We start from the raw sequence: 240,489 nt of genomic DNA on the forward strand, positions 1-240,489 counted from the left end.
GAAGTCCACTCTATCCGCCTTTTCTCTCCTCTGCCTCTTCGAATAGCGGTCATTTATCGTCCCCCTGATAAGTCCCTTTCATCCTTTCTCAGTGACTTTGACGCCTGGCTTGCCTTCTTCCATGATCCTTCCTCCCCCTCTCTCATCCTTGGTGACTTTAATATTCCTGCTAATGATCCTTCCAACTCTTATATTTCCAAGTTACTCGCTTTAACATCCTCCTTTAATCTCCAACTATGCTCCACCTCCCCCACTCATCAAAATGGTCACTGTCTTGATCTCATCTTCTCCTCCAACTGTTCACCCTCTAGTTTCCTTGCCTCTGATCACCATCTTATAACTTTCACACTTAAATCTCCTCCCTCCCAGTCCCATCCTATCTTATCTAATTTATCTAGGAATCTTCACGATATTGACCCTTCATCTCTATCCTGCCATGTTTCAAACCTCCTCTCTACTGTGGCACCATCCACGTCTGTCAACGAGGCTGTTTCTTCTTACAACAAAACTCTATCCTCTGCCTTAGACACTCTTGCACCTTTGATGACCTGCCCTGTAAGGCGTATAAAACCACAACCTTGGCTGACTTCTAATATCCGCTACCTACGTTCCTGTACCCGCTCCGCCGAACGCCTCTGGCGGAAATCTCGTGCCCTTGCTGATTTCTTACACTTTAAGTTCATGCTGACCTCCTTCCAATCTGCTCTTTTACGTGCCAAACAGGATTATTATATCCAACTGACCAACTCTCTTGGCTCTAATCCTCGACTTCTCTTCGCCACATTGAACTCTCTCCTCAAGGTGCCCCCTCCCCCAACTCCCCCTTCATTATCTCCTCAGACCCTTGCTGAATTCTTTCACAACAAGGTTCAAAAGATAAACCTTGCTTTCTCTACCTCATCACCTCTCCCTCCACTAGTCCATTTCCCTCTCTCTCCTTCCCCTCATTCCCTTTCCTCCTTTCTTGAAGTTACTATTGAGGAAACTACACTTCTCCTTTCTTCCTCAAAATGTACCACCTGTTCCTCTGATCCCATTCCCACCCACCTTCTTAATGCCATCTCTCCTACTCTTATTCCTTTTATCTGTCACATTCTCAACCTCTCACTTTCCACTGCGACTGTCCCTGCTGCCTTTAAACATGCTGTGGTCACACCTCTCCTTAAGAAGCCTTCACTCGACCCTACTTGTCCCTCTAATTACTGACCCATCTCCCTGCTTCCTTTTCTCTCCAAATTACTTGAGTGTGCTGTTCACTGCCGCTGCCTTGATTTTCTCTCCTCACATGCTATTCTTGACCCACTACAATCTGGTTTTCGCCCTCTCCACTCAACCGAAACTGCGCTTACTAAAGTCTCCAATGACCTATTATTGGCTAAATCCAGAGGTCAATATTCTATCCTCATTCTTCTTGATCTTTCCGCTGCTTTTGACACTGTCGATCACAGCATACTTCTCAATACCCTGTCCTTACTTGGATTCCAGGGCTCTGCCCTTTCCTGGTTCTCTTCCTACCTCTCCCTCCGCACCTTTAGTGTTCACTCTGGTGGATCCTCTTCTACTTCTATCCCTCTGCCTGTCGGCGTACCTCAGGGTTCTGTTCTTGGTCCCCTCCTCTTTTCTATCTACACTTCTTCCCTTGGTTCATTAATCTCATCCCATGGCTTTTCCTACCATCTCTATGCTGATGACTCCCAAATCTACCTTTCTACCCCTGATATCTCACCTTGCATCCAAACCAAAGTTTCAGCGTGCTTGTCTGACATTGCTGTCTGGATGTCTCAACGCCACCTGAAATTAAATATGACCAAAACCGAGCTTCTCATTTTCCCCCCCAAACCCACCTCCCCGCTCCCCCCGTTTTCTATTTCTGTTGATGGCTCTCTCATTCTCCCTGTCTCCTCAGTTCAAAACCTTGGGGTCATCTTCGACTCTTCTCTCTCCTTCTCTGCTCATATCCAGCAGATTGTCAAGACCTGTCGTTTCTTTCTTTACAACATCTGTAAAATCCGCCCCTTTCTTTCCGAGCACTCTACCAAAACCCTCATCCACACCCTTGTCACCTCTCGTTTAGACTACTGCAATCTGCTTCTTGCTGGCCTCCCACTTAGTCACCTCTCCCCTCTCCAGTCGGTTCAAAACTCTGCTGCCCGTCTCTTCTTCCGCCAGGATCGCTTTACTCATACTACCCCTCTCCTCAAGACCCTTCACTGGCTCCCTATCCATTTTCGCATCCTGTTCAAACTTCTTCTACTAACCTATAAATGTACTCACTCTGCTGCTCCCCAGTATCTCTCCACACTCGTCCTTCCCTACACCCCTTCCCGTGCACTCCGCTCCATGGATAAATCCTTCTTATCTGTTCCCTTCTCCACTACTGCCAACTCCAGACTTCGCGCCTTCTGTCTCGCTGCACCCTACACCTGGAATAAACTTCCTGAGCCCCTACGTCTTGCCCCATCCTTGGCCACCTTTAAATCTAGACTGAAAGCCCACCTCTTTAACATTGCTTTTGACTCGTAACCACTTGTAACCACTCGCCTCCACCTACCCTCCTCTCTTCCTTCCCGTTCACATTAATTGATTTGATTTGCTTACTCTATTTATTTTTTGTCTATTAGATTGTAAGCTCTTTGAGCAGGGACTGTCTTTCTTCTATGTTTGTGCAGCGCTGCGTACGCCTTGTAGCGCTATAGAAATGCTAAATAGTAGTAGTAGTAGTAGTAATAGAAAGCAGTGGAATATAAGAGCATTTGTAAATTAATTATATAGTATAAGATTTGATGATAAACTGATACATTTTATAATCTGTTATCTTTAAGGGCTAAGATAAAAGTGAGATATATATGCAAGAAGGTAGCTCCTTTTTTTCTTATGCTGTTATATTCTTTTGGGATCTTGCCAGGTTCTTGTGTCCTGGACTGGCTACTATTGGAAATAGGATACTGGGGGTTGATGGACCTTCAATCTGTCCAAGTATGGTGATGGTTATGTTCTTATGGTATAACTATTACTTGTGAAGTCCAAGTTCAAGTTCTTTTTATTTTATATACCACTCAAGGGCAAACCATCCAGGCAGTGCACAATATAAATCAATACAAAAGACAGAATAAGAAAATGAGAAGTAGAAATACAATTGTTATAGCACAGAGAAAGTAAAATGCAGTCATTCTCTGCCGTGCCTGCAGCACACTGCAGCCCTGCTCCAGCAACTCAAAGGCTGTAAGAAGAGGGGAGGGAATCAATTAAGATCCATAGGCTGAATGGAAAAAATAAGTTCAGGAGAGCTTTAAACTAATGATGGGAAAGTTGCAGACATAAAGCTTGGAGGAAGTTTGTTCCAAAGGGTAGGACCAGCTACAGCAAACATAGTCTCGAAATGTATTGAGGAAATCTGTTGAAAGGATGGTACAACCAGTAGATTATCCTGTGAGGAACAAATAGGGTGGATAGTGGTATAGGGCATCAAAAAGTTGGGACAAAAAGAGGGGCATCTCTTTAGATTAGCATTAGAATTTTATACTACAGTATATACAGTACCAAACTGGTAGCTAATTTTCTATCTTTGAGAGTGGGGTAACATGGTTAATTTTTTTCACACCTGTAATAAGTTTAACAACTACATCTTGCATCAGCTGCATATATTTAAGTTCCCTAGTCTGAAATCCTGCAAATAGGCCATTGCATTAGTCAAGGTGTGTAAGCACCAATGAATGAACCAGAGTGCAAAGTGCTTTAGGAGTCAGGAAAAGGGCCATGCAAAAACACTAATGCATTGCTCCTCTCACTCTTGCAGGATGTTTACTCTTGCCACCATTATTAGAAATACTGTAGGCCTAGGGCCAGGTTTTTGCAAGCTGCCTTCTTCCAGATTTAATAATACATCTCTTGAGGCACTGAATAATTTCTGATACTATGGCTCTACTGAGAATAATAATCTATTGCTGGATGAACAGCCAAATGTGCATATTGGAAAAGCCTCTATTACTTAGCAAGCGCTCCAAATGGATTTGCAACAATAAAAACACAATCAAAAGAAACCTGTGTAGTAAGAGATAATTGCAGAAAAAAAACAAAAACTATTCAGTTTGCCCACTTATGCTTGCCCACGCTGCAGGTATCTGTCAGCTGTCCTCCGTAGACTATGATTGCTTGTAAAATCGCTCTCTTTATCAAGTACAGTCTTGCCATTGTATTATTTCTACTCTTTCAATTTAGGACAGGGATTCTCAATCCAGTTCTTGGAATACACCTAGCCAGTCAGGTTTTCAGGATACCTATAATAAATATGCATGACATAGATTTGCATAGAAAGGAAATAGTGCATGCAAATTTATCTCATGCATATTTTGTGGACATCCTGAAACCTGACTGGCTGAGTGTGTCCTGAAGACTGGGTTGATAACCCCTGTCTTGGATGAGCGTATAGAATTTCCTATACAGTACACATCCAGCCACCTTCCTTCCCATGTCTAACCGCAAAGCTCTGTAATAGTCTAATATTTCTACCAATACTAGTGTGATTACTGCCCATATATCCAGTCTCTTACACCCTCTCAATATCTTGCCAAACAAATGCAGTTCAATGAACACATTGGCTTTTGCTGGGACTTCTAGGTATTACTGTTCTTGCAGTCTGTTAAACAATTAGGGGTCCTTTTATTAAGCTGCACTAAGGAATAGGTTAGCATGCTTTATGAAGGCCTATCCTGCGCGTTAAGGGCTAGATTTCTTTTTAAAATTACATTTGTACTCCGCGTTTTCCCACTCATGGCAGGCTCAATGCGGCAGGCAATGGAGGGTTAAGTGACTTGCCCAGAGTCACAAGGAGCTGCCTGTGCTGGGAATCGAACTCAGTTCCTCAGGACCAAAGTCCACCACCCTAACCACTAGGCCACTCCTCCTAGATTCTATATATGGCAGCAAAAACATTGGTGGCAAAAAAGTGCTATTCAATAAGCCATGCTTAAAAGGACTCTTTTACTAAGGCATGCTGAAAAATGGCCTATGCTGCTGGTGTAGGCTTGTGTATTGGATGCGCACAGGTCCATTTTTCAGCGCACCTGCAAAAAGGCCTTTTTTTGGCTGAAAATGGACGTGCGGCAAAATAAAAATCAGCGCGTGTCCATTTTGGGTCTGCGGCTTTACCGCCACCCACTGACTTAGTGGTAAGGTCTCACGAGCTAACCAGGCTGTAATCGTCACATGCATACACTGCCGATTACTGCCTGGTTAGCACCACACAGTAGAAAATAGAAATTATTTTCTGCTGTGCATTTTGGACATATGTTAAAATTAGAATTAACACCCGAGGCATGTGGTAGCCAGGCGGTAGTTCTAATTTGACGCATGTTGTACACGAGTAGGCACATAGTTTCTTAGTAAAAGGGCCCCTAAGTTAGGTGCAGTTTATAGAATAGCGCTTACGCCTGTGAATCGTACCTAACTTTAGGTGTGCCCATTTGCACCAATTGAAACATGGTGCAAATGTATGTGCCTACATTAGGCGCATATCCCCTTTATTCTCTAACAAGGTGCGTTAAGTTTAGGAACGTCTCCATTATGCCCATGACCCTCCCATTTCAATGCCCCCTTTTTCAGACTATGCATAAATTTTAGATGTAGATCCCATGCCTAAATTTACACATGTATATGTCAATTAAATCTAATTAGTGCCAATAATTGCTTAAGAAGCCAATTATAGGCTCAAATTAGCTCATCATTCAATTAAATTGTGCATGCAAATTGGGTGCAAGCCCAAATTTGCATGCACAATTTTTGGCAACTTGTATAGAATTAAGGGGTAAGTGCATTTCTAGCATGACCATCAATAAGTGCTTTTTTTCAATTTGTTTCATTAATCCATGCACTAATTTTAGCATTAGCGCGCGACCATTAAAAAAAATGACCCCTGGGGCACTTACCAATTCCTATTTAGTTGGCACTAAGGGCTCCTGCATTATGGATGCGCTAATCAGTTAGTGCAGCAATAATATGCATGGAGTAGTTGATTAGCACATCCATGCCCATTCCCCACCGCTGACATGCCCCCACGCCCCCAAAAATACTGCACGGTTGGCATGTGCAGATGGCAAAACTAATATAGAATACTTTACTGCATCCCATGTTAGGCCATTTTTGCTGAGTTAATCATTTGTTAGCACCTAATGCAGCTTAGTAAAAGAGTCCCTTAGTTCTATAAGGGACCTTATAGTTCCATAGCATCCTTATGTATAGCAATGAAATAATCCACATGTGCTTATCAAGAAAAGATAGTGTAGAATTAGAGGACATATGAACATAAAAACATAAGAATAGCCATACTGGGTCAGACCAATGGTACATCTAGCCCAGCATCCTGCTCCTAGCAGTGGCCAATTCAAGTCTTAAGTACCTGACAGAATCCCAAATAGTAGCAAGATTCATGTTACTGATCCCAGGGCAAACAGTGGCTTTCCCCGTGTCTATCTCAATTAGCAGTCTGTGGACTTTTCCTCCAGGAACTTGTCCAAACCTTTTTTAAACCCAGATACTCTAACTGCTGATACCACATCCTCTGGCAATGAGTTCCTGAGCTTAACTATTTGTTGAGTAAAAAATATTTCTTCCTGTTCATCTTAAAAGTAGTACCATGTAACTTCCTTAAGTGTCCCCTAGTCTTTGTACTTCTTGGAAGAGTAATAAATTGATTTAAATTTACCCATTCTACACCACTAAGATTTTTGTAGGCCTCTATCATATCCCCCCTCAGCTATCTCATTTCCAAGCTGAAGGGTCCTTGCTTGGAAGGAAATATGCTTAAAAGCAACATTAGGAAATAACTTTTTTTGTGGAAAGGGTGGTAGATGCTTATGAGGTTCTCCTGGTGGAGGTGGTTGGGACAAAAACGGTGAAAGAATTCAAAAAAAGGAGTCGAATAAATACAGAGGATACTGATAGGATGAGAGAATGGGATGAAACAGAAAGCAACAGACATAGAGGGGTGTAACCTGCACAAAGTAGCAAATACAATCCTAACCAGAGATACAGAGCCAGTAACCTGCATGTTCTGTACAGAGCAGCAGGTATGACTCTGGCCAACTTGCTGGGCAGACTAGATGGATCCCCGCTGGTCTTTATCTGCCATCTGTTACTATAAACAGCTTCCATTTATACTTCTTAAAAAACATTTTTTTTGCATAAGATGACAGGACTGAATCACTATTATGGAGGACCATGCCAAGGTCAACCATTAAATTATTGCTTGAACAGTGGCATTTTCATTGTGTCATATTTTAGGACTGTATAAAGGTATATACCAAAGGACATATTTTCTGTGAGCGTACAGACAAGCGTATGATATTTGAAATTATGCTTTGAAGATGTTTGCAAAACAGGATAAGAATATTTTTGATATTAATGCAAACTGTTGGCAGGTCTATACAGTCAACATGTATTATTTCATTGGAAAGCTCAAGGAGGGAGTACAATGTAATCAAGATCAAAGCAATAAGGGGAAAACGATGAGGAATGGTTCCTTGGATTACAGCAAAAAACAAACAAACAAAAAAACGAATGCGGAAAAAGGCTTTGAGCACAATAGCCTCTAATGCTATGCAAAGCTGTGATCACTGTGGCAGGACCTGCAAGTCTAACATTGATCTTTGCAGTCACAGGGGAACCAATTGTGGAGCAACAGAATAGCTGCAATAAAACCATCATTAGTTGAGGAATGAATCCCAACATTACTTTCATATAAAGGCACACCATGCTAATAATGTTTTCCAAGCTTGACTGAACTTATTGAACAAGAGGGCAGCAACAACCAAATAACTCCTTAGTATCTCTCTTGGGTATTGTAAGCTGGAATATTCCATTAGTTTGCTTTACTGCTCAATAAGCTAGGCAATATTCATAATGATTTCACAAGATTATTTTGTTTTTAAACATTGAACCATAACAGTATCACAGAATCAACCACAATAAAAGAAAATATATTTAGACAAAGTATCAATAGAAATGTAGAATTACAAAAGTATTTCATTTTGACTGTAAGTGATGTCATACTATTTCATTTCTGAACACAACATACAGCAAAACTCTGTCCAAGAATAAATTGTCTGTATTCGGTATAGCCGAGTTTAATTTTCACATGCCACATTGCTCATACTCACAAGACACCCCAGTCTTATTGTCCACCATCTATGAATTATAGTCCTTTCTTAGGTACACATCCTCAGACAGATTGAAATAGAAGTTCAGCATAGTCAAAGAATTGTTCAGTTCCACTGATAAAAGATTAAAGCAACAAACACGACATTTTCCATTTTGTAACATTATCAATTGCAACACTTTTGTGCCTGCTTCATTTCTGGGAAAGGAAGCACCAGTGAGATCCTACTCAAATACTGATTTAGGGAGCTGACTGTTATAAGCAGTCAGTACTCCCTCCCCCCCCTTTAGAAAAAAGGTGTTGGTGCTCACATGCTGTCCTTAAGGTGTGTGGTGAACACTGAGGGACCTGTCCCCATAATAACCATGCCTCTTCTAACTTGCCACAGAACGTGGCACTGCAAATATTACATCAATCCCTAGAACTTGTAGGAAAAAGGGAATGAGTTGGACTGCTACAGATCATTGAGCAGAAACTACATACTAGCAGAATATCTGACCATGGTCACACATGCAAAACACAGATAGACCCTCACCATATATAGAACGAATGACCACAGGCTAGAAACAGAAAGACTCAAACAAAAACTGGAAATCCCAAGAAGCTAGATGCAGTACAACACTGGAGAACTAGAAACAGAAACTCCTTCTGATGGTACTATGTAAAATATAAAGATGCCAGAGATGCTGAGCATTCAGATTCTCAAAGCTGGCATTTTCAAATCAGTAAACCAAGACTTAAAAAAAAAATGTCTACCTCAATTGTATGGTCTACTCAGCCTTTGTAGCCCCATCTCTCACATTTTTCCTGGGCTGAGCAATTATGTGCTGGCTGCAGTATGTACCTCCACTTTCTCCTATGGGCCTTGTAAGGATTAGCTGAAAAGACTGAGCCAGTTTGAACTGGCTTAGTGATCACGGTATCTAGTGACAAATGCGCAAAAGCCTACAGTGACCTGTTTACCACACTGGCAAACGCGCAATGAAAACGTTATGCAAATGAATTGTAATTATGTGGTTCTCATTTAAATGAAGGCTATGCACAGAAAGGTCCGCACACCTTTAAATATACCTTTAACATGATATATTTAACGGGTGCTCAGGGGCTGCTGGTAACTCCATGGAGCTGTCATCTGCCATCCACATAAGCATGCCCATAAAGTGCGTGCATAAGCTCTGTCATCGACATGTTACTTATGCGTATGTGCGCTTGTGTGTATGTGCACATTTGTGTTGGAGAAGCCATGGCTGCACATGGTCCCTGCGGGAGAAAGCCCAACTTCTCCGATATGGATGTGCTCTGGCTCACGCAGCTCATCGTGGTGAATGAAAAGTGCCTCTTCCCCCGACAGGGGAAGAGGCGTAACAAAACCAGAATGGGCAAGGGCTGGGAGGTGCTGCAGCACCTCTTCAACAGGCAGGGGGGAAGGATACACTCTGTGTGTGTGTGTTTGGTTGAGATGTGCAGGGCTGTGAATACCATAGGTCAATTTCAGAGATGCTCCATTCCCTCCATTCCTAGCAGCCTGCAGGAAAGAACAGGGGAGGAGGTGAGCCTGGAACAGAGCAGAGAACAGTCACTCTACTCCCTAATCCAGCCTCTCTCCTCCTGTTGCTCCCACCCTTGAATTGAGGTTGAAGGAGGACAGACTCAGGAGTAATTTCAGGAAGTATTTTTTCACAGAAAGGGTGACAGATATGTGGAATGCCCTCCCGCTGGAGGTGGTGGAGATGAAAACGGCAATGGAATTCTAACGTGTGGGATAAACACAAAGGAATCCTGCTAGAAGGAATGGCTCTACGGAATCTTAGTGGAGATTGGGTGGCAACGCCGGTAATTGGAGAGTAAAACCAGTGCTGGGTGGACTTCTACTGTTTGTGCCTTGATCGTGGTTGAATAGATATGCATGGGCTGGAGTGTAAATTTTAAGGGGCTTCGTTAGCTTCAGAACTTTTAGTACAGGAACAGTGCTGGGCAGACTTTTATGGTCTGTGCCTTGAGAAAGGCAGGGACAAATCAAACTCAGGTATACATATAAAGTATCACCATGTAAAATGAGTTTATCTTGTTGGGCAGACTGGATGGACCGTTCAGGTCTTTATCTGCTGTCATTTACTATATGTTACTCGTTACCCTCTTCTCTAGCTCCTTAGTTTCACAAATTAAGCCCTGATTGTAGGGATGTCTTAGAAAATATTTGTACTTTGGACTGACCTTATTCATGCAAAATTGGATAATGCATGCCTGTGATTTGCTAGAATATTGGCCATTAGTTCACATACCCAAAGGCTGGCTCCAGAAAACTATTCAAGTATAGTTTTATTATAAATTCTGACACAAATGAGCTTTGATTCTAAAAGCTGATACAGTTCAGCTGTCTATGACGACTGGAAAATAGGAACTCTTGTGGAACAATTTATTTTCTCTGTTCTCCCTTTGAGGGATATTTGACATTTGTAAAACAATTTTTTGATCTTAAGCAAGAGCAGTTTGTCTCAATTTAATGCTACTTGTCAGTTTTTCTAAATGTGATTTATTTCATACTATAAATGGGACTATGATTAGTTGGTATTTTTGCCTTGAACATAGTTCATAGCTTTATAAAGTGACAAAGTATTAATGCTAATCTTTCTTTCAACTCTGACAGTCATTTTGCTGGTTATATAATCATCACCCATAATCATCATGAGCAGTGAGCAAGTTTTCAAACTGATACCTTCAGAAACATGAAGTGTTTTTTTTTTAAACATTTTAAAGGAAAAAGCAGGTCCCTATGAAGAGATCATTATCTTTCTTCAAAGAGTCATTGAAAATATTGTAAATCTTCGAAGGAGAGGAAACTAATTACCCAGTGGAACTAGTGCACTAGGAAATATTAGATAGAACCAGAAAAGAAGCATTAATCTCTAACATCAATATGGACAAATGTAGCTTCTGAGTCTCAGAAGGCCCTGCGAGCTCTACCATTACCCGTGGCCGAATACCTCAAGCTCACAGTTCACCTCTGAGCTCAGAGACAAAACTGACTTCATCTCCGAAGTTCTAAACTATGGAGAGGAAGGGAAACTAAGAGGATTTTAAGACCCAGCAACAAGACAGATGGTAAGTACAAGTTACTGGTTTTTATTTTAAACCTAATTTGGGGTATAGAAAATGTGGTGTTAACAAATTAGGTTCTTTTGTTGCATAAACATACATTCAAACATAAACTAACAATTCAAATTTCTCTAACAGGTGCAGCAGTATTGCTTAGGAACAACAATGAAACTATCAGATAAGTATTGACCAAATTATCTTATTTGCTTTCTCTTACTCTATAGCTGTAACTTTCCTTTCTAGTGTATGTCTCAAGAATTGATTTTTTTTAAACTAATTTATGTCTTTCAGGTGAGAACACCCAGAACCAGTCTCTGGAACAGGTAAGTTTGATTAAAGTCAGTGACTTCTCAATGTTCTTAGCTGTGCACGGAAGTGCAGACTTATATTTACTTTGGGCCCTCTTGGCGCTTCTTTCTTCTCCTTGGTTGAACGTTGAAGCTTAGATTATTTTCTTTCAGTTCAGGAACCTACGGCCTCACACTTTAAAGAAAATTTAAAAAAAAAGACTTTCTTCCTGTCTAATACCAGGAACAGCCCTAGCTGGTGTACAGGGATAACTGTGGCTTTCTAGCTGACAAAATAAATAATAATTTTGCAACCTTAAATAATTGTCCTATTCTTTACTGTATACCCTGACTAAAGAAAGGCAGCTGCAGTCACACTATCCACAGCAACTTGGTCTCTCCTATAGCATGCAGTCTCCCACTCTAACACACCAGCAGATCATGCAGAACACACAACCTGCAATACCTCGGGCCCAACCTTAAGCCTTGGAGACCAGTTTTCCTACTAACTTAATTGGGATTAATCCACTTAAAACAAATTTGTTTTGCAAGTATGGTACTGGAAGATTGGAGGGTGGCCAATGTAATGCCGATTTGTAAAAAAGGTTCCAGAGGAGATCTGGGAAATTATAGAGCAGTGAGCTTGATGTTGGTGCTGGGCAAAATGGTAGAGACTATCATAAAGAACAAAATTACAGAACATATTCAAAAAGCATGGATTAATGAGACAAAGCCAATATGGATTTAGTGAAGGGAAATCTTGCCTAACCAATCTATTATATTTCTTTGAAAGGGTGAACAAACATGTGGATAAAGGTGAGCTGGTCAATATTGTGTATCTGGATTTTCAAAAGGTGTTTGACAAAGTACTTCATGAAAGACTCTAGAGTAAATTGGAGAGTCGTGGGATAGGAGGTAGTGTCCTATTGTGGATTAAAAACTGGTCAAAAAATAGAAAACAGAGTAGAGTTAAATGATCAGTATTCTCAATAGAGAAGGGTAAATAATGGGCTCCCCATTGGTCTGTGCTGGGACCGCAGCTTTTTAACATATTTATAAATGATCTAGAGATGGGAGTAACTAGTGAGGTAATTCAATTTGCTGATGACACAAACATATTCAAAGTTGTTAAATCGCTAGAGAATTGTAAAAAATTACAAGAGGACCTTACAAGACTGGGAGACTGGGCATCTAAATGGCAGATGACATTTTAGCTGTGGAAGAGTGGCCTAGTGGTTAGAGCACCAGTCTTGCAATCCTGAGGTGGCTGGTTCAAATCCCACTGCTGCTCCTTGTGATCTTGGGCAAGTCACTTAATCCTCCATTGCCTCAGGTACAAGCTTAGATTGTGAGCCCTCCTGAGACAAAGAAATATCCAGAGTACCTGAATGTAACACACCTTGAGCTGCCACTGATAAAGGTGTGAGCAAAATCTAAATAAATAAATTTAATGTGAGCAAGTGGGAAATAGAAACCCAAATTTTAGTCATCGTTGATGATACGTTGAAACCCTCTGCTCAGTGTGTGGTGGCAGCTAAGAAAGCAAATAAAATGTTAGGTATTATTAGGAAAGGAATGGAAAACAAAAATGAGGACATTATAATGCCTTTGTATCGCTCCATGGTGCGACTACACCTCAAATATTGTGTTCAATTCTGGTCACCGCATCTGAAAAAAGATATAGTGGAATTAGGAAAGGTACAGAGAAGGGCAACGAAAATGATAAAGGGGATGGGACAACTTCCCCATGAGGAAAGGCTAAAGTGGCTGGGGCTCTTCAGTTTGGAGAAAAGACAGATGAGGGGAGATATGAGAGAGTTCTATAAAATAATGAGTGGAGTGGAATGGGTAAACGTGAATAGATTGTTTACTCTTTCCAAAAATACTAGGACTAACGGGCATGCGATGAAGATACAAAGTAGTAAATTTAAAATGAATCAGAGAAAATATTTCTTCACTCAATGTGTAATTAAACTCTGGAATTCGTTGCCAGATAATGTAGTAAAAGCAGTTAGCTTAGCAGGATTTAAAAATGTTTGGATGACTTCCTAAAAGAAAAGTTTATAGACCGTTATTAAAATGGACATGGTGAAAATCCACTGCTTATTTCTAGGATATAACAAAATGTTTAAACACACATGAATACAAGTGTATTGTTGCTTCTTCAGCTTGTTGAAAGTGGAGTAGTCTCATATATGACACACGATAAAAATTGTTTGATTTTTCACCCAATAACTGGGTGTATTATCAGTGTGTATTGTCTAATCATTGACTTAACCTTCCACCAACCTCCACCAACTACTCCACTTTCAACAAGCTGAAGAAGCAACAATACACTTGTATTCATGTGTGTTTAAACATTTTGTTATATCTTTGATGCTCGACAGAGCGCAGGCATAATTGTTTGTTTTGTCAATTATATTTCTAGGATAAGCAGCATAAAATGTATTGTATTGTTTTAGGATCTTGCCAGGTACTTGTGACCTAGATTGGCCACTGCTGGACACAGGATGCTGGGCTTGTGTACTTATGTACAATCATGCACTTGGTCTCTCTCTCTCAGTTTTAACTGCAAAACCTTAAAAAAGCATACAAGTAACAAAAAAAAAATCAGTTCTAGATTTTATTTCTCTGCTCAGATCCAATGCCTTTCACTTCCAGCTCACTTTATCTTCACACAGGACTCAGGCACTTGCAGAGAACCTTTGAACCACTTTCTGGCTCAGAAATCCTATCTTGCAGTCAGAGCTCCCTCACACACATCCTCACTCTTCGGTGTCTTCAGCCCCTCTCCCCACTCCCAGGCAAACTGTTGCTAAGGGAGACGGTGACTCTGAGTCACCAGCTGACCTCTGCTAGCCAATCAGGTTTCAGAACACAGGATGTTTGCAGCATGGACCCTAATTAGCATTTTTCACAGTCTCCATTTTGGAAAAGAATTTCTCCATAGAAAATAATAAAAAAAGTTACATTTTTAGACAAAATATCATAACAATTACTGTGCAATTTGGAGAAAGTATCTTATAATCATTAGTACCATTGAACTACAAATACAGTACGTTTTTCATAAATTTAAACACACATTTAAAGACATTCACATATTTTTGCCATAAATATCAAACCTCCTATAAAATCAGAGATGTTCACTCTAATAAAATTCTACACCACCCCACACATACCCTTAAGTGATGCCTGCTAAAAAAAAACAAATCCAAAGCTCAGAAGTGGCCTAAATTAAAATCTTCTCATTTAACCATAAAAATAATGTTTTGAAAAAGTTTCAAAGTACCAGGCCACCTAAAGAGGTTCTCAGGGACCCAAAACTGCCATTAGAATCCTTCAAAAATTAACCCTTTAAGTGCCTGCCCAATGGGACCAAAAAATACATTAAAAAATAAACTAAGCAATTTCTTGGGTCACCAGACCCCTGGTCCCTAGAAGGGTCATTGCTCAACCTCCACCACTGGTCCAGGTCCTGGAGGGCCGTCTGTGGCTATGGCAAACCACCGCGATTGACTGTGGTAGCTGCGTAACTGCTGCCGGGGCACCTAAAAAATCAAGGCCCCAGCTTCATTTTGGGCCTAGTGCTGGTCCAAGAGCACTAACTTGCATGACAAAAAGGCACGCATGTGCAGAGTCTCCTCCACAGGCCAACACCGGCCATTCCCTCCATCACGCCTGACTGGGAAACAGTGCTTCTCGGCAGTCAGCGCTGCAGCAAGCCTTGGACAGCACGGCTGTGCTCCAGAGGCCCTGAAAATGCCTCCGGAGACACAACACTGGCTCAACGTTGTTGGACCACAGGTGCTAAAAAAAGGGGGGAAATATATAACCCATCGGGTTACACAAATCTTTATAAAGTTTACATTTTGCAGTGTAAAGAACTTAACTCACTTTTTACTTAATCTGCCAAGACCATGAGCCCAGAAAAAAAAACAGTGAATCATGAAAAGAGATGGGAGAGATTTAAGTGGGATGACAGATATAGAGGGGTATTGCTAAACAATGCTATGGATTAGAAGTAAGCTCTTAAATTTTAACCAATGTGTAATAGATAGTCAGTGTTGGGCGCTGAAGGTGTATGACAACGTTGTATTTTTTAGCTAATTTCAGCAATTTGATGGTAATGTTTTGAAGGCTTTTTATGGAAATAAGCTTGAGGTCATTGTAAAGAATGTTGCCATTGTTTAAGCGACTCAGAATGAAAGAATAAATTCCAGTAGTCAATGCTTCCCTATCCAAGTAAGATCTAATTGAACAGATTTATTGGCGGGCTAAGAAACAATATCTTTCTTTGGAAGATATCAGAGGATCAAAGTGACAGTCTAAGATCTCTAAAGCTATTGGGCTGCCAGTGTGGAGAGGAATAATATTAGGTCTTTCTGCACTGCCATTTATCCACATAGCTTATGACTTGGAAGGATTCAGTTTTAAATTACTAAGGTTAATTCATTCAGTGATAGCTTCTAGGCAAGAGTTCAAATGAGAGAGGCCTGGCATATAGGGTTCAGTACAGAAAGCTTGCTCTCTGTTATCTGCAATACACATATTGGATTTATTGCAACTATACAAGCTCCAGGTATTTATTTATTCATTTAGCCATCTCTCATGGCTTAAGTTGCATTCATGTATCTGTTTTATGATATTAGTCTACATGCATTCATCTTTTACCGTTAAAATCTAGTCAGCACTCTACTGATCTGTTTTGATTACAACTTTTATATCTTTCTTGTTTTATACATATTTTGCTCTTTAGGTCTCTATTTTACATATTTATAAGCATGTATGTTTTAGTATTTTCCAATGTATTAACATATTTCTATAGGAGAAATGTTTATGCATATTTTTTCAACATACATCTATTCAATTGGGACAAAAAGATCACTAGGATCTTTAAGTTTATTTAATTTATTCATTTGTTATTGCTTTTACATGTGATACTTCACATTTCTATTTTTTGATAGGTGCTTTGCTTTTAAATGTCAGGATGTTTTAAGTATTTTTTATTTATATTGTTTTTTATATACATAAATTTAATTGCATACATTGTTTGTGGTTATTTATTCTGTTTTTATAAGGTTTTTGACCTCTGAGGCAGGCACACATGCCGAAACATGGACATGTCGGGTCCTTGATGTGTTGAATTTGCTGTTGAGATTAAAGGTCCAACATTGACTTTCTGGAGTTCTCATTTCTTCTTTTTACCTCACTTCTTCTGTGTTGCTGTTACACATCCATGAGGTCTAGTTTTTCTCCTCCCCTTGTTTTCTTTATCTGCAAAGAGAGAGCCATGGATTGGAGGTCAGTGTGGCAAGAGAATTAAGAAAGAGATTAAATAATACAGGGGTAACAACTGAGCCCTGAGGTGCTCTGCATTGGATAGGACAGGCTGAAAAGTTAAATTACACAAGATAAATTCTGTCCAGTAGAAAGGACATGAACCAGATAGTGGTTAAATTGAAAGAAAACTATCCTTTCAGCTATTTTTGAAATGAAAAGCAGGTTGGAAACTGGGTGTTATTGGGAGGGATTATTAGGATCATATTTATATTGCTTAGGGTTGGGGATGAATATAACCTGTTTCCAAAGTGCAGGGACAAAACCAGAAGTAAAACTAGAGGTTAACATGGTGCACATGATGTCAGATAAAACCAGAAGGATGCTAGGAATTATTAGGAAAGGGATGCAAAATAAGACCAAGAATATTATAATGCCTCTGTATTGCTCCATGATGTGACCTTACCTGGAGTACTGCATTCAATTCTGATAATCATATCTGAAAAAAGATATAGTGAAAATAGATAAGGTTCAAAGAAGAGCAACCAAAATGATAAAGGGGATGGAACTCCTCCCATATGAGGAAAGGATAAAGAGGTTAGGGCTCTTCAGCTTGGAAAAGAGATGGCTGAGGTGGGATATGATTGAGGTCTATAAAATCCTGAGAATGGTAGAAGTAAATCAATTTTTCACTCTTTCAAAAATTACAAAGACCAGGGGACACTCAATGAAATTAAGTGGAAATACTTTTAAAACAAACAGGAGGAAAATTTTTTCACTCAAAGAATAGCTAAGCTCTGGAACTTGCTTTTGGAGGATGTAGTAACAGTGGTTAGCATATTTGGGTTTAAAAAAAGATTTGGACAAGTTCCTGGAGGAAAAGTCCATAGTCTGTTATTGAGATGTACATGGGAGAAGCCATAGCTTGCCTTGGGATTGGTAGCATGGAATGTTGCTACTAATTGGGTTTCTGCCAGGGACTTGTGACCTGGATTGGCCACTGTTGGAAGCAGGATACTGGGCTAGATAGACCATTGGTCTGATCCAGTTTGGCTATTCTTATGTTCTTATGCTCTGTATCAACAGAGAATGGAGAGGATCTGCTATGGATATTAAGGGTTTCATTGTAGATAAGTTCTTTTCAATGTGGAAAGTAGTAACTGCATTGATAGAGGACCATGAGCTTCCAGGCATATTATATGAGGAAGCTGATTTGTCTATACTTCTGGGTATAGACCATCCATGTCATTGTCAGTATTATCATAACTGGGATGGGACAGGCTCTGGTCCAGGGAAAGGGTGGGGCCAGCAGCTGCAGGCAGCAGAACTGGAGAAGAGACAAGTTGAAATGGTAAATACAAAAGGTGTCAGAATTTTGAGCATACTTTTTATTGACTAACGTAGTTTCAAATATAGAGGTCTTTTTACCAAGCTGCGTTAAAAGGGGGACTGCAGTCGCATCGACGTATGGGTTTGCTGCGCGCCAAGGCTCCCTTTTTACTGCAGCAGGTAAAAGGTTTTTTTTTTAAAGGGGAAGAAAATGACCATGTGCTAAGTCAGCACATTGACGCGCAGCCATTTACTCCTGGAGCCCTTACCGCCTCCTATTTAGGAGGCGGTAAGAGCTCCCGTGCTAACCCGGTGGCAGAAAAATAAAATAATGCTCCTAGCACCGGAAACTGCGTGTGGCAGAAGTTGGAACTAACGCCGGCTTCCTATGGAAGCCTGGCAATGGGGCCAATTTGCCACATGCCACTGTCGTGGTAGCCCCCTCAGGCTTGATAAAAGGGCCCCATAGTGAAGAGAATCCACCTGCTTATATTTGAAATGCATATGATTGAAAACTTTGTATCAAGATTCAGTCGGCACAGGTATCATGTATTTAAAATGAAAATATAAATATCATGGCATTCAACAACCTTGAAGTGCTTGAGCATTATTACTAAATTCACTTTTAAAATGAACAAGATATAACTTTTTTGTATTCTTTCCCTTGCATTATGGATGTAAGTGGAATACTAATGTTGCTTCACAATGAAACCAGGGGCGTATCTGCGTGGGGCCTCAGGGGCCTGGGCCCCCGCAGATTTCGCCCTGGACCCCCCTACCGCTGCCAACCCTCCCCCTCCGTTGCTCGCCTACCTTCGCTGGCGGGGGACCCCAACCCCCGCCAGCCGAGGTCCGCGTCCTCCTGCCGCTGCCGGCTGCCTTTGGTCCTTTAATTCTTCCATTGAAGCTGGCGCCGACGAAAGTTTCTTTTGAGTCTGACGTCGCTGCACGTTGTACGTGCAGGACGTCAGACTCAGAAATTGTTTCTGAGTCTGACGTCCTGCACGTACAACGTGCAACGTGCAGCGACGTCAGATTCAAAAGAAACTTGTTCGTCGGCGCCAGCTTCAATGGAAGAATGAAAGGACCAAAGGCAGCCGGCAGCGGCAGGAGGACGCGGACCTCGGCTGGCGGGGGTTGGGGTCCCCCGCCAGCGAAGGTAGGCGAGCAACGGAGGGGGAGGGTTAGCAATGGCAGCGGCTGGGGGGAGGGGGATCGGCAATGGCGGCGGCGGCGGCGGCGGGGGGGGGGGGGGGCTATAATGTGCCCCCCTCTCTGGCCCTGGCCCCCCCTACCGCCGCAGTTCAGATACGCCCCTGAATGAAACACTTTCAGATCCTTCTTCCAAATGACTTGCTTCATGTCGTTGCCAGAGGATATTTCTGAAAATAAATCAAAAAATCACCTAACAAAATTCCACTAAATATTAATTACTCTTCATATTAACTTTCCATCAAAATAATATTTCTATAAATCTATATATGGACCATCATAAATCACTCAACACTGTGAAAACACTATGTGAATATAGATTCTAATCATTGATCTGAGACAAAATGTATTTATATAAAAAGATCTTTACTTCATTTATCATATCTCTCCTTCATTTTTCAAAGTCTTAAAAACAGTTCACAGCTTTTAATAAAAAAATCAAAAAGTCATGAGGTTTCTTTATATAATTTTTATGAACAAAATATTCTACTTAGCTTCATATGAAGTCTCCACATTCTGTGTTATGTCATTGAAATTGTCATCTAAAACTTCAGGATAATTCCACTTATTTGGACTACACAATTACTGACATTATACCATGTTTTGAGTAGTGGCATTCTATTTTAGGTAGGCAGAGGCACTCCTAGGTGCCTTCTCTCAGGCTACCTCTGTAACAGAAATTCCATCATTCATATACAGCCATCTCCCCAGAGTGTGTGAATAGTAGTGGCTGGCTGCTCATGGATTTCTGTCTCTCCATGGTGGAGGCAGCAGTAATGAGGATTGGGCCAGTTGGATGGCTAAGTAATTTTTGTTTAAGGATTGCTGTTCACCAGCTACACTCCAGGTTTTCCCTATTTTTTTTTCAGAATAAATGTTTGCAGGGTGATCTCAGAGGAGAAAGCAGAGAGATTGGGGGAGAAGTAAGGGTAATGCATTTGATATACTGCCTTTCTGTGGTAGAACTGAAGTGGTTTGAACCTAGTGGGTTCAAAATCAAAGTTATTGTGCTTAAGACAACGGAGAGTTAAATGACTTGCCCAGGCTTACAAGGGGCTGCAGTGGGAATTGAACCCAGTTCCCTTGGTTCTCAGCCCATTGTACTAACCATTAGACTACTCCTCCACTCCCAGTATCATTTTTGGTCTTATCTAACCTGTAAGCCTGTGCAGAGAGTTTACTTGGGACTTAATAAGACAGTAGATGAGATGGAGAATATCTGAGGGCTAAGGCTACTTGCAGTGCTCACTCTGTTGCTGACTAGGTGAATCATGAGGTGCATTGTGATTTTTTTGGATATATATGGAATCTTGGCTCTATGCTCATAATGATGCCAAATGGAGGTAGAGGAGGGGAGATGCTGAATACAGAGGGGAGGAAGGGAATGGGAGATGTTGCACACAGGGGTGATTGTTAGGGAAATGGAAATGAGATTCTGGATATGTTGGTTTGAGGGAGGTTAGAGAAGGGACTATGAGATGCTAGATACCTTAGAGAGCTACTATGAAAGGTTTTTGAATTATTACAGAGAGTAATATCAGATTTTTAAGTTAAACTCTGTGGTTTTATATGGGCCCAATGTTGAACTGAATGGATGACCTTGGTGTGACCTGGAAGTTCCTTGTGATTGGCTGGTTAGGGTCACATGACAGATTGTAAGGAGGTTAGAAAAAATGCCACTGCCATCTTGAGAAGAGACAGTGGCTATTTTAAAAAGTATTTGAGATATACTTTATTATTTTAAGAGGGTTGTGTTTGAGTATAGAGTTATATTGAGTGCTGTTTATGATTTTTATAGGGGACAGTCCTCGAGGAAGCCTCAGGCAAAACATGATTCATGTCAACTAAGAGCCCACTTACCGATTTGGATTATGAAGTTTTGGATCACAATAGGCTAAGTGAAAATATCTTTCTTAAAGTTAATGAATAAGAAGAGCACTAATTTGGAGTTAATAAAATATTGGATAAGCTCTTAGAAATTTATCAGTAAACATTAGACCAGTGATGGTGTGGTGCATAAAGTTTAGGCAGGGATGAGATTATGAGCTGCTGGAGTTGTACCAGTGAAGTCTGGTGTGAATTTCAACCAAGAATTATTTTGTGAAACATGATCCTCTGAGTCTGAAAGACTGTGTTTGTTTACTTGGATGAAAAATTTGAGGTTTGCCTATTATTGTGCCTCCTATATTTGACACGTCATTGCTGGAAAATGGAAGGTCAGCTGATTTGCAGCATGTAAATATCAACCATGATCAGCCAAAAGTACATAACAACTAACATATCTGGGAGACTGCCCATAAAGAGATCTGAAAACAACCAAACAGACCTTGAAAAAAATGCGAGGCTGTACTTGAAACCAATGCAATTTCTGAAACAAAGGTGTAGCACTGTCAACCCTTTTGGCATGACAGATCAGCCTGGCTGCTTTGCAAGGTCTGTAGCTGCCTGGCTACTATCATAGAGCAGCCGATGAAAACAAGGTTGCAATTCAATCAAAAGCTAAACCAGAGAATGACAGTATATTTTTAGGAAGCTGGAACCCTGCCACAGTCCTGGGGACCTTATCATTTCCATCCCCCTTCCTCAGCATCTAGTTTCTGCAGGGAGAAGGGGGTGAATGAATGGCAGGGTGGTGTGTTTATATATGTAGTGCACTATCTCCCATTCAAGGCCTCCACATACACATGCTTCCTCTCTCTCACTTCCCCCTCTCTCGTCCTTTCATATCTCCACCCTTTTCAACCCCTGCCCTCCATTCTCACTCACCCTACTCTTACCTCGTGGGTCCTCCTCTTTTACTACTATTATTACTGCTCAACATTTCTAAAGCGCTACCAGACTTACGCAGCGCTGTACAGTCAAACATGAAAAGAGACAGTCCCTGCTCAAAAGAGCTTACAATCTAAAGGACATAACAACAGAGACAATCAAATTAGGACAGCATAGTACATCTGAATTCGCAATAGTTCATAGGGACAGACTAATAGATCTAAACAGCTAAAGACAATTAAGGTATGCAAATGCATAATACAGACAGATTGGTAGTGGTATTGAATAGAGGAGTAATGGTTAGGTTAAGTGCCAAAAGCAGAGTCAAAAAGATGGGCTTTGAGCAAGGATTTGAAGATAGGTAGGGATGGGGCCTGACGTATCAGTTCAGGAAGTCTATTCGAGGCAAAAGGTGAAGCGAGGCAGAAAGGGCGGAGTCTGGAGTTAGCGGAGCAGAAAGGCACTACAAACATTTATCACATTTCTATATAAGTTCTCCACCTGCTCCATTGCTGGTTGAGGTCGTCGTCCCCCCCCAGCACTACAGCTGCACATGGGTTACAAAAAACAGTAAACCTTGCTCCTTGTCAATCCTGCCTTGGGTAGGAAAAGTTTGATATCCTGGAAAGATATGCTTCATGGGTCTGATGTGGCCTGAGGATTCCTGGTCTACACACATGAGATCGATATTCAGCCTATAGTGGTGAGTGTTTTTTTTTTTAGCACCCACCAGCATTATTCCCTGATATTCAATGCCAGGCCATGTCTGGGCACCAGTATTGAATATCCAGGTTTATGCAGCTGGCTATCTCTTACACGGTTAAGTACGATATTCAGCACTTAACTACATAAGTGACATCGCATAAAGATAGGACTGACTTTTATGCAGTCCAATTTAACCGCTAAACTTAGGTGATTAAGTGCTGAATATTGGCACTTAACCACACACCTCCGGATTCTATATAGCGCGCCTAATGAAGAGGGTACAACCAGAGCAGTTGCTTTGCACATGCATGCCACAGGAGACCCAAGCCTTCCTGAAACTTAAATAGGTACAATCTGCTGATGGCACCTCCTAAATTGTTTCTGGGCCCCTGCGTTTTTAATACTGGCCCTGGACAAGAGAATGCTATAGCTTGAGGATAGAAAGGGGAAGAGGGGCTAACTACTCAGCTCAGGTTTGGAGGGGAGGGGATGTTAGGTTCAGGGAAGAGGGTACATCTTAGTTCAATGTTCAATAGGTGATAACTGGTCTTATATCATCATTGTTAAGATGCAGCAATACAACCCTGCCCCCCCCCCCCAATAATGCAACAAAACTTTCAGCCACTTAGAGGGTGAGCAGTTTTCACATAGCCAGTTATGTAGCATTTGAAAATTGCCCTCATTATTAGCTTTTCCATCTGCTTTGTCACACTGATGGATTAACTAGTGGTTATCCAAGTTGATGACCCCCCCCCCAAGTTACTTTTATTTTTACTTGTGCTAAGGGGATCCTTGATTATTCTTCCAGTTTGTCCTGATATATGTAAACAGGCACAAACTGTAATGTCCTTTATAAAAATAGTAAGAAATAGGCCTAGGACTAATTCTTGTGGTATCCCACTGATCTTTTTCTCTTTATCAGAGTGAGCATCGACTAAAATTCTGATTCCTGTTGTTTAATCAACTTTTTGCCCAGCTTTTATTTTTTTTATTTATTGCTTATATTTATATCCCGCTTTATACTAAAGTGGATTACAGTAATCGCATAAAATCATAACACATACACAACTACATCAAGTTAAAAACAAATTCTCAAAGAAAAATTGGCCAGCAGTAGAAAGATCATCACTCAAGAAAAGCTTTTGTGAAATAATGTGTTTTCAAATTTCTCTTAAACTGCTGTTGACTGGAACAAAGTCTCAAGTATCCAGATAAATTGTTCCATAAATTTGCCCTACCGATAGAAAAAGATCGATTATGTATTTCTCCAAAATGAACATGCAGGAACTCATAATTGTTTAGATATTTCAGAATGCAGTGACCGTGTAAGCTGATATATAGAACAACCTACTCCTCACTGGCCTCCCACTTAACCATCTATCCCCCCTTCAATTCGTTCAGAACTCTGCTGCACGTCTTATATTCCGCCTGAACCGATATACTCATATCACCCCTCTCCTCAGGTCACTTCACTGGCTTCCGATCAGATACCGCATACAGTTCAAGCTTCTCCTTCTTACCTACAAATGCACTCAGTCTGCAACCCCTCATTACCTCTCTACCCTCATCTCCCCTTATGTTCCCACCCGAAACCTCCGCTCACAGGACAAATCCCTCCTTTCAGTACCCTTCTCCACCATCGCCAACTCCAGGCTCTGCCCTTTCTGCCTCGCCTCACCCTATGCTTGGAATAAACTTCCTGAGCCCTTACGCCAAACCCCCTCCCTACCCATCTTCAAATCCTTGCTCAAAGCCCACCTCTTCAATGTTACTTTCGGCACCTAACCTTTATACCTATTCAGGAAATCTAGACTGCCCCAATTTGACTGCCCCTATTTGATTGACTGTACATTTGTCCTTTAGATTGTAAGCTCTTTGAGCAGGGACTGTCCTTCTATGTTAAATTGTACAGCGCTGTGTAACCCTAGTAGCGCTTTAGAAATGTTAAGTAGTAGTAGTAACTTTATTGTAGACCTGTTGCTGGATCAAAATAAGCACTTTGAGCATAATTTGGAATGTTATTGGTAGCCAGTGTAATTTCTTCAAAATAGGAGTAACCGAAAGGTATCTGACTTCATATCGATGAAGGACTCTCAATTCCAAGCAACACAGGAGCCCTTTTGGAATTCCTTTGCTCCAGTGACTCAAAGCCGAGTGTTAAATGGCTGGTCTATCAGGACTTGGCAGTTTCTTTGTTACTTTTTTTTACACAGTTCTTATTACATTGGAAAGCACTGGTTGGTGGTGGGGGGGGGGGGGGGGGAGTTTGGGGGCAGGGGATACTAGAGGACCTAACGTATACATATGCCCACTGTTAATGATTGAGCAAACTGTTTGCACTGAAGCTTTTGCATTTTAAATTTTACATTTATGTTTGAAGTGGGTCATCATTATTGTACACTGGAAAAGTTCAATAGACATTGCATTAACAATAAAATAAATCAAACCCCTTTTCAACAATTCTCCCATACCTTGCTATGGTCCTCCATGAGGTATTCTCCCTTTTCCAGCATTTCCAGGGTCCCTTCACTGGAAGCACATGCTGGCACTTTCCTCTGCTCACGAGCCTGCCTGCAACTCCTCAGTCTTCTGGCTCATGCACAAGCCTCTTTATACTCCTGAGTTTGCAGGCAGCCAGCTACCCCCACAATCCAATCAGGGGAAGCTTTCCCAGATCCCCACTCATTCCCAGCGCCCAGCACTTAAATCTGGGCTAAATAGTCCTAAAAATAAGTCCTGGAGCTCCCTGCGTGAGCCAACACAGTTTTGGGGCATGTACATACATGCCAATTTCATCTCGCTCATGAGCATGCATGTCCAAGCCATACAGGCCTCACTACAGCAGCTCCTTATGGCTGTGATTGTTTCCAGTCCTCTGCCCTGTGGCCTGCACTTGAACATAGGAGACTACTTCTAGGATCGTGGGGGTGCACAGGCAGCCAGCAGCTTTCAACAAGAGGAGGAAATGGGGCCCTGCTAAGGTATTAATTTTACTTCTTGTCGCAATTCCTAAGGTCCATTTATTGGACAGTATCTTGCATCTGAAAACATTCGTTAGCAGACCAAAGGTATCATCTCCTGATAGCTGCTTTGATGGCTTTCTTGTGACAAATTGAATTTTTGGCAAACATTGGACTTGTCTAATGACTTGTATTGTAATCTTTACCTACTATCTTGTTTAAGCAAATCTCTATCAATTTAATCGTCTCTTGACCTTTTCTTTACATTAGTTTATCTTATCCAAATTGTTGTCCTGAGAAGGTACTGCAGAATGTGAACAAACTCAGACTCCTTCATGTTATATCAGAAACTAAATCATATATTGAAAATCTTTATTTACAGACTGTCTCAGTGGTGTTATGGAAAGTCCTTGTAGCATTTCAGAATATATTATCATGATGGTCTTAGACTTCATTTTGGACAAATATTTTAGACAAGTTGGGAATGCATAGTGTATGAAGGGATTTTGGGTGGAATAGGAATCCCCCTCTCAACATTCAGCAGAGCTGGGAAAGGAGGAAGTTTCATTTCCAAAGTTCTTTCATCCAATTCTCATCTCTTTAATACATATTGATTGTACCAGGCTTTTGCTACCTGGGCTCCAAATTGCTCTCAGCATATAACCTGATCTGCCCTCAATATTACAAATGGTAGCAGCATTCAAGAAGGCCTGAGTGGCTCAACTTCTGTTATTGAAGTGGGGCCAAATCTCATGCTTTTGGTAGGGCTTTGGTATGGTGCAAGCCATATGACTGCTTGCCTCCTATTGTCTGCAGCTATTCCCAGAGGCCATAAGGAAATGGAGTTTGTAGAATGACTCAAAGTCTTATGGTGACTGCATCTATTAGTACACGAAAAATAGTGGGAAAGGGTAGGCGGAATGGAGTGGAAACAGCCTTACATAAAAAACTGAAGATAAGTAAGAACTAGGGATGGACCAATGGTCTTTCACTGCACAAATGAGGAAGCACCAGATGATAAAACTAATAACTTATTAATATAAACAAATGTCCACACAAAAGTCACTGGCAATAGCAATCCAGTCACTAATCCACTAACGCCATGTAATTAAATGGACTCAACACAGACCCATGGTTCGGTGAGGAATGCCTGCATCAGGAGTCTAAATGGTAGTTTAAAATGAGTGTAAAACCATCACATCCATAAAACAGGCTCATGGACCATAAGTGTGTCTGGTAAAAAAAATAGGGATCAAAGCACTTCAGTGTAGCACAAAGCAGATCAAAGTGCTTCCGTGTGGCAAAAACGCTGTGCATGCTCAATCTGTAATTGTTTGCCCATCTTTGTTATATAAAGATATCCTTCTTGTTTCTACTTATGTCACTGGGACCTGATGATTGGTTGCTCTTAGGTACCCAATACATTTTTTGTTACCTGTGGTGGTGTTTGCAATCATGTTGTCTGTTCTTTTTTGTAGTCATTCTAAAATTGCATGCTGTTTACTAAGGTGTGCTAGAGTTTTTAGTGTGTGCTAAAAATTAGCACGCACAAACTGAATATACACCCATAATAATATTATGGGCATCTACACGTGCTAAAAGCGCTAACGAGCTCTAGCGCAGTTTAATAAACAGGGCCCTTTGACTTCAAATTTTTTTTCCATATTTAGTAAATTCATTGAATGAGAGTAAAGCTGTCATTGCAGTGGCCTAGTGGTTAGAGCACTGGTCTTGCAATCCAGAGGTAGCAGGTTCAAATCCCACTGCTGCTCCTTGTGATCTTGGGCAAGTCACTTAACCCTCCATTGCCTCAGGTACAAACTTAGATTGTGAGACAGAGAAATATCCAGTGTACCTGCATGTAACTCACCTTGAGCTACTACTGAAAAAGGTGTGAGCAAAATCTAAATAAATATATGGAATGTTGCTACTATTGAAGATTCTACATGGAATGATTTGAGATTCTACATGGAATGTTAATGTTGCTATTCCACTAGCAGCAACATTCCATGTAGAAGCCTGTCCTTATGGATCAGCAACGCGGCCGTGCAGGCATCTGTTTCTGTGAGTCTGACGTCCTGCACATTCAGACTCACAGAAACAGAAGCCTGCACGGCCGCGTTGCTGATCCATAAGGACAGGCTTCTACATAGAATGTTGCTAGTGAAGGAGTGGCCTAGTGGTTAGAGCACTGTTCTTGCAATCCAGAGGTAGCAGGTTCAAATCCCACTGCTGCTCCTTGTGATCTTGGACAAGTCATTTAACCCTCCATTGCCTCAGGTACAAACTTAGATTGTGAGCTCTCCTGGGACAGAGAAATATCCAGTGTACCTGAATGAAACTCACCTTGAGCTACCACTGAAAAAGGTGTGAGCAAAATCTAAATAAATAATTAAAGCTCTTGTTAGCTCAGCTGTGTAGTGTGGGGGAATGGGGCAAACAGATTACCCCCTTTTACAAACTGAGGCTCTTATTCTACTATTTAAAGAACCTTGGAGAATGTCGAATAGTAACTAGCTGTGAGACACACAGTAAATATTGGTCTTGTTGACTTAGCAACCATGGGTGTGTTGCTGAATTGGAATTTGCAACATTGATAGGGGGGGGGGGAAGCTTCATCACACCCTTGTTTCTAATACTGTACTTGTGACTGTATGCTCATATAACTCAGCCAAGTACATTTTCTTACTATTAATTTACAGGACTCATATTTCTTTTCTTTCTGTAACAGTTTTCATTGTCTTTCTAAAAGCTCCAACTTCAGTATTTCAAAATAGCATATTCTTTCCAATATCAAGAAAGATACTTAAAGTTCTAGAAAAATAGGGCAGCTCAGCAAAAATGTTTGTAAAGTTAGGATGATAAAATACTTAACATTTCTTTTCGATGCTTCCCTTCTACTCAGTTCTCATCAGTTAACTAGTATGTAAGCTCTCTAGAAATATTTCTTTCCCAAACTCCCCTGGTGCAAAGAACAGCGCTGGTAAAAAAACTTCAGCTGGTGGGGGTTGTGGACTCCCGCCAGCCAAACCAGGGGCCCCAAATCCAATTTGGGGGAGCCCAGGCCCCCAAGGGCCCTAGTAGCTATGCCACTGATATCCAGGAATAAAGTCAGCAGCAGTCAGCAAAATACTAACTGCCACTTGCTAAATATCGAACCCATTCCCCTCGATATTGTCAGTGGTGGTCATCATTTTTTTAAATGTTAATTGTTGCCGGCTAGAGTTGCTCCTAATATTTAGTGTTGGGCCATGTCTGGGCACAGGCATTAAGTATTGGGGGCTATATGTGGGTGGGCTGGCTTTTAGAACCTATGCATAGGACAGTTATGTGGCCCCGGCTGAATATCAGTTGGGCCTCGCATAACAATCTGATGCCTCTAAAGTCTTCCTGGCCCCCCAAATAATCCTCTGTCCCTCCAACCCCTTCCCCCAGTCCACTAGACTAAAAGTGCTTCTGCCCTCACCCCGAGATGAGTTCCTTACCCCCAAACCCCCTTGAGGTCAAGGTAAGCCCTCCCCAAACCTACCTTTATCCCTGTTGGTCCATGGGGGTCTTGGGGGCAGGAGCGAGTCCCCCTCACTCCTGCCTCTTGCGATGGGAATCTGCATAATGGCTGCCGCAACCTCTCACAGCAGCTTGCGTTACTCTTAATTTAGGAAAGCTATTCAGCTGTCCTAAATTAAATTGCTTAGCTATGTGGGTGCCGGCACTGAATTTTGCCAGCACCTGCATAACCCCCGGCACCTCCTCAATGCCGCCCCCTGTGCCACTCTTGACCTGCCCACTCTCCAGTTAAGTGCCGCTGATATCCTCACTTAGGTGGCATGAAGCAATTTAAGTAGGCAGGAGTGGAAGAGTAGCCTAATTGTTAGTGCAGTGGACTGAGAGTCATTGCAGCTCCTTATGACCCTGGGCAAGTCACTTAACCCTCCATTACCCTAGGTACAAGACAGACTGTGAGCCCACAAGGGACAGAAAGGGTACTTGCATACAATATAAGTAAATTGCTTTGTTTGTACCCACAGAAAGGCAGTACAGTGAAACCTCGGTTTTCGTTGACGTCGGTTATCGTAGTTTTCGGTTTTCGTCGTTTTTTATTTCAAAAAATTTGTCTCGGTTTTCGACAGTTGCCTCGGATTTCATCGGCGTGCATACTGTACTTGTGCTCTGAAGACAGGGAAACATTAATCCGGCAACATAAATCTTTCTGAGAGGGGAGGAAGAAGGGATTACCCTGAACTCTATAAAGTTGAAAAAGACCCTACTGCTCCGATGCACCAAGACTCTCTTCCTGCCCCTACAAGGATGTCCTCGAGGAAACACGGCAACTTTTTTTTTTATTCAGTAACATCACCGGGGACCCTTCTCTTTTTCTCGCCTAACCTCTACGTCTGTAGCACACAACAATACGCTTCCTGCCTTTACATCTCTCCCCCTGTGGACGAACTTGCCTTCCTTTGCACAAACTTCAGCCTCTCAGATCAATCAACTCTCAGACCCCCTCCCCCCCCAACAAAATAAATGCAAAAGATCCCAAGGGAGACATGCACCCCATCCCTGGATTTTGACACCTTCTCTGCACTGCTCAGGCTGGAAACTGAACGAGGCGATCCAGGACTCATCCAGTCTCTTACAGCGGTCGCTCATGCGTCTTGTTGCTTTCTTGGTGGGGGAGGGGGTTATCTTCAGATCCACACAGCTCCCTCTCGAACAAGACCTGGAAGGAGGCCAGGGTAAGATCCTTGGTTGGAGAAAGCAGTTAGGGTGGGAGCTGGTTGCTGGTATTGATCTCTATAGGAGACGGTGAGAGACGTCCAAAGTGAAAGGTGGGAAAAAAAAACCCTATAAAATACTTTTCAAAATTATTGCCTCGGTTTTCGTTGGTTTCAGATTTTGCCGATTGTTTTCGGACGGATTACCGACGAAAACCGAGGTATCACTGTATATCAAATCCATAACCCTAAATAAGTACTAGTTAGTTGAATTAAGGACTTTTCTATTTTTATATGTTACTCTGCTTACTTTGGCCTTTTAGGTCCTATCATATGATTAAACATGACTATCCACCTTATAATCGAAAGAGAAAAATGCCTAGATTTTGACCCAAATCGGGAGATAGACGTTTATCTCACAAAAACGAATAAATCGGTATAATCGAAAGCCGATTTTGGACGTTTTCAACTGCACTCCGTCACGGATGCGGACAAAGTTGATGGGGGTGTGGCGAAGGTGGAACTGGGGCGTGGTTATCGGCCGAGGAGAGATGTATGCATTAGGGCGATAATCAAAAAAATAAAGGCGTTTTTAGCGAACATTTAGGCCACTTTTGTTGGATCCTTTTTTCACATGAACAGGTCCCAAAAAAGTGCTCTAAATGACCAGATGACCATCGGAGGGAATCGGGGATGACCTCCCCTGACTCCCCCAGTGGTCACTAACCCCCTCCCACCACAAAAAAATGATGTTTCACAACTTTTTATTTTCACCATCAAATGTCATACCCACCTCCCTGGCAGCAGTATGCAGGTCCCTGAAGCAGTTGTTAGGGGGTGCAGTGGACTTCAGACAGGTGGACCCAGGCCATCCCCCCCTACCTGTTACAATTGTGCTGCTTAATGCTTATTAGTATTCCAACCCCCCCAAACCCACTGTACCCACATGTAGGTGCCCCCCTTCACCCCTTAGGGCTATAATAATGGTGTAGACTTGTGGGCAGTGGGTTTTGAGGGGGATTTGGGGGGCTCAACACACAAGGGAAGGGTGCTATGCACCTGGGAGCTCGTTTATCTTTTTTTTGTTATTGTAAAAGTGCCCCCTAGGTTGCCCGGTTGGTGTCCTGGCAAGTGAGGGGGACCACTGCACTATGAATCCTGGCCCCTCCCACGAACAAATGCCTTGTATTTATTCGTTTTTGAGCTGGGCGCTTTCATTTTCCATTATCGCTGAAAAACAAAAACGCCCAGCTCACAAATTGTTGAATAAAACATGGACGTCTATTTTTTGCGAAAATACAGTTCGATCCGCCCCTTCACGGACCCGTTCTCAGAGATAAACGCCCATGGAGATAGACGTTTTCATTCAATTATGCCCCTCTATGTATTATTACCATTATTTCTGGTTACCAAGTATTGTAGACAGAATCCTTTTTTATATATATCCACATGCAATTGTTGCAAACATACTTTTTCTTGAGGAGCAAGGGATAGGACATAAGATAAAGCTTTGGTCTTGCAAACTACTTTTTGACAAAGTAAACATGTCTTTGATAACATTTTTTTTTTTTTTTTGCCCGGAACTGTTTGCCTTGATGCCAAACAGCTTTTGTTGTTATCTGCAGCCAGTTGCCTGCCCTCTGGCAAGGTTTCTATTTGTAAGTTTCTGAATCTATAAATGGAAACACAAGCTAACTGGGAGTTAGCACTTGGGCTGCCTGATAGAATTCGCCAGCACAACTTGGAACCTGTTGTGATACCCAACATGTAGTCACATTCAATAATTTCTACCTGGGACCTATCAACGGGTCATGGAATTAAGGAAGCATGAAGCAGGGACCTCATCAAAGCTTTTGAAAGAGAAGTTGATGGTAAGATATAATATTGGTCATTTTATAGGTGGTTAAAAGGATAGAATGAAGCAGTTGCTGTAGGTTGAACAGGAGAGCAGTGCTGTATATTTTTAATCTTATACATTCTTTTGTCAATAACTTTGAATGTTTATTGTTTTTGCTTTTTCTTGATTTTATTTACCGCTAAATTATTTAGTACTTTTCTGAGATACCATTAGCAACAACATGTAATTCTGTATTAACAAATATTGTGATTAATCATGTTTTAAGAACACGAGAGAGATTTACTAAAGGATTTTTTTCCCAGCTTATGTCTAATACAAATATCTTTAGTAATCAGGTCCCATGTTTGTAATTCTTCCTGTGGCTTCTTTAGTAATCAGGTCCCATGTTTGTAATTCTTCCTATGGCTTCATCATGATTGTTTACCAGTCTGTGCTTTATAAATAGAATAATTCAGCTAGGAGTCTGCTGTTTCTTCAGTCACAAGTAAAGCAAAGAGCACAGTGGAAGCTGAGTTTGAACATAAGCGTGCAATAATAAATTAGCAGTTGGAAAAGTTTGTTCTTCCTTTCTTTTATGCAACACTTATATGCAAAATTTTAAAGGCCTGTGCTGTCAAATCTGTAATGTGCTTCTGGCACTTTTCCCTCCCCAACCCTTCTTCTTCCCAGCAACCCCTTTCTCTACCCTGATTCAAGCTGTAATTCAAGCTTCAATGGGAATAAAATTCCCATGAGACTCCCAAGATCAGGGAAGATGCTGGGAAAACAAACTTCTTAAGTGTCAGTGTGGCCTGCAATGATTTTTAATGCCCTTACTCTAGACCAGGGTTGTCCAACCTCCTTCCTCGAGGGCTGCAATCCATTCGGGTTTTCAGGATTTCCCCAATGAATATGCAAAGATCTATTTGCATGCACTGCCTTCCTTATATGCAAATAGATCTTATGCAGATTCATTGGGGGAAATCCTGAAAATTCAACATGGCAAGGGCCGAGGTTGGACTGTCCTGCTTTAGACTGTGGCCTGCTATGATTTTAATGCCATTACTCTAGAAAGTGGCCTGCAATGAATTTAATGCCTTTTACTCTAGACTATACCAACTACTTTCCACCTGCTATAACCATTTAAACAGTGATGGGAGAAATCTTTCAATCATACTGTTCAATCAGCTTCATTGTATTAGCAAATGTTAACGGTACCATTTGGTCACAGATGGAGTAGAACCTTGGAGTGAATTTTAAGAGAAAAAACAAATAACCTGCCAAGGCAGCTCTCTCAGCTCACCAAAGAATAGAGTTTGAACAAGAAGGGAACAGTTGGTGAGTCCCTTTAGATGTCTGCTGATTCACAGCTGATACTCCACTCTAGACACTCTAAAGTCCTTTCCAGTCACTAAAGGTGAGCTGGTTGATGTAGTTTATCTAGAGTTTCAAAAACCTTTTGATAAAGTTCGTCATGAGAGATTCCTGAGAAAATTAAAGAGTCATGGGATAGAAGGCAATATTCTGTTGCGGATTAGGAATTAGTTATTGGACAGAAAACAGAAGGTAGGGCTAAATGTCCATTATTCTCAAAGGAGGAGGGTGAAAAGTGGAGTATTGCAGGGATCTGTACTGGGTCTGGTGCTATTTAACTTATTTATAAATGATCTGGAAATTGGAATGCCAAGTGAGGTGATTAAATTACAGATGACACAAAACTATTCAAAGTTGTTAAAACACATGCAGACTGTGAAAAATTGCAGGAAGACCTTAGGAAATTGGAAGACTAGGCATCCAAATGGCAGATGAAATTTAATGTGGACAAATGCAAAGTACTGCAAATTGGGAAGATGCTAGAGTATACCTTGGTAGTCAGCACTCAAGGAAATGATCTAGGTGCCATTGCAGACAATACACTGAAATTTTCTGCCCAGTGGGTGGTGGCAGTGGCTAAAAAGCAAACAGAATGCTAGAACTTATTAGGAATGGGATGGTACATAAGGTAAAGAATATCATAATGCCTCTGCTCCATTGTGTGACCTCACCTTTAGTATTGCATTCAGTTCTGGCCACCATATTAAAAAAAAAGATATAGTGGAATTAGAAAAGGTTCAAAGAAGAACAACCAAATGATAAAGGGGTTGGTATTCCTCTCATATCAGGAAAGGCTAAAGAGATAAGGGCTCAACAACTTGGAAAAGAAATGGCTGAGGAGGGATATGATTGAAGTCTATAAAATCCTGAGTGGTTTAGAACAAATAGAAGTGAATTGATTTTTTACTCTTTCAAAAAGTACAAACACTAGGCGACACTCAAGGAAGTTACATGGATTACTTTTAAAACAATAGGAAGAAATATTTTTTTTTCACTCAATGAATAGAATATATTTATTTGGATTTTGCTCAGAAGAAGCTCAATATGAGTTACATTCAGGTAAACTGGACATGTCCCTGTCCCTAGAGGGCTCATAATTTAAGTTTGTACCTAAGGCAATGGAGGATTAAGTGGTTTATCCAAGATCACAAGGAGCAGTGGGATTTGAACTGGGCACCTCTGCATGTCAAGACCAAGGCTCTAACCACTAGGCCACTCCTCCACTCTGGATGTGTTGCTGGAGGATTTGGTAACATCGGTTAGTGTATCAGGGTTTAAAAAAGGTTTGCATAAATTCCTGGAGCAAAATTCCATTGTCTGCTATTGAGATAGACATGGGGAAGCCATTGCTTACCCTGGGATTGGTAGCATGGAATGTTGCTACTATTAGGGTTTCTACCAGGTACTTGTGACCTGGATTAGTCACTGTTGGAAACAGGATACTGGGCTAGATGAACCATTGGTCTGGCCTAATACAGCTATCCTTATATTCTTATGTACTCTGCTAGACTAGTCAGACACAAGGGACTTCCTCTCCTTTCTGAAAGCCTAGCTGACCATGTAGAAAAGTAGCTTCATTTTGGACTGCTCCTTGGGCTCCAGCAGTACATGCTCTCCAAATCCAACAAGAATCCCCCAGACTCAGATTAATAGGGGAAAGAAAGCATTAGCGGGTGGAATTACCTTATTTTCCTCCTAGGAAATCAAAGAAATGCAAATCCAAAGGGAAATTGTGGTGAACAAGGCTGGCCATCAAATCCCATGGGATGGGCTGGGATGGGTGTTCCAGCTCCAGGATGGTGATCTGCAGGTTCAGATGACACTTATACTCTCTCAGGTCCAAAGATCAAGCTGGAATCAGCAGTTTATAAAAAACAAACCTCAAACTGTTTATTCTTCAACTCCGCAAAATCAGGAACATCAAACTATATTAACTTTCCAACATTGAATGCAAGTCTGTTAAAACCACAGTCCTTCTGGTATTCTGCAGGGGAACTCATATAGTCTCCTCCCTTGGATATATTTACAGATGCTTTTCAGCAGGATTATGTACACTTTTTACAAATTCCTGTCCATGCTTATCCCAGAGAACAGTGTCTCAAAGGCTGTGCTGTTCTCAGTTTCACAGGTCCAGAACCCCTGTGGCCTGACCTCCCTACAGGGGCGTTATATCATGAACACATCAACTCAAATGGATCTCATTATCCAGGATTCACTGAACTGCCCATCAACTCTCCATTTGCTGGGAAGAACTTCCTTGCTAACTAACCAAGGGGTCAATGTTCAAAGGTTCCCAGTACAGTGGAACTCTACCACAAAACTAGCACTGAAAAACTGCCATAGCATACTCAAAGTAATGAGTATGCAAATTAATGCTGCATTGAAATTATAGCAGTAATCTGCTTCTTAGCACAAAATGTTAAATTTCCTGTTAGTGTCTAAACAGTGATTGGCTCAGGAAAAGTCACATCCAAGGCATTTAAATCTGGAATGGGGGTCCCTCAAGGATCCCTTCCTTCATCAATGCTTTTCAACATCTTTCTTGCTCCTCTTCTAACTCTGGCACAAACTATAGGACTCACAATGTATGTGTACACTGACAATATCCAAATTCTTTTTCCCCTGGACTCTTGTTCCTCTCTAGAAGTAACCGTTCTGAGCTATACGCTAACAGTGATTACGTATTGGCTCCATGATAATCATCTGGTGTTAAACCCTTCAAAATCTAAATTTGTTCTTTTCTCATGAGCAACAAACCCACAATTGCCCATGCCTATTCTTCTTTCTGGTGTTGCAGTCCTTCAGGCGGATACAGTCCGTATTCTCGGGTTTCTCTTAGACTCAGAGCTTTCTTTCCATCCTCAAATTTCTCGGTTAATATATAGTTGCTTCTAAAAACTCCGGTTAATTCTTTCCATACAATCCTTGTTATCCCCATCTGTATTTAATACCCCAGTTCACTGCTTGGTCATAATTCAACTGGATTACTGTAATTCCCTTTATCGAGGAATGAGAGTAAAAGAAATGTGCCATCTCCAGACTATACAAAATACAGACATCCGACTAATAACTAAGATTATGTCATGTCATGTCTTACCTCAAAGATGCATATTGGCTACCTATTACGTATTGCATTACCTTTAAAATTCTGTTACTAGTATTTAAAATCTTATCTGCTAATGAACCGTTGTATCTCTTTCAACTTCTAATTCCATATTGAGCATTACATTCCTCTCAGCAAAACCAATTAGCCATTCTCAGTTATCGCATCCTAATTCATGAACACATCAGGACTTTCTCTCTGAACCATCCCGCCCTTCACAAAACAGGAAATTGTATCAGAAGGGGTAGGATGGTTCAGAGAGGAAGTCCAGTTGCAGGCTGCAGGCAGCCTATGAATGCTGCTGCCTCTTCCTGGGTGAAGACTGCAGCAGAGATGATTTTAAGATACAGGTGGGAGTCTGGGTCTGACAGGGGGTGCATATGCAACACACACACCTTATATATATATACACCACCGCCTAAAGTTAGCGTCAACAGTTACGCCAAATCAATGGCAGTCATGCAAGGCAGGCATATATATGGGCAGAACAAACCTCAACTAATAAGGTGAATATTATAAATCATGAAAAAAACTATGAAGGAGGAAAAGACCTCATAAAATTGTGGTAGCTGTGCAATACAAGTCACAAACCATTTGCACAGCGTTCACTACTGCTCACAGTTAAACAAGTAATCATAGGTCAGAAAAACCTCCTTTCAGCTGAATTAGTGTCCCCCAAAACAGCATAATTTTTGTATACATGTCCAAAAATTCCTCACATAATCCCAAACTTATTCTTAATATCGCAATCAGCACTTATCTTATAATGGTTCATCATCCAACAAAGTTTTTTCGCAGTGCTGTGGCTTTCCACAATTTCAAGCACAGGAACAAAAACAGTGCTGGTTCTGAGGGGGACCCATTGCGCTACAGGCTTCTTCTGCAGACCTCAATGTGTGTATATACTTAATCCAGTGCTTTATGATGCTGAACATTCAGCCTCCTTCATAGTTTTTTCCAATATTTATGATAATCACTATAGGCCCTATTTACTAAGGTGCGTTAGTGTTTTTAACACGCCTATAGTTAGGGCTTAGTAAACAGGGCCCTATGTTTGTTGAGGTTTGTTTTACCTATTGTTTAGTGAATAAGATCCTGCTTTCTTATATATGGGCAGAGCATGGGTGGGACTCCCACTTACACATGTACCTCAGAGAATACTGTAAGTTATGTGCATCACTACCAAATGTATATGCCTGCAGTTATGCTAGGCCTATAGCTAGTATAGATGTGGGTGTGTAAATGTTAGGCACACCTATACCAGGTTACACTAGTATTCTATAGTGGAACCTGGACACCCAGGTGCCATTATAATATATTCTTCTATTGCACATCTAAATCAGGGCATATCAAGTGAAATCAAATTTGAACATATCATCACCACGGAAAGCAGACTGTGGAGTACCTCAAGGATCACCACTATCACCACTTCTTTTCAACATAATCATGACCCCGGTAGCCAAGTCCTTATCCATTCAAGGCCTTAACCTGTTCATATATGCAGACGATGTCACAATATACATCCCTTACAAACATGACCTAACAGAAATCACCAAAGAAATCAAACTCAGCCTGAACATCATGAACTCATGGGCAAATGCATTTCAACTAAAACTTAACACAGAAAAAACACACAGTCTCATCATCTTATCCCAATATAACACATACAAACCCACCAACATAACCATCCCAGACTACACCCTCCCTATCTCAGATAGCCTGAAAATTCTCAGAGTTACAATCGACCGAAACCCCACACTAGACAGCCAAGTGAAAACAACGAAAAAAATGTTCTACTCAATGTGGAAACTCAAACGAGTGAAACCTTTTTTCCCGAGGGAAATATTTCGCAACTTGGTACAATCAATGGTACTAAGCCACCTAGACTACTGCAACGGAATCTATGCGGGATGCAAAGAACAAATCATAAAGAAACTCCAAACTGCTCAAAACACTGCAGTCAGGCTTATATTTGGAAAAACGAGATTCGAAAGCGCAAAACCCCTACGAGAAAAACTACACTGGTTCCCAATCAAAGAATGTATAGCGTTCAAAATCTGCACCCTGGTTCATAAAATCATCTATGGAGAAGCGCTGGGATACATGACAGACCTCATTGACCTACCAACCAGAAACACATTAAGATCAACACGAACATACCTAAATCTCCATCACCCAAGCTGCAAAGGTCTCGAATACAAATCAACCTATGCATCCAGCTTCTCCTATATAAGCACACAACTATGGAACGCAATACCAAACGCCGTGAGAACAACATATGACCACTTGAATTTCAAAAACTACTAAAAACTACCTTGTTCAAAAAGGCATACCCGAATGATCCAACTTAAATGCCTTAACCCAGCAGAGCAAGGAAACCAAAGCTTATACTGGACATAACCTAACTCTTCCTCCTTACGATTCCCCAATGTGTCTCTCACATATGAACTTTACTTTACCACAACCTCACTCTGTATTTGTTCAAACTGGTATTGGCAATCGTCTCTACGGTACTATGCAAGCCACATTGAGCCTGCAAATAGGTGGGAAAATGTGGGGTACAAATGTAACAAATAAAATAAATAAATAAATAAATAAAGGTCCACAGTACCATTCTGATGCTTCTTCCTTCTGCTGTGCACAATGAGGCATAGAGATAGATTTAGATTCAAGGGATGTGTGGGAAAACAGAAACAGAATGGATTTTCAGAGTGAATACATTGTACCCCATAGGTTGAGGTCAGATAATTGTCTCCTATGTCACTGACTTTATGTTAATTTAATGTCATGTATGCACTTTGTATAATTTGTGACTTTTCTTAAATGGTGGGGTAGTCATGGGGGATAGAGAAATATCTTCTATACCTTTGCTTTTCAGTTTTGCTTAAGTGAACTGAGTTGATTAGTCTCAGCATGACTGTTGTGGAAATATAATACAGACCTACTAGCTGCAGGATACGACCCCCAAGTTGGTCTGGTTCTTCAATTGCCTGACTTTTGGCACATGCTTTTATGTTTGAAATATGTCCAACTATTTTTTTTACCCTTCTAAATATAGACTATGACTATACTACTATGAATTTATATGAACCTTCTATAAATGACGTGACAGTTACTATAAATGATTCAATGAACATGTGATTCTGGATATTCTAATTAGTACAGATGCAATGTATCACAAATATATGAGGGGTGAATGAAAAGTAATGCCTCCACATCCAAAATTCATCAACAGATGGCAACACTGACACACTACAAAATGTTCACTTGTTCTTTGAAATCTCTTCCTTCATCTCAGTTGGTAAGAAATGTCTGTGTGAAGAGGCTGTTTTGGTATTGTTTGTGAAATGGAAGCATGCAGTGAGCACCAATTTTAGCAATCTGCAGCAGTGGCGTACCTAAGTTGGCTGTCACTTGGGGTGGGTCCCAGTTACACCCCCTCGGTGCATTGCGCCCCTTCTCGATGGATCACACCCCCCCCCTTTGGTGCATCATCTCCATCTCTGGCCGTCTTCAAATCTAAGCTAAAAGCCCACCTTTTTGATGCTGCTTTTAACTCCTAACCCTTATTACTTGTTCAGAACCCTTATTTTATCATCCTCACCTTAATATTCCCTTATCTCTTGTTTGTCCTGTTTGTCTGTCCTAATTAGATTGTAAGCTCTGTCGAGCAGGGACTGTCTCTTCATGTTCAAGTGTACAGCGCTGTGTATGTCTAGTAGCGCTATAGAAATGATAAGTACTAGTAGTAGTACTCCCTGAAACATATCATCCTCACCATCTGGGGGTGCGTGGAGCAGTCACGTGGCTGTCAGCTCCGCCGATCCTCTGCCCTGGAACAGGAAGAAGCATCAGAGATGGCAGGGAACCGTCGGAGTGTACAGTCGCATGACTGCTCCATGCACCCCCTTGCTGTCTGCACCTGAGGTGGACCGCCCTCACTGCCCTGCTCTTGGTACACTAGAGATGTGCAGTGATAGAATTTCCTACTGTTGAAAGAGTCCCTCCAATTGCGATTCACCATTGAATGCAAATTGTTTATGGTGATGACTGTGTTGACGTGAGAACTGTGTTATCACTGGACCATAAAATCTAAAGATTGTGAACCAGGAAGAGCTGATTTGTGAGATCAAAAATGAAGTGGATGACCTGTAACAGCAACAGAGAAGTCCCACAAGAAAGGTTGATGAACTTGTAATGGACAATTGGAGGATCACTCAAAGCATTACATTGCAACCTTGAAACTTTGAAAGAATGATTGAGAAGAGTTTGAGAGCACAAGAAGGACATTTTGTTGCAGCATAAGAATGCTAGGCCTCACATAGCACGAAACACCACAAAGGCAATTGCGAAGATGAGTCTCACAGTCTTACACTTCTACTTGAGGAAGCAGAGTCAGAAAACACCATACACACAAAAATAATCCCACTATTACTACTTCTCAGTATTGTAATTCTTTGAACATAAATTTATAATGGTGGAGTAGGATGGATTCTCAGTGCTAAACGTACCCATAGTCAATTTACTCTATTTGGGGGCTACAACTAGACCAATCATAGGTTTCCAAACCTCAACTGCCAATTCAATTTTCTTCAAAACAACAAGTAGAGAAAAAAGCAACTGGGCTGAATATTAAATATATAAATTTCTCAAATAAATGTCCCCTTGTTTTTGTCATTTCAAAAAGCAAGTACTAAACTTCAGTTCTCAAAAACATCCAGAACATTAAAAACAAAAACAAAAAAAACAAAAAATCATTGCATCAAAAGTGAAGCACGTATCTCAAATTCTTCCATTCTGTGAAGGAGATTGAGCTGGTTTTGCGACCACACATTGCATTATGTTTAGTGAATTCCAATACTGAGAAGTGGTAATAGTGGGATCATTTTTGTGCATACTGTATCTCACAGTCTTCCCCATCCGACATACAGCCTAGATTTAGCACCATGTGATTTCCATCTTTTTCCAAAATTGAAGGAATACCTTTGGGGTCATCTGTTCAACTCATTTGAAGAGGTGGAAAGAACTGTAAGCAACTGGTTGAAGGGACAAGATGTACAGTTCTTTCATGACAGCTTTCAAAAACTTGACCATTGTTGGCAGAAATATGTGGTGAATGGTGTTTACTATGCAGAAAAGTAAATTTGTGTAATAAAAGTGCAAGTTCCAGGCATTATTTAAAATTTTTTATTCATTACAATATCTTCATTTACACAAATGTTATGGAGGTGGAAACAATGCTTTTTTTTTTTTAACCGGCAACTGTGATGTTCCCAGTTTTCTTCTTTGATTCACTCATTTTAGTATCTTGGCTACAGTTAAATATCATTGCCTAGCTACTTTTTGCCCTTGTCTGTATCTTCTCTTTCCATGTCCTCCAGTATTATATGTATTTAATAATGAGACAGCTTATTATGAGATCTTACTAGATTATTGCCATCATTCCTGGAAATATCATTGTAACCAAGGCCTGGATGCAGTGGGATGATAATTTTCAAAGCCACATTGCCACTGACTTTTTCCCATATTTAATGGATATAATCTGAAGGATGAACAAGTAGATTAGCTTTGTCAAAGGTACACACCTTTTGAAATGGAAAAGCACGTGCAGAAAGAGTAGACACAACTCTGTGGTGGTACTTTATCCAGAGGAAATATTTCCAAGTAAAGTATGAACATATTTTCCCTTTGAGAACTGGTGTAATATTTGTGGGGAAAGTCCCCAATATGAGCAGTGGTGAAACAATGCTCTTTTCTCTAGTTCCATTCTGACTCCATACTCATTCTTCTGCCCACCTGAGCATATTGGACTCAATATTCAAAGCAATTTAAGCAGGCAGGAGCCTGCTGCCGCCTAAGTGGGGATATTCAGTGGCACTTAACTGGAGAGTGCTGCTAAATATCCCCTCAGACCACCCAGGTGCGGCACTGGGGGCAGTACTGGGCAGGAGCCTGAAATTTTGCGGGTGTCAGCAATATTCAGTGCTGGCACCCACATAGCTAAGTGGGCTAAAATCTGTCCTAAATTAGGCCACTTATTCAGTGCCAGCACCCGCATAGTTAAGCAGCTGAATATTGGCCAGGCCCGCATAAGTTCCAGCACCCAGCCTGCCTGAAATTAGCCCTGGCAATGAATATCAGGGGACAATTTAGCCAGTGACAATCAGCGTTTAACAAAACACTGCCGCTGCTGGCTGAATATCTGGGGAATTATATTTCCACCATTCGTTTTATTATTTCCTTTCCATCTCACTTCAAACAGACCAGCCACATCGTATCTAAATCTTTCTAGTTTGCTCTTTTCAATTTGGGAAAGTGTCCTCACCTTCCATTCTTTGATGGTGATTCCTCTGTTCAATACGTGTGCCAAAAATGAAATTACCGCAAAAGCCACATGGTAGCCGGGCAGTAACTCAATTTTAGCGTGCACTGGACATGCGTAGATGCTTACGTGGTTTAGTAAAAGGACCCCTAAGAGTGTTAGTAGTTTGGAAATCCAGAAAATGCCACATTAAGATATAGAGGGAACTTGCCTTATACTTTTAATGCTATTCAGGTCATAGACATGCAGGATTGGGCTCTGCAAAAAATCCTATTACTTCCTGGGCTACCTGTTTTATTCTCAATTTAAAATGCTGGCCAACAAACAAACAAACAAACATTCCCAGTCATTGGGAAGTAAAGTTCCAGTATTTGGAAAGTAAGGCCAGCATTGGGCAGATTTGTATCGTCTCTGTTCTGAAAATGGCAAAGTCAAATCAGGATCAAATAAACATATTTTATACATTTATATCATATGCTATGAGTGTGGGTGCTGTGTATCTCAGTGGGAGAGGGGAAGACATCTTAAAGTTAAATTTAGCAAGTACAATGTTGTTAGTAGTATTGTTGGATTGTTGGTTCAGTCATGAATTGATAATGAATGTGACTGTTGGGCAGATTGGGTGAACCATGCAGATCTTTATCTGCTGTCACATGCTATGTTACTATGTAAGAAAACTTAATTTCTTTTTATTTTTTAACTTTGAAAAACAGAAGGATTACATGATGCATTGTACATGGTCTGAAGAGACAGCTAAACTTAGGTGAAATCTTTCTACTCTGGACAGGAAGAACAGGGAAAATGAAAAAGTGGGGAAGACAAGGGGAATTTTCTCTACATTGAACTCAAAACATCACAAAATGTCACTGTGCTTCTATAATTATCACTTTCATATTATGGCACAGTCAGTCCTTTGATTATGAAAACCTGTAGTTGCATTAGTCCAACTGTCTGCAGCTTATACAGCATATGTATCTGTCAAACCTCACAGAACACATAAGAGGGAAATTTAATCTAACATCACAATTAAAAGAAATTCACCTAAATTAGATACAAGAAAAATTCCAGAAGAAGCACTCAACAATCAGTTAAACTGTGAGATACCTTTATAGAAATGGAAAAAAAGGATAATTATCTGGAGAGTTTTTTGTACCAATGCCCGCAATATTGGAAAGACATTTCTAGATCTAGAGTCTCTAATGATAGAAACCAACTTGGATTTAATGGTGGTCATGGAGATGTGGATCACGGAAAACCATAACTGGGATATAGGTATACCTGGCTATAATCTATTCAGGAGGGACAGGATAGAAAAAAAGGGTAGGGGAGTGGCATTATATGTTAAGAATAATATAAAGTGACAGAATTGCAGGACATATGGGTAAGGAAGAAGCATTGTGGGTTAATCTGGAAAGAGGTAATGGAAAATGTATTTACATTGGTGTGATTATACAGGCCTCCTTCCAGTCAGAAGAAATGGACAGAGATTTAATTAAAGACATTCACAAGATAGATATAAAGGGGAAGTACTATGATAGGTGATTTTAATATGCCAGACATTGATTGGAGCATCTCTGCTGCAGGGTTAGAAACATAGAAACATGATGGCCGATAAGGGCCAAATGGCCCATCCAGTCTGCCCATCCTCAGTAACCACTAACTCTTCCTTTTCCTAAGGGATCCTACATGCCTGTCCCATTCTTTCTTAAATTCTGATACAGTCCTTGTATCCACAACCTCCATCAGGAGGCCATTCCTTTCTATGAAAGAGTATTTTCTTAGATTCCTCCTAAGTCTATTTCCTCTTAATTTTATCCTAGAAGTAAGATGATCTTGGTTTCAATACAGGATGAACTGTTCCAGCAGTTGGTAATGGAACCCATCTGGTGCTTATAAATGGGGAGAGTGTTTCTGATGTTACAGTGAGGGATCATTTGGCATTTAGTGATCACCGAATGGTGTGGTTCAAAATTAAGACATGGGAGAAGAGAGCTTATTCAAGACTGAAGGTTCTAGACTTCAAAAGAGCTAACTTTGTCAAGATGGGGGCATACCTCAAGGAGGAATTACTTGAATGGGAACAGCTGAAGGAAGTAGAATGGTAGTAGACAAAACTGAAAGGAGCTATTTTAAAGGTGACAAACCTTTATGTTAGAAAAGTACACAAATGTAAGAGGAAAAGAAGGCTGCTATGTTAAAAAGGTAAGGAAAACAAAGTTAGCCTTCATAAATTACAAGATATTGCAGAAAGAGGAAGACATGCAAAAATACCTGAAAAAGCTAAGAAAAGCTGGAAAAGCTGTCAGGAAAGCAAAGATGCAAATGGAAGAAAAGATAGCCAATATGGTATAATTAGGGGCTAAGACATTTTGTAGATATGCAAGTGATAGGAGGACATGCCAAAATGACATTGTGAGACTCAGGGTATAGAGGAGGAATATGTAGAAGCTGATAAGGATAAAGCTGAACTGCTTAACAATTATTTCTGTTCTGTTTTCACTGATAAAGGGCCGCGGATAGGACTGCATAAAACAAATGCTAATGGGAATGGATGTGTGGTAGATCAGGACTGATTCTCAGAAGACTGTGTTCATGAGGAGCTAGCTAAAATAAAAATAGACAAAACAATGGGGCCTGATGGGATACATCCGAGGAGACAGAGGGTAGTGGCAAATGGAGTTTGCTCTGAGGAAAAGGATTTTATTAGTGATGTGCCACAGGGATCTTCCTTGGACTGGCTTTTTTAAACATCTTTGTAAGTGATATTGTGGAAGGACTGTCTGGTAAGGTTTGTCTCTTTGTGGATGATACCAAACTCTGTAATAGGGTGGATACCCCGGAAGGTGTGGATAACATGAGGAGAGATTTAGCAAAGCTTGAAGAATGGTCCAGAAATTGGCAACTAAAATTTAATGCTAAAATATGCAGGGTCATGCATTTGGGCTGAAAAATCCAAAGTAATGGTATAGGCTAGGGGATGAAGTACTTCTGTGTATGAAAGAAGAACGGGACTTGGGGGTGATCATGTTTGATGATCTTAAGGTGGTTAAGCGGGTAGAAAGGTGACGGTCAAAGCCAGAAGGATGCTCAAGTGCATAGACAGAAGAATAGCTAGCAGGAAAAAAAGAGGTATATTTATTTATTTATTTATTACATTTGTACCCCGCGCTTTTCCACACAATACAGGCTCAATGCGGCTTACATAGTAATTTGCAATACAAAGTTATAGAATAGACATTTCAAAAACAGTAGTGAAACAATGTAAAGTTGGGCTTGGTAGTGTATGATAAGTTGAGCTTGATAATGTATGATTAGGATAAGAGAGGGTAGATAGGATAGGATAGCATGAATTGGGAGAAAAGGGGCAAGGAGGGATAGAAGTAAGGAGAGATGGAGAAGAGAAAGATGGGAGGTCAGTATCTAAGTCAGAACAGAATTGGTAGTGGAGGTTGGTAAGATTATGTTGGGTCATTAGGGTAGGCTTGCTTAAAGAGATGAGCTTTCAGCATTTTTCTAAAGGGTAAGTAGTCGTTTATTAATCGGATTGGTCTGGGTAGAGCGTTCCAAAGCTGGCTACCCAAAAAGGAGAAACTGGATGTGTAGTAGGTCTTGTATTTAATTCCTCTACAATTGGGAAGGTGTAGGTTATACTGTGTGCAATTGTGGAGACTGCATCTTGAAAAAGATATAAAAAGGATGGAGTCAATCCAGAGGGTGGCTACAAAATTGGTTAGCGGTCTCTGTCTTAAAATTTGTAGGGACAGACTTATAGACCTCAATATGTATACTCTGGAAGAAATGTGGGAGAGAGGGGATATGATAGAGAAGTTTATCTCTGAGGCATTAAGGTACAGGAGGTGAGAATTTTTCAAATGAATGAAAATTCCAGAATGAGAAGGCATACAATGAAGTTAAGAGATTTTAGGTTTAAGAGTAATCTATGGAAATTCTTTTTTATGGAAAGGGTAATGGATGCATAGAATAGCCTCAAATTGGTTAGTGATCTCTGTCATAAAGCATGTGGAGACAGATTTCTAGACCTCAATATGTATACTCTGAAAGAAATATGGGAGAGAGGGGATATGATAGAGAAGTTTAAATATATCCGAGGTATTATCGGAATGTAGCGTCCCACAAGGTTCACCACTGTCACCCCTTATTCAACTTAATGATGATCCCACTAGCCAAGTCCCTATCCAACCATGAACTCAATCTGTTCTTACATGGGACGACGTTACAATCTACATCTCTTTCAAAACCAGCCTATCAGAAATTGACTCCAAATCACAACCAGCATGAACATCATGGAAGCTTGAGCATCTGCCTTCAAATTAAAACTTAACAGGGAAAAAACACATTGCCTGGTACTCTCATCCCCATACAAAACTACACAATTTAAATCAATCAATGCACTGGGCTTACTGCTCACAATTGATGACAACCTGAAAATCCTAGGCATCACTATAGATCGGGATTTATCTCTTGAAAAACAAGCTAAGGTCACCACAAAGAAAATGTTCCATTTAATGTAGAAACTAAAACGCATAAAACATTACTTCCCATGAGATATATTCCCCAACCTGGCTCACGTGAACTACTGCAATGGGATTTACGCAGGGTGCAAAGAGCAAATCCTAAAAAACTACAAACTGCACAAACACAGCAGCGAGACTCATCTTCAGAAAAACAAGATTCGATAGCGCCAAACTCCTCCTCCTGAAACTACACTGGTTGCCAATTAAGGACCACATAACCTTCAAGATCTGCTCACTGGTATACAGAAAAATATTTGGTCTCTCACCAAGTTACATATCGAAACCAGATAGACCTATCAATCTGGAACATAAACAAATCAGTTAGATTCTACCTTACCCTTCACTTCCCATCATTTAAAGACACCAAATAAAAATCTACCCTCGCTGCTAGTTTTTCCTATATCTGCACCAAAACCTGGAACACACTTCCAAGAGACGTAAAACTCAAAGACAACTATCAACCTTCCGAAAACACCTAAAGGCCCACCTTTCAGAAAACACATCCCTGCGAAACCAACCTAACAATCCAGAGGACCAACCAGACCTACCCATAAACTAGACAGATGGAATGGAAAAGGCACAAGCTCACAGCGACCAACCCGGATCCAAACACTTAACACACCTTTCCAAAACTTCAACCCAATCCACCCTACATACTACGTACCCATGGACACTGGAACAACATCCTGCCTGACCAATAATGTAACCCTACTTGACTATGTTGCGACCACACAAGACTCTCTTCGTAATTCTCAAAAAACGAATCATGTAAACAACTTCTAATCTCCTAAGGTCTTAACCTGGCTCAATTATCCTGTGAGAAACCCCTACAGACTCTATCGAACTGTTAATCCCTTTCACTGTCCCTACTGAACTGTTAACCCCAATTGAAAACCTTGTAACTGACCATTGAATCTACCAATAGGTGGGAAAATGTGAGATACAAATACAATTATAAATATATAAATTAAGATACAGGAAGTGAGCTTTTTTTCAAATGAATGAAAATTCCAGAATGAGAAAGCATACAATGAAGTTAAGAGATTATAGGCTTAAGAGTAATCTAAGGAAATACTTTTTTATGGAAAGGGTAGTGGATGCATAGAATAGCCTCACAGTGGAGGTGCTGGAGATGAGGAAAGCGTGGGACAGGTACGTGGGATTGCTTAGGGAGAGAAGGAGATAGTGGACGCTGTGGACGGGCAGACTGGATGGGCCATTTGATCTTTATCTGAAGTCATGTTTCAATGTTTCTATGTGATATATCTTTTTTTCTGGGTTATTTCTCTTTCCTTTCCATTAAGGTATGCATAGTAATGCAAAGTTCTATTTATGACAAAAAAACTTTCTGAAGTGCTATACTTTCTCAGAGATATAATGCATTTTAAGACACTGATTAATGATCCCTATTTCTATAATTTGTTTGTTTTAGGATGTCCCATTTAGAAAGAAACGGGGGTATGGCTTTCTTGAGATGGAACCAGAGGTATGTAAAAATTTCCTTTGTGCTATGGGATGTATTGTATAATATGTGGAAATTATTATTATAATTTTGACCTAGATATCCCAGATATCTGTGCCTTTTGTTTACATCTGTTAGTCCCTTGAATTGAGTATATTTACTATTGCTCAAGGTTAATGTAATTCACTATTGCAGAAAGCAGCTTCTATTATGTCCTTTGGGAGGGATTCAGATTGTTTCAAGGCATTTTTGTACTTGAATAAGTATTGAAAAACCATTTGAAATAAACTATCTTCATTTACTCATGTCAGTAACCCTACTAGAACATTTTAATGATTTTTTCTTAAGATTAATAATGGATAAAGTTTTTCATGCAGAACTGCTTTTAATGGGCTGGTATTGATGTTCCTGAGATCTATGATGTACGTACTCAGTTTCACTGCCTAAGTGTCAACTGAGGTATAGTAACATCTTACTTGTGATATTTTCCTGAAGCTAGAAGATGGCGAAAAGGAAAGGAAAATTAAGAATCTATCCCTCTGACCCTTTATCTTCTCCTATAGGAACTATAGACCACTGTTTACTCTTGGTAATGCCGGGAGAGGCTCGGTCCTTGCCAGACTTGGAGATATCTATAGTCCCTAACAGAATTGAGAGGCATATTCAGGCTTTGTGGTGAACAGAAATTCCCCTTGCAGGCTAAGGTTTTTTATAAGTGGGAAGAAAGAAAGACCTTTGGGGCCCTAGACTTCTGAGATTGACTATAGGGGGGTAATTCTCTATATATTGCCTAAAATTAGGCACCGGCATGGTACGCACTAAGCGTGAATTCTATAATGGCAGTTGTGCACACAACTGTCATTATAGAATACTTAGGTAAGTCTTCATGTATGTGCCTAACTTTCATCACGAGCACTTACACTAGGTCATTGGCTGGCAAAAATTCTTGCTCCTAACTGTAGGCAGTTAGGCATATAAATGCTAGTATTCTATAACAGTTAAAGAACAATCACTCCTTTCTCTCAGAAATTTAATGGACCTCAGCGATGTCAGTCAGAGGTTCAAAGATCTTCATTACCTCCAAGATTCACCCACCCACCTCGTCACTGGTTCATTATTATATTCTTAAAATATTCATCTAATTGTAATGCTTCTTTACCTGGGTGCTTCTGGGTCTGGGGTCTGAGTGGGCTGGAGCCCCCACGAAGGGCAGACTCTGTTAGACTCTCACTCACTCACGGTATGCGGTGCCTCCACCTGAGGAAAGTAGTGCTAGCGGATGGGATTACCCTCTTCTCCCCCAGGAAACATGAAAGTTAAGCCCCAAATCTCTGTGAGAAACAAGGTTGGCAGTTAAGATAGGCTGCCTGTGGGGAGACAGATGTACACCTTTTAATCCAAATGACCACTCCATAGTCAGCAGCTTAAAACTCAGTTTATTCTTCAACTTGAAACCATAGGAACATCCAACTGCATAAACTCTCCATTATTTTGTGCAATCTTTAAATAAGTTGTTCTTCTGATATTTCTCCTTCTTAGGGTATATTTTACAAAGTACTCTGAAACAGGATTATTTACACTTTGTGCAGCTCCAGTTCATACCTATCCCCAAGATAGTGTTCCAAAGTCTGTGCTCCTCTCTATATTTCAGGTTCAGATCCTCCTGGTCTGACCTACACTCAGGGTGATGTTTGCATTGACCTAACCTGGCCTCTTGAGATGGTCACTTCCTGGCTCCCATCCCGTGCTTCTGGGCTGGGTCTCTTCATTGCCCACCCAGAGCTCTCCTTCACAGTTGCTGTTTTTCTTAGCAGCAACTCTCCTTGTCCTTAGCTAATGGATTCACTTCTTTTAAATGGGATCCCTCTTCTTCTTGGGTCACTTGGCAGGGGCTTGCAGGCAACCAAAAACCCACAGCAGCCAACAAAACCAACAAAACAAAAAAACATCTCTCCATCTCCAGGCCAAACATATCACTTTATCTCCTCCTAGTCTCCTCCCTACTACTACTTATCATTTCTATAGTGCAGTAGTGCTGCATGCTTGAACGCTGCATGCTTGAACATGAAGAGACAGTCTCTGCTCGACAGAGCTTACAATCTAATTAGGACAGACAAATGAGAAGGGATAAGGGAATTACTAAGGTAGGAATAATAAAACACGGGTACTGAACAAGTGAGTATGCATTAGGAGTTAAAACAGCATCAAAAAGGTGGGCTTTTAGCCTAGATTTGAAGACGGCCAGAGATGGAGCTTGACATACTGACATATGGTGCAGTAAAATAAAAGAAATGGAGTCTTGAGTTAGCAGTGGAGGAGAAGGGAGCAGATAAGAGAGATTTACCCAGTGAACGGAGCGATAAGAGTGGAGAGGTACTGAGGAGCCGAAGAGTGAATGCACTTGTAAGTCAATAAGAGGAGTTTGAACTGTATGTGGAAAAGGATATGGAGCCAATGAAGTGACTTGAGGAGAGGGCTAATATGAGCATAGCGACACTGGCGGAATATAAGTTGTGCAGCAGAATTTTGAACAGAATGAAGGGGAGAGATATGGCTTAGCAGGAGATCTGTGTGAAGCAAGTTGCAATAGTCTAAGTGAGAGGTGATAAAAGTGTAGATAAGGAAAGGACAAATTTTGGTAATATTATAGAGAAAGAAACAGTGGGTTTTAGCAGTCTGTTCAATATGTACAGAGAAGAAGAGAAAGGAGTCAAAGATGACCCTAAGGTTACGAACTGATGAGACAGGGAGAATGAGAGTGTTATTCACAGAGACATGAATGGGGGAAGAGGAGAGGCTGGTTTAGGGGGAAAGATAAGAACCCCAGTCTTGGTCATGTTTAGCTTCAGATGGTGGTGAAACATCCAAGCAGCAATGTCAGAAATGCAGGCTGATACTTTGGCCTGGATTCCAGCTGAAATTTCTGGTGTGGAGAGGTAGATCTGGGAGTCATCAGCATAAAGGTGATACTAAAAACCATGGGAAGAAGTGCCATGGGAAGAAGTATAGATGGAGAAAAGAGGCGGTCTCAGGACAGATCCCTGAGGTACACTAACTGATAGTGGGATAGAAGTGGAGGATCCACCAGAGTATACACTAAAAGTACGATGGAAGAGATAAGAAGAAAACCAGGAAAGAATAGAATCCTGAAGTCCAAGTGAGGACAGTGTATCAAGGAGTAGGCGGTGATCAACAGTGTCAAAAGCAGCAGATAGATCGAGAATGATCAGGATAGAATAGAGACCTTTGGATCTGGCCAGGAACAGATCATTGGAGACTTTACCAAGTGCTGTTTCAGTTGAGTGAAGAAGGCGGAAGCCAGACTGAAGTGGCTCAAGAATAGCTTGAGATGAAAGTCAAGACAATGTTGGTTAACAGCATGTTCAAGTATCTTGGATAGGAAAGGGAGGAGGGAGATGGGGCGATAGTTGGAAGGACAGGTAGGGTCCAATGAAGGTTTTTTGAGAAGTGGTGTGGACTACGGCATGTTTGAAGGCATCAGGAACAGTCACAGTGGAAAGTGAAAGATTGAGGATATGACAGATGAAAGGGATGACAGTAGTTATTTTCGAGGAGGAAACTAGAAGGAACAAGTTGTTAGTTTCGAGTGATTTCAGAAAAGAAAGAAAAGAAGGCAGGGATTAATGGAGGGTTGAGAGAATGGACTAAGAGAAGGAGAGGTTGAGGTGGCTTGGTTGAGAATTCAAGTTTAATATTGTGAACCTTATCATGAAAGTACTCAGCCAGAGTCTGAGGAGAAAGTGAAGGGGAGTTGGAGGTGAAGGAGAGTTCAGTGTGGCAAAGGACGTTGAGTGTTTGAGCCAAGAGAATTTGTCAACTGGATGCAGTAGTCCTATCTATCAAGTGAAACAGCAGACTGGAAGGAGGTCAGCAAGAATTTGACATGTATGAAGTCAGCATGGGAATGGGATTTCAGCCAATGGCGTTCAGTAGAGCAGGCACAGGAATGTAGGTAGCGGATTCTAGAGGTCAGCCAAGGCTAGGGTTTGGTACGCATTACAGAATGGGGAATGGGAGGAGCGAGAGTATCCAGAGCAGAGGAGAGAGTAGTATTATAGGAAGAGACAGCCTCATTGACAGACTTGGATAACATAGTAGAGAGTACAGAGAAGAGTAGGAGATGCATGGTGACAGAGACGAAGGCGAGATGTACTCAGATATAATGAAGATGCTTGAATGGAAAGAAGGAAATTTTGAAGGTTGAGAGCTGAGAAGAAGGGAGAAGACAAAAGAGATCATGAGATCATGAAAGCAGAAGGTGGGCAATGTGTTCCTGCAGCATACAGTGGTTTCAGATGGGGACAGAGATTGGGAAGGGACAGTACCAAGAATAGAAAGTGTACTGGAGCCATAAGAAGTAACTGGGAGAAAATACAAAGATTATAGAGAAAATTCTTCGGCGTGCAGCACCTGGAGCAAAGGCACCGAGAGGATCAGGGTGGACCTGTGAATCACCTCGGAGAAGGCTGTAAGGATATGCAGATGGGCTGCAAGTCCTCCACAGCACCTGGAAGGCAGCTGGTGGGAGCGTTGGGCACCTCCACCAAGCACCTCCCAGCCAAGAAAAGGCTTACCAGGGGTTAGGCCGAAGCCAGCATTCCTCCCCATGAGGGTCACCTGGGGATAGACCCCTTCCCCCAGTGACTCTCTAAGAAACTTACTCTGCTAGTAATCCCAACCTAATAGGGGATTAGATAATTAATTATATTAAATAAATACTTATCTTAAACACTCAATAGAGTAATAATTCTCTCAGTTGATCAGAGGACCTTGTACAACATGATTTGCCCAAAGGCTTATCAGGGAACTTCCCCTTAACATGCCAACCACATCATCCTGACTGGTAATGTTCAACTTTTCAACTTATTCCATATAACTGCCTGACATGCCCCAAACCTACCATGCCTCTCCTAGATCGACCCCCCCCTTGGAATTGTGCACTCTGGATTTTTGTACACAATTTATAGAATACCGACTAAGTGCAGTTACATATGTAACTGCCAATTAGTATCGATTACCTCCAATTATAGCCAATTATTATTATTATTATTATTTATTGCATTTGTACCCCACATTTTCCCACCTATTTGCAGGCTCAATGTGGCTTACAGAGTGTTGTTATGACAAGGTCATGACATGATCTTGGGTACAATCAAGAGTAAGCAGAAGATGGATGAGGAATTAGAAAAGATGGTGTTAGATAGGATAGTTTAGGAGATGTATTTTATTTAGCTGTTTAGGGTGGGTTGAGTGGTGACTTGTGATTTTAAGGGTTCTTTTTGTAGGCTCTATTGAAGAGATGCGTCTTTAAAGATTTGCGAAAGTTGGTTAGATTGTCCATAGTTTTTAGGGCTGGGGGTAACCCATTCCATATCTGTGTACTTCTGTAGGAGAAGGTAGTGGCGTATGCTTGCTTATATTTAAGTCCTTTACAACTGGGGAAGTTCAGATTGAGGAATTTGCGGGCTGATCTCTTGGCGTTTTTGGGTGGTAGGTCCACAAGGTTAAGCATGTACAACGGGGCGTCTGCGTGAATGATCTTGTGTACGATCGTGCAGATCTTGAATTCGATCCGTTCCTTGAGTGGTAGCCAGTGAAGTTTCTCTCTTAAGGGTTTCACACTTTCGTATTTGGTCTTTCCAAATGAGTCTAGCTGCGGTATTTTGGGCTGTTTGGAGTTTCTTAATAGTCTGTTCTTTGCAGCCAGCGTACAGAGTGTTACAGTAGTCCAGGTGACTAATTACCATAGATTGTACCAAGGTGCGGAAAATGTTTCTTGGAAAGAAAGGCTTAACTCTTTTGAGTTTCCACATCGAGTAGAATTAGTTATTCAGGCCAATTAGCAGCTGATTAATTAATGAAACCCCCTGTTTATAAACTCACTTTATTCTACAAATTGGATGTGCAAATTTGAGAGCTAGTCAGAAATCTGGTCATATAACTTTCTAAAGTTAGGGGGCAAGAGGATAATTTTATAAGGGGGTGCCCAATTTAAGATGGCATGTAGGTGTCTGTTTAGGTGCTGTTTTATAAAAACATTTAGGTGTTATGATAAAATACGTAGCCAGCTGCCTGGGGTTACCCTGTGGCCACTTAGAGAGTCTATCCCCAGCACAGCTCAGATCCACCTGCAACTGCCGCTTGTGCTCTACACTACATAAGTATACAAGTATTGCCATACTGGGACAGACCAAAGGTCCATCAAGCCCAGCATCCTGTTTCCAACAGTAGCCAATCCAAGTCACAAATACCTGGCAAGATCCCAAAAATGTACAAAACATTTTATACTGCTTATCCCAGAAATAGTGGATTTTCCCTAAGTCCAATTTAATAATGGTCTATGGACTTTTCCTTTAGGAAGCCGTCCAAACCTTTTTCAAACTCTGCTAAGCTAACCGCCTTTACCACATTCTCTGGCAATGAATTCCAGAGTTTAATTACACATTGAGTGATGAAAAAGATTCTCTGATTCATTTTAAATTTACTACTTTGTAGCTTCATCACATGCCCCCTAGGCCTAGTATTTTTGGAAAGCGTAAACAGACGCTTCACGTCTACCCATTCGACTTCACTCATTATTTTGTAGACCTCTATCATATCTCTCCTCAGTTGCCTTTTCTCCAAGCTGAAGAACTCCAGCCACTTCAGCCTTTCCTCATAGGGAAGTCATCCCATCCCCATTATCATTTTCGTTGCCCTTCTCTACACCTTTTCTAATTCCACTATATCTTTTTTGAGATGTGGCGACCTATATAGACCAGTGAGGAGGCAAGGCAAGCCAAGAGTTGTTTGCCCTTGTGAAACGAGTCGCCACTGAGGTCTGTGACTTATTTATTACAAAGAGATTCATTATTTCTGTGTAGCGTTAAATTTGGAGACATTGGGTTATCAGTTAATTGCTGGAGCTTACTACCCCCATCCACTGAAGTTCATTGAAATAACAGGCTTATTAATTATATTTATAGTATTATGTCATTGGCATTTCTAATTTTAGTTTGATGATTCAAATCTGTTTATTGAAGTTGTATGACACAAATAAGAAAGAATGACAAAATACAAAAACATCAATGTGTATATGTTTTATCATAAGGACTTATAGGTATATCAATAGCATGCCCTATGTTGAATCAAAAGCAGTAAGATAGTTCTAGCTTTTCTGAAACACAACGAGCAATTTAATTTCTCTGCTACAGCTAAGAACTTAAGAAAGAGTATAAGAATACAGGAAAAGTCATGCTGAGTCAGTCAAGGGGCCATCAAGCCCAGTATCCTGTCTCAGAAAGCTGAGATTTTAGGTAAGAAGTACCAAAGATCAAATCATAGGTCTCTTTCCCACAGATCATTTCCAGGGATGAGCAATTACTCTCTCATGTTGAACCAGCAAATTATTTTTTATGGTCTTGGTTTGTACTTGTATATAATAAAAACCAAGCTCCACCTTACATTAAAGTTTAATGAGAAAGCTATCTTTCCAATTGCTTAAGATTACTTTCAAACCCATAGAAATCAAAATGTCAAACAATTTTTCTTACACTTAGCTAAGTTGTGAGACAAGGCCAATAATTTCCAGATGACAATTTTAAAGATACTGTAGTTCCTTATGAAATTGTAAAATATGACATACGCTCTTCCATACACTTTTGTAATAATCTTTTAAACATATGCAAATAATTAGCACATACATTAGTATTTCTGGTTCCAACAGATGAAACTAACATTGTTTCCTACTAACATTTTAAACAGCAGCATATCTCTGGTGAGAGATGCCAGTTTTTTTCTATTGTGCAACTTCCAGGGCAGCTTGGTTAATGAAATTCTGTGTTTCATGGATCCTGGCACACGTCCAGTGCAGCACAAAGTAGCAGAAGAAAAAAATAAAGCAGATTTGATTTATTAACTTGATATACTGCATTACAGAAAATGTATTAAAGCGGCTTACAATAAAATATAAAAAATACATTACGAAAATATTAATAAAAAACACACAAAATATAATTTTTCCTCAACTGCCTAGAAGAATTTACATAAAACTAAATTTCCAAAGCTTTACTATCAACAAATAACACTCAGGGGTCCTTTTACCAAGCTGCGGGGAAAAAGGGCCCTGCACTGGCGGCGGGAGCCATTTTCCCAACGCTCCAGGGCCCGTTTTACCGCAGCGGGTAAAAAAGTTTCCAGCACACATGTCCATGTGGTAAGAGAACCCTTATCGCATGGCCATGTGATGGGGAGCCCTTACCGCCATCCATTGAGGTGGTGATAAGTGGTCCCATGATAAGCTGGCGGTAACCGGACAGCGCGTGGCGATGCCCATTTACCACCGGGTTACCGCAGAAGCCATTTCTGGGGGTTTTCTTCTTCCTCCAGAAATGGTGCATGTTCGGGGCGGGATTACCGCCAGCAGCCGTGTTGGGCCGGCGACAGTCCCGAAAGAGTGAGCGGTAAGCCCGCATTGGGCTTACTGCTGCTCTGTAAAACAGCCCCTCAATTTGCCAAATGGCATTCTTCACGACTGCCCAAAAGAGCTCCCATAAAGCCAATTGCAAAACAGATAACTGTATAATTTTTTTGTTCATTTATATAATATTTATACATTGTTTCATCTCCAACAAAGATAAGAAAGTGTATAAGTGTATATAAAATAGAGGCAGAGTATAAAGAAAGTGGGGAAATAGATCACAAAGCTGGCACTAGGTTACAGAGAATTCAAGAACATACTAAAAACCACTTGTTAGCAGCTGACATGCATTCAGAAGCTCAGTGTTTTGTTTTTAAAGGTAGAGGGAACAGGATGGTGGGGGTGCGGGGAAGTGTTAGGTGGCAGGAATGGTAACTGCAATGCTGATGTTCCACAGAGTAACTAGCTCTGCTGTTTTTCTCTCCTCCTCCTCCTTTTTTTCCTCCTCCATTTCCTCTGAACCTCAAGCTTAGCCTACTTTTTGCCTTACATAAAGAAAACTTAGGATCAGATGATAACAGAGGGGTCTGAGGTTCCTTTTGATAATTTGAACCTAACAAAGATGATAGAGGATGAAACCATTCCCAGGCTTCTACTTTGATTGTAGATTTTGTGCTGCAACCAGACCATATCTGGATTCTAAAGATGTTTTATCATTATAAACAAGATTTATTCTTAAACTATAAGTTTAGTGTTTATCCTGATGTCTCCAGACAAATCCAACGAAGAAGTCAATCTTTTTTGAAATTGCACCCACGTTTTTTGCAATTAGGAGGTCTATTTTGGCTTAATTATCCTTGTAAATGTGTGATCAAGAGTCAGTAAAATATGTTTTTTTGAACCAACCATTTAGTGACTTTTTTGGACTCTAAGCTGACATTTGCCACCCCCCCAACCACACACATTTTACTTCAGTACCTACTTTATCTTCTTCATAATGTATTAATTGCTTGGTTTGGGCTTTCTGCTTTTTAGTTTCTGTCAATAATGTTTATTTGAATTGTGCCTTGCTCCTCTCCAGTTGTGGGCTTTAGATATAATTCTCTTGTTACAGGGTATCTTAGTTTTCAGTTTGATATATGAAGAGGAGATATGGATTTGTATTAGTTACATTTTTTATTTCCTGTATGAAATTTTCTCTCTCTATTTCCATGAAATATTGTATCTTTTTGTTCAAGAATTTTCTTGTAAAATATGTAAATTACTTATAAAACATTTTTAAGACATAAAATAGAAAAACCATAATACCATTAACAAATCCAGAAACAAACATAAAATACAGTAAAAATATCATAAACACATCTTCTATCAATCTACAATAAACATTGCATAGTTATTAATTTACCTGTTGTATGTTTAAGTAGGAAAGGCCACTAAGAACAAGCATTGTTTGCACATCCTTCTAAACTTAAGATAATTCTGCATCATAATTTTTTTTTTTTTTTGGGGGGGGGGGGGGGGGCACACATAAAAAATACCCCTGGCATATGATGGTGGGGGGGGGGAAGATGTAGTCAACAAGAAACATTGGAAGATCTTATACTTACCATGCAAATAAGTGCAGTCTTTTGATCTGAATACACAATAGTGATGGGCAGCCAGAAATTTATTCAGTTTTGATTGTTTTGGTGACCATCTTTGTCTTGGGGGCAAAATTGTTAATGGCCAGGTTTAATAAATGATGCAGGTCCCTGAGGGGGGGGGGAGGTATGTGTGTGTCAGCGGAGACATAATGAAGGCGTGGACATCCTTCTTTCAAACATTTTGGACGTCCTCAACTGCCTCCCACAGGGATAGCTAAATTTCAAGGGCGTGGAGTAGAACAGAGGAGTGGCCTAGTGATTAGAGCACTGGTCTTCCACTCTAAAGGTGGCCGGTTCAAATCCCACTGTTACTACTTCTGATCCAAAATCCAAATAAGTAAAGAAGGTGGTGGAGACATAGCAAAGGCATAGATGTCCTTCTCATAGAAACATCCATATTTTGGCATCCTCAACTGCCGTCGCTTCCCCTCCTTAGGAAGGAAATCGTGTGCAAATGAGCTAACAGCGAGCAGCTCATTTGCATGCAATTTCATTCATGCATGCCCGTTCCTTTCCGGATCGGTAAGGGAAGGGCTTTTTCCATTCAGCTAGTGGGACCAGTGCACTATGAATGCTGACTCCTCCCATGACCAAATGGCTTGGATTTGGTTGTTTCTGAGATGGGCATCCTTGCTTTCCATTATTGCCGAAAACTGGGGACGACCATCTCTAAGGTCGACCTAAATTTCATGATTTGGGCGTCCCCGACCGTATTATCAAAACGAAAGATGGACATCCATCTTGTTTCAATAATACGGGTTGCCCCGCCCCTTTACAGGCCGTCCTTAGAGATGGGCGCCCTTGGAGATGGGCGCCCCCGTTCGATTATCCCTCTCTATGTTACTTAGGCGTGCAAGTGTCCTTAAAGAATACTAATGTAAACTTGGCTTCAGTGTGCCTAAATATTGGTACAAACATTTACAACAGGTTTGTGTAAATGTTGGCATCTAAATGCAACAGGAATTTGTGTAAATCTTATCCTGCTTATGGCCATCCCATGCATGGCCCCCTAACATTTACGCACTAAAGTGGCAATTCTATAAAATGGTACCGAGGTCTAGGTACATCAATGCCATGTGCTGAGCACCAATTTTATAACGTCATCTTAGTTCCATGATGCTGCTACAGAATATTAGCATAGGTCAGCACTGGCGTGTCTAAAGGAAGGCACCAATATTTATGATAAGTCAATGGCAGTCATAATGTTGGCGCCTAATTGTGCCCTGATGTGTGAGTAACCGATGCCATGTGTTGAGCACCAATTTTATAACATCATCTTGGTGCCATGATGCTGTTACAGAATATTAGCATAGGTCGACATTGGCGTGTCTAAAGGTAGGCACCAATATTTATGACAAGTCAATGGCAGTCATAATGTTGACACCTAATTGTGCCCTGAAGATTGAGTAACTTTATAGTATTCTATAAGTTGCACACATATTTCAGAGACATGCCCACATCCAACTGAAACTCTACTCATGTTTATGCCCCCTCACACTTACATGCTAAGCAATTTTGTATTTTACAGAATATCGCCTAGCACATATGCGTGAAAATAGCAATTAATGACATCATTTACACCCATATGTGCACCTATTTTACAAATCGATATGCGAAAATGACACTGAGTGTGACTGGTGGTTGGCTACAGGATTTCAGACACAGGCAATTTGCAGTGCAAACTCAAAGGAAACTTTATTGGTAGAAAATAAAGCAATACAATCTGTTCCCCTGTCACAGACTCTTTCCAGCCCTGGTTGACAGCCCCAATAACATTCACAGAAAATTAAGGCACTCCTTTACCTCTGCAGTCTTCTGTTCCTTCACATGCAAACCTCTAAGCTTGGGCCACTCCTTGCTTCCCTGGGACTCCTGCACAGGTACTGCACCTCAGTCAACACTTTAAGGAGAATTCCTTCACTTGAAGCCCCCCTCCAGGAGATCTCTGAATTTGGGCTCTCTCTCCTGGAGACCTCTTGCTTCGGGGCCTCACTGGTTCTACACTCTCTCAGGGCATTTATCCTTCCTTCCCTCAGAGCCCCACCCTTCTTACTCAGGATCTGCTTTGACAGTTTAGCGCCATCTGCTTTCAAGCAGCTAAACTGCATCCTCTTAGTGTCACCTGCTGTAAGATGGATAACCTGCACGTTCAGTGAGGGAGTGTTCCTAGGGACACCTGGTGGTATACCACTTCCTCACAGGCACCTAAATTTAGGTGCATCTTATAGACTATCCTTTTAAGCCTTTTCAGCACATAATTATAGAATTTTGTTTAGGCACAATGCTGTCATTTATGCAGATAAATGCACATGCATGGTTGGCAGTATTCTATAAAACTAGCACACAATAGGTATGGAAGTTTAAGCGAGTTGGTGTCTGTAGGAAAATAATTAATGCACAGGACTCTAGTCTTTTAGTGGACGTCTTTAAAAAAAACCTTGCCAGATTGAAAAGAGATCTAGCCTAAAACAGTTATTCCCAAACCTGGTCCAGGAGGCATCCCAGCCAGTCAGGTTTTCAGTATATCCACAATGAATTTGCATGTAGTAGGAGGCAGTGCAGGCAAACTCTCTCATGAATATTCATTGTGGGTTATTCTGAAAACCTCAACTGGCTGGGGTGCTTCCAGAACCAGGTTTGAGAACCACTGGCCTAAAACATAAGCAAATAGATAGGTCCTTACCCTGGTTTGGAACTATGAATATCATTGGCTCGAGGATATTTTTGGATCTTTATTTATTTAACTTGGTATACCACCCTTCTGATAAATAGCCTACCAGGGCATTAAAAGATATAATTGATATTGTAAGAGTTTGGAAGCAAAGATTTTGTAATTTACTAGTGAAAATGCATTTTAACCAAGGACTTAGTTTCTGTTTTTGAAATGTGTCCTACTCATCTTATGTAATGATGCTGTAGTACTCAACATATTGCTGTCATACTGCCAGGCTACACTCCTAAAAAAAAAAACACTTTCCAGACAAGTGTAAAATCCTATGAAGCTCCTGCCACAGGCAAAGTTAATTTTATAGCAGACTGCTTCACTTGTATGTCAGGAGATCATGTTACACTGTTTTTTTTAAAAGGGAAAGTACCAGAATATATTTTCACCTGCATGCACAGTTTTAATTTACATGATTAAATTGCATAGTTTATAAAATATGTGCATAAGTGCAAACTCCACCCACACCCTATTCTATGGAATGCTTCTCACCAGGACAAATGTATTCATTTTCAGGTAATCTGTGCACACTTTATAAATTTACATTAAAACGTTATCCAAATTGAATCTTTATTTATTTTTTTTAAATCACTGTTTTATAAATTAAAGTAGGATAAATCTGTATGCTTTTGCTTAGAAATACAAAAAGACATCTTTAAAAATTATCCCCCTTCTTTTACAAAGCCGTGCTAGCGGCTGCCAGTGCGGTAATGCCGACACAGCCCACACAGACAATTCAAAGTGAATGGGCTGTGTTGGCATTGCCGCATGGCTTTGTAAAGGGAGGGGGGATATATTTTCACAAAATGACTCAGCATTGAATATGTGTTTCTTTTAATGGCTGAAAAGTAAACCAGCTATGCTGATATTCAGCGCTATCCCGTTAACTTTTTAGAGGTTAAAGATAGGCCTGCTACTTATGTGGTCTATTTTAACCAATGAACATAGCTGAATATCTGCACCTAACCAGCTCACGTCTCATGATATAGCCAGTTAGCGGCTAGCTGCTAACCGCAGATACGTAGTGGGAGATTATCTCCCGCTGAATATCCATGGTTAGGTGCCGATATGTTATTTAACCAGTCATAATATTTGATCTCTCATTATTATTTTGCATTAAGAAATGATTTGCTTCCTGTCATGACAGGAAAAAAACCATATGAGAATAAAATAATTAGTAAAGTTTCATAGCATTAATGAAAATGTTGCTTAAGGGGGTTTTGCAGCAAAAAAAGCTTTTCTGTATTTATCAAGTCATTAACAGGGGTGTCTTGCTGAGTAAATATTTAAGGTTACTATTAAGAGTATGATAACAAATACTGTACATTTTGTAAAATTCAGCATATATTGAATACACTACTAAGCTGCTTTAAATACCAGATTTGGTATTTCATCCACATTAAAATGTATTAACATGCAATAAGGGGAGGGGGAAATTCTATAACTGGCACTTAAAAATGGGCACTGGAAAAGATTGTCTGTAAGCTCTATTCTATAAAGGGGGCATACTATTTATAGAATAACAGTGTCCTTTCTCTGGGCATCAGACTTACACCTGCTGAAATCTGGTGTAAATCCTGGTGCCCACGTTGGGTGTACTGATGCATTATTTTATAATACTGCTTGCAATTTTTTGGAATGCCTCTATCCCTCCCATGGCTACACTCCTTTTGAGTTGCATGCTATGGAATTTAGGTGTCCAGTGTTATAGAATCGTGCACAGCCAGTTGTGTGTGCAAATTTTAATTGGTGCCAATTAATGTCAATACATGGTTAGCATTCAATTATTGATGATTAACAGCTCGTTAGATAATTAAGTTGCATGCGCTTCTCTGGGGTGTACCCAAATCTGGAATTTAGGATAAAACCTGCTTGTGCATTTTCAGTTTTGCAAAATTATGTGGCAAATATAAATAGTCATGTCCCATGCAAACATATGCAAAACATGTCCTTAAGTTTACACATAGTTATGCGCATTACCAAACTTCAGTATGTTAACTATACTTATTGAGATGTAGTTACATTTCCTTGAGAACTTCGGTAGGGGAATGGCACCTGCAGATACTCTTGCCCTTCATAGGACTGATGGAAAATAAGGCAGCTAAGTGAATCTCTCTCTCCCTTGCTCCCAGTAGACAACTCCTTTCGCAAAAATCCCTGAAGTGCACCCTACTCTTTTGGAAACTCACCCTCACCTGATGTACAAAAAGAACACCTCAGGCTGCATACCTAGGGAAGCAGCTTCTGGAGGGTTGCAGAGAGCTGCTGCATGAAAGTAAAAGAACAGATCCTGACAGCCACAGAAACTCAGAGAATCATAAATGTAGTATTTAAACACCAAGGTCAGCGTGCTTTAGCATTGTAATAATTCATGGATATTCACCACTGCTATCCAAAGTGAGCTGTGCTGAATATGTATGCAGAACGGGCTGCATCTCCGCTATCCAGAGAACAGCAATATTCAGAATGTGATTCGGCTAGCTACCTGGATAGAGCGAAGACAGCCTTTTTGCTAGTTCTAGTTATCCAGATAGCAGTCTGAATTTCGATGCTCTCTGAATAGCTTGCTGCTCCACCCACACTCTACCTACACACTAAGCCGACAGTATCTCCTAGTCCTAGACAAGGACTACAAGGAAGCACCCAACATCCTTTAATTAGAGAGAATTTGACATTTTTGAGTGACAATCCCTACAGAAGTAACAGATTGGTAAGTGCATGCTCTATCCATAGCAGAAAGCATCGCAAAGTTAATGCATGTTTGGGTGTGTGTGCACATGTAATTAAACTCTGGAATTCATTGCCAGAGAATGTGATAAAAGCAGCGTAGCGGGTTTTAAAAAAGGTTTGCATATCTTCCTAAAAGTCCATAAACCACTATTAAGAAGCAATTGGGAAAATCCACTGCTTATTTCTAGGATACGCAGCATATAATATATTGTACTGTTTTGGGATCTTGCCAGGTACTTGTGACCTGGATTGGCCACTGTTGGAAACAGGATGCTGGGCTTGATGGACCTTCAGTCTGTCCCAGTATGGCAACGCTTATGTTCTAAGTGAGTAAATAGGGAAAGGGAAAGGGGATGGGATTTGATATATTGCCTTTCTATGGTTACAGTCAAAGCAGTTTACTTATTATATACAGGTACTTATTTTGTACCTGGGGCAATGGTGGGTTGAGTGACTTGTCCAAGGAGCTGCAGTAGGAATTGAACCACTGCATTAACTATTAGGCTACTCCTACACTCCAAATGAATTGAGGGGATAATTAGTGTCAAAGATGCTGAGTAAGTGGAAAGGGGTTATAATTGGCAGAGAGACTGAATAAATGAATGCATTAGGGGATTATGAATATCAGAAGAACAGAGTGAGTGCTTGAATAGCTGGGGGGGCTAATTAAGTGCGTAGATAGATGGGTGATAATATCACCCTTCTCCTCAAGTCACTTCACTGGCTTCCGATCAGGTACCACATACAGTTCAAGCTTCTCCTACTAACCTACAAATGCACTCGATCTGCAGCCCCTCCTTACCTCTCTACCCTCATCTCCCCTTACGTTCCTTCCCGTAACCTCCGCTCTCAAGACAAATCCCTCCTCTCAGTACCCTTCTCCACCACCGCCAACTCCAGGCTCCGCCCTTTCTGCCTCGCCTCACCCCATGCTTAGAATAAACTCCCTGAGCCCATACGCCAGGCCCCCTCCCTGCCCATCTTCAAATCCTTGCTCAAAGCCCACCTCTTCAATGTCGCCTTCGGCACCTAACCACTACACCTCTATTCAGGAAATCTTGACTGCCCCAACTTGACATTTGGTCCTTTAGATTGTAAGCTCCTTCGAGCAGGGACTGCCCTTCTTTGTTAAACTGTACAGCGCTGCGTAACCCTAGTAGCACTCTAGAAATGTTAAGTAGTAGTAGTGATAACTTGCAAAGTACCGTGAGTGAATGAAAGAAGTAGTGATGACAGGCAGTGCCAGAGTGAATGAATGGATTTCGACTATGAATGTTGAGGAGGGAGACAGTGAGTGAGCTGATGGGGGTTTAGGACTGGAAGGAGGTCCTATAAGAGTGGATGAGTGTATGGGAAGCACTGGTGGTTGTGGGTGCCAGATATGGTTGTTGAAGTGAGTATAAAGTGTGTGTCTGACTCAACTGTCCTTTCCTTTCCCTCTTTCCTCTCCTGATTTCCTGTTTGCTTCTTTCTCTCTTTCATTGAATTGGGCCTTTACTTTCCTTCTCTATCTCTTACCATCTCACCCAGCAGCAATTTAAATTCATGTGGCTGTGTTCAGTTGGTGAGGGAGTGGTAATATCTTCTTGCTCTTTTTCTGCTTGGTCCATCTTCTTCAGCCAGCAGGGAATGGGGAATCTCTGCTGGATCTTTAACTTCTCTCCAGCTACTTACTTTTCTGTAGACATAACTTTATTTTCACATATACAAACACAAATTTGAGGACAGACAGATGAACCAGCAGACATACAGAAAGAGCCTTGAAACTAGATTGTATCTCCTGCTGTGAGACACACGTAGATGTTTTGTGTTGAGCCATCTCCTTGGAGTAGAAAAAAAGGCATCTCTGTCTTGATGTCTCACTGTAGGACAATAGCCTGTCCTCTATCTTGCAGGAGACATTAATTTGTAGCTAATATGAAGGAATTTGGATTGATGATAATTTCCCAGTCTCCAAAGCTCTCCCTTTGCTCTTCTGTTTCTATTCTGACTATTGCTGGGAACAGCATTGTAAACAGAATCCTGGCGTTTTGCTTTACTGGAAATATTTTATCATCAGGTTCCTGAAGTCAAAAGTCAATATATAACACAATATAAAACGCACAATTTTATTGTTGCCACACCTACTTTGACATAATGCTTTGTGCTGTAGTCTTTGTTTTCAAAGTGCCATGAATTTAGAGTACCTTTAAAAATATTATATTGCAAGTCTTTTTGTATTAGGATGATGATAAAATATTTCTGTTTATAAGTAATAGTAAAGGTTTATAAATTTATTACTTTTTTTAAATAAATTTCTTTATAACCTGATAAAACAATGGTTGGAAAATAAATGAAAATTCAACTTCTGGAAAGGATAGTGAAGATGTTTGAATATAGCGGGTTTCTAATACTGAGGCAGGATAGTGAGAGATTGCATTAGCCTCATTTGGGGATGGACGAAAGACCATTTGTTGTACATTTTCTTTAGAACCTGCATCTGCTGCTGTTGGGACTATCTTCTTTAAAATATCTCTACGTCTGATGGACTATACATGTCTGAGACCTAACTCTCTGATCATTATCACGAGTGCTGCTGCTAGCCCTAGATCTCTTCAAAACAATAACCACCTTTCCGCTTCACTTGTCATTTTATGTAGTGTTAATTTACAACACAGTGAATATATTATTCCCACTACAGGATACACTAGGCCAGCACTTTCCAAAGTTTTCTCCAAAACAATTTGCATTGGTATCAGCCTCTACTTCAAGTCTGATACCATGTTTCTTTCCTACTGTGCCTCTGCTCTACATAAGTATTGCCAGACTGGGACAGACCAAAGGGCCATCAAGCCCAGCATCCTGTTTCTAACAGTGGCCAATCCAGGTCACAAATACCTGGCAAGATCCTGAAAAAGTTCAATACATTTTATCCTGTTTATCCCAGAAAGAGCAGCGGATTTTCCCCATGTCAATTTATTGATGGTCTATGGAGTTTTCCTTTAGGAAGCCATCCAGACCTTTTTTAAACCCTGCTAAGCTAACTGCCTTTATCATATTCTTTGGCAACAAACTCCAGAGTTTAATTACACGCTGAGTGTTTTCAGGGCACAGAATGTAGAAATCTGCCCTGCACTGGCTTTAATTTCCAACTCCTAGAATTGCTGTCGAAGCCTACTCCAGCCCATTCAGATCTTTCTAGCCATACTACTACTTATCATTTCTATAGCGCTACTAGATGTACACAGCACTATACATGTAAGAGACAGTCCCTGCTCGACAGAGCTTACAATTTAATCAAGACAGACAAATAGGACAAATAAGGGAATTACTTAAGGTGGGAATGATAAAACAGACATGGGTACTGAACAAGTGCATAGGGGTTAGGAGTTAAAAGCAGCCTCAAAAAGCTGGGCTTTTAGCCTAGATTTGAAGCTGGCCAGAGCTAGAGCTTGATATACCAACTCAGGAATTCTATTCCAGGCGTATGGTGCAGCAAGGTAACCATGACACAGACTGTAGAAATCTGCCAGGCTCTGGCCTTACTTCCCAACTACTGGAGTTGCCATCTAAGCACTGTTAAGTTTTGATTCCTTTATTTTTCCATATAAGAATCCTTTGTGTTTATCCCACAAATTCTTTAATTCTGTTATCAATTTTACCTCCATCATCTTCTGCGGGAGGGCATTCTAGGCATCTACCACCTTCTCTGTGAAAAAGTACTTCCTGTCATTACTCCTAAGTCAACCCCTTGTAACCTCAGCAAGTGCCATATCGAACTAAAGAAACACCTTGTTTATGCAGAAGGCATACATTTTATCAATAACGTGTACGAGTCAAAATGTTGCAAACTTCCAACTCTTCCTGACAGAACACTTTTGGCAGCTAGAAAAGGAAGGGACATGCTATAGGTATAGTGTAGGTGCACTAACAGTAGGATACAGGCGGTATCTTAGCAATAATAAGGGCAATGATGGAGGGCTGGCAGCTAAACCAAAGAGAGAAAACAATGGGCCCGACATTCATCTGGTGGCGGACAGCACTTTTGCTGTCTGCTGCTGGTGTTAAAACCGGATATTCAATGCTGGGCTGTTTCCGGCATCCAGCATTTAATACTCGGCTTATTTTTTTTAACCAATAAAAAGTTAACTGGTTAATTCAATATTCAGTGCTAACTGGTTTACTTTTTAGTGGTTAAAGATAGGCCTGCTATTTATGTGGCCTATTTTAACTGCCGAACATAGCCAGTTAAGCACTGAATATCGATGCCTAACTGGCTATGTTGCGTGATATAGCTAGTTAGAAGCTAGCTGCTAACCACATATATTTAGTGGGAGATAACTGATGATCTCCTGCTGAATATCTGCGATTAGGTGCCGATATGCTATTTAACCAGTCAGCGGCTGTGTCTAGCTGGTTAAATAGCTTTGAATATCCGGAGAAATATGGTTAGGACAATGAAGGAGTTGGGATTTTATAGAATCCTGTAATTAAACTCTAGAATTAATTGCCAGAGAATATAGTAAAAGCAGTTAACTTAGCAGGGTTTAAAAAAGGTTTGGATAATTTCCTAAAAGAAAAGTCCATAAGCCAAAATCAAGATGGACTTGGGGAAAATCCACTGCTTTACTGTTTTGGGATCTTGCCAGGGACTTGTGACCTGGTTTGGCCACTGTTGGAAACAGGATATTGGGTTTGATGGACCTTTGGTGTGTCCCAGTATGGCAATGCTTAAGTTCCTATGTTCATATGCTTTGTACATTTGCTACCCTGGGTGAGGTAATCTGGAGAGTGAATATTCTAGAGGTGAGGTTAGAGTGATTTCAACAGTGAGAGGTGTTGATGCTGATGGACTCATTGTGGCTGGAAGTGCAAAAAAGGGTTGAAGCTCCTCAATAATGATGATGCTTGCACGATAGTCCCCTTGTTCTACTCACAGGTTAAAGGCAGTTGTGCTCTTCTGTGCAATCCATTAACTTACTGGAGAAATAAACTGGTGATTCAAGAGGAATAAAGGGAGTGGTAGAGGCAGAGGGGCAGTGAGATGCATCAGGGGAAAGGGTAATCATGCTAACAAGCAGGGTTGACAGCATGAAGGGCACCCTGTAAGCTATGACTTCATCTTCTACCTTTATCTGCTAGTCCTCTCTGGGTTTCACATAACAGTATTTGACAACTTAGGCCATTAAATGGTAAGTGTCAAAGACCAGCATCATCTGCTGCAGCTGAGACCCCCGCATGTAATTCTTTGATATGGTACCTAGAAAATCTCATCAAGATAATAACCACAGATAAGTTGGGATACTGGGCACACAAGTCTGACTTTCCAGTGTCACCCTACTACTACTATTTAGCATTTCTATAGCGCTACAAGGCGTACGCAGCGCTGCACAAACATAGAAGAAAGACAGTCCATGCTCAAAGAGCTTACAATCTAATAGACAAAAAATAAAGTAAGCAAATCAAATCAATTAATGTGTACAGGAAGGAGGAGAGGAGGATAGGTGGAGGCGAGTGCTTACAAGTGGTTACGAGTCAAAAGCAATGTTAAAGAGGTGGGCTTTCAGTCTAGATTTAAAGGTGGCCAAGGATGAGGCAAGAGTAGGGGCTCAGGAAGTTTATTCCAGGCGTAGGGTGCAGTGAGACAGAAGGCGCGAAGTCTGGAGTTGGCAGTAGTGGAGAAGGGAACAGATAAGGATTTATCCATGGAGCGGAATGCACGGGAAGGGGTGTAGGGAAGGACGAGTGTGGAGAGATACTGTGGAGCCACAGAGTGAGTACATTTATAGGTTAGTAGAAGAAGTTTGAACAGGATGCGAAAACGGATAGGGAGCCAGTGAAGCGACTTGAGGAGAGGTGTAGTATGAGTAAAGCGAGATGGGCAGCAGAGTTTTGAACCGATTGGAGAGGGGAGAGGTGACTAAGTGGGAGGCCAGCAAGAAGCAGATTGCAGTAGTCTAAACGAGAGGTGACAAGGGTGTGGATGAGGGTTTTGGTAGCGTGCTCGGAAAGAAAGGGGCGGATTTTACGGATGTTGTAAAGAAAGAAACGACAGGTCTTGGCGATCTGCTGGATATGAGCAGAGAAGGAGAGAGAAGAGTCAAAGATGACCCCAAGGCTTCAAGCTGAGGAGACAGGGAGAATGAGAGAGCCATCAACAGAAAAAGAAAACGGGGGGAGTGGGGAGGTGGGTTTGGGGGGAAAAATGAGAAGCTCAGTTTTGGTCATGTTTAATTTCAGGTTGCGTTGAGACATCCGGACAGCAATGTCAGACAAGCACGCTGAAACTTTGGTTTGGATGCAAGGTGAGATATCAGGGGTAGAAAGGTAGATTTGGGAGTCATCAGCATAGAGATGGTAGGAAAAGCCATGGGATGAGATTAATGAACCAAGGGAAGAAGTGTAGATAGAAAAGAGGAGGGGACCAAGAACAGAACTCTGAGGTACGCCGACAGGCAGAGGGATAGAAGTAGAAGAGGATCCACCAGAGTGAACACTGAAGTTGCGGAGGGAGAGGTAGGAAGAGAACCAGGAAAGGACAGAGCCCTGGAATCCAAGTGAGGACAGGTTATCGAGGAGTATGCTGTGATTGACAGTGTCAAAAGCAGCGGAAAGATCAAGAAGAATGAGGATGGAATAGAGACCTCTGGATTTAGCCCGTAATAGGTCATTGGAGACTTTAGTAAGCGCAGTTTCGGTTGAGTGGAGAGGGCGAAAACCAGATTGTAGTGGGTCAAGAATAGCATGTGAGGAGAGAAAAATCAAGGCAGCGGTGGTAAACAGCACGCTCAAGTAATTTGGAGAGAAAAGGGAGGAGGGAGATGGGTCGGTAATTAGAGGGACAAGAAGGGTCGAGTGAAGGCTTCTTAAGGAGAGGTGTGACCACAGCATGTTTAAAGGCAGTAGGGACAGTTGCAGTGGAAAGTGAGAGGTTGAGAATGTGACAGATAAAAGGAATAAGAGCAGGAGAGATGGCATTAAGAAGGTGGGATCAGAGGAACAGGTGGTACATTTTGAGGAAGAAAGGAGAAGTGTAGTTTCCTCTATAGTAACTTCAGGAAAGGAGGAAAAGGAATGAGGGGAAGGAGAGAGAGGGGAATGGACTAGTGGAGGGAGAGGTGGTGAGGTAGAGAATTCAAGGTTTATCTTTTGAACCTTGTCATGAAAGAAATCAGCAAGGGTCTGAGGAGATAATGAAGGGGGAGTTGGGGGAGGGGGCACCTTGAGGAGAGAGTTCAATGTGGTGAAGAGAAGTTGAGGGTTAGAGCTAAGAGAGTTTATGTCAGCTGGATAAAATAATCCTGTTTGGTGCGTAAAAGAGCAGATTGGAAGGAGGTCAGCATGAACTTAAAGTGTAAGAAATCAGCAAGGGCCCGAGATTTCTGCCAGAGGCGTTCGGCGGAGCGGGTACAGGAACGTAGGTAGCGGATATTAGAAGTCAGCCAAGGTTGTGGTTTTGTACGCCTTATAGGGCAGGTCATCAAAGGTGCAAGAGTGTCTAAGGCAGAGGATAGAGTATTGTTGTAAGAAGAAACAGCCTCGTTGACAGACGTGGTAGGTGCCACAGTAGAGAGGAGGTTTGAAACATGGGAAGATAGAGATGAAGGGTCAATATCGTGAAGATTCCTAGATAAATTAGATAAGATAAGACGGGACTGGGAGGGAGGAGATTTAAGTGTGAAAGTTATAAGATGGTGATCAGAGAGGGGAAGATCAGAGGCAAGGAAACTAGAGGGTGAACAGTTGGAGGAGAAGATGAGATCAAGACAGTGACCATTTTGATGAGTGGGGGAGGTGGAGCATAGTTGGAGATTAAAGGAGGATGTTAAAGCGAGTAACTTGGAAATATAAGAGTTGGAAGGATCATTAGAAGGAATATTAAAGTCACCAAGGATGAGAGAGGGGGAGGAAGGATCATGGAAGAAGGCAAGCCAGGCATCAAAGTCACTGAGAAAGGATGAAAGGGACTTATCAGGGGGACGATAAATGACCCCCAACAGTTCTTTCCCTGCCCACCAACCAGTGTGCCAAAGAAATGGGCATTCTTAATTCTGTAGGATGATATGAGTTCACATTCACCTAAGCCGGTATTCTTAAAAACAACCCTCCCTCTGCTTCCTTTCCCTTAATTTGCATGTGAGTGGGAAGAGGACTGAAGTAATGAATTCCCAGTTGAAAGGAGAGAAAATGATGGTAGATTTAGACTATTTGGTGTATCTAATTCTGCCCTTCACTACCAACCAGTTAAGGACTAGTAGGAAAGTGCTGCCCCGTCACTTGGCTCCAGTGAGGTCTTTCAACCTTGTTTAAATTTAGGGTTCAGAGACCTCAAATCTGACTCCACCTCAAATGCAAAAAAATATTATTTTAAGAAAACCCTCTTCTTTTTCCTTTCTACTGCTGCCGCCTCTGTATCTGTCTGTCTTGCTTTTTGGTTCGAGCAGAGTCCTTTAATCCCAACTGCAACGATGTAAAATAACCTTCCAGGTATTTGGCAACTCTTCACTTCTGCAACCTACCTTTGCCACGGAACATCCTGCTCTTGGTTTCAGTGGGGTCTTCTAACCTCAAATACAAAAGCATAAAACCCCTTCCTCCTTTACATCCCACTGCTGCTGCCTTTATCAATGCCAGCCTGTTCCAAGCCCTGATGCTGTTTGGTCTTCTGTCGTGAACTCGTGGTTGAGCAGCCTGTTATATTATTGTTAGTGTAACTCTAGCTGCTGCTGCCTGGCCTGATCTGCTTCTCTATCACTTTCTATTGGGATGTTCTGACACTGAACAGAAAATCCTGAGAATTCTCTGCATTTTTATAAATTCATTATAGGAAGGGTACAATTGGGTAATTAAGGTGTTTCGATTTAATTATCAGATTCTTGATTAGTGAAACTAGGGGCCTGAAAGTTAATAGAAGAGAGGGCACAAAGATGGAGGTTTGACAAATGCAAATAATACTTTTGCACTGGTCCTACTTAAATGGCTAATGCAAAAATTATGGATTACTTTAAGAATATGCCCATTTAAATACTTGCTTCTAATACCCAAAAGGATGCAGACAGAATGCATTATTTACCTATGCAAGCTATTAAATGTGTTTTGACTGATATTCCTGTTAATATTCTAGAGCAAGTTGAAAAGTAGTTTGAAAGAGATGTCATGGACAAACATAAAACTCAATGGTTGCAGCTATAAAAAAACAGATAGGAAACTGATACTTGATCCTTCTAATGAAAATATTTAAGATAATATAAAAAAAAGAAAATGCAGATAGGTTTACACTGTCACATAGAGACTAGAGAAACTAAATATAGCAGGTCAAACACAGTAAAGGCGACAAAATGACTGAACAGCAGACGATGCCCAATATATTGAAGCTTTATTTACAACATTCAAGACTCAACACGAGACGTGTTTAGCCAAAAATGGCCTGCCTCAGGAGTCTAAAAACAAAATAAAAATGCAATGAAAAAATAAAAACATAAATAAATAGATACAGCGATATCTTGAAACAGTATGAATAGAAGTCAAAATGGAATACGACCATACTAGAACATAAACAGAATCAGCAGTAAGGTATGGTACATATGCATTTTAATTTTGTTTTTACACTCCTGAGGCAGGCCATTTTTGGCTGAAACACGACTTGTGTTGAGTCTCGGACATTATAAATAAAACTTCAATACGTTGGACATTGTCTGCTGTTTAGTCATTTTGTCGCCTTCGCTGTGTTTGACTTGGTTGTGAGACTGCGAGGGTCTGTGTTCTTCTGTTTTTATTGCCATTACTATATATAACTGCACATTACTTAAATTGCACTGACAAGTGCTCACTGCATGTTTCCATTTCACAAGCAATAGCAAAATAGCCTCTTCACACAGACACTTCTTGCCAATTGAGGAGAAGGAAGAGATTTCAAAGAACAAGTGAACCTTTGTAGTGTGTCAGTACTGCTATCTGTTGCTGAATTATGGAGATGGAGGCATTACTTTTCATTTTACCCTTGTAGGTATAAGAATGTGTAGAAGGACAGAAACAGTTTTTTTTTAAGTCTGTCTTTGTAGGTAATCCCTTATTTTACCCAAGAAATGGCTTTTAAAATTGGCCTATTATGTGGCATGCCTCCAGGATCTTTTTTGGTTCTGATTAGGGTTATCATATGGCTCCAGAAAAAGAAGGACAGATTGAGCCAGTCTGGGTTTTATTTCCATTGCTTTCAATGAAAGCAAGACCCGGACTGGATCAATGTGTCCTCCTTTTTCTGGAGCCATAAGGTAACCCTAGTTCTGATTCTGTTGTCTTCACATAGCACTAAGTGGACATTGTGCGGTATGTGCCCTACAATATGTCTTCCATGCCCGTTCTCTGTGCTCACCCCGCACTGTTAACACCCCCGACTCAAAATACACTTAGGCCCAAATTCTATATAGGCCTACAAAATCAGCGCTGAACAAAACAGCACTTAGCGCGATTCTATAAGGAGTATGCATCCTTTATAAAATTGTGCTTAGTGCACAACCCTGCCTAAATGCAGATGCCTACAAGCTCTTTTGTTGACTGCTTCTAGCTTCAAAATTATCTCGGAGTTCCTGAAGAAGTTTTGCACGAAACCCTGCAGTGTTGGACTCTTGATGATAGACAATATATCATTGGCAGAAGCAATGGCATTGAGCCTGGGATCGTATATTTGAAGAGACAACGGTTTAGGCATCAGAAAAGAAATATACAATAGCCATGGAGTAACTTCCGCCATTACATCTATTTCAGCTTTAAGGAGAGTTGATACAACAGAGACAGAGAACAATAAGTGCCTTCTTTCATATATTTTCAAGTTTAAAGACCTAGATTTGGTCGATTTTTTTTCTTGTGGACTTTACAGAGTAGAAGGACCATTATGGGGTCTAGTATTTAGTCTTTAAGTGAGGACTGTTGGAACTATAAGGTGTCAGCCTGATATTAGATTTAAATACACATTTTTTATTATTTTGTAAATATTCACTTGGTAGTGATTAGAGCACTTTATATAAAAAATCAAGGAGAAGCTCAACCACCCGTAGAGATTTCAAAATTGATTTATTGGGTCTCATTCTGGGTGAGTTAATACTTTGAGAATCCCCGTAAAAAATTAATAGTTTCATTATGGTTATTATGGAGTCTGTCCTGGTGATTTAAGGGCAGACTAGACGTGATATCAAGCTGCCACCTTATTATATGTAGCCATATTTTTTGATTCTGGTTTTTTGAATGCTTGTGAATAATTACCAGAACATTTTGGGATTGTTCGTTATAGAATTGGGATGCCGACATTTAGGCATGATTTTATAGTTTATTATTTTATTTATTTGTTGCATTTGTATCCCACATTTTCCCACCTATTTGCAGGCTCAATGTGCATAAAGTTGCATAAATTTTGGGAACACCCCTGTAACAACTGAAACCATGCCCCCACATTGTTACATGTGATAGAAGTTAAGTGCAGATCGGATACACATGTAACATTATAGGTGCAGATAAGATGTGTGCCTAACTCCTAATTAAGCCCAATTAGTGCTGATAATTGGTTGTCTTCCTCTGCTTCTATCCCGCCGCCGCAACCCTCCCCCGTCGCCGCCACCAGCTACCTTGTTTACGGCTAGGGGTCAAATGTAGAGGAGGCCTGGGCTTAATCTGTGGGGGTCCATGCCCTCGTGGCCCCACATAGCTACGCCCCTGCTCTAAACATTAGTCAAAAATGTATTAAAATTAGTCCAATAAAGATATCACCTTACTTCCATTTTCTGTATTTATTTACACAGCTACCACACTACTTTGCCCTAAACTAAAAATAAAATTCATTTTTCCTACCTTTGTTTTCTGGCCGTTTACTTTTTCTAATTGTGTTGGTCTCAGTCTCTTGTTTCTTCTTTCTTCAATCTCTTCTTAACTCTCGCCAGTGTCTGGCTCTCTCTCTCCTCCCCCTTTCCATCCAGCGTCTACCCCCTCTCTCCCCCCCTTTCCAACCAGCGTCTTCCCCCTCTCTATCTCCACTTTTCCATCCAGCACCTGACCCTTCTCTCTCCTCACTTTCATCCAGAGTCTCTCCTTTTTTTCTCCCTCCTCCATCCTGCATCTGGCTCCTCTCTGTTCTCACTTCCATCCACTCAGGCCCATCTCTCTGCCCAGTTCCATCCAACATCTGCATCCCCTCTCCTCCTTCCATCTGGCATCAATCCCCTCTCTCCCCCTCATCCAGTGTCTGTCCCTCCTCTCCTCATTTCCATCTGGCATGTGTCCCTTCTCCCCCCCTTATCCAGTGTCTGTCCCTCCTCTCCCTCTTTCCATCTGTCATCGGTCTCCCCTCTCCTTCTTATCCAGCATCTGGCTCTTCTCTTCTCCCTACATCCATTGTCTGCCACCTCTTTCTCCCCTTCCATTCAGCATCTGACCCCTCTCTACCACTCATCCAGCCTCTGACTCTCCTCTTCTCCCTACATTTAGCATCTGCCATGTCTCTCTTCATTTCCATCCGGTTTGTCCCCCCTCCATCCAACATCTCTTCCCCCTCCCCCTCCATTCAGCATGTCCCAGCTCTCCTCACTTCCATCTGACATCTGCTCCTCCTCCACCCTCCATTCTCCATCCAGCGTCTGTTCCCCTCTCCCTCCATCCAGTGTTTTTCTTTTCTTTAGTTCCCTTAACACCCAACCCCTCTCTCCCCCTCCCATTGGCCACCCCCACAACCACTGGCACACCAGGCTCTCCCCATTCCCACCCAATACCCCCCTGTTTCAGCAGTGGCGGCAAAAACATTGAAAAAGATCATGGGGCCACACTGTTCCCACTTGTGGCTGACTAGCTCTGCCCTGGAACAGGAAATTATGGCAGAGGAGGGTGGGACCAGCAGCCATGAGCAGGAATAGTGCGGCCCTGCGATCTTTCACTGTTTTTGCCGCCACTGCTGAAACAACAGCAGCAGCAGTGGTGGCCCTGGCAGGGGGGTATTAGGTGGGAGTGGGGAGAGTGGCGGGCCTCTGGGCCCTTAGAGCCTCTGGGTCCTCAAGCACTGCCCGTTTGCCCGAATGGTTAGACCGCCCCTGGCTACAAAGTGGATTACAATAAAAATAGCTTCTCATCAGAAGGAATTTACATTTACAATATTAACCATAATACCTCCCAGTACTGCCACAGCAAAAGAGAATATTTCAGAGGAGTCTATACAATGAGAACAGATACGTTTTCAGGGCTTTACGAAACTGTAAATATGAAGGAATCTGTCGAATATGAACAGAGACACTGTTCCAAACTTTAGCACTCTGATATACAAAAGAGCATTCCTAGACTGATTTTAACTTGACATTCTTCATTATGGGATAATTCAGAGTTAACCTAGACCTATTATTAATGATAATCTTACATGAGGAATAGGTAAAAGCTGAGTCACACTCTCCGAGCCCAGGCCATAAAAACTCTTATATACCAAACAAGCCATCTTAAAATAAATATACTGTTCTAACTTTAACCAATGCAATTCATATAAAAGTGGAGAAGCTTCCTGAAAATTTACTAACTTAAAAATCAGCTTAGCAGATGTGTTCTGTAGAAATTGCAATCTTTTCTTCAAATTCACATTAGCAGCACAATATAAAGAAAAACAATAGTCAAGGTATGGAATTAAAACTGTTTGAGTAATGACCTGAAAATTGTTGGGGCTTAGAAAAGATCTTATGGCTTTCAATTTACATAAATTGAACCCCCCCAACCTTCTGTACTAACTCATAAGATCACCCCTAAAACTTTAGATTTATCCTCAAACTGTAGAATTTCCTCTAAGAACAAGTAATACTAGTTGATGTCGTCTTTTGTAAGTCTCCAAACCACAATAGTTTTGTCTTTTGCTTATTTAATTTAAGTAAGTTAGTTTTTTGTCCAATTCCCTACTATATCAATATAGTATCTTACTTTCAGAAGAGCACCTTGCATAGTACTCCTTGATACGCTATCCTCACTTGGATTTCAGGGCTCTGTTCTTTCCTGGTTTTCTTCATGTCTCTTCCATTGCACTTTTAGTGTATACTCTGGTGGATCCTCCTCCACTTCTATCACATTATCAGTTGGTGTACTTCAGGGCTCTGTGTTGGGACCTTTTCTTTTCTCCATCTCTACTTCTTCCCTTGGTGCTCTGATCTCATTCCATAGTTTTCAGTATCACCTTTATACTAATGACTCCCACATCTACCTCTCCACATCAGAAATTTCAGCAGGAATCCATGTTCAAGTATCAGCCTGTCTGTCTGACTGACATTGCTGCCTAGATGTCTCACCGCTATCTGAAACTAAACATAACCAAGACTGAGCTTCTTATTTTTTCTCCTAAACCAACCTCTCCACTTCCCTCATTCTCTATCTCTGTGAATAGCACTCTCATCCTTCCTGTCTCATCAGCTTGTAACCTTGGGGTCATCTTTGATTCATCTCTCTCTTTCTCTGCACATATTCAACAGACTGCTAAAACCTGTAATTTCTTTCTCTATAATATCACCAAACTTTTGTTCTTTCTGAGCACATTGCAACTTGCTTCTCACAGGTCTCCCACTAAGCCGTCTCTCTACCCTTCAATATGTTAGCCCTCTCCTCAAGTCACTTCATTAGTTCCCTATCCATTTCCGCATACAGTTCAACTCCTCATTGATTTACAAGTGCATTTACTCTGCAGCTCTTTAGTACCTTTCCATTCTTATCTCTCTTTACACTCCTCCCAGGGAACTCCATTCATTTGGTATCTGTATCATTCTCCTCAACTGCTAACTCCAGACTCTGTTTCTTTTATCTTGCTGCACCATATGCCTGGAATTGACTTCCTAAGCCAGTGTGTCAAGCTCCATCTCTGGCTGTTTTTAAATCTAGGCTAAAAGCCCACCTTTTTGATGCTGCTTTTAACTCCTAACCCCTATTCAGTTGTTCAGTACCAATTTCTGTTTTATCATTCCCTCCTTAGTAATTAACTTATCCCTTTTTTGTCCTGTTTGTCTGTCCTAATTAGATTGTAAGCTCTGTTGAGCAAGGACTGTCTCTTCATGTTCAAGTGTACAGTGCTGCATTCATCTAGTAGTGCTATAGAAATAAGTAGTAGCAGTAGTAGTATGTTGTTCAGGACATAAGACAAATATATTGTATGTGTGTAAGAGCCTGAAAATAGATTAAAATCTGCCAAATATTTACCCAGAGAACTCATGAAAATGTTAAAGAGTTGTGGAGACAAAGGGGAACCTTGTGGGACCCCACAAGATGATGGCCAACACTTTGATTCTTCTCCATTTTTGATGACGCTAAATGTTCGGTTTCTCAGACAAGCAGTGAACCAGTCAAAGACCCTGCCCACGATGCCCATTTTACTTAACCTATATAATAGCAAAGAATGGTCCATGACATGAAAAACCGCTGAGATATCAAATTGTAATAAAATGATGTTCTTTCCTACCGCTAGTACTTTCCTTACCACTGCCACTAAAGTGATAAGTAGAGTCTCTGTACTTTAGGATGGACAAAAGCCTTGTTGAGACTGTTGTAAACAAGTAGATGACATAAGATAATCTGAAAATTGTAAATTAACTATACATGCTAGAAAATTTGGCAATCCAAGGAATGCCAGCTACAGGCCTGTAGTTATCAACTGTTGTCAGATCCACTCCTATATTCTTTGGTATTGGAGTTAATGTAATTCTTGCTATTTCTATTGGATAAGTTCCTTCTGACAAGATCACATTAACAAAAGTGGTAAGCCAATGGAGAATCTCAGATGATATTTCCCTAAGATAGGATGAAGGACAAACAACCAAACAATAGCCCTTTAATGCCAGTTTCTTAAGTATCTCTGTTAAATAGTCCACAACCTTGTATAAACAGCAGGGGTAATATAAATGGACATGGACTGATGAGACAAAGTCAGCACGGATTTAGTGAAGGGAAGTCTTGCCTCACCAATCTAATGCATTTTTTTGAGGGGGTAAGCAAACATGTGGACAATGGGGAGCCGGTTGATATTGTATATCTGGATTTTCAGAAGGCGTTTGACAAAGTGCCGCACGAAAGACTCCTGAAGAAATTGCAGAGTCATGGAATCGGAGGTAGGGTATTATTATGGATTAAGAACTGGTTGAAAGATAGGAAGCAGAGAGTAGGATTGCGTGGCCAGTATTCTCAGTGGAGGAGGGTAGTTAGTGGGGTCCCGCAGGGGTCTGTGCTGGGTCCGTTGCTTTTTAATGTATTTATAAATGACCTAGAGATGGGAATAACTAGTGAGGTAATTAAATTCGCCGATGACACAAAATTATTCAGGGTCGTCAAGTCGCAGGAGGAATGTGAACGATTACAGGAGGACCTTGCGAGACTGGGAGAATGGGCGTGCAAGTGGCAGATGAAGTTCAATGTTGACAAGTGCAAAGTGATGCATGTGGGTAAGAGGAACCCGAATTATAGCTACGTCTTGCAAGGTTCCGCGTTAGGAGTTACAGATCAAGAAAGGGATCTGGGTGTCGTCGTCGATGATACGCTGAAACCTTCTGCTCAGTGTGCTGCTGCGGCTAGGAAAGCGAATAGAATGTTGGGTGTTATTAGGAAGGGTATGGAGTCCAGGTGTGCGGATGTTATAATGCCGTTGTATCGCTCCATGGTGCGACCGCACCTGGAGTATTGTGTTCAGTACTGGTCTCCGTATCTCAAAAAAGATATAGTAGAATTGGAAAAGGTACAGCGAAGGGCGACGAAAATGATAGTGGGGATGGGACGACTTTCCTATGAAGAGAGGCTGAGAAGGCTAGGGCTTTTCAGCTTGGAGAAGAGACGGCTGAGGGGAGATATGATAGAAGTGTATAAAATAATGAGTGGAATGGATCGGGTGGATGTGAAGCGACTGTTCACGCTATCCAAAAATACTAGGACTAGAGGGCATGAGTTGAAGCTACAGTGTGGTAAATTTAAAACGAATCGGAGAAAATTTTTCTTCACCCAACGTGTAATTAGACTCTGGAATTCATTGCCGGAGAACGTGGTACGGGCGGTTAGCTTGACGGAGTTTAAAAAGGGGTTAGATAGATTCCTAAAGGACAAGTCCATAGACCGCTATTAAATGGACTGGAAAAATTCCTCATTTTTAGGTATAACTTGTCTGGAATGTTTTTACGTTTGGGGAGCGTGCCAGGTGCCCTTGACCTGGATTGGCCACTGTCGGTGACAGGATGCTGGGCTAGATGGACCTTTGGTCTTTCCCAGTATGGCACTACTTATGTACTTATGTACTTATGATTTAGAACACAACCCTGCGCTCTTAAATTCTCCAATTACTTTTAAAACAGTGGGTAAATCCAATTATGTAGGAGCCTCAGTAGCAACTCACACAGGAATGAACCCTGTGGCTGGCCTGCATCATCATCGGCTTCTGTTACAAACCTTCTTAATCAGTTAATATTTCAATAATACAAAAATTGGTATAAACTTCAAAACTTAGCTTTTTGGTTTCAAAATATTATATTCAGACCCGTACCAGATTCTATTGTTTGTTCTCTCCCTGGTTCTTTTCACTTCTGTCATAATTCTTCACAAATCAAAGCAAACAAATAATCCTTACATTTCAAAGTTGGCAGAACATTTAAGCATGCAGAGTTTCTGCCCATCTGTTCTTCTTCTACAATTTTACCAAAGCAAATGCTGTTCTTATATAGCCAAAAATAAACTGGTGTGTTCAGTTTCATTTAGCTCATTTATTTACTAATCTTGAAACTAAGGTTAGACACAAATGTAATAAATTATGTCAGTAGAAGATGTTTTTGCAGCTTGTAATTGACTTTCTGCACCAACTGTTTATGTTTATTTAAAAACTTACTATGCTGTCAGGACTGACTAGCAGATCACAGTGGTTTACAAAAACTAAAACTTGAGGAGAAACAGAAAAGAATTATAATAAATAAAGGATAGTAAATTGAACAAACTCAAATTGAAGAGAAACACCCATCCATATATACCAGGACCATCCAATTTTCATCACCTGAGGTCCACCTATATGTCATAAGCTTTAGTAAATTTTTAAAATTAGGCTCATTCTAAATCAAAAACAGGAGGTCATTCCATACCTTTGGTGTCAATGAAGAAAAAGGCAGTGATGGGTGGATTCATGTTGGGTTTGTTTTGGGGAGGGAAGAACCAGTCGGCGAGCATCTAATGGTCTAAGAGAATGGGTGGGGGTATAGGGCATAGTGAGAGAAGCCAGATATGAAGAGGGAGGGGAGGGCCTAAATAATAGGCCCTGTGGGTGAGACAAAGGAGTTTAAAAAGAATTTGATAGGAAACAGAGAGCCAGTGAAGACGAACAAGCAAAGGGGAAACATGGCCAAACTTATGTGCTCTATAAAGCAGTCTAGCAGCAAATATAAAACCACTCTAAATCAAGCCCTTAGTATAATTTTCTTAAAAAATGTTCAACAACATAGGCAAAAAAAAAAAAAAAATCAAGACAATAATATCATACTTTGAATCGACCAGCAATAGACAAACATCACTGTCACATTCAACCTGAAAAATGAAAATCCAAGAGAAAATAAAGCAGGGTGATAACAACACACCACAAAATGAATAACAAATGAAAAGCTGCCAAGAAGCTATTCATAAGTTTGTATGCAGCTAGCACACATATGCACTGGATAGCTTGAGAATAAAGTAGTTGACCACCTGCAAGATCCTTAGGTCCCTGTTTACTAAGCCGCATTATAGGCGCGTTAGCATTTTTAACGTGTGTTATATAGTCGCAGTTAGCGCGTGCACTAATTGTAGGCAAGTTAAAAATGCTAATGCACCTTAGTAAACAGGGCCCTTAGTCCTTATTATCCACAGCTGCCACAGTCATACCTCTGCTGAAGGCTGCCTGACCCCTGCACCACTACAGTCATATTTAGGACACATAATCAAGACAGGACTGCCCTAGGTGAAAGGAAGGAAGGAAGGGAGGGAGTCATCCTGATGGCTTTATTGGAGAGGAAGGGCATCAAGGCAGGACCACCCTGGCTGATAGGAGAGAAGGGATTCATCCTGTGGGAGAAAGAAGGAAGGGCACAGCCAATTGCTCTGTGATCTTGTTAGTTGGGGCCTGCTTCATCCAACTGGATAAAAGCCAAGTGCTGCCAGCCAATAGCAGAGTGAAATCTTGTTCCAAGTCCATTGCTGCTTTCTGGATGCTGTTGTTCTCTATCTGATTCCATTCCTGCTGCTTTGGTATCCTGCCTTTCACTGGCTGAACAGTTATTCTGTTTGCACTTAGGTCTCCTACTAGTCTCCTAGAGCCAGATGCACTAAAGTCGTCATTAGAGTTGTTCCCTACCGAATTCCATAGTGAATCAGTAGGGAACGGCAATGCATCAAAAAAAGGGAATGCAAATGAGCTGCTCATTGCAGCTCACTTGCATTCTCTAATCCCTCGTAAAACGGTCAGAGAATTGGCCGGTAGAGCATGCACAGAGCAGCCAAGCGTTATGCTGGCTGCTCTGCGCATGCCAGGGACGTAAAAAAAAAATGATGTGCCTATGGACGTCCTTATGGTCATCCTTTATAGACGTTAGTGCATATCATTATAATAGCCTTGCAATGGTACTGCAGCTCATTATAATGATTTGCATTCCGTTTTCGTTAGCTGCTACCGTGATCGGGAAATGGCGTTTGGTGCATGCTAGGGTTTACTACTTGCTCGTTAATGGCTCATTATTGGCTTGTTAAAGGCTCGTCAAGTTTAGTGCATCTGGGCCCTAGTTTTAAACAAAAGGCTAGAGCAGAGGTGTCTCTTTGTAATAAGTAACTCCGCCAAATTTCTAGTCCTAGCAGATACTGAAATAGTTAAAATTTAAACCCACTTTAGCTGAAACTGAAAAATTATTGTACCTTGATTGAATTAACAAGATGTGCTTATTTTTGTAGAATGAAACTAAAGCCTGTCTACACCCTGCTTGTATGCCATGGTCCTTTATAGACGGCTTCAGGACTTCCCTTCTTTCCTCCTTGGCCTGCCCTCGTCTGACGTAAGTAACTTACGTAGGTAACTTACATCAGACGAGGGCGGGCCAAGGAGGAAAGAAGGGAAGTCTCGAAGCCAAGTGATCAGCTGTTGCCTGCTGCGGCCGGTGCAGCGCCTTCACACAGGGGTGAGAGGCGCTGTGAGGGCCCGGTGGCAGACAGAGGGGGGCGGGTGGAGGGGGAGCAGTGGCGGGGACGACCTCAGTGGTGCAGCGGGGCGGGGCCACGGGGGTGCAGAGGATGGCAGGGAAGCTGTCATTTCAAGAGAGGGGGGAGCAGTGGCGGTGGCCTTGAGGGGGGAGGCCGGGGCTGTGGAAAGCTCTTTCAATGCAGGGGGAGGGAGAGCGGCGGAGGTGACCTCGGGTGGGGGGGGGGGGGCGTCGGAAGGGAAAAAAGAAAGCAGTGCTCATCAGGGACGTCCTTGAAGGACGTCAATGTTAGGCACAGACGCACAGCTTGGTTTTTTTTTCCTTTCCCACAGCAGCCCTTGCCTAACGAGAGGTGCAGACCTCACATAACATAAAAACACCTCTGGTGCATTTTCCTTTTCTTTTCTCAATGTTAAAAAAATGACCAACTTATTTTTCTGTACCTTCTACTAAAATCATGTCTTTTTCCAGCCAATTGCAGAGGCAGGCTAGTCCATCCTCATCCATTCCACTTCCTTATTCAGTCCTCTTGGTGTTCAGTAAATAGATCCAGTGTTGCACTTTAAAATTTAAATATCTTTCATACAAATTTGAAAAGACAAAAGAGCTGAACAACTGTGTCAATTGGTTGACTTTATTGGATCCAAATTTATGGTTTGAGGTGTCTTATCAAAAATAAATACATTTTTTGGACATTCATATATTAAAATGTGGAAATTGCTTGATAACTGTTTTGTACAGGAAGATGGTAGATTGCAACAATTACTTATAATTCTACAGCTTTCACCCTTATAAGCTCAAATGTAGTTTACTGATTAGTTAATTTTTAAGAGTGTACCATTTTTATTTTACAGATGTGGAATTTAAGAGGCAAACAAAGATCTTGACACAACATTCTCTGGACCGGAGATGTGCATTAGAAAGCTTATTTAACAGCACAATCAGCCCAGTGGGAATTATTGTTGCAAATATCTGTTTTCTAAGATGTGCTAGCATTTTTAGCACACTCTAAAATTAGCACATGCTAAATGCTAGAGTCACTGGGTGACTTTAGCGTTTAGCGCGTGCTAAAAACACTAGTGCGCCCTTAGTGTTGCTTAGAAAACAGTGCCCCAAGTGTATAAGGAAGAACAACCTTTAATATGTGTTCTCCCCTAGTCAGCATAATCAGATTTTGTAGCAAGATCTATTTGTTCCTATTGGCATGTTTTACAACTTTACTGGACCTTTTCAGATCCCCTGATAATAGTTTTATTTATTTATTTATTGCATTTGTATCCCACATTTTCCCACCTATTTGCAGGCTCAATGTGGCTTACAATACATCATGAATGGTGAAGGTATGTAAGAGAATGTACATTTAGTATTACAGAAGGATCTTGGTAACATGATAATGATAAGGCATCATAGTAGTTTAACAAGCAAGTGTGATAGACAGTTCTGGATATCTGTATATGAGTTCGCATTTTTTAGTCTTTGTGGTATGCTTTGTTAAAGAGATGGGTCTTCAGTAGTTTTCGGAAGTTAGTTATCTCATAGATTGTTTTTAAGTTGCGCGGAAGAGCGTTCCAGAATTGAGTGCTTAGGAAGGAAAATGTTGACGCATGTGTTAGTTTGTATTTTAGACCTTTGCAGTTGTGGAAGTGAAGATTAAGGAATGTTTGGGATGATTTTTTAGCATTTCTGGGTGGTAAATCTATCATGTCTGACATGTAGGCTGGGGCGTCTCCGTGAACAATTTTGAGCACTAGGGTACACACTTTGAACATGATGCGTTCTTTAAGTGGGAGCCAGTGTAGCTTTTCTCGCAGGGGTTTGGCACTTTCGTATTTTGTTTTACCGAATATGAGTCTAGCTGCAGTGTTCTGAGCTGTCTGAAGTTTCTTGATTATTTGCTCTTTGCAGCCAGCGTAGAGTGCGTTGCAGTAGTCTAGATGACTGAGTACCATTGATTGTACCAGATTGCAGAAGATGTTCCTTGGGAAGAAAGGTCTTACTCTTTTCAGTTTCCACATTGAGTGGAACATCTTCTTGGTTGTGTTTTTCACGTGGTTCTCCAGTGTAGGTGTCGATCAATGGTGACCGAGAATTTTTTAAGAGGAAAGTGATTGGGGAATATCTATCATACAATAATATAGACAATAAATAGAAATAAAACAAAACAAAGACAAAAATAAGATAATACTTTTTTTTATTGGACTAATTTAATACATTAAGCCTACCTTTCACTTTTTGGGTCCCTGCCTACCAAAATTCACAAAAGATGCAAAAGGTTTGGTTGTAAAACCAATTAAATGGTCAGCTCCAGAATCTATTTCAAAATCTAATGTTTATTATTTAATTTTAATGGGATGTAGAGGAAAGATACTCGAGTCAATATTTAAATCTTATGGTCAGCACTTTTTATGCACATATGGTGCCACTTATGCCACTAAAATATCAACATTTATGTGCATTGTTCACATCTAAAACTAGGTGCCAAAACAAGTTGAAAATGCACACTTACAGTGAGACATAAAAGTGTGTTTCTCCTTTTCTCCGTTTACATCAGTGTTTCCCAAGTCAGTCCTGGAGTACCCCTAAAGCTAGACAGGTTTGCAAGATATCCACAATGAATATACATGAGATAGATTTGCATACACTGGAGGCAGTATATGGAAATTAATCTAATATATATTCATTGTGAATGTCCTGAAAACCTGACTGGCAAGGGGGTTTCTCCATGACTGACTTGGAAAGCACTGATTTACATACTTGGACATGTCTGTGACAAACTTGGTTGGAATAGCCATGATAAAATGTATCTTAGTAAGGTTGCAGGGGATGTGTGAGGAGGTAGGCATAATGGTTATGAGATATGTGCAGTGACTGATAAAGAATTGAGGTCCATATGCAGCAGTGGCATGATGTGTATGTTTATCTACATGGACAGAGGGGGAAGGAGGTTGGATATCAGTTCATGAGGTGATTTGTATTCTGAAGGTGTTGGCAGTATGTGAGTAGGATTACATGAATATGCATGTGTGTGGAGGGGGAATATGCATATCAGGGATGTGTGTAAGGGTGTTGGGGATGTGTGAATATGTGGAGAGTAGGTATGTATTTAGGGGGTATGAGTACAGGTTTGATATGAGTGGGTGTATGGAGAGATAGGTGTGATGATTTAGATGTGAAGAGGTTTGTATATGTGTGTGGAATATGGTATGCCTTGGGTGAAAAATGTGAGATGAATGTTTGTGGGTTCTATGTGGGGTATATGTGTGTGTGGAGTATATGGGAAATGAAAGAGAATATGTTTGTGTTGGAGTATATTTTAGGGTTGTGTTTGAGGGTATAGGGTATATTGGGGTTATATGTTGCACATGTGTTGTCACACTGAAGATGTTCCAACCAGGGTTTGAGTAGGATAACACTACTCCCCTGGGTACTCTAAAGTCTCCAACAGACTCAAAAGGATCAGGTATGACCTTCACACCTCCTACTGGTGTCAGAATGACTCTCAAACCAGGCATGAAGCTGTCCCAGTCAACTCTTTTCATTCCCTTGACTCGTCAGGGTGAGGAAGAGAAAAGGAAAACAATACGTTTCCAAACTAGCACAGTACCTAAAAACAGTAATTTACAGTTTAATAGTTGAATTTTATTTATTTATTGCATTTGTATCCCACATTTTCCCACCTCTTTGCAGGCTCAATGTGGTTTACAATACATAATGATCAGTGGATATAATATAATAGAGAATAGACATTTAGTGTTATAGAAGGATCTTGGGCAATATTATAAAAGAAGAGAAAAAAAACGTAATCGTAGTGTATCAAGAAGGATTTTGGGTAACATGATAATGATGAAACATGATATTAGTATAACAAGATATTATAAGACAGTTCTGTATGTATGTATGTGGAGGAGCTGTGTATATTCATATTGTTTGATCTTTGTGGTATGCCTTGTTGAAGAGATGGGTCTTCAGTAGTTTGCGGAAGTTCGTTAATTCGTAGATCGTTTTTAAGTTGCGCGGCAGTGCGTTCCAAAATTGTGTGCTCAAGTAAGTAAAGTTTGACGTGTATATTAATTTGTATTTTAGACCTTTGCAGTTAGGGAAGTGCAGATCAAGGAATTTGCGGGATGATCTTTTGGCATTTCTGGGTGGCAGGTCTATCAGGTCTGACATGTAGGCTGGTGCATCTTCGTGAATGATTTTGTGAACTAGGGAGCAGATTAAGTTGAATAAAGTCGGCGAGAGGGAGGATCCCTGTGGGACTCCGCATTCATTTCTATCTTCTAATGATATAGGAAGCTCCAAGCATGCCATGCATTTATGTAAATTAGCCTCATCCTCTTCTCTTTGGCTGAGCTAGTGAATATGCAGGCCAGGTTCACCCTGGAAATTACCACTTTCCTCAGCACTGGCTCTGCTCTTTAGACAGCTGAGCTTAATTGGGGTTTTAACTCCAATACCCAAAACAAGGCTGGTTCCTTTCTCTCTCTCATGAGCTCAGCCTTTACCAGCCACCGCACCCTGGATAGTACCAAACTTCAAGACTTTTTTCAGCAATTCATCATACTTCTAACTATTCTCCACCCCTGGCTGGTAAAGCAAAAATTTAACAAAAATGAGTAATATCAGGGAACTTCCACCTGGCCTTAGTTCAAAGAGAGAGAAACACGAAAACAACCTTCAGCATTTTCTCTGAGTTCACGGCTGTCAGCATTGGCTACATTCAAACTACACAATTCTTCAGTACCTATTTAAAGTTCCAACTCATTCTATCAGTTCAGGCTTTGTTCTCTTCCAGGATTTCCCTCAGTACTTCTCATGGCAGGACTTGTTCTTCCCAGACTCTCAAACCATCCTTTTCCCTTCCTTCTTTTGGTTGGCTTCCTTTCAACCTCTTGCACTCAGTCTTCTTGTACTAACCTGGGGGAGTTTATATGCCTCACAGGAAATTAGGATCTCTTCTCTCCCTTTCCTGGATTGGAACCTTGGAACCTTAAGCCTCCTGAGTGGAGCCAGGGAGCCCAACATGCTGAGACAGACCTCAATGTTCTACCTTATGCTCCCCTCCCCCAGCTTTTAAAGGGAACCACACATACTCCCTTCTATTAGCATCCTCCTTATTATAGAGTCCTAACCCTGTGACAGGGCCCTATCAGGATTTGAGGTCTGCTTCCTGTCACAGTGTGTGTATGTGTGTGCTTTAGGATGTAGGCTTCCTTCCTGTTTCCTTCTGCACTCTCTCTGTCTCTCTCACCCCTTTGTGCTCTTACCTCATCCCCTACCACCTAGACTTACAGTCTCACCCTTCATTCCCTATCACCCCCTCCATTCCATATCATCCCCCTTTTCTTCATTCTCCTTTATTGCACTCTCTCTTATCATAAGTGTGTGTGTCATTATGGGTGGGGGTATAGGGGATGTGTATGAGCCGACAGTGTGTGTATGTGTGTGTGTGTGTGTGTGGGGGGGGGGGGGGCTGTGGCTATGAGCATGTAGGCTTCTCTTTCCCTTGGACTTTCTCCATTCCCTTCTCTTTCCCTTGGACTTTCTCCATTCCCTGCATTCAGTCTTTGTTCCAAGCACCATGTTACACCATTCCCTCTCCTTCCCTGTGCCACTCTCCTTTCTTCCTTCCACTCACCCATATACTCTCCCTCTCCTTCCTCTGTCACCCAACATTGCAGTGTTTACTTTCACTGCCATTTCCTTTCATTCCCTTCGTTTCCCTCTTTCCTGTACATTATCTCTACCATTCCTATTTCCCAGGCATTCTCCCAATTCTCCTCCTCCCTCTCTTCTCTCTCCCTGCACTTTATCCCTTTCTTTCTATGCTTTCTAGCCTTGCCTCTTCTCTTATGTTCTCTCCTCATCCACTCTTCTGTTCTCCTTTCGTCCTTTCTAACCCTACCACTTCTTTTTTATGCTCTGCCCCTCATCTCTTTTCCTCCTCTTGAAATAAGCCCCTTTCCTTTGCTCTCTATTCCTTAATTCCTCCCCTCCTCTCTATCCTGACCCATTTCCTAATGCTACACTCCTCCCCCTCTCCTCTCCTCTCTAACCTTTCCTTTCCCTTCTTTGAAGCCTGGCCAATCTTTGCAGATGTGATCTAGGAATTTCTGATGGCTCTTCAGTATTTGATGATGCTGTTTGTGAGTGGAGTGAAACTATGCACCTCTGTTTATGCATGCCCAGACAAAGAGATGAAGACAAGAGTGGAAGAAATAGTTCCATGAAATACCAGAAGTCCAATATCTTCAAATGGACGTTTATTCTCCAATAAAAGCAGGGCTTTTTTGAGGGGGTACTTGGGGGGTACTGAATACTGGCACCTTTTCCATTGTCTGCTAAAATTGACCCATGGACCCTAAGTTTTAATGAAAGAGCTCAAGCTCTACACACCAATTCTGCTATTGTGGGCTGGGTCCCTCAGTGATCACCCCACCCCTGAAGGGCGGCCTAGCACTTGAGTACTGGCACCTTTTTTGCTAGAAAAAATGCACTGAATAAAAGTGACATACACCAACACTTTTATTGGAGAATAAACTTTCATTTAAAGATATTGGACTTCTGGTATTTCTTGGAACTATTTTCTCCACTCGTTTTCAGTTTTAATTACTGTGGATGTATTTTACTGCTTTGTTTTGGTCTGACAAACAAAGAGATGTGCACAGACTGATGGACCCTACCAAAAAGGCACTATCACCTAAGCAAAACTCATTAAAAGAAAAAAAACTAAACTAAAAATCAGCAAAGGTCTGAAAAAATCATGAAAATAAACTCAAAATATTTTGCCTGTTCACATCCCTATTGGGTACTCTTTCATACCATGCATCTTACTGTAATAAATGTTACAACATCATGTGAACTATTTTCAGTATGAAAGGTATAGAACAAATTAGCCTTTTCTTTCATAAGTCAGTTTGGAAATGATAACTTGCAAAATAGAAAGTCACAATTTGTGTGGTTCTGTCATAAATCGAGCTTGATTTGAAACAATAGAAGTCAAATCTCATTTTTTTTCCAAACAAGTTGTGTACAGCAGAAATCATGTGAGATGGAAGGCATTTCCAGCCATTATGCAAATATCTGTCTTTCAGAAAGAAAGTGCTATTCTGTATAATATAAATTTTAGGCTATGGACACAATAACTCTTTATAACAGACATTTTTTTCAGCCCACAGAAACCTACTCATTTAATTGTTACTATATATGCTGCAGTGTGTATTCATATAGAAGAAATGTTTTCATCCTTATTAATTCATCCTTTTTGATTCTGTATTTTCAAAGCTATACCCTATACAGCACAGAAAACAGATAGCGAGTAAAACCATAAGTGAGACCTTCCTTGACACAGAACAGGTATGGTAAAAGGATCTGTATTGGATTTTATCTTATAAATATGAATATGTAACTTTCTATGGTTAGTCAAGCACAATGTTTAGAACTGGAAATTTTAATCTGTTGTTAATTGCATTATACTTTAATATGGACAAACTGTACCATTGTTTAATTTAATTGAGGAATACAAGAAACTGTTGATAAATTGGGCAATTTTGCCAAATGAACATATAAATAAAAGATAAAGTGCCTCTACTGTGCAATTCCACGGGCTCTCTATCTTTTAAGTAGCTAAAGAAATCCACAGCACAATATGCCATGGGTGGGTAGAAATGTGCTTTAGCTGACCTGAAGGCTTCCTTAAAATTTTTGAGTGATAGATTTCCTATAGCAGAGTCTACCATGGATTTCTTTTGAGGTTTTTATTGATTTGGCCATGAATCATCTCATTGAAAAAATAACCAACCATTTGAGCTTCATACTGTTAAAAATAACATATAGCTTTGAAGATCAACACATGTTGATCTTCAAAACAAAATTATGTTCTGTGTGTTCATAATGTGTCATCTGGTAAATGGAATAAAATTCTAGGAGAGAAGAGTGGCTCAGTACTGAAAAACTATAGGGTTCTGTCCTGGAGTGGTCTTTTTCAATATTTTTTAAGTGTTATTTTGCAGTCCCGCAGCAGGATTGACACTGTAAAGGAAGAGAAAAAAATAATAGAAATTAAAACATTTCTAAGGATATTCAAGAGTTTGGAAGCTAGGATGCAATGTACAAAAGTGGCAAGATGTATTGAGAATGTAAACCAAGACGTTCTAAGCGGATAACATGAAGGAAAATAACATACTCCAGATAATAAATAATCCCAGTCTAAATTAAAGATAAACATCTATGAATTAGAAACATAGGGACCCTTTTACTAAGTTGCGTAGGCGCTTACATGCACCCAATACTTGCCAAATTGGAGCTACTGCCTGATTACCCTGTGGCCTTTGTGGTAATTCCACTTTTGGCGTGCGTGCACTATGCTTGTCTGAAAAATATTTTTTATTATCTGACACACGGCAGCTATGTGCATCAAGTGGAATTTGATGCGCTTAGACCATTACCACCCAGTTACCACATGAGACTGTACCGCTAGATCAATAGCTTGCGGTAAGGTCTCAGACCCAAAATAGATGCGTGGCAATTTTCATTCTTCCACACGTCCATTTTTGGCAAAAAAGGCATTTTTTGTATGTGTGCTAAAAAATAATTCTGCGCGCGCCCAAAACACGCATCTACACTACTGCAGGCCATTTTTCAGTGCACCTTAGTAAAAGGATCCCACCTTAGTAAAAGGAACGCCTTTTACTAAGCAGTGGTAAGCCCACCTTGGTCTTACTGCACACCATTCTGGAGCTACGACTGGCCCAACGCGGGCAGCGGCAGTTGTTCCACCCCCAGCTCATGGCATTTTTGGCACTAGTGGAAAAGTTTGAAAAATATTTCCACAGGCGCTAACTCTGCGGTAATCGGGCAGCGACACGTGCTACCCAGTTACTGCTGAGTTAGTGCGGGAGACCTTACCGCCACCTCGATGGGTGGTGGTAAGTGCTTCCTCCCCACATGGCCACACGGTAAGTGAAATCTTACCGCACGGCCATTTCTTTTTTCGGCCTTTTTACCTGCTGACGTAAAAAAGGCCTCAGCGCACGGCAAAAACAGCTCCCGCCTCTAGTGCAGGGCCCTTTTTACTGCAGCTTAGTAAATGGGCCCTTTGGTGCATAAACGGGGCAATTCTATAACTTAGATGCTCACATTTACATATGTGTTATACAAGAAAACATTTAAAATAAGCACATTTGTATGCACATATGGACTTAAGCATTGGCATGGTGCCTAAGGGCTACTCTGCACATACCCACTTAATTTACATAGCACATATTTGTAAGGGAGGGACATTCACAGGGGTGGGACATGGGCGGGACTCCCACTTACATGCATAACTTACAGAATACTTGCCACATTTAGGCACTCACACTTATACCAGTTCTATGTAGAATAAGCTCTTACCCTGCACCTAGTTGGAGGTGCCATGTTATAGAACTGCCCCCAAAGTAGGGGATATGATAGAGACCTTGAGATTCCTGTCAAGACATATTTTACAAAATCCACACATTTTAAAACAAGGGTTCTCAACTCAGTCCTGGGGACACACCCTGCAAGCCAGGCTTTCAGGATATCCACAATGAATATTCATGAGATACACTTGTACGCACTACCTCCATTTGTATGTAAATCTACCTTATGGATTTTCAGTGGGGGTATCCTGAAAACTTAACTGGCTAGGTGTGTCCCGAGGACTGGGTTGAGAACTCTTGTTTTAGAGGAAAGAATACTCTAGAACAGGGATAGGATATCTTAATATACAGAGAGCCAGATGAATGTCAGTACTATTCATAGCGTACTGCAATATTATGTAATATCAGAACAGGAAATGCGCAGAGCTCCATAGACCTTCTGAAAAATAATGAGAACAAACTAATAGAGTGGTCATTCTGAAAATATTTGAGAAATGCAGTGTTTAAACACCCAAACTCTGGTTAATGGCATTCTCTGTGTATGCTTCCTATGGTCTCATGGGTCACATAAAATTCAAAGGTGATCTGCATTTGGCCCTTGGGCCTCAGGTTGCCTACCCCTGCTCTAGAGCAAGTGTTCTCAACCTAGACTTTAGGACACAACAAGCCAGTCTGGTTTTTAGGATATCCACAATGAATACACATGAGATAAATTTGCATGTATGGAATCTGTCTCATGCGTATTCATTGTGGGTATCCTGAAAACCTGACTGGCAGGTGTGATGTGAGGTCTGAATTGAGAAACCCTGCTCTAGAGCAAGAGGTCACATTATAAGGTTCCAAGGGAATAAACAGAAAAGAAACGTCAAAAATCTCTTCATGGATAATGTGGTGGATGCATCGGAAAGCTTCTGAGTGGAGGTGATGGGAGCAAAAATAACAGAATTCAAGAAATTATAGGATAAGCACAGGGGATCCCTGGATGCATATATGTGGGGTGTAAGCCAGAGATGCACTGAGATCTATGGTATTGTACCAGGAATGAAAGTGGGCATACTTTGAGTCTTCTGATCCTTAATGCTATTTGTTTATATCTTTCTAGTTTTGAAACATTTTACCGTATATACAGTTGGATGCAAATCTTTAGGCACTCTGGCCCAGATTGTATGTTTGAATTAATCATGAAGTTAAACACATCCTTCTACAATTGCCTATCAGGCTTATTTTCGAAAGAGAAAGACGCCCATATTTCGACCCAAATCGGGAAGTGGGCGCCCAAATCGGTAAAATCGAAAGCAGATTTTGGGCGCCTCCAACTGCAGTCTGTCGCGGGAATGAACAAAGTTCATGGGGGCATGTCGGAGGTGTGGTGAAGGTGGGACTGGGGCGTGTTTATCAGCCGAGGAGAGATGGGCGCGCTTGGCCGATAATGGAAAAAAGAAGGGCGGCAGAAGCGAGAATTTGGGCCGCTTTTTTTGGACCCTTTTTTTTCACAAACAAGTCCCCCAAAAGTGCCCCAACTGCCCAGATGACCACCCGAGGGAATTGGGGATGACCTCCCCAGACTCCCTAACCCCCTCCCACCAAAAAAAAGAACTTTAAAACCTTTTTTTTTCCAGCCTGTATGCCAGCCTCAAATATCATACCCAGCTCCATCACAGCAGTATGCAGGTCCCTGGAGCAGTTGTTAGTGGGTGCAGTGGACTTCAGGCAACACTTGTACTGGTAAATGGGAGCCCTCCAATACCCCCCAAACCCACTGTACCCACATCTAGGTGCCCCCTTCACCCATAAGTGCTATGGTAATGGTGTAGAGTTGTGGGGAGTGGGTTTTGGGGGGGATTTGAGGGGCTCAGCACCCAAGGGATGGGAGCTATGGACTTGGGAGGCATTTAATTTTTTTTCTAATTGTTACAAGTGCCCCCTAGGGTGCCCGGTTGGTGTCCTGGCATGTGAGGGGAACCAGTGCACTACGAATCCTGGCCCCTCCCATGACCAAATGCCTTGGATCTGTTCATTTTTTAGCTGGGCGCCTTCGGTTTCCATTATCGCTGAAAACCGAAACCGCCCAGCTCAAATCCGCCCAAATCCGATGCATTTGCCCGGCACCAACCGTATTATCGAAACAAAAGATGGACGCCCATCTTTTTTGAAAATACGGTCTGTCCTGCCCTTTCGCGTACCCGTCCTCGGAGATAGTCGCCCATGGAGATAGGTGTTTGCGTTTGATTATGCCCCTCTATGTCTAATTATAATCAGCAAATAAATAGTAGGAGATTGAATATAATTTTGAAAAGTGAATATGGCATGTGCAGCAGCTTAGACACCCTTCCAGTTGATTCATCTCTACTCTTACAAAGTAAGAAAAGGCTATAATAAAAAATCTCTAAACACTTCCAGTTAGCAGTTGAGAAATGGAAATTACATGGAGCTGTTCAAACTTAAAGAAAGATCTGGAAAACCAAAAATAATCTCTGATAGAGTAACTTTGTATATCAGACTGGCAACTAGGGAATCCTGCTCCTTATAAACTCGGGCAAGTCACTTAACCCTCAATTGCCTGAGGTACACAGATTAAATTGTAAACCCTCTGGGGTCAGGGAAATATCTATTCTATATTTAATCTACTACTAATATTATTACTTATCATTTCTATAGCACTACTAGATGTATGCAACACTGTATACTTGAACATGAAGAGACAGCTTATAATCTAATCAAGGCAGACAAACAGGACAAATAAGGGAATTACTAAAGTGGGAATGATAAAACAGACATGGGTACTGAACAAGTGAATAGGAGTTAGGAATTAAAAGTAGCCTCAAAAAGATGGGCTTTTAGCCTAGATTTGAAGATGGCCAGAGATGGAGCTTGATGCACTGACTCAGGAAGTCTATTCCAGGCACATGGTGCCACAAGAGAAAAAGAATGAGTCTGGAGTTGGCAGTGGAGGAGAAGGGTACAGATAAGAGATTTACCCAACGATTGGAGTTCCCGGGGAGGAGGGTAGGGAGAGGTAAGGGTGGAGAAGTACTGAGGAGCTGCAGAGTGAATGCACTTGTAAGTTAATAAGAGGAGTTTCAACTGTATGGGGAAATGGATAGGGAGCCAATGAAGTGACTTGAGGAGAGGGCTAATATGAGCATAGCTGATCATTCACCCACTTTAGCTATGGTTTACCATCAGGAACACCTATGCTTATACCATGTAGAAGTAGGTACTATGTTTTCCTAGTACACCTTATTTATTTATTTATTATATTTGTATCCCGCACTTTCCCACTAAAAGCAGGCTCAATGCGGCTTACATAGTAATAGGTAACACAGAATTTTGTTATGTAAAGTAGGAAATTATCATGCATGTACATGCTAGAGCAATTTTGTAGGCACCCATTGGAGAGTTCAAAATGCTGTTCTCTCCCCCCACCCCCTCAAAAAAGTATCAAATTAGCCCAATAATTTAACTTGTATTTCCATAGAGCAGTTGTGTACATTGTTTATTCCAAGGCTATCTTTCTGATTCACTGCCCTTATCCTACCTGATCCCATGGTAATACATCTGTTCCTTATCTTAGCATCCTCTGTGAGAGTGAGGGCCAACAGTGGACTTGGGCTAGGTGGGGAGAGTCCTTTAATTCTGACCAAATCAGAACAGAACTGTTTGATCTCCATTCTAAGTCTAGTGAAATGGACACAGAGCAACAGTGCAGACTGCAGAAGCACTCTCTAAAAATCACTGCACCACAATTAAAGCACTGTACCGTTCCCTTCATTTTCACAACCATTTCAACAAAACAAATCTATTTTCAAAACTGAACTAGGCACTTAAGAATTCCAATATAAAAAGTTATGGTTTACAAGCTATTCTAACTATAATGAAGTAGCATAGATTCTACAGGCATTTATAATACTCCCACCTTCCATTTTTATTTATAGACTCTTATCTGTGTAGAGGACAAAATTATTCTGTAAGCTTGCTCCAAAGCCAAGCTCACTAAATTTTCATCTGATCCATATTACACACCAATTCCTACAGGTTAGTGTGTAATATATATCAGATGAAAATTCAGTGACTGCTTGCCTTTGCAGCAAGCTTACAGAATAATTCTGCCCCCTCCACAGAGAAGAAATTAAAACTGGAAGGTAGAAGTAAATGCTTGTGGAACCTTTGCAACTTCTTTATAGTTAGAATAGCTTGTAAACTATAACTCTTTATATTGGAATTCTGTCAGTTAATTGCAAAAAGAAGAAAATGATACCAGGATTTTTGAAGCATAAACTAAAGCAAGAGTATAACAATGATAAGAAGCAATTTCATTGCATATTATTTTTTCCAGGCCCTCTCTCATGAACTTGGAAATAAACCTTTGGCCTTCACATTTGTGCCATCTGTTAGAAGACTTCCAGCTCATTTTCAGATTGTAGAGCCTTCAAAACTTACTTTCACACCTACAAAGGAGTCAAACAGTGACAGAAGCAAAGAAACTGTAAGCAAGGTAGTTATTTTAAAATCTTGCACAGTTTTGTATATCTTCTTTTTTTATTTTGTGATGATGTGAGCGAGACACAGACAAGAGAGAGCTGGAAAGGCAGACTGGGTTGGAATCTAAAGAATTTGTTAAGATGTAAAAGTGGCTATGGTGTAATAAATTGTATATGTTACTAAGTTGCTGCAATGCTTAAGTGCTTAGTGGAGGGTTACATTTAGGAGAAAGAGCATTGTGCTTGGGCATGCAATATATATACGTGCATTATTTGTGAGAAATATACTTATTTTGCAAACAGGACCTGTGTATGTTCTCTTGCTGCTTCCCAGCTCTAATTCAGTTCTTATAGCCAGAATAAAACTGTTGCACCTATTCTCTACAGCATGTTAAAAACATTGTCACAAAATGCCTAGCCACCCATGTGGGCTACCCTGTGGCCGCTCAGAGGGTCTATGCCCAGCACAGTTCAGGTGCGCCTGCACCTGCCACTTGTGCTCTACACTAGCACTGTTCTCCTACTGACTGGGTCCCAAACTCTCTGGGTGAGTCTCCCGCTCTCAAATTATCCCCAGTGATTTCTAGGTTACTGGAGGCCACACTCCCAGTGGTCCCACAGTTTCCAGAAAGCACTCACAGACCCAGTGCAAACCACCAGGATTCTTAATCAGTCCAGACAAGCAGAGGCAATAAACTAAAATGTTTATTGTCATGCAAAAAAAAATTAGAACAATGAACAGATAAGGTGCAATTAGCAAACAGTAACAGATAACTGAAATATGATTCAAAAATAACACTAACTAAACTAAACATTGGTTTACTATCTAAATAATACCTGGGAAGAGCTGCTCACAAGTTATCAAATACAACTTTTTCACAGGGCCTCAGCAAAGAGATCCTTCTCTCTTTTCTCCCTGGCTAAGACTGGAGCTTCGTGATGCAAGGTTCCACGTTTGGAGTCACCAACCAGGAAAAGGATCTAGGAGTCATCATTGATCATACTTTGAAATGTTCTGTTTAGTGTGCTGCGGCAGCAAAAAAAGCAAATAGAATGTTAGGTATTATCAAGAAAGGAATGGAAAATAAAAATGAGGATGTTATAATGCCTTTGTATCGCTCCATGGTGCGACTGCACCTTGAATACTGTGTGCAATTCTGGTCATTGCATCTCAAAAAAGATATAGTGGAATTAGAAAGGTACAGAGAAGGGCAATGAAAATGATAAAGGGGATGGGATGACTTCCCTATGAGGAAAGGCTGAAATGGCTTGGGTTCTTCAGCTTGGAGAAAAGACAGCTGAGGGAAGATATGATAGAGGTATATAAAATACTGAGTAGATATGAATCCCTTGTTTACTCTTTCCAAAGATGCTAGGACTAGGGGGCACACAATGAAACTACAAAGTAGTACATTTAAAATGAATTGGAGAAAATATTTCTTCACTCTAGAATTTGTTGCCAGGGAATATGGTAAAAGCAGTTAGCTTAGTGGGATTTAAAAAAAGGTTTGGATAGCTTCCTAAGTCCATAAGCCATTATTAAAATGGACTTGGGGAAATCCACTGCTTATTTCTGGGATAAGCAGCATAAAATATATTGTACCGTTTTGGGATCTTGCCAGGTACTTGTGACCTGGATTGGCCACTGTTGGAAACAGGATACTGGGCTTGATGGATCTTCGGTCTTTCCCAGTATGGCAACACTTATGTACTTATATAAATTGGGCTCCTGGGCCAATCAGAACCCAGAACAACAAGTTTAAAAAATAGCTGGCCACATCAGTGCAGGTTATCTCTTATCTGTGTTAACTAAAGAAGGAACGGTCAGTGTTCTGTAACAGCTTTAAACATAAGCATGCACCACCTGCTGGCCAGACTAGAGAAATACACTTCAAGATATAATACAAGTTACAGGCTTAAAACCCACTGTTTTGTCACACTTATGCTATTGTTTTACTATAAATACAATATTGCTAATAGGTGGCTAATCATATTCTTTGGTTACCATGGCAGTAATGTTACCAGATGCAGTAGAACAAGGCAGCCATCCTTACATCCTTGACCATAAAAGGAACAAGTAGCCCCAAGCATCCTTATCCCAAGACACTGTTCCCTCTAGCAGGCACCTCTCCTACAGAGATAATCTCCCTCCCCCAGAGACTCTCCTCAGTAGACAACCCCCTATATATAACCTTCTCTCCTATCTGAAGGCCAAGGAAATGACAAACGTGATAAATGGTAAGTGAAAAGGCTAAAGAGGCTAGGGCTGTTCAGACTGGACAAGAGACGGCTGGGATATTGGGTTGTAGTCAAACAAAATCAGATCTTTACACTTAAATAAATAGACTGGAAGGCAGACCATGAAGATACCAAGTAGTACATTTAGGACACTGCAGAAAATATCTTTTCACTAAGCATAAAAGGGCCTGTTTACTAATATGTGCTACAAAATAGGCTTAGCGTGTCCTAATACGGGATTGTCCCATATGCTAAGCTATTTTTAGCATGTCCATAAAATAGGGCATCTTCGATTTTTTTTAACTTGTAGGTCATGCACTAATATTGTCATTAGTGTGGGGCAACTGCAAATAACACAGAGCAATAAGGGTTCCCATATTAAAAGTGCATAGTTCAGTTAGCACATGCTAATAACACTTCCATGCCTATTCTTCACCCCTGACACACACCCCACCCCCTCCAAAAATAAATAATAAATAAATATGGCACGGTTAGTATGCACGGAAGGGAAAAATGCTGCAAAAAACTTCAACGCATTTTGTGGTAAGCCTATTTTTCCCATGGTAAGCACATTTTCGGGAATAACATGTATAGAATGTTTGTACATTTGGGAGGCTGCCAGGTGCCCTTGACCTGGATTGGCCGCTGTCGGGGACAGGATGTTGGGCTTGATGGGCCTTTGGTCTTTTCCCAGTATGGTATTACTTATGTACTTATGTACGTATAACATGGTTTAGTAAAAGAGCTCCATAGTCAAACTCTGGAATTCATTGCCAAAGGATATGTTAAAAGCAGTTATCATAGCTGGGTTTAAAAATATTTGTGGAAGCTCCTAGAAAGAACATTCCACAAATTGTTACTAATATAGACTTTAGAAAAGTCACAGGTTATGTTTAGGGGGCAGTATGGAATCTAGTTACATTATGAGATCCTGCAAGGTACTTGTGACCTGATTTTGACTATGTTGGAAGCAGGATAGTGGTTTTGATGGATATTTAGGAACCCTTTTACAAAGCAGCGGTAAAAGAGTGGCTTTAGCTTGCCCTTATGTGGGTCTTTTCTGTGAGCTAAGGCCATTTTAGCACAGCGGTAAAATGGGCGTTTTCCAAATTTTTGTATGAGTGTATGGCAATTTAGCTGCACTGAGGGGGGTCTTTTACAAAGGCACACTATTGTTTTTAGTGTGCGGTAATGATTAGTGTATGCTAAATGCTAGAGATACCCATAGGAATGTATGTGTCAGACCTGTGAGTTCTTGTAACAAGTAGAGCGCTGCCGAGCCCGATACTCAGACCAGGTTCTGCTTGGTGGCCTGACAACCCTGGGTTTCACCTGCGCTGACTGCCATTCCCCAGAGGTTGAGCCCCTAGGTGCGGGCAGCCTGCAGGGCTTACGAGATGGAGCAGGAAGCGGGGTGATGAATGTGATGGCCAGACAGGCAGCAGACACGAGTAATCCAGGTACAGGCAAGGTCAGTAGGCAGGCAGCAGACACAAGAGTAATCCAGGTACAGGCAGAGTCCGTAACAAAAAACAAAGTAGAGGAGAAGCACACTACTGAGCAAGTAACACCTACCAAAGTAGAAGCCGAAGCAAGGATTCTATGGAGAGCTCAGCTGATAAAATGCTGGCGTCTGACATCAGCAGGGAGAAGGGGCACAGCCACAGGACAAGAGCAGTGGAAGGAGGAACTGGAAGACTAATAGGAGAGAAGCAAGGGAAGCCAGACAGAGGAAGAGCAGACCCAGGTGGGTGGAAGCAAAGCAATCAAGGAGCCTGTAAGCCAGGTAGAGAGAGAGAGAGAGCAGAGCCAGGTGCATGGAAGCAAAGCAATCAAGGAGCCTGCAGCCAGAGAAGAACCACACACACATGGCTCAGGGCTGTGCCAGTCAAGTGTGCATGTCGTCGGGACCCTGCGCAGCCCGAGGGCACCGCTTGCGTTGAGTTAGGGGACATGACAATATGGGCATCTCTAGCGTTTAGCGCATGCTAATCATTAGCATGTACTAAAAATGCCACTGTGGCTTAGTAAAAGACCCCCTCAGTGTACAATTGTCAGGGGGTGTACATGTGAGTGGAGCATGGACATGTCATGAGCATGTCGCAAAGTGATGCGCACAACTTATAGAATGCTATCAATTACACTTAAGGGCCCTTTTACTAAGCTACGGTAGAGCTAATGTGTGGGTAGCACGTGCCAAATCAACACTATCACCCGGGTAGTGCGGGCACCTGGCGGTAATTTTGAAGTTTGCATGCTATTTCCCATGGTAGAAAATAATTTTCTAATTCCTACTGTGGGGAGAGTTCCTGGCGGTAATCGGCAGCATGGCCACATTAGTGCACTCTAAATGATTGCTTCACAAGTAGCACGTGAGCCCTTAACGCTAGGTCAATGGGTGGCGGTAAGATCTCAGGCGATAGTTCCAACCCTAGCACATGGCATTTCTAGTTCTAGTGGAAATATTTCCACAGGGGGTTACCCAGTGGTAATTGGGCAGCGCCGCATGCTATCTGGTTACCACCAGATTAGCACAGGAGCCCTTACCGCCACTTCAATGCATTGTGGTAAGTGCTCCCCCCACATGGCATTTGGTAAGAGCAATCTTATTTCATGGCCATGCCTTTTTTCAGTCTTTTTACTTGTTGCTGTAAAAAGGGCCTCGGTGCACAGCAAAAACAGCTCCCACCGTTAGTGAAGGGCCCTTTTTTCCGCAGCCCCTAAGATCAAGAAGTCATTATTGTTTCAGTATTCCTTGAATGTCATTTTTAACCTATGCTCTTTTGTTTACGTGAGAATCAATAGTTATTTAGGTTGACATGTGACTATATTTTGCAGTCTACTGTATTCTCTGACTACTTGGCCACAGGAAGTGGAGCCAGTCAAACTATTGGCATGCAAGATTCGCGTTCTCACAGAGCTAACAGCAATCAACAGATATCCCAAAAGAGAGAAAGTACAGTAAGCGAGGCAGAACAAATGGAAAGGAATGATGTTTACCAGGCAGAATTTGTTATGATAACAGACTCTGATGGAGAAGAGGATATCATTGCTAGGGGAAATGAAAAGCAGCCCACTGTAATTGCAGTAATCACTGACCATAGACAAGCAAGAATCCAATCTGTGGCTGTGCCTTGGGATTCCACCAAGAAAACACATCCAGGAGAAACTGCTGTTGGTGTTCAGAGTGCTTCAGGACAACAGAATGAGCTCTGTCAACAAAAACGATCTCAGGTACAGCTTTTATTATGTTTTCATGATCTGGGTCAATGGTCTGTAATTTTGGGTTATATTATGTTATGTACAGATTTCTGGGGTTGGTTTTATATTTTTTTTAAAGATTGTTTTGTATTTTATTCTGCTTTTTGAAATATATATCTATTTAGAATATAGTAATTTTATCACTTCCAACTGATAAAACATCTAAGGCTTTAAGATTTTTATTAGACGCTACTTTTCCAAGTGAAAAGATTATTTAGGGGTCTTTTTACTAAGCTCCTGCAAAAAGTGGCCTTAGAGTACCCCATGCGTGGGTTTTTTTCCCAGCACATTAAGGCCATTTTTGCTACAGCTGTAAAATAGCTGATTTTCTATTTTTTATAATAATGGCCATGCCTAATGTTGCCATTAGTGCGTGACCATTAAAAACAATTACCGTGTGAGCATTTACCACCACTTAATTTGTAGGGCTCACATGGTAATCCTGTGCTAACCAGTTAGTGTGCACTAATATGGATACCTAACTGTTTAGCACAGGAATGCTCACTCTCTGCCCACCCCTGACATTTCCCTTCCAAAAATAAATAAATAAAATAAATAAATTACATTCTATCTATCTATCTATCTATCTATCTATCTATCTATCTATCTATCTATCTATCTATCTATCTATCTATCTATCTATCTATCTATCTATCTATCTATCTATCTATCTATCTATCTATCGCACATGAGCCCTTAATGCTAGGTCAATGGGTCGGACCATTGGTCTATTTAGCCCAGTATCCTGTTTTCAACAGTGACCAATCCAGGTCACAAGGACCTGGCAGAAACCCAAATAGTAGCAACCTTCCATGTTACTAATCCTGGGGTAAGCAGTGGCTTCCCTATGTCTATCTCAAAAGGAGACTATGGACTTTTCCTCAGGAATTTGTCCAAACCATTTTTAAACCCAGATACACTAACCGCAGTTGCCACATCCTCCAGCAATGAGTTCCAGAGCTTAACTATTCGTTGAGTGAAAAAATATTTCCTCCTGTTCTTTTTAAAAGTAGTACCATGCAACTTCTTTGAGTGTCTTTTTACTTTTTGAAAGAGTAGAAAATTGATTTAGGTTTACCCATTCTACACCACTAAGTATTTTGTAGGTTAACACATGGCAATGTAGCTACACTGATTAGTGCAGAACAGGGGTGTAGTTAGACCTTGACAGGAGAGGGAGCCAGCCCAAAGTGTGTGTGCATGTGGGGGGCTGTGGCACATTTTTGTCCACCTCCCCGCCACCGCTGCCCCACCCATCACTGCTGCATGAAGGTACCATGGCTGGAGGGGGTCCACAACTCCCGCCAGTTGAAGCATTTGTCCCACGCTAGTCTTGCATTGCCTGTCCTGTTCTCAGTCACTCCATGCACGCTCATTTTAATGAAACTGAGCATGCACAAAGTGCCACGATTGCTCAGTTTCACTAAAATGAGTGTGCATGGCGCGACTGAGAAGAGCAGGGTTGGCAATGCATTGAGACATGCGCTTGACAAACACTTCAGCCGGCGGGGGTTGGGGACCCCTGCCAGCCAAACCGGGGGTCCAGACCCCTTTGGCCCCCCCTTAGCTATACCACTGGTGCAGAACACACCCACTCTGCCCCAGCACTAAAAAATAAAGGACATCTGAGCACACCCTGCGGTAAGCCCTTATTACTGCGGTAAGCACTCGTTAGTGCTTACTGTTGCTTAGTAAAAGGACCCTTTAGGATGTTACACTGCTGAGACAGATCAGACATTAAAAACAAGAATCAGCACTTATCTGTGATAAGATCACATGCCACAGAGCAGATCAAAGTAACATTTTCATGTGGGACCATTATTTGGGACCAGACCGTTACATCAATGACTTTTTGATCAAGGCATGTATAGGAACATTTAAAATAATTAAAGGATGTAAGACTTTTGAAGTTAAAATAATCATACACAAGAACTTTGTGATTGGAGGACTAGACATGAAAATAAAACAAAACAAAGACAGAGTGAGCAAAGGTTTAGGCATTTTAACTCATTAGGAATCATAAAATTAATCTGCTTGTCTACTTTTGATCAACTAATATATGGCAATTATACTACTTTAGAAAACTATGGTTACCTAAAATATGGGATGTGGAAATCACTATCAGATTAGTGATAGATTATTTTTGTTGAAATCCTCCATCACCTCCAATTGTACAACACTAAGGAGAAATGATGCATAAGATTGGATACTGAAAGTAATATGTTATTCATGAATATTTCCGATATTGCATATTATGAATGTGAAAACTATTTCTCAATTGTCTTTTGTACAGCAGTGCTTCTCATCCATCTCCTGGAGGCATGCATAACTAGCTAAGTTTTCAAGATTACCGCAATAACTATGCATGAGAAAGATTTACAACACATTTATATTTCTCATGCATCATTATTGTGGGATCCTGAAAACCCAACTGTCTAGGTGTTGTGCCAGAAGAGACTTGAGAAGCATGAATCTCAAACTTTTCTCTGAAAGAAGGAAGCAAATGAAATAACTTCTAATTAGATTTCAAAGCCCACACAAAACCTTTAAAAAATACAAAACCTTAAAAAAAATACAAAACCTTAAAAAACATATAAAATAAAAGGGCCATTTCACTAAGCTGTGTTAAGCAGTTAGCGGGTTTTACAGTGCTAATAGCTACAATGCTTTTAAAAACATCCAGCACAGTAAGAGAACCATGCTAGCTGCTTAATGTAGGTAGGTGCAGCTTGTGAGTCAGTGCTGTGTATTCACATGACTGCTGGTAGTGGGTCTACACAATGCCAACTCGAGAAGTAGACTTAAGTACAGGCATGCTACCAGCAGCCTGGTAGTCTGGCCATGGTCTATGTCCTACCATGATCTTATCTCTGTCCACATAGAAACCTCCTCAGAGCACCAACCCACATAAACCTCCTACAGCAGCAGACCCCCCCCCCCAACAGAATAGATCTCCACACATATACATAACTGCCCCCCAAATGCCAGGCCCTCCTTCTACTCCTCCCACTGGGACTTACTTAGGGCATTCCTGGTTGTCTAGTGGTTTAATAGTGGTTTAAGATAGGAGTGGTCTCCCTCCTGTGTACCACTGCCAGGGGTCAATCTGCCATATAAGAAATTGCTCTTAAGTGGCTTGAATCATATTTAATAGATCATAGGTACAGGATACAGTGAAATCAAAACAATTTCTATCTTACATACATTGACTTGGGGTGTTCTGCAGGGTTCTGTTTTCACTGTGGTGCTTTTAAACATTTTTATTGCCCTATTGGCAGCATTAGGACAGAGACTCAATTTGTACATGTATGCCAACAATATACAGCTAAGATATTAATCATGACCTTGCTGATATCCAGGCTGTAAAAAACTTGAATTTATGATTAAATGATATCGAAGAGCAGCGAAGAGAGTGCATGATCTAAAATTAAATCCTTCAAAAGCAAAGGCCATTTGGATATCAAGGAAACCTTTATCTCCACTTTTGATTCCAAAAATTGCAGACATATTTATACTCCTAAAAGTTACTGTCATAATACTGGGTGTATTTATTCACAGTCAATTTACTTATTGAGTTCAAACGTCTATGGATACCAAAAAGTGCATTAAATGGCAAAGGTAATTGTTAGTACATAGCCATGATAACTACTATAGTGCCAGCATGACTGCATATGCTGATGCAAACACTAACCCTCTAATTCTGTATAAATCGCAAAAAATTACATGTGCAAATTTGGGGTTGCACCCTATTTGAATGTGCTATTTTATTGAATAACAAGCTCCAATAATTAGCTTTTTAATAAGCAATTATTGTCACTAATTAATTTTAATTGAACTTTATGCATGTAAATTTTAGGCATGGAATCTGCACCTAAAGTTTACACATGATCTGAAAAGGGGGGTGCAGAAGTGGAGGATCATGGGCAGAATGGAGCATTCCTAAAATTAATGCATTTTGGGGGTCTTCCACAAAGCAGCAGTAAACCCCCAGTGTGCACCATTTTTTGTAACACCAGTGTTTATCCGGAAGTAATTGGGCAGTGCCTCGTGCTGCCAGTTACTAACAAGTTACCGAAGGAGCCCTTACCGCCACTTCAATGGGTGGCGATAAGTGCTCCCTCCCAAAATGGCTTCATGACAAGTGCTTCACTTGTTGCATGGTTGTTTCTTTAACCCCCCCCCCCCCCAGCTTTTTACCTGCTGCAGTAAAAGGGGGACTCAATGAATGTAAAAAAAACCTTTTGCCGCAGCTTAGTAAAAGGACCTCTTTATTATAGAATAATGGGGATACACACCTTATATAAGCATGCACATTTGTACCACGTTTCCATGTGTATAAATGGCTGGGCTTAAATTTAGTCGTGATTCCTGGACATAAGCTCTATTCTATAAACTGCACCTAACTTTAAGCGTAACTTATAGAATTGTGCTTTTTTCAGCACATATATAAGGATCTGAAACAGAAGAGGGAGCCAATAATATTGCTGCAATAATGACATTACACGTTCAAATCTGCATGATAACAATTTATTTGCTGTATTCTGTAGGATTTGTAGGCATTTAATTCTATACCTCCTACCCCATAGTAGATAATATTGCAATAGTCTACGGGGTCCTTTTACAAAGGCACGCTAGCATTTCTAGTGCATGTGTTAAGTATGTATGCGCTATACACTAGAGACGCCCATATATAGTGTGCATTGAAAATGCTAGCGTGCCTTTCTAAGAGGCAGTGGCGTACCAAGGGGGGGCGGTGGGGGCGGTGGGGGCGGTCCGCCCCGGGTGCATGCCGCTGGGGGGGTGCTGCGCACGCCTGTCCTTCATTCGTTCCATGCTCCCTCTGCCCCGGAACAGGTTACTTCCTGTTCTGGGGCAGAGGGAGCATGGAATGAATGAAGGACAGGCACGCGCGGCACCCCCCCAGCGGTGTGCACCCGGGGGGGGGGGTTCTTTCACGGGGGGGGTGTCCTTTCGTCAGGGGGGGTTGCCCTGTATCTGGGGGGGGGGGGGCGCTGCACCCGGGGGCAGGGTGCATCCGCGATCCGCCCCGGGTGTCAGCCCCCCTAGGAACGCCACTGCTAAGAGGACCCCTATCTGAGGTATAACTAAGGTGTGAACTAAAGAATGTGTGACTCCATGTAAGTCCTAGTTGTGGCTGACACTTGTCTTCAAAGTTAGTGGAAAATTGCTATCTATTCCCAAATACTTAAATGAGTCAATTGGGGAAACAAGAGAGCCAAGAAGAATAAAAGAGGATGCTGGCTTTTTTTTATTTAATAAATTTTCTGAGATGCCTGCTCAAAAAACTTTTAGTGAATTACAAATGTACATACATAATCAAACCAACTCACAGTAAAATACAGAACATAAAACAGTTAAAGTAAAATAATATAATAATAATAATAAAATAATAAAAATAATAATGATTAAAAACAATTCAAATGTCTCCTGAAATAGGCAGTCTTACATGTCTTGTGAAAAACAAGATAACTAAGACCTGCAAGGTACTCCCTAGGAGCTGCATTCTGTAGTTCTGGGGAAATAAAGAAAGAACTTTCTTCTGTGTATTAGAGGATGTCACCTTTTGAAAAAGCAACTGGAGCTTCCAAAAACAACACCTTAAAAACCTAAGACTCGTAAAATGTATATGATAAACCACAGAAGCCTGTGTAGTGCATCCAACACAGGCAAAATTAGATCTGATTACTTAAGACCCAACAAGATTCTAGATTCTTGTTTCCTCCCTGTAATTCAGGAACCCAGAGTCTTTGACAGGTTGTACTTTAATCGATAATCAGAAATGCAGGAGACCATTGCCTCCAGGTACTATTCATAGCTGTCAGATTAAGGGATAGCAGATCCACATACTGGACTAACAAAATGCCATCTGCATAGTAACATCGACTTATCTCCAAATCTTGAACCATAAAAGCAATGGGGATAAAGAAAAAATATTAAAGAGGAAAGGACTGATCCCTAAGGGACTCCACAGTGTAAACAGATGGGATGTAGACTCAGAGGCACCAGTCACCACATCAAAAGAATGTTCATAGAGGAGTGGATTAAACCACTTTAGCACCTGACCTCCCAAACCAATCTCCTTCTCAACGGCCTGCATTTGCCATGTATTTAACGCACATGGCAAACAGTTAATGCCTGGGCAGCTCATTAAATGCCTGGTCTGAGAATGCATGACAGGTACCTGTGGTGTGCTACTCATTCCTAGTCCTCCCCAGACACAACACAGCACTCTGATCCACAACCTGACACCCCCTATACAACACAGCATCCTGATCCACAATCTTACCACCTCATTCAACACCGAAACAGACCCTTACCCCCCTCCCGACATCAGCTCCAACACCCTCATTCATAATGGGGCACTGACACAACAAGGCTGCCCCCTTTAGCACTCCTTAGACCTAAAACTCTGCCCCTCCCTCTTGAGCCCAACTCTCTCCCACCCCCCCCCACCCCGATTGTCCCCTGGCACTTACTCAGGGGCTGCATTGGTGACGAAGGGATGCTGGGCAGTAGTAATCCTCCTCTGCTGTCAGTCAGTTAATGCCCAAATCCAAAATGGTGCTGATGACCCCTAGTGGTAGTCTCTTGGTACTGCTGACAGGGGGTCATCCTTCCATATAAGATTTCTTTGTTCAGTGTCAACCACAATATGTTCAGTTTTTTTTTACCAACATGCACAATAAAACATTTTAGCATGAGTTTTAGTCCATATGAGTGGTAGACAGAGGAACTATGCTGATGTTCATTCTACCATTGTTTCATCTTAGTTTAAATCATTAAATCTATCTATCTATCTATCTATCTATCTATCTATCTATCTATAATGGAATATTAAAGCTTCTTTTTTTCTGCAGCTTATGGCATCTAATAAACTACCAGGTCAAGCTTCAAAATCACTTATGTATTCAACAGTGGATACTGACAGAGTAAGTTTTTTTTGTTCAATTTTCTGCTGTGATTAATATTAAAATTTTGGCTGTATGAGTCACTATTGGGGCAATTGTATAAGCGGGTACCCCCTTGCATTTATGTGCTTACAGAATAGTGCTTCACATACCCATGAAAGTGTTGATATTCTATACATTTACACATGTAAGTGATGCATAAATGCAGGTGCCCTTTATGAGGGAAATTCTAAAAAGGGTCACCTACAGAGTGAAGCAAAAACAAATAATCCCCTACAGTATTTTGCAGTTTTCTCAGTAATCACTTTGAATTTCAATGACAAATTTTACATACTTATTTAATCATCATACTTACGTATTACTGTAAAACAATATTTAATTATCTTAAGCTATGTTGATGTAACTGACATTTTAGCATTACTACCTAGCAATTTTTGCACGTTAAAATTATTCAAGCTAAGGCACAGTAAAATAATGTTATTCAAACAATACAATTACAATGTGTCAGAATTTCGCAGTCACTGTGAATGTTCAAAGTGTCCACCCCCAGCTTTAGCACAGGCCTTCTCTCACTTTGTGAGGTTCTTAACAGCCTTATTGATTGGTCCTTGTGGCCGGCTGTCCCAGATCATCTACAGTACTTCCTTGATTTTGGCGACTGTGGCTTTGGGTGGAGCGTGTGCTAGGCATCTGACATTACTCCCCTGACATGGTAGTCTAAGGGGTTTAGGTCCAGTGAATTTTGAGCTTCCAGTTCTTGAGATGATATGTAGCCAGTATCGTTTTTGCTCTGAAGTCTTTTTCATGCAGTGTCTGGTTTCCCATTTCGGCCATTGACACCATGTCCCTGATTGCCATTCCAATCAGAAATGCTTTAAAAGAAATTATTGGTAAATTATCATAATATCAAATAGAAATTATTCAAATTATTGTTTACAAAAGTCTACGTCACTGTGTCATCATTTACAGTAAACTGGAAGCATGTATGTTAAAAAAAAAGTCTGTATGCTCCTTGCACCAGGTGCCGTAATACAGATATATTAATCAAACTGGCCTCAAAGCTCCAGGGATACTGCTCATAATGGGCAGTCAACACCTTTAAGGAGTCCCAAATACTATCATAGGCCCTTCTCATGATAAGAGAAGAAAAACTCCCAATAGGAGAAAAGTCCCATTCAAAAAAAAAAAAACCCACAGATGAGGCAAAATCAAAATCAAACACTCTGGAACTGAATACTCCTTGTATATGAGTGTGTTTGATTTTCTTTTTTATATCAGGCCTTTCTGTTCTCAAAAAAGGGGAGAAAAACTCATGTGTACACATGTCCATAGAAAAAAAGCTTGAGCTTTCATACATACTTATATCCCCAGCATCCAAACTTAGCAGTGGTTCTCAAAATAGTCACTTCCATCCACTGATGTTTGTAATCTAGAACATGAGTAGCTATACTGGGTTGGACCAATGGTCCATCTAGCCCAGTATCCTGTTTTCCTAACAGTGGCCAAGGTCACAAGTATCAGGCAGAAACCCAAATTGTGGCAACATTCCATACTACAAATCCCAGGGCAAGCAGTTGCTTCCCATGTCTGTCTCAATAAGAGACTATATAGACTTTTCCTCTAGGAATTTGTCCAACCCTTTTTTAAACTCAGATACACCAACCGCTGTTACTATATCCTCCTGCAAAGAGTTCCAAAATATGGTCTACATGTTCTCCAAGCCTCAACAAGGGCCGCTTTGAAGGGGGGAGGGCCTGCCTCAACTTGGTGGGAGAGCAGGGAGGAGGATTAGACTCTGCTTGGGAGGGCTGGGAGGGAAGGGGGATTGAATTTTGAGCAGGGTTGCTGGGAAGGAACAGGATCAGACCTTGCTTGGTAGAGGGGATCAGGCTATGTTCATATGCCGGGAAGGGGGACTGAACTTTGATCAGGTGAGGGGGCAAGAGGAAAGAAGGATCAGCAATATTCAGTGCTGGCACCTGCATAGATTAGCAGGCAAAGTTAGGACTGTCCTACATGCCTATTAACTCTGCATTCACTGGCACTGAATATTGTTGGCACCTACATAACTCCCAGCTCTTCCCCAACTCCACCTCCTGCAATGCCCCACTCCTGGTCACTTACAACATGGTAAATCAGTGTTGATATTCAGTGACATTGCCCAGTTAAGTGCCACTGAATATTGGTGGATAGCCAGCCAGAAACAATTTAACCAGGTAGAAGCCGCTCCTGCCTGGTTAAATGACTTCGAATATTTAGCAGATTGTAGTCAATATTCAAGAGGATTTGAAATTTACAAAGCTACACAGATAAATCCTTTTTCTTTGAAATTCCTGACCTCTGAATAGGTAATATGTGGCCACATCTTTATCTTTATATATAAAAGGCACCACCAACGTTCTAAATGAAGCCTCCAGCCGGAAGTGTGAAGGGGGAGAGATATCCGGTTTCCCCATGAGTGTCTGCCCCGCCCTCGCTCTCTCTGTAACACAAACAGTGAAGGAAAACACAGCAAAGCACGAAATCAAATCACTCTCTCTGTAACAGTGAAGGACTCAGAGGGGGGAGGGGAGAGAGGGCAGAAGCCCTCACTATCTCTGTAACACAAACACAGCACAGCAAGAAACTTAACACTGAAGGACTCGACTCCGATGGGGGAGGGGACAGACAGCACAGGGGAAGGGAGAGAGGGCAGAGGGCAGGGACACACACACTCCCACATGCACACAGAAGAAAACCTTGCTAGCCCCCGTTTCATTTGCATCAGAAACGGGGCTTTTTTACTAGTAGGTCAATATACAACCAAACGTTATATGGATAAATTTGATCAGGATTAGAGATATGGTGAAGCAAGGCCAAAAGTTCTCTATCTAGATAACTTGTCCATATAAAGTTAGGACTGTATATTCAGCTCTCTGACTTTTACATTGTTGTGGCTAAATATATACATAAAGACATATGGATAACTTATCTGTTTATCTTTATACATCCACAGTTCTTGTGAATGTTGACTCTACTATGTTTATAGCATTTAAGATAAAGTGTAAAGATTTTATAAATCTCACTCTATTTTACCTTTTTCTTTTCTCTTTCCTCCAGTTAACATCTTCTCTTTCCACCACTGATCATCTTTCTCATAAAGCACCTGACATTCATATAGTACCTCCAACTAATCAAAAAATAGACTATGACTTTGCTAACCTGAATGAAGTCTCTTCTGAAGAATCCTATAGAAAAGGCCAATTTCTATCTGGGCCAGCTAACCATGATTCTTCTGCATTCTTTAAGGCTACTGGCCTCTCTCCATCCTGTTCTACTAACCATGAATCTGAGACTTTGATAAGTAGATCCTCTATGTTCAATAGAACTTCTAATAGCAAATTGCCTACCACAATTCAAATGAAAGTATATACTATACCAAATTCGTTTTGCAATATACATGAAAAAATACAAAGAGGTCCTAGAAAAAATCAAATTCCATTCTCACATTTTTCCAGTGAGACAGAACTATCAAACTTAGGTGCTCAATCACCATCCTCCTACCCTTTGAGAAGATCACGTACGTTATCTCCAATATCAGTCCAAGTCAGAACTCATTCTTTATCCCCAAGCCCTAAGCCTCTGGAGCCACATTTCTATGGTTCATCTTCCACCATATATAGCACAAATGAGCCTTTCAGTCCACTCTCATCTAATACAAATCTTTCAAGGTCAGGAATTACATCTCCCTTGCCAGCACGACTTTCTTTTTTAACTTCTGTTTTAAAGTCAGGAAAATCCACTGACCAAAAAACATTTTCTCCTGAACCTTCTTTCTCTAAATTTTCTTCCACATCCCTAGGCTCACCTTCACCTTCACCTGATCAGATGTCTAAATTAAACCCCACTATATCTAAGAAATCTCCTTCAAAGTTTATTATTGGTGCTTCCAACCAAAAAGAATCTCAGAAATCATTGTTTTCTGACCAATCTCCTAATCAGTCTAAAATCTTACCCTTACCCTCAGGGCCTAATATGGCATCAGTTTCCCCTACAAAATGGCATAGAGCTCTTTCTCCTAATAGAGAACGTGGAAGACCATCTGCCATGTCCTCTTGTAGAGAAAAAGTTATATTTCCAACTCAGTTTCAAACATATGGCCCCAAACCCCCTTCTCCTACCCCAAGATGTATTTCTCCATTGCACCTTAAGCCTCCACTAAAAAAAGATACACAAAACTCAGCCAAAAGAAGTCCTATGCCTGTTAAATCAAGGAAAGTGCCTATGTTTTCACCTTCTGTGTCTTCAGCTGTATCACACTCTTTTTCTCCTACCAAACAAAGAGTTAATCTGCCACATACTCCAGAAAAAAGTCCCTCTCCTTCAAAGTTTTTCCAATCTGTACCTTTTCTAAGAAAACAAGCTCAAATATCATTGCCTACTCCAGAGTTGAATGTCACATTTCCTTCACACTCTGATCATAGGTCTTCCCTTCCAATGACTTATAATACTTATTCCTACTCCCCATACCCTTCTTCCTTATCACCATATTCAAATTACAGACCTTATTCTGTATCTCCAAGGCCTGGGCAATCACCCACTGCTTCTGTAACACAATGCACATCACCTATCCCAATACATTCACCATCATCATACTCAGCTCTGTCAAGATCAAGCAATCTGTCTTCAGTACTATCCTTACCCCAGTCTCCTGACCATGAAACTAAGAAACCCAAGGTACCCCACCTAACCTTTGCATGTGTATTTTCTTGTTGATCTTTATGACAATTGATCTGCTTTCTGGAATGACAGTTCAATGCAAGTGATATACATTTATTATTTAAGCTATATATAAACTAAATAGTTATAGTATATTTGATTCTTTAATTCTACCCAATAGAAACCACAAAACTTTCATAATTATTTTCAAATGATTGAAATAGTATAAATACAATTTTACATTAAACATTAAGAATCTGATATCCAAAATTGTTTATGTGGTCAGCAAAGGTGCTTACCACAAAAAATAGTTTTCAATCTAAATCCTGGCTGCTGAGTATAGACATTATGGCCAACTAAATCAGTATAAATCAAAATGTATATATGTTGTGGTTGTGGAAGAAGGAGCCAGGATATTTTGGGGCTAACATTACAATTTATGTCTACTGGCAAAATTCAGTTGCATCCATATAACTTCTATGTTCAGTTTCAGCCTGACAAACAGCATGTATGAGTTAGCCACCCGGTTTTTATAAATGTCTCTGAAAATTGTGTGTGCAAATTTAGGCATGGTTCCGATTTGCACATGCAGTTAATAGGATAATAAGCCAATTAGTGCCAATAATTATCTTTTTAACAAGCAATTATTGCTACTAATTAGATTTAAATGGGTTTTAAGCATGTAAAGTTAGGCGCAGGATCCGTTCCTAAATTTTTCTTGGCCTGAAAAAGGGGGTATGGAAAGGGGATGGTCAAGGATGTTTTGGGGTGGAATGGGGGCATGGCTTTGAGTTACAGGCATAATTACAGAATAACGGTGCTGGGCCCCAAAACACCCATGACCCTCCCATTCCTGTCCCCTTTTCTGCGAAGTGCGTAAAATGTAGTTGTGGATCCGGTGCCTAATTTATGCATATCCATGTTAATTGTTTTCAATTAGCATCAATAATTGCTTGCTAAAATGCCAATTGCTGGCACTAATTGCCTCATTATTCAATTAAATTGCGCACGCAAATTGGGCATGTCCCCAAATTTGCATGTGCAATTTTTGGTGACTTTTAAAGAATTAGGGAGTCAGAGGGGAGGTGCTGTGCCTTGGTGGGGTTGGTTTTGTAATACCCTGATGGGGGCTTCTTGATACAGTATTCAAAGGAGGAAATGAGACATGCTGCATTATTAAGAAAATAAGAGCATATGGTATGCCATGCTGGTTCAGAGCAAAGGAATATAGAGCCCACTATCCTGTATCTAAAGGAGCCAATGTAGGTTGAAATTAGCTAGCTGGATCCAAAAAGGTAGCTATGGATGGAAGTGTCCCATTCATTTCAGGCTGTTTAGCAGTAGGATTTTCAAATCGTAGCAGTGTATGGTTGTTTTGGGAAGGTTATCTTGCATACTCCCACCATAGCCAAGCTGTTTGTGCTAAAAAGTAACATACTAAAAACTCTGAATAGCACACAAAGTAGTAATGTAGCATGGATACTACTTTTGCTTTCTTGGCTCACACTATCACACTATTTTTTTTAGTGAGCCTTTTGTAGCATATACCCCAATATCTATATTTTACGACTTCATATACTAGAAAATCCTGATTTAGGTAGATTAATTCACCTGGGCATTTCCAACTTCTATTATGTCCCAAGGATCAGTCCAGACAAATGGGTTGTGACCACCCACCAGCAGGTGGAGATAGAGAACTCTATGAGTTATGCCTCATAATCTCCTGCACTTGACAACCAATCCAGTATTCTCTCTCCTATAGGCGTAATAGCAGCTCCTGTGCGCTGTGATGACTTCTGTGTGGCCTTCTGTCCTGCTTGCAGGTTCAGTTGAGTTGAGGCTGAGAATATCTTGTGCCTCATGTGTAAACCTAGTAGTCTAGGTCCTTCCCTGCTCCTCTGTTGCCACTTTATACCTCTTTATCTCAGTCTTCTCTTCTCTTGCCTTTATCTATAAACAACCCCCAAACACCGCTGCAGTTATTTTTGAGAGCGCTTGTGCTGTGGGAAGATTGTGGGGCTTCAGTGCCTTGGAGGTCATGAAAGTGACTGTTTTCTGTGAGTATATTTATTATTCTGTATGTCTGAGCCTATTAAGTCTTGTGTGCACTGCGGGAGTAAGCTCTCGGCTACCGGTTCCTGCACACTTTGCTTTACTTCTGTGGACATGCCGCTTTTTCCAACTTTAGCTATCAGTACTCCGTCTCCAGGAGTTCAATCTAGCCCTGCTCCAATGGAGGTTTTGGAAGGCTCAGTGCCAACAGATCCTGCGCTTGGTGAGGCTTCGGTGGCCATTTTGTCAATGGACTCCTCTTCCACTACTGTGTCCATGGATGTTGGTTTTGCAGAGGTAGAAATCTGTGCCCTGCTGTTTTCACCTGAATTTGTTCTTTTATTATATCAGGCCTTTTTATTAAAGTCAGCTCAAGCTTCTCCTTCTTCCCCTCACGTTGCTTTTGAGAAGCAACTTCCAAAGAAATGAAAACTTTCTGTTTCACAGGATTTGGAGAATATTCCTCCTTAGGACTCAGAGGAGTTTTTTTTTTCGGAGTATTCTAACTGTCCTAGTTCTGCTGATGGCCCTGATTTCCACATTTCAGAAGCAGACAGGGGTGATGATCCCACTGTACCTAGGCTGTTTTTGAGAGTGGAGTTGCCTTTGTTGATCACAAAATCTATGAAAGCTTTAAAAATTTCTTCCCCTGCTTCTCAGTCCTCTGGTCCTGCTTTATCTATTATATCAGGTTTTAAGAGACCTCCTGTATCTTTCCATATTCATGAGGCTATGTAGGAGCTTACTGCAGCTTAGTGGGAGACCTCTGATTCTAACCTCTGGGTGGCTCATGCTACGTCCAAATTATATCCCTTTCAGCTATCTGATTTAGAGCAGTGTGCTCTGCCTAAGGTGGATGCCCTTATTATGGTGGTTACTAAATGTACCATTATCTCTGTTGAAAGCGGCACTGCATTGAAGGATATGCATGACCGCAAGCTTGAGGCTTCCTTGAAGCTTGCCATTCAACTAGCTGTGTTAAATTCTCAGGCAGAAATATATTCTTTTGTAGCCAGAGCATATTTATCATGGATTCAACAATTGTCCATGTTGGACTCTCCTCCAGACTTTCTCCCTATCCTCAGGGCCGCCGAGAGGGGGGGGGCCGGGGGGGACAACATTCCTCGGGCCTCCAAGGGGGGCCCGGCGCTGGGGTCAGACCGCCGGCGCTGCAGTTCCCGGTCTCACCTGCCTGCCTCCTCGGCTCTGGGCCCCCTGCATTCGAAGTGGCAGTCACAGATCGCTTCCCTTCGGGCCTTCCCTCCCTGTGTCCTGCCCTCGTGGAAACTGGAAGTTATATCAGACGAGGGCGGGACACAGGGAAGGAAGGCCAGAAGAGAGGCGATCTGCGACTGCCGCCTTGAATGCAGGGGGACCGGAGCCGTGGAAGCAGGCAGGTGAGATTGCGGACTGCAGCAATGGGGGTACGGCAGCAGAGGGGGCGAGCGATGGGGGCAGCAGCAGTGGTGGTGGTGGTGGTGGGGGGGGGGGGGGGGTGGAGGCGGGGTGGCCTTGCCCTGGGCCCGGCCTAGTCTTGGTGGTCTTGCCTCTCCTAGAGGCAGGGTTGTCCTATTTGTCAGACATTCTCTTCAATATTTTCTAAATGTCAGCTAAGGTTATAGCCTTGGCCATTTTGGTGCAATGCTGGCTATGGTTAAGGCATTGGGCCACTGATGTGGCATTCAAATGTCATCTGATGAAGTTGTCCTATCAGAGGGAAACTAGTTTTTGGTGTGGATTTGGAGAAGATTGTTCCCAGGTCTTCAAGATTGTTAAAGACCTGGGAGATTCTAAGGTCCAGTGGCTACCTGAGGATAAGCCTAAGCCTCATGTCCAGGTGGCTGTCTTGTTTTTGAGAAGTGCAGATGTATAGACCACGGAAGGCTAGTGATTCCACTCAAAAAACTCACTTTCCTCAGTCTTTCTTTCAAGGAGGCAAGAAGCACTTTTGTGCTTCCTCAAGAACCTCTCCCTCTTCGCAGCCCTCACAATGATGGGGTCGAGGTTGACTCCTTGTACATTGACATAGGTGAGTGTCTTTCCCGCTTTTACAAGGACTGGACCACTATTACTGCAGATATCATTCTTCATGTCTACAAGCTAGAATTTTTGAAGACACTCGCAGATCTTTTCATGCTGTCCCCTTGCAGCAGCTCTCCAAAGAGTCAGGCAGTGCTAACTACCTTAGCCTCTTTAAGGTGACTGGGAGCCATTCATCCCATTTCTCCGGCAGAGAGGGGCACTGGTCGATATTTCACCTATTTGGTTGTCTCAAAAGAAAGAAAATTCTTTTCACCCAGTTCTGGACCACAGTAGAGTGCTGCACTTCCACATGGAGAGTCTTCATTTAGTTATAGCCTCGGTCTAGCCAGGTGAGTTTCTCACCTCATTAGACCTCAAGGAGGCTTATTTTCATATCCCAATTTGACAGGAAATTTCTCCAGTTTGCAATCCTGGGAGATCATTTGGCTCATCACTAAACCTCACACATTTTCAAAAGTTGTGGTGGTGGTGGTGGCAGTCTTTCTTCACCAGCAAGGGATCCAGGTACATCCTTCCTGGATGATTGGCTAATTTGGGCACCTTCTTATCAAGAGAACCTTCGAAGTACACATATAGTCCTGTCTCTTCTTTCTGTGTGTCAGGCTTGTGAGTTCTTGTGCCAAGTGGAGCACTGCTGAGTGCGATGACATGCCCCTGTACCCTGCTTGGTGGCCAAGCAATCCCGAGGTTCACCTGCAGTGACCGCTGTTCCCCAGAGGTTGAGCCCCCAGGTGCGGGCGGCTGGCAGGACTTGTGCAGGAAGCTGAGGAGAGGGGCGCTGAGGAACCGTCCGGAGAGGAACAGAAGGGAATGGTCCTGGCACAAGCAATGTCCAACAGGCAGGTAGTAGGCAGAGTAATCCAGGTACAAGCAATGTTCAAGAGGCAGGCAGCAGGCAAGAGTAATTCAGGTACAGGCAATGTTCAAGAGGCAGGCAGCAGGCAAGAGTAATCCAGGTACAAGCACTGTTTAAGAGGCAGGCAGCAGGCAAGAGTAATTCAGGTACAAGCAATGTTCAACAGTGAGGGACCAGCAGAAGAAGCAGACTACAAAGTTAGTAAGACCTACCAAAGTAGAAGCCGAAGCCCTGAGGTAGGGAAGGGTTCCACAGAAATAGTGCTGGCATCAGGCATTCATCAGAGACAGCTGAGAAGGAGAGCAGCCATTGGTTGAAGGAACAGCCAGTACCCAATAGGAGAGTGCAGAGAGAACGAGGAAGGGTCCATAGGAAAACAAGGCAGAGAGCCAGGAAAAATAGCCAATCCGCGTGGAGGTGGGAGGTGGGGCAGAGAAACTGGCGCATTGAGAGTGCCCAACCCGCATCTGTCAGGAAGCTGAAAGATGCACTGAATGGAGAGAGGGAGTAGCACGGGTGAGGGTACCGGTAGAGAGAGGGCGCTTGCTGGCAGGTCAAAAAATGGGGAAGTGTGCGCGCACCCGCAGGCGGACGAATGGAAGCAAGCACTGCAGGAGGGAACCCTGGCCCAGGAGAAACGGTGTAGGGCCACGCTCCCGGGAGCGCCATCACCGGCAAGGTGAGGGGCGTGACACTGAGCTGGGTTGGGTGGTGAATTACAGCAAGAGTCATCTCACCTCCACCCAGATCCTGGAGGTTCTGGGAGTGTGCTTCAATACCCAGGTGGAGAAGGTTTTCCTGCCTCAACATCGTCAGCTCAAGCTCAAACAGCAAATTCTCAGACTTCTCTCTTTTCCCATCCCATGGGCATGGGATTATGCTCAGGTTCTCGGTTCTAAGGTGGCAACTTTGGATTTTCTGCCTAGGGTGAAGTTCCATATGCGGCCCCTACAGTTGACCCTGTTGAGTTGGTGGTCTCCAGTCTCAGAGACCATGGATGCCTCAATCCAGATGGAGTCTGACTTGCTGGCTTCTCCCTGCATACACTCAGGTGGGGTTAGCTTTACAGACTCCCATTTGGTGAATTCTCACCTCTGATGCCAGCCTCTTTCGATGAGGAGCCCATTATCTCCACCACTCTGCACAGGGCCACTGGTCCATCAACAGATTGGAACTTTAAGCTGTCCAGAAAGGTCTACTTGCCTTTGCGCCTCTTCTTCTTGGGAGGCCAGCACACATGCTTTTGGCCAATGTCACTGCTGTGTCTTACATCAACAGACATGGAGGAGCAAAGAGTATCTGTAGCCCAGGAGGCGCGTCTTCTTTTTCAGTGGGTGGAATTGAACCTTCTGATGACTTCAGTGTCTCAAATAGTGGGTTCACTGAACTCACAAGTGGATTTCCTCAGCAGAGTGACTCTGGACTCTGGGGAATGGCAACTGTCAAAGACTGCATTTCACTTAATTTTCATACAGTGGGGCCTTCCAGTGTTGGACCTTATGGCATCCAGACTCAATGCTTAAGTACATAGATTCTACAGCTGCTTCAAGGAGAGAGACTTGCTAGGAATGGATGCACTGGTACAGCCTTGGCAGTCAGACAGCCTCTTTTACGTATTTCCTCCATGGCCTCTCATGGGAAGGACATTGCACAGGATTGCACTTCATCCCTGGAAGGTCATTCTTGTAGCTCCAGACTGGCCCAAATGTCCTTAGTATGTGGACCTCATTCTTCTTCAAATCACTTCTTGGTTGACACTTCCTCCACAGTTGGGCTTATTGCACCAAGGTCTAGTATTTATGGAGGATCCCTCCCACTTTGGTAAGGAAGAAGGGTTACATGGATGATGTTATTACTATCTTACTGCAAGCCCAAAGTGGTCCACTTCTTCTTATGCTAGAGTGTGGAGACATTTTGAGAGCTGGTCTAGACAGAATGGTGTTTCTCCATTTCATGCTTCTGTGTCTCAAATTTTATCCTTCCTTCAGGAGAGATTGAGAGCCAAGACTTTTTAAAATCTGTAGTCTTGGTCCGGAGAGCCAAGACTTTTTTGAATTCACTCAAGGTTCAGGCGGCAGCATTAGTGTGTCATAAAGGTAAGATACAGAATGCCTCATTTGCTGCTCACCCTGATATAGTGCGATTCCTGAATAGAATCACTTTTCCGCGCCCCCCTTTTTACAATATTTGTCCTCTGTGTTCAAGTGGTTCTTAGGGCTCTTCAGTCATCCCCCTTTGAGACCCTTCATTCAGCAACTATCAAAGATCTTACTTTAAAGACAGTATTTTTAGTTGTCATTTCGTTAGCACATAGAGTTTCAGAGTTTTATGCTCTCTCTTGTAGGGATCCCTTTCTCTGCTTTTTTGACTCAGGAGTTTCCATACAGACAATTCTGTCCTTTTTGCCGAAGATTGTATCTCCTTTTCATGTCAATCAGACTGTGTTTCTTCCTTCTTTTTCTAGGGAGGTCTATTTTTCAGAATACGCTTCCCTGCGACTGTTGGATGTGAAGTGCATCCTTATGCACTATCTTATCACTACCAATTATTTCAGGCAGTCTGATCATCTTTTTGCTCTCTTTGTGGGACCCCAGAAGGATTTGCTGGCCTCCAAAGCTGATAGTAGCTCGATAGCTTAAGGAGGCTATTTCTTTGGCTTACAATCTTAGGGGTAGATCTGCTCCCATACACGTCAAGGCTCATTCTACCAGGTCATTGGAAACTTCTTTGGCAGAGCATAGGAGTACAATTTCATTGACAGAGATCTGTCGGTCCGTAACGTGGTCTTCTTCTCATTCCTTTGTTAAGTATTACCATTTGGATATGTCCACTCAAGCAGGTGCTTCCTTCAGGGCCACTGTTCTCACTGCAAGGATACCACAGTCCCTCCTCAATTAAGGATTGATTTTGTACATTCCATTTGTCTGGACTGATCCTTGGGATGTAATGGAAGGAAAAATGAGTTAATTACCTTATAATTTTGTTTCCTCTGTTCCCAAAGGATCAGTCCAGAGCCCACCCTTCTGAGATGTTTTTGGTTTTTCTGGGTTCTATGTAACTTCGGGTATGTGTATTGTTTTGGTTATGTTAGTCCTAAGGCACAGGTTTTCCCCTTTATTTCATAGTTCTTTTTTCTATCTAGAGGCTGGAGATTTTTCTCCGGAAGTCACTCTTTCACTGCTTTGTTATCGAATACTGGCTTGGTTGTTAGTGCAGGAGCTTAGGAGACACAACTCATTACAGTTCTCTATCGCCACCTGCTGGTGGATGGTTACAGCCAATTTGTCTGGACTGATCCTTTGGGACTAAAGGAAAGTATAATTAACTAATTTTTCCATATAAACTATGGGTGATTCATTCCTGATTAAAGGTTTAAACTGGGCTATAAATTTAATTTCCCTCTACTTATAAATTATAGTAGCAAAATAATTTAACATTTGGAATTTATTAGAATAAAAGAGAGTGTTTCAGTGAAAAAAAAGGAAATGGAATAGTCAAGTGAAGGAAACAATACAAAGCCAGGTAAAACAACAAATTATTGATGTTAAATTCATATTGTACTCATAACAAGGGAGAGAAGATGGCTGCCACAACAGTGGTGGCTATTATGGGCAAACCAATATCAATGTCTGGTAGGGGTATCTCTGTCACCTCCTGTGCATGACCACTTGTGGATGCTCAGGAATAAATGAGACTACTGAGGACATTAACCCCAGAGTCAATAAGCGATTCTCAAATTTCCACAAACAAATTTGCACCAGTATCTGGGTACTAACAATCAATTATTGGTGTTAATGGGCAACGACAATGGGAAGGGCATGAGCATTCCCTAAAGATGCATGCAATATGACTGAATATCAGGGATTTGCACCTAACTTTCATTCCAGAATTTACACCAGGTTTCAGTTGGTGTAAATTCTGCACCTAAATTTGGTGTGGAAATTGGCTCTAAACGCTATTCTATAAATGGCGCTCAACTCAGAGCTATTTTTCAGCATCACTTTTGAGCATCATTTACTGAATCTAGTCCTAAATATAAAAGAAAATAGAAAAATATAGAAGAAAATGGACCTCAAATTAATCACCTTGGAACTGCCAGATTGTTTAGGTCAATGAATCCATATGAATGGTTAGAGTGCTAAAAGCTGTGGCAATCTGCTGGAATTCCCATTCATTAATGGACCAATTTCACCATGGCTAGGGACTAATTTGCTGACTCAAAGATCTGAGCTCTGCATACACCAGATCTTCTCAGAACTGCCCTGTTAACCCCTTAGCCACTTGGATTTTCAAGACATCCACAGTGAATATATATATGAGGTAAATGTGCATACACTGAGGACTCAGTTTATGCATATCTATATTTAATTTGCATTTGTTGTGGATATCATGAAAATGACTGGTTGTGGGGTCACTGGAAAGTCCTGGAACAGCCAATGGTCTCTCTAACATGAAATCCACCATTAGTTCATCTGTCAGTAGCATCTATTGCATGTTTTTTTCAGTATATTCTAATAATGGAATGCTTTCCAATTGAATTAGTAACATGCTAAAATGCTGTTGGTTGATTTATGACTGTGTTTTATTATACTGATTGATTCATTCATAGCAAAGACCAAATATTGCAAGTACAAAATAATATTGTTCTTTTGTAAGGAATGACATGATCCAATAATATGTCTTAATTACTTTCTGCATTTTATAATTATGAGGTTGATTTATTAAATAGCAAAAGTTTTTTGCTGAATTTTTCTTGTGGTGACAAATCATTTAGGGTCCCTTTAACAAAGGTGCTCTAGCGTTTTTAGCATGCACTAAAAATTAGCATGCGCTAACCATGCAGATGCCCATATGAATATTATGGGTGTCTATAAGGTTAGCACATGCTAATTTTTAGGGTACGCTTAAAATGCTAGTGTACCTTTGTAAAGACCCCCTTAAATGTTAATAAAATGAAATGCATGGCATTTTCTTTGCAAGAAAGACTGTGCAAAGTCACTGATTTTATTGCCAAAAAGCTGAGCTAAACTTAGTTTTGTGAGAAATCTTCAAATTTTGACATTTTGTTAATACAAAATCACTGGTGAGCTGATTTGATCAGTTTTTAGCTTTTTAGCACTTTTGCATAATCTCTGCACTCTTCTGGGTTTGAAAATATGAATTAGTGCATGTAAAAATCTATAAGTGTGATAACGCATGCTTTTTTCTAATTGCTTATTATTACTTCAGAGAACTGATTTGCAGTTTGATACATTAGCTACATAGTGACATTTTTAATACTAATCATTATTATCCCTGTTAAACTTTCTCCATTTTCACCTCTCCTCTTCCCCAATACCTGCCTTTGGTGTTACTAGGAATACAAGATCAAGTCTAGCTACAAAGTTCTGGCTGCTATTCCTACAAATACTTTGCTTCTGGAGCAGAAGGTCAGTGTTGGTTCAAGAGTGTAGACTTTCTTTTATGTACTCCTGCATCTTGGTACGCTGTGCATATTTTTGAATTATTCTGATATTTCTTTGTGGATACTGTAGAAGTGTTTTTTGTTGACCACTTGGGATTTTTATCATTATGTTCATGGTTTTGAATTCAGTCATATAAACATTATCTGAATTTTAGAAAAGAGCAAAGGGATGGTACTTGATATACTGCCTTTCTATGGCTACAATCAAAGTGGTTTACATGTTATATACAGGTACTTATTTTGTATATGAGGCAATGGAGGATTAAGATATAGATTAGTTAAAAAATCATGTTCTATTAATTTTTTTGTTTTACAATAAAACTTGCAAACTTTAATCTCCAAAATGCTCTACGGACTCCAGTCCTGACCATACTTCTGCCATCCATACAGAATTCTCATCAGTAGGAAAAAAAACACATGCTATGACCTTGCAGCCCACTGCTCAAATAGTGTTGACCATTGCTCCTTTGCATCTCTCTTCACTGTCTCCCTCTTTTCTTCTCTTTTGTTGATCCTCTGATCCCTCTTCCACGCTTGCGGAGCTCCCATATCTCCAATAACCATATCATCTTCATCCTGAAACATATGCAGTATGCTGGCAGTTGAACTGTTGACACAGCATACACACCAAAAAGGTAACACCAAGCTCAAGGCTGGTGTTAAAAATTAGGCTTTAGTGAGCACACACTAAGGAGATAATCCTATAACTGAACACCTCCATTTTGTTGTCCCGAGGATGTACAGCAGGAGCTCTATTCTAGAACAGAACCAAGGTGACTAGGTTCCATGATAGAATATTAGTATAACCCTGTTTCAGTTTGCCTAACCTTTATTTATTTATTTATTTATTTGTTGCATTTGTATCCCACATTTTCCCACCTATTTGCAGGCTCAATGTGGCTTACAATTTTCCGCCATGACTTATGCCATTTCAGAATACAGATACAATTGGTAATACATATAGAACATGGATGATATAATGAACAGTCAGGTAACACATATTTAATATGGATTACATACAATTGGTATCACATATTGAACGTGGATTACATAATGAAATTAAACAATACTATATAGGGAGAAAATAATCCAATTATTAAATAAATGATGGTGAATTACGGTTCCAATTATGAGTCATTATGGTATGCCATGTTAAAGAGATATGTCTTCAGTGACTTACGGAAGTTAATTAGATTGTGAATTATTTTTATTTTTAGGCACTTGCAGTAACACTAGGGGGTTATATGTTTGCACATATGCATATAAATATAAGTGGGCATGCCTAAATGCATCAGGGACTCATGTAACTTACAGTATTCAGTACATCATATGTGTAAATGGGAGCCCCGCCTGTTCTTCATCTCTGTGTACATACCCTTTGCAAATATATGCTATGTAAGTAATACAGGTATTTTCAGACTAGTATTTAGGTGCCCTGCTAGCACTTAAATGGGTATATTCCCATATATGCACATAAGTGCCAATATTCTAGGTATTTACATGTGCAAGAGGCAGGCACCTAGATTATAGACTTGCCTTTCACACAGTAAGAAGAATATTAATGTACTAGTAAAAAAGGCCCGTTTCATAAACAAATGAAACGGGCGCTAGCAAGGCTATAGAGAGAGTGAGAGTGTGCATATGTATGTGTGTCTGTGTGTGTGTGTGACACAGAGAAAGTGTGTGTGTGTGTCTCTATGTGAACGAGAGTGTGCACAGGTAGGGTGAAAATGAAGAGACAGCAGTGAAATTTTACATAGGACAGGTGAACCATTTACTACTACTACTACTACTATTTAGCATTTCTATAGCGCTACAAGGCATACGCAGCGCTGCACAAACATAGAAAAAAGACAGTCCCTGCTCAAAGAGCTTACAATCTAATAGACAAAAAATAAATAAAGTAAGCAAATCAAATCAATTAATGTGAACGGGAAGGAAGAGAGGAGGGTAGGTGGAGGCGAGTGGTTACAAGTGGTTACGAGTCAAAAGCAATGTTAAAGAGGTGGGCTTTCAGTCTAGATTTAAAGGTGGCCAAGGATGGGGCAAGACGTAGGGGCTCAGGAAGTTTATTTGAGGCGTGTTTGTGTGTCTGTGTGAGAGAGTGTGTATATGTGTGTGGGTGTGTGTGTGTGTGAGATAGAGACAGTGTAAGTGTGTGTGTGTGCGTCTGTTTGAAAGAGAGTGTGAAAGGGTAGGGTCAAAATGAAGACAGCATTATAATTGTACATAGCACAGCACAAACATTTGAGGCAGTTATTGCCTTATCTCCCCTGCCGCCCCCTCCATACCCAACAATTCGTTCCTTCCATCCCCTCTGTGTCCCGTGTGTATGTGTGAGAGAGAGAGAGAGAGAGAGAGAGAGAGAGAGAGAGAGAGAGAGAGAGAGAGAGGTGCTAGCAGTCCCTGTGATAGTGGCAGGTCAGTTGCTCATTATAGCCAGTTAAGAGTGAGAGTGTGTGTGTATGTGCTGTTTTTTTTCCTTCCCTCATATGCCCTCTATGTCCGTTGTTTGTGTGGAGAGCAGAGATCTATATGGTCCTTTTAGCGTTGCTGTTGACGTCGCGTAACAACTGTGTTCTGCTGGTTTTCATTATTCCGCGATGTGTCTTATGTCATGTTCCGTCGCTTAGTAACGGGTTCGCGATGCGATTGGTTGAGTGTCATTGGTCCGCCCTCAACGTCATGATGTTTTACGCGGGGGGGGGGGGGGCAACACTCATGGGTGAATTCTTGGTTTCACCACCATGTATTTAGAACGTTGGGACTTGTGGAGGCTTCAGAACGTTGGAGGTGCGTTTTATATAGGGAGATTTCCTGTGTCCACTGAAGTTTAATTTACATGTGATATGTATCTCTTTGGAATGGAGAAGTTGCCTAATGGTTAGAGCAACTGGCTTGGAACTGGAAGAGGAGCTGTTTGGTAGCAATGTCAGTCCAGGTCACACACCCCCTACATTGGACAGCAGCCACATAGTGATACTTCACACTGCACAGGAAAAGGCAATGGCAAACCACTGCTGTATCATGCCAAGAAAACCACAATGGGGGGGGGGGGGGGTCTCTTGTTGTTTGGTCATCAGGAGTCAGTTCAAATCAAGGGAATAGCTGTATGCCTCTATTTACATGTGGGTAGGCTCTAATTTTAGTGCTTACCTACTAATTTCTTCTTAGCGGTTTAGGATGCATATTAGGGTTGTAATGGATAACATTATTTTTATTTATGCTAAATTACTTTGGTGCATATGGTGATAAGAGGTAATTCTAACATGGGACATTTACATTTATGCATATATGACATGTACGGAATAGTCACTACAAAAATAATGAGGAAAAGAATAAAAAAATGTTTAGCCATATAAATACAAAAAAGATTCTTTATATTTTTATCTGTAACTTGTAAGTAGTAATAATAACCAGGGAGGAAAAAGCCTCAAGAAGCTCCCAGCTAATGGCTGAAAGAGCAGGCTTCATCATCATTGGCAAAAAATCTCCCTGATAAGTTTAATTGCAAATTATGAAGTTTAAACAGACAAAAACTCATCTAAAATAACAGCTATACATACTTAGCTGTATGGTCTCTTTCTTTCAGCTACACAAAAAATGAGACCGTGACCAACCGTGGCCAGTGTTTCGTTGAACTGCATCAGGGTCAGTCAGTCAGAAAATTTAGACTCCGTTCAAAACTGATGGGTGTCTCCACAGTTCCATCAGTTTTGAACGGAGTCTAAATTTTCTGACCGACTGACCCTGATGCATTTCATAAGTACATAAGTATTGCCATACTGGGAAAGACCAAAGGTCCATCGAGCCCAGCATCCTGTTTCCAACAGTGGCCAATCCAGGTCACAAATACCCGGTAAGATCCCAAAAATGTACAAAACATTTTATACTGCTTATTTTGTTACATTTGTACCCTGTGCTTTCCCACTCATTGTGGCTTACATGGGGCAATGGAGGGTTAAGTGACTTGCCCAGAGTCACAAGGAGCTGCCTGTGCCTGAAGTAGGAATTGAACTCAGTTCCTCAGGATCAAAGTCCACCATCCTAACCACTAGGCCACTCCTTATCCCCAAAATAGTGGATTTTCCCCAAGTCCATTTAATAACGGTCTATGGACTTTTCCTTTAGGAAGCCGGCCAAACCTTTTTTAAACTCTGCTAAGCTAACTGCCTTTACCACATTCTCTGGCAACGAATTCCAGAGTTTAATTACACGTTGAGTGAAGAAAATTTTTCTCTGATTCATTTTAAATTTACTACATTGTAGCTTCATCGCATGCCTCCTAGTCCTAGCATTTTTGGAAAGTGTGAACAGACGCTTCACATCTATCCGTTCAACTTCACTCATTATTTTATAGACCTCTATCATATCTCCCCTCAGCCGCCTTTTCTCCAAACTGAAGAGCACTAGCTGCTTTAGACTTTCCTCATAGGGAAGTCGTCCCACCCCCTTTATCATTTTCATCACCCTTCTCTGAAATGCTGGCCACCTTTGGTCATGGTCTGATTTTTGGTGTAGCTGGAAGAAAGAGACTGCACAGCTAAGTATTTATATACATATTTATAGCTGTTATTTTTGACAAGCTTTTGTCTGTTTAAACTTCATAATTTGCAATTAAACTTCTCAGGGAGGTTTTTTGCCAATGATGATGATGAAGCCTGCTCTTTCAGCCGTTAGCTGGGAGCTTCTTGAGGCTTTTTCCTCCCTGTTTATGATTATTATTACTTTCACTGCTTACAGATAAGAATATAAAGAATCTTTCTTGTATTTAAAATGAACAGAATATTGACATTGACTCATGTGTGCATGCACATAGGTGCATAAATTTCAATATTCCCCCTAAGCACTAGTCTGTAAAGGCACACCTAAGTGGCATAGTGCCTATATGCAAGAGGGGAGAACACAGGCGCCGAGGATGGGCAGTGCTGCCACTCATACATAGACCTTACAGAATAGTGTAAGTTATGTGTGCCCCTGCCTCATTTGGGTATCCACAGTTTCACCAGGTCTCTGGCTAGTGTAACTGCGGACACCTAGATTTTAGGCGCCCTAATACTGGTTAATGCTGGTATTCTATACCAACACCTGGGTGTCCAGATGTCATTATAGAACAGGCTCTCACCCCACAGCATTGGGTCACCTAAGCAGAGACACCCACCTATAGAATTACCTCAGTGCATAAGGCCCTAAAATCGTATGATAATAGAATAGGGCTAGAAGGGACTTGAGAGATCTGGTCCTCTACCTGCTTCTGATGGGAATCGTTGCATCTACATTATGTCCGATACATGTTTGTATAGTCTATTGCTAAAAATTCCCAACGGCAGATATTCTACCTCTCCCCAGGGAAGGATGTTCCAGAGCTCTGTATTCAGCTATGGCAGCTGATGTCTACAGTTACACACTGACACTTATCTCTATTCATATATTCAGTGGCATATCCATTTAATTAGTACCTTGAATATTCATATGACTTGTAACCTCTCTTGCACTATACATTTCAAGTTAGGCCTGCTTAGTGGTGTAGGAAGGGGGGGGGGGGGTGGGGCGGTCTGCCCCAGGTGCACGCCGCTGGGGGGATGTCGTCTCCGTTGGTTCCTTGCTCCCTCTGCCCCAGAACAGGTTACTTCCTGTTACGGGGCAGAGAGAGCAAGGAACCAATGGAGCCAATGCAGCTCCCAGTGACGTGGGCTCGGGGGCGGATCGGTCCTCCTGCCCGCCCCTCGCTGCCAAAGTAAGTTACAATGCACTCCGGGGGGGGGGGGGGTGCGCACCAGAGGGGGGGCGCCGTGCTGCACCCGGGGGGGGGGGGGTGCGCGGCGGCGACCCGCCCCAGGTGCCAGCTGCCCCCGCTACGGCACTGGGCCTGCTATTTAAATTCATAACTTATCTCCATAGAGAGTTATGCTATAACAAGTCTCCTATGTATGAAGAGTGCCACTTTTCGGTCTAATTTATAAAGACACATAGGTGCCTATGGAGGTCATTTTGAAAACATCTCCATGTAAGAATAGTGGCATTTTACATGTATAGATTGGATACATGTATAAATGGTAATTTCAAAAATCCACTATTTACATGTAGAATGGCTTAGATGCAAAGATTTCAAGAAGACATATTCCTCTGGATTCAGTAAATGGCACTCAGATTGGGGATCATATCCCATATCTGCACACAAACTAATTGAATAACAAGCTGTTATTCAATTATTGGTGTTTATGGGCACTAATTAGGATTTGAGCACTGGTCTGGCTATGCACTATTCTATAACACTGTGCACCTAAATTCTCTTGTGCACAACTCAAAAGGGGGTGTGACCATGGGAGTGGCATGAGTGGGTCAGAGACATTCCCAAAATTTAGGCGCATTGTTGTAGAATATGGTTGTTTGTGTGCCCAGCTGCCATCAGTTGGGCACAAGGATTTACTCCAGGTTTCAACAGGCGTAAGTCCTATTGCACAAAGTTAAGCGTGGGAATCGGTGCTAAGGGCTATTCTCAAAAGAGTGCTTGATGCAGAACATCCTTTGTAGAATACTGATTTAACGCAAATCTTTCTAGTGCCTTACTTTGGGCACCATTTACTGAACCAGCCCAATATAGGCATGGTTTGGGCAGGCCAAAAATGTATATGTCTATTCCCCATCTTATAATAGAAATACATTTATATTCAAACAAATCTCAGAGTCGATGTGCAGATGTTTAAAGTGTTCATTTCCACCGATAAGTGGCAACATTTCTACATGGTGGCTGTCGAGATCATGCTACAAATATTTTGTGCATGTGCATATTTGCAAACTGGCTGCTTCTGCTGGCAAATACATGTGCACTCCCGCATGCCCTTATACATATTTTATGAAAAGCTCTGTGCTCGACAGTGTTTGTAAAATACACCAGAATTGTGAACATCCTAATCTAGACATTTCAGTTTCACTGCTGATAACCTACCTCAATTTTAATTTTATGTATCTTTATAAAAATTGTCCTGCAAAAGCTTCAGAGATTTTTGGATAAAATGAACTCACATACATTTACAGCTCCTTGTGATGGCATGTATTTTATAAAGAGCATTTATAAATCACAACTTTGCCTGCATTCTACTCAGTATCTGTCCCTAATACACCTACACCAGAGTTATGTACAAGTACTCGTGCTCTTGTCATCATATATACAAGTACGCATGGAGGGGCATTTTAGATATGACATCTAAATCCAAGGATGTTTTTATGAAAACATCAAAAAATCAAGTGGTGAACATGGCCATTACCTGGATGTTTTCTAGATGTTTTGTGCTTAGTGTGTCTATCTGTTTGGAACATTAAAAAGAATGTCTAAGGGCCAGATGCACTAAACTTAACGAGCCCTTAACGAGCCATTAACGAGCAAGTAGTAAACCCTGGCATGCACTAAAGACTTTTTTCCGACGACGGTAGCAGCTAACAAAAATGGAATGCAGATGAGCAAATTGTGCAGAAACTCTATTGTAATGAGATGCACTAACCTTTTCCGATTGCCTTAACGGTGTAAAACGCCGGAAAATCTAACGAGAGGTCTTACCTCTCGTTGGGGCTGTGCTGGATTAAAAAACTGCTATAAAAGTAACAACAACAAAAAAAAATTGCTCCGCTTCAAAAAAGCCTTCCATTTTGGCCAGGTTTTCAATCAGCTGATATCGGAGAGTGCAGTTGAAAGCGTCCATCACAAAAAAAGCCTTCCATTTTGGCCGGTTTTCAATCAGCTGATATCGGAAAGTGCAGTTGAAAGCGTCCATCACAAAAATAGCCTTCCATTTTGGCCATTATTCACACCCAAATAGTAAAAACGTCCTTTTCGGCCGTGCTTCACTCAGCTGAGAGACCTGGAAGTCTCTGAGCCAATCACAGTGCGTTTAGTGTGGAAATTATCCGCTTGTTAATTAAGTTGTGCGCGTAAATACAGAATATGACTGTATTTGCACACGGTACTTTAGTCGCATTGTATAGAATCTGGGGTCAATTTATAGAATGAGTGGGAATAGTTGCACCTGAGGCAATGGAGCATTAAGAGGGGCATAATGGAACAGAAACGCCTATCTCCATGGGCGTTTATCTCCGAGAACGGGTCCGTGAAGGGGCGGGGCGGATCGTATTTTTTAAAAGAAAAAGACGCCCATGTTTTATTCGTCAAGGTGTGAGCTGGGCGTTTTTGCTTTTCAGCGATAATGGAATATGAAATCGCCCAGCTCAAAAACGAATAAATCCAAGGCATTTGTTCGTGGGAGGGGCCAGGATTCATAGTGCACTGGTCCCCCTCACATGCCAGGACACCAACTGGGCACCCTAGGGGGCACTTTTACAAAAACCAAATAAAAGGTAAAAGAGCTCCCAGGTGCATAGCACCCTTCCCTTGGGTGTTGAGCCCCCCAAATCCCCCTCAAAACCCACTGCCCACAAGTCTACATCATTACTATAGCCCTAAGAGGTGAAGGGGGGCACCTACATGTGGGTACAGTGGGTTTGGGGGGGTTGGACGACTAGTAGCATTAAGCAGCACAATTGTAACAGGTAGGGGGGGGATGGGCCTGGGTCCACCTGCCTGACGTCCACTGCACCCCCTAACAACTGCTCCAGGGACCTGCATACTGCTGCTTGGGAGGAGGGTATGACATTTGAGGGTGAAAGTAAAAAGTTGTGAAACATCATTTGTTGTGGTGGGAGGGGGTTAGTGACCACTGGGGGAGTCAGGGGAGGTCATCCCCGACTCCCTCTGGGGGGTCATCTGGTCATTTAGGGCACTTTTGGGGGCCTTATTCGTCAAAAAACAGGGTCCAGGAAAAGTGTCCTAAATTCTAGCTCAAAACTGTTCCATTATCGGCGAAGGGCGCCCATCTCTGTTCGCCCGATAACCACGCCCCAGTTCCGCCTTCGACACGCCTTCGATACGCCCCCGTCAACTTTGTCCGCATCCGCGACGGAGTGCAGTTGAAAGCGTCCAAAGTTCGGCTTTCGATTATACCGCTTTATTTGTTTTTGTGAGAAGAACGCCCATCTCCCGATTTAGGTCGGAACTTGGGCGTTATTCTCGTTCGATTATAAGCTGGTAAGTGACTTGCCTAAGATCACAAAGAGCAGCAGTGGGATTTGAACTGGACTTCCTTAGTTGTCAGGGCAGTGCTCTAATCACTAGGTTATTCTTCCACTCCTTTCCAGATAGTGCTTAAGGCAATTTACAATCTTATTAGTAATTCAGATATACCAAGACCCTTCATCAACAAACACAGAATCTCAGTGATTCCCTAAGGCAATGGAGATCAAATTATTCGCTAAGGTCACGGAGTAGTTTCCGGGAAGTGGGATTTGAACTCTGATGTCTTTAATTTACAGCCTGTTACTTTAAAATACTAGTCTGTTCCTTGTTCAAGTACCATATGGTAAATCAAAATAATATATGTCCATGCTTCCTAATCTTTTTATAGCTTTAATTCCATGATTGCAGCCAAATAAAATGGTGCAGAATAATGATGCACCTATGGAGATCCCACATGGGTTTTGTGACCCCATTTGGGGTCCCGACCCACAGTTTGGAAATCTCTGATATGTCATCAAGCAAAAAGCTTCAGTCATGTACCATTTATGCAATGTATTCCAATCCAAAAGCAAAGGCATTCTGTTTTTCACCAGGCATTAGATGAAGCAGTGAAGACACCTGACGGTGTTGAAGACAAATTGGACACACATTCTGAGGTAATGATATTCTCTGGTTGTTACTTTGTGTTTTGTTTTCTTGAAACACTGTAGCACAGCAGTTGGATGTGCTGATATGTTATGAACTTAAGGTGACCAAGCAGGTAGAAAATGCGACAGCGAAAGCTAGGAGGATGCTTGGGTGCATAGGGAAAGGAATTTGCCAGTAGGAAAAAGGAGGTGATGATGCCCCTGAATATGATTCTGGTAAGACTTCATTTAGAATATTGTGTACAATTCTGGAGATCGCATATTGAAAAGGTATAAACAGGATGGAGTCGGTGCAGACGGTGGCTACTAAAATGATTGATGGTCTTTGTCAAAAAGTGTATAGGGACAGACTTAAAGATCTGAATATGTATACTTTAGAAGAAAGACAGGAGAGGGTAGATAAGATAGAGACATTTAGGGGTCCTTTAACTAGAGTGTGCTGAAAAATGGCCTGCGCTGTTGTAGGCAAGTGTATTGGACATGCGCAGGTCCATTTTTCAGCGCACCTGCAAAAAAGGCCTATTTTGGCCACAAATGGACATGTGGCAAAATAAAAATTGGTGCACGTCCATTTTAGGCCTGAGATCTTACTGCCACCCACTGACTTAGTGGTAAGGTTTCACGTGTTAACCGGGCGGTAATCATCAGTGCACATACACTGCTGATTACTGCCCGGTTAGCGCCACATGGTAGAAAATAAAAAATCTTTTCTGCCGCACGTATTGGATGCGCATAAAAATTGGAATTACTGCCCAGGGCACACGGTAGCCAGGCGGTAGTTCCAAATTGACATGCGTTGTACGCACGTAGGCGCCTACGCCTTAGTAAAATGGCCCCTTAAATACCTAAGCAGCATAAACGCACAGGAGGCGACTCTCAGTTGAAAGGAATCTCTGGAACAAGGGGGCATAGGATGAAGGTGAAAGGGGATAGACTCAGAAGTAACCTGAGGAAATACTTTTTCTCAGAGAGGAAGGTGAATTCGTGGAATGGTATCCCAGTGGAAGTGGTGGAGACAAGAACAGTATCCAAGAGAACTTGGGACAAGTACATAGGATCTCTAAGGGAGTGATAGGGAGAGTAGATGGCTTGGATAGGCCAACTGGATAGGCCATATGGTCTTCATCTGCCAACATTTTTTTATGTTTCTATGTTTGTTTCTATGTTTAACCCAGGTAATTGGTTTAATTTCACAGTTGTGTTCCCCTGCACAGCTCAGGCAGAAAACCGAAGAAGTCTGTGCTGCTATTGATAAAGTCTTACAGGAGCCCTTGCCAATGGTAAAATACTACTGATAAGTTACATTAATAGGCTCTGACTTTCTTATTTCCTTCCCTCTTTATTTACAACTAACTTGTCTTTCTTCTTTCTTATATGATTTTCAGCACCATCATGATATTGCTTCTGTGTCTCCACAAGGTTTGGATGTACCCAAGGTATGTAAGAAACTTAAGTTACAACATTTGACTAGGTAATAAATAGAAATAAAACAAAAAATAAGGAATAAAGAAAGAAAATAAGGTGATACTTTTTTTATTGGACCTAAAAGAATGGTCCAGAATTTGGCAGCTAAGATTTAATGCAAAAAAAAAAAATGTTGGGTCATGCATTTGGGCTGCAAAAATCCAAAGGAACAATGCAGTTTAGGAGGAAAAGAACTTTTGTGCATGAAGGATGAGCGGGACTTGGGTGTGATCATATGTTATGATCTTAAAGTGGCTAAACAGGTAGAAAATGACAAGGCGAAAGCAAGAAGGATGCTTGGGTGTATAGGGAGAGGAATGGCCAGTAGGAAAAAGGAGGTGATGATACACATGTATAAGATACTGATGAGACCTCATTTAGGGGTCCTTTTACCAAGCTGCAGGAAAATTGGCCTTAGTATACCTTTATGTGGGGTTTTCCCATGCGCTAAGGCCATTTTTCCTACAGCCGGAGAATGGCCAATTTTCTATTTTTTGAATGAATGGCCATGCGCTAATGCTGCCATTAGCATGCAGCCATTAGCAAAAATTAGGGCCTTGTTTACTAAGCTGCACTATAGGTGCACTAACTAAAAATTACTGTGCGCTAGCGATAGAGACACCCATTATATTCCTATGGGTGTCTCTAGCACTAGCGCACGCCAAAATGTTTATGCGCCTACAGTGCAGCTTAGTAAACAGGGCCCTTAGTGTGTGAGCACTTACTACCTATTTTGTAGGTGGTAAGGGCTCACGTGCTAATTCTACACTAATCAGTTAGGGGTTCTTTTACTAAAGTGCACTGAAAAATGGCCTGCAGTAGCATAGGCACATCTTATAGGCGCACACAAAATCATTTTTCAGTGCACCTGTAAAAATGCCTTTTTAAAATTTTGGCCGAAAATGGATGTGCGGCAAAATGAAATGACGAGCATCCATTTTGGGTCTGAGACCTTACCGTCAGCCATTGACTTAGCGGTAAGGTCTCACGTGTTACCCAGGTGGTAAAAGGCATTTGACACCCATAGACCCTTACCGCAGGGTAGTGCTACGTTCCAGAAAATAAAAATTATTTTTTGCCGCGCATAGGGGACGCGCGCCAGAAATGAAATTACCACCAGGCACGTGCGGTAGCTGGGCAGTAACTTGGAACTGACGCACGCTGAGCACGTGTATGCCCTTATATGGAAGTGGAAGAGTGGCCTAGTGGTTAGAGCACTAGTCTTACAATCCAGAGGTGGCCAGTTCAAATCCCACTGTTGCTACTTGTGTTCCAAAATCCAAATAAATAAATAAAGAGAGTGTCAGAGGCATAGCAAAGGCATGGATGTCCTTCTCACAGAAATATCCACATTTCGGACGTCCTCAACTGCCGTTGTAGGGACGGAGGCATAGCGAAGGACATACTCTTAAAAAGAAAAACAATTTTGAAGTTGTTTTTTTCAGGGTGGGAGATGGTTAGTGACCACTGGGAATGTCAGGGGAGGTCATCCCCGGTTCCCTCTGGTGGTCATCTGGTCAGTTCGGGCACCGTTTTGATGCTTGGTTGTGAAAAAAAATGGACCACGTAAAGTCGTCCAAATGCTCATGAGGGATGCCCTTCTTTTTTCCTTTATTGGCCGAGAACGCCCATCTGTTAACCACGCCCCTGTCCCGCCTTTGGTACACTGCTGACACGCTCCCTTGAACTTTGGTCATCCCCACGATGGAAAGCAGTTCAGGACATCCAAAATCGGCTTTCGATTATGCCGATTTGGGCAACCTTAGGAGAAGGATGCCCATCTCCCGATTTGTGTTGGAAGATGGGCGCCCTTCTCCTTCGAAAATAAGCAGGATAGTCTTATTTGCCTTCATTTTTCTGTTCTTGTTTCCATGTAACTTAATGTATTTTTTTGACAACTTTCAAAGGCCAGAATCATCTTCTTCAAGTCAGGACAGGTCCCAACCTAATCATGTTAAGTATGTTTTCTTTAATCCCAAGAAATTGCTGGAATTTGTTGTTTCTAAAGAAGGAGTTGGGTCTACACCGGTTGAGGGTCCTGCTTGATTTAAAATGCTGTAAGATTGGCTATGGGTGCTAATTTCTTCCTTAAGGCACTGTTTACTAAGCTGCGTTATAAGCGTGTTAGCATTTTTAATGCACGTTAACTATGTACACGCATTAACCGTGTATACACCTACAATATCCCTATAGGTGCCTACACGGTTAGCATGCGTGCTAATTGTAGACATGTTAAAAAGGCTAACGCCCCTTAGTAAACAGGGCCCTTAGTCTTATAATTGTTGTTATTAATTTTGTTTTTTCTAATATCTTGGTTCCCAGTGTTGTGGTCCAAATTGGAATTTTTTCTTTTATTCCTTTGAATATTGTAGAAATGTTTTTAATTTCCCTTTTTCCTGTATCATTCATAAGTTTATTCTGTAGATATAAAGTTTAAATGCATATAAATGAAAAAAGAAAGGACAGGTCCCAACCTGAGGAAGAAACTTCTGGCCTAATGGACTAGTTTAACATTTTTTGACTGGCTTTCGAAGGCCAGAACCACTTTCCTCAAGTCCTTTCCTGACGTGTGCAAGAAGGTTCTGCCTTCAAAAGCTGGTCAAAAAAATGCGTGAAGTCCATTAAAAAAAGTTATAATCTTCTAATTTTGATTTTTATTTCTATTTATTACCTTTAAAGTGGACTAACATGGCAAGCACACTACTTTATCCAATGACTATAAATTTCCTTTTAAATGCAACACACTATAGACGTTGATCACACTTCAAAGGATTTCAGTATTTTAAGAATAAAAATACTTTATTGAGAGGTTGTACTTTTCTAAGGGCCCTGTTTACTAAGCTGCACTGTAGGCATGCTAACTTTTTAGCATGCGCTAAAAATTAGCACATGCTAATGCTAGAGACACCCATATATTCCTCTGGATGTCTTTAGCATTAGCGCACACTAAAAAGTTAGCCCGCCTACAGTGCAGCTTAGTAAAGAGGGCCCTTAGAAAAGTAGGAGTTATGTTACTGTAGGGGCATTTTATCGACTGTAGTAAACAGGGTCCTGGCGTGCAGGAAAAACGGCCCCTGCTGCTACCGCAGGGCCCTTTCTCCCACATTTTAGTAAAAGGACCCTGATATGTTTTAGTTTTGTACTTTTCATGTTCTAATGTGGACATAAAAAAATTTAGCTAAGTGTGCATTTTGTAGGAGGTACTGTATGTGTGGATTTTGTAGGTGGTAAGGGCTCATGCACTATTCCTGTATTAATCAGTTACCATACATTAATGTAGCTGTGCTAAATGATTAGGATAGGAACACCCACTCTCCGTCCCCAGACGTGCACCCTCAAAAAAAATTGAAATAATTTTTTATCACACGGTCAGTATGCACACATTTCGCTCTTATTGCAGGATGCCTAAGCATGTCCTGTGATATACCATCTTAAGTTGTGGTAGGCACGCATTAGCACCTAATGCAGCTTAATTAGAGGGCCCTTTAGTCAGTAAATACAACAAGGATAAGCAACACTCAATACCTATGGATATATATGTAGTTGTTGGCCCTGCTTTGGAATGGTTGGAACACGGCAGGAAGGAGGGTTCCCTTTTCAGCGCCACTGAGAGGGGAGGCAGGGTGTCAAAATTCCCCAGGCCTGGGTCTCCAAGGGGGGCCCAGCATTAGGGTATCTCTCTCTCTCTGTCCTGCTCCTGACAGGACCCGGGTGATCCTGTCCTGACAGGAGCAAGAGAGAGAAAAATCTGGCGCCGGGCCCCCCTTGGAGACTGGACTTCAGGCCAGGGCCTCTGGTTTGGCTGGTGGGGGTTCCTCCAGGCCCTTCCAGCAGAAGAGGTCTTCCTCCAGTGCTGCTGTTCTTCAATCTGCCGCCTTGCCTCCCAGCTCGTTTTGAAACTGAGCATGTGCGACGTGAGAGAAAACATAGCCACAGGGGCAGGCCATGCAGCAGAGTGAAGAAGAGCAGCGCTGGAGGAAGACCTCTTCTGCTGGCGGGGTCTTGGGATCCCCACCTGCCAAGGTAGTTGCAGTTGCGAGGGGCTGTGGCATCGGCGGCGGAGATCCTGGGGGGGGGGGGGGCGCAGCGATCCTCCAATGGTTTAAAAAACAGACAACAGACTTTAAAATTATATGAGTCTTTAATGGCAACCAATGAAAAGCAACCAACAATGGAAAAGCATGATCAAACTTTGCTTTGCAAAACATCATCCTATCAGCTATATTCTGTATCAATTGTAACCTAGTTAATTGTTTTTCAGTAGTCTAGTTAATTGAATTTCAGTAATCTAACTGTGATAAGATTAATAATTGTAGAAGCACTTGTAATTGTACAAATGGCTAGAGATGAAATAGGAGCAAATCAATGGTAGCTATTTCATTTTAAAAAATGCTTTTTGAGAAACATATTAAATCTAATGATTCATCTCCAAGGCAGAGTCCAAAATGACCCCCAAAACTCTAGAAGTTAAATCTACTGTTATTTGAGTGCCATCATAGCAAGAGATAATTTTTGGTAAGTTATCAACAGATGTCCTAAACCATGGAACTTTTGTCTTATCAGTATTAAGTTTTAAACAAAAAGGAGACCCCTCTTGTAGTGTGGTCTAACATTCTTTCCCTGAAGAGTCTGGAAGGGGGGGGGGGGCAAAATTCCTGCGGGTATTGAGCGCTTGTGGCATTGGATAAATGCTGTAAATAATTGCATAAAGCAAACCAATTCAAAACTGCATAGAGCAATATAAAATCAGAAACTTAAATACTATCTAATTGCTCCAAATCACAAAGGTTTTAATGAGTCTTTGAACTAATATAATATCTTTTAATTATATGTAGCCTCATAAGCCCAGGGCACCTTTTTCATATTAGGACACCACTGACTGACAATCATCATCGGCTACCACCACCTACCCAACACTGCAGAGAAAAACTCTCCTATCTATTTCTAATCATGAGAGAAAAATCTGCAATGTTCAGGCTCATGGAAAAGAACCAATTTTATAAGTTCACAGTTCAAATGCTCATCAAATCCTCAATCTGACCTATGAAACTCTACAATAGGTCTAAAAAAAGAAGAAAAAAATGTAATTCAACATCAAATCATTGCAAAAAATACAAAAACGTCAGCCAGGTTGAGGTCAGTAGATTGAGGGGGGGGGGGGGTCCTAGTTTTTGTTCATGATCTTCTTAATGCTGAATGTGCGGGATTATACCGTTCTGATGGGATTCATCTTTCAGATATTGGACTGGATATATTTTTAAGCACTATTCAGGACTTGTTAGAGCAGTGTTTGAAGACAGATTTGGCCACAGGCATTGCAGTGAGGGAGTGGTGACAAGATATACCAGCTTATAATTGAAAAAGAAAAACGCCTATATTGCGACCCAAATCGGGAGATAGACGTTTATCTCACAAAAACGAATAAAGCGGTATAATCGAAAGCCGAATTTGGACGTTTTCAACTGCACTCCGTCGCGGATGCGGACAAAGTTGATGGGGGCGTGTCAAAGGCGTGGTGAAGGCGGAACTGGGGCGTGGTTATCGGCCGATCAGAGATAGGCACCTTTCGCCGATAATGGAAAACAAATATGCGTTTTTAGCGAGAATTTAGGGCACTTTTCCTGGACCCTGTTTTTCCACGAATAGGGCCCCAAAAAGTGCCCTAAATGACCAGATGACCACTGGAGGGAGTCGGGGCTGACCTCCCCTGACTCCCCCAGTGGTCACAAACCACCTCCCACCACAAAAATATGCCGTTTCACAACTTTTTATGTTCACCCTCAAATGTCATACCCACCTCCCTGGCAGCAGTATGCAGGTCACTGGAGCAGTTATTAGGGGGTGCAGTGGACGTCAGGCAGGTAGACCCAGGCCCATCCCCCCCCCCACCTGTTACACTTGTGCTGGTAAATGGGAGCCCTCCACACCGCCCCCAAACTCACTGTACCCACATGTAGGTGCCCCCCTTCACCCCTTAGGGCTATAGTAATGGTGTAGACTTGTGGGTGGTGGGTTTTGAGGGGGATTTGGGGGGCTCAACACCCAACGGAAGGGTGCTATGCACCTGGGAGCTCTTTTACCTTTTTTTTTTTGTAAAAGTGCCCCCTAGGGTGCCCGGTTGGTGTCCTGGCATGTGAGGGGGACCAGTGCACTACGACTCCTGGCCCCTCCCATGAACAAATGCCTTGGATTTATTCGTTTTTGAGCTGGGCGCTTTCATTTTCCATTATCGCTGAAAAACAAAAACGCCCAGCTTACAAATTGTTGAATAAAACATGGACGTCTATTTTTTCCCAAAATACGGTTCGGTCCGCCCCTTCACGGACCCGTTCTCGGAGATAAACGCCCATGGAGATAGACGTTTTCGTTCGATTATGCCCCTCATAGACTGTCACCTCTTTTGGCCTGATATGTGAGGATGAAGAGGCACCAGATGCGGTTAATTTAATGTTTCTTTGCAAGATGTTTGATGGATAAGAATAACTCGTGTGCAGAACCGCCACAAGTGAAGTGTGGCTTGATGGCACCATGAGTTACAGGGGCTAAAGGAGGTAATTTTGGAAAATGAAAGGAGCTAGCTTTGTAATTGAATGCATCCAAATTGTTTAAACCACTCTGGGGGTGCCAGCATTGCACTAGAAGATGAAGTGTATTGATTAAAGCTTAAAGTAATTAAATTAGTATTTGTTAATAAAGACTGCAGCCAAGTTAATGCCAATATAACAAGTAGTGGTGTTGTTAATAGAAGTTAAAGGGTTGTATGTAAGATGTGGTGTTGATCTTTATGCAAATGTCAATATTAGGAGACCCCCCAGGTTTGGCTGGGGGGTTAATAACATTGACGGGAGCAGTTAGTATGGGAAGGGTGGGGGGGTATGGAGTGTGTGTCTTAGGAAAGGTGAAAGGGTTGAGAGGAAGGGGATGCAGTAGGTAGGGAGAGGGTTAAAGTTAGAAGGTTTAGATTAGTAACAGGGATAGGAATCTGATTGGGTGAACAGGAAGGCTGGGATCCTGGTGTCCAGGGCAGCAACAGTGAAACACAAGGGTTGCTGGGCGGGAAAATCATTAGCAGATGGGTAGGATCTGGTGAGGGTGGCTGAGGTAGTTAGGCAATTTTTCCTGTCCCTGCCCAACCTTGGTTCCAGTCTGTTGTTCGGTTTTGGTGGTTGTTTGTTTGCTGTGGGCTTGGGGTTACTTTCTGTGGTCTGTTGGGTGCTGTTCTGGGGGTTTCTTTTACGGTTTGTTGGGGAAGGGGGTCGGTAGCAGCACTTGGGGGTTCTGCTTGATATGTGGGGGTAAAGAGGCACCAGATGCAGTTAATTTAATGTTTCCTTGCAAGATGTTTGATGGATAAGAATAACTTGTGTGCGGAACCGCCACGAGTGAAGTGTGGCTTGATGCCACCGTGAGTCACATGGGCTGAAGGAGGTAATTTTGGAAAATGAAAGGAGCTAGTTTCATCACTGTATTGCTCCAAATTGTTTAAACCACTATGGGGATGCCAGCATTGAACTGGAAGAAGAAGTATATTGATTAAAGGTTAAAGTAATTAAATGAGTATTTGTTAATAAAGACTGCGGCCAAGAAAATGCCAATATAACAAGTAATGGTATTGTTAATAGAAGTTAAAGGGTTGTATATAAGATGAGGTGTCGGTCTGTGTATGAATGTCAATGTTAGACCAAAGGCTAATTTTTAAAATAAAATCATTAATCTTAGATAATGCAATATCATGAATAGAATTAACTGGTATCAACATAAAAATATCATGAATATATAAGAACGTAAGAACATAAGAATAGCTATACTGGGTCAGACCAGTGGTCCATCTAGCCTAGTGTCCTGTTTCCAACAGTGGCCAAAGCAGGTCACAATACCTGGCAGAAAACTGGCAGTAACATCTCTCCAGTCTCCAAAGAGATTGTCCCAAGTGAACTAATGTAGAGATTGTAATGTAGCAGAAATATGGGAGATCCCTGTGGGACGCCACATAATGGTCTCTAGGAAGAAGACAACATCCCATATTTAATAACAAAATATTGTCTTTTTTGAGAAACGAATCACACCACTTAAACACAACATCAGTGAAACCTAACCCTGATAATCTTATGAATAATTTTTCATGGTTAACAGTGTCAAAAGCTGCTGACGTTAAATTGTAGCAACACCATTTCTTTGCCTCTACACGACATATTCCTGACTGCAGATTTAATGTTAGTTGACATGTTTCTGTACTAATAGCTTCTAAAACCATGTTGAGAATCATGTAATACATTTAAGCTTGGCATATAATCAAATAATTGAGAGCTGTCTACAAATTCTACTAGCTTAGTAAAAAAAAAAATGGTATACTAGTTATAGGTCGAAAGTTGGCAATCTGCGATAAATTTGATTTAGCAGTTTATGGTACTGCAGCTAAAACAATATTGCCTATAGATGGTGAAAACCATCCCTGGGTTTAAATCAAACTGATCCAAAAAAACCAACCAATTTTTAAAAAAATCCAAAGGAGGGCTTTGCAACAAGCCAGCAGGACAAATGTGTAATAAACAAGAGTTCTTTGCTAGCTGTTTAAGTAAAGAATTCAGTTCATTGGCAGAGATAGGCTTAAAAGTTGACTATTCACTATCTATGGGTACAGCAAATGATAATTCATTCATTGGATATTTGTTTAATGAAAGCAAAAGTATTTTTGGTACTAAAAGAATGATAAATCTTATCAACTTTTAATTACAATTAAGTAGCTAAATCATTTGTTGAAGATTGAGCAGGAACAGTAGGCAACGACAGACAAGACAGAGTGGTAAAATGATTTATAAATTATAATAATTTATTCAAATTGAGATGATCTATACCCAGAAATTCTGAATAATAAATCTGTTTAACTGAGCTCACTTTTATTTTTAATTAAGATTTTAACAGCGTTTGCCATGTTATATTGGGTCTCATTTTCAAACGAGAAAAACATCCAAAAAGTGTCATAAATCTGCATTTGCATGTTTTTCCTCAGAACTATGATTTGCAGGAGTTTTCTGTTTTAGGAAGGTTTGGTTGATCTGAATTTGAGATTCAAGGAATTCTTCAATGTATGGATGGGGAATCATAAATTATTGCTGAATTTAGCAAAAACTGAAGTCATATATGTAGGAAGAAAGTTTGACTCCACATTACCCACAGTTTTTAGCAATCAGAATGTGAATCTTACTGTGAAACATTATCTTAGAAACTTAGGGGTTTTTTTTAGATTCCACTCTGTCGATGCAACCTCAAATCAATCAAATTATTTCTACATCTTTCTTACAACTTTGTTTGTGGAGCAAGCTAAGGATGATGCAACTGGCTTCAGATTTATGCATGGTGTACAGAGCACAGTATTAACTGAATTTGATTATTGAAATTCCCTTTATTTAGGGATGACTTCTGTGCATTTCCAGACTCTTCAGATCATCCAGAATATGGCAGCATGTTTGAATGTAGGGTTTCCAAAGTCATCTCATGCTACTCCTATCTTAAAGTCACTTCATTGGTTGCCAGTGATGTATACAGTATGTTTTAAAATTCTGGTATTAATTCATCAGAGAATATATGCATATGTGCCTGTAAACATTTTGAAAGTTTTGAATACCTACAGCCAACTTGATCGTTGGGTTTGAAAGTGATGAAGCAATTGGTCACACCATCAGTCACAGTATCATTATGCAGGCTTGTGCTCATGCCTTTCCAATAGCAGGTCCTTTATTATGGAATATACTTACAGGTACTTTGAGAGTATGTGCAAATACTGAGGGCATTTTTGGAATGATGGTGGTGGTCGTTAGTCACTGCCATTTAGAATTTCTGAATTTTATTATGTATATTGTAAGTTTCTTATGGGTTTATTATGTATGTTAATTTTGTAATCGGCTTTGGTTAAAGTGGTATATAAATGTAAAAATAAATAAAACTAATTAAAGCTATTGAGATATAGGGGTCCTTTTACCAAATGGCGATAAAAGGTGGCCTGTGGTGGCATTGGAACATAGGATTGCTGTGTGCCAGGCCACCTTTTATTGTCATAGGTAAAAGGTAATTTTCTTTAAAGGGCCAGTAACTTGCCATGCACTAACGAAAAACACCTTTGTGTGTGGCCATTTGCTAGGGGAGCCCTTACTGCCTCCTATTTAGGAGGCGTTGAGGGCTCCGGTGCTAACCTGGTGGCAACTGGACAGTATGCAGCACTACCTTATTACCGCTGGGCACACCCCCAATGCTAAATTTTTTTTTTAATTTCATAGCACCAAAAACAGTGTGCGCCGGAAGCTAGAACTACCAGTGGGATCCTGGACAAGCCCGTCAGTACGATTGATTTTCCATGTGCAAACCCAGTGGTAGCCCTACCGCCAGGTAGTAAAAGGGCCCCACAGTGCATATTGAAGAAACTATTTTCTTAAACGCTACCATAGCAAGAAGATAACCAATAAAAGAACCTGAAGTGAGTCCTTAAACTCCTTAATTTGTGACTCACACAATACATATGTTGGCCCCACTTTGAGTTTCCTTATCAGCTCCAGAATTAGAGACTTCACATTGACAGTTTTAAATAATTGCATATAATGAATCTGAGGAACCACTTGTGCTGTAAAATAATATGGAAAAATAAAATTGGAAACAAATGTTCCATTTTGATTTGCAGTATATCAATACTTGTTTGCTTATTTCTCACTTTTGCATTTGAAGTCAAAAGTGAGGTGCATTGGGAATCTTCTAGCATCCAGATAACTCTGAGTTAAATTGCTGCCATAGATTGCTTCCACGTTAGCTATTAGTTTGAGGAGTCACAGTTATGAGGCAAATGAAACATCTGGTTTCTTGTTGATTTGGTTGTTTAATTATGTTAATTATGTTAATCCTTCTTTTGTGAATATAGATGGCTGTGACTCTGCCAAAAACTCCTGGACGGGAAACTAGATATGTAAGCATTTTTGTAATTTTCATTACTGCATGATTGGCCTATATAAATCATTATTCAATTAATGAAATTAATGGTGCATTAACAAAGGATTCTAAGCTCTTATAATCTAAATGTTAACAGAAAATGAAATTGTAAGAATTGTAAGAATCCACATTTTTATCCCAGAATAAAACTAAACATGTTTAAGATATGAAAATAAAAGGTAGAGTACTAAAATTCTCTTGAGTGTTCTACTGCTGCTTAAATACTTCAACAACCATGGGTCACCTACGGCATAAACTGTCAAAGCTATATCATCACCCATTGCAATGTTTCTATTTGATAGTTTCCAACTAAAACAGATTTTTGATCTGAAGAAGAAGGGTTACCTTTGAAAGCTAATCAAAAATGTATTAAGTTAGTCCAATAAAAAAGGTATCATCTTACATACGTGAATAACATAGCAGATGACGGCAGATAAAGACCTGTACAGTCCATCCAGTCTGCCCAACAAGATAAACTCATATGCGCTACATTATATGTATACCTAACCTTGATTTATCCTTGCCATTTTTGGGGCATAGACTGTAGAAGTCTGCCTAGTAATTGCCCCGCCTCCCAACCTTTGGTGCTGCCACCCAATCTCCGCTAAGCTTCTGAGGATCCATTCCTTCTGAACAGGATTCCTTTATGTTTATCCCATGCATTTTCATCTCCATCACCTCCCGCGGGAGGGCATTCCAAGTATCCACCACTCTCTCCGTAAAAAAATACTTCCTGACATTTTTCTTGAGTCTGCCCCCCTTCAACCTCATTCCATGTCCTCTAGTTCTACCACCTTCCCATGTCCAGAAAAGATTTGTTTGCAGATTAATACATTTCAAATATTTGAACGTCTGTATCATATCATCCCTGTTTCTCCTTTCTTCCAAGGTATACATGTTCAGGTCAGCAAGTCTCTCCTTATATGTCTTGTAAAGCAAATCCCATACCATTTTTGTAGCTTTTCTTTGCACCGCCTCAATTCTTTTTACATCCTTAGCAAGATAAGACCTGCAAAACTGAACACAATACTCCAAGTGGGGCCTCACCAATGACTTGAACAGGGGCATCAACACCTCCTTTCTTCTGCTGGTCACACCTCTCTCTATACAGCCTAGCATCCTTCTGGCTATGGCCCTGCCTTGTCACACTGTTTCGTCGCCTTCAGATCCTCAGAAACTATCACCCCAAGATCCCTCTCCCTGCCTGTACATATCAGAGTCTCACCGCCTAACACTCCTGTGGATTTCTACTCCCTAAGTGCATCACTTTGCATTTCTTCGCATTGAATTTTAATTGCCAAACCTTAGACCATTCTTCTAGCTTCTGCAAATCCTTTTTCATGTTTTCCACTCCCTCCGGGGTGTCCACTCTGTTACAAATCTTGGTATCATCCGCGAAAAGGCAAACTTTATCTTCTAACCCTTCAGCAATGTCGCTCATAAATATATTGAACAAAATCGGCCCCAGCACCGATCCCTGAGGCACTCCGCTACTCACCTTTCCCTCATCTTATTTCCTTTCTCTGTTTTATTTCTATTTATTACCACTAAAACAGCAAATTCCTTTCAGAGATCCACTATATTTTGGTTTTGTTAGATTCTTGATATACTGCTTTTTTGTGGTACAGGTACTTTCTCTCTCTCTAGTGGGCTCACAATCTAAGGGGTCCTTTTACTAAGCAGTAGAAGCCTGTGGTAGTGTGGGCCATTTTATACCATGACTGGGAAAAAAGGCATTTGTTAATGGAGCAGTAAATGGCTGTACGCAAAAACTAAAAATAGCATGTGCCTATTTACTACCTGAGCCCTTACTGTCAACCATTGACCTAGCAATAAAGGTTCATGTGCTACACGTGGTAATTAGGCAGCATGCCAATGTGGCCGTGTTGCCAATTACTGTCGAGAATGCCCTCCATGGTAGAAAATAGAAAATTATTTTCTACCATGGGAATCAGCACATGCCAACCTTGGAATTACTGCCGGGATGTCTGCGCTACCCAGGCGCTAGTGCCAATTTGGCACATGCTACTCGTTTGTTAGTCCTACCGTGTCTTAGTAGAAGGGCACCTAAGCTTTTAAACCTGGGGCAATGGAGGTTTAAGTGGTTTGCCCAGGGTGACAAGGAGCTGCAGTGAGAATTGAACCTAGTTCCCCTCCCCTCCCCCGGTTCCTAGACCATTGCACTAACCATTAGGCTACTCCTCTCACTTTAGTTCTATATTTAATGTACTGGACCCATAAGCTCTGTTTTGTGAAGTGCTTGTCCCATTCTAGACATATGGGAGTAAATTCTATAAATGGTGCTTAAAAATTAGAGCTGAAAAAAATAGCGCTTAGCTACATTTAGGCGTGACTACTGCTGGGTTTACACACGGCAAATCAACCCTACTGCCAGGCTCGCCCAGAGGTAGTTCCTAATCTGCTCTGCATCATTTCTGGTGCTAGAAAATGCTTTTCTAGCACCTAGGGTGCTATGATTTCTTTTCTTTTTTTTTTTTTTTTAAGTTTATATACTTAGTCCAGGCTGTGATGCTTGATTCAGTAAATGTTTTCTTATAATTCTACTGTTTTGGTTTATGTGTTATAAAAGCCTTTTAGAGTACTGCATTTAAAATGCAACATTTTCTCTATTCATTTGTTTCCCAGTTAAGCAATATGAAAAGAAAATAGAAACCTGAATAAATGTGTTGGAATTATTTTGCCATTTTTATTTTCATTATTTATTTATTTCAGAATTATTTATTATTCGGATTATCTTGTCTTCTTAACAAGAATTTATTTTATTGCACTCTTATTCAATTGTTATTGAAATACTATTATGCCTGCTAGATTTATGTAAAGCTCATTTTGTGTTTTACAGGCTGTGCTACGCTCACCAATACCAAAAAGCACTGAGAGTAAGTTGGTATGTATCATTTTTGAATATCATTGTTCCGCAGAAATAATTGAAGGCAATAAACCAGTCTTCCTCTATTTATCTTTTTTAGCTGTATTTTGACATTGCTTTTGTTCTAAACAATCATTTTCTATTAGCTGCAAAAAAATTATATTAATACTAATATAAAAGGCCCGTTTTGGTAGGCAATGAAACGGGCGCTAGCAAGGTAATCCCCCCCCGCAGCGTCCCTCCTGCCCCCCCGCCCCCCCTGCAGCCACCCATCTGGTCTCAGGACCCCTCCCCACCAACCCTCCTCTCCCCCTGCAGCCATGCATGTGCAGCGGCCCTCCTCTCTCCCCTGCCCCCCTGCAGCCACCCATGTCCAGCAACCCTCCTCTCCCCCTGCCCCCCTGCAGCGTCCCTTCTGTCTCCCCTGCCCTCCCCTGCAGCCACCCATCTGGTCTCAGGACCCTCTCCCCACTTCCCTCTTCCCTGCCCCCCCTGTAGCCACCCATGTCCAGTGACCCTCCCCTCCCCCCTCGGCGCATCACCCAAGCCCCTCCGCCCCAGCGCATCACCCAAGCCCCTACCCCCCCTTCGGGCACATCAACCCCCTCGCCACCCGCAGCCGCCAATACTAACACTGTCTGGCTGCTGCTGCGTCTCCTGTTGAGCAGCAGCGGCCGGTACAAAAAGAAAAAAGCCCCCCAAAAATTTTAAACCTGAAATGTGGCTCCGTAGACAGCCATCTGGCATTGGCTGTCATCTCTGCAGCCGCTCCTCCTCTCCCCTCTGATGTCGCTGCGCTCCTTTGGGGTCTTCCTGCAGGGGCAGTGACGTGGAGGGGAGAGGAGGAGCGGCTGCAGAGACGACAGCCAATGCCAGATGGCTGTCTACAAAGCCACATTTCAGGTTTAAATTTTTTTTTGGCTTTTATCTTTTTGTACCGGCTGCTGCTACTCCACAGAAGAAGCAGCAGCAGCAGCCGGACAGCGTTAGTATTGGTGGCTGTGGGTGGCAAGGGGGTTGATGTGCCCGCTAGGGGGAGGTAGGGGCTTTGGTAAAGCACTGGGGGAGGGTCTTGGGTGATGTGTCGAGGGGGGGTAGGGGTTTTGGTGTTGCGCCGGTGCTTGGTTGTTGCGCCGAGAGGGGGGGGGCACTGAGAGCTGATTCGTAGGCAGGGGGAGGAGTAGGGAAACACGCTCCACGTGTTTTCCTACTCCTCCCCCTGCCTGGCTCGCGGTTTTGCAGGGCAGGGGCTTGGTTGTTGCGCTGAGGGGGGGCACTGACAGCTGTTTCCCAGGCAAGGGGAGGAGTAGGGAAACACGGTCCACGTGTTTCCATACTCCACCCTTGCCTTGGAATCAGCTGTCAGTGACATCACTGATGTCAGTGCATTCTAAACTGTCTAGCAGACCACCTCCGAGGGAGGCGTGGTCTCAGCCACATTAGAATGTTGAAGGTGAGAATTATTATATAAGATAAGGTCATTTCAGGGAGACATTAGAGGCTTTTGAGCTCATTTGCAGACACTTCCATGATTGGCTAGTCCCTGGTGTGATATCTGTGGAGGTTCTTCCACAACCTACATCTTGCCACCACTTCCGCGGAGTGTTTGGGAGGCATCAGAGGCTACTGAGCTTATTTGCAAGCACTTCTGTGGTTGGCTGGTCCCTGATTTGACATCATTCCTGCATCAACCTACATCTTGTTGCTACTGCTGCAGAACACGGCTGTGGGCGTATAGCCATGGGTGCATGCCCAAAGGGACGTGACCAAAGGGGCAGGTCCCACCCCTTTGAAGCAACTGAGGAACAAGAAGCATGAATCCTTGCTCTTATTTTTCCATAGGGAAGCATAAGGTTGGAATGAGCAAGACTGAACAGACAAGTGGTATGAAGGGAACTATGGATCAACCTAGCCCATTAAACCTGCTTTATTAAGGGAGATGATGACGCCTGGAGTTATTACTCCTATAGAGGTGTTATCTTCCAATTCTGACTCTAAGGTCCATGTCTCTTCAAGGCTCTTGGTTAAATTACCTATGTCTGTACTGTGTTCCTCAGTGGCAACTGACATTGTTTCCTCTCAGACAATTTCTGGTGAAATTACTGTAACCTGGGGTTAGAAAATTAAAAAAAAAAAATACTTTCCTGGGCTCCAGGAGTTTTGGGGACGAGGCACTGCACTTTCCAGGGTCCGGGATGGTTGGGAACGTCCCCGGGCCTGCAAAAGGGAATTCGGAGCGCTGGAGGGGAACCAGGAAGCGAAGTGGCGTTTTTTTAACTCCCGGGGGCCGATGGAGCGTAACCCCGGGAGTGAAGATTGTTTTCGGGCCCGAAGAGGGAAACCGGAGGCCGGAGGAGCGCTGCAGGAGGCAGCGCTGAAGTTTGCCGGCTGAGGGAGGGCGCCGGGAATTGTTTTTTTTAAAAAACAAGATGCCGGCGAGTAAAGAACGCCGGCGCGAGTGTGCATGAGGCGGCGCGCCTCATGCACGAATCGCGAACGCGCGTCTTCGCGAGTAGGCCGAAGCCGGGGCCTAAATTTTGGGCCGGCTTCGGTTCTTTTTTTATTATTGGATCCGTTTTCGTACCAGGACGACCGGGACCGGAACCGAGGGTAGGCATCGAGTGTGCTGAAAATCACGGACAAGGTAAGGGGTTTTTTAACCTAAAATTTCCGTTTATTTATTTTTAAATTGTATAAGTTCGGTTTTTGATTTTTAAAAAATCAGGGGTTTAAGTTTTTTAAATTTGGTTTTTAGATTCATGTTCAGGGGATTTTTCTTGATTTTTCTATCGGATTAGTTTTTTGAATTTAAATATTTTTAGGGGGTTTTTTGGAGGGGTGCTAGTTTGAAGGGGTTAATAAAGGGTTAATTCTTAAATTCAACAGGGTAGATTAAGGAAGGGGTATATTAATTTTTGAGATGGGTTTTACAAATTTGGGTAATTTTGGAGAGGGGTTAGAGGGGATAATGTGCGGCGGATAGGAAAATTGGGGTATTTTTAAAATTTAAAAGTATGGTTAGATGGGGAATTCGGGGTTTAGTGGCAGGGAAAATTTGGGGTATTTTGGGGAAAATTGGAAGGAGTTATAGTTTAATTTTATAATTTCCCATTGAACTCTATGGGAAATTATAAAATAAAATGGAGATTTTGCTGTGCTTCTCAAGATTCCGCTGGTCAGCTTGAGGGTTTAGAATGTTGGAAAAGGCTTGGGATTGGTCAGCAAGGCTTGGAATCCCAAGCCAAAGCTTGGTCTCCTAGGAGATGAGGCTAACTGACAGTGGCAGTGAGAGGCTGGTGACTGAAGAGAGCGGAAGCGCAGCTCAGTGTGGGAGAGTCAGTGTGAGATTATTGGTGATTGGAAGTTAGAAAGTGAGTTTAGTGTGATAGTAAAAAGTGTGAGAGTGATAGTGAATTAAAGGAAAAGTCTGTAAGGGGTTTTATTTGATTTTTGATTAATTATAATAAACTTGGGGGGGTATGAAGTATGATTGGTTTTGGTAGTGAAGTGTATGGATGATAGGGGAAAGGGGGTGATTACATATGAGAATAAAGGTGATTAAGGAATGTTGGAATGCCAGGGACTGAAAGGGTTATCAGCCTCTTAAATTTAGGGAATTCAGTGATTAGAATAGGCTTGAAGCAGAACAGGGATTTGTATTTAATTTTATTTAAATAGTTTAGTTGGCCCTAAGTATTAAATAAATAATTCACTAGAACTAAAGGTATTAACAACATGTGAGAATAGATAGGGTTTTTCCTCCTATTAAGTTTTAAGAGATAGGTTTAGGGAGAAGACCTGGAAGAAGAACCTGGAAGTTGGAGAACCAACAAGGGCCCCTCCGCAAGACAGACTACACATCATCCAGTGAATTGACATAAGCTAAGTGACTATTGAGAGAATAGAGAAAAAAAATAGAAAAGAAAAGATAGAGAAAGACAAAGACAACACTAAATATACTTACCTTGATAGCTTCTCTAGAGTGAAGACAGGTACCTGTAAAAAGAGAACAAAGAACACACAAAGTATCAATTCTAATAATTTACTGTATAGCTTATTTGTCATCTGATTTAATTGAAAAGAATTGAGAAAGGTTATTTGAGATACTTATCTGAAAATTCTTGAGACCTAAAGTGATTCCTGTAAAGAAAAAGAAAAAGGAAACTAAGTTAATGTATTAACCCTAAGTTGAGAAATTATTTAGTTAGAATTGTGATACCAATAGAAGGGAATTTGGTTAGAAATTAAAATGTTATTGTTCCTAGTTTTTATGATTACTAGAATGTGTTGAATAAACTTGTGTTATTTATATTAAACATAATAGAGTTTTATTGCCTCCTTCAAATAAGGGATAATCCTGAATCTAGTTTTTTTTCCCCTCATGGTCCTAGGGATTATGAGGAGAGGTTAGTTTTTGTAGCTTACCCCTTTCATTCTGAGGTAGAGTTCCAGAGTCACGACTACTGCCATCTGGAAATTTGGGCTCTATTTCTGATAACATCTTGTGCCAGAGCGAGAGGGGTACAGCCAACAATTGGCGTAGTCGGCAGGATTCTTCCCTGAATTTGAGGGTCCCCAAAAGCTGAGAGTAACATTCTGAAGGAATTTTAGGTGTTGGACCATTTTCAATAAATTTTGAAAAAAAAAAAATTTTGTTGAAAAGTATTTTTGGGCGACAAGGTAGACCGGGTTTTGGGTTCTCCCGGGAGTCTCTGTTTCCGTGGCAACATCCATATAGTACCTGACTCCGAAGAGACAAGAGAATGGAAGGTGAAGCTTCTGGAGGTAGGGCTACTCCGGTTCCTCAGATTCACACACACACAGTGATCATCCCACAAGACAGGAATGTTCCAGATTTCAGTGGATTCCCCAGGACTTCGGAAGACTTGAAGATCGAAGACTGGGTGGATAAAATGAAGTCACGGATGAGGTTAATGCGGGTTCCGCCAGAAGATCAGGTGGAAGTGGTGCGTGATCACCTCAAAGGCATTGCTCTCGACACGGTGAAGTACTCGCTGCCAAAGGACTGTTCAGCGGAAGATATCTTTGATCTTTTGAAGCAAGTATATGGGGACAAAGTGGCATTGGGCCTACGTATACAGGAATTTTACAATATCCGTCAGGGAGAGAAGGATTCTATTCGGGTATATGCTTACAAGCTTCAGGAGAAGCTAGAGGCCATTATGTCCCGGGATCGTCGAAGAATGGGCGATCCAGATGAAACTTTGAAAGAGCAGTTTGTTATAGGCCTCCGGGATGAAACCTTGAAAAGAGAGATATCAAAAAGAAGTGAAGATAATCCGGGACTGTCATTCGCTGAATTAATGCAAGCTGCAATCCGTTGGGCTGGAGAGGAAAGAGGTCTGTTGTCCGGGGAGTTGACACCGAAGAAAATTCTTCAGAGGCCAAGAGAGGATGCAGGAGATTACTGCCGTCCAGAGCAGTCTGCAACTGTTGCCATGATGCAGCAATTAACCAATATGTTTGCTAAAATGTGTGAACGCCAAGAAGAGGAGTGGCGACGGCAGAGAATGGAGAGGGATAGTGCAAGGTTTGCAAATGTGCAAAGAGAATACCAGAGATATAATTCTAATGTTAGACCTCCCTCAAGAACTCCTACAGGGGAAATGATTTGCTACCGGTGTCAGGAGCCTGGCCATATAGCCAGGAACTGCCAGAGTGAGAGGGCCAATAGAACATACAGTGGAACCAACAGAAGCAATGTTGAGAGACCAAGCACCAGTGTCAATTATGTTCCTCCTAATAGCCAGCAGGCCGATTCTGCTCCTCAGAAGGGAAGTGAGGCGAAACCTGCAGTTAGGATGCAAAAGTCTTTGGAACAACAGGGAGTTCTGGAAGAAAACTTGTTTGGAGAAAGAGCCATTGGGGAGAGTCCAGTGCTCAAAGTAAAGATAAATGGTGTGGAAACGCTTTGCACACTGGATACGGGCTCTAGTGTTTCCACCATCCTTGCGAGTTTTTTTTACAAAAACTTTGCTGATACCAACTGCTTAAAAGATGCAAGCCAGCTAACTTTGGTTGCAGTAAATGGGACAGACTTGCCTGTGTTGGGATATATAGACGCGGATGTACAGTGTATGGGACAAGTGGTACCGGAACGATGCATATTTGTTGTAAAAGACAACTTTTGCAATGGGCAAGTTGAAGACCAGACAGTACATGGCATAGTGGGCATGAATGTCCTTCGGTACCTGGAAGGATTATTCAGAGACCTGTTTTCTTTGATGGGCGAGCCCGTGAAGATGGCGAGTATTCGGTCCAGCATTTCCCAGAAGCGTTGCAACAAAAGTAGGGAATCTATTGGCGTGATAAAGATGCAGGGAAATGTGAGCAAAATTATACCAGTAATGTCAGAAAAGTTCTTGATTCGTCAGCGAACAAGGAAGAGTATAGCAGCGGCACTGGCTTCTGATACCAAAAAGATGCACTTACCCGAGAGGAGCCTAGTAGCTAATACCCTGATTATGCAGAAGCAAGGGGAAAGACAAAATGAAACAGAGAGTGATAAATCCTTAAAAGGTACTTGTTGTGAAAAGAGTAAAGAAGAAGTGATCGGGAGTGGTTTGGAAACGAGCAAGAAGGAAATGCTGATTTCTGGACAGAAGAAAGAGGAAAAGCTAATCCGTTGCCCGGACACTGAATATGAAGAGAAAGAGATACAGAAAGTGCTGGGTAACTTTGAGTTGTTGGGAATAGCAGAGTTGGTGGTACCACGTGAAGAGGATCCTGATCCTTCCAACATCATGGACATGACCAAAGAGTTGGAAGAGAGCAAAGAGAACGAGAGGCCTGCAAGTTTCCAGAGTGAGATGGTCTGGCTGCAGCAGTATGGTCTGGAACGTGAGAGGGAGGGACAGGATCGGAAGCAAACACTGAGACAGAGTACCCTGAAACTGGAGGCTCAAAAATTAAAAGAAGACGTGAACATTAAACAAGCCATGGGACTAAGTCTTCAAGATTTTAACCGCCCATTTCTGGATGATACGAGTTCGGAAGAATATCCTGAAAGAGTGGATGTTTTAAATAAAAAGTACGCAGAGGCTGAGGCGGTAGAACTGAAAAGGAAGGCTGGGACAGTTACCCATTCTGGTCGTCTTGTCATTGGAGCTAGACAGGGTCCAGCAGCTGAATTGTCCTTGAGCAAAGAGAAATTCAACCAGAGTTTATGTATCTCCTCCAGACACAAGAAAGGATGCTGGTCCAGGTTCCTCACAGATGTCTTGAGTGCTGCAAGTGGGAGATTGGGTCTTGCTCCGGAGACAGAGATTCCCGGGTAGGCACAAGATCCAGGATGTTTGGGAAACTTGTCCCTATAGGGTGGTCCAAATGTATGGGGAGACAGGTAATGTGTTAACGATTCAAAATGACAAATTCGGGAAGAAAACTGTTCATAGAGATTTGGTAAAGAAATATGATTTGGAGATGGAGGAAATTGTAATGGCACCAACTCAGGTTGAAAAAAGTGATAAAAATGTGGGTTTACCAGTACCTGAAAAGGTAACTGAAAAAAATTTATGTGATTATATTGTGTACACTGAGATAACAATTAATTCTGCTGGAAATACATGTGAGTCTGTAAGCACTGGAGAAATCAGAAGTTCAAAAAGATGTAACAAGGGAATGTGTTCTTCATTTCTTAAAGACAATTTTATTTTGGGTTGATTTGGGAAAGGATGGTTAAGTTGAGAAAATTTAGTTATAAAAGGTTTGCTTAGTGGGAGGGAGAATAAATAGTTCCTTTAGTTGAATGAGGTGTGTATGGAATAGGGTTGGTATTGGGAGTTGTAGGGGATGAGTGAATGGATATTTGGAGAGAATTGAGATGTGAGAATGGATAATATTGGGGACAATATTATGTTTTTTCTGCATGGGCGAATGTAACCTGGGGTTAGAAAATTAAAAAAAAAAAATACTTTCCTGGGCTCCAGGAGTTTTGGGGACGAGGCACTGCACTTTCCAGGGTCCGGGATGGTTGGGAACGTCCCCGGGCCTGCAAAAGGGAATTCGGAGCGCTGGAGGGGAACCAGGAAGCGAAGTGGCGTTTTTTTAACTCCCGGGGGCCGATGGAGCGTAACCCCGGGAGTGAAGATTGTTTTCGGGCCCGAAGAGGGAAACCGGAGGCCGGAGGAGCGCTGCAGGAGGCAGCGCTGAAGTTTGCCGGCTGAGGGAGGGCGCCGGGAATTGTTTTTTTTAAAAACAAGATGCCGGCGAGTAAAGAACGCCGGCGCGAGTGTGCATGAGGCGGCGCGCCTCATGCACGAATCGCGAACGCGCGTCTTCGCGAGTAGGCCGAAGCCGGGGCCTAAATTTTGGGCCGGCTTCGGTTCTTTTTTTATTATTGGATCCGTTTTCGTACCAGGACGACCGGGACCGGAACCGAGGGTAGGCATCGAGTGTGCTGAAAATCACGGACAAGGTAAGGGGTTTTTTAACCTAAAATTTCCGTTTATTTATTTTTAAATTGTATAAGTTCGGTTTTTGATTTTTAAAAAATCAGGGGTTTAAGTTTTTTAAATTTGGTTTTTAGATTCATGTTCAGGGGATTTTTCTTGATTTTTCTATCGGATTAGTTTTTTGAATTTAAATATTTTTAGGGGGTTTTTTGGAGGGGTGCTAGTTTGAAGGGGTTAATAAAGGGTTAAATTCTTAAATTCGACAGGGTAGATTAAGGAAGGGGTATATTAATTTTTGAGATGGGTTTTACAAATTTGGGTAATTTTGGAGAGGGGTTAGAGGGGATAATGTGCGGCGGATAGGAAAATTGGGGTATTTTTAAAATTTAAAAGTATGGTTAGATGGGGAATTCGGGGTTTTAGTGGCAGGGAAAATTTGGGGTATTTTGGGGAAAATTGGAAGGAGTTATAGTTTAATTTTATAATTTCCCATTGAACTCTATGGGAAATTATAAAATAAAATGGAGATTTTGCTGTGCTTCTCAAGATTCCGCTGGTCAGCTTGAGGGTTTAGAATGTTGGAAAAGGCTTGGGATTGGTCAGCAAGGCTTGGAATCCCAAGCCAAAGCTTGGTCTCCTAGGAGATGAGGCTAACTGACAGTGGCAGTGAGAGGCTGGTGACTGAAGAGAGCGGAAGCGCAGCTCAGTGTGGGAGAGTCAGTGTGAGATTATTGGTGATTGGAAGTTAGAAAGTGAGTTTAGTGTGATAGTAAAAAGTGTGAGAGTGATAGTGAATTAAAGGAAAAGTCTGTAAGGGGTTTTATTTGATTTTTGATTAATTATAATAAACTTGGGGGGGTATGAAGTATGATTGGTTTTGGTAGTGAAGTGTATGGATGATAGGGGAAAGGGGGTGATTACATATGAGAATAAAGGTGATTAAGGAATGTTGGAATGCCAGGGACTGAAAGGGTTATCAGCCTCTTAAATTTAGGGAATTCAGTGATTAGAATAGGCTTGAAGCAGAACAGGGATTTGTATTTAATTTTATTTAAATAGTTTAGTTGGCCCTAAGTATTAAATAAATAATTCACTAGAACTAAAGGTATTAACAACATGTGAGAATAGATAGGGTTTTTCCTCCTATTAAGTTTTAAGAGATAGGTTTAGGGAGAAGACCTGGAAGAAGAACCTGGAAGTTGGAGAACCAACAAGGGCCCCTCCGCAAGACAGACTACACATCATCCAGTGAATTGACATAAGCTAAGTGACTATTGAGAGAATAGAGAAAAAAAAATAGAAAAGAAAAGATAGAGAAAGACAAAGACAACACTAAATATACTTACCTTGATAGCTTCTCTAGAGTGAAGACAGGTACCTGTAAAAAGAGAACAAAGAACACACAAAGTATCAATTCTAATAATTTACTGTATAGCTTATTTGTCATCTGATTTAATTGAAAAGAAATTGAGAAAGGTTATTTGAGATACTTATCTGAAAATTCTTGAGACCTAAAGTGATTCCTGTAAAGAAAAAGAAAAAGGAAACTAAGTTAATGTATTAACCCTAAGTTGAGAAATTATTTAGTTAGAATTGTGATACCAATAGAAGGGAATTTGGTTAGAAATTAAAATGTTATTGTTCCTAGTTTTTATGATTACTAGAATGTGTTGAATAAACTTGTGTTATTATATTAAACATAATAGAGTTTTATTGCCTCCTTCAATAAGGGATAATCCTGAATCTAGTTTTTTTTCCCCTCATGGTCCTAGGGATTATGAGGAGAGGTTAGTTTTTGTAGCTTACCCCTTTCATTCTGAGGTAGAGTTCCAGAGTCACGACTACTGCCATCTGGAAATTTGGGCTCTATTTCTGATAACATCTTGTGCCAGAGCGAGAGGGGTACAGCCAACATTACTTTAAAGGATCTTTGGTCAATTGTAACTAGAATTGATAATTCCCTGCAGAATAATTTGAAGCTTTTAAGATTTACAGAAGAGTCTTCAGCTAAGATTGCAGAGTATGATGATAGACTTATCATCTGGAGAAGTTTGATTTACAGGTTCTGTCCTTTCAGTCCGCTATTGTTGCAGTTAATAAAAATAGCTTGATAATCCATTCATGATTGGAAACTACAGAGAATGTGGAGAAGGATCACAATTTGCAGCTATTGAATTTTCCTATTACTCATTACTTAGTTCCAGTCATATTATTTAAAATGTGTGTTAAAAATGTGTTACAATTATCCTATGACTCATTGATGGTTAGCAGTATGTATTATATGCCTGAGGGTGTTCGTAAGGTTAATAAGCAAAGTAATTTTGATTCTATTACTACTCAGTAGCCTAGTGGTTAGTGCAGTGGACTTTGATCCTGGGGAACTGAGTTAAATTCCCACTGCAGCTCCTTGTGACTCCGGGCAAGTCACCTAACCCTCCATTGCCCTGGTACAAAATAAGTACCTGAATATATGTAAATCACTTTGAATGTAGTTGCAAAAACCTCAGAAAGGCAGTATATCAATTCCCTTCCCCTCCAGACAGTTTGGATGTATCCAATATTATAGAATCATCTCAAGATACCAATAGATGGGCAACCTATTATGATGTTTCCAAACCAACACTAATGAGACATAAGACAATCCTGCAAATGAAACCTCAAGTTTAATCTTTGGGAGCTACTTTCTTCTTGAAATTTCCTTACAAGTGTTTGGTAACTTATGGTGAAAATTCTTATATTTTGTTGGGATCCTTCACAGTTACAGAATTTTATTTTGGTAAAAATCTTCACACCTTGAAGTGGATTGGAAGTTTGGTATTATTATTATTATTATTATTATTATTATTATTATTATTATTATTATTATGTTGTTGTTGTTTGATAATGTTTATTTCTTGTTTTTCTTGAGAGATTATCTCAAGAAAATTTTCAATTAAAAAAAAAACTATAAGGTAATTTCATGGTGGTAAGGAAGCACTATCTTAACTATGTACTGAAGAGCTTTGGCTACCAGAAGAATGTGAATTGGACAAACATATTGACTCATTTTCACTTCATTATACAAAGACCTGAACTGTATGAAATCCAAAGATGTATAAAATATCACGAACAGGAGAAGATCTAGATGGCAGAAAGCCAAACATTCTCTGAGCAGACTCCAGTGTCTTTTTAGTTCGATATATGGAAACTTACTATGGGTTGAAAGTCTCCATTTATGTAGCTAAAGAATTTGTGGATATGAAACTAAAAAAAAAGAAATTAGAAAGTAAATATTGACTCAGGGTCAATAATAGCTATAATTTATATAAGCATGTACTATTCTTGTACCTAGATCTCCATTTCACATAGATCAAAATTGAGAAGTCCAGATCTGGCAGACTCAATTTTGGTGAAATCTTAGAAAAGATGTACCAAATCAGAGCCTTCTCTGAGGACAAGTAGGACATTGTTTCTCACATATGGGTGATGTAATTTGACAGAACCTGGTGCAGACATTGCCCAGAATAATATCTCTTTAAGAGGACTTTGGAGGTGTCTCACCATGCATGCATGGATGCCTTCCTGCTCGACGTGTGAGAGCGGGACCAGCTATCTTTCATTTTTGGTAGAGCAGTGAAGTCGTGTCTGTGATCTCTGCTCAGTGTGTCAAACTTTCTGTTTTTGTAGTGCCTTCCCTTGTGGGTTTTGCACTCCTTCGTCACATTTTTTAAAATTTTCTCTACTTCAGTGTGTGCCCTAGTGAGTTTTGTGCTTTTCTGACTTTTTAAAAATTTTTTCAGTCCTAAGGCCTTCTTAGGCCCAGGTTGTCACTCACAAATATATTGAACAGAATTGGCCCCAGCACCGATCCCTGAGGCACTCCACTACTCACCTTTCCCTCATCCGAGCAAATTCCATTAACCACCACCCTCTGATGTCTGTCCGTCAACCAGTTCCTAATCTAGTTCACCACGTCGGGTCCTATCTTCAGCATGTCAAGTTTATTCAAGAGCCTCCTGTGGGGAACCGTGCCAAAAGCTTTGCTGAAATCTAAGTAGATTATGTCTATAGCACGTCCATGATTCAATTCTCCGGTCACCTACTCAAAAAATTCAATGAGATTCATTTGGCATGATTTACTTTTGGTAAAACCATGTTGTCTCGGATCTTGCTACTTATTGGCTTCCAGGAAATTCACTATCCTTTCCTTCAGCATCGCTTCCATTACTTTTCCAATAACCGAAGTGAGGCTTACCGGCCTGTAGTTTCCAGCTTCTTCCCTATCACCACTTTTGTGAAGAGGGACCACATCCGCTCTTCTCCAATCCCACAGAACCTCTCCCGTCTCCAAGGATTTATTAAACAAATCTTTAAGAGGACCCGCCAGAACCTCTCTGAGCTCCCTCAATATCCTGGGGTGGATCCCATCCAGTCCCATGGCTTTGTCCACCTTTAGATTTTCAAGTTGTTCATACACACTCTCTTCTGTGAACAGTGCTATATACACTCCATTCTCATATGTACTTTTGACAGTCAATCGTGGTCCTTCTGCAGGATTTTCTTCAGTGAAAACAGAACAAAAGTATCTGTTTAGCAAATTTGCTTTTTCTTCATCATTATCTACATAGCGGTTCACAGCATCTTTCAGTCTCACAATTCCCTTTTTAGTCTTCCTCCTTTCACTAATATACCTGAAGAAATTTTTGTCGCCCATCCTTACATTTTGTTTAATCTACCCCTCTATAGACCCCCGTGGGATCCTTCCACACGGAGGTGTACAGAGGGTCTGGTCTTCACATGTAGGCATCAGAAGGCGCAGTTCACATCTTATTCCCATGACCACAGCTTTCGGTCCTTCTGGATCTAGGTATATCCTGGGCCTTTTATGTTCTCACATATAATCTATTGAGAATCTACTTTAAGTAGTTAGTGTCTAGTATGTAGTTAATTGTGTAAAATAAATGACAGGTAAAGGAGGATTAGAAACAAAGACAGAATTTAGAAAGAGGGTTTAGTTTTATTTCTTACCAAAATGGAAATCTTCAATTCAGTACATCACCCAGTACATTTATCAGATTCGGGTACAATTGGACAGAGCCCTGCCGTTCCTCAGCTGCGTTGGGGATATGTTCCAACTCTCTGTCTAAATCTCACCCCTTTTATAGTAGTTTGTCTGAATAGGAGTCTATGGCAGGACACTTTTTGCTTAATATTGCACAACCTCTGTGGTGTCCATCTGTGCTTCCGTTTTTGTAAACAACTTGTTCCCTAATACTAAAATTATCTGTTCTAGCTCTTGCAAAATATTGTGCAACTTCCTCTTTTGTCAACATGTTTTCTCTTCTGCCAGAACATCTTATTTTTAGCATATCAGTTTCACTTCCCCTTTTTCTATTATCTTATGATCTAAGTTTCATCTTATAGAAAGACAAACTCCATTTTAATAAGTGCTACATTCAATTTGTACCTGATTTTGTTAAGACTCATCTATAAGGCCATTAGTAGGTTATCAGGCTTAGTCAGTGCTTTTCAGCTGCACAAAGCTATGTAGCTTGGCCCACTATTCCAGTGGATATATCTTAAACTAGAACGCATATTAACTTGCAGGAAAAGCAAGTCCTTGCTCAGCCAGTCATAGATTTTTAAATCTAGCTGGTATTTTTACAGCCTGAGTCCTAAAATCTGGCCTTCCACCCTTCCGGTGGGCATCCAGTGAGGGCTTCTTGCTGTACTATAATTATACATTCCCCACTTGTCACCCCCTCTGGAGAGGGGTGACACAAAGCTCGTCAAGCTTGTCATCATCCATTCCAGAAGGTGGTAAGCTATCAAACGAGAGGGGGAGTTTTGGTCTTACAAATTGTTAGAAGGTATGGTGCAAGATAGGAAACTTCATTCTCAGGTGATATATTATTTGGGCATATGGAATTCCCTTTATATTACCCAATCCCTTGGGCCTTAATCTTGATGTTACCCCTCTTGAGGCTAACTCAAACCTGTAGTGAGAGAGGTTTTATGAATGGGACAAAACCATGAGTTCATCTGCAAAATCTCATGAAGTATAGGTATGTGGGTAATAGCAATTTAAGGTGGATCGTACTAATAAACACTTTCAGGTCTTTCTATGGCTTCTATTGTATCTGTTGCATAGTACATGGGGAGATAATCTAATGTATGTATCTCAGTGGTCCTCGGAAGGAATAGTGGTTTTGATTAAGCATTGTTATGGTGGCTCAACAAATATATGGTTAGTACTCAGATTGCAGGCTGTTTTAGGTTGTCGGTATTCAGAATCCTTAAACAGGTCGGAATTCCTGGACCTTACTATTACTCATCATTAGCATCCAATCATGAGCACTAAAAAGTGGATAGCAAGTATGAGGTTGCCTCATACAGTAAAAAGGGTCAATCATAGAAAAATTAATATTAACAAAGGTCATGCATGGATCTTGACATATGCATAATGACCTGGAAGTATGGGAAGCATTTCATATATCCGTTACCCCACTTGGAGCTTTGTCAAACCTACAGAAATACATGCAGCTTAAGTAAGCCTACACCAAAGTTAAACAAATGCATAACTGGTTGATACTAACAGAGTTTACACCTACATTATGATATCATAGCCAGTATTAGGGTTTCATGTTACCCTTGTATCTGAGCAATATCAACTTCAATTTAAATTACATAAGCAGAAATAACGGGGAAACTCTTAGAAAAACATTTAGAACAATAAAGGAAATAATAGGAAAATAAAAAACAAAACCTTTTCAATATATAGACAGGATTGCTGCTAAACTGAAAATAAAACAAAATATGAATCTATAATGTCCATAAACAGCAACAGTAATTCTCAAATTAAGTATCAGTTCTAAAGTCTCTTTCATCGATCATGGTTGAGACGGTGGAAGCGCTGAAGAATCTGGACGGAGATCTGGAAGATCTAACAGGGCTCGGTTTTCAGGCTGGCCTGCTGAAGGAAGTGGTCGGTCTTGAGATGGCTAGGCTGGTAACATCTGGTTCTGCGGCTGAGTAAACACGTATATCTTTCACATGGACCCAAGACTTGTGGTCCAGTAGTTTGCAAGGTGTAAAGATTATTGCCACAACCTTAGGGGATAACATCATTTGGGCCTGGATAGATCTTGAAGACGTACTTGTGGTGTACAAACTGGGATCTTTCCATTTCTTTATTCTAGGCATACACCATCATAATCAGTCCACCAAGAGTCAGAGGCTGGCAAAGGAATAAGCAAAATAACTGTATGCCTGAATGATACATTGCTATATCTTGGTGGGCATAATCAGTGTGAATTGAATAAGCAAAAATAATATATAGATGTCAAGAGAAATGAAAGACAATGTAAACATGGAGAAAACAGTGCTAATTAAGTGCAAAAGCATAAGGGTACAATAACGAAAAGCCAATTTACATAAATAACAATAGTATACATATCTCCTGATTGGTAAGGATCAGAGCTTCAAATGCAACCCTCTTAATACTAGGGATTGGGATCTGCATAATATATCCCCACTACTGGCTTGCATAATGTGCAAGACAGATTGGTAATTATTACGAAGACATGATCAAATAACAATGGTGAGAGATATGGAACAAACGAAAAGGGTACAACAAAAAAACCCCACAATAAAATTATTGATGTATGGGGGGTCAGGAATATGGTGAACAAAAATAGGCAAAAGTCACGGATAATGCGTTGCAATGTATGGCCAGTAGGTATAAAATCTTCACCTGCAATGACTACCATTCACCAAGGGTTGAGCCCTCAGTTGCAGGAGGCCAGCAGGACTTACGAGCTAGATGATTCAGAAAGAAGGGTAGAAGCCAAAGCTTCTTGCAATTCCGGTAAGTGGAGAGCCCGTCTCTTTCGCTCATGGACCAATCGATGCATCTGTTGAAACTCACGCTCAATAATGTCTCGTATCTCAAACCAGGTAATGTTGGGGTCTGTGCATCTGTCCTTTAATTTAGCGATTCTTTGCTGCAACATAGCCTTCAGATCAGATACATTATCGGGTAGCTCTTCTTTGCTAGTAGTCGTCTCCTCGGTGAGGGACGTCAACGGGAATCCTGTATCCATCTGGGGAAAGGCAAAACTTAAACAGACCAGTAGTGCCATTTGGCGGGTCGTGGGTATAAATGGGGGCCAGGAAGGAGGGATGGTAAGAAACAAAGCATCGAGAATGAAAAAATTAAAAAAAAAATTAAAAAAAATTAAAAAAAATTAAAAAAAAGGCACCCTGAAGGGTGTAAGATAAAAATAGGCTTAATAAAAAAAAAATAAAAATAAAGCAAAATATGATACATCTGAATTGCAGCAAGGCATATTCAGATGGCAATGCAAGAAAAAGGTTCCTCGAAAAAGACAAATGGAAGGAAAAAAACATTAAAAAGTGCAGCCACTTGATTGACCCTCACATAGAGTTTAAGTAACCCTTTGCAATCGGTCAAAGAAGTAGGGAGAAGCATATCGCTTTAAGACAAAACCACCACGTGGCAAGAGTTAGTTGAAGCAAGGTGTTAGTTAAATACATAAAGCATACATTCCAGGACCGCTGCACACAAATAGTTTATACCAGTTTTTTCTCACAAACACTAGCAGTGAAAGGCAGAGAGATAAAAAACGCAATAGTTGGCATTCCAGGGGTTATTGTGATAACCTGTTTTAAATAGAAAGGAATCAGAAAGTGGAATGCATAATTTTCCTTATTTACGTCTGAAAGCTTCACCAATTCTCTGTTCAAGAACACTACAAAATCTATGAGCAACGCAAAATGCTCCCCCGAATGGCCAGTTCAAGGGAATATTTCTCGCATTTATTCCATAAAACGGATAATGGTTATTAAATATTTTTTCTTTCTTAGACAAGGAAATAATGAAAAGCTTTCAGATATCACACATACCATAGAGAGATTTCAAAAAATGAAGGCTTTATATTAATGAAAAAACTAAAGAAGTAAATGTCATATCAATTTAAACACCGTAACAGTTAAAGCAGTAAACATTTTAAAAATTGGCGTAAATAAGTCAGTTCAGGTATATATAAAAAAACATAAAATGAATATCCTCTGGGGATCGCTCATCCCTGCAGTTGATAAGAACTCCCCAGGGAACGTATGCATAAAAGCAAATTAAAGAACTTGCTGACTTAGTTAGGTCATTTGTATGGTACCATTAATATACACTTGCAATTAAACCAAGAGAAATATAAAATAAAAACATGTCATCTGTAATAGAAACAGAAACATCACACCAATACATATACAGAGAAATGGTTTCTGGATACTAAATGAGGAGCTGAGTACTATGAGTAACTGTGAACTACAAAATCAGATCAGGTTCGGAATACGCCTAGTCATTATGGACGGGTGGGGTGGGCGATTTTGATTTCTGGGCCAATGTTGAACTGGCAGAAGACATTTAGATGCATAATGTCCAATTTGACGGCAACGGAAACATGCCACACTAGCACGGCGATAGGGACTAGATTGGGAATCCTGGTTTCCAGCTTTAAGGCCTCTGCGATTGTCAGCATACCTGAATTGGGGTTATGTTTTTCATAATCTGGCAAATCAGGGTAAACACGAGGGCAAGTAGTAGGTGAACTGGAACTAAGGATAGCAGGGTACCTAGTGCCATGAGGAGAGGAAAGCAAATATAGGGTGGACGGGGTGCTAGAACTAGAAGGTGTGGAGGGGCTGATCTTAGAGGACATCTTAGTCTTCAAATCAGCAATCTGCAACATTGTGAGATTCCTGTGCAAAACCTGGTCCCGGCGGACCTCTCTTTGCCTATTCTCAATTAGTTGCCTACAATAGTGAAGGATATGTTCCCGAACCTGTGGCCATTCCATGTGTTGTAAACCTATCGTCTTATCTAGGTTCTTCCTGACCTTAGAGGGTAAGGTCTGTTTAAGTAAGTAATAGAATACAGGGAGAGCATTGTCTGAGTCAAATCTTTCCTCAATCTCATCATGAAACAACTGCTGCATCCTAATTAGGTAAGCTTCAATCAGTTCTGACCCCACCTCCCATCGTTGTGAAGTGATGACGGAGAAATCTTTCTGGGCAGGGAAGGAAGTACGTATCTCTTGAAACAATTTTTCTTTAATCACTGTCAAGGGGGCACTATCATACTGATTCTCAGTCACAAGTTCAGCATAGCCTGCTTGTGTGAACAAATCAGTGATGCTAGCATGGGCGGTCCTGCCCAATATGGCCTTCATATTTCCTACTGAAAGAGCTGCCCCTAGAGTGGCCTGTTGTAGTTTTAGTAGCCACTTGTTCCCTCCTTTAGTAATATTCGGGAGTCGCAGAACAAGGCCATTCAGCTCAGTTGCAGACAGGGGAGTAGTAATATACTCTGTATGAGGAAGACCAGCTGACATTCTATTCAGCAGGGGGAAAAGATTTGTAGCTCGGGAAAAGTTTAGCACCCTCTCCCCAGGAGGGGGTGGTGTGAGGGTGATCATATTGATTAAAATATCCAATGGTGGAATTTCAGCAATGATCTAGAACGTAGGTAGATAACTGTGGGCTAGAGCAAATATACATGAAACCCAGGCCTAGAACCAGTGGTTTGAAGCCATAAGTTAAGGACGGGACAAAATAAGTATCAGTGATAGTTGTATAGTTGTATAATAGTGAAAATAAATTATATAATAATTTTTTTCAGAGCCGCTATAGAACCCGATTTTGAACACAGTCCTAGGACCAAGGTTTCAGAGAATACAGTAGAATTATGAAAAGAGCTAGGGGCGGTACGCCAATAGTTTACAAGAGCATGCGATACTCACGTGTCTTCTATTATACTCAAATTCTGTGTAGGAGGTCTAAAATATAAATGATCAGTCGGCATAAAGATCTACATACTAGTCGACATACAGAGGAGAGGTATAGAGAATTCATATTAAGATAAAGGTAAAGATAAGAATATACGCTAGTGTGTATGCAACTATGTATAAATACTGCCTTCCAGGGAAGCCTCTGGTCAAGAGCCAAATAAGCGCCTCATCAACCACTCTAGTCAAGAGCCCACTAAACGCTTCATCAACCACCAGGAGCCAAAATACACGCATCCCCGGTGCCAGGAGCCACAATACACGCTCACTGGTAGAGCCCTAAATCAGGGAGTGCACCCATCAAGGGATTCAAGTACCCGTGAAAAAGGTACAGTGAATCCGGAAGGCAGTAACCCAATGAGTTTTCACGTGCTAGGAGCCTTAAACGCATCAAAAACGCATCAACTGTGACAAGAACCCTAAACGCTTCAACCAGCTCCCACTGGGTTTTCAATTAATCAAACTATAAATTTACGACCTCTGATTAGACTAGCTAGTAGGAAACGGTACAGAGGCGTCCCTCAGGAGTACCGGTGCTACAGGTTCTAGCCTAATTGGTAAAGAGGCAAGTGTTATAGACTGGGGGGCCGGGCACACCCTGAAAACTGGGTGGTATTAATGGCCCAATCCATAACAATTTAGGTACCGTCATCCATCCAAGGGACAAAAATTTTGCCCCGTAGAGGGGTGTAAGCCCTTCCCCTTACCTTTCGCCGGGCATCGGTACGTAAGCCAATGGTTCTAGCGTAACACAAATAGGAATGAGAGTAAGGGTATAGTATGTATCAGGGAAGAGTCCCTAAAATATACTTCAGAAAAGGAAAAGAGGGGTGGGTGTGGATCATTAAAAGGAGTTTAGCCTGTAACAGGAAAAAAAACTTTTGGGCACCTTATGGGCGGCGGCCGATCCAGAAGACTTTAAGGATCCAGCCACGAAATAAAAATAAAGTGTACATATTATATGGTAAAAACTGACCTACCTAATTTGTAATGTAAGGCAGAAAATAATACCGTAAAGTTATGTTAGGAGTTGTGTATGGAAACAAAATATAGACATTAAACAAAACCTGATACTTCTACATACTATAATGAAAGTAACAGGGGATAACCATATATGTAACTGGAACACCGATTTCAACAAAAGGCAAGAAAATGTATATTAACAAAGACATTATAACATGTGTAGTCCGGAGCTATACCCCTAGAATAAATGAAATAAAGGTAAATACATATTAAATGCTTTTGGGGCGGGTACCGGATAGGTTGGAAGTAACATCTAAACAGGAAAATATAAGAGAAGCATATATTATAATAAATTCTCAAACAGGACACTAGAATCGTGGTGCAAATATGACAAGTTAATACCCATAAATATGACAAATTAATACCCATACACTCAGAAAAGGAACATAGTAAATAAAATAAACCCGAATGCGATGGCAGGAAGCTTTTGTGGCGAAACAGGTGAAAGGGAAAAAAACAAATTAAAACATGTGATTCTTACACCAAGAACTTCCAATGATATGGCATAAAACATACATACTAGTCAGTGACTGAAATAATATGTCTAAATGATGACAAACAGAATAGCTGCAGCATTAGAAGGAAAAAGAAGGTGGGGTTATAAAGAACCAACAGGAAATAACTGAAGAAGTGAAGCAACGCTGTATTCTCATGGTACGCAGCCATCATCTTCTCAATCGGAAAGGTAAAACATATTTTATATGCATATCTATAAAGGTAAAAGCAAAGAAATGCTGCTATATAGTACATAATACTCCTACTATCATATAAGTTATACAAGGGGTATCTAGCTCTTAATGTAACAATAAACCATTGTAATTTCAAGCAACTGTCTGTGTTGGATCCTAGTTTACAATGCTGTCGAGTAAAAACAGAAAATTTGTTATAAAGACTTACACAATTTAATTCATTATAGAACCATATTATTTAAAAGCGATTGTCATTCTTAGGACGTGGAAATATTCATCAGGAAATATTATAACATAGCTCATTATTACAAGTGTTTAAAATAAGCCAGTCCAGGCTGTATGCAGTCGGAGGACGAAAACCACAATGCAAGCGAGGAAGTGCAGTATTTCCTGTAGATAACGTTATAATATAGTCAGGCTCACCGAAGATTAAAAAGTATTAAAAAGCATCCTGAAAAAACTAACACGATAGTACGGTGCAGGGGCTGTAGCTTATATTTCTTTTAAACGAGTACACCATTAAAATAGAGCATAAGAAACCAGAACTATATGAGTATCGGAGATCCAAAGCATACGAGAATCTTATCTAGAGGGTGAATAAGATCCTATCTAATGCAGCATAATACAAACAGTAAAATAGATAGTGCAAGCAATAGAAGCTAATGTGCGGGGACAGCATAGCCCCTAGCTTATAACGGGAGCAGGATATAATCTATATAGCGTCTAAACAGCAAACTGTAAAAGTATGTTTCCTAATTATGTCACAATAAATACCCATTTCAAACTACAAATTCAGGAAAACCTCAGCAATTATATATAAAGATTATGCACAGCTAGGGAGAAAGAAACATTGGCTGGCATCGTCAACAGGAAATATTAATATAAAAGTGAATTCAGAACCGATTACACAAGCTAGAAGGGACCAAAAGCAAATGTCAAAAAGGAAAATAAATGACAAACCTTAAGCATTATTAACTAAAAGTATAAAATTGTCCCAAAACTAATTGTAAATTAAAAGGGTGTGATAACAGCTACTAGTACAAGTACAAATTTAAAATTACAACTGTAAAAGGAGAAGAAAAAGCATTAATCAGACCGGAGGATGGCCGTATAGTTTGACAGCCAGCCATAAGTCATAGTATAAAACACTGATAATACATGAAGGAGAAGAGCATGCTTCTGAAGTCCAGATATCTTGGAAAACAAATCACAGAGCCGGGGCACAGGAGAATGCTGTATAATGGACAAGAAACCTTTTGCAAGGAGAAAGTATAGGTGGAAGTGAGATAAATTTAAAAGTCTTACAGCCGAGGCTGTGGCAAATTTACTTAGAGAAGCAGTAACCACGGGAGCTTAACGCAGATAACTGTTAGGATTAGTGCAGGACTTTTGGGACTTTTAACAAACACGAAATACAAAGGTGGAAGGCTTAGAGCATAGTAACAGTTTCATATATAGTGAGTATGGCAGAAAGGTGCCGAAAGTGGCAGAGACGGGGTCTATGCGGAGAAAAGTTAACCCGGAAGTGTAGCTGAAGTGGCTACGGGGAAACTATGCACTTATAAACTGAGAAGGCAAAGATACAATAGCAATTATTTGTGGTTTCCTGTGGTTTCCGGTGGCTATAAAATTATTCAAAGTCAGATCAAGACTAGCAATCATTTGGAAAAAGCACATAAGTTAATGTTTTGTCCGTTTCCAGCTGTACGGCCCTTGTACTGAAATGCTTTTACAGCTCTGAATATGGTTCCTTAATAAGGCTATGTTATAACAACAGAATAGAAACTTTCATGTTCCTGTTTGACAGAAAGGCTGTTTCAAAGCAGGTTAGAGAAGCAGATTAAAACGTGTCATTCCTCCATCATAAGCCTCAAGTTTATAGTATATAACATATTAAATCAAGCAGTCCAAATACAATACCTAATGATTACGAACAGAACAGGCTTAGCATTTGAGGGAGGGGGGGGGGGGTGAAAAGTTACCGTTTTACCCAAAGGCAGAAAACACATTACTACGAATTAGATTCCGTTTCAGCATGGCTAGCACAGGAAGTCAGCACAGTCTGAGGAAACATTGTGGTTAAAAAACTGCTTCTGAAAAGTACAGCTTTTAATATGATTTAGCAATAATACTGTAAAGAGTTTGAAAAGAACCAGAACATATTTCAAGAATCAAGGATAAATACGGGTTTACAGAATATTGTTATAAGGATTTAATGTTAATGTAGATGTTATAGAAAAACCAGAAGGAAAGTGTGCTTTCTGTGCTTAATTTGAGTTTACCGCTCACTCCAAGTATGGGACATTACAGCTACTGAAAATAGGGCTATGCAGCACATAAAAACTTTATGCTGGTATAATTAATCAGGATAGGATTTTATCTAATCAAATATATTGAAGTTCTTAGAAACTATTATGTAAGGAACCAGGGAGTTAATGTACTAGCTCAGATAGACCGCCGTAATCATTATGTGTTCATATGAAAGCTAAAACTGTCAATTCTACACTTAATACGACAGCTCCTTTAAGGCAAAATTTTTTTTTCTTCTACTATGTCTTTAAAATAACGGCAATCTAAATTTCATTACTACCAGCATATTGCTTGATTCTGTTAAGTAAGGGTTAATTCTTAGTTTCCGGACTAAGGCTTCCTAGACGATTACAACTGAATTTATGTGCTAAGAAGTATTTTGTTTTGGCATTCTCTTGAGCCTCCCTCTGTTATAGAATACAATTTCTAGTCATTTGTTCTTCCGCTTGCGCTTTCGCCAGACGTATCTCTCTCTTGGCTTCTTTCAGTTTCATCCGGTATTCCTCTCTGTGTTCCTCTTCTTTATTTTCTCAGCCACTTGCTTGGAGAATCATATCGGTTTCCTTTTTCTCTTGCTTTTATTTACTCTCCTTACATAAAGGTTTGTGGCCATATTTATAGCTTTTGTGTGGGGAAATCTTGCCTGACCAATTTACTTCAATTCTTTGAAGGAGTAAACAAACATGTGGACAAAGGGGAGCCGGTTGATATTGTACATCTGGATTTTCAAAAGGCGTTTGACAAGGTACCTCATGAAAGGCTACAGAGGAAATTGGAGGGACATGGGATAGGAGGAAAAGTCCTATTGTGGATTAAAAACTGGTTGAAGGATAGGAAACAGAGAGTGGGGTTAAATGGGCAGTATTCACAATGGAGAAGGGTAGTTAGTGGGGTTCCTCAGGGGTCTGTGCTAGGACCGCTGCTTTTTAATATATTTATAAATGATTTAGAGATGGGAGTAACTAACGAGGTAATTAAATTTGCTGATGACACAAAGTTATTCAAAGTCATTAACTCGCGACAGGATTGTGAAAATTACAGAAGGACCTGACGAGACTGGGAGACTGGGTGGCTAGATGGCAGATGATGTTTAATGTGAGCAAGTGCAAGGTGATGCATGTTGGAAAAAAGAACCCGAATTATAGCTACATCATGCAAGGTTCCACGTTAGGAGTTACAGACCAAGAAAGGGATCTGGGTGTCGTCGTCGACAATACACTGAAACCTTCTGCCCAGTGTGCTGCTGCGGCTCGGAAAGCAAATAGAATGTTGGGTATTATTAGGAAAGGTATGGAAAACAGGTGTGAGGATGTTATAATGCCGTTGTATCGCTCCATGGTGCGACCGCACCTTGAGTATTGTGTTCAATTCTGGTTGCCGCATCTCAAGAAAGATATAGTGGAATTGGAAAAGGTGCAGCGAAGGGCGACTAAAATGATAGCGGGGATGGGACGACTTCCCTATGAAGAAAGACTAAGGAGGCTAGGGCTTTTCAGCTTGGAGAAGAGACGGCTGAGGGGAGACATGATAGAGGTATATAAAATAATGAGTGGAGTGGAACAGGTGGATGTGAAGCGTCTGTTCATGCTTTCCAAAAATACTAGGACTAGGGGGCATGCGATGAAACTACAGTGTAGTAAATTTAAAACAAATCGGAGAAAACGTTTCTTCACCCAACGTGTAATTAAACTCTGGAATTTGTTGCCGGAGAACGTGGTGAAGGCGGTTAGCTTGGCAGAGTTTAAAAAGGGGTTAGACGGTTTCCTAAAGGACAAGTCCATAAACCGCTACTAAATGGACTTGGGGAAAAACCTACAATTCCAGGAATAACATGAATAGAATGTTTGTACGTTTGGGAAGCTTGCCAGGTGCCCTTGGCCTGGATTGGCTGCTGTCGTGGACAGGATGCTGGGCTCAATGGCCCTTGGTCTTTTCCCAGTGTGGCATTACTTATGTACTTATGTAGCTTCTTTCAGCCTGGACCACTGCCCTGCCACTTCTCATATGTCCTCCCAGCCCATCAGCTCCTTCCTCAGGTATTCACCCATTTTACTAAAGTCAGCATGCTTGAAATTCTAATGGACTAATGGTCCATTAGAGCAGTTTGCAGGTCCCTGGAGTAGTCTACTGGTGGGTGCAATGCACTGAAGACAGGTGGACCCAGGCCCATACCTACCCCTACTGTTACACTTCTGGTAGAAAATGTGAGCCCTCTCAAACTCACTCAAACCCTACTGTACCCACATATAGATCCCCTTTTCACCTATAAGGGCTATTGTAGTGGTGTACAATTGAGGGCAGTGGGTTTTGGATGGGTTTTGGGGGGCTCAGCAGACAAGATAAGGGAGCAGTGGTGAGATGTGTACCTAGAAGCATTTATTTGAAGTCCACTGCAGTGCCCCATTGCTCTCCTGGGATGTGTGAAGGACCAGTCCACTAAAAATGTTGGTCCTTCCTACTTTCCAATGACTTGATTTTCTATGTTTTTCACTTGGACTTTTTTTTTTTTTGAAAATGGTAAAAAAAAAGTACAAAGCACAAAACCTTGATTGAAACGGTATTTTTGAAAAAAAAAAAAAAGGTAGACATTTCCCTCTTTTTGAAAATGACCTTCTTTCCTATTCAGATTTTGGATGTTTTGTGCAATACATCCAATTTTCCAAAGCTAACACAGTAGTTTTGGGACTAGGTCTGGACAAAAAGGAGAGGTTGGGTAAAGAATAAGAATATCATCGGTGTAAAAAAGAAATGGATATTGTGATCCTATAAAAGGGTTGCCAGGGGACATATGAAAATATTAAAAGGCAAAGGAGACAATATTGAGCCTTCAGGAATACCACATTGAAGTGAAAAGTCTCTATAAGGGGTGGTAGACGTGACAACTCAAAAGATTCTACCAGAAAGAAAGGAAATGAACCAGGCCAAAACATTCGCAGTCAAGCCTTCACTTGCAAACTTGTGAGAAGAAGGGAGTGATCTACTAAGTCAAAAGCTGCCGAAAGATCCAATGAGACTAGAAGAGCAACGTTACCTTTGTCAAGGACAGAATGGAGATCACTTATAAGTGAGGCAACTGTGGTTTCAGTACTGTGGTTAGAATGGAAATCTGTTTTAGGAGTATTAAATATTAATAGTTGGTCAACATAAAAACAAAGGGGCCCTTTTACTAAGGCATGCCGAAAAATGGCCTGCCCTGGTGTAGGCACCTGTTTTGGATGTGAGCTGGCCCATTTTTCAGCACACCTGTAAAAAAGGCTTTTTTGGTTGCCGATAATGGATGTGCAGCAAAATTAAAACCAGAGGTTGTCCATTTTCGGCCTGACACCTTACTGCCACCCATTGACCTGGTGGTAAGGTCTCACGCGCTAACCGGGCGGTAAGCATTAATACATGTACACTGCTGATTACCGCCTGGTTAGCACCACATGGTATAAAATAAAAAATATTTTCTGCCGTGCGTATTGGACGCAAGTAAAAAATGGAATTACCGCCCGGGGCATGTGGTAACCAGGCGGTAGTTCCAAATTGATGCACGTGGGCACCTATGCACCTTAGTAAAAGGGCCCCAAAGTTATTTAAAGACCACTTTTTCTACAACTTTTGGGGCTATACCAAGATTAGATTTGGGTCAATAATGGACTACCGATGAAGGATCTAGTGAGGAGTTTTGCTGTCTCCTTGAAGAATCTTTTAACTACAGTGGCATTTTTGCCCAAACAACCTGTTTTAATTAATTTGTCACTTTGGAGGAGGTCCACTAAATTTGTTGATATTATATGGTATAATTAGCTCTTTGGACCACTGTCTTATCACAGTTTTTTGATTGTCTATAGAGCTCTCTATTTGCTTTACTACTACTAATAATCATTTTTATAGAGCTATTAGACTTATGCAGAGCTGTACACATTATATGCAGGTACTTTCTCTGTCCCTAGAGAGCTCACAATCTAAGTTTATACAAGTGATTTTTAATATTTGGTTTTAAAATAGTTTATATACATTTTGACCATGGAAGAACTCATGTTCGTGGTTACTGTTTAAGAGCCATAAGCATAGTCAGAGCAGTCATTGATGAGTTTTTAACTCTTTCTCTATGCTTTATATTGAGATATTACTAATGTTTAAGAACTTCCCAACCTCAGTTGTATTTCTGCCCAAACAACTTGTTTTAATTAATTTGTTAATGCTATATGGTACAATTAGCTCTTTGGAGTGGCTCTATTAACTTTGAAAGTGCTATGTGGAATACTTCACATTTCAGTCTATTGTCCTATTACAGCCTTTTCATTATTATTTATATGGCTCTCTGCTCCATTTATATAATGATTTTTTACATTTGGTTCTAAAGGACTGATTTTTAAGGCTGAATACAGTATATTTTGCAGAAAACCACTGTATCTTTCTCGCATACTGACTCCCTATACCTCTTCATAATTCTTAGGTCATTGCAGCAAAACCACTTAAAGATTCCTTCTTTCCGCATTATAGCTCTAGATGCCATTCGAACAAGAACCTTCAGTATAACAGCCCCTATACGTTGGAACTCCCTGCCAACACCCTTGAGGTTAGAACCCTATCACTCAAATTTCAAACTGGCATTAAAAACTTTTCTATTCTGTGATGCATTCCTCAACTAAGCTGCACTCTATGGGCTAGATCCTATATATGGCACCAAACAAAGTGCTATTCTATAAGCTGAACTTAAAGTTAGGTGAGTTTCATAGAATAGTGTATACTCCCAGGATTTGTGCCTAAAGTTAGATGCAGCCATTTGCACCAACTGAAACAAGGAGCAAATGTATGTGCTTACATTAGGTGCTACCCCTGTTATTCTATAATAATACGTGGTAATTGTAGGAATGCCCCCATTAGGCCCATGACCATCCCCTTGTAAATTTTAGGCACGGATCCCATGCCTAAATTTATGCAAGTAAATGCCAATTAAATCTAATTAGTGCCAATAATTGCTTGTTCAAAAGCTAATTATTGGTGCTAATTAGCTCCTTATCCAATTAAATTGCATGCGCAAATTGGGTCTATGCCCACATTTGTTTATAATTTTTGGCAACTTTTATAGAACTAGAAGGCATATGGACTTGGTTAAATTCTTGCCTGCCCCTCTTGGGGACCAGGGTATCAGCCGCTACTGAAGTGTGTGCGTGTGTTTTCTGCCTCTAATGTTACAACACTATTTCCTTGACTATTGCTTTCCTATCAGTGTTTGTAGTTCTTTTCCATATTCTTATACTAGATTTTGTTAATCCTTAATTGTAAACCACTCAGTTCACACTTGAGTGGTATATCAAGACATAAAGAAACTTGAAAATAATGTTTCTTTATATTATTTTTACATCTGTTAATAGAGCTCCTTATTTTTTCAATATGTGTCCATGTTGATACAATGCTCTTAGATGGAAAATAATCACCTCTTACAATAGATGGCAAGTCTTTCTGAGCAATCTGAAAAACATCCAATATATGCTTTGAGAAGATCTTCGCTAAGAGTCTTTGTACCCTTGCAAAATGCAACACTTTCAAAATTAGTACTTCTTACCATATATTCTAGATTTTCCATCTTAAATCATAGTGCTGATAAATCATTAATCAAAGTTGTTTGACCTTCTTGAATTTTCTGTATAGTCTGATCAAAATTAATCTTATCAGTATTAATTCTAGCAATCTCATTTTTATGAAATATAACTTGTTCCTCAACCATCCTGATTTGAACAGATAAAGATTTAAAGCACTGGTATTAAAGTTTTACCTAAATCTGATATTGCCAACCAAATTGTATAAAGAGACATTACCATCTCCTCCAGAAGCCACAAACTCCCAAGTGCTGGCAGTCGGTAGACTTTCCATGGGCTGCCACTGCACCAGTGCCCCCCTCCCCTTGGTATATACTCAATTTTTGCCCATGTGTGAAATTTGAGCATTCATAGGGGGAGGGTTATGGCAGTGGCCCATGGAAAATGCTACTGACCGCGAGCTTTGAGGAGGTTCCTGCTGTCAGAGGAGGACCTCTTCCACTGTCAGGGCTTGGAGATTCCCCATCAACCATAGCAATGGTGCTGCAATGTTGGAGGACCTGAACCTAAAGTGGGAGGTCCATCCCCCCACCCCCACCCATGGCAATGCCACTGTAGGTCACTTTATTTTTCTAATGTATTCGTACTCCCTGAGATATGCATTCACTTTGAAGCAATAACTAATTCTAAATGCTTGATCTGAGACCTCAGTGGCATAATCAAATCCCACATATTAAATGCTGACAAAGTTAAAGAGAGACATTCATGCTTAAAACTCATGTTGACCTATGCACTCTGACATGGTTTAGATTTGAATGATTTCAGAATGATAGTATTTTGAATATAGATTTCAGCTACCTTGTTGAAGTAACCGTTCAGTTTATCCCAGCAATAGTAGAACAGTGGGTGACGTTAGCATGTGAGGTGAACATGCTGACATTACTACTCTGCATTTGTATTGTCTCATTTGTAGAAACATATTGTAAGTGGGTTTGTGTGATGAAAAACTAGACTCACAAACCCCAGTAATTTAAATACAGCAAACCTCAGTACACTTCATTTATCTATCATTTTGGCAATCAACTTCATGGGGACATTTTTATCGAATATTATGAACTGATGCATCTATGTAGTTACTATAAAGTGGTCTACAGGTTTTTTGTTCATGAAAACCATCAGAAAACACTTCTCACCTTGTAGCTTTTGAAGCAGAATCTATATTTTGGAAAGTGATGTAGCCAGTAAGTGTTTATCTTACATATTTTAGAATTGACCTTAATGAATTAAGTGCTGGTGAAAAGTTGCTGATTGACAGCAGGGGAAAAAGACCACGAGGAGCAAACAGTTCAGTCCTCAAATCATATTCATTCAGCATAATTGGGACTGGTTTCAACTAGTTTTAAAGCAGCAGTGCCAGCTTCTTTGCCCAAAAATATTAATTTTCCAGACTCTTGACTCTTTACCAGACCATGCTGCGTGCAGAGGCAATCGATGTTTTAAGGATGCTGATGAGGGACTTGCTATTTTATGCATGTCCTCGGGCACTTACAAAAAACAACAACAACAAAAGTACTCTTTTAAAAAGAGTGTGCTATTTTCTTTCTTATTGCAGTACTTGCCTACTGTTTTCCCCTGCTTATTTGAAAGGCATTGATTGTAATCTTTGGTTTTAACAGTACTCCATGATTCTATTAGAAAAGGAATATACAGTGGTTTGTTTTAAGGTAGTGTGGACACATTTTTATGGGGTATTTTAAAATCGATATTTTGTATGTATATTGAACTCTTTTTATAGTTTAACTGTGCTTTATTTATTCTGAATGTAAAATGGTGATTTACTTAGAATTCAGTTAGTATTCGTACTTATTAGGGCAAAACAGGAAGGATTTATAAATGCTTGTAAGGCATAGTGGGAATCATTTGGGGTCAGACAGAACTGTCCAATTTATTTTGATGTTGCTTTTGAGAAAGACTAAAATTCATAGCTGTCATATCCATGACAATAAATGACTACATATTACAACAAATGCAGTTGTGATGAAGTACTACTACTACTACTTATCATTTCTAAAGCGCTACTAGACATATGCAGCGCTGTACACTTGAACATGAAGAGACAGTCCCTGCTCGACAGAGCTTACAATCTAATTAGGACAGACAAACAGGACAAACAAGAGATAAGGGAATATTAAAGTGAGGATGATAAAATAAGGGTTCTGAACAAGTGAATAAGGGTTCGGAGTTAAAAGCAGCATCAAAGAGGTGGGCTTTTAGCTTAGATTTGAAGATGGCCAGAGATGGAGCTTGACGTACCGGCAGCAAGATAAAACGAACGGAGTCTGGAGTTAGCAGTGGAGGAGAAGGGTGCAGATAAGAGAGATTTACCCAGTGAATGGAGTTCCCGGGGAGGAATGTAGGGAGAGATGAGAGTGGAGAGGTACTGAGGAGCTGAAGAGTGAATGCACTTACAGGTCAATAAGAGGAGTTTGAACTGTATGCGGAAACAAATAGGAAGCCAGTAAAATGACTTGAGGAGAGGGGCTAATATGAGTATAACGACACTGGCGGAATATTAGTCGTGCAGCAGAATTTTGAACAGATTGAAGAGGAGAGGGCTAAGTGGGAGACCCGTGAGAAGCAAGTTACAATAGTTTAAGCGAGAGGTGATATACCAGAGACAAAACATTAATGAGCCAGCCAATGTTATATTTAAATTGGGGTGGGGGAGGGGGGAGGGGGAGGATCTGGCAGGGGCTCAGAGAGAAAGACTCTCATTTTATCTTTTATTTTCATCATCATTGGATCCAAAATACAATTCTGTCAGCTACTCAGGGTGCCATATTGACTGCAGCTCATAGAATACTATAGTTTACATGTCTAGGCTTGGGCATTTATATCAGCTATAAGGCTGATGTAAGTAGATATATGTGCATTCTCTGCTACTTATACAAGTATTCTGTAAAGAAAAGTAGGTGCTTACTTTCCTTTTAGGCTTACAGTAGGCACCATAACCAATGCCTATAGTAGATGCCCTGTCATAGAATTACCCCTATTATCCATTGGGTCACAGAAGTACAGGGAGATAAAAGGGCCTACTGAGCTATGCAGGTTGTTTTAACTTAGAATTTTCATGTACTATCAACACAGGTCTGAGCTAAGAGTTTCTTCAGAAAATTTCTGTACTAAACATCTGACATGGAAATTAGCATTTTGGGACATTGAAGGGGTAAATGTCCCATGGAATGTGTTTGTCTGCAGTGAGAGGTAGATACTGTGCATTAACTGTTAACATGGCAGCTAGTGCAGAACAGATAACACCACCACAGAAAGTATAGCTAACTGCATCATACATTATCTGTCAAAAATGTTGGGAATACCCCCATCACTTAACAAAGGTCTCGTAATTACAGCACAACTCCTAGCATAACATGCTAAATAGGGACTAAAGTGATTTTCCAACGGTCATAATGCGTTGCAGAGAACAGATTTGGCTGCAGTAAAAGGGGGCCTGTGGTGACGTTGGCACATGGATTTTCCGTGCTCCGAGAACCCTTTTTACCACAGTAGGTAAAAAAGTTGTTTTTGTCCTCAAAAAAGAAATGGCCTTGTGCTAACCATAGGGATTGGTGCATGACCATTTTTTTTTGGGGGGGGGGGGGGGAGCCCTTACTGCCACCTATTTAGGTGATGGTAATGGCTCCTGTGGTAACTCCCGGTGCTACAAAAATAAAAAATATTTTTGTCATGCCAGAAGTGGTGCACACTGGAAGTGGGAACTACCACTGGGCTCCTGCAGTAGCTCGGAGGTAGTCCCGATTTGGTATGCGGTAAAGCGGTGGTAGATCTATCACCGCTTTGTAAAAGGGTTCCTTAAACTTATATCCCAAAACTCATGAGCAGCTGTAGTAGGAGTAGTAGTAGGAGAAGGAGGAAACCTAAGGAGTAGAGGACTAGGTTAATGGCTAGCACAGTGGGCTGAGAACCTTGGGATTGAGTTTAATTTCCACTGCAGCTCCTTGTGACCTTTGGCAAGTCATTTAACCATCCATTAGCCCTGATACTAAAAACTTAAGACTGTGAGCTCACTAGGGACAGAGAAAGTATCTGCACATAAGAAAGGTGGTATATCAAATACATCACCCCTCCCCCATCCTTATTATAACTGAGTTACAGAGCTGCAAAGAGACACAGTAAGGAAGGTGATTTTGGCCAATCTTAGGGGCCCTTTTACTAAGGGTTAGTGTGTGCTAATGGAAATTTTACACATATGAGGCATATGGGACATAGTGCATAGGCCCCCTAGTTTATAAACTTCCCCCCCACAGCACATTATGATACTTGGAGTCCCTGTTTCTACCATTTTACATCAGTACTGTGGTATCCTAATGCATCAGGATGGAGTTTAAATTACTCCAAATTTTAATTTGAGATGTATACAGTTCCATAAGTTATTCAAAGTTGTTAAATCACAAGATGATTGTGCAAAATTGCAAGAGGATCTTACGAGACTGGGATACTGGGCATCCAAATGATAGATTACGTTTAATGTGCAAAGTGATGCATGTGGAAAAGAGGAACCTGAACTATAGCTACATGATGCAAGGTTCCACATTAGAAGTCACCGACTAGGAAAAGCATCCAGGTGTCATCATTGACAATACGTTCAAACCTTCTGCTCAGTGTGCAGCGGTGGCAAAGAAAGCAAATAGAATGTTAGGTATTATTAGGAAAGAAATGGAAAACAAAAATGAGGATGTTATAATGCGTTTGCATTGTTCCATGGTGCGACCGCACTTTAATACTGTGTGCAATTCTGGTCACCACATCTCAAAAAAGATATAGTGGAATTAGGAAAGGTACAGAGAAGGGCAACAAAAATGATAAAGGGGATGGGACAACTACCGTATGAGGAAAGACTGAAGTGGCTAGGGCTCTTCATCTTAGAGAAAAGATGGCTGAGGGGAAATATGATAGAGATCTATAAAATACTGAGTGGAGTGGAATGGGTAGATATGAATCGCTTGTTTACTCTTTCCAAAAATACTAGGACTGGGGGACACACAATGAAGTTACTAAGTAGTAAATTTTAAACAGATAAAAGAAAGTTTTTCTTCACTTAACATGTAATTAAACTCTGGAATTCATTGCCACAGAATGTGATAAAAACAGTTACCTTAGTGGGGTTTAAAAAAGGTTTGGATATCTTCCTAAAAGAAAAATCCATATGCAGTGGCGTACCAAGGGGGGGGGGGGGGGGGGGGTTGCCCTGGGTGCACGCCGCTGGGTGAGTGCCGCGTGCCGCTCAGTGTCATTCGTTTCCATGCTCCCTCTGCCCCGGAACAGGTTACTTCCTGTTCCGGGGCAAAGGGAGCATGGAAAGAACGATGCTGACCGGCGTGCGGCACCCCCCCAGCGGCGTGCACCCGGGGGGGAGGGTTTTTTTTCGCCGGGGTGGGGGTCGCACTGCACGGGGGGGGGGGGGTCGCTGCACCCGGGGGGCGGGGTGCATCGGCGATCCGTCCCGGGTGTCAGCACCCCTAGGAACGCCACTGTCCATATGCCATTATTAAAATAGACTTGGGGAAAATCCACTGCTTATTTCTAGGATATAACAAAATGTTTAAACACACATGAATACAAGTGTATTGCTTCTTCAGCTTATTGAGAGTGGAGTAGTCTCATATGTAACACACGATAAAGATTATTTGAGACTGTTACTTGAACTGGTGACTCCCCCTTGAGAAAGTAACCACGAAACGGGGACCTGTCGGGGTTTTAAGAGCACCAACTTGTTCAAGCTAAGTGCTACATAAAATTAGATGTTAGCATATTGACAAACAGAAATATATCTTTATATATAAGATTAGCAAAGGGTGGTGGAGGTACAGTCAATGATTAGACAATACACACAGATAATACACCCAGTCATTGGGTGAAAAATCAAATAATCTTTATCGTGTGTTACATATGAGACTACTCCACTCTCAATAAGCTGAAGAAGCAATACACTTGTATTCATGTGTGTTTAAACATTTTGTTATATTTTGATGCTCGACAGAGCACAGGCACAATTGTTTATTTCTAGGATAAGCAGCATAAAATGTATTGTACTGTTTTGGGATCTAGTTAGGTACTTGTGACCTGGATTGGCTACTGTTGGAGACAGGATACTGGGCTTGATGGACCATCAGTCTGTCCCAGTACGGCAATGCTTATGTTGTTAAGTTCTATGTATTGGTTCTTATAAGTCACTCAATACAAGTGTACAAACAGGTGAGCTTAGCAATACAAAGAATTACAGTGAAGAGAAAAATCATCATGTTTATGATGATTTAGCATTATAAAATCTGTTTCTGTGTTTGTCTGAGAGCATAAAGGAAGATATTTAGAAACATTTTTGTTATTAAATCAAATGAGAATGTTAATTTTTTTGTGATGTTAATATACAATATTTGTGTATTTTCTTCACAAAGAAATGGTAAACTACAGGCTTTGGTGGTTGGAAAAATAATGGAGAAGCTGCAGAAGGAAAGCTACTGAAGTTCCTAGAATCCAATGAGTTGCAAGATCTGAGGCAGCATGTTTTTACCAAAGGAAAATCCTGCAAAATGAATCTGATTTCTATGACTGAATTATAAAAGAAGTGGATAAAAGTCGTACACTAGATGTAATCTACTTGGATTTCAGCAAAGCCTTTGATACGGTTCTTCACAGGAGACTCATGAATAAGCTGAACAGGCTGAAGTTAGGACCCACAGTGGTGAACTGGATTGGAAACTTGTTGACTAACAGATGACAGAGGGTGGTGGTAAATGGAATCCACTCAGAGGAAAGGAATGTGAGTAATGGAGCGCCTCTGGGATCAGTACTGGGGCTGATTCTATTTAATATATTTGTAATCAGCATTACTGAAGGAGTAGAAGAAAAAGTTTGCCTTTTTTGTGGATGACAAAAACATTTCCAATAGAGTGGACACCCTGGAAGGTGCAGAAAATATGAGAAGAGATCTACAATATGAGAAGTTATGTAAGGTCTGGCAGTTAAAATTTAATGCAAAGAAATTGAGAGTGATGCACTAAGGGTGTAGAAATCCAAAAGAGATGTATTGGATAGGAGGCGGGAAACTGATGTGCAGTTCAGAAGACCTTGGGGTCATAGTGTCTGAGGATCTCAAGGCAGCGAAACCAGAAGGAAGGAGATGTTAATGCTCATGTACAAATCATTGGTGAAGCTCCAATTGAAGTGTTATATTCAGTTTTGGAGGCATTTACCTCACTAAGGATATAAAAGGAACTAGAAGAGGTTCAGAGGAAAGCGGAAAAATGGTAAGGAGTTTGCGCCAAAAGATATATGAGACTTGATGACCTGAATATGCATACCCTAGTGGAAAGGAAGAATAGGGCAGATATGATGCAGATGTTTAAATACTTGAAAGGTATTAATATGCAAACCAATCTTTTTCAGAGATAGGAAAATGGTAGAACTGGAAGACATGAATTGAGATTGGAGGGTGGTCAACTTAGGAATAACAACAGGGAGTACTTTTAAACAGAGATGGTTGATGATGCCTGGAATACCCTCCTAAGAGAGGAGGTGAGCACAAACATGGTGATGGAATCCAAAACTACATGGTACAAACACAAGGGATCTCTACATGGAAAAGGGACAAACTGGAGATGACCAATGTAGGCTTTTATCTGCTGTCATCTACTATGTTTCTTTGCATTGTTTTCACAGGTTGATAAGGATGTAAAATAAACCTAAATTGAAAGTAAAATGATCTATGTCTTTAGAAATATTTGGTAATGAATAAAAAAGCAATACAGTCTATCACTGAATAATTTTTGCAGAATCTGATATCCTCCAAGGGTAGGTACAACTATGTAAGAGGGTCAATAGGAATTTGTTTTGTTGTCTTTAATTTTAAGCTGAAATTTTGGTAGTATAATTTGTTCCTGTCTCCACTGGTCTTGCCAATGATGTTTTCAAATTGGAATAGACAACAAACAGATTTTGAGGTGTAATACTGGCACAGATCTATCTTTATAACGAATGGATCAATAAATACAGTTTGATATAAAAACAGTAAGATGTTTGCTGCTTTGGAAGACACATAATTAGTTGATTATGCAAACTTTCAGGATGCTTAGATGGACTTTTAGTCTGAGACAATTTGGCAGCATGTATATTTTTCTGAAATAACTAAGCAGTTGAGAACATCAAAGAGTAAGTTGTAATACTTTACTGCTTATTAAGGTTCATTTATTTGCTTTTTCATGTGGTTTTTTTAAAATAAAAATGTATAGACAAAGCCTGGAGTAATTCGCTCTTTACCACTGAAAGAAAAAATAATACTTAAGAAGGAAGAAGGATGCCATCTCAATCCTTTCAAAAAATATGTTGAAGGTACTTCAGGAAGGGAAATGCAGCACGTAAGTGATGTCTCATGGTATCATTTTTATTTGGTATATGTTTTTAGAAATTTGTGGTATTTATGTATTATTTTGCATTTTTTATCAAACAAATCTGTTTTCATAAGTTGCCTTTCACTTTAACAAATATCAATACCCCCCCCCCCAAAGAACCCCACACAAATACTGTAGTTTCCTGCCAATAGATGGAGTCTGTAAAAAAAATAAAAAATAAGGGGCTGCATGCACAGTCTTGTGAGGGCCTGGGTTTGTTTCCTGTCTCAGATCTTCTGCTCCTCTACCTGTCAGGACTGAGAATTCTGTGGAAGCAATATTCAAAGTTCAGTAAGGTTTATAGAATAACGCTTAAGCATCATGGTCGCACATTGAGCCTGCAAATTGGTGGGAAAATGTGGGATACAAATACAACAAATAAATAAATAAATAAAATAAATTTAGGCACCACCATTTGCACCAATGAAAACATGGTAGAAATACCTGTGCCTAAATTTACGCACAGAGCATCCTTATTCTGTAATTAAATGCGTAACTCAAAATCACGCCCCAGTTCTGCCACAAAATGCCCATGACAGTCCTCTTTCCATCCTCCTTTTTTCAGGCTATGTGTAAGTTTTAGGCATGGATCATGCATCTAACTTTGTGCGTATAATACCAAATTAAATCACAATTTTTGGTGACCTTTACAGGCGGTTAAGTACTTGAAAGGCATTAATATAGAAGCACATCTTTTCTGGAAATGGGGAAACATTAAAACTTCAGGTCACACATAGGAACCACACAGTAACCAGAAGAGTCAAGAAAAAGTCACTGAACTTTTTTTAACAATTGGAACACTCATAGGAAACCTCAGCACACAGCTATGATGGTAATCATTCATCATTTTATTCAGTTACAAGAGCAAATAGTCTTTCCTTATTGGGTTACGCACTCACAGAAAAACCGTTTCACCCGAACTGCAAACAGTTGACACTCTACAATCACTTTCTCCGATGTATTTTCATCATCAGCAAATTGGACCTTGTATTCACTGTCCAAACCTTTCAGGGGTTTATCCTGGAAGGAATCACAGGTCACAGGCAGACAACATCCTACCCTTAAACCCGGTTTATGATGAGACTCCCCAATCTCCAGCCTGCAGGTTGGCTTCTCTATTCGGCTCAGGAGATTAAAAATAATAGCTTTGATCCTGCTCCCCTCTCAAGTATTCCTCAGCAGGCAACCCCTCTTTAGTTCCAACAGGTCACTTGGTGGGGGTTTAGACTTCATTGACTCAGGCTACCAAGGACAAGTTTTACAGCACTGTCCTTTTTTAAATAGTAATTTGTTAGCTCCACCCCACACTGAGGCTCCACGAATCAAGACACCCTCCAGTGTGAGATGGACTCATGATTATTTCCATGCTGGGTTCCTCCCACACAGGGCTTCAATATAACAGGGGGTTACATATGGCTGTGTCTGATTTAAAGTGAATGCAGTCTTACTGCTTATCTTAGTAGCAGAATAACAAAATAGATGATGACAGAATGGCCCAATTGATCCGTTCTAAACAATTAAATTAAGTTCATGTTTTGAACTTTAACATAGAAAACTATCAGAGAGAAATCAATCATCATTACTTTAAAGAAAGCATCCACAGAAACATTTTTTTCATAACAATGTTCTAGTCACAATGGCCAAATAATGGTGGAGATAATCTAAGCTTTGGCACACAGAATCATCAGGAGAGGAGAAGATCACTGTTTTTTCTGTGTAGGCAAAGAATTATATGTCAACACACAAAAGGTCTCCTAAATTGCTTTAGGATAACCTAATGATGGGCTCCGTAAATGAAATGCTATCAATTACTTAACTCACAGTATAAGCAGTTACCTTAAATGGAAACTAGACAGTATTTGAGATGCCTGGGTAACAGGTTGAGCTAGAGAAAGAATGCTGTAGAGAGCAAGTGATGAGTGAAGCTGGGGGGCTAGTAGGTGTGGACAAGAACATGAGGAGGTGAGACACAGAGGAAATCGGAACGAGTGAGGTGATTAGATTTGCAGAAGATACAAAACTATTCAAGGTTGTTAAAACACATGCAGACTGTGAAATATTGCAGGAAGACCTTAGGAAATTGGAAGACTGGGCGTCCAAATGGCAGATGAAATTTAATGTGGACAAATGCAAGGAGATGCACATTGGAAAGAATAATCTAAATCATAGTTACCTGAGTCCACCTTGGGGGTCTGCACTCAAGAAAAAAATATGGGTGTCGTTGTAGATAATCTGCTGAAATCTTCTGCTGTGTGCGGTGGTGGCAAAAAAAGCAAACAGAATGCTAAGAATTACTATCTAGGAATGGTGAATAAGACTGCAAATACTATAATGTCTCTGTATCGCTCCATAGTGCGTCCACACCTTGAGTATTGCATTCAGTTCTGGTCACCGTATCTCAAAAAAGATATAACAGAATTAGAAAAGGTTCAAAGAAGGGCAACCAAAATGATAAAGGGGATGGAATTCCTCTCGTATGAGGAAAGGCTAAAGCAGGGGCGTAACAATACCTCGTGGCGGGAGGGGGCCAGAGCCCAAGGTGGGGGGGCACATTTTAGTCTGCTGCCCCTCCGTCTTGCCCTCCCCACCGCCTCGCTTCCCCCCACTACCTCGCTGCTCCCCCTGCTGCACCCCACAGCAGCAAATACCTTTGCTGGCAGGGGTCCCCAACCCCCACCAGCTGAAGCCTTCTTCGGTGCTGGAGACATTCGCTGCCCTGCTCTTTCTTCTTCCTCACGTTCCTGTGTACGCTCCTTTAAGTGAAACTGAGCATACTCAGTTTCACTTAAAGGAACATTCAGGATGTCAGGAGGAAGAAAGAGCATAGAGCAGGGAACGCACTGGCGCTGATGAAGGCTTTGGGTGGTGGGGGTTGGGGACCTCCGCCAGCAAAACCAGGTGCCCGGATGAAATTTGGGGAGTCCAGGCCCCCGTGGTCCCACTGGGCTAGTGCTCTTCAGTTTGGAAAAGAAACAGCTGAGGGGAGATATGATTGAGGTCTACAAAATCCTGAGTGGTATAGAATGACTAGAAATAAATCGATTTTTTACTCGTTCCAAAAGTACAAAGACTAGGGGACACTCAAGGAAGTTACATGGAAATACTTTTAAAACAAATAGGAGGAATTTTTTTTCACTGAACGAATAGTTAAGCTCTGGAACTCTTTGCTGGAGGATGTGGTAACAGCGGTTTGTGTATCTGGGTTTAAGTAAGGTTTGGAGAAATTCCTGGAGGAAAAGTCCATGAGTCTACTATTGAGACAGACATGGGAAGCAACTGCTTGCCCTGGGATTGGTAGTATGGAGTGTTGCCACAATTTGGGTTTCTGCCAGGTACTTGTGATCTGGCTTGGCCACTGTTTGGAAAACAGGATACTGGGTTAGATGGACCATTGGTGTGACCCAGTATGGCTACACTTCTGTTATTATGTAAGGGTAAGGGTCAAAAGTTTCAGACTAGGGCAAACAAACCAAGGTAACAAACCACTCAGCAACTTTCCACTGTTTTTCACAAGTGACCAATTCCATCTACTCTCCAACTCAGCAAATTCACAAATGGGTTCAAATAGAGTTTGGACTTGACCTAGTCACTTTTAAAGCAGATGTAAATCACAGTTTTTTTCTTTCCATCCTCAGGAAGTCATTTTGCTATCTGTTGTCACAAAAAAACATCCATCGTGTAACACCACTCATTTCACACCCACAACATGCCCCCGAAACGCCCATTCTGAAAATGTGCCTTTTTTTTCAGTGAATATCAGACCTAAACATTTTTTCTGAGTATATTTGATTACATGATTTGCATGTTTCAGTGTCAGAAACATGTCCATCTGCCACTTGTGCCATTTTTTTTTAGATGATTTTAAAATTTTAATTATGAGCCCTATGTAATATTAAGATAATGCTAAAAGAAAGCCCATGATTTATAAAAATGCATCCTACTGGTATTAAATTACATTGAGCTGTATTTATCACATTGAATTCCTAGGACCAGTTCAAAGTAATTACTACTTTGTGATATACAACAAAATCTGATTAATGTGGCCAAAATCAATAGCAGTTTAAGAAATTCTAATATCATCCGGCCTCCACCTTATCATGCAAAGCAATATGACTGAAAGATATACACATTTCTCAGAAGACTAACAAGGTAAAATAGCAGAAAAGTGGATGAACGCTTAGGGGATTACAGGTTAACTGCAAAAGTCTGTGGAAAGATTTATATCATATACATCAGAAGATGTAGCAATTTTTGACATCTCTGTCCCCAGACATAATAACATTGTTTGTGCTTTTAAAACAAACCACTTACTGTGGCTCATAATTCCCATTGTTACTGTGCATTTCAGGCTCAAAGATTCTTTGCAGCTCCATGCTCGATTCAGCCACAGACACCGTAGTTTTAGCCATACCCCCTCACTCTGCCCCAGAAGGTGACATCATTGTTTGCTCTTTTAAAAGAAATCACTTTTATTGCTCTCTGTTCTGCCTAAATGTGGGCTGTGAAATTATTTTATTTCTTTAAATGTGCAGATTGTTTTGCTGTTTTCTTTCTGGACATGTTTTACATTTTCTATTTGTAGTTTTTAGGACTGCAGTCTCATGAAAGCAATAAAGAGAGATAGAAATCACTTAGGGGGTCCTTTTACCAAATGGCAGTAAAAGGGGCACTGTGGTGGCGTCGGTGTACAGGTGTGCCACATGCCGAGGTTCCCTTTTACTGCCACCAGTAAAAGGTGTTTTTTTTCCAGAAAGAAATGGCTGTGCATTAAGCCAAGGCATTGGCCTGCATCTGTTTCCTATGGGAGTCCTGGCGGTAGGGCTCCGGCGGAAACCTGGCAGTGTGCAGCGCTGCCCAATTACTGCTGGGCACACCTTTTGCACTAGAAAATAGAAAACTATTTTCTAGAACCATTATTGCCACACACTGGAAGTTGGAACTACCGCCGTGCGCCTGAGCGAGCCTGGCAGTAGGGTCGATTTGGCACATGGCGATGCGGTGGTACATCTACCGCTGCTTTGTAAAAGGGCCCCTTACTGCAGTGCATGCCAAAGGAATGTGCAGAAGGATAAGGTTGTACTCCTTGCTGCGTTCCTTTGTGCACCTCCTGAGGGCACCATCGGCTCATTGGTGCTCTACTATGGTCATTTTCTTGCCTAGATTTTATGCAGTTGTCTGGGGTTATCAATGATTATGCTTTGTGGACTACTTGAATCATCGTAAGGTAGGATGCACCCAAGATCTAACCTATGCTCTCTTGGCAACAGGTGGGCCTCTACAGATTTCTCATAAGACCTCTCCCACCTCCTTATTATGTATTAGATTTCTGAATGCATGCCTGCCTTTCCATTCCAAATATAGCATCATTTTGGATATTATCCAGAATTCAAAACTAGATATTCCTTGCTTGACAGAAACTTGGCTAACTGCTAGTGATAACCAGCAACCAAACAATTCAAACAAACACTGGCAACTCCACTGTTCTTATAGGCTATATTCACTGAACAACAAAACAAAAGATGAGATGATCCACTGTTTGCATAATGAGGTTTGCAATAGTAAAATCCTGTTTCAGGTTTTGCTGCTTCATTTGGTTTACAAAGACATCGTCATTTACACTTTTACTTTTTACTTTTAATTGCAAGCATCAGATGTAACTGAGTAAAAGTAGTAAAAATTGGTGAATTATTACTTTGTTAAAAGTAAAAGTAACAAATGTTTCCTGTACTTCTTTACAAGTAAAAGTACCTAATTCCATTTACTTAGTTACTGTACAACACTGAAAGGCTTAACCAACATATCCCAAACTTTATTTCCATGCAATTCTAGATGTTCTCTTGTACAGATAAGCAAGGCTTCAAGAGCCAAAATAAAAAATAAAGAGGAGAAGGGACATCCCAACCGTATATCACGTACAGAGAAACAAATTGGGGTAAATCAGAATTAATCCATAATCTTGGTGTAGGATTGAAATAAAGCACTTTGCCTTATCTATAAACTGACAAGCTGTTATGTAGTGAAGACCTTGAAAGGAAGACAAATCTTGCTGTGATTGTCATCTGACCCCTTTTGCAGATATTTGCCAAAACAGTTTTCACGTGCCATTTCCAGCGCTACAAAATCATTTTTGTAGCACTGGTGTTTACCTGGCGGGAATCAGTTACCACCAGGTTAGTGTGGGAGCCCTTACCGTCACCTCAATGGGTGGAGGTAAGTGCTCCCCCCCCCCTGAAATGCCCGCATTGCAAGTGCTTCATTTGCCACATGGCCATTTCTTTTAAAAAAAAACCCAGCCTTTTACCCGGAGATAGGAGTGACCAGCAGAAGAAAGGAGGTTTTAATGCCCCTGTATAAGACGTTGGTGAGGCCCCACCTGGAGTATTGTGTTCAGTTTTGGAGGCTGTATCTTGCGAAGGATGTTAAAAAAATGGAAGCGGTGCAAAGAAAAGCTACGAGGATGGTATGGGATTTGCGTTCCAAGACGTATGAAGAGAGACTTGTTGACCTGAACATGTATACCCTGGAGGAAAGGAGGAACAGGGGTGATATGATACAGACGTTCAAATATTTGAAAGGTATTAATCCGCAAACAAATCTTTTCCGGAGATGGGAAGGCGGTAGAACGAGAGGACATGAAATGAGATTGAAGGGGGGCAGACTCAGGAAAGATGTCAGGAAGTATTTTTTCACGGAGAGGGTGGTGGACGCTTGGAATGCCCTCCCGCGGGAGGTGGTGGAGATGAAAACAGTAACGGAGTTCAAACATGCGTGGGATATGCATAAAGGAATCCTGTGCATAAGGAATGGATCCTCAGAAGCTTAGCTGAAATTGGGTGGCGGAGCAGGTGGGGGGAAGAGGGGTTGGTGGTTGGGAGGCTAGGATAGGGGAGGGCAGACTTATACGGTCTGTACCAGAGCCGATGATGGGAGGTGGGACTGGTGGCTGGGAGGCGGGAAATACTGCTGCGCAGACTTATACGGTCTGTGCCCTGAAAAGGACAGGTACAAATTCAAGGTAAGGTATACACATATGAGTTTGTCTTGGCAGACTGGATGGACCATGCAGGTCTTTTTCTGCCGTCATCTACTATGTTACTATGAAAAACACGCTGATGCCAGCGCAGGCCCTCTTTTGCTGCAGTATAGTAAAAGGGTCCCTGAATAAAGGTGCTACTTTCACATTTGGCTCAACTTGTGATTCCATCTGTGACTCTATACACTTCTTCTGCATACCTATAAAGTGGTCAGTAAATAAAAACCATTTTAACACCTGAAATAGAGATGTCCTTTCAATATAACTGAACATTTTCTCACCATCCAAAACCCCAGGCTGGATCCTATAATCTCTGAGCAACTTGGAGAACATGACTAAATATTCTGGTATTTTTATCCATTGCCAATTTGCCCTTCATAAAATAATTTTGATCTGGATCAATTAATGACCCAGTAACAGGTGATAAATGGTCAGCTAACACTTTAGCCTATATTATACAATAATAATTCAAAAATTATATTTGGTCTGTAATTGCTAGCAAACATAGGGGTATGTTTACTAAGCTGTGTTAGCATTTTTAACGCGCCTGTAAATTTAAGGCATGTTAAACACTAATACGCCTATACATTTCTATGGGCACGTTAGCGTTTAACGCACGTAAACCATTTATGTGCGCTAAAAACATTAACGCGCCCATAGCACCACTTAGTAAACATAGGTTATAGGATCCCTGCCAGATTTTGCCAGGAAAACCACAAAACCTTCAGCAAAGAAGCCACTTCATTGCTTGTTATTAATGATATGCTCATATAGTTTCAATAACCAAGGAGATAAAGTAGAAAACATCTGATAAAAATCAGCTGTCAAACCATCACTCCCAGGTGCTTTTCAAGGTTTTAAGCAAGAAGTCGCTATCAATATTTCTTGACAAGTAACAGTTTTATCTAAACAAGTGACATCCAAACAAGGGGAAACTGGCTTTTTGAAGGTAGCAAGAAAGACTTGTATTTGCTCAACTATAACTGACTTCCCATATTGATAAAAGTTGGCATAATAATTTACAAAATGCTTTGCTATCTCTGCAGGCTTCGCTAATGTAGTTCCATCCTGATTAATAGTGTGCATGACAGTAACTTGATGTGAGCTTTTAAGATAAATTTGCCAAGGTGCTGCCTGCTTTATTCATACTAGCATATTAAATAGATTGATGAGCAAGTAATTGAATGCCAGCTCTCACACTTAGCATTTTATTAAATTGAAACTTCAGCTCTTGCAAACATGTTATATCCCATTTTTACCAAAGGCTCTGTAGATGGATTCCATCTCCTTTATGTCATTTGCAAGTAGAGAAAATTCTGCCTTTTGCTACTTATTCTTAAAGGCAGAATATGCAATAGTTTCACCGCATATTTAAGCTTTATGCACGTCCCAAATAACCTGGTAAGAAATAGGCACATTCATATTATTTTGAAAATATTCCTGTGTCCAACTAGCCATTTTTCCCCCAAAAATGTAATCTTGAAACAAATCATCACAGTTTCTGCTTAGATTGAGAGAAAGCCATATCTAAGCACACAGTAATTCTAGCATGGTCAGAAATATGTTGTGGCTTGATTACAGTTACAGGCAGTACGGCAACTAGAGACTTAGAAATAAATTTTGACATTTTGACTAGGTGATTATTTTCTCTTTCTTTTGGATTTACATCACCTCCCAACACTACAGAGTCTACTCCAAGATGTGCAAATCGATGTGCAACATCCTGAAAAAATTGGGGTTGACCTAGAATTGGAGCAAATACATTAATAAATGCATATTTCTTTGGCACCAATTGTAACACCAGAATAATCCCTCTCCTTTCTACATCTGCTTGGTATGATAAAACAGTATAAGACAATCATTTTGACAATAAAATAGACACATTATTTTTTTCTACCCATCCCTGGGGATTAAAAACAGTCTTGTACCTATTTAGTTTTCAATTTAGACAATCCATAACCAGATAATGTGTTTCCTCTAAAAAGGCGATGGAGATGAAGAACTTTTTTAAATATGTCAATTTTTTCCCTTTTTATAGGATGTTATCAGGACGTATACCAAATTTAAACTCTCCGTTTATCTAATGTCAGCAAGATAACATGGAGACCAGTAGCAGACTGATTTGCAGTGTCTTCTCGTCATATCCCAGCCCATACCAACACATATGTCTACTGATTCCTCTCTGTCCAACATACATACAACTAAACACATCAAACATACATAACTCAATCAAATATTTCATACACCGCCTTGGGTGAACCTGTTCATAAAGGCGGTTAATAAATCCCAATAAATAAACAAATACAACACAGGACTCCTCCACAGGGGTAAACCTGGGATCAAAGTCTAAGATGTAAGCAGAGACTGGAATCACCCCAAAATCTATAGCACCATATCACAAAATGATCAAAAGAGTTAGTCCATATAAACAATAGAGTCGGAAAGCAAATCTGCTATAATATATACTAACATGGGTCCCAATTAGGTAATGTGCATTCCATTTGATTCCTATTCCAGATGATATCACTCCAGCAGTTTAGGATCAATGGATGTCTTAGTAACATTTCCATGCATGACTTTGAGGCATGCCAGAGCATAAAGTCCATATTTTGCCTCTAAGGCCTTAAGGCTAGGCTATAACACTAAGGAGTATTTGCATGTATCAATTGCTGCTTTGGTAAAATCTGCTAGAACAGAGATATGGTGGCCATTCCATTGCAAAGACTGAGCAGCTTTAGCAAACATCATCTATAATACCTGTGGAAAATGGAGAATTTTGAGTACAAATGAGTGCAGGATTTTCTGAGTCACATTCAGGCATGTCAGGACTCTGTATGCCCTTTCAATGTTAAACGAATGCTCATATTGCAATTTCAACAGCTTTGGCAGAAATTCTTCCATAAACTGAAGCAAATTCTCACCCTTGCAAACCTTCTGGAAGACTAAGAATTCTCACATTGTTATGCTATTTTGATTTCCTGAGTCCTCCATAGTTGCTTGTAGCTCCAGTGCCATTTTCAAAACTTTCTGCCATGCACTAGTGGGTCACTCACCTGCTGTTCTACTGTTTCAGTTTTGTCCTCAAAAGCAGAAAACCCTATAGGCAACTGACTTATCTCTGTTTTAATTTCTTTGATATCAGTACTATTATCAGTAAGTCATTTTGTGATATGTTGCAGTTGTTCAGTGCCACCATGTCTCTGCCATCATTCTTCTCCTTAGCAGGTTTACTTGGCAATGGTGACTCCACTGCCTCAACTTTATAACGCTTTCTGGTAGCCATATTATCACAAAAAAATCCAAAAGGCTAATATTAAGAAAAATTGGTGGTGTGCTTCAGGAGCTTCCCTGCTCTAGTGAATGGCATTAAAATATGATAACACAAACAGCTACCAATGGTGAAGAAACAGGATCTGCTACAAACAGAACAAAGTCAAAGGAAAGGGAGTAATTCCAGGAGATGTAATAATGAAGTAAAAATCTTTAATCAATACTAAAGTAGGAGTTGACACGGCACTGTGCTTCAGCAAAGTTCCTGCATCAGGAGTGTGAGTGGTGAAAAACAAATGTGATAAAATGATTGCACCACCAGCGTATCTGAAAGTAAAGAGACACATTCCTGTTTTGAAATTAATTCTGAATGGAGTTTCACCTGTTCACCCCAGAGTGCATTCAATAAAAGCAGAGGCGTAGCCAGACAACAGATTTCAGGTGGGCCTAGACAAGAAGTGGGTGGGCACCAAGTGTTCTCCCTCCCCCCAATCACCACCAAAAAAATCTCAGCTGGCGGGAAAATGCTTCTTTCTACCTTGGGGGTCTGCAGCAGGCATGCACTGAAAACTGAGAATGCGCAGATGCTGTTATCATAGAGAGTAGTGTTTTCATTACCATCAGGGGGAAGTCTTCAGCTGGCCAAGTTTGGGATCCTCACCAGCTACCGCTTAATGCGTACTACTGTTGGATGGGCCTGAGCCCTAAATGGGTGGGCCCTGGCCCACTCAGGCCCACCTGTAGCTACGCCACTGATATAAAAGTCTGAAGCTCTCATCTGCAGCAGCACTTTAGCATTCAGCTGAGCAGGAAGTGGTACCATCTTCTTTTCCTCCTTCTCCCCTGCAGGAGGTTTGTTGTGTGGGAAATCTAAGCTACTTGTTATGGTTCAGGAAGGTGGGGGTGTCTGTTCACCACTGTGAAATAGTTCAAAAAACTGAAAGCAAGTAGGAGAAACAATTGGGGCAGTATGACATAGACTTTTTAAATGAAAAGTGATGAGGAAGGATTAGGAATGGGGGGTGGGGGGGGGTGGAGTGGGGAATCAGTTTAATCTGCTAAACTAGCATCTATTCACATAGGGCCAGATTCAGTAAATGGAGCTCAAATTTAGGTGCTGGGGAAAAATCCACACTAAATGGGTTGACTGCCTTTTATAGAATAGTGCTTATGGTGGATTCCTGCACCCAAACCATCTGTTCAAATTTAGTGTAAATCATGGCATGCTAGTTGGGCATGTAACCCTGGTATTCTATACCACTAAATTCTGGGAACCACTAGTCGGTTTGATAAAAGAGGCTCTGATTTTTTTTTTTTGACTTTGTTGCTATATTTTCCTTGAATAAAATGTATTGGAACATAAAGGGGCTCATTATCAAATGAGAAAGATGTCACAAAAATTGACATAAAGTGGTATTTGGATGTTTTTCTCCAAAAAATGTCCACATCACAATTTTCAAAACTCGGATTTGAGACATTATTCTCTGCAGCGTGTCCAAATCAGAAAGGGCCCTGGAAAAGAGATGGCTGAGTTGATTGAGGTCTATAAAAACCTGTGTAGTGCAGAACAGGTAGAAGTGAATCGAATTTTCACTCTTTCAAAATTTACAAAGATCAGGGGACATTCAATGAAATTACATGGAAATACTTTTAAAACAAATATGAGGAAATATTTTTTCACTCAGAAAATAGTTAAGCTCTGGAACTCACTGCCGGAGGATGTGGTAACAGCGGTTAGTGTATCTGAGTTTAAAAAAAGTTTGAACAATTTCCTGGAGGAAAAGTCCATAGTCTGCTATTGAGATGGACATGGGGGACTGCTTGCCCCAGGATTGGTAGCATGGAATGTTGCTACTAACTGGGTTTGTCAGGTACTTGTGACCTGGATTGCCCACTGTTGGAAGCAAGATACTGGGCTAGATGGACCATTGGTCTGACCTAGTATGGCTATTCTTATGTTCTTATATAGGTGACACCTGAAGCCATAAGGATTATTGTAGCAGTGTACAGTTGGGTACTGCTCTGCTGGGATGTTTTTGTGGCCAGTACACTAAGAATTCTGGCCATCCATACATCCCAATGGCTTGTTTTTAGGTGCTTTTCCCCTGGATGTTTCCCCCCCAAAAAAATAGTCCTAAAAGATAGATGCACTGAGCACAAAAACATCTAGCAAATGGTCATTTTTGAGACAAAAGTTTGGACATTTTTCTGGTTTGAAAATGGCCATGTTTAAGTAGTAGTAGTAGTAGTATGTTCACAAAATGTCCAAAATTGGATTTATAAATCATATAGAAAATGCCCCTCAAAATGAATGAAAGCTGATGTGAATTTTTTAAGGACAAATCAACACAGCTTTCAGTTCCTATCTTTATTTCAACCTTTCACTGTTGAGAAAATAATTAATTTAGTACTAACTTTTTAATTATGGTTTTCTTTTCATATTCCAACCATGGCTATACATAATTTTTTCACAAAGAATTCAAGGACATAAAAACATCTACCTCACAATAGCAGTGAGTCAATGAAATAAATATGCAACAAGCAAACATTTTTCCAGTGTGAAGGAGGGTCTATATAAGAAAGAGTAAAATAAGGGGAAACATAATGCAATATTATTTCACTGAAAAGATAGTATGACATTTGAGAATAGGAGAGGGTTGTAATGAAGGAAACATCTCATTGGGAGTAGGTGGAGCAAAGGAAAAGTTTGGGGTTGCCATAGCACCCATGGCTCTCCCTGTTACAACACCTATGTTTGAGAATCCTTCTCTGCTATCTGGTGCTAAAATTGTATAAGAATTCAGGCAAGTATAGGAGACATTCAGAGGACTCAGGTGTGTGGAAAGAGATAAAGTTGTGTCTCTTTTTATGCAATTTTCTTGTGGAAATGCTTAACACTCCAGAATCTGTTTTGAAACATGTGTGTCCATACATTTTTATTCATAACACAGGTGCAAGACAATGACTCACCACTCCAGTACTAGACCAAATCAGCAATAAGTAGTGCCTGTATCATTCCCCCAAACCTTTTGTACACCTTACTATTCTAACTATAAGGGTCTCAGTGCTTACAAAGTTGTTCAGTAGCATAAATGAAACCTTGTGAAGATGTGTTTCATAAGAAAGTTCATGGTTGCTTAAGAAAAAGTACCTGTATGGGACCTGCACTATTTAACCTAGTGTGCATGTTAAGGCTATTATTTCTCAGGCATATTAGTGACACCCCTTGAGCAGTGAGATCAACCCCTGATTTTTTGCATTCAGCCAGTTATTGGCTTGGACTACAGTTGTATTATCTGATCTAAAGAACACATGTTTATTGGTCAAATTCTTAACCAATATATACATATATAGTGCTACTATGATTGGAAACAATTCCAAGAATCTACTGTCCCTCATTGTGTCTTGTGTACATCAAGATTCTGGTCATGCCATCCTAAACCAGGAACCTCTGATGCAGATGTTGAAGCTTTCACCACACAATGCGACAAGGCGACGGCCGTGGCCAGAAGGATGCTAGGCTGCGTAGAGAGGGGCATAACCAGCAGAAGAAAGGAGGTGTTGATACCCCTCTACAAGTCATTGGAGAGGCCCCACTTGGAGTATTGTGTTCAGTTTTGGAGGCCATATCTTGCTAAAGATGTAAAAAGACTGGAAGCGGTGCAAAGAAAAGCTACGAAAATTGTATGGGATTTGCCTTACAAACTGTACGAGTAGAGACTTGATGACCCGAAAAGGAGGAAAGGAGAAACAGGGGTGATATGATACAGACATTCAAATATTTGAAAGGTATTAATCTGCAAACGAACCTTTTCCGGAGATGGGAAGGCGGTAGAACTAGAGGACATGAATTGAGGTTGAAGGGGGCAGACTCAGGACTAATGTCAGGAAGTATATTTTCACGGAGAGGGTGGTGGATATGTGGAATGCCCTCCCGCGGGAGGTGGTGGAGATGAAAACGATAATGGAATTCAAACATGCGTGGGATAAACAGAAAGGAATCCTGTTTAGAAGGAATGGTTCCATGGAATCTTAGCGAAGATTGGGTGGCAACGCCCATTGGAAACAAAACGGGAGCTGGGCAGACTTCTACGGTCTACGCCCTGATCGTGACTGAATAGATAAGGGATGGGCTGGAGTGTAAATTTAAGGGGCTTCGATGTTAGCTTCAGAACTTAGTACAAGAACAGTACTGGGCAGACTTCTACGATCTGTGCCCTGAGAAAGGCAAGGACAAATCAAACTCGGGTATACAAATAAAGTATCATATACCATGTATAATGAGTTTATCTTGTTGGGCAGACTGGATGGACTGTACAGGTCTTTATCTGCCGTCATTTACTATGTTTCTATGTATGTTACTATGTTACTATGTAAATGCTTGTGTTAAGGTTTTGTTGTATTATGACACTCTGCTGTGGTGGTGATGTTTTTGTGTGCCAACAATGGCTATTGCTAATTGTCTAATGAAGACCCTATACATAGGTATCACTTGACATGCAGAACTGAGTTTGAAAATAAAGCCTAATATTTAGCACTGGCTAATATCCACTTATAATGGGCAGAGCTGCAATTATCCACATACCCCCAGATTCTATATAGTGTAACTAGATTTGCACATACAAATTTAGGTGCATTCTGTTTTGCATGCGCAACTCAATTGGTTAACAAGCCAATCAGCACCTATAATTTGATATTATCAAGCAATTATCAGTGCTAATTGGCAATAATTTGAATTTACGTTCACTACTTGTTAAGCATATTTTATAACGTAGTCAATGTAAATTCTACTGTGTGCATCCCGAAAGGGAGTGTGACAATAGGAGGAGCATGGGTGGGTATGGGCGTTCCTAAAATTTACGTTCAGTGTTATAGAATAATCCAGTCCGGGGGAGATTCTATATATAGCGCCTAAAAAATTGGTGCAGAAATCAGTGCTGACTAAGCATATTCTATGAGCGGCACCTAGAGTTAGGCGCAGTATATAGAATATGCTTAGTTGGCAACCTAGCACCTAAAACTACATGCATCCTTCACACCAACGAAAACATGGGCCACATTCTATAACTACGTGCATAAATTTCAGAATGCCCATACAATGCCCATTTTCCCACCCATAACCATGTCCCTTTTTGCCTGCGCACATTAGAAGTTAGGCACACTGCATTACAGAATGCACTTAGTGAGTTGTGCATGTAAATTCTAATTAGTGCCAATTAGTGCTCATTATTGCTTGTTAAGTGCTCTTATCAACGGTGAATATTCTTGAATTTTGGCACGGATCTCTGGGTGTGCTATATAGAATCCAGGGGTCTGTTCCTAAAATTAGGCATAAGCATTTACAGTAGGCTTTCATTGACATAATTTGATGTGTCTAGATTCTAGTCATGTGAACAGGCTTAGGCGTATTGTGTAAACTGTGCCTAACTTTAGGCGCAGCTTATAGAATATACTTAAGCATGTTTTGATTGGCACTGATTTTGTAGGTGTCATAAATAAAAATAGATACATACCTCCAGATTCTACATAGTGTGACTAGAGTAGTGTGTGGAAATCTAGGTATAATCTGTTTTGCACGTGCAACTCAATTAGTTAAGCCAATCAGCACTGATAATTAGATGTTAACAAACAATTTTAGGTACTAATTGGCACTAATTAGAATTTATGAGCACTACTAGCTAAGTGTAATCTATAACATAGTCTGTGTAAATTCTACCATGTGGATCTCAATAGGGACCGTGGCTATGGGAGGAGCATGGATGGGTCACAGATGTTCCTAAAATTTACGCGCAGTGTTATAGAATAATCTGCTTCACACCTAAAATTAAGTGTGTACATTTACAGCACGTTTTCATTGACATAATTTGTTGTGCCTAAGTCACATGGATGGGCTTAGGCGTATTCTGTAAATGGTGCCTAACGTTAGGTACAGCTTGTAGACTATGCCTAAGCATGTTTTCAATCAGCACTGATTTTTTTAGACACCATAAATAGAATTAGGTCCATAATGGCAATTGGTCCATTACTTTGGTAATCATCCAGATACCTTAGGGCAGCAGCAGTACCTGCTACCCAGATAAGTACCACCGTATATTGAGCATTTATTATTTTAGTGTGGCCATTTTTATTATTATTATTATATTGGTTGTCATATGCCATAATTGGTAAAATCTTTGAGGCAGCTTCATTATTCAGTGGTATCTAGCTCTATCCCTGAAAACACAAGGGGCCCTATTTAGTAGTTGTGCCAGCTGTTTAACACTGCTTTTAACATGTGCTAATAACATATTAAAAACATTAACTGTTAATGTTGTTAAACCATTCCCATACCAGCATTGCTAAGCTGTATTCTATAGTGCGTGCTAATTAGCCATATTGAAAATATAACATGGAAATTCCTATTAAGGGATATAATATTGGTGGGGAATGACACTGAAAAATAGGTTGTAGGTAATCACACTTTGTATGTTGAAGGATCAAAATTCAAAGTTAAAAATAAAAATTAAAGTTAGGAGGAAAATGTCTCAAAATGCTCAAGCACCAGGACGAGCTTTGTCATCAATGTCATCTCAAGGCACACTTTAGACTGAGGCTCATATATATATTTTTTTGTTTATATATATAAAAAAAGTAAATCATGAAATTACACAGATTTGATAAACAATAAAAGAATAGGAGGTTTTTGGCCTGTGATGAGCCTCAGCCTAGAGTGTGCCTTGAGATGATATTGATGACTAAGCTCGTCCTGGCACCTGGGCATTTTGAGACCTTTTCCTCCTAACTTTAATTTTTACTTTGAATTTTGATACTTCAACTTACGAAGTGTGATCATCTACAGTCAATTGTTTATATTAGTATTTGAGATTCTGTAGAGGAGTTTTGATATCGGTGGAAGTGATCACTGAAAAATAGGCAACAGGAAAAATCAGCACTATTCTATAAAGGACACTCCGGGATGAGCCCTTTATAGAATAGCACTTAGCAGGGATTTGTGCTTGTTCTATAATGGTACCTAAGCACTCAAATTCCATTATAGAATACTAGCGTAACCCAGTATTGATATGCCTTACATTTAGGCAACCATAAACCTGGTGAAACTGTGGGCACTCAAATGCAACAATGGTGCACATAATGGACTATTTTGGAAACCCTGCCCATGCCTTTCCCATGCTCCACCCACTTAAGCATTTTCCCTTAGCTTCTCCAATTTTCCTCTCCCTCATTCTAGCTGTTCGCTTGTATCCCTCTCTGTCCCTATCTCCTACCACTTTTGTTCATCCAGAGCTCCTTCCTCATAATCTCGTCTCCTTCCATTTAGCTACCTTACTTTTTGGTATCATTTCAAAAGACTGTATATTTCTAATAGCCTAGTGATTAGTGCAGTGGCCTTTGATCTTGAGGAACTGAGTTCAATTCCCCCTACAGCTCCTTGTAACTCTGGGCAAGTCACTTAACCGCCCCAAATAAGTACCTGTATATACTATGTAAACTGCTTTGAATGTAGTTGCAAAAACTACACAAAGATGGTATATCAAGTCCCATTCCCTTTCCCTAATAGTAAAACCTTTCTTCCCAAGGGAAATATTCCGCAGCCTGGTACAGTCAATGTTGCTTTGCCACCTAGATTACTGCAATGCAATTTATGCCAGATGCAAAGAACAAATCATTAAGAAACTCCAAACAGCCCAAAACACCGCAGCCAGACTCGTATTCGGAAAAATGAAATATGAAAGTGCCAGACCCCTAAGAGAAAAACTACATTGCCTCCCACTTAAAGAACGTATTGCGTTCAAAATCTGCACCCTGGTTCACAAAATCATTCACGGCGAGGCCCCAGTCTACATGACAGACCTTATAGACTTACTAACCAGGAACACAAAAAGGTCAGCACGCACATACCTGAATCTCCACTACCCTATCTGCAAAGGTCTAAAATATAAATCAACATATGCATCCAGCTTCTCATACATAAGCACCCAACTATGGAATGCACTACCAAACATCATGAAAACAATGCACAAACTAGCAAACTTCCGGAAATCACTAAAAACCAATCTGTTCAAAAAGGCATACCACAATGATCCATCCTAAACACCAAACAACGAAACTTATACTAGAACTGGTCAAAACTGAACTCTTTATACTTGACTGCTTAATTTACTCTGTCACTTATGAACTTTAACACAATACCACTCTGTATTTCTCATTCCGGAAATAGTGATCGCCATTACGGCATTATGTAAGCCACATTGAGCCTGCAAATAGGTGGGAAAATGTGGGATACAAATGCAACAAATAAATAAATAAATAGTGGAGGCGTGGCCTAGTGGTTAGAGTGGTGGACTTTGGTCCTGGGGAACTGGGTTTGATTCCCACTGCAGGCACAGGCAGCTCCTTGTGACCCCGGGCAAGTCACTTAACCCTCCATTGCCCCAGGTACAAATAAGTACATGTATATAATATGTAAGCCGCATTGAGCCTGCTATGAGTGGGAAAGCACGGGGTACAAATGTAAGAAAAATATAAATAAATGAATAATATGCATCTGTATCTAATTTCCTGTGTGCTAGGGTATCATCAGCATTATGGTTCAAGCCACCTACCAGCTGTGTAGGCGAGTTTCTTTCATACAAGTTACTAAACTCATAGATCCCAATATTCAAACTGTGGGAGATAGCAAGGCTGTCTCCAGCGGTCTGCGCTGAACCCATATATTCAATGCTGGGCCATTTCCGGTGACACTGGGGGGGGGGGGGGGGGGGGGGAGTTGGCCAGTTTGAAAATAACCAGCTTTGACAATATTCAAGACATAGCCAGTTATCTTTAAACCAGCTGAAGATATACCAGGGTTTGATGTGGCCAAATATGACCACAAAACTCGGTTTAAAAATTGATGGATAGCCAGTTATATCACCCCCTCTTTGGCCATTTTCAAGTCTAAACTTAAAGCCCACCTCTTTACCACTGCTTTTGACTCCTAACCACTGCTCACTTGCCCTGTCCTTTTTATCCTCACCTCTTTATTCCCTTACCTTAATTGTTCTGTCTGTCTGTCTTATCTAGATTGTAAGCTCTTTGAGCAGGGACTGTCTTTTGTGTATGGTGTACAGCACTGTGTATGCCTTGTAGTGCTATAGAAATGATAAGTAGTAGTAGTAGTAGTGATATAACTGGTTATCTGCCAGCTGCTAACTACGGATATTCAGCTGAGGATAGCCAGGTGTCCCCTGCTGAATATTGGCGGATAGTCGGTTAAACGCTATTTAACCAGTCAGCATCTGTTCTGACTGGTTAAATAGTGCTAAATTTTGGGTGGACAGATCTTAGCCCTTGGCTTCAGAAGATCCTCTTAGACCCATTCCTTCCACAAGTGGGCGATGGCTCTCTTCTTTTCTGGGTTTGCTTCTACAGCAGCAGCAATGCCTCCTGGGTCTAGGTCAGTGATAGGCACCATGAGAGTAAATCTATATCAGGGCACCTAGGATAAGAAGATAAGCAGGCACCTATTTATTTATTTTTATTTATTTATTGCATTTGTATCCCACATTTTCCCACCTATTTGCGGGTTCAGTGTGGCTTACAATACATTGTGAATGATGGAAATACAATTTGTTACAACTCGGGTATGGATTACATTGTGAGGAGTTATGCGAAGACAAAGTCAGAGTATCGTTGAGGGAATAGAACAATGGAAAAGAACAATGGAACAATGGAAAGAAACAACGGGAAACTGATAGGGCAACAGAACAATAGTAGGAGAGCATTCGGTATAACATTTTTCTGTGAGTAAAGGTATAAATGTGGTAAAATTAAGGGGGATGAGAATTCAGAAGAGAATGTATTGATGCATTACTAAAAGTGTGTGTGGACTTCATGTGTTTTGATCCTTTCAATAAATTTTATCAAAGAGATGAGTCTTCAATAATTTGCGGAAGTTGGATAGTTCGTAGATCGTTTTCAGGTTGCGTGGTAGTGTATTCCAGAATTGCGTGCTCATATAAGAAAAGGTTGATGCGTGCAGCGCTTTGTATTTTATGCCTTTGCAATTAGGGAAGTGGAGGTTGAGGAAAGTTCGGGATGATCTTTTAGCGTTTCTGGGTGGTAGGTCTATTAAGTCAGACATGTAGGCTGGGGCTTCACCGTGAATGATTTTGTGGACTAATGTGCATACTTTAAAAGTAATGCGTTCCTTGAGTGGGAGCCAGTGTAGCTTCTCTCGTAAGGGTTTTGCACTTTCGTATTTTGGTTTTCCGAAGATGAGTCTGGCTGCTGTGTTCTGGGCTGTTTGAAGTTTCCTCAGTATTTGCTCTTTACAACCTGCGTATAGTAAGTTGCAATAATTCAGATGGCTGAGTACGAGGGATTGCACTAGGCTGCGAAAGACGGATCTTGGGAAGAATGGTCTTATTCTTTTCAGTTTCCACATGCAGTAGAACATCTTTTTGGTTGTGTTGTTTGCATGAGTTTCAAGTGTTAGGTGGCGGTCAATAGTGACTCCAAGGATTTTTAAAGTTTCTGAGATTGGAAGGTTTAGTTTTGGTGTGTTTATAGTGGTAAATTTCAAGCCTAATCTGTAAAGAAAAATAGGTATCAACTTTTCTTTATAGAATATTAGCATGAATGGCAGAAAACACACTTATGGTATGATTACTTAAGTTTGAAAACATATTTATTCTCGTATAATATTTTGGTCTTGTATAATATTTATGATTATAATTAATGACTTACATGCTTGACTGAAGACAGTATATCTGTTCATGTTTCCGTTTCTTGCATTCTTTTTGTTTTTTGTATGATTTATGTATTTTTCCCCAGATTCTATATATGGTGTGCGCTTCTATGGTGCACATGCAAACAAATTGGATAATGAGTTCTGAGCCATCAATAATTGGGTGCTAACAACCAACTATTGATGTTAATAGGCTCTCAATAAAATTTGTTCGTGCATCTGGATGTGTGCTATTCTATAAGGCATGGTGCCTAACTCCCTTGGTGGGTATCTCTAAAGGGGGATGGCCATGGGCGTGTCGTGGGCATTCTGAGAAATTGAATGTGGAATTACAGAGCACAGCTTCTGCAAGCCTAACTTGTGCACCAGCATTTACACCAGGTTTCAGCAGACATAAGTCTGGCATCCAAAAGTTAAGGCACAGGATCTTATGTTATGTTATGTTATGTTATAGAAGACTTATCACCCGCCAACTCCCTTAAATTGAGATTAAAGGTAAGGTACAGTAAAAACAAAATACTGATACAAACATCAGGAATCATAAAAAAATATGAAGAAGAAAATTAACAGTAACATCATTGCTTGCCCTTTATAGAATAGCACTTACCCCCGAATTCTATAAAAGTTGCTAAAAATTGTATGTGAAAATTTAGGTGTGTATCTATTTTGTGTGCGCAATTTATTGAATAATGAGCTAATTAGCACCAATAATTGGCTTGTTAACAAGCAATTATTGGTACTAATTAGATTTTAATTTGAATATACACGTATAAAGTTTGGCAAGGGATCCACACCTAAATTTTATGTGTGAGTTCAAAAAGGGTGTGTGGAAATAGGAAGGTCATAGGCAGAAAAGGGGATTCCTAAATTAATGCGCATAGTTATAGAAAAAGGGGGAAATGTGCCTAATTTAGTTGTGAAGATTTGCACCACATTTCAGTTGGTGTAAATGACCGTGCTTAAAGTTAGGCATGATTCCTGGGCATAAGAGCAACTTATAGAATAGTGGTTTTCTCAGCACTATATATAGAATTGATCCCATGTGCTGAATGTTTTGGCACCATTTCTTGAATTTCCTCCTTTATGTGTGTATGCATTGTACCCCACCTAGAATTGTGGATGGTGCAGATTATACATTTTTCAATAAATAAATTCACCAAACCAAGCTCCATCTAGTTGTACACCCATTAGCAAGGTGCATGCCTTCAAAACATGGCATATACTTTTCCACTAATTGGAGTTCTATAACAAATTATTATTCATGTAAGTGGCCACCTATGTGCATAAATGATTAGATTACTGCCATTTATGCAATTTCCTGCCACCTATAGTTTGGTTGCTCCCTGTATTACTGTGTGCCTGGGAATTTTTCATCTCAACTACAGTAATTGAATGAGCAAAGCTTAAGACTAATGAACAAGGGACACTATTCTCAAGATGTCAATATACTATAAAGTTTTTCTATGTAAAACCAGATAGTTTTCTCTAAACCAGATAGTTTTATACAGTTCCTTTCTCTCTGATGTAAAACTAATTACTTTCCTTCATGCATTTATAGTTAAGTCATTCAACAATGTGGGAAAACAAATCAGAACCAAGGCAATATGATGGAAATGGAAGGAAAAGCAAAGGAACATGTCTGAGAAATGAACGAACGCCATATTGTCGTCAGCTGCTTCTGATTAAAGAAGACATGGACAATACTTCAGCTAAACAGAGCAAAGGTAACAGATGAACATTTCCAATTAGTACTTATGTTTTTAGAATAGTTTTATTCATTTTGACAACACTTGTCCACCAAGATAACTAGTTTACAAAAATTATCTATGAACATTTTCAGTTGTGAATGCTTGATATAAGTGATCATTAGCTCCCTTAGAGATTCTACTTGCTTGTTCCAAGCTTGCTTGAATTCAGATATAGTCTTCATCTCCACCACTTCCACCAGGAGGCCTTTCCATGAATTCACCACCATTTCATGAAGAAGTATTTCCTTAGGTTACTCCTGAGTTTGGTCCCTTTCACCATCATCCTATGCCCCTTCATTCCAGAGCTTCCTTTCCATTGAAAGAGACTTGCTTCCCGTGCATTTATGCCATGTAGGTATTTAAACATCTGTATCATATTTCCCCTTTCCTGCCTTTCTTCCAAAGTATATGTATTGAGATCTTTAAGTCTGTCCCCATATGCTTTATGATGAAGACTACTTAACATTTTATTAGTCGCCCTCTGGGACCAACTCCAACCTTGTTTATATCGTATTGAAGGTGTGGTCTCTAAAACTGTACACAGTATTGAAAATGTGGTCTCAATAGAAACTTATAGAGGCATTATCAGCTCCTATTTCTTGCTGGCCGTTCCTCTCCCTATGCACCCAAGCATCTTTCTAGCTTTTGCTGTCGCCTCTTCCACCTGTTTGGTCATCACATACGATCACACCCAAGTCTGGTTCCTCTTTTGGGCACAAAAGTACTTCACCCTCTAAACTGTAAAATTCTCTCTGATTTTTGCAGTCCAAATGAACGACCCTGCATTTTTAGCACTAAATCTTAGCTGCCAAATTCTAGATCATTTGTCAAGCTTTACTAGATCTCTCTTTATGCTAGTCGCACCATCAGGGGTGTCTATCTTATTGCAGATTTTAGTATCATCTGCAAAGAGGCAAATCATATCATCATATCAGACAGTCCTTTCACAATATTTATTTTTGTTACATTTGTACCCCGCATTTTTCCCACTCATGGCAGGCTCAAAGTGGCTTACATGGGGCAATGGAGGGTTAAGTGACTTGCCCAGAGTCACAAGGAACTGCCTGTGCCTGAAGTGGGAATCAAACTCAGTTCTTCAGGACCAAAGTCCACCACCCTAACCACTAGGCCACTTCCAAAAATGTTAAAAGAACCAACCCAAGAACCAAACCTCGTGGCACAACACTGGTATCATCTTTCCATTTACCAGTGCACTTGGTCGCCTTCCACTCAACCAGTTCCTAACTCATTCAGTCACTTTATGGCCCATACTGTGGGCACTCAGATTTTAGCAAAGCCTTTCACACGGTTCCATAAACTAAGTATACCAAATCTAGTGCCCTCCCTCAATCCAACTCTCTGACAAGACCTGCCTCTGGTGAAACCATGCTGACTCAGGTCCTGCAATCCATTGGATTCCAGAAACCTCACTATTCTCTATTTTAGAAGTGTTTCCATTAATTTACTTACCTTAGAGATTAGACTAACTGGCCTGTAGTTACTGGACCATGGCTATCCTTTTCCAGTCCTCTAGGACTACTCCTGGACTTAGAGAAGCATTGAAAAGGTCAGGCAGCAGAGCCACTAGTACCCTCGGATGTATGCCATCTGACCCCATTGATTTGTCACCTTTAATTTAGCTACGTAGTCTTTGCCATTTCCTGTATCCTTTCCAAACACTGTACATTGCAAATATGTATCTGCTATATTGTTGAAGTATAGAAATATGCATTATATTTAGTGCTCAAATTCTTTTTGCAAACTGAAAATATAGTTGTTCATTTTATAACCAATTAGAGACTCTTTCAGAGTACAAAAATCAGTATGTAGCGCTGTTTTCATGGCACAGGTGCCATTGCAGTTATTTTTTTCTGGTGAAATCAAATATATATATATATATATATATATATTTATTTATTTATTTGCTGCATTTGTATCCCACATTTCCCCACCTATTTGCAGGCTCAATGTGGCTTACATTATATAGCAATGGCATCACCATTAACAGAGTAAGAGGTTCAGCATATTGTTACAATTAATGCACAAGAATAACAGGTAGGTAGGGTAAATAAAATGATAATACATAACATACAAGTGAGAGTAGGAAAAAATGTAATGTTCAATAATGATAATATGATAAAATAATCAAACCAGAAGGGATCAATATTGGTTGGTTCTGGTATAGATTAGTAAACAAGTCATTAAGGAGGATTCGTTTTGTAAGTCTCTTTGAACTGAGGAGTTGTCTACATAGAAAAGGCTAATAAACAGAGTAGTGGATCCACAGCAAGAAAGAGAAGGGATGAAAAGGTTTTTTTTCCACCAAGTGTTTATCTAATGAACACCTATTTCATCTAGTTATTGCACTGGGAGGGTGGGGCAGAGGGGTATTTATCAGTTTTTACCAGTTAAAACCTAAAATCAGAAGTCCTAATGATATTCCTTTCTTTTACAGGAAAGAAATAAGAGAAGACGCAACTAATGTATTTGAAGACTTTTATTATGCTAACTTTACTTATAATTAGAGATACAGAACTTAAATTATAATCATTAGAATTTTAATTCTTACTTTATGTTGATACAGCAGGGCACAAGCTGTTCATTCTCTTGGCTTATCTACAGTGGGCAAAGGTACACTAACATCACATTTCTGTACAGTGAACGTGACAAACCATTCTGCTGCCCTTTGGAATGTCATGATCTTGTTGCAGTTTGCACAGTAAAGAGTAGCATTAGTAATAATAATAAACAGTTACACTTTAAAATGGAATAAAGTAGCATGTAAATAGAAACGTGGCTATGATTCTTTCACCTATCTATAGGTCATTTGAAAAATGGATATATTGCTTTGCCAGTAGTAACTGTAATTTTAAAAAATATGGTTGATAACAAATTAAAGAATAAAAAAAAATAGATTTCTCCACTTATATATTGAAGTGAAAAATGCTATATTTTATAAAACAGTAGATTAGAGATGGGTCAATTCACTCTGTATTAAGCCATACATAGAAACAGAGAATATGATGACAGAAAAGACCTGCAAGTTTGCCAAATTAAGGGACCTTTTCAACAAACCCTGGTAAAATTTGCAGTTACCGCATAATAACATGGGACTTTATCATGCAGTAGCTGAAAATTTAAAGTGACAGCTATTGGAGACATTCCCAGCATTTGCCAGTGCAGGTAACACATTAATTTTGTGGTACTGTGTGGTACTTTGTTTGCAGTTGGCATAAAAGCACTCAGCGCCTCTTATTTAGTAGGTGATAAGTGGTCCCACACTGATTGTAAAATTAATTGAACAACAAATTAGTTAACAAGCTGTTAACAATCAATTATTTGCATTAATTTGGACTTACACATGCATCTGCCTAAGTGCTATTCTATAATGCTGCGTGCCCAAAGTGTTCTGTGCACAAACCAAAAGGGGGGCTGGCCATGGGAGGGGCATGAGCGAGTCAGGAGTGTTCCCAGAAATTAGATGCAATGTTATAGTATTTCCGTGTTGTGCACCAGGATTTATACCAGGTTTCAGCAAGCGTAAGTCCTTGCTCCCGAAGTTGGATGTGGGAATCGGCACTAACCCCCTGATTCTATACAACGTGACTTAAGTTGCACGTACACAATTCCAGTCATATTCTGGATTTGCACGCACAACTTAGTTAACAAGCCAATCAGTGTCGATAATTTCCAATTAACAAGCAATTATGCATACTAATTGGCATTAATTAGAATTTATGTGCACAACTGTCTAAGAGCTAAATTCTATATATCATGCCTAAAAAATCCATGTGGAAAAAAATACGCCTAGGCGTATTCTATAAAGTATGCCTAGATTTAGGCGTACTTTATAGAATAAGCCTAAATTTTAGCATGGTTTATAGAGTACATCAAGCAGCCATCCAAGTGACTAAATTTAGTCATGGGCATTTATACCAAGTAAAACTTGATGTAAATGTTTGCAATTCAATTAGGCGCAGATCGGGTGCATTCTATAACAATGCACATAGATTTTAGAAATGCACATAATTCGCCCATTCCACACCTATGGCCATGCCCCCTTTTCAGCTATGTGCATTTAAATTTATGCACATTAATTTACAGAATATGCTTAGAGCCAGATTCAGTAAATGGCAATTAAAAGTTGGCACCTGAAAAATTTGGCGCTAACAGTGATTCAATAAAGGGTGTGTGCTTTTTATAGAATCATACTTAGCTCCAATTCCATCACCTGTCAGCTGCTTTGATATTTTCTTGGAAAGGTGGCATAAATATTCCCCTGAGGTGTGTTTCTGAATTTTGTCTGTATTGATAACTTCTCAGACCAAATTCTGTAGGTTCTTTCTTCAGATATCTCTGGAGCAAATTAAAATGCATCTGTTGATTTCTCATCTTTGTACTCAGATGAAGAATTTGTGAGAATTTGGAGAGGTTATGAAGAAAGAACCCTATCTTTATTCATAGTGCAATGCAGAAAGAAATAAACATGTTTTGTTGTATTTCTACACACTGAATGCTGGGGTCTGGTGAATAGTAAATTACAAAGATAAAAAAGGGAGGAAAATGAAACTTCCACAGCAATCAAACAAAGCAGAAAAAGAGGTGGAAGTTTACAGCAATCATAAGAAAGTTCAGAAGTCCAATGCTTCTAAAAATGTAAACCTTTGTTTTCCAAATTGTACAAGATGCGTAGACAAATGTTAACCCAACATGGGCTGTGTTTTGGGTGCAAGCCTTTCTCAGGGGTCTATACTAATAAATTTATCATTGTGGTTTTGGATTCACAATTCTATGTTCTTGCCCATCCTCATTTACCATTGCAGTTTCAGTATTTTTGCTTGTATTTTTTGTTCTGGTTTTCATTTTACCTCCAGGCTTATTGCACTGCTGATTCGCTGTGCAGCAAGAGGCTTTTAATCTTCACAATTTTGAGCACCATCCTTTTATGACGAGATATAATTTTTTCCAGTATGCACAGTGGATACACTCCTCAACACTTTACCCTCATTTTGACTTTTGAGTTTATATAAACATCTTATGCATGATAAGTTTATGGGATGTGTTTGCATACGTCGCACACAGGTTGAGGAGCATTTTCGAAAGGAACGTCCAAGTTCTGATTTGGACGTCTTTGCAAAACGGCAAAATCCAGGAGCGTGGAAACCCGTATTTTCGAAACAAGCTGGACGTCCATCTTTTGTTTCGAAAATGCCGTCAGGGACGTTCAAATCCTTAAATTTGGACGTCCCTAGATTTGGATGTCCCTAGACATGGACATTTCTGACTTTCAGTGATTTTCGAAGCCAAAGACGTTCAGGTCAAAAATGTCCTAATGCAAGCCATTTAGTCATGGGAGGAGCCAGCATTTGTAGTGCCCTGGTCCCCATGACATGATAGGACACCAACTGGGTACCCTAGGGGGCACTGCAGTGGACTTCATAAAATGATCCCAGGTACATAGCTCCCTTACCTTGTGTGCTGAGCCCCCCCCCCCAAAACCCACTACCCACAACTGTACACCACTACCATAGCCCTTATGGGTGAAGGGGGGCACCTAGATGTGGGTACAGTGGGTTTGTGGTGGGTTTTGGAGAACTCGCTGTTTTCTCCACAAATGTAACAGATAGGGGGGTATGGGCCTGGGTTCGCCTGTCTGAAGTGCACTGCAGTACCCACTAAAACTGCTCCAGGGACCTGCATGTGCTGTCATGGACCTGAGTATGACATCTGAGGCTGGCATACAGGCTGGCAGAAAATATTTTGAAAGATGTTTTTTTGAAGGTGGGAGGGGGTTGGTGACCACTGGGGGACTAAGGAGAGGTCATCCCCAATTCTCTCCGGTGTTCATCTGGTCATTTCAGGCACCTTTTTGTGCCTTAGTCGTAAGAAAAGCAGGTCTGGGTGAAAACGTCCAAGTGTTTGTCAGGGACATCCTTGTTTTTTTGATTATGGGTCAAGGATGTCCAAGTGTTAGGCACACCCAAGTCCCGCCTTCGCTACGCCTCCGACATGCCCCCTTGAACTTTGGCTGTCCTTGCGATGGAGTGCAGTTGGAGACATCCTAAATCGGGTTTCGATTATACCGATTTGGACGTCTCTGGGAGAAGGACGTCCATCTTCCGATTTATGTCAAAAGATGGACGTCCTTCTCTTTCGAAAATGAGCCCAATTGTCATTTTTTTTACAGTTTCCTAGGCGCGCTTTAGAACTTTATACTTGTTCATATCTTTTATTTTTTTCTTACAGAACCATTGGCTATCTATTATCATATTCTTTATTCTGTAACACCCCCTTTTTCCCCATTTATTGAGCCACGTCTTTATTTCAAAACCGAGCATAATAAGGGACTGCTACGTTGCACAGCTTCATTTATTATTTATGTTCTACCAATGTAAATACTTAGGGCTTCATTTACAAAGCTGTTCTAATGAATCTCGCGTGGCAAATGACAGGAAGCCCATAGGAATTGCATGGGCTTCCTCTCACTCATTTGCCAGACCGAAAATGGGCAGTGTGGCTTTGTAAAAGAGGCCTTTATTGTAGTACCCACCCCCATTTGTTCCATAGTTTGATTGAGTCTTATCCTTGACATACTTTTCTCCACTTTTTTCATGCGCTGTTGGCAGTTATATTTATATCTGCTGTCTAGCTACTATAAAACTTTGGCTTCACTCACTATAACTATTTAACACTACATCACACACTGTTTCTATACCACTCTGGGTTACTCACTTTACATACTTCTGGTGTCTATTTTGATGACTTCTGGTTCCTCTTTCCTTTTACCTCTTTTTCCTCTGTTTTAGTTGCATTTTTCTGACACATATGTTTTTTTATATCCTATTTCTATGCTTTGTTTTATGTCATATGTTTTATATCTTACACATTTTCTATATCATACTTTTCTCAGTTTTATAATTTATTCTTCTTATTTTAATTATTTTAATTATTTTATTATTAATGTATTAGTAAAGACCCCTGAGGAAGGCTTGCTGCCAAAACACAGCATGTGTTGGGTCAAGATTTGTCCACGCATCTTGTACAATTTGGAGAACAAAGGTTTACATTTTTTGAAGCATTGAATTTCTGGGCTTTCTTCTGATTTCCATCCTGGAACACCATTGGTTGTTATCTTCCACCTCTTTTCCTTAACAGTAAATTACAGCATCCAATAGCATAATCTAGTGCCTAGGTAGAAGTTAAAGACAAGAGCGTAAAGGGTAGCACAGCATGGTTATCAGTGAGGTGGAATACATGGGACAGAAATTATGTATTAAGATATGAAATTTATTTTAATTTTTTATTTTTAGCAGAAAAGAGGCTGATAAAGTGATAACATTATACAACTAGTATTTATGGGTAGGCTATATTTACTAAAGTGTGTTACCATGTTAATGAGTGCTAAAGTATTTTAAAATGCATTACTTACAGCAGGTTTCATTTTATGCAATAAGACCTATTTACTAATAACACATACTAATGTGGTAAAACATTTTAGTAAATCTAATGAAATACATATATGTTTGTGTGCATGTGTGTGTGTGTGTGTGTTATGGGGAAAATTAGGGTACCAGATAATGTCAAAGGCAAAAAAGACTATTAAAATGCAAATCATTAAGGGTCCTTTGAGTAAGCTGCGGTAAAAAGTGGCCTGCAGTAGTGTGGGCATTTGGTTTTGGTGCGCATCGGGCCAGTTTTTACCACTTCTGGGAAAAGGGGCTTTTTTTTAATGATCTGGGAAAAGGGTCTGTGGTAAAATTGAAACCAGCGTTCACCTATTTATGGTAGTGGTAAGGGCTCTCGAGCTACATGCGCGGTGACTGGTCAGTACGTGCCAACTGCCAATTAACTCTGGAAATACCGCACATGGTAGGAAATAAAAAATAATTTGTCCTGTTGGTATGGGCGCATGCCAAATCCGTAATTACCACCAGGGGGCATGCTAGCCTGACAGTAATCTTGTTTTGGCATACGCTGCACGTACGTAGAGCCTACTGCACCTTTGTAAAAGGACCTCTATGACAAATAAGTGTTAGAAAACATATAGAATGGAAAACATGGGTAATTTCATAGTCCACTTCCCCCCCTTTCAAATCCAAATGACACTGAGTCAAATTTCCTCAGGGTATTACTAGACTGCTGTAGAACTCTCTAGAGTCACTGGGGGGGGGGGGGGGGAAGCAGGACAGCAGAGTGGGTGGGAGGAGAGCCCGACCAAATGGTTGATTAGAAAGAGTAATTGACATTGGGTCCATAGTTGGGAGGGGGTTAAGAGGTTATAAAATTTGTAGGATTAGTAAGCATGGTTCTAGGTCAGTTCCCACCTGGACAGTTCCCACCCAAAAATTCCCATCAGGACAATTCCCAAATAGGACAATTGCCACTGAACCAATTGCCACCAGGGAGGACAATTCCCACCCATAACCCCCCCCCCCTAACAAAATTTAAAACACACTAGGATGAATAATCTCCTTACCTTTCCCCTTCCAGTTTGTTTTTTTTGGGGGGGTGATGCCCCTCCCACACTCCCCCACCCTAGGTTTCCATCAAATTCATGTTTAATTTCATAAATAAGAATCTCTGAATGAAAAAAATCTCTGCACCAATATAACATGTACTAGGGTGTCCCTATAATCAGCCCCTCAAAATGACACACTGATTACAATTTATAACAAATAACTACTCTACCTATGAAAAGTAATCCCATTATTATACGTTCTCTGTACTAGGGTGTCCCTATAATCAGCCTCTCAAAATGACACACTGATTACGATTTATAACAAATTACTACTCTACCATATGCTGCAGAAGTACGGTATACTTCCTCTTTGTATGGGGATGACAGCTAAGTGGCATTCCAACTTCTGTTCTCAATCTAACCTCTGGGGATGACAGTTGGCGGCATACTGGCTCCTGTTCTCGATCTAACCTCTGGGGATGACAGCTGAGTGGTATGCCGACTCCTGTTCTCAATTTAACCTCCTTGTTCCAAATGCCGTATGCTGTCAGTGTCTGAAACGTGACTTCCCGCCAGGATTTACAGGACCCTGAAATGCGACACATCACCAGGACTTATGGGACCTGATAAAAGAAAGAAGCTACGGTAAAAACTATGGTAAAAAAAGGCTAAGGAGGCTGGGAAATGTCCTGGGGGGGGGGGGGGAGTCCTTGGTGGGAACTGTCCTGGGGGAACTTGTCCTAGGTGGGAATTGTACCGGGGGGGAATTGGTTGGTGGGAACTGTCCAGGTGGCTACTCGCTAGATACCAAAGATAGGAAGTCAAGGTTTTACTTCCTTTAAGTTTGTAAAGTTAGGTGAGCCCAGTACTGGTCATGGAGATTGTCTGTACTGAGAGAAGAGCATCTCTGCAGTCTATGGACCCCACCGTTCAAGAAAGACCTCAGCTAAGTGTCTATACACCTACACATGCACAAGGAAAGACTTAAAAAAAGAGTAAAAGTAAAATACTGAGTGGCATATTTATCTGCACTGGGTTCCAGGTGATAGGAACAGGTCTTGTCAGAAAATTAAACAAAAAATAATCAATTCTTATGCCAAGGGAAGGGTTGAACCACATTATAAGAAAAACATTTAGATAAAATAAAAGGGAATAAGGAATACTTATCTGATAGTTTGCTGGGTCTGTATCCAGTTTATTACAAAGGCAGATTTCTGTAAAAGAAAAAGGAACATTGACACAGTTGTGAAGTTCAGCTGAACTAACATTGTAAGTGAATTACACTTTTGTTAATACTTTTCTTTGTATCTGAAAAATAATGACAGAATTTTAAAGAAACTGTTGCATTAAAATTACAGCTATAAATAAAAAAAATGTTGTCAACTTACATTTTGTGGCTTAATGTCTAAAGGAAAATCCTAAATTTAGTTTCTTTTCCTCCTTACAACTTGTTTTGTCAGGATGAGGTTAGTTTATGTTGCTCTATACTGTTCCAAAGACTCAGTTTGAGATATCCACCAAGATTACTAGCACCAAGTAGTAAAGCTGAGCACCCCCAGGAATGGTAAGGAGGGGAAAGAAGGGCTGATACCGGGCTACAGGGATGGGTGGAGGGGATATCTTGTTAAGTACTGGGAGTTAGTGCCTTTGTGGACAGTCCAACTAAAATGGAACCTTTCCCCCTGAATCAGGAGTTAGTGCCTTAATGATATGTGAGGTTTCTTAGGTTCTGAAATTTTGATAACATATTGAGATTCAGATTTGGCAAAACTGTTCTCCTAATTCCTGGTTTGTGTGCTAATCTGGTTTCTGTCATTCGGGTATACTAGAGCTGTCTTAACATGGGCCACATACTTCACTCTACAAATGTGTACATCAACATTATTAATCAAACTAGTAAAAAAGGCCCGTTTCCGAAACCAATGAAACGGGCGCTAGCATGTGGGTTTTTTTTTGTGTGTGTGTGTGTATGTGTCACAGAGTTATTTTGTGTGTGTGTGTGAGTGTGTGAGGGTGGGGTGTGTGTGCAGGTTGTTGATGTGTATCTTTTTTTTTTTTGTTTTGTTTTTTTGCTTGGGGGGTTGGGGGATGTGCTGTGCTATGCTGGCAAAGTGGGATGGATTGGTGTGTGGCTTTGAGGGTGTGTGTCTGTTGTATTGTGTGTGTGTGGTTTTGTCTGTCAAGGAGGTTTGTGGAGGAGGGTCTTTCTGTTGGTGAAATGTAAATGTGGTTGTAGGGGGGTCAGCCTTTCCTGAGTGGTGGATTGTTTTTTCCGTTTTTTTTTGTGTTGTGCTGAGGCAGCAGTGTTGTTTTAGATGGACGGAAGGTAGAGGAGCACGTTCTTGGTCTGTCGGTATTTTTTGGCCGTTTCAGGGCTGCTGTAGGGGAACACTGGAAGAGAAATGTGCTGTGGGAAGCAGCGCTGTCTTTTTCCGTTGGGCTGGGGTTCTGGGCATCCTGGAGGTGGGAGACGGCTTGCCTGAGGACGGGGATGGTTGTTTTAAGTTGGCGGAAGGGAGAGGAGCACCGTCTCGGGCCATCGGGTGGTGATCCGGTATGTTCGGTCCATTTCAGGCCGGCTGCAGGGGAATGCTGGAACATGCGCTGCGGGAAGCTGCGCCGTCTTTTTCCGGGTGCTCGGGGAATCCCCCGAGGTGGGAGACGGCTTGCCTGAGGCTGGGGATGGTTGGGCACGGCCGCTTTGGCTAAAGGGGAAGAGGAAGGGGGTGGGGAGTTACCTGTAGCTGCGTGAGAAAACGGGTGTTCTTTGTTTTGTATTATCAGTTTGCATTTCTGTTGAAGAAAGAGTGGATGCCTTTTGAATGATGGAGGTGGTGCGTCGGTGTGCGGTTGTTTCTTTAGTTTGGCAGCCAGTCTCCAGCGATTCCTAGGCAGGGAAGGAGTAGGGAAACACGCTCCACGTGTTTCCCTACTCCTCCCCCTTCCTTGGTCGCTGTTTGCTGCTGGCTGGGTCACGGGTAATCCTTCCAGCTGGGCCACAGCTTGTCCTGTTCGCCCACGTCCCAGATGGTGACGGGCACTTTGTTTTCCGGCTCCTCTGACTCCATGTCAAGCGATCCCAAATATAGTCTTTGCTATGGGCCCTCTGGCACTCTTCAGTACTGGCATTAGGCATTTAAAAATTTCTCCCCCCCCCCCCCGGTCTATTTTTGCACATACCCACAGCAGGAATATTCTTCTCTCGTTCCAGCGGTGGCTCTGTGCTCTCCGTGCTGCACAGATAATGAGCCATTCTGCTGGGGAATGCTCCTCCCTTATTGTCACGTAGTTTCCTCTGATTGGTCCGTCTTACGTTGCCTAGTGTTGCCTGGGAACGGTGTTGTGATGGTCCTTTGTGTTTCAGAATGTTGAGGGTGTTTTTTCTGATTGGTCAGTCATGCGAGGGCTGGGCAGAGAGACATGGTCAGTGTTGTGGCTTCACCACCATGAATCCATGAACCCTTTAGGGAGTGACTGAGTGACTTCAGAACGTTGTCTTCAGAACGTTGAGGGTGAGTTTTATTATAGTAGATTAGTAGTGAAATGAGAGGAAAAAAACTTGTTTTAAAAAATTGTAAATTCTAAATGTAAAATATCATAAGTACATAAGTGTTGCCATAATGGGACAAACCGAAGGTCCATCAAGCCCAGTATCCTGTTTCCAGCAGTGGCCAATCCAGGTCACAAGTACCTGGAAAGATCCCAAAAAAGTACAATACATTTTATGCCGCTTATTCTAGAAATAAGTAGTGGATTTCCCCAAGTCCATTTTAATAATGGCTTATGGACTTTTCTTTTAGGAAGCTATCCAAACCTTTTTTAAACCCTGCTAAGCTAACAGTTTTTACCACATTCTCTGGCAATGAATTCCAGAGTTTAATTACATGTTGAGTGAAGAAATATTTTCTCTGATTCATTTTAAATTTACTACTTTGTAGCTTCATTGCGTGCTCCCTAGTCCTAGTATTTTTGGAAAGAGTAAACAAGCAATTCACATCTACCCATTCTACTGCACTCAGTATTTTATATACCTCTATCATATCTCCCCTCAGCTGTCTTTTCTCCAAGCTGAAGAGACCAAGCCATTTCAGCCTTTCCTCATAGGGAGGTCACCCCATCCCCTTTATCATTTTCATCACCCTTCTCATTAACAATTGATGAAGGAACAACCCTCAGTCAAACATCCACATTGATTGTGTATGTATGGGTATTTGTCACAGATTGTGAATGCTGCACCAGTAAATTTATTTCTTGATTTGACTGAATTTCAAGATGTAACAGTAAAAGGAATCTTCAGCTCTTTGCTTCATCATCTCCAGTCTATTGGTGTGACAGAGGAATGCAGGATTATTTGGTTTCTATTGCTTGTAATGGAGTAAATGTAATGTTGGGGGCTCATGGTGGAGTTAAGAAATTACCAAAAGAGAAATTTCCTTCAATTCTTTTATGACACTGTGCTAATCACCAATTAGAATTGTCAGTCCATAATGCTGTAAAAGCTGTTTCAGGAATAAATTCAAATCATTCATTGATAAGCTGTATGTGCTGTGTTATGCTTCACCAAAAATGGTTGACGTCATATTCATGGCATCCAAAAATGTCTATACAAAAGAGGCTGCTTGGTGATAAAGAAATAGATACCTAATGGGTTCTGAAGGTGGATGTGCATGTGAACTTTATTGCGATTCCAAGTTCCCCAGCCTTTGCTAAAAACACTTTATCTGCATAATACCATCGGTAACAGAGGTACTGGGAGAGGCAGGAGAGGAGATTCCATGAATCCCTCACCACTGTACTGTTTTGGTTGTTGTTTGGAGCAGTTGCAGAAGCTACAGGAACACAGCTGCACCTGAAGTTAACAAGGTCCTATACACCTCCATCAGCAGAGAATTTTTTTTAAAATATTTTGGATGATAGAGAGGGATAGGGTGGTTGGGGGCAATGAGAGAAGGGTTAGATGTAGGGGTATTTTTTTTTTTACTGTAGGGGTCATTGATAGGCAGTAGGTGGGGGCAACAAAAGAGAAGGGATGGTAGGACAGGAAGGATTGGAGTACAGAGGTGAGAAAAACATTTAACTGTTGATAGCAAGAGGGTGGGAACAAAATAAGAGAAGGGATGGTGAGGACAGGGAGGGTGGGGGTACACAAGGCAGAAAACAAAATATTTTTTTTAACCATTGGGGTCATTGGGATTGTAGAGAGGGGGTGAGGGGGCCATAAGAATGGGGATGGTGAGGACACGAAGAGGTGAGGTAAAAAGGGGAGAACTTGGGGTAGCAATAGGCTAAAAGAGGGAAAGAGGCAGCATAGAAAAGAGTTGAGTATGAGTGTGCATTTGAAAAAGGAGGGAAAGGAGAGGATGGAGCAGGAGGGGAGTCAGAATAAAGCAAGTGTGGAGAGCAAAGGAAGTTTGGTGAAACGGGAACACAACAGAGAGAGCAGGAGGCAGAGAGTGGGGAATGTGAGGTAGGTGTCAATTTCAGCTCCTCTTGTTGTTTCTCTGTGGTGTGAGAGGTGATAAGTTGGGGCCCCTGAGTCCTTCTTGCAGTTTCTCTAGGGGTGGGGCATTCCAACCTGAGTGAAACAAGAGGGGCTTGGCAGGAGAGTCTTTCACCTTTAGCAAAATTATCAATTGAAAAAAGAGCTTCTCCTGACTTTACAGTCAAATATGAAATTCTATGATGATGTCACTGAGCATTTTATAAAAAAAAAGGAGAGGCGTTTCAGTTTAAATGAGCATTTCCAGAAAGCTCTTAACTCGACACACGTTCAAATGTTAAGGGCATTTTCATGGATGTTTCAGGCTGCTGTACCATCAAATCGGCCCAAAGCAACAGTGTTTGTGATCTGTTTCCAGTGTTAGGATATTTTCATGAATGTTTCAGGCAGCTGTGCCATTGGTTTGGCTCAAAGTGCTTTGTCTACTGTCACTCCTATTGAGGAATGGGTGACAAGGCAAAGCTTATTTTTATTTTATTTTCCATACACCCCAAAGGTCATGTCTCTGCTGCTCTATACTGTTGTGTCTTGTTTGTGGGTGCACAACAACTTTCTGCTTCAGCCTCAGAATATCACAGAAAGCCTTTATTGCTCTCAGTATTTTTTACATGGAATTTGCAGTTCTATACCACATAATGTCAGTCTGTGTATAACTCTGAAAGACAGATTTCAGAAAGGTGGGGGGTGATACAGAAATTCTGTTTCTTCACATCAACACAGAAATCAAAAGGAGAAGTGGCAAATGTTATAGGTGACTCTCAGAAAAAAAGCAAGATATGACATCGTCAGCACAAACAATGAGTACATTAACCTTGATTAAGGGTTCTCATTGCACTAATGTTTAGCACAGGGGTATCCAACCTCTGTCCTCAAGGGCAGCAATCCAGTCAGATTTCAGGATTTCCCCAATGAATATGCATCCTCACCTTAGAGTGAAATTATTTGGAGAGATATACAGACTGAGTTTTATATGCACTTGTTTAACATCGGAGGGCTATGGTAGAAGTGCTTATTCTGTTTTTTAGAGCACTGTAAGCATATAAAAGGACTGATTTAGTACAGTTTATAGTATGTATTAGCAAGGTTTATGGTGGTGTGAACTTTTACAGATAGTTTTTCAATGGGTATCGTTCCACAGTGCAATATTTTTGTAGGATGTGTGTGTGTGAGTGTATGAGTGCATGGAATCTTGGATAGGGTATTGTAAACTAAAGTGTGTAAAATTATAATAAAAAATTTTGACTACACTAGAGAGCATTTATAAAGCTGATGCACTGTTATCAATGAGTATAGGATCAATGAATATGCATGAGATTTATTTGCATGCACTGTCTCCATTGTATACAGATAGATGTTATGCATATTCTTTGTGGAAATCCTGAAAACCTGAGCTGGCAAAGGCTGAGGTTGGACACCCTTGGTTTAGCACATCTACTAAATCCCCTGCTATAAACATCACTGTACACCACTGACACTAATATTTGAGAAGTCATCCGTATTATTGAAGTCACTCATGGACACTATAAGGGATGAATCCAGGTTACCTAAACTAAGTTCTGATTCACTTTTATCCCTGATAACTAGAATGACTTAGAAGGACTAACTGAATTGTAAGTCACGTGTCTGGAACTAGATATTCAAAGCACATAATCATTTATGAATTACACAGCAGAAAGGCAGAAAATCAGCTAATTTAGCAGTAATACCACTGGTCTGATTTAATCTCTGTATAAATATATTTTATAGAAGAGCTGCACATTTTATCATAAACATACATTTATAATTTATTCTGAGCACCATACTATTGTAGAAAAATATGCAGAACACCAACAAATTTAACTCCAGTTATCTCAGGGCTTGATTTTCTGAAGCGCTCATTAAAGTTTACTCTGCGTGAAGAGATTATAGAAGGTGAGTAATGGGACTTTTTCATCTACAAAGCACTTTCCAAGGGCTTCCGGCTTAAAACGTTTGCCATATTGTTCAATAATAGGATAGAAACTTACTTGCATGCTTTTCACATCTTACTAATATGACGTTTTTTCAGAATGCCCAAAGGCTGAAATTGTGCTTATTCCAGATGAAAGCTCAAAGAGCTGCTGTGCTCAGGATAAAAAGACATATTACCCTGATCTTTTTTTTTTGTTTGATTGTGTGTTTCTTTCTGCCGTCTTCTTCTATGCCATCCTTCAAAGTCAACATTCCTGCAGACTTAGAAATTTTATTTTAAGAAGTTTTTAAAATATGAGTGAGGAAAATCAAAACCAATTTCAATGTATGTGGTAGAAAGCAAGTTGCAAAATGTATACTTAACAGTGTGACACAGGCTGGTCTGAGGCATGGACTTGGTAGAGAGACTTTGTCTCTTGGTAGGGTGGTGAATTGTCTCTCACCAGGGAGGTGGGAGTACTGTACATGGAGTGTAGGCTGTACATGGCGTATGTGTGTGTATGATGTCCCACCCATGAGAACTCTTTACCCATTTAAACTTCTCAAGAAATGAGCAATGAGTCTAACCATACATCCTATTTGACTACTGCGTATGACACTAGTCTTCATTCATTTTTAAGCTGGGGCCACTTTGGATTCTAATGAGCTGAAGGTTAGCTGCCAAATATGTTCCCTTGTGGAGCCATGGAACTGCTCACCAGTGTGTGTCAATGACATCAACCCCACAGTTTCCAGATGTATTCTGTTTTGCAAACTGAGAAAGTCATTCAAGCATGTGACTCTTACTACTACTCATTTCCATATCACTACCAGACGCACACAGCACTGTGCATATTATATGCAGGTATTTTCTCTGTCCCTAGAGGGCTCACAATCTAAGTTTTTTTGTACCTGGGGCAATGGAGGGTTAAGTGACTTGCCCAAGGTCACAAGGAGCTGCAGTGGAAATTGAACCCAAGTTTTCAGGATCAAAGCCCGCTGCACTAACCATTAGGCTAGTCCTCCACTCTTCCCCCCATCCACTTCTCACTTTCTGTCCTTATCCTGGGTAGAGGGGCACAGTAGTAGAAAAATAACAGAAAGACAATAAGTACATAAGTACATAAGTAATGCCATACTGGGAAAAGACCAAGGGTCCATCGAGCCCAGCATCCTGTCCACGACAGCGGCCAATCCAGGCCAAGGGCACCTGGCAAGCTTCCCAAACGTACAAACATTCTATACATGTTATTCCTGGAATTTTGGATTTTTCCAAGTCCGTTTAGTAGCGGTTTATGGACTTGTCCTTTAGGAAACCGTCCAACCCCTTTTTAAACTCTGCTAAGCTAACCGCCTTCACCACTTTCTCCGGCAACGAATTCCAGAGTTTAATTACACGTTGGGTGAAGAAAAATTTTCTCCGATTTGTTTTAAATTTACTACACTGTAGTTTCATCGCATGCCCCCTAGTCCTAGTATTTTTGGAAAGCGTGAACAGAAGCTTCACATCCACCTGTTCCACTCCACTCATTATTTTATATACCTCTATCATGTCTCCCCTCAGCCGTCTCTTCTCCAAGCTGTATAGCCCTAGCCTCCTTAGTCTTTCTTCATAGGGAAGTCGTCCCATCCCCGCTATCATTTTAGTCGCCCTTCGCTGCACCTTTTCCAATTCTACTATATCCTTCTTGAGATGTGGCGACCAGAATTGAACACAATACTCAAGGTGCGGTCGCACCATGGAGCGATACAACGGCATTATAACATCCTCACACCTGTTTTCCATACCTTTCCTAATTATACCCAACATTCTATTCGCTTTCTTAGCCGCAGCAGCACACTGAGCAGAAGGTTTCAGTGTGTTATCGACGACGACACCCAGATCCCTTTCTTGGTCCGTAACTCCTAACGTGGAACCTTGCATGACGTAGCTATAATTCGGGTTCTTTTTTCCCACATGCATCACCTTGCACTTGCTCACATTAAACATCATCTGCCATTTAGCCGCCCAGTCTCCCAGTCTTGTAAGGTCCTCTTGTAATTTTTCACAATCCTGTCGTGATTTAACGACTTTGAATAACTTTGTGTCATCAGCAAATTTAATTACCTCGCTAGTTACTCCCATCTCTAAATCATTTATAAATATATTAAAAAGCAGCGGTCCTAGCACGGACCCTTGAGGAACCCCACTAACTACCCTTTTCCATTGTGAATACTGCCCATTTAACCCCACTCTCTGTTTCCTATCCTTCAACCAGTTTTTAATCCACAATAGGACATTTCCTCCTATCCCATGACCCTCCAATTTCCTCTGTAGCCTTTCATGAGGACCACCATTGACTTCTGGGCCTTGCATTGAAGAACACTGGCATAGGAAATTAGCAAAGGATAAGGGCTAGCATTACATTCCTCAAGTTATTTAACATAGAGGGGCATAATCGAACGAAAACGTCTATCTCCATGGGCGTTTATTTCCGAGAACGGGTCCGTGAAGGGGCGGACCGAACCCTATTTTCGCAAAAAAATAGACATCCATGTTTTATTCGACAATGTGTGAGCTGGGCGTTTTTGTTTTTTAGCGATAATGGAAAATGAAAGCGCCCAGCTCAAAAACGAATAAATCCAAGGCATTTGTTCATGGGAGGGGCCAGGATTCGTAGTGCACTGGTCCCCCTCACATGCCAGGCCACCAACCGGGCATCCTAGGGGGCACTTTTACAAAAACACAAAAAAAAGGTAAAAGAGCTCCCAGGTGCATAGCACCCTTCCCTTGTGTGTTGAGCCCCCCAAATCCCCCTCAAAACCCACTGCCCACAACTCTACACCATTACTATAGCCATAAGAGGTAAAGGGGGGCACCTACATGTGGGTACAGTGGGTTTGGGGGGGTTGGACGACTAAGCATTAAGCAGCACAATTGTAACAGGTAGGGGGGGATGGGACTGGGTCCACCTGCCTGAAGTCCACTGCACCCCCTATCAACTGCTCCAGGGACCTGCATACTGCTGCCAGGGAGGTGTGTATGACATTTGAGGGTGAAATTAAAAAGTTGTGAAATATCATTTTTTTGTGGTGGGAGGGGGTTAGTGACCACTGGGGGAGTCAGGGGAGGTCATCCCCGATTCCTTCCGGTGGTCATCTGGTCATTTAGGGCACTTTTTGGGGCCTTATTCGTGAAAAAACAGGGTGCAGGAAAAGTGCCCTAAATTCTAGCTACAAACGCATACTTTTGTTCCATTATCGGTGAAATGCGCCCATCTCTGTTCAGCCGATAACCACGCCCCAGTTCCGCCTTCGCCACACATCTGACACGCCCCCATCAACTTTGTCCGCATCCGCGACGGAGTGCAGTTGAAAACGTCCAAAATCGGCTTTCGCTTATACCGATTTATTCGTTTTTGGGAGATAAACGTCTATCTCCCAATTTGGGTCGCAATATAGGCGTTTTTCTCTTTCGATTATAAGCAGGGTAGTAACATAGTAAGTTACAACAGATGAAGACCTGAATGGTCCGTTCAGTCTGCCCAACAGTCACACTCATTATCAATTCATGATTAAATCAACAATGATTGTGATATTATATACTTTATCAGAAGTCTTTCTTTGGCATTTCTGGGACATAGACAGTAGAAATCCGCCCAGCTCTATCCTTATGTTCCACCTACTGAAGTTACCATCAAAGCACACTCCAGGCTATCCAAATCCGTCTTGTCATTTGCGGGACCCAGACCATAAAAGTCTTCCCAGCACTGTCCTCAGTTTCCAGCTTATCCTAAACCAGATTGCCATATACAGACTCAGACCTACAAAGTCTGCTTGGCACCGGCCTTAGTTCTTTACAGCCGGAGTAGTTGTTTAAGCGTCACTCACACATCCACCCCCTGCAGCCATTTCAGTTTTTTTTTTAATGTATTTGTTTTCTACCATCTATTTTCTAAATAGAGTTCCTCTGTGTTCATCCCATGCCTTTTTGAATTCCGTCACTGTTTTTGTCTCTACCACCTCTCTCAGGAGGGCATTCCAGGCATCGACCACCCTCTTTGTGAAAAAGAATTAATTGACATTATTCCTAAGTCTTTCACCCCGCAACCTCAGCTCATGTCCTCTAGTTTTATCATTTCCCCTTCTCTGGAAGAGATTTGTTTCTATGTTAAAACCTTTCAAGTATTTAAACGTCTGTATCATATCTCCCCTGTCCCTTCTTTCTTCTAGGATATACATATTTAGGTCTTCCAGTCTCTTCTCATACGTCTTATGGCGCAAGCCCCATATCATTTTTGTTGCCTTCCTTTGGACCGCTTCTAGTCTTTTTATATCCTTAGCAAGATACAATCTCCAAAACTGAACACAATACTCCAGATGGGGCCTCACCAGTGACTTGTACCTTGTACAGGGGATTCAACACCTTTCTTCTGCTGGTTACTCCTCTCTCAATGCAGACTAGCTTCCTTCTGGCTATGGCCACCATTTTGTCACACTGTTTTTTCACTTTAAGTTCCTTGGACACCATCACCCCAAGGTCCCTCTCCCGTTCTGTGCCTATCAGCCTTTCACCTCCTAGAAAATACAGCTCCCTTGGGTTTCTATTCCCCAAATGCATCACTTTGCATTTTTTTTGCATCAATTATTTTTTTTAATAGCAATTTAAATTTACAAGTGATAAAATAACTTGCCAGAAATACAGAGAAAGTAATACACAAGAATTATTTCAATCAGGTAATTCTATATTCTTCCTTAGACCACTAAATAGGGAGAGTGAAACAAGACAAAGAGATCAATTAAACAACACTAAACAAAGAAAAAAACATGGTATTAACCTCATTATCCCCAGTTATTATTCATCTAAATCATTACACAGCACAACAACAACAAAAAAGTTTTGTGTGCTACTGGGCAAAAACCATTTGTCCTATACTGAATTCAGTGTGTTTATTCCAAATCCGAAGTCAGAATTATTGTAAAACATCAGGAAATTTTGTTATGCATAAGTTTTCCCAAATGAATTAAGCACTTTGAAAGCATTGAATCATTTTTTTACAGAACGAGATTTACTCCAACAATTACCTGATCTACATCAAAGTTTTCGTAGTAAACAGTATATGAAAATGTAATGGAATAACAAAATTTCAAACAAGTCTCGTATTCCAGTTTAAAAGTCTTACTTCAGCAAGGCCCAGTACTGTTAAAAGTGCTTCAGGAATCTGCTTTTGCGTTTGTGACCGGTCATATTTTCCCGTTGCAAAAACCAGCAGTAGTCCCCCATCATGTTGGGATTCCAGCGGCCTTGATATCTGTTCTCCATTGTAAAAATGTCTTTATGGAACCTCTCTCCATGTTTGTCACTTACGTGTCCCAAATTGGGTGAGAAAAAGTCAAGATGGGAATGTAAGAAATGCATTTTCAATGACATTCGGCAGCCAAGTTGTACATATGCTTTAAGCATGTTGTCTACTAGCTCAGCATAGTTTTCAGCTCGTCTGTTTCCAAGGAAGTTCTGCACTACTAGTACAAATGCATCCCAAGCTGCAAGTTCCAGAGGGTTGAGTTTTGTTCTGAATGTGTCATCATGAATTAGTTTGTTGATTTTGGGGCCAATAAAAATTCCGGCCTTTATTTTAGCCTCAGTTTTCAGTGTGCTAAACATCTCCTTCAAATACTAGAAACCATTTCCATCACGTCAAGTGCAATTACAAAATTTTTTAATAAACCAAGTTTAATGTGAAGTGGTGGAAGATAAACTTGAAGTGGATCAACCAGTGATTTGTGTTGTACATTGCACCGACCAACTGTGTGTTCGACTCTGAGAGGCCACTGTCTCATTTTGTAATGATTTTTGTCATCATGACTGTTTCATGGGCACAAGAAACACAATTGCTTTGTGTACCCTAACTGTGCTACCACTTTCAGGTCAGCACAAATATTCCATTTATGTTCAGAATATTTGATCATTTTCAAAATTAACTAATAGTACCGGCAATAATAATAAGAATGAGAACAAATTTGAGTGTACTTTATATTTTGATCACTTGTCGTCAGACCTAATTAAGATATTTAGAAAATATTGGCCATTAATACAAAATATTCCACATTTTTCAAAAAAAGAATTACTAATAGCATTTAAGAGAAATAGGAACCTCAAAGATTTCCTGGCACCATCTGCCTTCAATACCCATTAAAGAGAACCCAATTTGGGGACATTATCCTTGTCTTAACTGCTCATTCTGATCAGTTAACTTGAAAGCAAAATTTTTCATTCACCCGAAGACAGGAGAGAGGTATGAGTTAAAACAATATACTAACTGTAAGACCTCACAGGTCATATATGCAGTAATATATCCATGTGGACTTGTTTATATTGGGAAGACAATTAGAATATTTAACAAACGCAATGCTGAGCACAAAAGTGCTATAAAGAGAAAGGCATTAGATAAACCGTTAGTAGAGCATATGCATGTTTGTAAACATTCTTTTGAAGAGCTGAAATTCCTTGCTCTGATGAGAATCAAAACATATTGGAGAGGAGGAGATGTGAGCAAATTATTATTAAAAGCAGAACAGAGACTGATATTTAAATTTAATACAGTAAAACCCTTAGAATTAAATCAAGAAAATGATTACTCGGTCTTTTTATAACAATTTTTACAATACAATTTTCATAACATGCTAATATGGTATGGTGGATATTCGTTGCAGCTTATTATATACGAGTTTTAGTCTTAATACTTTGAACAGATGCCCTAACTCTCTTGTAAAGACAAACGGGTTATGATTGGATAACAATCGTGGTCCCAATGAATACTATGACATCATGACATTGTTACCCATTCGATCTGGTTTCATTATAAAAGAAAATGTTTTCGGATACTAATAGTTGAGAATTCTCTAAAAGTAATTGTGATTATGCACCAGGTTAGTGGACCTAATTTTATTGAGAATTGAATTCAGGACGGTTGGTGATCCCTGACCTCTTTATGAGATATAAAATGGCAGAACGTAAGGCACGCGTAAACGCTACAACACGGCATGAAGTCTTGTTGATGTTGAACTAAGGAATAAGCATTGTAAGTAATGGCTAGTATTTTATTATTATTTTCGTGCCTTTTTTAGTGTTATTTTGTCTTTTCGATTCTGTAGTTGTAAAGTTGGGTTAACGGCTAAGATTTGACGCTGGGCTTTAATGATGTGAGAAGTATGGCCGCATATTAGAGAGCGTAATATGCAGAGTGAGACAAGAGACCTGTCGCATAAAATGGATTCTGTGAATGTTTATAATGTGATAGTGAGACAATATACTCATAAGTTTGAGAATAATGGAGATTAACTATGTTACAGGTAAACTATAGAAATACCAGGGAACAAGTTTCCATTCATGAACAATAATCTTAGTATAAATAAAGGAAACAGGTCATACAGTAAGCCTGTCAAAGAAACTTCTGTGAGTTAGGAGGAAAACGCCTCTAGAAGTTCCTTTTCCACAGATACGCGGATAAAGGGCTAGGGCTTCTTCATCATCGGTGAAAAACTCCCTTTAATGGTAGTAGCTAACCTTCTTGTCTTAATATTAAGAGCCCCAAAATGAGAAGGATATAATTATCGTCTTCTACTTAATCCTCTATCTTAATTTAAAGAGAGGTACTTAGCTTGAAGCACACATCTTCCTTCAGGCTCCTTGGTGTTCCTGACCGTGGTCAACATTGGCCTCCGTTTTACCACTGCTGCTTCAGAACCACACATCAGTAGATCTGCCAAAAATCCAAAACACTCAAACTATGAAAAGCCCTATAAAACAGACTTAGAGGGCTACATATATTAAGAACAGCTTACACTCCGTTCAGACTGCCGACGGAAGCTAGAAGGACAGCCTCGTAAATCAAACATGGTGGCAATTTCTATATTGTGTGATGTCACCCGCTAAGGCTGAACACCTGTCATGCTGATAATAAATAAATATTTAATATATTTATTGTATTGTTTATTTTCGATGGATGATTGGACTATTTCTATGAGTTCGATATCAGATTTTATTGATTTTATTATATATGTCAATGATTTTAATATGCTGATTTTATGTTTGTATGTTTTGAATTTATAGTTTTACCCCTGACGCAGCCTGAGGGTGGCCATGTCGGGTATTGTTTTAATAAAGGTTTCTTTGTATATTTTTGTGTTTTTGTATAGTCTGCTTTCTTGTTTGTGTATCTTTCATCAGTAAGCAGATTTGTTTTGCCTTTGGTTTTGTTTTGAAGATTTTAATGCTTACACATTTAATTAATGCTTTCTTCATGTTTTCTCTTACATTGTTATCTGCTCTATACTCCTTTTAAATTGTGAGATTGTTAACTGCCTTGCTACATTTTCATTGTGATGGGTGCAATATCAATAAACAAAGGCTCCACAGTAATTGTTGGAGTTAGGCCCAGCATTCTCCCTGCAGTTAGTAAACAGACAAGTTCCCTACCATGTGTTGATGTCAAATGTGATTAGTGCAAATCCATATAAAGCCAACTCGTGAGGTGGTGCAAAGTGCCCCTGCACTATCTGCACATTATATAAATACAGACAAATCCAAATCTTGATTTAAAATCTTTGGGTGCACAGTATGGTATCCAGATGACTGCACCAATGATGCCAGCACTTTTACAGTTTGAGAACTGTCTCAGTTTGAACCCTTCACCAGACTGTGGGTCCACAAACGATTTATATTGCATATTCACAGTACAGACAGAACACTCCCCACCTGTTCTAGTGAAGTGTTCAAACTGAGACAGTTCTAAAACTGTGAAAGTGCTGTTGTCATCTATGTAAACTTGTCTATATCGGCAAAATCATAAGACAATTTATGATTATTTCATTTATAGCCTACCTTTATCAAAGGCGGGTAACAACATAACATGCATAATTTCAGACACGACAATTCAAACTCAAAAACACAAGGTTCCAAGTTAGGAGTCACGGACCAAGAAAGGGATCTAGGTTTCGTCGTTGATGATACATTGAAACCTTCTGCTCAGTGTGCTGCTGCGGCTAAGAAAGCAAATAGAATGTTAGGAAAGGAATGGAAGATAAAAATGAGGATGTTATAATGCCTTTGTATCTCTCCATGGTGCGACCGCACCTCAAATATTGTGTTCAATTCTGGTTGCCGCTTCTCAAGAAAGATATAGTGGAATTAGAAAAGGTGCAGAGAAGGGCAACGAAAATGATAAAGGGGATGGGACGACTTCCCTATGAGGAAAGGCTAAAGTGGCTAGGGCTCTTCAGCTTGGAGAAAAGGCGGCTGAGGGGAGATATGATAGAGGTCTATAAAATAATGAGTGGAGTTGAACGGGTAGATGTGAAGCATCTGTTCACGCTTTCCAAAAATACTAGGACTAGGGGGCATGCGATGAAGCTACAAAGTAGTAAATTTAAAATGAATCGGAGAAAATTTTTCTTCACTCAACGTGTAATTAAACTCTGGAATTTGTTGCCAGAGAATGTTGTAAAGGCGGTTAGCTTAGCGGAGTATTAAAAAGGTTTGGGCGGCTTCCTAAAGGAAAAGTCCATATATCGTTATTAAATGGACTTGGGGAAAATCCACTATTTCAGGGATAAGCAGTATAAAATGTTTTGTACATTTTTGGGATCTTGCCGGGTATTTGTGACCTAGATTGGCCACTGTTGGAAACAGGATGCTGGGCTCAATGGACCTTTGGTCTCCCAGTATGGCAATACTTATGTACTTATGCACAGCAGCATATATGACCCAAATTAGACAGAGCTTCCTTTACTTGAAATTTGCACTCAAATTTGGAAACATACAAAAATATAAAAACATTACATTACTTCCCTCTGACTTTTGTGTCACTTTTTCTACCTGTTTGGTTACCTTAAGGTTATTAGATATGAACACCCCTAATCCCGGTCTTCTTTTGTATACAGAAGTATTTCTCCCCTATACTAAACCTCTACCTTTGGTTTTTTTCAGTACAAATTCCTGGCTCTACATTTTTTAGCATTAAATCTTGGCTGCCAAATGCTAGCCCATTCCTCAAACTTCACTAGATCTCTTTTCATGTTATCCACATAATCTGGGGTGTCTACTCTAGTGCATATTTTGGTATTATCCACAAAGAGGCAACCTTACCAGACAGCTTTCTGTAATATCACTTAAAAATGTTAAAAAGAATTGGGCCAAGAACCAATCCTTGTGGCACACCACTGGTAGTGTCGCTTTCCTCAGAGGGAACTGCTTTACCACTATCCTTTGTTTCCTTGTACTCAAAGAGTTTAAGCCCCATACCAAGGGCACTCAATTTATTTATAAATCGCCTATATGAAACCATGTCAAAGACTTTGGTAAAATCTATGTACACCACATCTAGTGCTCCCCTTGATCCAACTTTCTTGTCACCCCTTCAAAGAAACTAATCATTTTTTCTAACCAAATCAACCTCTAGTAAACCATTTTGCCTCGGGTGCTGCAGTTCATTGGATTTCAGAAATCTCATTATTCTCTGTTTTAGAAATGTTTCCATTAATTTACTCACCACAGACTAACTGACCTCTAGTTCTCAACCTCCTCCTTACTTCCAGTTTTATGGAGAGGGACCACATCTGTCCTTTTCCAGTGCTCCAGAGCTTCCCTAAGTTCCTTTAGGACTCTCAGACATATTCCATCCAGTCTTATCACTTTGTTCACCTTTAGTTTAGCTAGCTCTTCATGAATAGTTTTCTGAAAATCATTCAAAGTCTACCGTACTTCCAATCTTATTTGCATTTGTTTTTTGCAGTCCTGCTCCTTGTTCTTTATCTGTGAACACAGAACAGAAATATTTGTTGAGCACTTCCACCTTATCTTTATCAGCTTCTACATATTCCTCCCCTTCACTCTTGAATCTCAATGACATTTTTAAGCTTACTCTTATCAATAATATATCTAAAAAAATGTCTCCTCTCTCCCCCTCCCCCATTTTGTCTTCCATGTACATTTTTGCTGTCCTGATTTCTTTATCAGCTTCTTTTAGCTTTCCAGATGTAGGTGCGTATCTCCCTCTTTCTGTGGTCTCTTGCAGTTTATAAAGGATAAGGATTTTTCCTTACCTTTTACATTACTATTTTTCAGAACCAATTACTAAGCCACGTAGGCGCATGTGTGCATCCTATGTGTGTCAGTTTTGAACTACCGCCTAGCTACTGCATGGTCCAGGCAGTAATTTCATTTTTTACACGCATCTGCTATGCATGCCAGAAACTTTTCCAGCGGGCATTGCTAACCGGTAAGTAATCTGCATTGTATGCGTACTGACGATTACCACCTTGTTAATGCATGACACCTTACCACTAAATCAATGGGTGGTTTTATGGTCTCAGGTCCAAAATGGACGCGCACCAATTTTCATTTTGCTGCACATCCATTTTTGGCTAAAAAAAGGGGTTTTTTTGCAAGTGCGCTGAAAAATGGACCTGCTCGCGTCCAATACACGTGTCTACACCAGCTCAGGCCATTTTTCAGCACACCTTAGTAAAAGGACCCCAAAATGTTTTATTGCCCCTAAAATAGTTCATTTCACTTTTGCCTACTGTTTTTCTACTTCCTCCAGATGATCCCATCCTGCTAAAAACTGAGTGAGGTATTCCTCTATCTTAACAAAGTTTTTTTTTTTTTAAGACTAGTAGCTTCATGTTTAAATGAACTCTTTCCATGCATGTTATAATACTGAACCATATCATCTGGTGATCACCAGATGTCAGATGATCACCCACCATAACATTAGAAACACTTGTCTCAATCATAAGCACTGAAGGGCCTGATGTATAAAGCTTGCCAAGCTGCCAACGTTTGGCTTCAAGCAGTCTAATGCAATCTAAATCAAATGTTATTTAGTGAGTAATGCACAAAGGGGTTTTCCATGGCTCTAACATGTGCCATTAGCAGCTACCAAAAATCCTATGCAAATGCATTACAAGGAGCTCATTGGTATTAAAATGAGCATTCTGAATAATGCACAGACAGTTCCATGCACTGTGTGCCTACCGTTAACTTGCAAAAATTAACAATAGGTTTGGAGCTGTTGTTATGGGGAGCAGTCTGCTTACACTGTATAGTGCAAGCTGACTGCTCCCCATGATAGGTGTCAGTGCATTGATACACACCCAGCATGAACCTGATCCTGACCTCCCCAAGATCAAAGGACCCTCTTTCAACCTTCCTGTGCCACCTGGACTCCAAATAAGAATCCCTGGTGGTTCAGTGGACCCCCCTCCTGACCCCCCCAAGAATACCCCCCAACCTCCCAACTGCCTGACCGGCCCCCATCAACCTGACCTGGTGGGCCCCGGTCTGGGCCTGGCCAGGGAGAACTCCCTAGTGGCAAATCCTGGTGGTCTAGTGGGAGTCCTTCCCTCCCTCTACCCCCCCAGAATCTCCACATACCATTAAGGTTGGAGGCAGGAGGACCACCTCCTTCCTTCAACCTGTGGCATCCATCCCCTTCCCAGTGCATTCTGGGATGAACTGAGAGGGGCATAAGCACCATATAAGGAAAAAACTCCTTATATGGTGTTAGTAATCTAGTATGGTCCCCTTATCTCACATGGATTCCATTCTCTCCTGCCCCATTGACCACTGGACTGCCAAGGATGATAGGTAGGCTCAGGGGGAGGACCTGCTATGGCTCGAGAGAGGAAGGAAAGGGATGCCAATTCAGATGGTGGGTCAGGAGGAGGGTGCAAGTGCTGATCAGAGGGGCAGGAGGGAGAGGTGATAAACTTTCAGGCCACCACTGACAATTATGCAGGTGCCAGATGATATTCAATGCTGGGACCTGTACAGCTAAGCGACTAAAATTAGGACTGCTGTTTATGTGTTCCTATTTGGTCATTTAACTATGCAGGCACCAGCACTGATTGTTAACAGTACCTATATAAATCCAGGCTTCTCCCTGACTCAGCCTTCCAAATGCCCTTTTCTGCCCACTTTTAAATGATCACTTAGAGAGGCATAATCGAATGGGGCTGGCCATCTCTAAGGGCGGCCATCTGTAATGACGGCCCCGTAAAGCGGCGTACTCGACCGTATCATCGAAACAAGATGGCCGGCCATCTTTCGTTTCGATAATACAGTCGGGGCCGGCCAAATCTCAACATTTGGGCCAGCCTTAGAGATCGCCAGCGATAGAGATGGCCGCCATTGGTTTTGCTGATAATGGAAACTAATGGCAGCCATCTCAAACCTGGCCAAATCCAAGCCATTTGGTCATGGGAGGAGCCAGCATTTGTAGTGCACTGGTCCCTCTCACATGCC

General features: G+C 40.9%; 1 protein-coding gene across 4 annotated transcripts; it reads left to right on the plus strand.

Annotated features, from left to right (window-relative positions):
- The first annotated feature begins 32,205 nt into the window (after nt 1-32,205).
- On the plus strand, nt 32,206-214,244 carry MLIP (muscular LMNA interacting protein). 4 transcript variants are annotated; one of them, XM_030198970.1, is made up of 17 exons: nt 32,206-32,373; nt 49,106-49,159; nt 92,090-92,161; nt 98,543-98,701; nt 103,764-104,159; nt 111,065-111,136; nt 114,215-115,831; nt 126,122-126,193; nt 135,889-135,951; nt 137,139-137,222; nt 137,328-137,378; nt 148,313-148,357; nt 151,241-151,285; nt 178,986-179,108; nt 188,379-188,504; nt 211,128-211,293; nt 213,773-214,244. In XM_030198970.1, exons 1-17 carry the CDS (start codon nt 32,314-32,316, stop codon nt 213,781-213,783), a joined length of 3,216 nt encoding a protein of 1,071 aa, XP_030054830.1. In that variant the 5' UTR covers nt 32,206-32,313; the 3' UTR covers nt 213,784-214,244. The 4 variants fall into 4 exon arrangements, with proteins under 4 accessions (XP_030054830.1, XP_030054831.1, XP_030054832.1 ...); XM_030198971.1 differs by lacking the exon at nt 178,986-179,108; XM_030198972.1 differs by lacking the exon at nt 98,543-98,701.
- The last annotated feature ends 26,245 nt before the right edge of the window (nt 214,245-240,489 follow it).

The sequence above is a fragment of the Microcaecilia unicolor genome, chromosome 3 (assembly GCF_901765095.1).
Source record: "Microcaecilia unicolor chromosome 3, aMicUni1.1, whole genome shotgun sequence".
NCBI classification, from domain to species: Eukaryota; Metazoa; Chordata; class Amphibia; order Gymnophiona; family Siphonopidae; genus Microcaecilia; species Microcaecilia unicolor.

Coding starts and splice junctions, on each gene's coding strand:
- MLIP (XM_030198970.1), top strand. CDS start 32,314: ATGGAATTAAGGAAGCATGAAGCAGGGACCTCATCAAAGCTTTTGAAA. Junction 111,137..114,214: donor CAACAGTGGATACTGACAGA/GTAAGTTTTTTT, acceptor TCTTTCCTCCAG/TTAACATCTTCTCTTTCCAC. Junction 115,832..126,121: donor ATGAAACTAAGAAACCCAAG/GTACCCCACCTA, acceptor TGGTGTTACTAG/GAATACAAGATCAAGTCTAG.